The 288,358-nt window shown below is 40.5% G+C and overlaps 15 protein-coding genes, 1 long non-coding RNA gene and 1 pseudogene across 27 annotated transcripts; 11 read left to right on the top strand and 6 right to left on the bottom strand.

Annotated features, from left to right (window-relative positions):
* Positions 1-18,247: 18,247 nt before the first annotated feature.
* Positions 18,248-32,237, top strand: LOC134209653 (uncharacterized transmembrane protein DDB_G0289901-like). 2 transcript variants are annotated; one of them, XM_062685654.1, is made up of 3 exons: positions 18,248-18,380; positions 18,446-18,635; positions 29,251-32,237. In XM_062685654.1, the coding sequence occupies exons 1-3, from the start codon at positions 18,342-18,344 to the stop codon at positions 31,971-31,973; spliced, it is 2,952 nt and encodes a 983-aa protein (XP_062541638.1). In that variant the 5' UTR covers positions 18,248-18,341; the 3' UTR covers positions 31,974-32,237. The 2 variants fall into 2 exon arrangements, with proteins under 2 accessions (XP_062541638.1, XP_062541637.1); XM_062685653.1 differs by having other exon boundaries at positions 18,446-18,698.
* On the bottom strand, positions 32,064-34,492 carry LOC134209657 (alpha-amylase I-like). Its single transcript, XM_062685660.1, has 2 exons — positions 32,964-34,492; positions 32,064-32,911 (listed from the first exon to the last, which is right to left on the bottom strand). Exons 1-2 carry the CDS (start codon positions 34,445-34,447, stop codon positions 32,182-32,184), a joined length of 2,214 nt encoding a protein of 737 aa, XP_062541644.1. The 5' UTR covers positions 34,448-34,492; the 3' UTR covers positions 32,064-32,181.
* A 10,830-nt stretch (positions 34,493-45,322) lies between these two features.
* On the top strand, positions 45,323-55,788 carry LOC134209663 (ubiquitin-conjugating enzyme E2 C). Its single transcript, XM_062685671.1, has 2 exons — positions 45,323-45,919; positions 53,453-55,788. Exons 1-2 carry the CDS (start codon positions 45,819-45,821, stop codon positions 53,880-53,882), a joined length of 531 nt encoding a protein of 176 aa, XP_062541655.1. The 5' UTR covers positions 45,323-45,818; the 3' UTR covers positions 53,883-55,788.
* Positions 55,789-66,668: 10,880 nt separating this feature from the next.
* Positions 66,669-77,201, bottom strand: LOC134209641 (innexin inx5-like). The gene is made up of 3 exons (XM_062685634.1): positions 76,772-77,201; positions 76,499-76,690; positions 66,669-67,650 (listed from the first exon to the last, which is right to left on the bottom strand). Exons 1-3 carry the CDS (start codon positions 77,019-77,021, stop codon positions 66,920-66,922), a joined length of 1,173 nt encoding a protein of 390 aa, XP_062541618.1. The 5' UTR covers positions 77,022-77,201; the 3' UTR covers positions 66,669-66,919.
* A 6,279-nt stretch (positions 77,202-83,480) lies between these two features.
* LOC134209662 (cleavage and polyadenylation specificity factor subunit 6-like) lies at positions 83,481-85,725 on the top strand. Of its 2 annotated transcripts, none has more exons than XM_062685670.1 (2): positions 83,481-83,648; positions 83,748-85,725. In XM_062685670.1, the coding sequence occupies exons 1-2, from the start codon at positions 83,631-83,633 to the stop codon at positions 84,360-84,362; spliced, it is 633 nt and encodes a 210-aa protein (XP_062541654.1). In that variant the 5' UTR covers positions 83,481-83,630; the 3' UTR covers positions 84,363-85,725. The 2 variants fall into 2 exon arrangements, with proteins under 2 accessions (XP_062541654.1, XP_062541653.1); XM_062685669.1 differs by having other exon boundaries at positions 83,486-83,648; positions 83,739-85,725.
* Positions 85,726-86,043: 318 nt separating this feature from the next.
* On the top strand, positions 86,044-89,288 carry LOC134209654 (splicing factor 3B subunit 2). 3 transcript variants are annotated; one of them, XM_062685657.1, is made up of 3 exons: positions 86,044-86,370; positions 86,470-88,323; positions 88,530-89,288. In XM_062685657.1, exons 1-3 carry the CDS (start codon positions 86,353-86,355, stop codon positions 89,163-89,165), a joined length of 2,508 nt encoding a protein of 835 aa, XP_062541641.1. In that variant the 5' UTR covers positions 86,044-86,352; the 3' UTR covers positions 89,166-89,288. The 3 variants fall into 3 exon arrangements, with proteins under 3 accessions (XP_062541641.1, XP_062541640.1, XP_062541639.1); XM_062685656.1 differs by having other exon boundaries at positions 86,045-86,370; positions 86,467-88,323; XM_062685655.1 differs by having other exon boundaries at positions 86,046-86,370; positions 86,461-88,323.
* Positions 89,289-103,625: 14,337 nt separating this feature from the next.
* On the top strand, positions 103,626-105,093 carry LOC134209661 (EARP-interacting protein homolog). Its single transcript, XM_062685667.1, has 2 exons — positions 103,626-103,875; positions 103,968-105,093. The coding sequence occupies exons 1-2, from the start codon at positions 103,834-103,836 to the stop codon at positions 105,030-105,032; spliced, it is 1,107 nt and encodes a 368-aa protein (XP_062541651.1). The 5' UTR covers positions 103,626-103,833; the 3' UTR covers positions 105,033-105,093.
* Positions 105,094-106,958: 1,865 nt separating this feature from the next.
* On the bottom strand, positions 106,959-122,943 carry LOC134209666 (uncharacterized). 2 transcript variants are annotated; one of them, XR_009978770.1, is made up of 9 exons: positions 122,711-122,943; positions 121,915-122,293; positions 120,981-121,680; positions 119,642-119,945; positions 119,318-119,516; positions 110,012-110,510; positions 109,561-109,790; positions 108,310-109,412; positions 106,959-108,244 (listed from the first exon to the last, which is right to left on the bottom strand). It is a non-coding gene; the product is annotated as an uncharacterized LOC134209666 (long non-coding RNA). The 2 variants fall into 2 exon arrangements; XR_009978769.1 differs by having other exon boundaries at positions 121,919-122,293.
* Positions 122,944-131,462: 8,519 nt separating this feature from the next.
* On the bottom strand, positions 131,463-134,182 carry LOC134214655 (uncharacterized). Its single transcript, XM_062693977.1, has 2 exons — positions 133,291-134,182; positions 131,463-132,232 (listed from the first exon to the last, which is right to left on the bottom strand). Exons 1-2 carry the CDS (start codon positions 134,051-134,053, stop codon positions 131,682-131,684), a joined length of 1,314 nt encoding a protein of 437 aa, XP_062549961.1. The 5' UTR covers positions 134,054-134,182; the 3' UTR covers positions 131,463-131,681.
* Positions 134,183-137,522: 3,340 nt separating this feature from the next.
* LOC134209635 (uncharacterized) lies at positions 137,523-155,769 on the top strand. Of its 3 annotated transcripts, none has more exons than XM_062685626.1 (4): positions 137,523-137,681; positions 137,931-138,064; positions 153,233-153,952; positions 154,597-155,769. In XM_062685626.1, exons 2-4 carry the CDS (start codon positions 138,004-138,006, stop codon positions 155,679-155,681), a joined length of 1,866 nt encoding a protein of 621 aa, XP_062541610.1. In that variant the 5' UTR covers positions 137,523-137,681; positions 137,931-138,003; the 3' UTR covers positions 155,682-155,769. The 3 variants fall into 3 exon arrangements, with proteins under 3 accessions (XP_062541610.1, XP_062541611.1, XP_062541609.1); XM_062685627.1 differs by having other exon boundaries at positions 137,524-137,681; positions 137,934-138,064; XM_062685625.1 differs by having other exon boundaries at positions 137,524-137,681; positions 137,885-138,064.
* A 103-nt stretch (positions 155,770-155,872) lies between these two features.
* LOC134209637 (putative uncharacterized protein DDB_G0290989) lies at positions 155,873-158,457 on the top strand. 2 transcript variants are annotated; one of them, XM_062685629.1, is made up of 2 exons: positions 155,873-155,992; positions 156,473-158,457. In XM_062685629.1, the coding sequence occupies exon 2, from the start codon at positions 156,507-156,509 to the stop codon at positions 158,316-158,318; it is 1,812 nt and encodes a 603-aa protein (XP_062541613.1). In that variant the 5' UTR covers positions 155,873-155,992; positions 156,473-156,506; the 3' UTR covers positions 158,319-158,457. The 2 variants fall into 2 exon arrangements, with proteins under 2 accessions (XP_062541613.1, XP_062541612.1); XM_062685628.1 differs by having other exon boundaries at positions 155,893-156,073.
* A 146-nt stretch (positions 158,458-158,603) lies between these two features.
* LOC134209634 (putative mediator of RNA polymerase II transcription subunit 26) lies at positions 158,604-162,018 on the top strand. The gene has a single exon (XM_062685624.1). It carries the CDS (start codon positions 159,846-159,848, stop codon positions 161,847-161,849), a length of 2,004 nt encoding a protein of 667 aa, XP_062541608.1. The 5' UTR covers positions 158,604-159,845; the 3' UTR covers positions 161,850-162,018.
* A 6,969-nt stretch (positions 162,019-168,987) lies between these two features.
* On the top strand, positions 168,988-259,317 carry LOC134209659 (uncharacterized). 4 transcript variants are annotated; one of them, XM_062685663.1, is made up of 3 exons: positions 168,988-169,495; positions 245,733-246,373; positions 256,823-259,317. In XM_062685663.1, exons 2-3 carry the CDS (start codon positions 246,054-246,056, stop codon positions 257,685-257,687), a joined length of 1,185 nt encoding a protein of 394 aa, XP_062541647.1. In that variant the 5' UTR covers positions 168,988-169,495; positions 245,733-246,053; the 3' UTR covers positions 257,688-259,317. The 4 variants fall into 4 exon arrangements, with proteins under 4 accessions (XP_062541647.1, XP_062541648.1, XP_062541649.1 ...); XM_062685664.1 differs by lacking the exon at positions 168,988-169,495 and adding an exon at positions 175,982-176,113; XM_062685665.1 differs by lacking the exon at positions 168,988-169,495 and adding an exon at positions 176,215-176,511.
* LOC134215084 (elongation factor 1-gamma-like) lies at positions 225,938-236,590 on the bottom strand (annotated as a pseudogene).
* A 10,342-nt stretch (positions 259,318-269,659) lies between the features above and the next one.
* LOC134214654 (U5 small nuclear ribonucleoprotein TSSC4) lies at positions 269,660-270,658 on the bottom strand. The gene is made up of 2 exons (XM_062693976.1): positions 270,271-270,658; positions 269,660-270,177 (listed from the first exon to the last, which is right to left on the bottom strand). The coding sequence occupies exons 1-2, from the start codon at positions 270,544-270,546 to the stop codon at positions 269,740-269,742; spliced, it is 714 nt and encodes a 237-aa protein (XP_062549960.1). The 5' UTR covers positions 270,547-270,658; the 3' UTR covers positions 269,660-269,739.
* A 6,089-nt stretch (positions 270,659-276,747) lies between these two features.
* Positions 276,748-277,221, top strand: LOC134214653 (small integral membrane protein 13). The gene is made up of 2 exons (XM_062693974.1): positions 276,748-276,993; positions 277,058-277,221. The coding sequence occupies exons 1-2, from the start codon at positions 276,915-276,917 to the stop codon at positions 277,219-277,221; spliced, it is 243 nt and encodes an 80-aa protein (XP_062549958.1). The 5' UTR covers positions 276,748-276,914.
* A 69-nt stretch (positions 277,222-277,290) lies between these two features.
* Positions 277,291-277,973, top strand: LOC134214652 (N-alpha-acetyltransferase daf-31). The gene has a single exon (XM_062693973.1). The coding sequence runs from the start codon at positions 277,291-277,293 to the stop codon at positions 277,870-277,872; it is 582 nt and encodes a 193-aa protein (XP_062549957.1). The 3' UTR covers positions 277,873-277,973.
* Positions 277,974-288,358: the final 10,385 nt, after the last annotated feature.

Raw genomic sequence — 288,358 nt, 5'->3', positions numbered from 1 at the left:
AAGTTAGGAAGGTGCATGTATTTTTCTACATTGGATCTCGCCTCTGGATTTCACCAGATCGAGGTCAATAATGAAGATATTCCCAAAACTGCATTTAGTGTCGAGCATGGACACTACGAGTTTGTGAGAATGCCGTTTGGCTTAAAAAACGCTCCATCAACCTTTCAAAGAGTGATGGACAATATTTTAAGAGAGCACATTGGGGTCCGTTGTCTTGTGTACATGGACGATATAATTGTGTATTCAACAAGTTTGCAAGAGCACATAGAGAATCTCGCAAAAATTTTTGAATGCCTTCGTAAATACAATATGAAAGTACAACTCGACAAATGCGAATTCTTGAAGAAAGAAGTCGCTTTCTTAGGACATATCGTTACACCGGATGGTGTCAAACCGAATCCCAACAAAATAGAAGCCATACGTGAATGGCCGATTTCCAAAACAGAAAAGGAGCTCCGAAGTTCCTTGGTGTATTAGATACTACAGGAAGTTTAACAAAGATTTTGCTAGAATCGCAAAACCTTTAACAAACTGTCTCAGAAAGGGGAGAGGATCCATCACTCGAAAGAGTTCATAGATGCTTTTAATAAATTCAAAAATATTCTAACTAGCAGCAGCATATTGCAATATCCGGATTTCACCCAACAGTTCATTGTCACTACAGACGCATCCAACCATGCAATTGGTGCGGTACTGTCTCAAGGGATTGTTGGCAGCGATAAACCAGTAGCTTATGCATCTCGGACACTCACCAAACATGAAGAACGACTGCCAGCAATTAAAAAGAATTGCTCGCAATACACTGGGGATGTAAATATTTCAGGCCTTACATATTTGGCCGGAAGTTTGTTCTTTATACTGACCACAAGCCTTTGACGTATGGTCTACATTTGAAGAGCCCTAACAATAAAGTTTTGAAATGGATGGTAGATCTCCGTGAATTTGATTTTGAGGTGAGATATAAACCAGGCAAGCAGAACGTAGTCGCTGATGCATTGTCTCGTATCCCCCACGAGATTAATGTAAATGAAGTTGACAGCGATGATAGTTCATCCGATTCGACCAGACACTCTGCCGAAAATGACGATAGTGAGTACATTCCAATGACTCTAAAACCTATCAATCATTTTTCAAATCAAATAATTTTAAAGATATGAGAAATCGATGACGAACAACTTGAAGAGGTTTTTCCACGCGTATTTAGGAGAACTATTACACGATTACATTTTGGAATAGGATTGATAACTCGCATCTTGAAAGAATATTGTAACCCGGTAAAAATTAATTGCATACATTGCCCAGAGCCACTTATTATGAGTTTACAGACAGTTTATAGGAACCATTTTGGTCACACCAAAGTTTGAAGGTTCGAATCTCGCAAATAATTTTACAAGATCTTAGAACGGAAGAAGATCAAAATTTAATTATTCGAAAGATTCACGAGGCTTCCCATAGAGGTATTTGGGAGAATCATAAACAAATTTCACGCAAATACTTCTTCCCAAAAATGAAAATCAAAATTAGGCAGTTTATCAAGTTATGCGAAACATGTAGTAAAAACAAATACGAGAGGAAACCTTATCAAATCAAACTAGGAGAAACTCCAATTCCAAAACGGCCCTTAGAGATTATCCATGTAGATATCTTTATTGCACAACCAGACCTTTTCCTGACAATCGTAGACAAATTATCAAGATTTGGAGTAATCAACCAGATTAAATCAAGAACAATCCAAGACGTTCGAAAGGCGTTATTGAAGTTTATCAGTTTGCATGGAAAACCACAACTGATCGTCTGTGATAACGAACCCGCGTTAAAGTCTATAGAGGTAAGAGGACTTATGGATGATCTAGAAATTCAAATGTATTTTACCCTTCCAACCACAGCGAAACGAACGGAATAGTCGAAAGATTTCATTCGACACTAGCTGAAATATTCAGATGTATTAAAGGTCGACACGAAGACCTCTCACAAAAAGAAAAATTCATGATAGCTTGTACTCAATACAATGAAACCATCCACTCGGCAACAAAACTCAAACCTAGAGAAATTTTCTTCGGCGTTAAAGATCAAGACGTTAGACCTCTTAACATTGAAGAAATGATCGTAAAAAGGAATAAACTATATGATGACGTAACGTTAGAGCTTACGAAAACTCAGAAAGCCAATTTAGACCAAAGAAACAAACACCGCGAAAACGAACCTAAACTAGACGAAAATGATAGAGTTTTTCATAGAGTACAAGGTATCAAGGATAAGACAAATGTGAGATACTCTGCAGTACATGTCGCAAATGATAATAACAAAACATTTAACGACGACATGAACCGCAAGTTACATAAAACCAACATAAGAAGAATTTTGAACTAACATTTCTTTATATTTTAGGCGAACATGGAATCTACCTTGCTTGTGATGATTGGCCTTGTCCTTACTGCTAATTCCCAGCAGCATACGCTTCACATACAGGACTTATCGACAAACCCAGGACTGCTGACAATAACAACAGGACATTGTTTCATAACAAAAGGACAAGACAGACTATATCATGAAATAGGTCTCGACCAATACCAAAAGTTGTTGGATAACATCGACAAGATTATACGAGGACTCACGCATTTCGACACCTTCAAAGATTTGACTATTTTGCTATCCAACAAATTTGATGACATTTTGAGGCTCTATGAAAACTTACTGCCCCATAGGAGATTAAAAAGAGGAGCATTTAACTTGTTAGGGTCAAGTATTAAATTGTTAACAGGTAACCTTGATGATAATGACCTTGTAAAAATAGACCAAGAAATCCAGAATCTGAAAGTTCGAGCAAATAGTATAATATCTACAAACAAACTTCATATTATATTAAACAGTAAATTCGAGAATCACATAATAAAAACGGTAAAAACACTTAATGCCCAACAAACTATTATAACCAGAGAACTTATAAATACTAAACGCGGCATCAATACTAACACAAGCATTAATCACAAATCTTTTCTTATCCAAACATTCAAAACAACTTACCAATTAGAGCAAATAGAAAAGAGCTAGAGTCTATTTTTGAAACTTCTCAATTAGCAAACCTTAACGTAATTTCTAAAAACATTTTAGGAAAATCAGAACTCAGCCTTATTAGAGAAAACTTGAGAGTCATAACATGACCTTTCAAAGCACTGATCAAATTTATGAAATGTTAGGATTAGCTCAGTATTTAGGAACCAAAAGTTATACTTCATAATTTTTATTCCACAGTTAGAATCTACTATTTTCAATCGAATCCTTATGGAGCCTATACCAATCGACGGAAGAATCATCGAATTGACCTCATCATCTGCACTCATCGGACTCAACAAGACTTTTCTACTCAAATCGGAATGCCGTACTGTAGGACAAAACGCTTTATGCGATAAGGATAACTTAGCGGATGTATCTCAAGATGATTGCTTTTCCAAGATACTCAGAGGAATCCCAGGTAATTGCTCATTCACCAAACCCACCAAAACTACAAGGATCTTAAAAGGCTTACTGAAAACTACATTGTTGTGAAAACTCATCGTTAACCGAAATGTCAACAAATTGCAACGTTTCCAACAGAACCTTGAAGGGCACATTTTTGATATATTTCTCCAACTGCTCAGTGACCCTAAATAACTGTACATACAGCAATTCAGCGTACAGCTATAAACCACACCAAACTATTATCCCATTGGATGGAATCAAAATCGAGCAATTTACCCTCGAGCCCGCTATGACTCGCAAAAAACTACATGAACTGCATCTTCACAGCCGACAACAGATTGCAAATCTCCAACACAAGAGTTTAATTCACACCTACACTAGTGTGGGTTTTTCAACTATCAGTTTCATTTCAGTAATAGCCACCATCATTTTCATCCTTATCAAAATGCTGGGCAGAACAACTTCAAACCCAGACAAACATTCTGCACCTCGAATCCTTGACACATCAAATGTGGACACCATTACCAATTCGGGACGAATCGGTCTTGAAGGGGGAGTAGTTACAACGGACACCAACGTCAAGAATTACGCCACCATCATCAAGTTTCCTCGCAGCCTAAGTCTCCACCAGAACGCATAGCATGAGTCCAAAGTACGATAACCCGAATGATGAGACCAGCAAATAGAGGACGTTAGCAACAACCTACCAATCGGACGACGGAAGTGCGGACATAAACAAAACTTACTTTTAGCTAGGTCAGGCAATCAGTGCAACTCATTAAGGTTTGATGTAAGCTTAATTAATAAATAAAATTCATTCTGTGTTCAATCGTGTTAGGTGAAGGTAGTTATCTTTTTTTAAAAACGCTGCTCCGAAGCCCCGTAACTTAACTTACGTGTTCATGCATTACTCCATGGTTCGAGCGGATTTATTTTCGCAAATTTTTAGTTTTAAAAAATCATTTTTAATTTTTTTTTAAATTTCGCAAGAAAAATTAGTATCAATTTGTCTATTTCGGAAACATGTACTGTGCATATGCGCAGCCAAGTTATTTGAATGAATCACTTACTTTGAGCGGACTTACACAGCACACTCTGACTTAACTTTCTGAAATCAGTATGGTGAAAGGCATCTTAGGATCGATTTCTCAAAATTAAGGACCTTCATCAAAAAAAAATATTTGGTAGGCGTTGTAGCGGACACATTCCTGCATAACCCGTACCAAATAGTTTTTCATAAAAAGTTCCTAATTTTGAGAAAACCCGCTTTAGATGTCATTCGCCATATCAATTTCTGGCGGTTAACTCATGCTGGCTATTTGCGTATATACGATAGTGCCTGGATGCTGGCAGCGGCGGGTAGAAAGCCAGCCATTGCCAATAATTCATTGCTGCATTGCATGCATGCTTTTTCTTTCTTGCTTTATAGCGCACGGCGTTTTTGTCCGAAGAGGCTTATTTTCAAAAAATCACTATCTCTTAAACAATCACTACATGAAAGTATAGGCTTTTACTCTTTCACGTAGGTGCATTTTTAAAATGTTCTATCAGGGGTCATTTTTAGGGTGATTAAATCGGCTATCATTTGAGATTTCAATTGAGTCTGCTCCATAAATAGTGAACATAATAAAAATGTTCTAGAACATTTTAATTTACCCACGATATGAAAGAGGAGATCATATACGTGGTGGGTGTTTAAAAAGGAATGATTTTTGAAATATAATATTTCCCCATAGATATACCGTAGGCTAATTTTAAATGATCCATGGAAATAACGACAAATATGGACACGAACGAAAACGCTAAAATACGCTTCCTTTAAATATTGTTTGGACATTTTCAGGCTTAGTTTTCAATTTAGCATTTTTTCGTGAATTTTCCTCACCATGAAACCTTTTTAAGTTTAATTTTTTTAGGTTAGTCTTGTTTTTACAATAAGACTTTGTTTCTACGATAAATTCGTTATTGAGATTTTTAAAAATTTGGAGGACATATAAAAATTTCTCTTGAATTTTGTTTAAGATATTTAAGAGAACAATATGATAAGAAAATTATTGTACAATTTGGTGAAAACATACAAAAAAGAAAAACGTCAGTCCTACGTCAAAATAAAAGCCGACCATTGAAAGTTTCACCAAGGTCGCTGGAAGAGTTCCCTACGGCCTGTGTGTATATGGTGGACTTGATGAAGAAGCCAAATGAACCAAAAAGGCATCGACTATAAAAAAGTCTATAAAAAGACAATTTTTTTTACAAGTTCGTTTATTTGGTAGGCTCAGGCGTGTATAACACTTTACGGAGCCATGGTTCTTTGTAATATATACAATCAATATCATTTTATTCACTTGTCATAAGACGAGTTTCTACAATCCCATTGAATTCCACTACAATTCAAGGCCGCATCTCTCCATCCTCGGATACGCCCCACGCACGCCAAGTCGTTCTGCACCTGGTCTGCCCATCTCGCTCGCTGCGCTCCACGTCGTCTAGTACCTGCCGGATCGGAAGCGAACACCATCTTTGCAGGGTTGCTGTCCGGCATTCTTGCAACATGCCCTGCCCATCGTACCCGTCCGGCTTTAGCTTCCTTCTGGAAACTGGGTTCGCCGTAGAGCTGGGCGAGCTCATGGTTCATTCTTCGCCGCCACACACCGTCTTCTTGCACACCGCCAAAGATGGTCCTAAGCACCCGTCTCTCGAATACTCCGAGTGCTTGCAAGTCCTCCTCGAGCATTGTCCATGTTTCATGTCCGTAGAGGACAACCGGTCTTATTAGCGTCTTGTACATGACACATTTGGTGCGGTGGCGAATCTTTTTTGACCGCAGTTTCTTCTGGAGCCCGTAGTAGGCCGTAGATGATGCGCCTTCGTATTTCACGACTGACAGTGTTATCAGCCGTTAACAAGGATCCGAGGTAGACGAATTCCTCGACCACCTCGAAGGTATCCCTGTCTATCGTAACACTGCTTCCCAGGCGAGCCCTGTCGCGCTCTGTTCCGCCCACAAGCATGTACTTTGTCTTTGAGGCATTCACCACCAGTCCAACTTTTGTTGCTTCACGTTTCAGGCGGGTGTACAGTTCTGCCACCTTTGCAAATGTTCGGCCGACAATGTCCATGTCATCCGCGAAACAAATAAATTGACTGGATCTGTTGAAAATCGTACCCCGGCTGTTACACCCGGCTCTCCGCATGACACCTTCTAGCGCAATGTTGAACAACAGGCACGAAAGTTCATCACCTTGTCTTAGTCCCCGGCGCGATTCTATCGAACTTGAGTGTTCGCCCGAAATCTTCACACAGTTTTGCACACCATCCACCGTTGCTTTGATCAGTCTGGTAAGCTTCCCAGGGAAGCTGTCTTCGTCCATAATTTTCCATAGCTCTAAGCGGTCTATACTGTCGTATGCCGCCTTGAAATCAACGAACAGATGATGCCTTGGGACCTGGTATTCACGGCATTTTTGAAGGAATTGCCGTACAGTAAAGATCTGGTCCGTTGTCGAGCGGCCGTCAACGAGGCCGGCTTGATAACTTCCCACGAACTCATTCACTAATGGTGACAGACGACGGAAGATGATCTGGGATATCACTTTGTAGGTATTAAGGATGGTGATCGCTCGAAAGTTCTCACAGCTTGTCGCCTTTCTTGTAGATGGGGCATATAACCCCTTCCTTCCACTCCTCCGGTAGCTGTTCAGTTTCCCAGATTCTGACTATCAATTTGTTCAGGCAAGTGGCTAGCTTTTCCGGGCCCATCTTGATAAGCTCAGCTCCGATACCAACCTTACCAGCTGCTTTATTGGTCTTTAGCTGTTGGATGGTATCCTTAACTTCCCTCAAGGTGGAGGCTGGTTGGCTTCCATCGTCCGCTGAACTGACGTAGTCATCTCCTCCGCTGCCTTGACTTTCACTGCATGTACTCTCAGTGCCATTCAAATGTTCCTCGTAGTGCTGCTTCCACCTTTCGATCACCACACGTTCGTCCGTCAAGATGCTCCCATCCTTATCCCGGCACATTTCGGCTCGCGGCACGAAGCCTTTGCGGGATGCGTTGAGCTTCTGGTAGAACTTGCGTGTTTCTTGAGAACGGCACAGCTGTTCCATCTCCTCGCACTCCGCTTCTTCCAGGCGGCGTTTCTTCTCCTGAAAAAGGCGGGTCTGCTGTCTCCGCTTCCGTCTATAACGTTCCACGTTCTGCCGGGTACCTTGCTGCAGCACGACCGCCCGCGCTGCGTCCTTCTCCTCCAGAATTTGTCTGCACTCTTCGTCGAACCAATTGTTCCGTCGACTTCGTCCCATATACCCAACGTTGTTCTCCGCTGCGTCGTTAATGGCTGCATTAACTGTATTCCAGCAGTCCTCAAGAGAGGCCCCATCGAGCTCACCCTCTTCCGGCAACGCTGCCTCGAGATGCTGCGCGTATGCAGTGGCGACATCAGGTTGCTTCAGTCGCTCTAGGTCGTACCACGGCGGTCGTCGGTACCGAACATGATTGATGACGGATAGTTTTGGGCGTAGTTTAACCATCACCAGATAGTGGTCAGAGTCGATGTAAGGGCCACGATATGTCCTGACGTCGATAATGTCGGAGAAGTGCCGTCCATCAATCAGAACGTGGTCGATTTGCGATTCTGTCTGCAGTGGTGATCTCCAGGTGTACCGATACGGAAGGCTGTGTTGGAAGTAGGTGCTGCGAATGGCCATATTCTTGGAGGCGGCGAAATCAATTAGTCGTAGGCCGTTTTCGTTCGTCAGCCGGTGTGCGCTGAACTTCCCAATAGTCGGTCTAAACTCCTCCTCTTGGCCAACCTGAGCGTTCAAATCTCCTATGATGATTTTGACGTCGTGGCTTGGGCAGCTATCGTACTCACGTTCTAGCTTCGCGTAGAATGCATCCTTATCATCATCAGTGCTTCCGGAGTGTGGGCTATGGACGTTGATTATGCTGAAGTTGAAGAACCGGCTTTTGATCCTCAACCTGCACATTCCCTCGTTGATCGGCCACCACCCGATAACGCGCCTTTGCATGTCGCCCATCACTATGAAAGCTGTTCCCAGCTCGTGTGTGTTGCCGCAGCTCTGGTAGATGGTATGATTACCTCTAAACGTTCACACCATTGATCCCTTCCAACAAACTTCCTGCAGCGCTACGATGCCGAATCCACGGTCCTTGAGCACATCGGCGAGTATGCGTGTGCTCCCGATGAAGTTGAGAGATTTGCAGTTCCACGAATCGAGTTTCCAATCGCTAGTCCCTTTTCGTCGCAGTGGTCTTCGCCGATGGTTCCGGTCCGTACTCTCTTGTTGATTGTTCGTTGCTTATGATTTTTTAAAGGCTGGATTGCAGGGCCTGACACCAAACCCCCTAAATTTCCGGAGGACCATTCCTCCTTATTTCCGGTGGACCATGGTGCACAGTTTCACTTAGAGTCCCTCGCTGGCACTCGGACGTTCATCAGCCGCCCCTAACATGGAGAACAGACGCTGTTGTGAGCCGATCCTGACATGGAGAACAGACGCTCAATAAGATTTGCACCTCCGAAGAGGAGCGAACCCCCCCTTCCCTGTCAGCATACGACCATAGTTCCCACCGGGGTTGGTAACCCGATCTTCCCTAAGGTTGCTCGTATCCAGGCCAGCACCGCGGGGAGGTAGGGATAGGAGTTGCTGGGTAAGATGCTAAGGACCGCGAGACGGGGTCTATTTTATTCCTTCAGGTACGCGAAGTACCAATGGTACGCTTTACCCAGCATTTGCCGTGCCATGATTCGTCCTATAAAGAGTCTCAAGTTCTAATGTTTGAGCCCGAGCTAAACTGTAACACACTATTCTTGCCAGCAATCGACAATGTTGGTACTGAGATTGGAATTAAAAGCTGAACTGTCTCATATTTGTGGAAATAATTATTCTGCTCATAATTATAGAAAAGACAGATTTCTTTAAATGAGCAAAAAATAAATTCTTTTTCGAGTGCAAATGTAAGTACACAGTTACAATAACAGTTGTTCGTTTGTCATTAAAATAATTGATTTTTTTTTTCAAATACAACTTTTTGTCAAAAATATTCCATAATTGTGGATTTTCCATGATTTGAGGCGCATAGTTTTAATGACTTATACAAAACTTCTCCGTAACATATTGAATATTGAAGCTGGCATGAAATGGACCGTTGAATCAAATGAATTGGCGCTTATTTTCCATGTTGAAACAACTATTTGGACAAGCATAACACATGAATAAAGCTACCGCGATTCCATCAATCAAATCACACACTACCCCAAGCAACCAAAAGTTCACATTTTACTTAAATTTGTTCCTAACCGAACCAATAAGTTCACTCTTGGTTCACATCGAGTTTCTAACACCTTAACAGAACTTCGAAGTTCACTTTTGCGCTCCAGCCATACAAAAAATTACTTAAAATGCAAGCTGATTAAGCCAAAACATCCCATCTTATCCGTACTTTTGGTTGCTTGGGTACTACTATATTTGACTTTCTTGATCCCTTTCGCTTGAACGATAACATTTGCTATTTCAATAGTAATTTAAATTTTAGAGCTAATTTGATCGAAATGGAACAGAGCACAAGCCGTTTGAAGTTTTTATAGAGTTTACTACGACAACAGTAACTTCAGTCAAGAAAAACGTTTCGCAGCACTGTCCATTGATCTCTTACACTTACAATATATTATTCCGTTGGGAACAAAGGAAATTTAGCAAGCAAATAGATCGTCTTTTGTTTTGTCTTGTATTAGCACATGGACAGCCAGTATTTAGCAAGCAATTATTTTGATAAGAAAATTATTTAGAGCTAGGAATATCCTTACTTGTCGTAAGACGACTTAGTACTATCCCATTTAATTCCACCACTTGAGTCAAGTACGAGACACTAAAGACGGCGGTACTGTTGGAGTCGAAATACATATCTGTGACATAACAATCAAATGAGGGAATCAAATGGAATAGTACTAACTAGTTTTATGGCATCTGAGTGCGTCTTTGTTGCAAAACGATCTGTTTTCAAAAACTTAATTTAGCAGTAAAATGAAAGTATTTAGTATCCACACAGATGCCGAAAAAACGGCTGTATATTGCCAAAGCAGTGCTTCCAACACCCACGTTCAAGTCTGTATGTGACAAAAAGCATCAAAATACCATGATACAAACATAAAACCTATTTTTAGAGACATTTTGAGGTTTTGGCCATCCTTTGTTCTAGAGCGAACCACTGTACACTGTTCTGGAGACACTTTACGGAATGAAGTTCAACAAGACATCAAAAATTTAATGTACAAGCTACAATCAAACTATTTTGGAACTAGCTCATTCAATATATATGTTAAATTAAAAAAATATGGGCTCCACGAAAATCATAAAAAAATCAGAAGTGTTATGTACAAGACACAACCGCCCAACGTAAACTACGTAAGGCAGTTTTGTTCATTGAGGATTGTAGTGCCTTCATGCATGAATATTTTTAGAAAATTCATTTGATTACTTATGTCACTGGTTTCGAACAAAACTAGCGTATCATAAGATATGAAAATTGTTGGATACGACAATTGTTTAAAAAATTTACTATGAAAACCCAAATTTAGTCCTCAGTGGTAATGATCCGAATGCCTACATTTGGATTTGGTAATGGATCCGAATTGCCTACATTTGGGTTTTGAAGCATGTGATGAAATATTTCAAAAGAAGAAGCCCTAGGGAAGCATTCTCTTTTCCGTTTGCAACATTTATTATTTAGAAAAATTCCAATCATAGGCATATCTTGTTTTTCGTGCATCACTAGAAATCATAAAATGTCAATAATGTACCAAAACCCAATTAATTTGGTTTTGGTGCGCGCGAGTCGTAAACGTTGCGGACGGGAAAATATAGTGTATGTGTGTTATTACATTCTAACTCCTACTGTCTGGCAGTGTTGGTAAAATCTCAAAATCTCAAATCTCATCGGCGATTCAAACCATGCGTGAGTCAAATCCCATCAGAATTATGACCGAGAGATTTGCTAATGATTTGAATCGCATTTTGCATCATTGCATGATATTTACGTGTTCTTCATTGTTGAATGCATTGAATTAACTATTTTTCGACTAAAACAATGGCTAATAATTATATATAAACAAAACATATGTCTCGATTGCGTTTTGACGCTTTTTAGAACGAAATAATTTTTCAGTGAGTGAGCGAAGCGATGCGATTCTGGCCGAGAAACTCAAGCGCGATGCTTCCCCTACAGAATCGCAGGCGAGTTAGCTCGTGCATGAAACCTCGATGATTCAGATTTGAGTATGATTCTACCAACACCGAGTCTCATTATGGATAAAATATTCGTGCAAACATTTTATTAATATCATTGCAAAACTTTTGAATCAGGGAGCTAGAAGGTGATAGCTCTATTGTATCTCATATAGCCTGTTTCAAGAACGTATGCGTTCCGACGCTTTTGTCGTGTACAATAAGTACCGCATTATTGCACCCACGTATTATAAAAATATCTTAAGTGCATTCACACTTCCTGAATCAAAGTTAAATCCTTCTGATTCAGGCGCGCATTGAATTGGACAAAATATTATTAGGCCGATATAAATATTTTTTTTAAATATGTCTCACCCACATTGTTATTTTGCTCAAAAATAACAACTTGAGGGGCAACAAAAAAAATTTCCGGTAAATTTTGAGAACTTTCAAAACATTATTTAACAAATCCGAGGAGTTTTTTTAAATTTTATTTTTTTTCCATTTTAATATTTATTTTTTACTTGCAGACCCGTCGAACTTTGCTTCGCCTAAAATTGATTTATTCTCTGATTAATTCTCGAGTTATGCAGAAATTTTTGGTTCATTTGTATGGGAGCCCCCCTTTCCAGAAAGTTCGTTGCAAACCACCACAGAAACATGTCTTCTCTTCCAAAACCTCCACACGCCAGATTTGTTTCCATTTGCTTGATCTCGAGTTATGATGAAATTGGTGTTTCATTTGTATATGAGCCAGGTTTCAAAGAGGAGAGGGGTCTCTAACCATCTTAAGAACCTTCCCCGGCCCCAAAACCTCTGCATTCAAATTTTCATGCCGCTCGATTCAGTAGAAGAAGAAGAAGATTACCTTCTCCCCCTTGACTTTGCGGAGACCATAATTTTTAATAAATATGTGTAACGGCCTTATTAGTTTTCAGTTTGCGAAAAAATGCATTTTCCAAAGTCGTTTTTTAATATAAATTGATTGCATTACTAGCAAGGGCATTGGCATTGATAACAATTGATCGTCTCATGCCTGCACAAACATGCCCCTATCTGGATCACTTTTTATACACGCATGCACTACATTACGCATTTGTGTTACATTTGTTTCGACCGCGGTCACTGGTCCGGCTCCATTGTTCTACTTTTTGTGCGAAACACCACACAAAAAGGAGAGTCCAAAAGCCAACCACACTGAACGGCGATGGCCGAAACGAGACTCTTGCGGACAAGAAAAGAGGGTGCTGCCAAAATGATCCGATACCCTATTTTAACATTCATAACCCAAAGTTTCAATATAGGGTAAACTGGGGTAAAATGCACCCCCGGGGCAAAACGACCTTTTGGCTTTTTTGGAGGTGTTTCAGATATACTTTCAAGAATGTTTACTGCTAGATTCGTAGTTCGAGATCCGAACTACATGCGCTGTTGTGAACACTCCTGAAAATGTGCCGAAAATGTCCTCAAAAACGTCAAAGGGTCGTTTTGCCCCGGGGGTGCATATTACCCCAGTTTCCCCTAATTGACAAATTGGTAGAGAATTTCCGAATCGATTGATATATAAATCTCAAAAATCCATCGGAAGATAAAGACGCTATTAAAGTTCAAAATCTTACATGATTTCGTGACGGTCTCGAATTTGGAAATTTTCATTTGTCACCCTGTATCCGAGCCTTCCCCTTAGACGTAGTTTACGTCAAAAAATGAGGTTAAATCTGGTAAGTAGTTCGGCAAGTAATCCCATTTCAACATAGAAGAGTTGGAGTTCATAATCAGTATTGGAAGTATGACACGAAACGTCGACTGTCCTTTCCGTACACGGTAGTGCTCGCTATTGGCTCCTCCAGAAAATTAGAAGCATTCGTTTGCAAAGTACGGAAGTCAATGGCATTCACGTCCCATGGACAAAGTCCGCAAATGTCAAACCCCTTTCTGAGACAAGCTTTGGAGCTCGTGAAGTTTTCAAGAGCAGTCTTTAGAAGTCCTGGGAAGTTCGTCTTCGTTACTCTTGCACAACTGCTTCCGAGTAAAAACTGCTTCAAGACTTCACTCCAAACAGTTTTAAATGGCCCGAAGAACGATCGGTCCAAAGAAATGATTGAAGGATTCTCGTAGAGCTCGGGTACAGCGATATCAGAATAATTTGATTCTTTGTGCAAAACTCAGTCAACTCCATGTTAATGTAGCTCTAGTGTCCGTCCACAAAAACAACAACTAAAAAATTGGTTTCACACCCGTTCAGCACACGAAAAATTCGTTGGTCATGTATTCATAGAAGGATTTGGCTGTTTGCCACCCTTCGTCTGATACGCCAACTTCCCACTCTATAGGAATGCTTTCAACGATTTCCCGACTGATTCGTTTACCAGGATAAAGTATCGTAGATTTCCTTTTCAGAGTAGTTGTTGATTTTATAAACATTCTCAACACTTTGTTCACAAAGCGCTTTGAACTTTTTTGGAACCAGTTGAAATCCCGATTCATCAAAATTGATGAATTGCTTGGGGTTGTTGAAAATTGCAAAACTTCTTCTACTTCTAGGAACAACTCGCGAAGATAATTTTTAGGAACCTTATCACCTGATCGTGGAAGGTTCGTATAGAATTTCTCTTTTTTTAAAATATGCCTCATACCGATGAGACCAGTTTTTACCTGTAGATATAATTATTAAAACATTAGGATAAGAAAAGTAAGCCAACGTTTACGCTTCATGACAATGGCAATTCACGAGATTTACGGATTACGTCAGCGTAGTCCTTAACTGTGTTCGTCAAATCGCTTTCGCTGATTGGAAACCCTGCTTCAGCCATATAAATTACCCATGTTTTAAGCGTGCTTCTTCCGTATTTAGCTTTCTTGTTCTTCGGGCTTCGTCAATAGCCTTTTGCAGAACTTCACTGCTATACTGCATTCGCTTTTCATGCTGTTTTCTATAAAAAATGTTGCTATATTTCGATTCTGAACTATAAAATTCCTCGTCCAACCGACGAATCCGCGCAGCCGTATTTCATTGATGAAGAGATAATGACCAGACGCAATATCGGCACTACGTTTATTCCGTACTACAAAAAGGCTCTGTTCCTTTTGATTTGATTTACGGTATAGCTGTCACTGGAAACCCGGATAAAAGTTAGTGTCTGTCCGGATAAAAGTTAGTAGCCTTCTATAACCGAAGATGGATTTTTCTCGAGATACAGGAAATTACCCAACTTCAGAAGTAGTGCGCTGGATTTACATAAACATGCGCTAAACAACGCATCATTTAGTTTGGCAGATAACATGGCAGAAGAAATTTCGGTTCGGAAGTCCCCATTTCCGAATTCTTATTTGGTGCTACCTTGACAAAATCATCATTCGAAATATGTTCTATATCTTCGATGGCATTGACTTGGCTGGTGAAGTTCTCTTTGTCTTAATTATAATAGCACAAAACTGGAAGACGAATCAGAAAAAATGCTTGTATTCGCGATGCTGATGTGTTGCATTTTGCATTTAGTTCTCGATCTCTAAAATCGACTGGTTACTGGGGTTTGTTGTTTGATTGGAAAAAATCCGAGATTATTTGGTCACAAAGTAGGAAAGGAATCATCGCTTCAACGGCGTTGAAGTCACTTGCATGTTTGCATGATTGCATGTAAAGATAAGTTAAAAAAAAAGTTACTACGATAATCTAAGTTATTACGATATGTGAATGTCCCCAAGAGTGTTTTTCAGGCAAAAGTGGGCCTCTTAGAGGAAACGATAGGTAGGGATTTTGAAAACTGTTCAGCAGCATTAAAAGCATAAAAGCATATGGAGACGCATGGTTCATTTGTGTAACGATTAATCTTGTGACTGAACTTTTTAAGCAATTTTCATCTCATCATTTTTATTAAATAAATGAACATGTGTGCAAGCCTTTTTATGGAACTTGTATTAGAGGAAATCTCAACCTAATTGTATGTTGGGAAGTATATGTTCTTGGTTAACATGTCGAATAGGTAATGCGATCAAGGTATCATCATGATTTCTTCTAAGCGATTTTCACAATTCATTCAGACTTGTCTTATTCACCTCATCTAGTTTCCTGTAGTTTGCAAGTTTGTTGTGTTTCTGTGGATCTTATTTTTTAAGCTAGATCAGCTGGAATACAAATGTTGTCTTTTAGAATGCAGAAAACTTCGATTTACCAAACTCAATATTTACCGATTAAAAAGAACTTCAAAACGAAAATCAGCCCAGCTTGTCCCTGCAAACCCTTGCGTTTTATATTGGTTTCATCCAGATGTTCTAGGTTCTTCAAAATGTTCTGGTATGTAATCGGAATCAAACCAGCATGTCCAAACAAGTCCCTAGAGGCCTTGCGTGTTATGTGCAGTCTAAATTAGTTTGCTCCAAATTGTTCTGGAGTTCAGATCATTTGGTCTAGCAGGTCAACTACGCCTGGTATCCAATCGGAAGCAACAAAGCATGTCTACACAAATCCATAAAGCTCTTACGTATTATGTGCAGTTCAGATTAGTTTGATGCAGATGTTCTAGGTTCTCCAAATTGTTCTGGAATCTAGATTGAAAAGAACTTCAAAACGAAACTCAACCCAGCTTGTCACGGTTTATTTGTCCAAAGAGGCTTATTTTCAAAAAAAAATCAGTATATCTAAACCACCCACTACCGAAAGTATAGGTTTTTCTCTTTTACGTAGGTGCCTTTTTAAAAATTTCTATCGGAGGTCATTTTCCACACATTTTTGGGGGGTTTGATTGTTTATCATTTGAGATTTCTATAGAGTTTGCACCAAAAATAGTGAAAAAAAATAAAAATTGTTCTAGATCCCCCGATAGAACATTTTAGTTTACCCACGATATGAAAGAGAAGATCATATACTTTCGCGTGGTGGATGTTTCAGAGGTACTGATTTTTGAAAAATTATATTTCCCCATAGAGACACCGTGGGCCAATTTTATGAAAAATACTCCATGAAAATATCGACAAATATGGACATTTTGAACGAACGAAAACTTCATCATTAAAATTTCATGGATTAAAGCTTATAAAATTCGCTTCCTTTAAATAAAATTTGGACATTTTCAGGCATAGTTTTTAATTTAGCATTTCGTCGTAAATTTTCCTCACCGTGTGAAAGTTCATAGAAACCTTTTTAAGTTATTTTTTTAGGTTTCTGAAAAAAAATGTCTTGTTTTTATATTGTATAAAAAATTCCACTTGAGTTTTGATTAAGATATTTAAGAGAACAATTTGATAAGAAAAATATTGTACAATTTGATAAAAATCTACAAGAAATAAAAGGCGACCAGTGAAAGTTTCGTCAAGGTCGCTGGAAGATTTCCCTACGGCCTGTGTGTATATGGTGGACTTGATGGAGAAGCTGAATGAACCAAAAATGCATCGACTGTAAAAAGTAACACAGTCGAGTCAAGTACGAGACACTGAAGACGACCACACAGTTGTGGTCGAAATACGTATCTGCAAAGATATCAAAATAATTGGTGGAATTAAATGGAGGTTACTTAACTCGTCCTAGCCGGTTGAATACATTCCACTAAAAAGAGCTTAATTTTTTTTTCTGAAGTAACACCCGTTAACTCCAAAAAGTGGGGCAATTTAGATACGTATATAGAATATAGGATAATAATGGGTAGTCGATTGTAACAAGAAAATAAGGCATGTAGCAAGCAAGATGGTACGGCGGACGATAGAATTTGCGGACTTTACGTAGATGGTGCGGCTGGCGGCGAATGAATATTGTCCTACCGGATTGAATAGGACTTCTAAATACTACATAGGCTCCTATACAGCTTCAGTAGTTAAAACTATCTTTGCAACCCGGAACCCCTATAAGCAACTACCTAGTAGACAAAACGAATACTAATTTATTGTCTCGTCCTCCGTTAGTACAAACACTATAATTTCGGACCTCATCAATCCCGGCCAATCTAACAAACTCAATATCGTGAACTACCATGAAGCCGATCGATCAGCGATCGTATTCACTGGTTAATAATTAATCAATTACTCCAATCATCGGGATCATCTCGTGGCAGAGCCATTTAACTTAAGTGGGCAGAATCAACAGCGGCACGACTCACAGCACCCAAAACACTGTTATTAGCTTACAAATCGATGTCGCACCACAGTGCTGGCTATCCGATTATTGATTCGGCATTAAGCTAACGTAAAATATTGAAAATGGGTTTTGCACTTGTAGGCTGCTAGTGGCTTGTAAAGCAGGTGTCTCACAAGATCGTCGTCACTCTGTCATCAAGTTATGACAAATCTATTCGGTGTATGGAGATGAGGATGCAACTAGCTGTAGATTCAATGAGATTATCGTTTACTGGTATTTCGATTCATATTGTTCCTTACAGCGTGTGGGGGCGAGGCAATCTAGACGAGACTTACATAGGTTTAGCAAGAGGCTGGCTTTTTCTATCAAACAAGATCTGTACTAGAGATACACATGTACAAGAACAGATTAAGATGGACACTCTACACTCTACAGTTTCATGGGACTATAAAAGCTTTGATTCCAGTTATCTGCGAAAATATTTTGTCGAGAATCGTCGAAGTAGAACCGTTGATCGCGAACCGCATTTTTATCGAGTTCTGTGTTGGGTGATCAAAATATTATTAGAATGTGTCGAGCTATGTCGCAAAAAAAGTGCACATCAACGGTGAAGAAAATCAAATATGAATTTAAAAAATCACAGGTTGATTACAATTTTGAATATTTTTGTAGATTTTGCTGGCAGTGTTAGTGCAATATTGTACAATTTTATGTGCAACGGCTGATCCAACATCCTATTATCAACGAAACAACGATGGATCCTACGGATATCGATACAGCGGTGGTGATGGATTTAATGCAAGACAAAGTGCAAATGCAGCTAATGAAGTAGTTGGCCAATACGCTCAAATACAACCAGATGGTAGGATAAAAAATGTTCCATATAGTTCTGGAGTAGGGGGATTCCGGCCACGATACGGATCAGGTTAGATTGTTTTGGTTCTGTGTTATTGTAAACCGTAGCTAAGATTCCAACGATAATCAGTTGAAGAGTAGATGATACGTCATTCCTGATGTACTTTATTTTGATGAAAACTTTAATTTGTTGCCTATCTTTGAAGTGTGCAAACTCTTCGACCAGCTTGGTTTGGTCTCCGCCAATTCAAATCCAATGTGAAATGTTCACATTGTCTCATCTTGAGCCCATGCCTATCACGTGATTCTTCTGGCTTCGTCAATGCATCAATGACAACTTCTTCCGGCAGGTTCGACAGATGAACTTTCTATATGTTTTCCATATTTTCCAATGCGTAAATCATCAAATAGACAATTGGGTAGGCAGTAGTATTAAAATAAGTTTTAATTATCAAGAAGAAGATATTGTCCAGCCTTGACAATAGCTACGAAACCCACGAGACTCTTCACAGCCGGCAAACTAGCAACAGTTGGGCGATGCTGCCACAATTTTTGGTGGAAGCAAAGGAGGATGCGAAATGCAAAATGGTTGAAAATTGTGAGCCTGAGCATGTTAGTCCTATTCTTGCAGGCGTTGCGGGTATTCACGAAGTGTTTCTTGAAAGTGAGCCGTCAGTCGACTGTGATGCCGAGCAGCTTAACACAGTTGTGCGTTGGGATTGCGTTGCCGTCCAGTGTTGTCTTACTGGATATCCTTGTTGCGTCCTATTCAAATCTGGATCAATTAAAAGTGGACGAACTAAACTGGTGAGCACGTTCCAATTCTTTACTAGGTTTGCTTTATTTGATATATAAAAAAATATCACTAAATACGTACAGGGCATTGTTTGTTTCTATTGCTGCGGACATTGTGGGAGTCCCAGGTCTTCGGTTTACGCTTTAGTTAGATCTTCTCGACCTTCTATTCCCTGAGTAATTATTATGAATAAGGGCGTCCTTGTGAAGTTTTGCTGTACCTGTTATGAAACAAACCCTAACCCTACACTCCCTGAAGACACTTTTCTTGTTTCAGAACAGAAGTGAATCTTTTTTGTAGTACTAGTCTTCGTAACAAAAAGGAGCACCATTACGGATCCTGAGATCTGATCGAATTATTCGTAGCACTACTTGACCAACACCCCAGCTGAGTGAGGAGTAGCGGATGACATACATACTTACACATCAATAAGTTTAATATTTGGTTTTACTGTAATTTGGATTCTAATGCAGCTTTTTACGTTCTATTTTCATCTATTCGTTACGACACCTGTTCTACTATTTTTGAGAAGTTATGAATGCCTTGAAAACTTTGTCTAGATGGTACTTTAATTTGATACCTGATGGGCTATAGCTCCCTCTCGATGAACCTATGCCGAAAAAAATATCCTTCTCTACTCTATCCAGAGCCAATCGTTTCCAGTTGCCCTGAACATTTAGCCTCGTCAGATCTTGTTCAACCGCAAAAAGCCATGGTTTGCGTAAGCTACCACGAAGCCTACAGCCTCTTCCGGTTCTGTACTGAATGTATGTAGCTACCAGAAGAATCTGGGTGTAAAAAGCGAATTGCAAGCAATGATGTACGTCGTTTTGCTGGTGAGAACAATTATTGTTGTCTCCTACTTAAAAGGCACAGAAGCCTGTGGGGTTTGAATGCCTTCAGCGTGTGTTAATAGATTCACACACCAGCGTATCCATCGGCGAGCAGCAAGCCATGACTTCACCTCTTCTAGTCAGACCTCTGCGGCGTCCACACGCATCCACGGAGACTCGCATTTTGGCGATCCTGCCAGTCTATTTTTTGGATCCTGTCGCTGATTTCATGAGGTGAGTTGAATTCAAATGGTTAAATTATGACGAGTGATATATTTTAATTTGCAAAATCACAAGACGCGTCTCGAAGACCGTCGGAAAATGGTTTGTGGTTTGCAAGACGCGTCTCGAAGACCGTCGGAAAATGGTTTGTGGTTTTCTCAATCCCAAGACGCGTCTCGAAGACCGTCGGAAAATGGTTTGTGATTGCTAAACCACAAGACGCGTTTCGAAGACCGTCGGAAAATGGTTTGTGGTTTGCTAAATCACAAGACGCGTCTCGAAGACCGTCGGAAAATGGTTTGTGGTTTGCTAAATCACAAGACGCATCTCGAAGACTGTCGGAAAATGGTTTGTGGTTTGCAAAATCAAATAACAAGACGCCTCTCGAAGACCGTCGGAAAATGGTTTGTGGTTTGCTAAATCACAAGACACGTCTCGAAGACCGTCGAAAATGGTTTGTGGTGGAGCGTCTGAAAGACCAATGGAAAAATGGTTTGTTTTTTTAAGCTTTATTATAGTGATTTTTCAAAATTATAGAGTTCATCACTAAAAAAAATAAAAAACATGGTTTGTGGTTTGAAGAACATCAAAGCCTCGCCTGGAAGATCGTAAGAAATTGGTTTGTGGTTTGCAAAATTACAATGCGCGTCTGGAAGATCGGTGGAAATGGTTTGAGGTTTAGAAAACTGATAAGACGTGTCTGGAAGATGGCCGAAAAAATGTACTGTAGTTTGTGAAACTACAAGGTGCTTATGGAAGACCAACGAAAAATGGTTGTTCGAAACTGTTCGGAAAGCCAAATATATTATTTGGAAATTTATCTTGGAATGTACTTACTTAGTAGTCATAGCGGGATTACCTGTAGGAGCAGATATCTTGGAATTTGAAGAATTAATAAGGTTGCCGGATTTTACAAAGCTATTCGAAAGTTCGAATTTATTATTATTATTTATTCAGAATAAGGCCGAAGTGGCCTGTGCGGTATATAAGAGTCTTCTCCATTCGACTCGGTCCATGGCTACACGTCGCCAACCACGCAGTCTACGGAGGGTCCGCAAGTCATCTTCCACCTGATCGATTCACCTTGCCCGCTGCGCACCTCGTCTTCTTGTTCCCGTCGGATCGTTGTCGAGAACCATTTTCACCGGGTTACTGTCCGACATTCTGGCTACGTGCCCGGCCCACCGCAGTCGTCCGATTTTCGCGGTGTGAACGATAGATGGTTCTCCCAACAGCTGATGCAACTCGTGGTTCATTCGCCTCCTCCACGTATCGTCCGCCATCTGCACCCCACCATAGATGGTACGCAGCAGTTTCCTTTCGAAAACTCCAAGTCCGCGTTGGTCCTCCACGAGCATCGTCCAGGTCTCGTGTCCGTAGAGGACTACCGGTCTAATGAGCGTTTTGTAGATTGTCAGTTTGGTACGGCGGTGAACTCTATTCGATCGGAGCGTCTTGCGGAGTCCAAAGTACGTACGATTTCCAGCCACTATGCGTCTCCGAATTTCTCTGCTGGTTTCATTTTCGGCAGTCACCAGTGAGCCCAAGTACCGTCAACTGGGGGGAAGATGATCATTGAGGTGAAGATGATCATTTGATGTGTCAGTCAAAAGTGCCAAATTTTTTTATGAAACGGTAGTCAACAATATTCTCCGTTCAAGTAATGTTACCGCTAGGTAGAAATCCGAGTTTTTCGATTATAATCATGAAAATGTATTTTGTGGAAGAAAGAGAGAGATAGTCATAAATGACGCTATTTTCGTTTCAAATATTTACTTCGAAGACTTCTTTACGTAGTAAATTCAACATTCATACAAATAACCTAGTGTATTTTGACTACTAGGTCATAATGATTTTAGTAAAGCTGTCTTGATCAACTTCACCCCAAACCAGATTACTCAAAAAATGTGTGATAATTTAATTTATTTTAATAACTGCGAACGCATTTCGGAAAACTAAAGTTGTTGATTATTGCAACGTATAGCAGTACATGTTTTGAAAACATTTGTTTCGATTTAAAATGTAAACACAAATTGTTATTGCATGTTTTGTCTTAAAAGTGATCATCTTCCCCCCAGTTGACGGTACACAAATTCTTCTACCACCTCGATTTCGTCACCACCAATGTAAACTCGCGGTGGGTGGCTCACATTGTCTTCTCTTGAACCTCTTCCTATCATGTACTTCGTCTTCGACGTGTTGATGACTAGTCCGATCCGCTTAGCTTCCTTCTTCAGTCTGATGTAGGCTTCCTCCATCTTCTCAAAGTTACGTGCCATAATATCTATGCCGTCGGCGAAGCCAAATAGCTGGACGGACTTATTGAAAATTGTACCACTCGTGTTAATCCCTGCTTTTCGTATTACCCCTTCCAAAGCGATGTTGAATAGCAAACACGAAAGACCATCACCTTGCCGTAACCCTCTGCGGGTTTCGAAGGGACTCGAAAATGCCCCTGAAACTCGAACTACGCACATCACCCGATCCATCGTCGCTTTGATCAACCGTGTCAGTTTATCCGGAAAACCGTGTTCGTGCATTAGCTGCCATAGCTGGTCCCGATCGATTGTATCATATGCGGCTTTGAAGTCGATGAATAGATGATGTGTAGGCACGTTGTATTCGCGGCATTTCTGCAGTACTTGGCGAATGGCGAACACCTGGTCCGTGGTGAAGCGTTCGCCCATAAAACCCGCCTGGTACTGCCCCACGAACTCCCTTGCAGTTGGTGCTAGTCGACGGCATATAATTTGAGAGAGTACCTTGTAGGCGGCGTTCAGCAATGTGATTGCGCGGTAGTTGCTACAATCCAGCTTATCGCCCTTTTTGTAGATGGGATACACGACACCTTCCATCCACTCCTGCGGCAAAACTTCCTCCTCCCAAACCTTGGTAATGACCCAGTGCAGCGCTCTAGCCAGTGCCTCACCACCGTGTTTAAATAGCTCTCCTGGTAGTTGGTCAACCCCAGGGGCTTTGTTGTTCTTCAGCCGGCCAATCTCCTCCTGGATTTCCTGGAGATTCGGAGCCGGTAAAATTATGTAAAAAATTACGGGGGCGCCGTACCAAGTGCAGCGGTTGCGGTGCTACCAATGACGGATCGAATATCTCTCCAGCCATCTTCAAGAGACGCTGCGCCTAGCTGCTCTTCCGTTGGGAGTGCCACTTCCAGCTGCTGCGCGTAGTCTTGGGCTAGTCTAGCGTCTTGTAGCCGCCCAATGTTCGAATTTATTATGAGTAAAATTAGTTTGAAGGATTTGGATTGGATTTGGATTGGATTTGGATTGATGATGGATTGGATCGATTGATTTGGATTGACTGGATTGGATTTGGATTGATTCTGGATTGACTGATCTGATTTGATGGATTTGGATTGATTTGACTGGATCTGACTGATTGATTGATTTCCGGACTTGACTGACCTGGATTTGGATTGACTGGATTGGATTTGGATTGGACCTGGACTGATTTGGACTGGATCTGGACCGATCTGACCGACCTTGACTGATCTTGACTGACTTTGGACTGATCTGGACTGACCTGGACTGGATCTGGGACCGACCTGGACTGGATCTGGGACTGATCTGACTGGATCTTGACCGACCTGGACCTGATCTGGACTGACCTTTGACTGGGATCTGACCTGACCTGACTGGATCTGGACTGACTTGGACTGACTGGATCAATTTGGACTGACTTGACTGGATTTTGGACTGACTGGATTGACCTGACTGACCTGACTGATCTGGACTGGATCTGGACTGATCTGGATTGATCTGGACTGACCTGGACTGACTTGACTGGATCTGACCGATCTTGGACCGATCTGGACCGATCTGGACTGACCTTGGACTGGATCTGGACTGGATCTGGACCGATCTGGACTGGACTTTGACCTGACCGACTGACCGGATCTGGACTGGACTGGATTCTTGACTGATCTTGACTGGATCTGGAATTGATCTTGACTGACCTTGGACTGACCTGGACTGACCTGGACTGATCTGGACTGACTCTGACCGACTGGATCTGGACCTTGGATCTGGACTGGACTTGACTGACCTGACTGACTCGACTGGACTGACCTTTGACCGGATTCTGACTGACTTGACTGATCTGGATCGATCTGACCGACTGGATCGGACTGGGATCGATCTGGACTGACCGATCAGACTGGATCGATCTGGACTGGATCGACCGACCTGGACTGGATCTGACCGACCTGACTGACCTGACTGATCTGGACTGGACTCTGACTGACCTGACCTGGATCTGGACTGGATCTGACCGACTCTGACCGGATCGGACTGGATCTGACCGACCTGGACTGATCTGACCGGATCTGGACTGACCTGACTGACTGGACTGATCTGGACTGGATCTTGGATCGGATCTGGACTGATCTTGGACCGACCTGGACTGATCTGACTGGATCTGGACCGATCTGGACTGGATCTGGACTGGACTTGGACTGGATCTGGACCGACCTGACTGGATCTGGATCTGATCTGGACTGACCTTGACTGGATCTGGACTGACCTGGACTGGATCTGGACTTGACTCTGACCGACCTGACTGATCTGGACTGATCTGACCGATCTGGACTGACCTGGACTGGATCGACTGGATCTGGACTGACCTGACTGATCTGACTGATCTGGACTGGATCTGGACTGACCTGGATTCGACTGATCTTGGACTGGATCTGACTGGATCTGGATCAATTCGACTGACTGGACCTGACCGATCTGGACTGGATCTGGACTGGATCTGGACCGGATCTTGACTGACTTGGACTGGATCTTGACTGGATCTTGGACTGATCTGGGACTGATCTGACTGGATCTGGACTGGATCTGGACTGACCTGGACTGAACCTGGACTGGATCTGGACTGATCTTGACTGGAACCGGACTGACCTGACTGGATCGGACCGATCGGATCGACGACTGACCTGACTGACCTGGACTGGATCTGATCTGACCGGACTTGACCGACCTGGATCTGGATCTGACTTGGACTTGAACCGACCTGGACTGGATCTGACTGGATCTGGACTGACTGACCTGGACTGGATTTGACTGGATCGGATCTGACCTGATCGGACTGGACTGACCTTGGACCGATCTGACTGACTGACCTGGACTGGACCTGGACTGACTCGAATCGACTCTGACTTGATCTGGACTGATCTTGGACCGATCTGGACTGGATCTGGACTGGATCGGACTGATCTTGACTGGACCTGGACTGGATCTGACCGATCTGGACTGGATCTGACTGGACTTGGACTGGATCTGGACTGATCTGGACTGACCTGACTGACCTGACTGGATCTGACCGATCCTGGACTGACCTGACTGACTGGACTGGATCTGACTGATCTGGACTGACTTGACCGGATCTGGACTGACCTGGACTGGATCTGGAATGACCTGACCGATCTGACTGGATCTGACTGACCTGGACGATTTGACTGGATCTGGACTGACTGACTTGACTGGACTGACCTGATCTGGACTGGATCTGGACTGGATCTGACTGATCTGGACTGACCTGACTGGACCTGGACTGGACTCTGACTGGATCTGACTGACTGGATCGGGACTGGACTGGATCTTGACCTGGACCTGGATCTGGACCGACCTGGACTCGACCTGACTGGATCTGACCGATCGATCTGGACTGACCTGATCTGGACTGACTTGACTGACTGACTGACCTGACCTGACTTTGACTGGACTGACCTGGATCGAGATCTGACTGGATCTGGACTGGATCTTGACTGACCTGGACTGGATCTGGACCGACTCCGACCTGACTGGACTTGACCTGGACTGGATCTGGACTGGATCTTGGACTCGGATCTGGACCGATCTGGATCGACCTGGACCTGATCTGACTGACCTGACCGACTGGATCTGGACTGGATCTGACTGGATCTGGACTGGATCTGGACTGAATCTGACCGATCTGACTGACCTTGACCTGATCTGACTGATCTGGACCGATCTGGACTGACTTGACTGGATCTGACTGGATCTGGACTGGATCTGGACTGGATCTTGACTGACTGATCTGGACTGATCCGGGACTGACCTGACTGACCTGGACTGATCTGACTGACCTGACCGGACTGGACTGGATCTCTGACCTGACCGATCTGACTGGATCTGGACTGGATCCTGGACTGACCTGGACTGGATCTGGACTGACTTGGACTCGATCTGGACTGACCTGGACTGACCTGACTGGATCTGACTGATCTGACTTGATCTGGACTGACCTGGACTGGACTTGACTGACTGGATTGATCGACTGGATCTGACTGGATCTTGGACTGACTTGACTGAATTTGACTGGATCTGGATCGACTCTGGACTGATTTGATCTGACTGGATCTGACCGACTGGACTGACTTGACTGGACTGACTTGATCTGGACTGGATCTGACTGACCTGACTGGATCTTGACTGACCTCTGGACTGGACTGGACTGACTGACTGATCTGGATTGGATTTGGACTGGATTTGATTGACTGGATTGGGCCTTGACTGATCTGGACTGGATCTGGACTGACTGGATTTGGATTGATTGATTGATTTGATTGATTTGGATTGGATCTTGGATTGATTTGATTGATTTGATTTGATTGATTTGGATGATTGATTTGGATTGATTTGATTAGATTGGATTGGACCGGATTGATTGGATTGATTTGATTGGAATTGGATTAGATTTGGATTGGATTAAAAATTGATTTGGATTGGATTTGGATTGGATTTGGATTGGATTTGGATTGGATTTGGATTGGTTTTGGATTGGATTTGGTTTGTATTTGGATTGGATTTGGATTGGATTTGGATTGGATTTGGACTGGATTTGGATTGGATTTGGATTGAATTTGGATCGAATTTGGATTAGATTTTGATTGGATTGGAATTAGATTGGATTTGAATTACATTTGGATTGAATTTGCATTGAAATTGATTTGGATTATCATGGATTTTTTACCTTTATTTTGTTGTTCTTAAATCTTATTAGTAATGAAGTTCAACACCGCTTAGTTGTGGATTGCATTTGGGTAAGATTTTGAATGTTTTTATTAAAGAAATTGTCATTGCATTTGAAAGACCATGATTGTTTGAAAAAAAAACATGATGATGAAGACAAGATTATTTTGGTGTGCAGTTTTCAATGGAGTTAATCGGTTGATCAAATGCAACCGATGTTCACCTTCGTCTCATTTAAATAGCCCAGGAGAAAAACAAGCATTGCATCCTATGCTAGAAGATTTTTTTAACGTTTTTAATGAGAGAAGAAGGGAAATGTGGGGTCTGAGTAAAATGCCTTCAGCGTGTGTTAATAGATTCATACATCAGCGTGTCAATCGGCGAGCAGCAAGCCATGACTTCGTCTCTTCTAGTCAGACCTCCGCGGCGTGCACACGCATCTACGGAGAGTCGCTGTCATAACGGCGTGAAGAGCGGGCAAAGCGGGCGGACATCGATAGCGTCCGCAAAGCCCAAAGACATATGCGAACTTGTGATAATCATACCAATTCTTTGCACACCAGCTCTCCTAATCGCTTCCTCAAGCACAATATTAAACAGTAAATTCTAGAGCGAATCACCCCGATTCAACCCATCTAAGGTTACAAATGATGTCGCATTCTCATCTGCAACCCTTACAATCGATTTCAATCCGTCCAATGTTACACTAATAAAAAGTAATAGTTTCGCCGAAAAACCATGTTCAGACACATTTATCCATCATTCGTTTCGTTTCACTGAATCGTACGTGGTTTTGAAATAACAGACTCATATTCCGAAAACTCGTCACTTGGATTTTTATCTGAAACGTTTCGTTATGATTGCATAAGGACAATCCTCACGGAATCCAAATTTGAAAGAACTCGCGTTTTCAAGGGCACCCCATTCAAAACGGAAGCCACACACAAGTGTCCTTTTTATTATTCCAGCTTTGCAGCATCGCAGCATGCGTAGAATAATAAAAGTAACAGTTGTGCGTGGCATCCGTTTTGAATGGGGTGCCCTTGCAAAACGTGAGCTTTTTCCCGGCAGGGGTACAGATCGGGAACATTAAAATTGGTCAACAATGAGATAAGGTTGAGATTTTGCATCTTGGTCCATTAAGGTGGTGTTCGGAAGTTGAATCAAAGTGTTCGGAATTTAAGATAATTTTTACTATGCATGTCAAAATTTGGCAAAATATAATCATTCAGTATTGATAGTAACAATCAAATAAAATTAGATGAAATGTTTATTCTTACGCTACCGGATGGAACCAATAGACCTGTTACAACATTTTAATTCATATGCCATAAAGACCTCCGAAGTGAAAAATGTGCTTAAGTGTACGAAGTATGAGTCAAACGGTATGATGTGTCTGCAAATTGTACTCCCGGAATTTATCAAGGATTTATCTCAGGGAAAACATTTGATCCGGTGTTGATTGGCCCTCACCAAAACCTGCCTCGTATTTGCTGAAGAAAGACTCTTAAAACGGTCTCAATCTGTTAAACAGAATACGGGGCATAAGTTAAGGACGGTTATCTCCCGGTAGCCGGCGTCCTCGTTGACGTCCAACTATGGTTTAGAAGCTGGCTTTTCTTACCGCATCTTGTGCAGGCTCTACAGCTTGTCATAAATGCATATTGGCAACACCTAATACCTATTTAAACTATTCCTTTGGCTAATCAATAACAAAAATCAGTTGTAATTGTTGAATTGATTTATTTCTCTTTTCAGCTTATACCGGTACTTTAAGAGCAACTGGACAAACGTTTGGAGCAAGATTTTATGGTTCAGGATCAGGACTTTTTGGATCCCGATCACTAAGCGGTTCTTCACCATTTGGCTCTGGATCATTCGACAACCCTGGGTTTTATAGCAATGCAGCGTCTGCTGGAGGATCCTTTGGTGCAGGGGGATTATTGGGGAGTGAAGCACTAGATGGTAGATCGGTTGGAGCACAATCTCTAGGGAGTGGATTAGTAGGTACTGGTTCTAGAAGTGGCTCTCCTGGAGATGGGCCTATTGGAGGAGGAAGGACACCTCACAGCACTGTAGGAGGCAGACCTCTTGGAAACAGTCCTTTCGGCAGTGCATTGCCTGGAAGCGGAAACTTTGGAGGACGTGGATATCTAGATGGATCAAATAATGATGCATTGACCCCTGGATCTATTTCCAGTAGATCACCCATAGGGGGATCCCTTGGCAACGTACCTTTTGGTGGAAGTTCGCCAGTTGATGGAACTTTAACACCAGGAACATTAGGCACTAGATCGGGTTACAACTTTAGACCATTTGAATCGAACGCATACGGAGGAAGGCCGCAACAAAGTTTTGGCCCAGCTGGATCATCTTATGGGGGGTTTCCTAGTTATGCCGCAAACCCTAACTATGCTAGATCATTTAGTTATCCTGAGCGAGTGCCTTTGACATTTGTGTATACCACACCAAGACCGTATTCAACACCATCAACTATTCACAACTATGGGTCCAATCGTAATCTATATAATGATAATGATTCATCGGGTTTATCATATTCGGGCGGTGCAATAGGTGGTAATACCTTCACACCTACAAATGGGGCAGCAAACAATAACCCACACAACGTTGGAGCGAATACTGGTTTACAATCAACCGGCGTGGGTGGCACGACCGCCACTGGAAGAGCTCAATCAGGCCCTCAAAATGATGGATCATACAATTTTGCGTATCGAACCCCGGACTCCACAAGGCAGGAATCATCCGACAGACAAGGAAATGTTCAAGGATCATATTCTTTCCGCAATGGAAACGGAAATCATGACATGTCATTTGTGGCTGGACCCAGCACAGGATTCCAGCCAACTGGAGGCAGTCTAGCCGTTCCGAATGGTCTCGGGCAGCGCACACCAGGTACAAGTAGCTCAACCACTGGAGCAACAGTTCCGAGCACTCTATTGCGAACCGCAAACCCTAATGCTCAATTGAACCCAGGTACAGGAAGAACTGATATGGGTGGGATTAGAGCACCCTTTGGATCTGGTTCCATTTCTGGTGGAATACCAGGCACAAGTCCTGGAACAGCTGGATCACACGGTTCACAACAAGTGAATCCGTATGGAGTGCAAGGGTACCCAGGAACATTAACCAACGATGGTAGAAGTAATGTTAATGGAATCGGTTTGAGAGCTGGATCCAGCAATAACGGTGGTGGATCTTTGTCTGACGCAAATGGTCTATCTGGAGGAGAAAATGGATTTGTAAATAGACTTGGTTCGGGAAGGGGAATTGGCAATAACGCTAACGGTCAAGCTGGTGGTGGTAATCGTAATCTCTTTGGCAATAACGCAAATGGTCAAATTGGAAATGGTAAAGGATCATCAATTGAAGACAGCAATTCCGGAAGAGGGTTTGGTAGTAATGCAGGCAGATCGTTAACTAATGCTAATAGTGGTGGTGAAAGTGGGATAGGCTCGGGAATAGGAATTGGCGATAATGCTAACGGTCAAACTGGAGAAAGAAACATATTGGAAAGTGGGCTTAATTCAGCAATTGGAAATGGAGAAGGATTTCTATCCAACATCAATAACGCTAATGGTCAAACAAGGAGTGCTAATGGATTAACAAATGGAGTTAATTCCGGAAGTGGATTAGGTAGTTTTAAAGATAGATCGTTAACTAACACTAACGATCAGCATGGAGGCGAAAATATAGTTAGATCGGGAAGTGGATTAGGAAATAGCGCCAACGATCAATCTGGGGACTCACTTGGATTGGGAAATGCAGTGAGTTCGGTGCACGGGATTGGTAGTAATAGAGGAGGATTCTTATCCAACGCCAATGATTTGGGAAAAAATGGATTGCCTAGTGGAGTCGGCTCTAATGGTCAAGTTAGAAGAGGTAATAATATACCACGTGGGGTTGGCTCAGGCAGTAGTCAAAGTGGATTGGTATCTAACTCCAATGGTTTATCTGATGGAAACAATGTTTTGTCAAATGGGTTCGGTTCGAGAAATAGGTTTGACAATAATGCCAACGGTCAAACGGGAGGTGGTAATGGGCTAGCAAATGGAGTCAGGTTGAACAGTAATAAAGGTGGACCGTTATCCAACGCCAATGGTTTATCTGGTGGTGAAAATGCTTTAGTAAATGGACAGTCTGCAAGTAGAGCCAGTTTAGGTAGTAGCATTGGCAGTAATGGAAATAGATTGCTATCTAATGCTTACAGCCAAATTGAAGGAGGTAGTAGATCAGCAAATGAGGGCGCTACAGAAAGTGGATCTACAAACAATAGAGGTGGGTTATTATCTAACTTTAGGGGACAAGCAAAGGGGGAAACTGAATCAGGGAATGGCGCCGGTTGGAGTAGTGGATTTGGCAGTACTGAAAGTGGATATTTATCTAACGTTTATGGCCAAACTGGTAATGGAAATTCGGGTTTAAGATCACAATCAGCTAATTCTGAAAAATCTAGACGATAAATAGTTTTTCTTTCGTTAATTTCTCTCAATCACAAAAATAATGGTAATAAATAGTAGCTATTCGTATGATTGAAAATAACGTTCCATAAATAGTTTCTTATTGAGTTTCTATTTAATAGACGGATAGGTTTCATAGTTAATGGTAAAATTTTGCTAATGGAAGTTCGAAACTGTAATAATAAATCATAATGTTAGTTCAACATGTCTTTCATGGCAACTTCGAAGGCAAATAAAGAGCTACAATGGAATTCTTGGCCAGCGTAATTTCTGCATCTCCATTTTCATTCACATTGATGACAGTTCCTGAGCAGGCACCCTGTGATAGTTCCCCAGAAATGATATCACAATACTGGCCCTGAGGAAGACACGTGTGGTACACTTGGGTGATGGTGTTTTCCGAATTGTTGAGAACGACGAATCCCTTCTCTCCACGGCAGAAAGCAAATGTATTCGGCGTAGCCTGAATGTGATCCAAAGAGGTACCGGCCACGTAGTTTTTGAATTGAATCATTCTCCTTATCTCAGGCCAACGGTGTTCGCACACCCAACCGTTGGTGCATGAGCCATTCGCTGCAGAGCCTGGTGATTTTATAATCTGCACTGCATCTTGCGGGGGTCCTTGATCAGAATTTGAAAAATCATACGAGCTCATAACTCTGGCAATTCCATAATCGGTGGCAAGTGTGAACGCTACCGCCTGGATGTACTGCGGTTTCGTCTTGTAGTTTAGAATCGATGCTCCACCAGCTCCATGGCCCCTTTGATTATCGTGGTTATCTACGAATATTAGTGCCTGATTCGATGGGAGAAGTGCTCCGGAAGAGCCATTCTTAGTAAGAATTTGTAGGGCATCTGCGCTGAGGGATCCCCGGAAGATGTCACCTATCACAAGGCCCCAGGCGAAATCCGTTACAACTCCAAGATTTGTGTATTCTTTACTGAAAATAGTACTGTCTGTAACAATAATTGAACCTAGATTACACTACTTACGCTGAAACGGCTTCATTTCCCAGATCAATCACTTCTTGATATATGAATGGTCTAGCTCCAGGAGGAAAAAGAAACATTGGATTAACAGATTTCAGGCTATCGTAAATGGCTTTTAGATCTGCAGGTAACATGTGCTTGGCCGCATCTACTCTGAACCCAGCTACGCCGAGATCGAGCAGGTGGTTCAAAAACCTGACGATTTTCTGCCTCACATAGTGATTGGATTGATCCAAGTCCGGTAGAGACCCCAGTTCACAACTTCGGACGTTAGTTGCATTATTATAATTACTAATCTGACACGCAGTATGGAAATGAGATTGGTTGAACGGCACAGATGGATAGTCTCTATCCTGTGGATCGCAGGTTGATCCTGCAGTCCCATACAGCGGGGATGATGCTCCGGGAGCAGCCATGTGGTTGAACACTACATCCACGTAGATTCGTATACCCGACTTTAAGCAACGTTTCACCATATCGGAAAACTGTTTTTCGTTACCCGACCTTGACTTAATTTCGTAGGAAATCGGTTGGTAACGCTCCCACCAAGCTCGTGATGACGATACCAAGTATTCATTGATCGGGGACACCTGTACGCCACCATATCCATTAGGTCCGAGCACTTTCTCGCACTCTTCAGCTATATCGTCGAATTTCCACTCAAACAGATGAACGATGACCGAGCGATTAGGAAAAAAGAACGGTTCGTTTCGAAGTGTCGTATTGAGCCTTTGATCTTGTATTAAATTGGGTATGTTTTGGCCGATCTTCTCTATGGCAGAAGTTATATTCGAGAACCCTTGAGACAGTGAAGCGACTCTACTTTGTATTTCATTCTTAATATCGTTAGATATGTTCGACCAAATGCCAGAATTGGTAGCGGATTTAGCAAAGTTCGCAATCTTATCTACTAGGCTCGATACTTCAGGTAGAAAGTTATTAATCCTACTAAACATCTGTTCAGGATTGGAGATTCCCTGCCCATTTGTTATATTATTCAAAGAATTCACGAAAGAATTAAACACATCTCTTGGGGCTCCGAAATTTGATAATCCAGGTATCTCCGGTATATCAGGTATTCGTGGTAATCCAGAGACTCTTGGTATGGCGCTTACTACATCATTAATCGCTTTCCTGGCGGAGTCAACACCCTGGCCCACTCTGTTGTCATTAGTGTTCTGATTATAGTTCGTGTTCGAATTGGTTGAACTACTCGATCCCGATGGCCTAGCAAATCTAGAAAACGCCGATAGAGGATTCGGAAGTTGTGGTACTTTCGGAAGATTCTGTTGAACGGTGTTTGCCAAACTTCTAGCTCTAGACGCGATGTCTGATACACGATCTATCGGATTCGTGGCCGCGAACGAAGCATTAAACAACGGATTTGAAAGTGCAAATCTCCCAAACCCACTAGTACCAAAGCTGAATCCCGGAAGTTGAGCGTAGGTCACCACTAGAGCACTGTACAAAATCCACAACTGTTTCATTACGATGATCGAACTCTTATTACTGTTTTCGAATACTTAATGGGCTGTGCTCAAACAACAAGGGCTTTTATAATCAGAGATGATCAAGAATAAAAAAAAAACTGCATAACAAATTTACTCATAATGTAGATTCTGTACTGCAAATCGTTCATTGCTATTGCAACAGTTTGTTAGAGAGTTATATGAGAGATCTATATTTTGCAAATATTACTGCTATCATTAGTTGGGGTTTCAGCTGTGTAACCAAATAAAATTAAATATTAATCAACTTAAACGTGACTTTATTGTGATCATTGCTAGAGGCAAGTATGTATACTCCCCACCGTAAGCATTACTTATAAGCCTTAAGGACAGAGTTGGAAAGATATACTGAGAATGGCATCCACAAGGGCCAGCTTATTGTTATCAAGGGCACGTCCCAAGCGATGCATTTTAATTATTGCATTACTAGAGATAGAAAAGTACCGTTTTTTAAGCCTTATTGTACTGTCCCATTTAGGGGCTGTCCGTATACCACGTGGACATGTTTTGGTCAGTTTTAGATACCCCCCTTCCCCCGCGTTTACAATTGCTCATATAAATTCTCAAAAATTTGTATGAAACATGGACATTCGACACACTCCCTAAATTGTCCACATGGTATCGCCCCTTATTTGTTTTGCTTATATCTAAACAGTTGACACTGAATCAACCATTTCACGCCACAAAACATCTCTTTTTTTTTGCAGGGTTGCTGTCCGGCGTTCACACATATCCTGCCGATTGTCCATCGTACCATTCCAGCTATTAGGTTTGCCGTAGAGTTGGGCTTCGCAGCCTCATACTGTTCTTTTGCACACCGCTAAAGATTGTCCTGAGTACGCGTTTCTCGAAAACCCCGAGTGCTTGCAAGTCCTCCTCAAGCATGGTTCAAGTCTCATGTCTCTAGAGAACCACCGCACCGGTCTTATGATTTGGTGCAGGTTAGAATCTTTCTTATTCTTCTTCTTCAAATGTCCGACCGACAATGTCCATATCATCCGCGAAACAAATAAATTAACTGGATTTAGAATGGTGATCGCTCGAAAGTCCTCACATTCCGATACGACCCCTTTCGTCCACTCCTCTGGTAGCAGTTTCCCAGATTCTGACTATCAGCCTTTGCAGACAGTTGGCCAGCTTTTCCGGACCCATTGTTCTTGAGATGTTGTATGCAGGTATGGGAAAAATCGGTTCATTTAGCGTTAATCTTTCACTCACCTCTACACACAATCGCAAATTAGACAAACGTACACGAGCCCTTCCAATATTTTCGATTTCGATTATCTACCGTTTGGCTTCAGTTAGGAACGAATCGTGCCAAAAACAAATAGACAAAATTCATCACCGAATCTTTCCTACAGATAGCAAATGATGCATAGCCGAGTATTTGTTTACATTCGGTTCGTAAACGAATGAAATCGCAATTGAGTGGTGAGTGAGGATTCGGCAGAAAGATTCAGCCTGCAAAACGAATCATTGAGTCTAAATTGAATCAATCTTCTGAGTCCAACTCAGTATTTTCTGCTGCACTCACTACACATCGGGTTATTCTCATCTCTCGATTTCTTTTCGCACTATCTTTGGTTTCACTTATTCCTGCTGGGGAGGCACTCAGTAGGTATGACTCGATTGTTGGTTCGCTGTTGGGTTGAGTAGCATTCATTTTACAATCGTGTGTTCGCTGATGGATAGGGATTTTAAATCTGCGTGGTTCGTGTGAGTGAGTGAGTTTTCCCATAGCTGGTTGTATGACATCTTTAACTTCTCTCTTCCGAGACTCTTGAAAGGAGGCTTCCTAGCCTCTTGAAAGGAGGGGCTTCCGAGCATCTTAAGTGTGGGTTTCAGAGCATTTTGATGGGACGCTTTACAGCATATTGAAAGGAGGCTTCCAAGTCTTTTGAAGAGAGGCTTCCCAGACTCTTGAAAGGATGCTTCTGATCCTCTTAATAGGAAGCTACTGAGCCTTTTGAAAGGACACTTCAGAGCCTCTAGAAAGGAGGCCTTCGAGCCTCTTGAAAGGAGGTTTCCGATCCCCAAAAAAAAAAGATTTTCGAGCCTTTTGAAACGAGGGTTCCGAACCTCTTGAAATGAGATTTCCAAGCCACTTAAAAGGAAGCTTTCAAGCCTCCTGAAAGAAGAATTCCGACGAAATCTTTAAACGAGGCTTCCGACCTATTTGAAAGGAGGCATCGGAATTTCTTGGAAGAAAGCTTCCGAGCCCCTATAATCGAGGATTCCGAGTCTTTAAAAAGGAGGTATCTGAGCATCTTGAAAGGACGCTTCTCAGTCTCTTGAAAGAAAAAAGTTGAGCCTCTTGAAGGGAGGTGTCCGAATTTTTTACAACGAGGCTTCCAAATCTCTTAAAAGAATACTTCCGAGCTTCTTGAAACGAAGCTATCAAGCCTGTTGCCAGGAGGCTTCAACAGTTTTTTTTCGATCACGTAGTATACATTGAAAATTTTTAAAGTTTATTTATTCGACGTTTTGTCTTTTTCATCTTTTGTCCCAGAGCTCTTCATACACTGTAGTGGTTCTGGTGGACAGAATTGAAAAGTCTCTGATTTACTGATCGCCATACGTATTATGTGCAATAGAACGTTTTAGAGTTTAAAAAAACTCAAAACTTAATAATAAGTTTTTATTAGAATTGTGATACATCCACCATTTTTGACCGAGGTATCCCCTGGGGCCAGCGAAGGTTCCCTAGATTGAGAACCGCTGATCTAGACTGCCCGGGATTTGGTTCCCGTGTATTTTAAAGGGGGCCGGGATTTTCATTTTCCGTGCCCAAATTCTGAAAACTTCGCCTATGCAAGCGTGCAATGAGTAGAACAAACAAGTATGCACACACACACTGGGCTGCGAAATGGTGAGTTGACATCTGGGAAGGAGCGACCTACACAGCTCTGGTCCTCACAAGTTCCAATCTCACGCTTCCACGGGTCTTCCGATGACAATCGACCGCCAGCTAAGGGTTGCGTACTTAGCTGGTAGTGCAGCCTGGGCACTGTTGTCCTTCTGACATCAGCTAGAGTGAGTGGGTGCGACCAACGGGACCATCGTCCCTAACCCCTAATCCCAAGGCGTTAAGCGACCCGTGCCGAGGGGATGCATGGCCAGGGGGGTGAAATAATGAGCTAGGCCTTTAACGGAGCCTGTGGGGTACCTGGGCACCCTCCACAGTAATTGTCCCTTGCCGAGTCATGCTGGGCTCTGCCATGGTGGACCTCTTTTCCCGAGCAACTCGTGGGATCAAAATGGAAAAACAAGTCAATTCTTCAATTATTGGTAGTAGTGTAGGCGACAACCCCTTCGCAAGGTGGATTGTTCAGGTCTCCGCCTAGGAGGCCAGAAGCAATAGTCGGCAGCTCGGTGCGCAGCGCCAGCGTGGGTCTCTTAACCATCTCCCAGGCTACGCCGGTAGAGGTTATAGACGGCCCATGGCTTGTGAAGGCGATGAACCGCAAACGCGATGGGCTTTCGGCCTTCAAGGTGGCGACGGAACAGCTGGACGCCATCATCGACTTTGCGTCATCGAAGCATAATATCAGTAAGGACCTCAAGAGGAGCTTGCTGAAACTTCGAAAGTCGATGTTGGACGCCAAGCTGGAGAGGGCGGTCGGGACGGCCAAGTGTAAACCCGTGAAATCCGTGGAGTCGAGGTCTACCCAGACTGAGGCCCAAGGATTCGCGGACTCGGGCAAGGTCGAATCGACCGAGGGCGTGCCAGCGAAGACGGTGGTGCCAAAGTCTACCCAGACTGAGGCTCAAGTATTCGCGGGCACGTCGGGGTGACTGCTCCAACGGAGCAGACACAAAAACGGGGGAGACAGTCTCCAGGGGATGAGCTCCCTGGGGGCCGCTCCAAAACGCGGAGGGTTACTACCCCGAACAAAGGTAGTGGGGCTGGGAAGCTGAACCCCGGTCAGGTACCTCCCAAACCGGGGGAGGAAGGACCTGGAAAGATCCGTCCTCCCAGGAAAGACGGTGGTAAGGGGTTACGGCAGACTGAGAAGTCTCAGCCGCCCAGACCAGGGAAATAGAGGGGGATGACGCCTCCTGGACCCTGGTCAAAAACAAGAGGAAACCGAAGACGTCAAGGGGCGAAAAGAGTGTGTTCATTTTTAGTAAACAGCGCCCGGCTCAAACGTCATTGTGTTCATTCGGTGCATTGGACAATAGACTTATGCAGGGGTTCATTGAATTCACTCACCCGACGGATTTTGACATTTGAGCGGGTCGTCTTCTCGAACAAAAGTTCATTTTGCGTTCATTATGCGACCCGCTCAAACGTCATAATTTCTTGGGGGAGTTCATTTTGCGTTATTCTATTAGGTGCCTGCCAGAGTAGACGCGTCTACACCTACACCTACGCGTCACGGCAAAATCAAATGAGATTGTTTGCAACCACGAACCGTGCGTTCGTGTTGGTGAGAAATGTCGGCGAGACCCTAAGGTGCCTGTTATTCCTTTGCGTGCAATTTTCGCGCGGCGTCGCGTAAACGCGTCTACTCTGGCAGGCACCTTAGGGTCTCGCCGACATTTCTCACCAACACGAACGCACGGTTCGTGGTTGCAAACAATCTCATTTGATTTTGCCGTGACAACTGCTCGTGGTTGCAAACAAACTGAGTAAAAGTGTGAGTGCAATGTGCGTGTGCGTACACGTTCGCAGAAAGCCTAATGGTCCAATGCACCGAATGAACACAATGACGTTTGAGACGGGCGCTGTTTACTAAAAATGAACACTTGCATGAACTCGATGAATGAAAAAGTATTCATTCTTAGTAAACAGCGCACCGCTCAAACGTCAATGATGAACTCGGTGCATTGGACTACAGTGACTATAATAACAGTGTCGTAAAGTGTCAGAATTGGAACAGAGTCGTCTGTCAGTTCCATATAAATGCGCGTTCCAAACGAGCAGGACACCTGTCAAACGTGGCACATGACGTTACTCTTCTTGTAGGACTCTACATTGGACCATATAGGGCACTGCACGGAAACATATCTTTCTCTTTCGTTCCTCATATATTTTGACGTTTACTGGCCTTGTTGTTTTCAAATTTCTTTGCAGCGAGAAAGAGACGAAGCAGTCCGTGCAGTCCCCTACACTCAGCGAACTGGACTATCGAAATTCATAACTGGCGCCTTATGAATATTCGACCGATTATTTCACCAGCAGTGCTTCTTATACGCAGTTACCTTCCCGAGTATTCAAGCGTCGATGGGCGTATGGTCTACCTACCGGCATCCCGACCCCGATGTCCTTGGTTCGAATCCAGTCTGCCGCACTTCACTTTTTTTAAATGGAAATCATCATTCATAAGGCAACATATTGAAATTCATACCGATTCCTTGTGGCAAATTTTCATAAGGCGTTTGATTGAAAATCATACGTCCATTTTCCTCAGTGTATGAGGCTGAACGCTCGCTTAACTTTTCAAAAGGACTTAAGTAACATTTTTTTCATGAATTAATTTGAGTACTGCAATCGAAAGCTTTCATGTTTTTTTGTTGATTGCGCTATATGGTTTCACAGTGTGACGTCACACGTATGTAGCCACGGCTGCGTCCTGGTGAGTTTCTTCCATATTTGACAGGTATCGGTGGTTTGTATATAAACAAAGGTTCATCCGCTTGCTGCGGCAGATAGGATGAACCTCATGAACCTACCACCGATAAATGTCAAATTGAGTTCATTCGACTGAGTTTTTCAGGTTATGTTTATTTGATGTAAAACCTTATTCAAATTAATAATTCATGAAAAAATGTTACTTAGGTCCTTTTGAAAAGTTAAGCGAGAACGGACCGAACTGATAAATGCATTTCTCCGTGCAAAGGACTTTTTGAACCTACACTGTGCCAGCAAAGTACTCTTTAATGGGTAAAAATGTACCCATTATGAAGTTAAATAGTTCAACTCATTAAAAGAGTAAAGAGCGTTTACTCATTAATGAGTAAAGCGCTTATACGTCAATTTAGCGAGTGATTTTTACCCACTATCACCGAAAATTTTGAACAGCAAATGGGTGAAATTCACTCTTTATTATTTTCAAAAAGCATCTACCGTAATGTTATTAATTTTTAAATTCATTAAACGCAGTAGAATTATTCGCAACTATTTTATTTACTGCAAGATAAATATAACGATACATTAAGTAAGATACATTTCTTGTTAGCCTAAGTAGTGTTAACTAACCCATCATCCCAAGTCATACATTCTCGTACATTTAAACAAATTATTCGCTGCGCTTTCCATCAGCGGATCCAGGGATTTGCGGATTTTTAGAACCCTCTAGTTTTCCCCCGTAATTCTCATGCAGCAAACACGGGATAGTGTTGTACCAACATCTCCTGACGCGGCGTTCCGCCCTGAAACGGCAAGAGGTGCGTTCTCGTCGGTGTCCTCTGGCCTTCAGATTGCGACAAATGCATAGAAGGATAGTTCGCTGAGCTGAAATAATCAAAAGTATTCTTTAATTTAATCCTGCAAATCTAAATAAAACGAAAAAAGTACTCACATTAATTCCGTTCGCCTGTAATTGGTTCAGTTCACCATCGAGACGTTTAAGTTGTTTTTCACCCATTAATGGGTAAAAATATTTTCCTAAGAAATGGGGTAAAAATACGCATTATTCAAAATTTTGAAGTACCCATTATTTTGACAGCTTCATATACCACCAAAAAATGAGTTTTTTAAACTCTTTAATGGGTATTGCCGGGTTTACAGTGTATTCCAGTCATTGTTGCCACTTTCTTTGTATTTGAGGTGGGAGATCAAAATATATGGGAAAATTCAAAAGATATTTTAGTTACTAGATAAACATTGTCGCTGTCGTCGCTGTCCAGAATATCTTTTGCTGGCGAGGATAGCACAGAGAACAGACGTTGAAGCTGCACTCGCCATGTTGTGATAACTTTTTACTGTTCATTTTGAATAACTTTGGAATGTCGCCATTATCCCGTACAGAATCAGCGCTAGCGTCATAAAAAAACGCCACTGTGCGCTAGTGTCGTTATGCATGTAAAGCAGACCCCACACGACGGAAAAAGTTTGACAAAGTCATGATTATTGAAGAAAAAGATTGATGGTGTGAGTGCAAACCGAAAATATTGAAGCAAATATTGAGTGAAATTAGAAAAGTTTGATATTCTTTTCAATATTTCCCCTCATCTCCCCCGCAGTTTGCCCACAGGAGTCGATGACGGTTGAGTGTGTGCGTGTTTTGTGCGTTATACCGCTATTTGATTCGTATTAGTTCAAGAAAAAATTGAGTTTTTCTTCAGCTACGGCCATGCCGGCTAATCAGTGAAAATATTGAAGAAAAGTTTGATGAAAAGTTTGACGAAAAAAGTATTGTCAATATATGCCTCGTGTGGGGCCTGCTTAAGAGCATACCAGCGCCATCGGGTTGTCAAAATGAGATTGTGAGTTGCAATGTCGACATCGATGGCGTTGAGGTTTGTTGTGTTTGTTTTCACATGTTTTGCAAGAAATTTTGTTCGAGCCTCCACACTCACAAAAAACTCCGCATTATATTCATGAGTTCACACATGGATTTTTGCAATGGGGGTAGCGAAATGGATTTCATATTTTCGACACATATATTCAATGCGCCCACATGCATTGCATGTGTGTTCACACATACTTTCCATGTGGGCCATAGTTTTCATGTGTGAATGTGTATGCAAATAAGTATGTGCCGACACATGATATGCATATTTCAAAATACATGGATTTTTGCCATAAAGTATGTGTCGATTTTCCTGAGTGCATGTCTGTTCTCTGTGAGGATAGGGGATCTAAATGTCAATGAAGGAAAAATACATACGATTTGACAGTTAGGTACCACACATGTTTCGGACAGCAGAACAAAGGGAACCGAAGCGACAAACTTTATCTGGTAACTAAAATATCTTTTGAAAATTCTGATTAAAATCTCGCGTAGCATTATAAATATAATTACGGCTTGTAAACCAAAACCATCCCAAGTAACCATCAAGCATCTTTTATTGCATGCAATAAAAGATATTTTAGTTACATGATAAAGATTGTCGTTGTCCGGAACTGGCGAGGATATATCCTATAGGGTGCTAAGTTTCAATGAAGGAAAAATACATACGATTTGACTGTTCGGTACCCAACATGTTTCGGACAGCAGAACAAAGGGAACCGAAGCGACAATCTTTATCTTGTAAATAGAATATCTTTTCATGTAAATCCCACATCAGCATATTAAATGCTAATTGCAATAGATCAGTTTTAACGATGTGAAGATGCATTCATTCATCAAACTGTCAAGCAATGATCAATATGTCTAAGTAATGAAGCATTATTTCGATCGTAAAAGGGCTCTTTTCCATTTTAAGTCAACTTTAACGACTGAATTATTTGCAAGCATATATAGCTTCATGGTTACTTGGAATGGTTTTTATATTCTAGAATAAATGATTGATTTGTAAACGATTCTTCATGTAAGGCCAAACTCCGTTTTTGACTTCTCTCAAAAAACATATTTATTGCTATTTTGAGTGAACGTCTCATGAACCATTTACACCATGGTTTCCCAAACTGTGGGTCCCGACCCCCAGGGGGGTCGCGAGCGGATTGTTGGTGGGTCGCGCAGAACAAATATTAATTGCAGCTCGAATGCCGAACCTTTTGATCATTTTTTTCAGGAACATTATTTCAAGTGCAAACCGCATTTTATTTTAAATATCCATCACCACGCTATTTTATTTAAACATTTATGCCTAAAAGCTGTCCCCTTAATGAAGTAAAATAATAACGCTAACATTTTGACAAACAATACCATGTTCGTCATTTTTTGCATTTGTACATGTAAGGTAACGTGAGTATTTTTTATGTGAAAGAAGCCGAAACAGATGACATTCTGATTCAATTAATGCTTAATACAACACGCATAGAAATTTTGTTACGTTGACTCAACAAATTGGTTTGTTGAATTCAACCATAACTGTTTGTTACAATGAAAATCAAAATTTGTAATGTCAACTAACCAATTTTGTTGATGTAGCCATAAACCATGTTTATTTTTACAAATTGTTTTGTTGATATTATATGTCAAAGAAAACCAATATGGCTGCTAACAGCGTACCATAAATTTGTGCGTGCCATATCAGTTGCAGTGGGAAAAACGATTCCACTCTAGTGGAAAACAACATGGTTTTTCTAGTGGAAAACAACATGGAAGGAAAAAACCGAAAGTGGAATGGATATCGTCATTGTTTTTTATATGTAGAAGTAAGTATTTCTTTAAAAATAAAGCTAAATATTTAATATTTTTATAAATATAAATGTTCCACCTTTTAGCAAATGTCTCAGATTTATCCCGGTCTATTCTCATCAGACAAATGTAAAAAATATGATTGAAGCCCTATTGCAATGGACGAGGAAATGGATACGCGATCTAAAAAAACCAAGTGTTATTTATAATAGCATGAACATAGTTTGCAAATAAAAATTGAAAAATATTGCATTGTAAAATATTTGTGTTTTTGTAACTTAACCTCAAATGTAAACAAAAAATATTGGCAACTCTACAAAATATATAGTGGTTTTAACAAACACGTTTGTTAAACTAATAAAAATATTGTTAAAACGACAAAACGTCAAAATAAAATTAATAACTATCATGATTGTTGGAACAACAAACATATTGGGTTGAATTCAACAAAAATGTTTGTAAGCCCTGAGATAACAAACATGTTTGTCGAATTTGACCCTTTATTTTGTAGAATTTACAATTTATTTCTGTGTGATAGCTCTCCCACGCAAACCAACACCATCAATAGGTAGGTGAAGGATTCCGATTCCTCAAATCGCCGTTTGAATCTTTGTTTACAAAAGCAGATAAGTCGTTTTGAAAATTTTGTCTTGAAATCAGGGTTGTTATATGCAGTTTTTGACCCACGGATACTTTTTTTTTCATTTTGGGAGAATAAGAGGATTTATTTATTTAATAAGTATAGATCCACCTATTCTCCCAGGGGAAGATCCATTAATTACGTTATGCTACAAATGGCAATTTACAACCCCCACACTTTTCGCATGGATCATCTGAAAATTTTGTATGAATCGTCAGAGAATGAGATTGCAGAGCAAAAGTACCCGTAAACTACAGTGACTATAATAACAGTGTCGTCAAGTGTCAGAATTGGAACAGAATCGTTTGTCAGTTCCATACAAATGCGCGTTCCAAACGAGCAGGAGACCTGTCAAACGTGGCACATGACGTTACTCTTCTTATAGGACTCTACCGTAAACGAGTTTCTCCGTGAATATTCTGGTTTATGTATTTTATATTTGAAGAAAACGTGGCAGCACTGCCTTCCAGTGAGCGTGGGAAAATTCATAGCCGTTACTTGAATTCTCTCTGACTTCCAGTGTGAACCAATGGCTTTAGATACTAAGGTGAGGAACAAGTTCAAGCGCATAGGGATTGCCGAAAAAGTAAACAAGAAATGATGACGTAGCTAATTGCACGGCTTCTTACACGGTTAGATGGCTTTACCCATTAATGGGTACTATGTTATTGTTGATATTATTCCCACCGTGAAAAATTCACCCATTTTCTTGAAAAAGTGCCACTACCCATTTTAATGAGTAGTGGCGCTTTTTTAAGAAAATGGGTGAATTTTTCACGGTGGGAATAATATCAACAATAACATAGTACCCATTAATGGGTAAAGTCATCTAACAGTGTATGGGAGCTCGTTCGAATGGAGTAGTGACAGATTTTTCGTCATACACGAATGTCACGCAAACAGAATATGGATTTCCTCACCTTAGTATCTTTCATTGAGTGTGAATCGAAATAACGACAATCGAATCGAATGTCAGAAGAGTGCTCGTTTCGCACAAAGCAAACGGACGAACAAGCTAGTTGGAAGGGAAACGACATCATCATCATCACAGAAATTGCTGCCGATTTGTTCTTTGCGTGAGAAATTTTACGGAAAACTATTTTTGTTCCCAGTGCTAGTGAAGTGCAAAGTTTCAAGTGAACCTTTCGCAACTGAAAGCTCCAGTGGAAAAAACAAACGTTCCCAGATCCGAAAAATCACGAAAAACTTGATCCCGTGGTTTCGTCGTCGTCAAAACAGTACGAAGGAGGAAGCCATCATCGTTTCTTCAGTCAGCTGCAGTAGGCCATTGCACCGCGCTGGAAACTGGACAGAAAAGGCGTTAAAAAGTTTAGAAGGAGGGAACCGAATATTTCTATTCGCAGTGAACATATTTGAAACCAGAGCTAAAAGCAGTAACATTTTCGACAATTTTGTTGCTAACGACGAGCTGCTCCTGGTGGTGGGAAGACGACACAACATGGCGCAGAACATCAATCCGGAACGGGCTGCTGCGTCCAATCCTTCCAAGCAGAGTGACGAAACCCTGATAAATAATAACAATCATGCCGTTAGCAAAAGGTGCGTTTGAAATAATTGTTCATTCTTTTCGCATAGAATATTATTGGTTTGATTTACGATTGGAGCATTTGGAGCGGAATTTCTCAAATCGATGCGTTGATAGTGCAGTGTTGCCAAAACGAATAACTCGTGAAAAATCAACAGTAGCGTAATATTTGTAATATTTCCACAGGAAACAGAGGTGCTCTGTTAGTAAAACTGTACAATGCACTTGTTCGTTTTGAAATAACTTGCAATCAGGGATGATATTTAGTCAGAGTACTGATTTGCTAATAACTTATTTATGAAGCTGATTTTCAAAACGCGAAGTTTTTTTACAACTTTGTCTAATATGTAGTATGTACATTGTTTCGAGTAAGATATCATAAAGCGCTAATATCATTTAATATACTAAAATGATTTTAAATTTCATTCAATATAAGTGGAACAAGCGCTTTAATTCCGTATATCACATGGAATTTGTACAACAAACTTTTCAGCAACGCTGTTGAAAAATACACTGCTAATCATACAATGTATTTCAAAATTCAGTTTTTTAATGAGTTGCAAGTCAAACTATGATTAAATGATTGAAATCATCCCTGCTTGCAATGCCACGGTAGTTTGTGCAGATTCAGTGCTACATTATAAAAGATGCCAATGGAGTAAACCTTTCTAATAGCTTATTCACTATTCAAATTAAGCCGTTTATGATATGATAACGAGTAACTTGATGCCAATGCTCATACGTTCAATTTTCTTTCTCCTCTTTAACACGTAATAAAGCTCATAATCTAAATAGGCTACAAGGTGCTACAAGGTTTCACCCAAGATGAATACACAGCTAGATGTTTCAATAGTGCTGTCCAATGAGCAGCTCGAAGTAGCTCGAAGTTCTTCCCATCCCTCTCTTGCCCATTTGTTGACAAAAAAGAACGAGCAGGACGGGAACAACTTCGAGCTACTTCGAGCTGCTCATTGGACAGCATTAATGTGCTCAATTTATGGACGAGAAGAAGGCGGGGGTGAAAAATTCATTTTCGGTGCAAAACATAAACAAACCGGCTGGCTCTCCCATACTAAAATCCAAGATGGCTGAATCGTGAATAAAGTATTTTTTGAGACGTTTCGCGGTGGCCCGATTATTTACTTTTGATGTTTTGTTTTGATATGATTCTACGTGAACATTCCGTTAGGTCCGTGAATTCTACGTGAACATTCCGTTAGGTCCGAACATAAAATAATGTTTTAAACGCTTTACTTTTCATTCGTGTTTTCTTCAGCTTTTCATGCTTAGAATGCAATGTTATGAATAAACTAACGACACGTTTTAAGAATCCTATGAAAAACTTTGTTCTAAAGCCCTGGTAGCCGAAAAGTAAGAGAGGTTGAATCAGGCTATAGACATCCCTATCTAACTCCCTTAGCCTAAAAATAGCCACCATGTCCCGGGCACAGTGTGCAGATAGACCGCTGTCAGTTGCATGAGATGTCAACAATCGTCAACAACACCAATGATTGTAGCTTGATAATTAAAAATATCCACAACAATAAAAGAGCAGGATTTATTTTCAAATTCTGCTCAAGCTTTTCACGGTGAAATAAAAGACAAATTGTTGTTCTCCATGTAAGTAAAATCAAAATTGATCATGTAGATAAGTTTTGAATCAATTAAACTCATTAGTCATATTTAATGAATATTCCCGATTAAAGTTTCATATTGAAGAAAGCTGGATTTGGATGTTTCATGATGTTAAGCTTTTGTAGATTTGACGTACGTTGCTCGGCGTTGGTGTTGGTGTTGGCTACGCTAAGCATGAGCTCTTAGCATAGGCCTGGGTAGAATTGATGATGGGACCCATCGAAATGTTATGCCCGAAATTACGAAACAAACGGGCTCCCACTAATTGTCAAAGTAGATAAACACGAGAAAAACAGCTGTTTCGATCTGTCTCATAAAATGCCTTATTTGGCAGATTGTAACACCTAGTGGTGTATTCATCTTGGTTTCACCAACTCTAATAACATGGGTATTGGTGGCTATAAACATAACTTTAAGGTTCGTTTGTCATAAGACGGCCCATTTAAATTTAAAATTCAACAGTAAGGCCGTTTTTATTATTTCGTTCTTGAAGCGATGTGCACTTAACCTTTACGTACACTCAGTGTAGTAGCAAACACCCATAGTGTTATATAATATGTACCAATCAATTAGTATGTGGTTTTCTATAGCTCTACATTCCAAAAAATTTTGTCTGCTATTCAACGTAGTATTTTATAAGTAATTTTACAGTTATAAGTTGAAAGCTTTTCTGTGCTCGCCATTGCATTATATCTTGTGTTATATCTTGTGCATTATATCCATTAAGCTTATATCTTGTGTGACAAGTACATAAGATACACTATGTCCAGGTTATCAAGAATGTTTCCCATCCGAAAACATCCTAGACTGCCGATCTGTATCTTGTGCTTCAGATATGGCCGCGCCTTGTGATGAGGTTTTGATTTTGGGCGGCTTCTTCCGTCCGGATCTTGAAAGCTCCACGTTCCACGCAGGTGCCGTTAAACTTCTGGATAACTACAGTATCGCAACGCTATCTCAAATCAATGGCGAGGTTAACGACAATAATCGCTCTCTGGACCTCTGCTTCGTAAGTAGTCGTACCATGGCACCTTCCATCTGTTTGGCTCCTGCATCCTTAGTTAAGGATGTTGCTTATCACCGCCCTCTAGTGATTGCCGTAGAAGATAATGTTATGCGTGATTTCTTCAACACCCCAGCCGTAGTTTCGTACGATTTCATAAGGCGGACCATCGCAGTATTACTGAAGTGCTATCAAATATGGATTGGGAACACATTCTTGATCCAGTGGACATTAATTCTGCTGCAGAAACTTTTTGTCACACCATGGTGTACATCATCGACAGGCATGTCCCAAAAAAGTCCGTTCGATCAGACTCTCGGATCCCGTGGATGACGAATGCTCTCCGGTCGCTGAAAAGGTGCAAGAAAGCTGCACTCAGAAGTTACACGAAACACCGTACGTTGCCACTCAAATTCCACTATGTCAGACTCAACAACGATTATAAGCGGATCAGTCGTTATCATTTCCTACGCTACCAAAGAGGGATACAGCGACGACTAAGATCTCACCCAAAGTCCTTTTGGAGCTTCGTAAATGAACAGCGCAAAGAGACTGGATTTCCATCGTCCATGGTATTCAATAGTGAATCTGCAAGCACCCAACAAGGTATATGCAACCTGTTCTCAGCTAAATTCGCCAGTGTGTTTGAAGACGAACAACTACCTGTTGACGTCGTGACCACCGCTGCCAGCAACGTCCCATTAGCGAATCAATCGCTCGGTGATATCGAGGTGAATGTCGAAGCCATTTCAAGAGCGATGTCTAAGCTTAAGGGGTCTTCCACGAAAGGCTGAATCACATAAGGCTAAAAACTCATAAAGCTGAACACGAAAAGCTGAAAAAGTAAAAAACTCACATAAGGCTGAAATAACAAAAGGCTGAAACTCGAACGACTGAAAAATCGTGAGAAACCAATTTTTGTGGAAGGATTCACATTTGACATTAATAGGGGCACAAACTAAAATGAGCTGTGGAAAAATATTTCTCCATGACGAACAGTGCACTTTGTTTACTGAGCGGATAGATAACTAAGATCGATATCCCATTATTACATCAGTATCTTTGCTCACAAGATCGAATGATGGGATAGTTTGCAATGCCTGCTTTATTGTTCTTAGTTCTTGTATTTTGTTTTTGATTCTTGCTAAAATTACTTTCTTATTTTTTATTCTTTATTCTTCTCTCTTCTCCCTTTTTCCTTTTCCTTTTTTTATTCTCCCTTCTTTCTTCTTCTTACTTTTTTATTTAATTTGTTTCATTTTTTTTCTTCTTTCTTCTTTAACCCTTCTTTCTGTTTCATTCTTGCTTCTTCGTTCTAACTTTCTTCTTAGTTCTTCATCCATAGTTCTTCATTCTCAATTCCTCCTTCCTTGTTCAAATTTCCTTCTTTTGCCTTCCTTGTTCCTTCTTGCTTCTTCCTTTTTTCTAAGTTTCTTCTTTCTTCATTTTTCTTTGTTCTTCTTCCTTCTTCAATCATTCTTTTTGTTTTCTTATTCCTTCCTTCTTCCTTTTCCTTGTTTTTTTTTTATTTGTCTTCCTTCTTCCTTCTTCATTACCATGTTTTTCCTCCCTTTCTGTCTTCTTTCCTCTACTTTCTTCTTTTCCAAGTTTCATCTTCCTTTTTCTTTATTTCTTTTTCTCTATTCATTCTTCTTTCTTTTTTTCTTTCCTTGTTCCTTGTTTCTTCATCTTTCTTTCTTTCTTCTTTCGTTCTGTTTTCTTCCTTTATTTTCCTTCCTTTCCGCTTTTTTTTTTCTTTTACCTTCTCCCTTTTCTTTTTTCTTTATTCTTGTTCCTTCTTCTTTCTTCCTTCTTCATCTTTATCCTTCCTTCTTCCATCTTTATCCTTCCTTCTTCCTTGTTTCTTCTTGCTTCATCATTATTCCTTCTTCCATCTTTATTTTACTTTTTCCTTCTTCTTTCTTCTATGTTTTTCTTCAATATTTCTTTCTCTTTCCTTCTTCCGTTCTCTCTCCCTTCTTTCATTATCTTCCTCCTTTTTCATTCGTTTTTGTTTCTTCTTGCTTCATCATCATTCCTTCTTCCATCTTTATCTTACTTTTTCCTCCTTTCTTCTATGTCCTTTCTTCAATCTTCAATTTTTTTTCCCTCTCCATTATTTCGTCTTTTTTCTTTCTTCTTCCTTCTTCTTTCCTCCTTCCTTTTTCTCTGTGCAATTTTCATTTTTTATATTTTATTCTTTATTCTTTATTTTTTATTCCATATTCTTTATTCTTTATTCTTTATTCGTTATTCCATATTCTTTTCTCTTTATTTTGTATTTTTTATTATTTATTATTTATTCTTTATTCATTATTCTTTATTCTTTATTCACTATCCAACCACTCAACATAGTTGGTACAACATATCGTATGGTTGGAATTCATTTCATCCCATCAATTTCAGCTTTTCGATACATTTCAGCCTTCTGATACTTTCAGCCTTTTGAGACTTTCAGCCTTTTGAGTTCAGCCTTATGAGTATTCAGCCTTATGTGTTTCAGCCTTTCGTAGGACACCCAAGCTTAATGGAACGTACACACGGTCAAGCAGTTTGACCAACATTGACTCCACCTCTCGTTTATTCAAACAACCATCAAGTTTTACCAACAGCGGCACGAACAATCAATTTATTCGACCAACAATATCACACACGAACGACTGAAGCGCCAACTTGAGCACCAACCAACAAAAAATATATGGGGGTTTGTGCAACTTCACTACAAATGCTCAAACATGTTCGGCGAATCTTGGCTCCACCCCCGACAACTCAAACCAAAATCAAACCGTTTTAATTTTTTCCAACCGAGTCGCCAACTGTCAAATGGTTGTTCGAACAACTTCACACACGTTCAAACAAAGCAGCAATTGAAGCGTTTTCTTGGGGGCGGAGTCAATGTTTGTCAAACTGCTTGACTGGTGTGTACGTTGCATAACGTCGCACGTCGTAGCATGATTGCACGCACTCAAACGGACGTGATTTACACGGATCTTTCTGCAGCATTCGATAAGCTGAACCATAAAATTGCAATCGCCAAGCTTGACAGACTTGGAGTCCGGACGCCAGCTTGTCGATTGGTTGCTTTAGGCGATTGTCGCTCAGATAGTTTCCGCGCTTCGTCTGGTATACCACAGGGCAGCCACTTGGGGCCATTAATTTTCCTGCTTTACTTCAACGATGTTCACCATGTAATCGACGGACCACGGCTATCCTTTGCGGACGATATGAAGATATTTCTTCGCATCTGCTCTATAGCCGATTGCCAATCCCTCCAAAACCAGATCACTGTGTTTGCCAACTGGTGTACTCTGAACCGACTTGTGGTCAATCCGGCAAAATGTTCGGTAATTACTTTTTCACGAAAGAAGGAGCCGATCCGATCTTCTCGACACGACCATCCACCGAGTGCATTGCGTGAAAGATTTGGGAGTTCTTCTGGATTCGCAACTTACATTTACACAGCACATATTCTTTGTCGTCGATAAAGCGGCCAGAACGCTTGGCTTTGTGTTCAGGGTGGCGAAAAATTTCACCGACGTACATTGCTTGAAGGCACTCTACTGCTCTCTCGTCCGGTCGACGTTGGAATACTGCTCGGCGGTCTGGTGTCCTTACTACAACAATACAACGCCGCTTTGTTCGTTTTGCATTGCGCAAACTACCATGGAGAGATCCATTTCGCCTCCCTAGTTACGAGGACCGCTGCCAGCTGATCGACCTTCTTCCGTTGCGTATCCGCAGGGACTTAAGGAGAGCACTGACCGTCGCTGATATTTTACAAGGAAGAATCGATTGTCCAGACATTCTGCAACAAATTAACATTAACGTGCAACATCGGCCATTGCGGAATAGCATAATGTTGAGACTTCCCCTTCGCCGCACCAACTATGGTTTGGGCAACGCACTGAACGGGCTACAGAGAGTTTTTAATAGGGTGGCATCAGTATTTGACTACCACTTGACAAGAGATGCGCTTCGCCGTAGTTTTGTAAATGTTTTTCGTCGTAGTAGCTGACGCGCATATGCTAGATAAGTGTATTTAAGTCCCATGACAATTTTATTTTTCGTTGTGACTTTACTGTTTTGTTAATTAGTTATTATTGTAGTGACCATACTAGTTTTAAATCATCATTAGGATTACGAACAATCTGTTGATGTACACCATGAATCAATAAATCAATAGACTAAGAACTAGGAACGAGAATCAAACTCGCTATCTCCAGATTGGCATCCTACGCTTTTGCTCGCAAGGCTAACTGAAGGCTGTAAGTGTGTACGTGTACAAAATTTTGCAGACAGACTTATTAGAATTTAGCGTTGACTGCTTGCTGTTTAAAATTTAGCGGATCGGGCTATGAGTTCAAAAGTTATGACTAAAATACTATTTCTTATACGTAAAAAAAAATAAATAAAATCTCATATTTTTTAATATTGGGGAAATGACGGCTTTGGCAGGTTTTGTTCTATTATTGTCAGGGGGATTTTGTTGACCGAATTTTACGAATGTTTGGGCCAAATTTGAGCATAATTGGTAATAAAAAAAAACCCTGACAATAAAAGAACAATGCCTACCAAAGCCGTCATTTCCCCTTCCTAATACACGAGAAAGACATTAACACCGCTAGGTGGAATCAACCGACTTTTTTTAATTGATTGGTATTCATACAAACTCTTTTGATTTCCTTTTTTGCACCCCACGACTACAACAGGAGTGGTACGAGCTTTACTATTATCTGTTAAAGGACAATTTATTATAATTAACAACTAAACTATACTGCCCAGAAATGTATAACAGTCCCATGTTTGCTTGATTTCCTATCTAAATGGGACTGTTATGATTGGGCAGTATACCTTCAAATAAATTCTAACATAGGAAAATGCTAATGTGTAACAAATTTGTCACTTACAGACTCCAGAAAGAGCTGATGGCACTGATGATGTCGACGGACAAGTCCATTTCTGCCTTCCCCGAGGGTGAGAACTTCTTCAAATGGATTGGCACCATTCTTGGTCCGGAGGACACCGTCTACAAGGGCCAGAAGTACAAACTCCTGCTGGAGTTTCCCAATTCGTACCCGTACTCGGCGCCGAATGTGAAATTCCTGACGCCTTGCTTCCACCCAAACGTGGACCTCAGCGGGTCCATCTGTTTGGACATCCTGAAGGATAAATGGTCCGCACTTTACGACGTACGGACGATTCTGCTGTCGATCCAGTCACTGCTCGGCGAGCCCAACAACGACAGCCCTTTGAACTCGCAAGCTTCGCAGATGTGGCCCAACCAGGTCGAGTACAAAAAGTTTCTGGATGAGTTCTACGAGAAGCATAAAGAAGCTTAAGTCTGGAGTAAAAAGAGTGACTGTCGACGAGAAAGGGTATGAATGATGATTATGATGATGATGGTGGTAATGTTTGATTGTGAGAGCAAATGAGCGAGCGAACGCGTGTACGAAATCGAGAGATTCACAGACATACAAAATAAGATAAAATTTAACGGAAAATTGACTACAAAATATCGCAAGGGTGCACGTACACCACAGTTTGAACATATACAAAGAAAGCAACGGACGCAATTTGGGAGTAAGAAGAACGGAACAAGCGAGAATGCCGACTAAACTTTTTCCAATAGTGGAAGCAGGAAACGACTTCATTCAGTGAACGGAACAATCGGAAACACCTGCGGATTTCGGGAACAAATGGAAAGATCAGGAGATAGTCGCATTTCTCCGGGAGGTAATTTGTGAACAGTTTCGAATATTTTTAAACTCTGTGAATATTTATTATGAGCATATTAATTAAATGGTTTTACTTGTACGAACGACCCGCTGGGATTGTACGTTATTTTCTGGAAAATCGTTTCTTGAAAGATTTTTTTTTTCAGGTTCTACATTTTTTTTTTTTCAAATATTATTTTACAACTATTAAACTACTCAAGTTTTGTTTGAAAACATATCGTGCTTGTTTTCACCTATATTAGAGCTCCTGTAAATATATCACAAATTATTTTGATTGATCGTTTTTTAGCGTATTAGCGGAAAAGTACATATTTTATGAGTTTATAAAATACTTTCACTATACGAAACTTCTTTATATAAACCGATACGTACTTCGTTTTCTACTCGAATGTTACTCGAGCGTTCCTTTTGCTCCTCTGCTTGCCTTCCTCCCCATGGTATGAAAATCTTAACTTTCATATAGGAAATATTGCATTGAAAGATTTTACTATTGTGAGTTTACTTGTCATAAGACGAGTTCGTACAATTCCATTGAATTCCACCATTTGATTGTACTTTTGACAGATACGTATTTCGACCTCTGGCGAAGGTACAATCAAGAAGTGGAATTAATATGTTGTACGAACTCGTCTTATGACAAGTACAGACATTACACTAAAAGCTCTAAATAATTTTCTTATCAAAATTGTAAGTTTTTTTTTTATTGATTAATCTTTCTTAGGCTTGCGGATTTTAAGGACTAGATAAATTCTTTGAATAATAGAACAAAAATGTTCATAGAAAGAATGTATTTGTTGTTGAACACAGGTAGAAATTTTTCATAGATGCGTTTCTTCCCAGAAAATGACATTCCAGTACACAGCCCACTAAAGATCTGTTCACTTTACTGAAAACCTAATTTATTCGAAGCTTGGAATGTGTATTGCCGGAACACGATATATTATTTAATCATAGGAAGAATGTACAGCCAAGTTGCCGGATTGATCAAGAGAGCATTCAGAGATTTGTGACCCTATCATGAGGTTGTACAATTTTTCCAAGGCGCGGAAGATGGGAACACAGATCTCTTGAATGCACGCATCGGACCGAACAAAATCCAAATTGAACAAATATCCGCGATTAACTTTTAATTTTCCAAGATCTAGCTAGACCACACAGTACATAAATAGACAAATGAGTATGCATTAGAGTACAGGACAAGCACGTAGCACACGTAACTATAAATAAAACAAAACACGCAATGGAAACTAGTAGAAGAGCTTTCAAAACTGCCGAACTGAGGAATCATTGTTACAACAGTACATAATAAGTATCAATCGAGAAGCGAAGGGCAGTAGTTTAGTAGCAACAAACAAAATTTATAATGACTTGGCACCGTGTAGTGTTTAGGTTTGAAAATCTCTCAGTTAACTTATTCTCCTTTCCGTATATTCTTCATTTATCTCTACATTGATTGGTATTTGTAACCGTAATAAATGAATTATAATTATTCCAATAATGGATGAAACGACTTGGAGCTGTTAGTTTATTGTACTGATGACATCTCATTTTCTTTTTCTGCTATTGGAAAGCAATGTAACAACAATTAACATAAATTTCCTATTTAGGGTTAGGCGGGGCAAGATGGGTCACGGGGTAAGATGGGTCAGGGCCGTTTTTGAGCATCATGTACATTTTAATGTGGAGATTATAGGAGGAATAATTTGGTTCTACTTTATTGTCACTCGATTTGATGATAAAATTTTATTTTGGTAGAGTATGGCAAGGTAAGGTAAAATATTTTTTCAGCATTGTTTCTTATGCGAAACACACTTTCTTTAAAACGTGTAATCTCGTCGAGCATTGTAAAATTTAAACATTTTTAGTAACATAGTGAACGTATTATTATTAAATATCAATAAAATTATAAAATTAGACATTCTAACATGAACTTACAAATGGGGCAAGATGGGTCAGCACATACTAAAGGGCATAGTTCGTATTCAAAAAATATTTTCCATTGCTGGTTTAATCATTTTAAGGTTACTTTTGACATAATGATGTTAATTTGTTTATTGAAAATGTCTATTTTTTGTTTTTAAGAAAGCAATACTCAGACGGCTTGTTTTTATCTGTTTTTATAAGAATTTGCAGACATTTTTGAATGTAGAGCCATTTCTTCTTCCAAGGCTCAGAAATTATTTTTTATTCAATACTAGTCGACCCGGCAGACGTTGTCCTGCAGGCGATACCCCGTTTGGCATAATGTCATATGGCATAATGCCTTTTGGCATAACGCCGTTTGGCATAATGGCCATTTGGCATAAGGACCGTTTGGCATAATGGCCATTTGGCATAATATGTATGCAGTGTCAAATTGAAGACCATTTGGCATAATGGCCATTTGGCATAAGGGCCGTTTGGCATAACGACCATTTGGCATGATTTGCATGCGGTGTCAAATTGAGGGCCGTTTGGCATAATAGCCATTTGGCAATTTACATACTGTTCCAAATTATTTGCCCAGGAATCTACTTACCATCATCGGAGGTGAATTACTCCGATGATGCTAAGTAGACTTTTAAGCTCTAAAGATTATACGACAATTTGCGGTGCAACATTCCGCGATAATCCATTTCTTGATGTACCACATCGCGATCATTACCATTGCGCAATAATCCATTCTGCGTTTTGTATTATTTCGCAGTTAGATTTATTTTGCAGTGAATCGTTTTGCTGCCAATACCCGAGCAAATTGGAGTTTTCAAAGAAGGCAAAATAACACATTTGGCCATATACCGGGCAAATGCGAGCAGTTATAGAAGGCAAAATAACACATTTTGCCTTATAACAGGCAAACACGTGCATCACAAAACGGTACACCATAAAATTGTTGATACAGTCAATCCTCCATGAGTCGATAATAAAGGGAACATCGGCTCAGGGAAATATCGAGAAGTTACTTACTTACTTACGGATCCTGTACACCTCCGGTGGTGCAAAGGGCCGACTTGAAAGATCTCCATCCTGAGCGTTGCCCGGCTATCGCTTTAACCTGTTGCCAGGTTAGATTTCGGTCGACTTCTTTTATTTCTTTATTGAGGCTTCGCCGCCATGAGCCTCTGGGTCTGCCTCTGCTGCGATGTCCCGCTGGGTTCCAGTCTAATGCTTGTTTACAGATTTCGTTTCCGTCCCTACGTAGAGTGTGGCCGACCCAGCTCCACTTCGGATCCCGAATTTCTGTTGCTATCGGCCTCTGGTGACAACGACGATGGAGCTCGTTGTTTGAGATCCAGTTGTGAGGCCACCAGGCCTGAATTATATACCGCAGGCATCTGTTAATGAACACCTGCAGCCGTTGAGTGTTCTCCACTGATACACACCATGTTTCGCTAGCGTATAACAGCACAGATTTCACGTTAGAGTTGAAAATTCGTATTTTGGTGCGTTCACTTATCTGCCTGTTTTTCCAGATATTTCTTAAACTCGCAAAGGCAGCCCTTGCTTTCTTGATCCGTGCGCCTATGTCGATCTTGGTACCGCCGTCTGACGCCATTTGGCTACCAAGATATTGGAAGCTTTCAACATTCTCCACTGGTTGCCCGGCTACTGTGAAACTGGAAGGAGTCGCCTCGTTTACATCCAACGATTTGGTTTTGTTGACGTTGATGACTAAACCTGCTGAAGAGGAGCGCTCGGCAAGGTCGTTGAGCTTACTCTGCATATCAGAGCGCCGTTGCGCGAAGAGTGCAACGTCATCAGCCAATTCGAAGTCGTTTAGGTGCTCCATGGTTATAGGCTGCCATAACAGCCCGCGGTTTGGTTCACGGTCAATCGCATCTACCAGAATCTCATCGATTACGATGAGGAACAGTAACGGTGATAGAATACATCCTTGCCTCACACCAGCTACGACCCGGATAGGGTCGGACAAGACCCCATTGTGCAGCACTCTACACGAGAAGGCCTCGTACTGTGCCTCGATGAGGCCGATGATTTTCTCAGGAACCCCCTTGCGTCTCAGGGCGCCCCACATATTCTCGTGATTGAGACGGTCGAAAGCTTTTTCGTAGTCAATGAATACCAAGTAAAGGGACTCTTGGAATTCGTTGACCTGCTCCAGAATGATGCGGAGCGTGACAATATGGTCCACACAGGATCTTCCGGCACGGAATCCGGCTTGCTGCCGCCGGAGAGTCGCATCGATCTTCTCCTGAATCCGGGCTAGGATAATTTTGCACAGAACTTTGAGAACGGTACACAGCAACATAATGCCTCGCCAGTTATCGCATACAGTCAGGTCACCCTTTTGGGCACCTTTACTAAGATACCTTGCATCTAGTCGACCGGGAAAGTTGCGGTGTCCCAGATATGACGAAATAAACGTTGCAGTAGTTGAGCGGATGTCATGGGGTCAGCTCTGAGCATCTCGGCTGATATGCGTTTCATGCTTTGGATGGCTGTTTGAATCTCTAGTAGTGATGGATCTTCGGTATTGACGCATGTTATACGTCGGATCCTAGGCAGATCATGCCGAGGTGGTGATGGCCTGGCTGGCACTCGAAAAGTTGTTCGAAGTGCTCGAACCAGCTTTTCAGCTGGTCAGTTGGGTCGGTCAATAACTGATCATTCGCGTCTTTCACAGGCATCGTTGCATTCATCTTCGCCCCGCTTAAGCGTCGTGAGATATCGTAGAGGAGGCGAATGTCCCCGGTTGCGGCGGCTCTCTCCTTCGTCGGCCAGAGAGTCTGCCCACGCTCGCTTGTCCCGTCGACATGAGCGTTTTACTTCCTTCTCAAGAGCCGCGTATCGTTGGCGGTCTAAGACTTTGGCTCCTCTGGTTTTGGATTGCTCTATCGCGGCTTTGGCTTCTCTTCGCTCCTCTATCTTCCTCCAGGTCTCATCGGTGATCCATTGTTTTCTCTGGGTGCGTAGTTCGCCCAGATTGTTCTCGCTGGTGGCGATGAAGGCATTCTTGATGGCGGTCCATTGGTCTTCCACGCTGCCACCTTCCGGAATATCTGCAGCACGCGTCTCCAGTTCTTCAACGAAGGACCGTTTCACCGTGGCATCTTCCAGTCGGCGTGTGTCGAGAAGTGGGATATAAAATCCTTGAAAAGCTTCCCGAGCAACAAAAGTCAGCCAAAAATGGTTGCAGCAACTTGTTTGTGACCAAATCTGGTCACAGAAGAATTGCAGTAATCTATGTGAAACATGTGCTGCTAGGGTTTTTCAAGGAATCATCGCAGAAATCCATAACATATTTTATAATATGGCATAACTTGCTTCCATGACTCGATATCGAGTCATAGAACATCGTCTTTTGAAGGGTTCACTGTATATCCCGCTGAATATTATTCACTTCAACACCTTGTCATTATCATTTCCTATAATTCACCCTTCTTTGAAACGCGAGCAGTTCTTTGTTTATTTCAATGGAATTTTTGAACTGACCATTTCTTGAAAGCCTCACACTTAATTTTTTTCGCCGAGGCCGGCAAAATAAATTGCCGAGAATCCAACAGCTGATATCTCGGTAAAAATCTCGGTGAAAGTTCGAATTACCGATTGGTCGTAAAATGTTCGACACTACCCAGCTGTCAAAATTTACCGTGCTGTTCGGTAGTGCGTTGCCGATCAATTCGGTAAAGGGATTTGCCGAAATTCAGTGAATGATTATTTCTATTTATTTTCAGATGAATAAAAATAAAAATAAAAAGCGTTAATCAATGCGAAAGTAGATTTTATTTTTGGTCATTTTTGTATGAAAAACGATATGAAAATGCTAAATGAAACCTATACTTTACATATTATGCCAAATGGTCATTATGCCAAACGGACCTTATGCCAAATGGCCATTATGCCAAACGGCGTTATGCCAAACGGAATTATGCCATATGGCATTATGCCAAACGGGGTACCGCCGTCCTGCATAGTAGGCAAAAATGCACCTACGCGAAATTTCCTAAGGAATCTTAATTTTCGTTTTTCACTATTATCTCAACCTAAATCGTGATTTTCACATGAGGAAATATCATATAAACCCGTCGGAAACGATAACGAACATAACTGTTGAAGGAATGAAGAAAATCCATCCTGTCGTTTTCGAGTTATGCGGATACGAACACAGACCATTTCATTTTTATTATATAGAAGATAATCATTGGCAATAAAGCTATCTATCTGTGTGTAATTCAATATTGCCCTGCTGTTTGACCCATCTTACCCCGTCATTTTTTAATTGGCAGAAAAAAAGACTTCTACATCAATGACTCGAAATGGAATAAAAAGTGGAGTTTTTGTTATTTCATACCTCTGGCTTACAGATTATGAGCTATTTTTATAGATCCATGTTGAAAAGTTGAATTAAAATGTTTCTGTTTTGAGATATTCAGGGTTCGCCTTAGGCGACCCATCTTGCCCCACCATACCCTAATATTTCTTTATTCGGTTAGACATCAACAGTACCTTAGTAAAGTCTAGCTCCTAGACTAGAATCTACGTGTCCTCCATGACACTTGGAGGTGTCTTGGAGGGACTCGAACCCCTACACAACAAGACCACTTACTGTTGAGATAACTGAGTAACCTTTGTAGTTTACTAATGTATATAGCTAGCCCTAGCAACTTGGTTGTTTACTATGTATATGTATAAGCAGTTCCAATAAATTTTCATTCCAACTTCAAGCTTACACCAGACCAGACGTTCTTTCACTAACTCACAAGTGGTTATGGGCCCAGGACGTGGTCGTGACTTGAAGTAAAGCTTGTCCCTGTTATTCTCAACACAATTATATGCATTTTTAAAGAAGCCATGATTCCGAGGGATTGTCACCAACAGATTTCAAGCAGAAGCAATTCAGGCAGCAGTAGGACGAATGCGACTGTTAGCGGTAATGCGGCCGGATCTGAAGACGGCGTACGAGTCGGTGGTGTAGTTCGGTCCTACGGAAATGCTGTGAATCTTCCGGCAATTGAAAAATTGAAGGGTCGTCAAAACTATTCGTCATGGGCGTTTTCAATGAAAATGATATTGATAAGGGAAGGGACGTGGAGGGCTGCTCAGCCAGCGCAGAATCAACAAGTTGATCCAGAAGCAAGTCAGCGTGCACTAGCAACAATTTGTTTAACGTTGGAAAAGAACAACTACAGCCTAGTTCAAACCGCAACCAGTGCTCAAGATGCGTGGGAAAGACTTCGGAAGGCATTTCAAGACGATGGCCTGATACGAAGATTCTGCAAGATGTTAAATGGCCAATTTCGAGTTCTGGGTGGGTGTGAAGGCGCATTATATACGAAATTCAAGTCCAAACATTTCAAGGGCACGAACAAGAAGAAGGACAAAACGTGTTTCATTTGCAATAAATTTGGACATTTCGGCCGAATGTAATCAGAAACAAAAGCAAAATGTTTATTCAAAACCGAAGAACAAGGCTGTGTGTGCGATATTGGCTGTTAAAAAAGGAAGCGCAGAAGATTGGTACTTCGATTCAGCTGCTAGTTCACACATGACAAGATCCGAAAATAATTTCACGAAGTAAGAAGTATTTTCTCATCCAGTTGATACTGCAAACAATCAATGTATGATGACTTCAGCAAAAGGAATTGTGAACCGTGAGCTACAAAAAGGACCCATCGAAGTGAAGGAGGTTCTACATGTTCCGGATTTGGCAACAAACCTATATAGACTCAAATGCGTTAAATCGGAAACATCGTTGATGACAATCGAAACGGAAGTCTGGCATAGAAGGTTAGGACATTTGAACCAACAAAGCATGAAGAAACTCGCAGTCATAGCAGATGGTATTGATTTTCGGAAGGATGTTGTTATTGGTTATTGTTATTGGATTTAGTACATACGGATCTCTGTGGGCCAATCGAAGAACCATCGCTTGGTGGAAGCCGTTACTTTCTTACATTCGTGGACGATGCCAGTCGCAAGGTTTTTGTGTATTTCTTGAAATCAAAGGGCAGCGTCAAATATGTAAGGTACCCCGGGGCAAGTGGGACCTAAAAAACGCTAGTTCAGCAAAATCGCCAAAGCATACTTAGAAAACAAGGTATTTCAGGACATTAACCACGGATACATCATTATATGCTTCCGTTGTTGAAGTGTAGACGTGTTGTGAGCCATTTAGTCAGTTACAAAAATATTGGTAGTGACTTAAATAAATTTATATTTCTTTATTCGGTTAGACATCAACAGTACCTTAGTAAAGTCTAGCTCCTAGACTAGAATCTACGTGTCCTCCATGACACTTGGAGGTGTTTTGGAGGGACTCGAACCCCTACACAACAAGACCACTTACTGTTGAGATAACTGAGTAACCTTTGTAGTTTACTAATGTATATAGCTAGCCCTAGCAACTTGGTTGTTTACTATGTATATGTATAAGCAGTTCCAATAAATTTTCATTCCAATTTCAAGCTTACACCAGACCAGACGTTCTTTCACTAACTCACAAGTGGTTATGGGTCCAGGACGTGGTCGTGACTTGAAGTAAAGCTTGTCCCTGTTATTCTCAACACAATTATATGCATTTTTAAAGAAACCATGATTCCGAGGGATTGTCACCAACAGATTTCAAGCAGAAACAATTCAGGCAGCAGTAGGACGAATGCGACTGTTAGCGGTAATGCGGCCGGATCTGAAGACGGCGTACGAGTCGGTGGTGTAGTTCGGTCCTACGGAAATGCTGTGAATCTTCCGGCAATTGAAAAATTGAAGGGTCGTCAAAACTATTCGCCATGGGCGTTCTCAATGAAAATGATATTGATAAGGGAAGGAACGTGGAGGGCTGCTCAGCCAGCGCAGAATCAACAAGTTGATCCAGAAGCAAGTCAGCGTGCACTAGCAACAATTTGTTTAACGTTGGAAAAGAACAACTACAGCCTAGTTCAAACCGCAACCAGTGCTCAAGATGCGTGGGAAAGACTTCGGAAGGCATTTCAAGACGATGGCCTGATACGAAGATTCTGCAAGATGTTAAATGGCCAATTTCGAGTTCTGGGTGGGTGTGAAGGCGCATTATATACGAAATTCAAGTCCAAACATTTCAAGGGCACGAACAAGAAGAAGGACAAAACGTGTTTCATTTGCAATAAACTTGGACATTTCGCGGCCGAATGTAATCAGAAACAAAAGCAAAATGTTTATTCAAAACCGAAGAACAAGGCTGTGTGTGCGATATTGGCTGTTAAAAAAGGAAGCGCAGAAGATTGGTACTTCGATTCAGCTGCTAGTTCACACATGACAAGATCCGAAAATAATTTCACGAAGCAAGAAGTATTTTCTCATCCAGTCGATACTGCAAACAATCAATGTATGATGACTTCAGCAAAAGGAATTGTGAACCGTGAGCTACAAAAAGGACCCATCGAAGTGAAGGAGGTTCTACATGTTCCGGAATTGGCAACAAACCTGCTATCGGTCAGTAAGATTTGTCGAAAGGGATCAACGGTAACATTCACTGCCGATTCTTGTAAAGTTTTTTGATGAAAATGGAGAGGTGATTGCTTCCGAGACCGATGTAGATGGTCTATATAGGCTCAACTGCGTTAAACCGGAAACATCGTTGATGACAATCGAAACGGAAGTCTGGCATAGAAGGTTAGGACATTTGAACCAACAAAGCATGAAGAAACTCGCAGTCATAGCAGATTTTCGGAAGGATGTTGTTATTGGTTATTGTTATTGTTATTGGTTTTGATACATACGGATCTCTGTGGGCCAATCGAAAAACCATCGCTTGGTGGAAGCCGTTACTTTCTTACATTCGTGGACGATGCCAGTCGCAAGGTTTTTGTGTATTTCTTGAAATCAAAGGGTAGCGTCAAATATGTATTCTCGAGCTTCAAGAACATGGTTGAACGGCAGACAGGAGGAAATTTGAAAGTTCTAAGGTCGGACAATTGTTCAGAGTATATAAACTCAATGATGGAAGCAAGCATGAGAAAAGACGGCATAATTCATCAAACAACTTGCCCATTTACTCCACAGCAAAATGGGGTGGCTGAACGCTTGAATTGAACGCTCGTAGAAAAAGCAAGATGCATGCTGAATGATTCGAAGCTTCCGAAAAAGTTCTGGGCAGAGGCAGTGTCAACCGCAGCGTATCTTGTGAATAGGAGTCCCACACGATCTTTGGAATCATTGACGCCAGAAGAAGCGTGGAGTGGCAGAAAACCATGCTTCAACATCTTTTTTGATTCCAAGGCAATGGTTCATATTCAGAAAAGACAGAAGTTTGATCCGAAAGCTACTGAAGGAATTTTTGTCGGATATATAACAAGTCGTGACGTAAGGTTCATCAATGAAGGGAAATTCTTGGCGTGTAGCGAACTGCAAAGTAAGGAAGTCGATTTCATTTGAGCTTAATTCGTCGATTGAAATTTCTGAACAAAACGAAATGGTTTCAAGTGTGCAAAGCAACATTAATCTGAATCCTCCTACTTAAGAAATGTATTCCTTACATCAGAATGCCGATTCTAGTGAAGATGAGCTCGTTGATGCAGATCAGAATGTTGCGCTCCCACCGCAAACAACAAGACTGGCTGATGATCAGCAATTGTCGATGCACAGCGGTCGGGAGCATCGATTCCCAGGCAAGTACAGCGATTATGTTTGGTTTAGTTCTTTTGCTGGCTCTGAATATTTCCCAAATATTATGAGTGATCCATCGAACTATAGAGAAGCTGTTCGCTCGTACCAATATGTTCAGACCTCACTGTAGATTTGATTGTTTTTGTATGAAGAAATTTGTGTTAATTATCCGTACTGTACTGACGTCTGGACGAAACCAAAAGTGTAAGTGCTTGTCCGTTGTTATATTTGTAATTAATTATTGTTAATAAATGTTTACAGTTTCGAGTGTCTGGCGGAACGCAACACTGGAAAACACGTTTCTGTCCAACGTCCGAAAACGAACGCGGCGGGATGAATTCCCGTCGTAACATTCTCGAAAACTTTTGTCGTCGAGGACAACAGCTGGAACAATTATTCCTGGAAGATGGCGTCGGCGGAGTCGAGCTGCTATCTGGTGAATATTCCGAATGATTAATCGCAACCAGACCAATCGAGTGGACCAAATGATACAGAAATATTACATCTGATTAGCCTGGCCGCAGTTTAGTGGTTGAGATCAACAGTTCGGAGAACTCTCGGAGAGCGCTGAATCGGTTTCGAGGAAAAGGAGTAATCGATCTGTGTTGGTGAACTCTAATTGTGATTACTTGTGGGATGGCGGAGTCATCTGCAAGTTGTTTGTGCTTTGGTTGTGATATTTTTTAAGTTCGATATTTTCAGTGCATATTAGTGCGAAACTGAATGCATATTAGTGAATGTATATAGAGTGTTGAATGTATGTGGAGTAAACCAATTAACTGTTATGGAAGTTGAACTTGGTTTACGGGCGGGGGAATGTTCGCTCGTACCAATATGTTCAGACCTCACTGTAGATTTGATTGTTTTTGTATGAAGAAATTTGTGTTAATTATCCGTACTGTACTGACGTCTGGACGAAACCAAAAGTGTAAGTGCTTGTCCGTTGTTATATTTGTAATTAATTATTGTTAATAAATGTTTACAGTTTCGAGTGTCTGGCGGAACGCAACACTGGAAAACACGTTTCTGTCCAACGTCCGAAAACGAACGCGGCGGGATGAATTCCCGTCGTAACAGAAGCAGTCAATCGATCGGATCATGAAGAAATTAAGGTACTGAATGGCAATAACACGTGGGAACTGACTAACTTGCCAGAAGGAAGGAAGGCTATACGCAACAAATGGATATACAAGACCAAACGAAATACAAATGGTGACGTTACTCGTTATAAGGCCAGGCTTGTGGTGAATGGCTGCTAACAACGTCCTGGCATAGATTATGCAGAGGTATATTCCCCGGTTGTGAGATACTCAACTATACGTTACCTGATGGCTCTCGCAGTGCAGCACGATCTTGAAATAGAACAAATGGATGCTGTTACAGCGTTTCTTCAAACAGACCTGAAAAAAGAAAGTATTTTCATGGAGCAACCAGAAGGTTATGTGAAGGATCCTACTAAAGTTTGCAAGTTGAAGAAAGCTTTGTATGGCTTAAAACAATCAAGTAGGGCATGGAACCGACAGCTAGATGAAGCAATGCAGCAGTTTGGACTTTCTCGCTCCAAAGTCGACCTGAGTGAAAGCATCATAAGTAATGTAGGTTATGTTGTATCACAACTTAGTTGTACGAGAAAGGCAAAAAGGTCTACTCAAATGGATATAGGTTAATCATCACGTTCTCGGAGCACTGCTGTGGAGTCGGTCATTCTTTCTAGTCTTCAGCTCATCTTGTATCTTGCAACGTACAATTTGTTAAAATGTCTGTGTAAGGAATTCGGATAATCATATTTCAAACCCCAAATACCGGAAATTCATTTACATCAAATATATTTTCAATATTTCTTTCCTAAAACTAGGAAAATTGAACACATTAGTACAATAATAGGCCTCCTGATAGGCATATATCAGCAAAGTCAATATAAAAGAAAACCCCGTTACCAGTTCCAAGAATTTACACATTGACAGAACAAAAACCTAACTCAGTAATAATTCAATTGTTTTATACATTTCTTCCTCTTGGATACGGCAGATTCGTATTGGCATCGAGAGAATCCCTTCCGATCACACCGTTACTTCGTCATCCTCGGGTTCCTCCTCTTGTATGTTCGGTGCTTCGACATCGAACTGCAGTTCGTTCACGTTCAGCTTGGACATGTTAAGCTCCTGACCAATTCTGGATAGATCCCGGATAATCTCCCTCATCACACCTTTGTTGATGTTGCGCGACATTTGGTAAAGTAGGAACCAATACCCGATATTGGCATCTCGAACAACTCGTTTCAAGCGATGGTAGCTTATTGGATCCAGTAAGCTGAACAGCAAATGGAATCGAACACTTCGGCAGCAAATCTGTACCATTCGATAGCACAACTGCAGGCCGGATACGACCGCCAGCAGAATGAACCAAAGCCACAGGAAGGCGAAAATTTTCTCGTTGACTATGTTTTGCGGGAGCAAACATAATGCGTCCACGTTTTGTTTGGTTCCACTCGGTCCAATATAGCTGAAGTCGCACTTGGCTAGCTTGGGAAACACCAACGAGTTATACGATGTCCAGGCATTCATGTCCAACGAGAACAATGCCTGTATCGCTGGCTGATAACTGGTCCAGAATCCTCCGAACAGAAAGTTCATCAAGAGCATATTCACCATAACTACCAAGAAGTTGAGTAGCTCGCATCCGACGAAAATTAACGCATATTTGTTGTGCCGCCTGCGGCATTCCTGGGTCAGATAGAGCAGCGTTTGGACTTTGCGTTTCCGTGTCCACTGGTTCGGGGGCAAGATCGAGTCTGGAAATATGAGTGATATTATCAATGCCGGTAATACCGTGACATGCCCTGGGGGGCTAAGAAGAGTTAAAGATGTCCACAATAAATTCGCTATATAAAATTTAATTTGCAACAATCATCCTTGAACACTATGTCGCTTTAACCCTTTATAAGGCAGTGGCAACTATATTGCCATCAACAAATTATATGTTTTTCTATTTATTAACAAGAGCACTTATTATTTTCCATGTAGGGGCTTTATTTGCTTCCTAGTAATACCCCAGATGAATTTGAGCCATGAAAAAAAATGAAATGACAATTTGAGAACAGTTTTTATACGAACAGATCGTATGTTTCGAGTGGAAGAAGGATTTTCAGTTATAATTCGTTAAAAAACGACAAAGATATATTTTTTCCCGTTGGTATTCATTATTTTGAATCTCCTGTGTTAGATTATTACGTGATTAGCGTGAAAAAAGCTTTGCCTTTCTGTATATTTGGTTTTTAGATTTTTGACGAAATTGTGTTTTTTTCCCCTTGGGAACAAAAGCGCAATTTTTTTTCACTTATAATGCGTTTTTCGACTAGGACTCTTCACCAAAATATAAAACGTGCCTTGATTTGACTGATTTTACGTAAAACCTAATTTTAAAAAATCTTTTATTTATTTTTGTTGTTGCCTGTTTTCCCGCTTGCCGGGCAGTGGCAACTATATTGCCACCAATGTTGTCCCGCTTGACGGGCAGTGGCAACTATATTGCCACCAATTTTTCAATGTTTCTGAACTGTTTAATGTTCAAACATACATTTGAGTTTAATATCATGTCAACTTTGTGTCCTATTGTTGTTTTTGATAATTTATTGCTTAGATTCGTCTGCCTTATAAAGGGTTAATCAACACTAAATAAATTTGAAAGGGAAAAATATGTTTTGTACTTCAACTCATTAAAAAATAAGGAAAATAGTGTGACATTTGACTTGTGAATAATACCGCGTACATTCAGAAGACGATATCAAATACCGCCCAGAAAATTGAAAATCCAATGATGAACATAAGTACACTTACAGTAAAATATTTAAATAATTGAATCATATACAAATTTCAATTCAATTTTTAGGTCATACTAAAAACATCATAAAGAATATCTATTTTACGTAGATACCTACTGGAAATAGAATCATTTCCTTGGGAAGTTAGCAACTTCTCAATATCGACGGTTTAATAGCTTTTATTGATTTTTCAAATAATTTACCTAACATTTATTTAGATTTTAGATAACTGATGTCTACTTTTCTATAAGATACTGTATACGTTTTGTATGTTCATTAAATGTATATCATCTTCAAATCATCAAACGGAAGTTTCTCTTTGGTGAAGTAGTGGAATAATACATATCGCAATATGTTATTCATTTAGATTATGCTTCCCTAGTTGGCACGGCAAATGCTGGGTAAAGCCATTGGTACTTCGCGTACCTGAAGGAATAAAATAAACCCCATCTCGCGGTCCTTAGCCTCTTACCCAGCAACTCCTATCCCTACCTCCCCGCGATACTGGCCGGGATACGAGGAACCTTAGGGAAGATCGGGTAACCAACCCCGGTGGGAGCTATGGTCGTATGCTGACAGGGAAGGGGGAGCTCTCCTCCGGAGAGGAGCAAAATCTTATTGAGCGTCTGTTCTCCATGTCAGGATCGGCTCACAACAGCGTCTGTTCTCCATGTTAGGGGCGGCTGATCATCGTCCGAGTGCCAGCGAGGGACTCTAAGTGAAACTGTGCACCATGGTCCTCCGGAAATTTAGGGGTTTGGTGTCAGGCCCTGCAAGCCAGCCTTTAAAAAATCATAAGCAACGAACAATCAACAAGAGAGTACGGACCGGAACCATCGGCGAAGACCACTGCGACGAAAAGGGACTAGCGATTGGAAACTCGGTTCGTGGAACTGCAAATCTATCAACTTCATCGGGAGCACACGCATACTCGCCGATGTGGTCAAGGACCGGTGATTCGGTATCGTAGCGCTGCAGGAGGTTTGTTGGAAGGGATCAATGGTGCGAACGTTTAGATGTAATCATACCATCTACCAGAGCTGCGGCAACACACACGAGCTGGGAACAGCTTTCATAGTGATGGGCGATATGCAAAGGCGCGTGATCGGGTGGTGGCCGATCAATGAAAGAATGTGCAGGTTGAGGATCAAAGGCCGGTTCTTCAACTTCAGCATAATCAACGTCCATAGCCCACACTCCGGAAGCACTGATGATGATAAGGACGCATTCTACGCGCAGCTGGAACGTGAGTACGACAGCTGCCCAAGCCACGACGTCAAAATCATCATAGGAGATTTGAACGCTCAGGTTGGCCAAGAGGAGGAGTTTATACCGACTGTTGGAAAGATCAGCGCTCACCGGCTGACGAACGAAAACGGCCTACGACTAATTGATTTCGCCGCCTCCAAGAATATGGCCATTCGCAGCACCTACTTCCAACACAGCCTCCCGTATCGGCACACCTGGAGATCACCACTGCAGACTGAATCACAAATCGACCACGTTCTGATTGATGGACGGCACTTCTCCGACACTATCGACGTCAGGACATATCGTGGCGCTAACATCGACTCTGACCACTATCTGGTGATGGTTAAACTGCGCCCAAAACTATCCGTCATCAACAATGTTCGGTACCGACGACCGCCGCGGTACGACCTAGAGTGACTGAAGCAACATGGTGTCGCCACTGCATACGCGCAGCATCTCGAAGCAGCGTTGCCGGAAAAGGGTGAGCTCGATGGGGCCCCTCTTGAGGACTGCTGGAATACAGTCAAAGCAGCCATTAACGACGCAGCGGAGAACAACGTCGGGTATATGGGTCGAAGGCGACGGAACGATTGGTTCGACAAAGAGTGCAGACAGATTCTGGAGAAGGACGCAGCGCGGGCGGTCGCGCTGCAGCAAGGTACCCGGCAGAACGTGGAACGACAGCAGACCCGCCTTTTTCAGGAGAAGAAACGCCGCCTGGAAGCAGCGGAGTGCGAAGAGATGGAACAGCTGTGCCGTTCTCAAGAAACACGCAAGTTCTATCAGAAGCTCAACGCATCCCTCAAAGGCTTCGTGCCGTGAGCCGAAATGTGCCGGGATAAGTATGGGAGCATCTTGACGGACGAACGTGTGGTGATCGAAAGGTGGAAGCAGCACTACGAGGAACATTTGAATGGCGCTGAGAGTACAGGCAGTGAAAGTCAAGGCAGCGGAGGAGATGACTACGTCAGTTCAGCGGACGATGGAAGCCAACCAGCCCCACCTTGAGGGACAACTTGTTTGAAGAAATCATAATGTGCAAACTTACGACAAATGTTCAGCTTCTGATTTTTAAGAATTTAACGGTAAATCGTACATTGGCAATTATATTACTCAAATTTCCAGAGAAAAAAGAGGAATAATATTATAATAAATTAGCAATCATTTGTCATAAATTCTACAATTTTGTAGAACAACGACTTTTAGGGGAAACAGTATTTTTATGCACCTAAGAGCTTGAAAATCACTTTAACATGGACAAAACGTGAACGGAACGAAACGCAATGTTCACAAGACTTGTAGAGCACACCAAAAGCTTCCGTATAGAGGTTGTTGCAATAGTTTTTGACGTTTATATCTCTTGTTAGATTTTTTCCAAAATTGAAAATAGCCCAAAAACACTAAATCGACTTGAGCCACCTCGAAATTTTATCCGAATTAGCTGGAAATTTGACAGGTGACTTATTTTAGCATGGGAATTGTGATTCTGGGCTGACCGGTTGAATTTTTGATACTTTTTGAAAACATGAAGAGGTCTAATGTACGCTTATAAGACCGGTTGTCCTCTACGGACATGAGACTTGGACCATGCTCGAGGAGGACTTGCAAGCACTCGGAGTGCTTAGGACCATCTTTGGCGGTGTGCAAGAAGACGGTGTGTGGCGGCGAAGAATGAAGAATGAACCATGAGCTCGCCTAACTCTACGGCGAACCCAGTATCCAGAAGGTAGCTAAAGCCGGAAGGGTACGATGGACAGGACATGTTGTAAGAATGCCGGACAGCAACCCTGCAAAGATGGTGTTTGCTTCCGAACCGGCAGGTACGAGACGGCGTGGAGCGCAGCAAGCGAGATGGGCAGACCAGGTGCAAAACGACTTGGCGAGCGTGGGGCGTATCCGAGGATAAAGAGATGCGGCCTCAAACCGTGTATTGTGGCGTCAAATTGTTGATTCAGTGTTATCTGTTTAGATGTAAACTAAATAAATGAAATGAATGCGATTACATGCAGTATACGATATTGTCAAGTGGTCTATGCATCCAATGTGACGGTTACGTTTTTTTTTTCTGAGTATCAACTTCACTGTATAGCCTAGTCACTACTGGCGAAACAGATTGCCTAATACCCCGACAATTGTTTTCATAAATAAAAGTGCATAAACAACAATTTTAAATATCATTTCAATACCCAGCTCATATTTTATAGCTGTGAAAATAGGCTCAATGAGATATTAAAAGTAAATATTATTAAATAAATTAGTTACAAGACTTGCAAATATAACCATATTTTTAGGCGTTTTGTTAAGCGGATGAATATTTTTGTCTGGTCGAACCATACGTTATCACATTTATTTTTTAGCGTCCACTTTTACGTCACAAATACTCTCAATAATTATTTGCCAACATTGTCTGCTACTTAGGGTGAAATCAGGAGTGATTCAGTTTGATTCTAAATTTTCGACCACTATTCTAGTTTGCATCTGGAGCAAAATAGAACAAACTCACTTGTTTCCCCAGCAGTGTTCTATTCATGTTTTTCAAATTTTCAATTAATTGAAATCATTATGTTACTGCCAAGAAAGGCGCCGGAATTGCAAAGTGGATTGATCCGTAGATAAAATGACGCATCCATACACCAAAACAATTGAAAATATTTGAATCTCGTGATTCAATCGTGGTTCAAATCTGCAGAAAATAGAACGGAGCGTTATTCCAGTTTTATTTTTTTGACAGTTGACTGGTATAAAAACTGAAACAGCTGCTTGGAAATTCAATGTTTTAGATTCATATTCAAACTGACAGCCCCGAACGATTTGAATCACTGCTGATTTTACTCTTATGTGTGCATTTCATCAAATAATGGGATGTGTATGACAGACAGAGAGCAGCGGGGACTATGTCCAAGGGCTTGGCGATCCCTCCCCAGGCCAGGTATTAAGTGGGACGCTAAACAGACCTGGCACGACGGCCCTCCGACGAGACAGGAGGTTTGCGCAGGCCCAATAAGCCGCCTTCAAAAACAACCATTAGGAACGACATAGGAGATAATGCTACTCGATACAATCAATCGGCAACGACCTAGGCGACGAATAAAGGACCACGATTGGAAGCTTGGAACATGGAATTGCAAGTCGCTAGGCTTTGCAGGTTGCGACAGGATAATCTACGATGAATTACATCCCCGCAACTTCAACATCGTAGCGCTGTAGGAAATCTGCAAGACAGGACAGAAAGTGTGGAAAAGCGGGCATCGAGCGGGTACCTTCTACCAAAGCTGTGGCACCACCAACGAGCTGGGATTGGGTGGCAGCCAACCAACGCAAGGATGTGCAAGCAAGCTGAGGATAAAATGCCGTTTCTTCAACTATAGAATGGATGCCCACTGTGGGACGTCAAAATCGTCATCGGCGACATGAACGCGCAGGTAGGAAGGGAGGAAATGTATAGACCGGTCATCGCACCGGATAGTCTGCGCACCGTATCTAATGATATCGGCCAACGATGCATAAACTTTGCAGCCTCCCGCTGAATGGTAATCCGAAGCACCTACTTTCCCCGCAAAAATATCCATAATGCTACATGGAGATCACCTAACCAAGAAACGGAAAACCAAATCGACCACGTTCTAATCGACGGTAAATTCTTCTCCGGCATCACGAACGTCCGCACTTACCGCAGTGCGAATATTCAATCCGACCACAACCCCGTTGCAGTATGCCTGCGCTCAAAACTCTCGACGGTGTCCAACACGCGTCGTAGTCGAACGACGCGGCTTAACATTGGGCGGCTACAAGACGATAGACTAGCCCAAGGATACGCGCAGCAGCTGGAAGTGGCACTCCCAACGGAAGAGCAGCTAGGCGCAGCGTTTCTTGAAGATGGCTGGAGAGATATTCGATCCGCCATTGGTAGCACCGCAACCGCTGCACTTGGCACCGTGCCCCCGGATAAGAGAAACGACTGGTATGACGGCGAATGTGAGTAGTTAGTGGAAGAGAAGAATGCAGCACGCAGCATGGGAGAGATTGCTGCAACACCGCACGAGGGCGAACAAGGCACGATATAAACGGGCGCGGAACAGACAAAACTCGATTTTCCGGAGAAAAAAGCACCAGCAGGAAGATCGAGACCATGAAGAGACGGAGCAACTATACCGCGCTAATAACGCACGAAAGTTCTATGAACCGTTCACGTAAGGGCCACGTGTCACAGCCTCATATGTGTAAGGATACCTACATCAGACTGAAGAGGGAAGCTAAGCGGATCGGACTAGTCATCAACACGTCGAAGACGAAGTACATGATAGGAAAGGGTTCAAGAGAAGACAATGTGAGCCACCCACCTCGAGTTTGCATCGGTGGTGACGAAATCGAGGTGGTAGAAGAATTTGTGTACTTGGGCTCACTGGTGACTGCCGAAAATGATACCAGCAGAGAAATTCTGAAACGCATAGTGGCTGGAAAACGTACGTACTTTGGACTCCGCAAGACGCTCCGATTGAATAGAGTTCGCCGCCGTACCAAACTGACAATCTACAAAACGCTCATTAGACCGGTTGTCCTCTACGGACACGAGACCTGGACGATGCTCGTGGAGGACCAACGCGCACTTGGAGTTTTCGAAAGCAATGTGCTGCGTACCATCTATGGTGGGGTGCAGATGGCCGACGGTACGTGGAGGAGGCGAATGGACCACGAGTTGCATGAGCTGCTGGGAGAACCATCCATCGTTCACACCGCGAAAATCGGACGACTGCGGTGGGCCAGGCACGTAGCCAGAATGTCAGACAGTAACCCGGTGAAAATGGTTCTCGACGATCCGACGGGCACAAAAAGGCGAGGTGCGCAGCGGGCAAGGTGGATCGATCAGCTGGAAGATGACTTGCGGACCCTCCGTAGACTGCGTAGTTGGCGACGTGTAGCCATGAACCGAGCCGAATGAAGAAGACTCATATATACCGCACTGGCCACTTCGGCCTTAGTCTGAATAAATAATAAATAATCACAAAGGGCATGTTCCACATTTAAACTGACCAATAGACCTCTGATTACGCGTGTAGACCTTAAGACCTGACTTCAGAGAATTCTTGGATGACCATATCGTGTAAAATAAAATTGTGTAAAAAAATCGTGTGTAATTCAGTGTAATTCCTTTGGTCATAGGTATTTAGTATTAATAACTTGTTTGTGGAATTTAGTCTAATCTAGAGAATGGTGCATTCTGGGGTATGGTATTCCTGGGATTAGGCCATTCTGTGAAGTAGTGCATTCTGGGGAATCTCTTTTTGGGTTTCTGGGGTACATACAATCCGAATTACTCCATTAAAATTGAGAAGCAATGCAACATCGGTTTCGATACAGTTCTTGTTTTTTTTTTTCTCAAGAGCCCACTACTTAGACCCTTCACAAGAGCAATCTCATTGAAGGCGCGTTTTTATCAATAGTAAATCAATCCTTTCTTGAGAATACCAGAACAGTAATACTGTTATTTGACCATGCATCCTAATGGTCAAATAACAGTATTACTAATCACATACTTGTCTAGTTTCTGTTTGCGAATAATATATTTATAGGAGAATGTTCTTGATAGTGGAAACAAATATTTTACGTTGATTGATTCAAGATTTTTTTATGAACTGGTTATCCGACTTCGTCAGTAGATGGGAATAACCAGCGCGGGAGGGGAAACACGTAATAATGCTGTCCAATGAGCAGCTCGAAGTAGCTCGAAGTTGTTCCCGTCCTGCTCGTTCTTTTTGTCAACAAACGGGCATGAGCGTGACAGGAACAACTTCGAGCTACTTCGAGCTGCTCATTGACAGCACTAATAAGCGTGCTTCACAGTAAAGCTCAGTTCATTCAAATTCATTGTGAAAAACGATAAAATTATACATACACCGGTATGCTACACGTACGTCGGTTTACATTGGCCGGTTTTTCATAGTGCACGATTGACGCAAGTGCAGCTTTGTTTTGTTTTGATTTTTTGTTACAAAGGTCGCTCTTAGTTCCCATTTGTTAAAGCGACGTATGTAACAGTGAGACTTCAAAAATAGAAATTTACGTCGATACGTAAAAAAATTTTATAAAAGAATTTTAAGATCTGAAATCAGTAAAATCGATGCGTATTATATAAAGCCGCGTGTGATTGTCACGTTGTATTAAAAACCCCGTTTTGTTTACTTTTGTTACATACGTCGTTATGAAAAATTATGCTTGAAATGTTCAGTGCAAAACGTAAATAAACGAGCATAAATTCCATACAAAAATCCAAGATGGCTGAGTTGGAGATATTGACAAGTCGGATAACCTGTATACATAAAAAAATCTTGGATTGATTGGCCAAAATTAATATAGATTTCCCACTTTTGTACCCAACAACCTACACCTTTCCATCCCTAGTTACGGATTCGTCTTACTGCAATTTCGTTTGTTTGTAACTTGTATGGAATAATTTGTTGTGTACTACGGTAATAAGGCAAAAGTTCTTCATCTGGGCGCTTTTTAACTAAACGTTCGCTAACTTTTGTCATACATTTTGACGGAACGATACTTTGATTCCAATACTTACTCAAGTTACCACACAGAGTAGCCAGTCGGCCGCCTTCGCAAAATCGCCACAAGTGCTTCGGGAACGAGAACAGGATCGCCTGGATTGCCAACAGAAACGGGACCCATTGGTAATATTTCTGATAGAACCGATCTTCCTTGGGAATGTGACCCATTTGGGCTCCGATTTCGATAAAATCCCAACTTGCCTCAACTGGTAAAATAAAATTATAAAGGAATCATTATTATGTAATTGTAATTATGCAATTATTGATAGACAAGCGTCGGAACTTACCAAACTTCGGATCGCGGCTAATGAACGTTCCCAGTGTCCAACAGAAGCTATGCAAGCTGGGTTTCACCGCGGGAGCTGCCGTGCTGATGCAGTCGATTGGATCGCCAAAGTAAGCCCGGGCCGACAGCAGAATTGTAAAGAAGACCAACATGTAGACGGTGACCCGGCTGTGCAGGCGCCAAACTGTGTTGGTCGAGTCCAGTGTTTTGGTAACGAGTAAATCTCGTAACGAACGGGTAAGTTCAATCATGGTTGAGAATTCTCGGTAAATTACACCGTAAACTAGAGATAAATTCAACGAATTTCACTTTGTTAAAGCACTTTTGTAATAAAACATCACTATTCGGCCCAGTTTATGCTAAAGATGGAGATCAAACAGATCGATTGAAAAGCACAGCCCCACGCTGAATTTGCCCGTTATTTTAGCACTTGAGTGGCCGTCAGGGATGCCAGAAGATATTTTCATATGTCTTCACAGTCGTTTAAAAATGTCTTCAAATGTCTTCAATATTAAAATTACGATTATTAGCGAGAAATTTCAAAATCCAATAGGTTTGTATGTTCAATAATCTCCTTGTTTTACTGATGTGGAATAATGTTCATTTTTTAACATACAAATTGTTAAGCCCCAAACGCAATACAACGGAACGGCGACGGAAACGGAAAATTTGACAGTTAGCCCATACATTTTCTGTCAAATTTGCCGTTTCCGTCGCCGTTATGTTGAATTGCGTTTGGGGCTTTAGAATTCAAGAGAAAATTCTTTAAAAACATTTAATTTTTTATTATAAAGCCCCAAACGCAATGCAACGGAACGGCGACGGAAACGGAAAATTTGACAGTTAGCGCATATATTTTCTGTCAAATTTGCCGTTTCCGTCGCCGTTCCGTTGTATTGCGTTTGGGGCTTAAGGGTCTGTTCAAATATTACGTAACGCAATAGGGGTGGGAGGGTTACTTATTTTTGTTACACTCAACTAAACTATCTCTTGAACATCATAAGCCTAATATTATGAAGCGTGGAAAAATAAGCAAATTGTATTTTCATAGAGCTTCTTATGATAATAACTTACTCTTCATGAAACTCATTCTTGTATCTTATAAAGTTCATGGGAGTGATCTATAGATAAAATAAAACATAAGAGTTGTCTTATGATTTTCATCACTACTTCTGATGTGAAAAACTCATAAGACAAATCTTATGAAATGAGAAGTTAACATGGCAGAGTTTGTTGTGGACGAACTAATCCTCATCGCAGATTTATTCTCGACATATTTATCGACATTCGCGCTTGTAAACTGCGTTTTATGGTTCATCAACTGGGATTTTTTTTTTTTAATATCGCGTTCGATAGCAGTTGGTTGTTGTTGTTGTTGAATGCACAGCATATACAAAAATCGTGTAGAAAACATTATGACCCTCATATGCAAGAATGATTGATGTTTATAAGATTCTCTTATGAATTCCATCAAGGGCATGGACAAATCTTTATATTTTCATAAGACAAACTTATAAAAATCATTCTCGGTCAAATAACACACAGTTCATAAGAAAATCGTACAAAATTTATACGTAATTCTTATAGCAAAAAAACATAAGACATTCGTATGATTATCACTAGTTTTCTTGGCTGAGTGTACGATTTGTTACGCAAACTATGGGGGATGAGGGTCTCTCGAAGTTTTGTTATGCGTAACAATAAAGAAAATTATTATTATATTCTTGAAAAATATTTATTTTCTTTAAAATAGCATGAAGTAAAAAAAAAATAAATTATTGTATCGTGTTTTAAGTTATACCAAAATTAAGATTCTTCTTTAAAAAAAAACAGTATTTGTTACGCGTTACGCATAGGGGTGGGGGTACTTCTGAAAAGTGTTACAGATTGTTACGAGGGGGTGGGGGGTACTTGAAAATAACGTTTTTCGCGTTAAGTAATATTTGAATAGGCCCTAACGAGTTTCCCCTGGATTTTGTACTGAGTCGTATTTTTAACTGAATTTTCACGTGGAATTCTTCCTAATTTCTTTTTAAAGAAACCCTGTTGGGATTCAAAATTAACTGTGAAATACTTGAAGAAACATCCAGAGAATTTTCTAAAGGAACCTTCGGTAAAATTTCTAGATCAACTTCCGGATAAATTCCTGATGGAGATTCTTATAACTTATACTAATTTCTTTTGGATGAAGCTTCTTCTTCTAATGGAAGTCTCCTGAAGAAATTTCCTAAGGAATTCCTGTTGGAACATCCACAGGATTTACTGAAGAAACTTCCGGAAAAAGTTCAGAAGTAACTTCCGGAGGAATTCTTGGAGGAACTTAAGAAGGAATTCCTGTAGAAACTTCAGGGTGAATTCCGGATGTTTTTTTTCTACCTGGAGGGTTTTCCTGATGAATTTTTGAAGGATATTCCTGATGAATTACTGATGCAATTTCCGGTGGAATTACTGAAGAAACTTCCGGAGAAATTTTTGGAGGTAGTTCTGGATGAATTCTTGGAGGAGCTTTCTGATGTATTGCTGCAGAAATTTCCGAAAGCAACCCTGGAGGAAATACCAGATAAATTTCATAGTATTCTTCCGGAGGCATTCTTGGAGAGTCATTCGGCAACTTTCTTAAAGGATCTTCCAAAGTAAGAACTTCCGCAGGGATCCCTGGTGGAGCTTCCGCCGCAATCCCGGGAAACTTTCGGAAAAAAATCCTGGAAGAACTACTGGAGGAATTCGTGAAAGAACTACCGAAGGCAGGACCGAATGTGTTCTGGAGAAACTTCTGGAGGATCTTCCAAATGAATTCCTGGAGGATTTTTCGGAAAAACCCCTGAAACTTCCGGACAATTTCCTGGAGGGATTACTGAAAGAATACTAGGACGATTTTTTGAAGAAATTGTTAGAGGAATTCGCAGATAAAATACTGGAATGTTCAAAGATATTTCTAGAAGAATAATCAAAGGAATTCAATTAAAAATTTAACAAAAGTGTGTAGCAAGTTTCCTCTGAATTTCTTCTAGGTAGATTTTCCTGTAGAAATTTACTTTGAAAATTATGAGAAATATCCATTTAACACCAGCATAATTTCAATTTCTTATTGACATTCGAATTTTTTATGAAAATTAATTGAGACAATTTTCTTGTGGAAATTAAAAGGGATTTATTGTGGGAATTGTGGAAATCAAGATGAATTTTTCGTTTAAATTTTGGAGAATTTCCTTTATGTGTTATTACGGAAATTAATAAATATAAATTTTGTACTGAACTAAAGAAATTCCTCATAATTTTCATCGGAAATTCTTTTAAAAATTCACAGAAAATTCAAAGAGTTCCTAGCCGAATATTTAGAGGAAAGTCACATGGACATACCGAGAAGATCAAATGAATTCGTAAGGAATTTAGAAAAATATCAGGTTCTAGCTTAACGATTGAATAGATCAAATCAAGTCATAGAAGAGTTCAATATATTTTTGCCGTAAATTATATCGATCATTGCGTTCCAATGTAATGATCGAAATACCACAGACAAACAGACATAACACTCGTCAAACTTCCATCGTTCACTGATTTACTGGGCAATTCAAATAATCATTAGTTGGCCAATCGATCACTCGTGGTGCGCGCATCGTTTTTGCTCTAGTTTGACGTTTGCTCACTACCGCTATCTGGTTCGTGATTTGCCCAACCAACTGAAATCAACAGATGTCGTTAGTGTTTGAACGACGATGAATTTGATGAGTAAATGTTCAATGTGTTATGTCTGTTTGTCTGTGGAAATACCTTTTTAAATACAGGCCATCGGGAATTTTTTAACCAGCGCCTAACTCCACATACTCGCCACAATAGATCAAATATCTGGTCGCAGTGGATATTGTACCCGACAGAAAAAAAACTCCAAGTTAAAATGTATTTTTATGTTTGAAATTCTAAGCCCCAGAAAAAGACTATTATGACTTTTGTATTTTTTTTGCATAATTTACATATGGTTGGGATTCAGCCAAACCGCTCCAAGCAGCTTTTTGACTAACTTGTGATGTTTTGTTCGCAAAAGACAAACGGAAAGTATTTCATAATAAGCCATGCGTACATTTCAAGACAAAATTTTCAAAACGACTTATCTGCTTTTGTAAACAAAGATTCAAACGACGATTTGACGAATCTGATAGCTCTCCCACGCAAATCAACACCACCAATAGGTAGTTGAAGGTTTCCGCTACCTGTTGATGGTATTGGTTTGCGTGGGAGAGCTATCAGATTCGTCAAATCGTCGTTTGAATCTTTGTTTACAAAAGCAGATAAGTCGTTTTGAAAATTTTGTCTTGATTTGTTGTAAGGTATCCTCAGTTATGGCGTTGAACGATGTCCAATGCGATTTTTGACCAAGTGAATCTATTACATGAAAACCTTGGCAAAAAATAGTAAATTTTTCATTGGCGCTTGGTGTGATTTGGCTGAACCCCGACCATACAGAAGTCGCAGAATTTATAACTAAGAAATAAAATTATATTTTCTCTCGCTGGCTTATTGATTGTCTTCAAGTATCTTCAAATAAGTAGATAAGTCTTCAAATATTTTGAAAAGTCTTCAAAATGTCTTCACGAAGTAAATGTCTTCACAGAGATTCAAATGTCTTCAAATTGAAGACAAGTCTTCAAATCTGGCATCTCTGGTGGCCGTTAACAAGTAACGCTTTTTCCGTCTTTTCCGTTTTTCGGAGCGTTTGTCGTTCCGTTCCGTTCTTCCCAGAAAGCCCTTCAGAAACTTTGTGCACCGTGTCAACCAATCACGGAGAAAAATAATTGGTAGTTTCAACTATAGATAGTGGAATATATAGATGAGCGAAGATAAATCCTCTGTCTCCAAACGGACTGTCAAACGTGTCTCCAAACGAGCATGACGTCACGATTTCAATGGAAATGTTAAGGGCTGTGACGTCATATGCGCGTGTGCACGGGCAAAAAAATCGACTCAGCCATGCATTCGCTCATCTATATAGATTCTACTATCTATAGTTTCAACCAAGTTAATTTCAAACTAATGTTTGGGTTGATATTTGCACAAACATAAAATTTGTTTACATCAAACAGGATTGTTGGTTAAAACAAACTAGAATATGATGTTGGTTGTTTACTTGCTTTGTAGTCAAATTCAATAAAATATTGTTTGAAACAACCAAAAACGATGGTTGTTTTTTGACAGTTGATGAAATAAACCAAAAGGTTGGTAGTTTCAAACTGAAAAATATTAGTTTGAAATAACCAAAATTTAGTTTGGATCAAAATGGATTGGTTGTTTGATACAAATATATTATTAGTGATTTTTTTCTATTTTCTTTGAATAGAATTATTTATTGGTAAAATTTTAGTTTATGTACATGGTTGTATATTCTTTATAAAATTTATTCAAAACTATCGGCATCGACTACTCAACGGGGACGTTGAACTACTTGTTTTGTTTTTCTGCCATATGCACGCCATATTACATGAACTCAGAAGAGCAGTGATTGTCCTGTAACTGAAAAATAACACTTTTATCATTTAAATATAATTCATTCAGTGACATGATAGAATGAATGCTTTGTATAAATTGCATTTACCATTTTTTGCCGCAAGGTCAGAACTATTCCGGTCCTCTAATCAATTTTTGTCCATCACCGTTTGGGGGATTTTGTGCGACATAGTCACCGCCTGGTCAACGCTATGAAACAGGTTGTTTCCGGTACCGACGAACTAATTGTTTCGACCAGTCGATCTGTAACTCAACTTTTACTGCAGCTGCTCGGTATACCAGTTTTGCACAATCTTCCCATACACCGCTAAGCATCGAAACTCCAATAAAAAATTATAATCTAGAAAATAAATTGACAACAGCCGTAGAGCTAATTCTGACCGGAAATTTTCTTTTCTCGCTATTGACTACTTTTTACGCATTTTAAGTTTTGTATGCATACTTCAAAAAGCGTAAATAATTGAGGTCTCCAAGCAGATTTTACCAACACTATCACAGAGTGATTTTTTTTTCGCTGCACACTGAATCAAAATGAAAATTTTCATTTTCACCTGATTCCTAGTTAAAATTAGCGGTATTTTTCTTAGTGTATCAACGGATTGTTTGTTGTTTTCTAACAGTAAACAAGAAAAATATGACAGTTCTAACAGCAAACAAAGGAAAATTATGTAAACACGGCACCAACACTGATGGGGATGGAGAGGGCTATACCCCTGAATTGTACTTAAAAAGTATGCAATTTTTGACGTATAGGCGATATTCTCTAAAGTGATTTGAAAGTACTCCTAAAATGAGTATCCCAATGTTACCGTGCAGAGTATATTACTATTTTGAAGACTACGTCATGTTTTCAAAACAACCACAAGTTTTCAGTTAAATTAACCATGCATTCGGGCCAGATTCGGACAAATTCACCACTGATTCAGTTCATGTAACAACATTCTACCAGGACCACAGTTGATTTTTACTGCGCGAATGGTAAAATCAAACGGGTTTGTTGTCTGCTGAAAATCGTCGGTGCGTATTCCTAAATTAACCCTCGGAATTTCTTGCTTAACTTTTCAAAAGGACCTATAGTAACATTTTTTTCATGAATTAATTTGAGTACTGCAATCAAAATCAAAATTAATTCATGAAATAAATGTTACTTAGGTCCTTTGAAAGTTAAGCGAGATTTCGACCGCAAAATTTTTTGTGTGTGTATATATAAAAAAGTTTCTGAAGCAATTACAAATATAACTGTCAGTCGAGTCGATAAGTGCGATTTGCAGAAAAACAAAATAATATCGTTTGTTTGTGAACAGTGAATTATTTTTTCTTGCAATAGTTTTCTTTATTAATGAATACTTTCCTACTGTAAAATGGAGAGTAAACCTGAAGTAAGTGTAAACAATTAAATAATTAACATTTCAACAATAAGTTGAAATAATCGATTATGTTGATGAGGTTATGTTTTGTGTTCTTTTCAGCTGCAACAGCAGCCCAATTCGGGTGGATTACTTCCCCCGCCTCCGCCGCCACCAGATATGCTTCTCGTTGGAAGTGGTCCGACATGGCCACCAGGGCTTGGTGGTCCACCAATAATGGCCACAGGTCCACCCCCTTCCCTAATGGGCCCCCCTCCGGTTTCGCTTATGGGGCCACCTCCTTCCAACCATGGAAGTGTACCACCAGGAAGTGAAGATGCAAACAAAAACCCTCCCCCATTGATGTCACTGAATGTTGGAAATCCGGCAGAATCAGAGGCGGTCATCAAAAAACCCTCCGAACTGGTTTTGCCAAAAGCTTTGGAAGATGTATTGGCTCTAAAGACGCTTAGAGCTAAAGAGTTGGGTGCGGAAGAAGCATTGGCCACTACAGGTGCAGTTGTTCCAACAGTACCCTTATCAGGTATCAGAACGTCGGCTCAGGAGGCACGTTCCCCTCAATTTGGGAGAATTGTGCCATCGCCTTCACTGGCCTTTCTCATCATTTACCTGACGGAAAAGGAAGTGAAAAGGGGAAAGGAAGAGGAAGTGAAGTTGGAAAGGAGAATGGAACCATTTATAGGAAAGCCAATTATGTTGACTTACACGCATTCAGCTAGGGACTAAAGAGAGGTCACAAAAACACAGAGGACGTAACAATGGACGAACGTCAAAGACGAAACACAGAGTGCACTGTGAAAAACGCATAATGCGAATCCATATAGGTGACAATCACAAAATACATTGTAAAAATCGCATAATGCGGATCCATATAGGTGGCAATTTGTTGAAAACTAAGTAAAACACATATTCATAACCCCATTCTTATTGAACCTCTCGATGAGATAGAACAAGAGTAGCCGAACCCGAACGTCAAGAATGAAACACAGAGTACACTGTGAAAAACGCATAATGCGAATCCATATAGGTAACATACACAAAGTACATTGTAAGAAAACGCATAATGCGAATCCATATAGGTGACAATTTGTTGAAAACTAAGTAAAACACATATTCATAATCCCATTCTTATTGAACCTCACGTTGAGATTGAACAAGAGTAACCGAAGCCGAACGTCAAGGACGAGACACAGAGTACACTGTGAAAAACGCATAATGCGAATCCATAAAGGTAACATACACAAAGTACATTGTAAAAAAGACGCAAAATGCGAATCCATATAGGTGACAATTTATTGAAAAAAAAAACTAAGTAAAAAAAAAACATTTTCATAACCCCATCCTTAATCAACCTCAAGTTGAGATTAAACAAGAGTAGCTGAAGCCAAACATCAAAGACGAAACACAGATTACACTTTGAAAAACGCATAATACGAATCCATATAGGTGACAAACACAAAGTACGTTGTAAAAAAAAACGCATAATGCGAATCCATATAGGTGAAAATTTGTTGAAAAACTAAGTAAAAACATATTCATAATCCCACCCTTATTCAACCTCAAGTTGAGATTAAACAAAAGTAGCTGAAGCCGAACGTCAAAGACGAAACACAGAGTACACTGTGAAAAGCGCATAATGCGAATCCATATAGGTGACAAACACAAAGTACATTGTAAAAAAAAATGCATAATGCGAATCCATATAGGTGGAAGTTTGTTGAAATACTAAGTAGAACACATATTCATAACCCCACACTCACGTTGAGGATGAACAAGAGTAGCCAAAGCCGAACGTCAAAGACGAGACACAGAGTACACTGTGAAATACGCATAATGCGAATCCATATAGGTGACAATTTGTTGAAAACTAAGTAAAACACTTATTCATAACATTAACCTCACGTTGAGATTGAACAAGAGTAGCCGACGCCTAACGTCAAGGAAGAGACACAGAGTACACTGTGAAAAAACGCATAATGCGAATCCATATAGGTAACATACACAAAGCACATTGTAAAAAACGCATAATGCGAATCCATATAGGTGACAATTTGTTGAAAACTAATTAAAAGACATATTCATAACCCTACTCTTATTTAACCTCACGATGAGGTTGAATAAGAGTAGCCGATTATCTCGGAGAAGTAAAAAGTCAACTACGCCATAGCTCCGGTTAGCGCAGCGAGGGCTCAAATACTGTGAAGGGGGCCCTGGTGCTTCACAGGCTCCGTTTGCGGTTAGGTTCTTATTAGACCCCCCTAACCATTCATTCGTAGGCACGGTAAGCATAAAGCCGCATCACACCGAAAATTAGGGTATGGTGGACTTTTACCACTGGAACAGGCAATCCGTAATGTTATTCTTAGCCAGATAACCAGCTGCCGACACCACACGGCTATCTAGGCTGTTCGTGGAGAGAAGTTGACATTGACTTTACGTCAACTCTCAATGTGGCCGAACAGCCGAAAAAATCAAAATTAATTCATGAAATAAATGTTACTTAGGTCCTTTTGAAAAGTTAAGCGAGATTTCGACCGCAAAATTTTTTTGTGTGTGTATATATAAAAAAGTTTCTGAAGCAATTACAAATATAACTGTCAGTCGAGTCGATAAGTGCGATTTGCAGAAAAACAAAATAATATCGTTTGTTTGTGAACAGTGAATTATTTTTTCTTGCAATAGTTTTCTTTATTAATGAATACTTTCCTACTGTAAAATGGAGAGTAAACCTGAAGTAAGTGTAAACAATTAAATAATTAACATTTCAACAATAAGTTGAAATAATCGATTATGTTGATGAGGTTATGTTTTGTATTCTTTTCAGCTGCAGCAGCAGCCCAATTCGGGTGGATTACTTCCCCCGCCTCCGCCGCCACCAGATATGCTTCTCGTTGGAAGTGGTCCGACATGGCCACCAGGGCTTGGTGGTCCACCAATAATGGCCACAGGTCCACCCCCTTCCCTAATGGGCCCCCCTCCGGTTTCGCTTATGGGGCCACCTCCTTCCAACCATGGAAGTGTACCACCAGGAAGTGAAGATGCAAACAAAAACCCTCCCCCATTGATGTCACTGAATGTTGGAAATCCGGCAGAATCAGAGGCGGTCATCAAAAAACCCTCCGAACTGGTTTTGCCAAAAGCTTTGGAAGATGTATTGGCTCTAAAGACGCTTAGAGCTAAAGAGTTGGGTGCGGAAGAAGCATTGGCCACTACAGGTGCAGTTGTTCCAACAGTACCCTTGCTTCCTCCACCACCAGCGGGTGTTATGAGCTCTTATTTGGACATGGATGGTGACTCAGATGACGAGAATTTGGATGGTTTGGTACCACCGCCACCGGTCATCTCGAAAGCGGAAGGAAGGTTGGACCGCAACCGCCGCAGAAAACAGCGAAAGAAGGAGAATCGAAAGGCTAGAAGAGAACAGCAAGCCATCGTATTGCAGCAGCGTGAGAAGGATAAGGAAGGAGGAAGTGTCAAGGAACTGACCAGCAAAGAACGTCCAGTAGAAAAAGAAAAAGAGGTCGTGGGGGTAGAAGCGGATGGTGAGGATGAGGATGGAGAGTCCGTGAAAAAAGACACTGAAAAGAGTAAGGATGATAAGAAAGAGAATGGGGAGGATAAACCTAAAGATAAAGGGAAAAACAAAGAAAGTAAAAAACGAAATGAGAAAAGCACCGGAACATTAATTGAAGACGAGTTGGACAATGTAGAAATTGAATATGTTCCGGAGAAGGTGACCATAGCAGATCTTGCTCCAATGTATCGTCAGTTTTATCGAGTTTTCGAAATCTTTAAACTAGAGTCGAAACCAAAAGAGCCTACCAAGGCAGAAATTGCGGAAAACGAGAAAGCCACAGCAGCTAAGAAGGCAAACGAAAAAGACGACGACGACGATGATGACGAAGATGATGCCATGGATGAAGAAGAGAAGGACGAAAGAGAGAGGATTTCCAAACGAAAAATGAAGAAGCTCACCAGATTGAGTGTGGCTGAACTGAAGCAACTGGTAGCCCGACCAGATGTCGTTGAGATGCATGATGTGACTGCACGAGATCCCAAGTTGTTAATTCAACTAAAATCGCATCGGAATACGGTCCAAGTTCCAAGACATTGGTGTTTCAAGCGAAAGTATCTTCAAGGAAAACGCGGTATTGAAAAGCCCCCATTCGAACTACCAGCATTTATTAAAAAGACCGGAATCATGGAAATGCGAGCATCGCTGCAGGAAAAGGACGAATCGAAGACGCTGAAGGCGAAGATGCGTGAGAGGGCTAGACCGAAAATGGGTAAAATCGACATTGACTACCAGAAGTTGCACGATGCGTTCTTCAAATGGCAAACCAAGCCACGCATGACGATCCACGGAGATCTGTACTATGAAGGAAAGGAGTTTGAGACTCGCCTGAAGGAAAAGAAACCGGGAGACCTGTCGGAGGAGCTGCGTGTGGCTCTGGGAATGCCTATTGGTCCTGCTTGTCACAAAATTCCGCCTCCTTGGTTGATCGCTCAGCAGCGCTATGGTCCCCCGCCCAGCTATCCGAATCTGAGAATCCCGGGTTTGAATGCTCCTATTCCGGAGGGCTGCTCGTTCGGTTACCATGCAGGGGGCTGGGGTAAACCACCGGTCGATGAAAATGGCAAACCGTTGTACGGAGATGTGTTTGGCATGAGTGCCAGCGAGAATGATGTGAGTATATTTATTATGTTTTCATGTTTTTATTTACGGTGCCATCAATAAATGTAAAATGATTTTTAAAACTTCAACGCCAATATACTCGTATTGGTGAAAACTGATATGTGACTGTAATGCGACTAGAAGCACTGTGTGTCTAAAGAAAACAAATTTTACATACTATTAGAGTCATCTAATGAGCCTTTAATGCTCTATTGTAGAACGGTCTGGGCGAAGAGGAAGTCGATCGCACCCAATGGGGTGAACTGGAATCAGAATCAGAAGAGTCATCTGAAGAAGAGGAAGAAGATGGAGAGGATTTGGGTGCTCCACCAGACGAGAGTGGTCTTATAACACCAGCAGAGGGATTAGTCACACCATCGGGTCTGACAAGTGGAGTACCGGCCGGAATGGAAACACCGGACACCATTGAGCTGCGCAAGAAGAAAATAGAAAGTGAAATGGAGGACAACGAGACACCGGTACTGTATCAAATCCTACAAGAGAAACGCGCCGAACGTATTGGTGCCTCCATGATGGGATCAACCCATGTTTATGATCTGGCGGGAGCTGCTGCTGCGGCCGCAGCCAGTGGTTCTCGTGGGGCCCGTGGTGGGCCAGTCGATCGCGAAGGCATGGTTGAACTGGCTCTGGACCCGTCCGAGCTGGACCTGGACAATGAAGCCATGGCCCAGCGATACGAACAACAGATGCGCGAGCAGCAAAGTCATCTACAGAAGGAAGATCTTTCCGATATGTTAGCCGAGCACGTTGCAAGACAAAAATCCAAACGAAAACGCCAACAAACGGACACCACCAGTAAGCAGACCAAGAAGTATAAGGAATTCAAGTTCTAAAATGGTGGGATTTCGATGGAATACGTTGCAGGTAAGGAGTTCTTAAATATCAAACATTTATATATTTCCCCATGTAGGGTCAATAAAATCTTATTGATAGCGGGCTAGATGGAAAATAGCAAACTGTTTGATATGCTAAAGCATACCGAAACGGTATCATACCATGAATTTAACATGAGAAAGCAAAAGACGAGTTTATACAATCCCATTGAATTCCATCACTTAATTGTATCTTGACAGATATGTATTTCGACCTCAACAGTAAGGCCGTCTTCAGTGTCTCGTACTTGACTCGACTAAGTCAATGGGATTGTATAAACTCGTCTTATGGCAAGTGAAGACATTTTTTTTTTTCGAGAGTTGACCAGTTGTAGTCTTAATAGACTGGTATCTCGACTGGGCTCTCCATGTGATACACAATACTAGCAGACGACTCAAGCTATGTTGCTCACTTGGTCACTGCGGCCTGGGTTTTGTATTGGCACAGATCATACCGATACATTATTCTTTCTATCTACAGTCTGTCAATTATAAACCGAACAAATAATGGAAGCTCAACATGTACATAGATGTTTTCTGAATAAGTAGTTAACATGTAAATTTAATTATTAGTTACTTGGAGCCGACATTCAATACCTAATAGTAGTCTATGTTGACAACGGGTGGTACTGTTGCCATTTCCAAGTAACAATTTCGAATAAAGATGTAATGATATCATTCTCGTAGGGTAGTTTCAAAATAGATTAATTTAAGTACTATTGTAATAAATGGACACATTGAAGAGCTTCCCTTATTTTAACACGGTTGAGTATCGGATGTTTGTCAATACGTCGTCGAGTTAATTGTATCCTATCAGTCACAGTAATGTCATATGTTAAAGTTTCAGTAGTCTAATAGTGATCATTATACAAAATTTCTGTCCAGTTGTTCCGTAATTGCTTTTTTTTGGTCAAGTTCTATTCCCTTTTCTAATATTCAAACCTTTATTATTTATTAAAATAACGAGGTCTAAAATTCAGTTATTCAGATTCAGGGTATACAATATTCAATATAATAGTGGATGAACGCATCATATGGTCTATCCTCATTTCCGTAAGTGGTCAAGTTATTAGTCTTGTAGCAATAATAGTGGTACTAGTTATTCTCTATCTTGTGAGTGCAAAGGTCTCAATTGACTATTCTAAACAGAACTCTGTCTCTTGTCTTTCTGTCCACCGATGTTCATGTATTTATTTTCGTTTTTTATTATTTATTTGATATCTTTAAATTTCAGTCATTTATTTTACTATCGGTCATTTATTTTATTATAAGGTAAAGGTCAGCGAATTTGTCTTAATACGAGAAACACTAAGTCATGTCCCCTATATATCCGCTAATTTTTCTAACTAACCTAATAGAAGGAAGAGAGAAACAGTTTTTTGCGTTGATCCATGCAGCTAGAGAGACTAAAATAAAAGATTATCGAGAAGATATAATAGATACATTCACTATCTCCAATGCCAAATTAGTAAATCTACAAATTCTACTTTTCACTACTAAAATTCTACTTCAGCTATACGGGTACAAAATGAATTATTGTTAGCTACTACTACAAGTATAAATAGATGTATGCTATTTGGATAAGCGTTTGTTTCAGGGTCTTGTTAGTATTAGAGTTATGTTAGTTAGACCCTACTGAGCCTGCTGGCACCTCCAAATTTACCAATAGGCAGTTGTTGTTAGATCGTGCGACACTAACCATTAGTTAACTTGGAGGCATGGTACCTCAAGTGTTTGGTATAACTGTTGACCTTATTTAAGTAAGATGTGATACAATTTTCTACGGAGCTTATTTTCAAACCATTACCATTAAAATAACGATATTCTTGTGAAGGAGATATAAAAATGGAAAAATATCTTAATTTTTTAATTTAGTGTTGAACTTAACCTTTGTTTGAAAAAAGCACTCTATTAAACAACAAAAATAAAAATAAAATAAAAATCTTTTTAAGACACTTGAAATATCAACGTCAAGCCCCTTATCCATGGACAGGGTCTTATGACAAGTGAAGACATTCCACTAAAAAGCTCAAAATATTTTTCTTATCATAAGAAAGCAAGTTTACCTTTTTTCTTACTGCTATATTGTTCATTCATTTCATTTCATTTATTTAGTTTACATCTAAACAGATAACACTGAATCAACAATTTGACGCCACAATACACGGTTCGAGGCCGCATCTCTCTCTCGGATACGCCCCACGCTCGCCAAGTCGTTTTGCACCTGGTCTGCCCATCTCGCTCGCTGCGCTCCACGCCGTCTCGTACCTGCCGGATCGGAAGCGAACACCATCTTCGCAGGGTTGCTGTCCGGCATTCTTGCAATATGTCCTGCCCATCGTACCCTTCCGGCTTTGGCTACCTTCTGGATACTGGGTTCGCCGTAGAGTTGGGTGAGCTCATGGTTCATTCTTCGCCGCCACACACCGCCTTCTTGCACACCGCCAAAGATGGTCCTAAGCACCCGTCTCTCGAATACTCCGAGTGCTTGTCCTCCTCCTCGAGCATTGTCCATGTTTCATGTCCGTAGAGGACAACCGGTCTTATAAGCGTCTTGTACATGACACATTTGGTGCGGTGGCGAATCTTTTTCGACCGCAGTTTCTTCTGGAGCCCGTAGTAGGCCCGACTTCTACAGATGATGCGCCTTCGTATTTCACGACTAACGTTGTTGTCAGCCGTTAGCAAGGATCCGAGGTAGACGAATTCCTCGACAACCTCGAAGGTATCCCCGTCTATCGTAACACTGCTTCCCAGGCGGGCCCTGTCGCGCTCGGTTCCGCCCACAAGCATGTACTTTGTCTTTGACGCATTCACCACCAGTCCAACTTTTGTTGCTTCACGTTTCAGGCGGGTGTACAGTTCTGCCACCTTTGCAAATGTTCGGCCGACAATGTCCATGTCATCCGCGAAGCAAATAAATTGACTGGATCTGTTTAAAATCGTACCCTGGCTGTTACACCCGGCTCTCCGCATGACACCTTCTAGCGCAATGTTGAACAACAGGCACGAAAGTCCATCACCTTGTCTTAGTCCCCGGCGCGATTCGAACGAACTGGAGTGTTCTCCCGAAATCTTCACACAGTTTTGCACACCATCCACCGTTGCTTTGATCAGTCTGGTAATCTTCCCAGGGAAGCTGTTCTCGTCCATAATTTTCCATAGCTCTACGCGGTCTATACTGTCGTATGCCGCTTGAAATCAACGAACAGATGGTGCGTTGGGACCTGGTATTCACGGCATTTTTGAAGGATTTGCCGTACAGTAAAGATCTGGTCCGTCGTCGAGCGACCGTCAACGAATCCGGCTTGATAACTTCCCACGAACTCATTCACTAACGGTGACAGACGACGGAAGATGATCTGGGATATCACTTTGTAGGCGGCATTAAGGATGGTGATCGCTCGAAAGTTCTCACACTCTAGCTTGTCGCCTTTCTTGTAGATGGGGCATATAACCCCTTCCTTCCACTCCTCCGGTAGCTGTTCGGTTTCCCAGATTCTGACTATCAGTTTGTGCAGGCAAGTGGCCAGCTTTTCCGGGCCCATCTTCATGAGCTCAGCTCCGATACCATCCTTACCAGCTGCTTTATTGGTCTTTAGCTGTTGAATGTTATAATTGTTATAATTGCTATAACTTTGCTCCAAAAAAGATGTTTTATAGGCAGCTAAAGAAAATTCGTGGCTCTGAAATGGAATCTGTAAGACAAAAAAAATGCCCCCTTTGCATCCGGCAAAATTGAACGAAATTAATGCCGGTTGCAAAAAGGGACAAACAGGCGCAGGATAATTCTAAAAACAGTGATGCGATTGGTAGTGAAAGTGCTGGTGCGTGTGAAAATAATTCCTAGGTTGTGGTAATGGATGAGACAGTGTAAGAATATTATGTATGTGCACGAGGTGTCATGGTACAGACCGAAAAGATGTATCATTGCGACAAATGCAACGGATGGTATCATTTTTCTTGCGTAGCCGTTTTGGACGAAGTTGCTACCAAGAGCTGGAGTTGTACAGCAGAATAACCGCGGAATAGGTCAAGCGAACTGAGGTAGACATCTGGAAAAGGCAGTGCTTCCGGATGCTTTAAAGATAGTGTTCGAACCAACAGGATTGAACTGTACAGCGGGGAATTGAACTGTACATATATGGATTGTCATCAAGCGCTTTAAAACGTGTTAAAAAACGGTTACTTGTTGACAGAGGCGCATCCACGTTCCGTGTCGTGGGTAGGACAAATAGGAAATGCCAATTTAGGAAACAATTCTGGAAAAAGAATTCCTAGCCTCTTCAAGATAAGCTTCCGAACCTCTTGAATGGAGACTTCCGAGCCTCTTGAAGGAAGGATTCCAAGCCTCTTAAAGGGAGGCTTCCAAGCCTTTTTAAAGCCGGCTTTCGAGTCCTGAAAAGGGGACTTCAGAGCCTCTTAAGGAGGCTTCTGATCCTCTTGAGAAAAGGCTTCCGAGCCTCTTGAAGGGGGGCTTCAGAGTCTCTTGAAAGCGGATTTCGAGCCTCTTTAAAGGCTTCTAAGTATCTTGAAAGTACGTTTCTAAGCTACTGAACCTTTTGAAAGTAGTCTCCAAGCCTCTTGAAAAAGGCTCCGGAGCCTTTTGAAGGGAGCTTCTCAGTCTCTTGAAAGGAGGCTTCCGAGAAGCGTAGAACGATTCTTCTAATTCTCTTCCAACGAAGCAACTGAACTTTTCGAAAAAAAAAACATTCATGCCTCTCAAATGGAGACTTTCGTACCATCAGACTCTAGATTTTAGTTCAGCGGCGAATAGATTGATTGCATTGAAGTTTTTTTTTTAAATTTGTTCATTCGACGTTTTGTCCTTTTGATCTTTTTATCGCCCTTTATACACTGTGCTCGTTTTGGAGGACAGGATTCAATAGGCTTTGATTTACTAATCGTCATGCATATTATGTACAAGACTTGAAATAATAAAATTCACAATTATCAAACTTTATCAATAAGTTTGATTTGAATTGTAATACAGTCGACTCTCTACATCACGATGTTCTATTTCTCGATGTCTCTCCCTATGTCGATGGTTTTATCGGTCCCTTCAATCTACATACATTTGGGATTTCTACATCTCGCTAACTTCTCTATCTGGATATCTTCTGGTCATATTTTGTTCAGGATTCTCACTTCCTATGTCGATATATAAGAATTTCTAGACTACTAGACCAGTTTTGGACAATAACAAACACAACAAAAACAAGAAATGACATTTGTTTTGTAATCGTGTTTCATTGCAACGAGCTTTTATCGATCTAGTAACTCTTCCAATTTTCCTTCCTCTCCTTATATCGATGGTCCCTTCATTATCGAGATGTGGAGATGCGACTGTAGAGCCGCCACTACTCATTCTTATCCGAGGTACCCCCTGGAGCCGGCGAAGGTACCCCCAGGAGTACATGTACCCCAGGTTGAGGCTGAGGCTGGCTCGTCTCGAAGAATCTGTTTTCGGAGCTCAGAACCCTTTAAGAGCGGTCTTCGGTATGTTTCTGGTTCCTCAGATTTCAATAGACCTTTTGAGGTTTGAAGAAGACTTTTTCCGTGGGCTTTGAATAATCCATTCAATCTTGCTTAATCATAACGTCTAAAATATTTAATTAATCGTATTTGCAGATTTCAGCAACTTCTATTTCACCTCTGTAAAACATAGACATCTTTGAGCGTTTTAGGGATTTTAAAGTGCCTGAAGTCCTAAACAACAATCAATCAGTAGTCTATTGCTTTAGGATACCAAAACATCTATGATTATTGTTTGGACTCTGATTAACTTAAAAATCATCTTCTGCTAACACACAAATTCTTGCCATCCAATGACTTCATATGTTCTTACCAGAATCATGGGTAGGACAATGCTTTGACTGTCCCAGCAAAACTCATGCGTAGGACATGTCCTACCTGTCCCACCCACTCCCGGCGCCACTGCTTGTTGATAATATAAAACTTATTGAATTCTTTGATATTATCGTTATTTTCGAGCTAGTGATCCACAGTGTAGGGGAATAGTTCAGTTTAATACTTGTAAGATTGCGTTTCGTAGTGAAATTTATTCAGTAATTGATTTATTTGTATCCCCTAGGTTGGAGATTGTAGGAGTCAAATGCTATATCTGGTCTAGGGTTGTATTTTAACATCGATTCATATTTAATAGGACTGTAAGTGTAACCGCAAACCTCTTTTGCCAAGCTAAACCTAATGTGCTACATATATCTATAGTAGGACATGTTAGCAGAAATAGCTACGAGTTCATTGCGCTGAGTACTTAGAAAGGGGAAAATTAATGTAAAGTCTAATAGCACACAAATCTAACCCACAATGGAACTTAAATACACTATCTATTACAGCTTTGAGTGTATCACCAAAACCGCTACAGAGAAGTTTTTCTTGACCCATAATCCGAACAGATTGTATACCTGTCCTGTTACGTTTCGACCGGTTTCGAAGGGTGAATCTCAGCCTCTCCGGTTTGCTCCACTGGTTATCAATTCCAGACCAACCAACAAGGACACAACGAATCCTAAGATGACTTTCGTGACGAATTCCAACCCTCTCGTTCATAAATTGCTGTCAGATAATCAGTTCCAAAAAAATTGTCTTACACTTTCACCGGGAAACCGGAAAAATGGTTAGTTTTGCTGTCGATGTGCAACCGTACAATTTCCATGTGCGGATTTATTGAGAAGGAAAATGTAGTACGTCTTCAGAAAAGTCTACGAGCCGAACACCATCTTTGCAGGGTTGCTGTCCGGCATTCTTGCAACATGTCCTGCCCATCGTACCCTTCCGGCTTTAGCTACCTTCTGGATACTGGGTTCGCCGTAGAGTTGAGCGAGCTCATGGTTCATTCTTCGCCGCCACACACCGTCTTCTTGCACACCGCCAAAGATGGTCCTAAGCACCCGTCTCTCGAATACTCCGAGTGCTTGCAAGTCCTCCTCGAGCATTGTCCATGTTTCATGTCCGTAGAGGACAACCGGTCTTATAAGCGTCTTGTACATGACACATTTGGTGCGGTGGCGAATCTTTTTCGACCGCAGTTTCTTCTGGAGCCCGTAGTAGGCCCGACTTCCACAGATGATGCCCCTTCGTATTTCACGACTAACGTTGTTGTCAGCCGTTAGCAAGGATCCGATTTAGACGAATTCCTCGACCACCTCGAAGGTGTCCCCGTCTATCGTAACACTGTTTCCCAGGCGCCCCCTGTCGCGCTCGGTTTCGCCCACAAGCATGTACTTTGTCTTTGACGCATTCACCACCAGTCCAACTTTTGTTGCTTCACGTTTCAGGCGGGTGTACAGTTCTGCCACCTTTGCATATATTCGGCCGACAATGTCCATGTCATCCGCGAAGCAAATAAATTGACTGGATCTGTTGAAAATCGTACCCCGGCTGTTACACCCGGCTCTCCGCATGACACCTTCTAGCGCAATGTTGAACAACAGGCACGAAAGTCCGTCACCTTGTCTTAGTCCCCGGCGCGATTCGAACGAACTGGAGTGTACGCCCGAAATCTTCACACAGTTTTGCACACCATCCACCGTTGCTTTGATCAGTCTGGTAAGCTTCTCAGGGAAGCTGTTCTCGTCCATCATTTTCCATAGCTCTACGCGGTCTATACTGTCGTATACCGCCTTGAAATCAACGAACAGATGGTGCGTTGGGACCTGGTATTCACGGCATTTTTGAAGGATTTGCCGTACAGTAAAGATCTGGTCCGTTGTCGAGCGGCCGTCAGCAAAGCCGGCTTGATAACTTCCCACGAACTCGTTCACTAATGGTGACAGACGACGGAAGACGATCTGGGATATCACTTTGTAGGCGGCATTAAGGATGGTGATCGCTCGAAAGTTCTCACACTCTAGCTTGTCGCCTTTCTTGTAGATGGGGCATATAACCCCTTCCTTCCACTCCTCCGGTAGCTGTTCGGTTTCCCAGATTCTGACTATCAGTTTGTGCAGGCAAGTGGCCAGCTTTTCCGGGCCCATCTTGATGAGCTCAGCTCCGATACCATCCTTACCAGCTGCTTTATTGGCCTTTAGCTGTTGAATGGCATCCTTAATTTCCCTCAAGGTGGGGGCTGGTTGGCTTCCATCGTCCGCTGAACTGACGTAGTCATCTCCTCCGCTGCCTTGACTTTCACTGCCTGTACTCTCAGCGCCATTCAGATGTTCCTCGTAGTGCTGCTTCCACCTTTCGATCACCACACGTTCGTCCGTCAAGATGCTCCCATCCTTATCCCGGCACATTTCGGCTCGCGGCACGAAGCCTTTGCGGGATGCGTTGAGCTTCTGATAGAACTTGCGTGTATCTTGAGAACGGTACAACTGTTCCATCTCCTCGCACTCCGCTTCTTCCAGGCGGCGTTTCTTCTTCTGAAAAAGGCGGGTCTGCTGTTTCCGCTTCCGTCTATAACGATCCACGTTCTGCCGGGTACCTTGCTGCAGCGCGACCGCCCTCCAGAATCTGTCTGCGCTCTTCGTCGAACCAATCGTTCCGTCGACTTCGACCCATATACCCGACGTTGTTCTCCGCTGCGTCGTTAATGGCTGCTTTGACTGTATTCCAGCAGTCCTCAAGAGGGGCCCCATCGAGCTCACCCTCTTCCGGCAACGCTGCTTCGAGATGCTGCGCGTATGCAGTGCTGACATCAGGTTGCTTCAGTCGCTCTAGATCGTACCGCGGCGGTCGTCGGTACCGAACATTGTTGATGACGGATAGTTTTGGGCGCAGTTTAACCATCACCAGATAGTGGTCAGAGTCGATGTTAGCGCCACGATATGTCCTGACGTCGATAATGTCGGAGAAGTGCCGTCCATCAATCAGAACGTGGTCGATTTGTGATTCTGTCTGCAGTGGTGATCTCCAGTTGTACCGATACGGGAGGCTGTGTTGGAAGTAGGTGCTGCGAATGGCCATATTCTTGGAGGCGGCGAAATCAATTAGTCGTAGGCCGTTTTCGTTTGTCAGCCGGTGAGCGCTGAACTTTCCAATAGTCGGTCTAAACTCCTCCTCTTGGCCAACCTGAGCGTTCAAATCTCCTATGATGATTTTGACGTCGTGGCTTGGGCAGCTGTCGTACTCACGTTCCAGCTGCGCGTAGAATGCGTCCTTATTATCATCAGTGCTTCCGGAGTGTGGGCTATGGACGTTGATTATGCTGAAGTTGAAGAACCGGCCTTTGATCCTCAACCTGCACATTCTTTCATTGATCGGCCACCACCCGATCTCGCGGTTTGCATATCGCCCATCACTATGAAAGCTGTTCCCAGCTCGTGTGTGTTGCCGCAGCTCTGATAGATGGTATGATTACCTCTAAACGTTCGCACCATTGATCCCTTTCAACAAACCTTCTGCAGCGCTACGATGCCGAATCCACGATCTTTTGAGCACATCGGCGGGTATGCGTGTGCTTATATGAAGTTAAGAGATTTTCAGTTCCACGAACCGAGTTTCCAATTGCTAGTCCCTTTTCGTCGCAGTGGTCTTCGCCGATGGTTCCGGTCCGTACTCTCTTGTTGATTGTTCGTTGCTTATGATTTTTTAAAGGCTGGTTTGCAGGTCCTGACACCAAACCCCCTAAATTTCCGGAGGACCATTCCTCCTTATTCCCGGTGGACCATGGTCCACAGTTTCACTTAGAGTCCCTCGCTGGCACTCGGACGATGATCAGCCGCCCCTAACATGGAGAACAGACGCTGTTGTGAGCCGATCCTGACATGGAGAACAGACGCTCAATAAGGTTTGCACCTCCGGAGAGGAGCAAACCCCCCCTTCCCTGTCAGCATACGACCATAATTCCCACCGGGGTTGGTTACCCGATCTTCCCTAAGGTTGCTCGTATCCCGGCCAGCACTGCGGGAGGTATGGATAGGAGTTGCTCGCTAAGGACCGCGAGATGGGGTCTATTTTATTCCTTCAGGTACGCGAAGTACCAATGGTAGTAGTACGAAGTACCATTTGCCGTGCCTCTTTTGCCTTATTCCGGGTAAATACAAAGGAGTCATCTATTCTTTTGCTTCATCCCGGGCAAATGCGTACTTTAAAAGAAAGAGTCACCTTCTTTTTTGCCTCATCTCGGGCAAATGTATACTTGCAATCCTAAACAATGACTTTTCCTGCAAATTTCTCAACAACTAGGACCGCTCCGACCGCTCCCAGGTAACAACCACTTGAAACTGGTGGCGCTCCGCGCCTTCTATCAAACAGAAGTGGAAAATATCGCCAGAAGTCTTTAAACTTCCTGAAATCAGCAGAGGAAGTCAATGTTTACGTTTGCGACTTTCGCCCTTATGAAACAACAATGTCGATATATTCCAACGATTAACCTTTTTTGTGCCAAATGGTAGTTTTGCTAAACGGCCCGTTGTATTTAATTCATTTTTCGAGGATTATGCCCAACGGTCGTTATGCCAAATGGCCTCGAGGTACCCAACAAATTATGCCAAATGGTCGTTATGCCAAATGGCCTTTAGACATTTAAATCGTTAAGTCAAATGGCATTATGCCAAACGGTCTTATGCCAAACGGCATTATACCATATGGGCTTCCCACGGTGGAGGCACTGTTTGTCCGCTCAGTCCTCTCCGAGAGAGTTTCCGCACCTTTTTAGCTACATTCAGGTCCGCCTCCTGTGTGATCTTAGGGCCGATGCCCACGTAGCGTTTTTTCAACGTGTGCACGCAGCGTTGAAAAAACGCTACGTGGGCATCGGCCCTTACATAGTTTCGAAGTTGCACCACTGATAGCCATCCGCTTTCTGGCGCTTCGCCCTCGTCTCCGCCAGCCGCTTCCCCTCAGTAAGGAGACGAATCTCCGATTCTTCAAAGCAAAGTCTTCCAAGCAAAAGCGAAGTCGGCCTCCACGACTAGAGCGCAGATGGTCAATACAGCATGTGTCAGATTCTTAACACGTACGTCCCCAACCCCCATTTTACGACAAAACTCAAAATTCAAAACCACGCTGCTCAGCCAATTTCTAACGGATTTCCAAGCAATCTTCTGGAATCGATCACAAAATTCTTATAGTTTTAGGAACCGAGGTCAATTTTTTTTGCTATGGCCATGGTTCCGGAGATATTCCGGGGAGTACTGGGGTTACCTCCCTCCCGGAAAAAATGGTCACTGGCAGATCGACTTCGAAATCCATCGTACGACATGTCAAACTTCATGATTTTGCAAAACAAGTACACTGGGGTACATTTCAACGACTAACGATCGAATTGGCCACCCACCGGGTGCTTCCAGGGCATGGTTCCCTTGGGGAAGTGGCCAATATCCGTCCAATCTTGGAACCCATCTTGCGACATGTCAAACTTCATGATTTTGCAAAACAAGTATACTGAAGTATATTTCGGCGATTTTCGATCGAATTGGCCAGCCTCCGTGTACTGCTAGGGCCTTGTTCCCTTGGGGAAGTGGCCAATATCCGTCCAATCTTGGAACCCATCTTGCGACATATAAAACTTCATGATTTTGCAAAACAAGCACACTGGAGTGCATTTCAACGACTTTCGATCGAATTGGCAACCCTCCGGGTGCTTCCAGGGCATGGTTCCCTTGGGGAAGTGGCCAATATCCGTCCAATCTTGGAACCCATCTTACGACATGTCAAACTTCATGATTTTGCAAAACAAGTATACTGAAGTACATTTAGGCGATTTTCGATCGAATTGGCCACCCTCCGGGCCTGGCAGTGTTTTCTTGGGGAAGTGGCCAATATTCGTCCAATTTTAGAACCCATCTTGCGACATGTCAAACTTCATGATTTTCCAAAACAAGTACACTGGAGTACATTTCGGCGACATTCGATCGAATTGGCCACCCTCCGGGTGCTTCCAGGGCCTGGTTCTCTTAGGGAAGTGGCCAATATCCGTTCAATCTTGGAACCCATCTTGCGACATGTCAAACTTCATGATTTTGCAAAACAAGTATACTGAAGTCCATTCCGGTGATTTTCGATCGATTTGGCGGGATTCCTGGAGGAACTTCCGGAGGAATTCCTGGAGGAACTTCCGGAGGAATTCCTGGAGGTACTTCCGAAGGAATTCCTGGAGGAACTTCCGGAGGAATTCCTGGAGGAACTTCCGGAGGAATTCCTGGAGGAACTTCCGTACTCCATTGTACTTGTTTTGCAAAATCATGAAGTTTGACATGTCGCACGATGGATTTCGAAGCCGATCTGCCAGTGACCATTTTTTCCGGGAGGGAGGTAACCCCAGTACTCCCCGGAATATATCCGGAACCATGGCCATTGCACAAAAAATGACCTCGGTTCCTAAAACTATAGGAATTTTGTGATCGATTCCAGAAGATTGCTTGAAAATCCGTTAGAAATTGGCTGAGCTGCATGGTTTTGAATTTTGAGTTTTGTCGTAAAATGGGGGTTGGGGACGTACGTGTTAATATAGATTACGCGGGTATACAGAAAGGACATGATTACATCTGAAACATCAGTAATCACCTCCATTGGCGTAACTACAGGGGGCTAGGGGGGGCTAAAGCCCCACCTAGGATCCAAATAGCCCAGGAGGGTGAAATGCCTGTCATCCGCGGTACAATGGCACTCTACCCAACATCGTTTTTGGTACTTCTGTTTTTGGTACCCAGTTTCTGGGTGGTATACCCGAATTTAGCTGCTTCTTTTTGGGTGATTGGTTCGTACGCAGTAAGTGCTAATTATCGGCAATTAACTTTTCCTGGTGAAAACTTGCAATTAGTTGAGGTATATCGAGTCTTTTGTGTTTGTATGGCTTTTTTATGTCGTAAAATAGCCCGTCGATACTTCCGAAGTTTTTTATCATGCATTAAACGAAATTAAAACAAAAACAATGTACGCCATATTGAATGAATGGTAGGTAGGCGTATTAGCCTTCTCTTCAGTCCCCTGAAATAGCCCCCGTAGAATTTTGGCTACTTTCCATATACAGTGAACGTTTGCTAATTGGGGGTTTTCTAGTTGGGGCGCTTTTTAGTTGGGGGTTCGCTAATTGGGGCGAAACCCAATTAAAAAGCAGCTAAACGTCAGAATGTGATGTCAAAAACGCGTTGACGCGTAAAATTTTCCTTTGTTCAAAGCAAAAAGTAAACAACATTGACGCTTGTCAAAACGCCCCAATTAGCGAACGGCATTCGCTAGTTGGGGTGAGATCATGCCCCAATTAGCGAACGATCACTGTCAGGGGACTGAAGAGAAGGCTAATACGCCTACCTACCATTCATTCAATATGGCGTACATTGTTTTTGTTTTAATTTCGTTTAATGCATGATAAAAAACTTCGGAAGTATCGACGGGCTATTTTACGACATAAAAAAGCCATACAAACACAAAAGACTCGATATACCTCAACTAATTGCAAGTTTTCACCAGGAAAAGTTAATTGCCGATAATTAGCACTTACTGCGTACGAACCAATCACCCAAAAAGAAGCAGCTAAATTCGGGTATACCACCCAGAAACTGGGTACCAAAAACAGAAGTACCAAAAACGATGTTGGGTAGAGTGCCATTGTACCGCGGATGACAGGCATTTCACCCTCCTGATCACTGTAGTCCCACACTATAGATAGTGGAATATATAGATGAGCGAAGATAAATCCTCTGTCTCCAAACGAACTGTCAAACGTGTCTCCAGACGAGCATGACGTCACGATTTAAATGGAAACGTTAAGGGCTGTGACGTCATATGCGCGTGTGCACGGGCAAAAAAATTGACTCAGCCATGCTTTCGCTCATCTATAGATTCCACTATCTATATCCCACACGTCAAACCCTGGGTGGTGCGGATAGAATCGATTTGGTTGTCAAACTGAAGCCAAAATTTTCTATAGGGCACTGCACGGAAACATCTCTATCTCTTTCGTTCCTCATAAATTTTGACGTTTACTGGCCTTGTTGTTTTCTAAATTCTTTGCAGCGAGAAAGAGTCAAAGCAGTCCGTGCAGTGCCCTATTGTGCCGGAGCCAAACATTGAAGATTGTGGTTATGTTCGTTTCTGATCTAATATTGAGAAGTATTGTTATTATTTGGGGAAAAAATGAAAATAAACTTTGATTGAGTTTTGTATTTTTTGTAAAAAATATTCTCACATTATATTTCGAGTGGAAAATTAGTAGAAATGCATCTAAAAAGCACTCGTTACAAAATTTCTTGAGATTCAGCAGCTGATTGGAGCATGAATGTATGTAAACAATCGTTAAGTCATGTAGAGTCTAGCGCATTTGTGCGCCCTCATGCAGCGTGGAAAGAGAAATTCGAAGAGCGGGAAATGTTTGACAGCCGAGTAACTGCAAGATAATTTTGTTTATGGGAGAGATTTCAAAATATCCCTCTACTCGCTTGAGCGCAGAAAAGCGGCTCTATCCGCAGCACCCAGGTCAAACCCAAAAACTTGTGAGTCAGTTTTTTTTGATAAACTGACCCAAACATGAGGTCAGCCGAATGAGCGTGTATATGTCAGCGTCTTCGGTAAACAAAATAAATAAAAATAAATATCTTTGAAATTTTCCAATCGCGATCAGTGATATGGAAATCTGTTGAATTATTTTTTTCCGATTTAAAAAAAGCATATTTTAAATTGAAGTACTTCGGTATTAGGCCTAGTTCCATTAGTAGATAATATGGATGAAGCTAACTCTTTGGTGTACGGTTTGGAGTTCCAGGTAGGTTCATAACAAAGATATTAATAAGACTACTTAAATAATATAGTGAATTGTAAAAAAAAATGTGATTGTATCTATTAACTGCCTCACAGGCCCGGGCACTAGCATCACGGCAAGCGGACAGCAACGAAGTTCGCTTTTTTCTGGCCACCCAGTCGTTGAAACCGAATAACCAGTTGCACGTCGTAGATCTCAATGAGGACAGCTCCGCTCTGGAGGCAAAGGTATTCTCCCACCCGTTAGGCGAGGTTTGGAAATTGACCGCTAGCCCGCACGATGGTGCTTTGCTGGCATCGTGCTACAGCATCCATCGCGGCACCCAAACCTCAATGCAAACGGCAGTGCTACGTCTCCCGGAACGGGCCGAGCCGAATGAAGAAAACAACGGTCAGGAGTTTATGCAGTTTGCTGACGTGGATATTCTAAAGACGGACGGCTACGGGGGCGAAATTAGAACCACCGAATTTCATCCCACGAATGCGTCGCTGCTGTGTACGGTGATTGATGGAAAGGTGTTGCTTTTTGATAGGGCAGAATCTAGTTCCAAATTGATAGCAGAAATAAATGCCAAGAATACGCCAAAGTTCTCCGGTGGGCGGTGGTCCCATTTTAATCAGGGAAATCAGTTTATAACGCTGTACGACTGTAGCGTGAAGTCATACGACATTAGGGAGCCAAATCATTGTGCGTGGACCATTGAAGACGCCCATAGTCAGCTCGTACGCGATTTGGATTGCAATCCGAACAAGCAATATCACATTGCCACGGGTGGAGATGATGGAGTGCTGAAGATTTGGGATTTTCGAAATACAAAAGAGCATGTTTTTGCTAGGAATGATCACCATCATTGGATATGGAATGTTCGGTTCAACACCCACCACGATCAGCTGTTGCTGTCGAGCAGCAGTGATGGTAAGGTGGTTCTGACTTGCGCAAGCAGCGTGAGCTCGGAAGCGCTGGAAAGCAACAGTGGCGCTCCCAGTGACAGGGAACAACTGGCGGATGGCTTGCTGCAAACTTTTGACCAACATGAGGATTCGGTTTATTGTGTGGAGTGGAGTACGGCCGATCCATGGGTGTTTGCTTCGCTGAGCTACGATGGGAGGTTGGTAATCTCAAAGGTACCCAAGCAGTACAAGTATCAAATATTACTATAATTTAGGGCGTTATCATTGTATTTCTATTTCACAACTTTAAATAAATTATTCTAACAATTAACTTGCTGTATTTCATGTCAGAAGTACTCAGACTTTTGATCCCAAAGTCCGATATGCCCAATTTTCAATAGGAAACAATGGGACAGGTTTCCCCGTCGAATGCAACTTATTACAAACAAATCGGATCAAGAGAAGTGCCTAAAAGATTATTATTATTATTATTATTATTTATTTATTTGTTGTCACTTATACTATTACATGTTTTTCTCACTTATTTTTACTTTTACTGAGACACGGATGACCTTACAACAGTAACATTACTCAAGTCGCACTTGGTGCATTTATAGCAAAAAAAGAACTTTAAAAGGACCTGGAGAAGGAAAAAAAATTGCTAGAAAAACCTTCGAACTTAGTTAGGAGATGGGGATGTAGAATGGTCACAGCTTAATAATAGGTATCACAGATTTATATGGCGGCCAATTCACGTAGTAAGGGATTTGACGACAAAAGGCAACTTGTGCGGAACTTTGGAATCAGTCTTTGAAACCAGTCATCTACTTGCTCAATCTTGGTGAGACGATGCACGTCTTCAGTGGGGTGATAATAGTCTAGATTAAGCATCATCTTGAGCAGCCGATTCTGCTTAATTTGAATTTTCTTCCGATGGGTACGGGCACAGTCGTACCATGCAGGAAAACCGTACGTGACCGTCGGCCGGAAAACGGTTTTGTACAGCAGTAACTTGATGTTGGAGTCTAGACGTGAGCGACGGTTTACGAGGGGATAGAGTACCTTCGTGAGCTTATCACATTTGCTAATACAGGTTGAAACATTGACGAATACATAGACGGAGTGGTGGCCATTTTTTCGGGCACCACTATATACCCCTGGGGAGTGACGGATTACAATTATTTCAATCACTCGACCATTGAGAAGCCCCTCAATTCGAATCACGTCAGTTTGACAACAGTTGTCATTTCCATTTTTGTTTACCTCTGATGAAAGAAATTTTCACTGAGGATTGATAGCAGTATATTTACGGTTGCTTCAAAGCTAAAATAACAAGAGAATACTTAGTTTTGTTACTTTCACTATGCTAGATTGGGATCTTATACAATTCAGTGGATTTTCTACTTTGAGCGTCCTGATAGCAACAATGAGCGGGTTTTAGTCCTTCTGAAAACTGAATTATTAATATTCATAAATTTCTCACATTAGTACTTAGAGTATACGGGTTGAGTTGTCGCTGCTATAGCGACGAATGCCTGCGGCAATGTAATCAATTCAAAGGAAAATATAACTATATGGTCGAATTCAATTTCACACATCAGATTGTGAAGTTGTTTGACCAGTATGCTGCCCATGATCGCATACTTGTAACATTCGCATTTTTGTTTATTTTGTAAAAAGCCTGTGAATCGTTCAGAAAGCTTAATTTACTGCATCTTATCCCACAATAATAAAATAGGCTTTACTATCTTGCTTATCGGTGGTAAGCGTGAAATGATTGAGTTTGTGAAAAGGATTGACGAACGATTTAGAAAATCAACCAAAATGCAAATGTTACATTTATGCGATCATGGGCAGTATGGTGGTAGCGGTATTCAATTCAATAATACTGGAAACCACACAAAAAAAATCGTTGGTAAAATTAATAAAACGTTAAAGATAAGAAAATTAGTTAGTGATTTTCAGTAGAAAGTATGAAACTGTTAAATCTACAAGTCCAAGAATGTCACTTCGGTAAGAACTGTGACAAGAGTTGAGTTTTCAAAATAACACTTTCCTCTCAAAACTAAATGTGTATTTTACTTTCGAATTAACAGTAAAGCTTTCAAAAAAACAAGTAATGTGTGCTTTCAATTTAAGCGTATAGTATGTCAAATTAAAACTTCACGTATTGTAAATTGAATATTCCGTTTTCGTTTTATTTAATATTTTTATTCACGAATACTATTTTTGTAAACATATTACAAATAATTATACACACATAAAACAATTGCTAGCTTACCGTCACTCCGCATTTCCAAGCCCGGTGTTGAATCATCGCCTCGCTCCGTTCGATCTGATCATCAGCCGCTCAATGTCCTGCATTTCGTGGCAACGTTCACAGAAGCCCGCACTGTACTCAATAACCTTTTTCGGTGTTTGCCCTCCACCTCCATGGCAATGTTTTCAATGCCATTCCGACCGAATCGTTGGTTTGATATTGTGTATCCGGAATAAATTTATACCGCTTTTTATACCGAAGTTGGATTTTTCTCCAGATACAGGCAACTTTCCCAACTTCGGAAGTAGTGCGCTGAATTCGCCTAAAGATGCGCTAAACAACGCATCAATTAGTTTGACAAATAAAACTTCGGAAGAAAGTTCGGTTCGGAAGTCCCGACTTCCGAATTCTAACTTGGTGCTACGCCGACAATATTTGAACTGACTGAAGTCTTGTTTGTTCCAGTAGGTGAAGCCTTGCGTCAGCAGCGATTCTTTCCCGAGAAGCTCCTAATCTCTGAGCGGGTCCGCTTTGTGGATATTACGCTGTTCCTTCTATTTGACCTTGCTTGCTTCCATGCCCAGGTCCGGATTCTTGGGGACCTTGAAGTCGTGAACAATTGATCGATACTTTGGGTTCGTAGATTCGACCTGCTTGGCAGCTTGCTCTGCGGTTTGCTTTTCACCTTTCTGCAACATATGGTCGAAAACGCGATTGATGCTGAATCGAATGATGTTCAACATGATTTTGTTGTCCACAAAACGCCTTTGTTGAATAACCAATTTAACCACTTGATTAATAACTTGATTTTCGTACGTTTTGACCTCCTTTTTGGCAGCACCCTCTTCTATACTTCCGATTTCAGGAGCAAGAAAGGCTTCAATACCACATGGAAACGTTCAATCATTTTGATGCATTCATTAGCGTCGAACCAGGATTCAAAATCATTTCCGATGTTGAAAATATCCGGCAACAGAAAATTCAGCAAAGCCCACAACTCATGCAAATTTTTCTTCGTCTTTTCTTTTCTTTTTGTAGAAGACGTGCGTTGCAACAGTGGCAGTTTGGGTTGCCTAAAAAGAGCATCCAACAACGAGAGAGCTTGCGTTTGAACGGCGTGCCGTTGACGTGGATTAACTACCGTGCTTTCACGAGGCGGTCTTTCCGGTTTTCCGACAGATGGGCTAGTTGACCATTTCAATGCGATGTGTTTTAGAATGCGCTTAAAGTAGAAAAGAAATAAAGTTATTTTCGAGAACAAAAAAAAATTATCTAATTAACGATTACCTTTTTTGATTTGGGTGCCTGTTCTTTGGCCTTCGATTGGATTGCTTCAGATTTTCTTTTTAATGCGAACGTCTTGATTTTGTCAAGTGTTTAACATAGTTTTTTGTTATGACACCGAGGCAGATGTTGCAGGTGGTATTCTGATTCAGATTCAACAACCGGTTGATTGGCATCTTGAGGGTTCAGAACTTTATAATCTTCAGATATTCGAAGAATTTCACTTCCTGTTTCGATTTTTTTCTGTATTTGCAATGCCTCGTCGTCCTGAGTTTCCTGATGAGATTCCACAATTTCTTCGGGCTCCATTTTGATTACTACTTCATCATCATCTATTACGATAACCTATTGCTTTCTTGATTCAATCGCAAAATTTTCAGTAGAGTTGTTGAAATCACCTGACGTGAATTGTAATCGGAAAGGATCGCAACCATCCCACAGATTTTGATGTAAATTGACGTCGTTGTCATCGGACTCTTCTACATGTACCCAGCGCCAGCCATAGGAGTCAACTACCTTAAGCTTGTCCGGTGGATCGATTAAAACTGTTTCTGTCTAGAACGACCGTAGGTTTATTTCGGTGCTTTCACAATTTCCTAATTCCACTCCAACTCATCTGATTGCTGCGTGCTCAACTCGGTAGTTTTCTCAGTACAAGCTACTTCATCAAAATGTCCAACATTCTCACTTTGTTTTGGACTCGAGCAATTTGGTTCTCGGCAAGTTCTCGGTCAGTTTCATGCAATTCTTGAATCACGCTAGTCACGCTTTTCACTTGGTGAACAGGAGTGCGAACATCGGGTCCGAGTTTGGCAGTAAATTGTCATCCGCAGTATCCATGACGGTAGATGCGTCGATTACTCTCGATTGGATGCTCTCTAACGAAGGTGTGGCGTCAACTGGGGTAAAGTTTTGTGACTCAACTACAATGACCGGAATTGCATCTTCGAAATCAGTTTGATCTGAAAATTTTGCAATTCGATTTTGCAGATTGGAGTTGTGTTGTTGTTTTTCCATATTTTATCATTAGGATAAAATACTAGTACCAATCGCAGTAGTCGATACGCTTTTATTTGCTTCATGATACGTTGTCTCATCCGAAGGCTCTGAAATGGAAGTACCTATTATATTTTTAATTGTCCATAGGTCCATATTATTTAAAAACAGTAATATAAAAGATAACCCAAAGGTGGCGGCAGCACTACGAAGGGCATCTGAATGGCGATGTGGCAGAAAATAAGTATGGTGACGAACCTGAGAGCACGCGTGCAGTTAAGTTGATACTAGTTAACGCCTGTTAACGCTAAACTACTCAACGCTTGTCATTGGCTAGTTTAGCGCTGATCATCTCCTTGAACTGTGACAGGATCTTGTTTTCGCGCTTCTGACGTTCTTCCTTGCTGAACATGACCAGCGCTCGTTTTTCGTCCGCAGAATAGATTTGATTTTCCTTACGAATATGGACCGCCTCCATACGACGATGTCTGAAAAAAAAAGAAAAATTATGTTATTCATTATCTTTTAAATTGTTCATCAGAAGAAAATCATGGCAAAAGTAAAAGTTAGTCGAAGCGAGAATAGAAGAACAAAAAATAATAAAACTAAAAAAGAACGAAAAGCTTAATGGAAAGTAGCGCATTAATGAAACTACATATACGAAAATTAGTAAAACGACAGAATGATTGAAAAAAGTGATAAAACTTACCTGCTACCGCTCATCACGTATCCAAAGTCCTCAAAGTTGACAATCTCGTCCGATGTAAGCCCGATTTCACCACGCCGCGGAATTCGCTTGTCCTCGGTCACATAGGTGGCCATCGCGGCACCCTCACCCTCAATCTCGTCCGATGTAAGCCCGATTTCACCACCCGCTGAATTCGCTTGTCCTCGGTCACATAGGCGGCCATCGCGGCACCCTCACCAGGCAGCAGTGCCCGACCAAAGTCCTTCTGGCTTAGATTACGGCTGGTTTTGATCGGTCCCACGACGCCATCACCCAGTTCCTCGTCCGCGCCACCACTACCCATAGAAGTTCCGGCTCTGGTTTCCGCTTTGCTACCCGACTTTTCGACCCACTCCTCTTCCTCCTCGTTGTTGTCCGATGATGACGAATCCGCGGATGATGAGGAAGATATCTTCTTTTTCTTCTTAATATGCTTATTCTTTTTGCGGTTCTTCTTATTGGATTTCATGAATGGCAATGGCTGGAAAAAAAAGGTGAAAGGTTCGAAAGTTGTTCCAATTTTGAAGCCGGACAAAAATCCAGCGGTGGCTTCTAGTTATCGCCCAATCAGTTTGCTTTCTTCAATAAGCAAACTGTTTGAAAAGATTATTTTAAATAGAATGATGGTTCATATTAATGACAATTCTATTTTTGCTGATGAGCAATTTGGTTTCCGCCATGGGCATTCAACCACTCATCAGTTATTAAGAGTTACGAACTTAATTCGGCTCAACAAATCTGAAGGATATTCGACTGGAGTTGCTCTTCTTGACATAGAGAAAGCATTTGACAGTGTTTGGCATGAAGGTTTGATTGTTAAATTGATGAATTTTAATTTTCCTCTGTACATTATTAAACTGATCCAAAATTATTTATCAGATCGCTCACTGCAGGTAAACTATCAGAATTCTAAATCTGATAGATTACCTGTTAGAGCTGGTGTTTCCCAAGGCAGCATACTGGGGCCCATATTGTATAACATTTCTACTTCTGACTTACCTGATTTACCACCAGGGTGTCAAAAATCTTTGTTTGCAGATGACACTGGTCTCTCAGCCAAAGGGCGAAGCCTTCGTGTCATTTGTAGTAGATTGCAAAAAAGTTTGGATATTTCCTCAGCTTATAATTTTCCCACATAAGCCGAGAGCTTCTTGTTTGAAACCTTCTAGCAGACATATTGTCACTATGAATGGGGTTCCAATTACAGTCGTGATTCGCTGGTTGGGTCACAACCTCAACTCAACTAACGAGTTCTGTTAATTTAGTTGGGTCTACTGACAACCATTTGAAAACGTGTATTTCGACTTGAACATCACAAATGATGTCCAGTGACGCCCAATCCCGTTTTCCGTGTTTACATTGAATTTTGACGTTCAGTTGTTTTTTTAGCGGAGGCCCAACTAAAAAGTGACCCAAGTATTAAGATCCCAACCAGCGAATCCCGACTGTAATTGGTCTAGCGAAGCTAAATATTTAGGACTTCTGCTAGATCAAAATTAACTTTTAAAAATCACATTGAAGGCCTCCAAGCCAAATGTAACAAATATATTAAGTGTCAGACACTTATAAACAGAAAATCAAAACTTTGTCTTAAGAACAAACTTTTGATTTACAAACAAATTTTTAAACCAGCCATGTTGTATGCTGTGCCAATATGGAATAGTTGCTGCAATACCAGAAAGAAGGCACTTCAGAGGATTCAAAATAAAATTTTGAAAATGATTCTGAAGTTGCCTCCGTGGTATAGTACCAATGAACTTCATAGAATTTCTAATATTGAGACATTGCAACAAATGTCCAACAAAATAATTTCGAGTTTTAGACAAAAATCGTTGCAATCTTCTATAGCAATGATTAGCTCCTTCTACCCTTAGTATAAATTAGGTTAAGTTTAGTTTAGGTAGAAAACATTGTAATTCCTACATGGTTTAATTCAACCAGAGAAAATATCCTAACTGCTAGAGACAATAGACCTTTCCCGTGAAAAAATATTATTTGCTCAAATAGTTCATTTTATTTTTCTGAGACACTTTTCCCAAGAAACCAGTATTTTTGTAGGCCTGGAACTATTGAAAAACAATCAAAAACTTTTTTTGGGTTTTTTCACCCCTGTTTCCTCTTTAATTTTTTTCTCCACAAAACCCGTTGAGCCCAAGTCTACCCTTTTCCATCCTGTCATTTTGAGTGGTGAATTTAAATTTGTTTTTGTTTTGCTCTGGTTTTGCTTTTGTCCATTTTGTCAGTAAAAACAAAAACAACCGCTTTTTACGGAAAAAATATTGCAAGAAGTTTGCATCTTTATATTAGTTATTTATCGGCGTTATCTAGTCGCATGCCAGTGAACCCAGTGAACTATTCGCACTTTGTCGCAAGAAAACCACCCAAATTCCAGAAGAAGGTTTAATTAGCTCCCTGCAGCTACGATGATCCAACGGAACCAACTTCCCTCTCCGTTCAGTGTCATTCTTCTGCTGAAGTCAACCAAATTTGCTGTGCCAAGTGGGGTCCTCGCTCGATCGGTCTCAGCACGGAACCTCGTCGATACTCTCCGTGATCTCAATACGAATTGGTCAAGAAATGACAAGGGAACACATCTTTGTTGCAACGTTTCTTCCTCATTTTTGGCAAAGCCTACGGTTATCAACACCGATCACCGCAAATCCGTGCATTTTTTGGCCTTCATGGAATCGATGAGGTGAGTGTTTTTGAAAAGCTGTTAATAAGAGTACACAGAATTCTGTTTTACACGATTTTCTACGTCAAATTTTTGATTGTGTGATTCTAATTTGCAACCAAAATCTTTGCACGAAGCTGCTAAGTCAATCATAGAAAAAGCAGGTGATAATTAATATACGGTGAACATTTTAGACGCAGAAGTGGAAAAATGTAAATTGTGTAAAAACAAAATCCTGTGTGCATACTAACTTATGCAAAAAAAATTTCTGTTTCACCTTTGGGATCCGTTCGTAGGTGCCCAAATCGGTCAGTATACTCCCGTTTATATGGTGAAGACATTCCCGTCACCCGGCTGCCTGGTATTGTCCGGAATTTCCAACAGCTGCAGCCGCATGATTGATGCCCGTACCTTCTGCAATTGCAACGAATGGCGTGTTAATATTGCACCGGTAGGTACGGTAATAACCAGTCTCCAGACGTTGAAGCCCAGGGATAGTCGTCTATGCCCTGCCGGGACAATCGATTGCAATTAACTTCATGATCAGCAGCATAATGCGGGCGGCGTCGAACGGGCGACAGAGGATGACAGTGGCCGGCCGTAGTTTTCGCCAATCTGCGTGGTGCAACTTCTCAGAAAGTTTCGACATGCGCTAGAGAAGGGTGTGTAGTTCCTAGAAGCCGTAGATAGTTCCCCAAACTGATACATTTTAATACATTCAAGCACCGTTTGTGACAAATCGGAAATATTTCCACTGTTTTTGTTTTATTCCATATCTGACCACCTAAACCAAGAAGTGGGTGCAAATATCAGTTCACCGCCTTCGTTATCAACATTGGAACCTTCACCACAGGTTTGATCTTCGGTTTCGGCCGTTGTTATTCCGCAACTGCCAGAGGGGGGACAACGGATTTTTTTCATATGGAGTTTGGCAAGTATGACAGTACCCTCTTATTTGGCGCATAAATTTATACTCCAATGTCAAAATGCTCATATACTATCATAAATTGTGATGGTATTTGTAAAAAATTGTATTGTTTACCGTTTTTACAAGAGAGAGTGGTGTCGAAAGCACATATTAAAATAAAGATTGCATCGAACAAAAATACACCAAATCCGTAAAAATGTAGTGTTTTCACTTTATTCCTTACGCGAAATATGCAGATAAATAATTATGTTGGTAGAAGAAACTCTGTTGTGAGCAGGAACAGTTTTTTCTTGCATTATCCAAACTTTGTGCGTTTCAGAACATTCTCACTCACTGCAGTGTTTATTTTTCATAGACTACGGCGTAGTGTTAGTGCCGTCGGCATTCGCTCGATTGGAGGCAACAAATATTTGACAGCTTAGCACCCGCCTGGCAACTGCACGCTGATCCTAGTGGACGAAAGCCAAGCATCGTTGGTCGCATCTCTATCAACGATCGGAATACCTTTCAGGTGCCTTCTCTGTGGCTACGTAATAGACAACAAGAAAACTCTATGGAAATTCTCATGATTATCGGCTGGATCATAATAGCATGAGCCACCAACGTTGAAATGATTTATGCGGGACGTATTTCGACGGGGTTCGGTTCCGGCATGGTCTTCCACTTAACCGGATGCTGTTGGTCGGGGGCGATAATGGCACCATTAGTTTACTTTTCTAGACCACATTTCACCGTATGCGAATTTGTTCGAAGTAAATGTGCATTCCGAACTCCAATAAACCCATGCACTGCTGTTGCACTACCAGAGCAACTCTGAAAGCATTCCAAGGTAAGGAAAAAAATAACTGAACGCTGAACAAGGAATGTCCAACAAACGACCTGTTTCTGCTTTATTAATAATACCTCAGGTGAATTCTCGTGATCCATTAGGTCCTGATCTTTACTACTTTTTCCTGAATCCTTTTGATGCTAATATCTCCTATGCTGCAAATGGGCCTCATTGACAACGGCTTTTTGAATTAAGTTTTTAGACACAGCTCAATTAGTACAAAACCTTCACATGTGAAGGTTTATCTTTATAAACAGCAGGTCGGCATTTTCGTGGCTTAGCTTGTACCTGGTAGAAAGTTCTATTTTCGGTTTCGCTACCGACAACTCGGATGTGAATATGTTTGGTTTATTGTACTGTATATAATGGAAAGCCCAGGATTGATGACAGTCTATTAAGACTTCCTTGACTTTTCATTGTAACAGTAATAGGGAATCAACAGCTGGCGACAATGAGAATTTGCCGCAGTTGTCTAATTCCAAGTGAGGTTGATATTCCGATGGGACTTGTTTTGAATCGCCATACGATGAAGAAAAAGATGTTTCGGAAATTGCGTAAATTCGTGATTCGGTGATTAAATTATTGAGTGATTACGCGATCACGTGATTTATTAAATGGCTATATGATTGACTGATTAGGTATTTGAGTTCATATTTGATTTTTTTCCTATATTTCCATCTGATTTTGATTTTATATTTGTGTAATAAATTGGGATACAGAGTTATTAAGTAACAGAGTAATTGACTGCCGTAATCTGAAAAAGTGACGTATACGCCATTTTCCATGCCACTACTCATCGAGCCCTTTAACAGAAAAATGGAAAACATGCATGTTATAAAATGGCTGTTACGTCACTTTTCCAGATTACGGCAGTTGAGATAATAACAGATTACTTGTTTGATTGATTGAGTGTTTGATTCATCGATTAAGAAGTTGAGCAAATTAAGGATTGAAAAAATCATTGAGTGATTGTGTTATGTAATGATTATGAAACTGATAAATGATTTACTGCCGGTATACGCATAGTTGTCCCATGTACATAGGAATGCCAGCAAACATGGGACAAATATGTATGAAGGCAGTTTAGGAGTTCATTGATTTTGTGACTATGGAATTATAGAAGTGAATGATGGATTATTTGAGTGATAGAGTGGTTAGATGATTGAATGGTTGAAGTATTTATTGATAATATGATTCCTTGATAGGGGCTGTGCGGTAAGACACTTTTATTTTGTCCCATCTCCTTTTTCTCCTGGAATATTCCGGAAGGATTCACGAATGGCATTCATGTAACGATCGATATTGAAGCAGTTTGGGATGCAGTTTGACGATGTTCGGCACAGTTTTGAGCATGGCACCTTTGATAAATTTTGCAACTTGGTGGTGTATTTGATTAGCCGGATGTATTCGCCGAAAACGAGTCGCCAATTTTAGGGCTAACCCCCCGAGACGGACAGAGGCGAGCCCGGCGATCAGCGATTGTAAATAAATCCGCCAGTTGCTGAATGACTGGGATTCTTTTTTTAACATGACAGAGCTTCTACCAGTATTATTTGGTAGTCATTGAGCATTGTGGGTTATTCAATGGGGAATTAGCGATATTCCGTAAGGATAATGTGGAACAGTACATACTTGCATTAGGTTTATATTGGAGAGAATTAGCGATGGCAGAATCAAGCAGTACAGAATCAATCGAATGTCCATCAGAACTGAAGAGGGCTCCCAATGAAAATTCTTCAGCGAGTGTCATGCAACATGTAGGTAAAATTATAGCGCAAGTTGAAGCAAATGAAGATGTAGTATACGTGTATAGTACCAAGCCGTTAAGAAACCAACCACGCAATTGACCACCAACATGACGGATTGTGTGATAATCGATCTGTAAATTTGCTGGAGCCGCGATGGATTGTACTGGGTTCCGGTCAAGTATGTTTTAGTCAAGCATATGCTGTGCTCAATGACTGCACTGATTAACGGCAAAAGCCACATCTAAGTCAATGAAGAAACCACCAATTGGAATGAGCCCGCAATCCAACCGATCAAATGGAGCAAAATTTACCTACAGCAGGGAGCAGCACAAACTGAACCCCAATCAATACTGCCCACGATAGCATAGATGAAGCACTCTTCGCCGATTATCGACCTTCCAGCTCCCGCTATGGTACCGGACCGACGGCGGTGGCCATTCTTAATGCGTATATTTTCCAAAAGCAATGTCCAATCCGATAACAATCCGGCTTTCCAGGAACTACTGTAATACGCCTTCCACATAATGCTTTGTAGCAGTAGCGCCTTCGGAACACCTACAAGTTTTCATCACGTCCTTGAAATTCTCCTCCTGTTGCAGCTTCAGCTTTCTTGGTTCCGGCAAACCGTACACATCTCTGGAGGTCCGAGACCGAGGTAAACAGCTGCCGGCCTGGGTATGCTTGTCGATGACATTTGACATTTCAATCATAAATAAACATGGCACAGAGTTGCCAGAAAAAGTATTTTTACGATGTTCTCACCACTATTGAGTGTTGCCAAATATACTAAATCTCATAGGATCACCATCGTCTGGCAGGAATATTCACCTCATAAAACAGACGATGTTAATTTTTTGAAAAATTTGTAAGAAAACATCCGTTTCATATAACAAGCTTATTTTATGCGCAATGTTATCTAAACTCAAGGACGTTTTAGGGAAAAATAGAAAACATAGGTGTTTGGTCGGACGGGAAAGGTCTATTGAAATGTATTAATAATAACTAAAAGCGTAACATAGCAAATAAGGATGATAGTGTTAAGAAAACACGGAACACCTAGTCTAAGAGATAAATGCATGTATTAGATAATTAGCAGATAAAATTAGTTAAAAAACGGATACTTGCAGCTTTTTCAATAACAGCTAAGCACGCAACCCTTTCCTGGCGATCGATTGTTATCGGCAGCCTGTGGAAGCGGGATTATTGACTCAAAAGGATTCCATTCTAAATCTCAAAAGGATTGCTTTTGGTATCCAAAAGGAGTTCATTTAGAACAAAAATAATTCCAATCGGAATCCCAAAAAGATTCAAAAAGAGAATTTCAAAAAGATTTCATTCGGAATATCAAAAGAATTATATTCAAAATCTCGAATTAATTTTCTTTTGGACCTCAAAACCTGAATCTTAAAAGAATTGCATTCGGAATCCCAAAAAGAGTTTATTCAGAATACTAAAAAGAATTTCATTCGAAATCCCAAATAGATTCCATTAGGACTCCCAAGGACTTCATTCGAAATCCTAAAAGGATTCCATTCGAAATTGCAGAGAGATTCCATTCGAAATCTCAGATGGATTTCGTTTGGAATCTAAAAGGATTTCATGCGGATTTTAAAAGAATTTTTCTTTCGAAGTCTCAAGAGAATTCCATTCGGACTCCCAAAAGAATTCCATTTAGAATTTCAAAAGGATTCCGTTCGAAATCTCAGAAAATATCCATTCGGAATCTCAAAAGGATTTCATTCAGATAAAGTATTCCTTTGGAATCCCAAAAAGGACTCCATTCGAAATCCCAAGAGGATTCCATTTAGAATTACAAAATGATTTCATTAGGTATATTCGTAGGTATATTATATTATTATTATTAGGTATATATATATTCGGTATCTCAAGATGATTTCAATCCAAACCTTAGAAGGATTTCATTCGGAATCTAAAAGGATTTCTATCGAACCTCACAAGAAATCCATTCGGAACCTCAAAAGAATTCCATTTCAAATCCCAAAAAAAAATTCAAAATGATTCCATTCGGAATATTGAAAGGATTCTATTCAAAATCTCGAATGGATTCCTTTCGGACCTCAAATGGATTCCATTCTGAATCTCAAGAAAATGATTGCATTCGGAATCCAAACATGATTCTACCAGAAATATCAAAAAGATTCTACACAAAAGGATTTCATTCAAAATCTCAGAAGGATTCCATTCGGAATCTAAATTTTTTTTTTGAGCTCAAGAATTTGGAACTCAAAATAATTTGCAACTTCAAAACGATTCTGTTCAAAATCTCGAAAGGATTCCTGTCGGACAACAAAAGGATTCCATTCTGAATCTCAAAAGGATTACATTCGGAATCCCAAAACGATTCCATTTAGAATTACAAAATGATTTCATTAGGAATATCAGAAGGATTCTTTTCAAAATCTCGAATGCATTTCTTTCGGACCTATAAAGGAGTTCATTCAGAACATTAAAAACAATTCCATTCGGAATCCCAACAGGATTCTACTAGGAATATCAAACAAAAGGATTCTACTTTAAATCTCAAAACGATAGCATGCGGAGTCTCAATATGATTCCAATCGGTATACCAAAAATACTCCATTCGAAATCCCAAAAGGATTCCATTCGCAATCTCAGAAAGAATCCATTCGAAATTTCAAAAAGATTTCGTTTGGAATCTCAAAAGAATTCCATTCGGACTCCCAAAATTAATTAATTAAAAGAATTCCATTTGGAATTTAAAAGGATTCCATTCAGATAAAGGATTCATTTTGAAATCCCAAAAAGATTCCATACGGAATCTCATAAAGATTCCATACGGAATCTCATAAAGATTCCATTCGGTATCTCAAGATGATTTCAATCCTAATCTTAGACGGATTTCATTCGGAAATCAAAAGACTGGTTCATTTGGAATCCTAATAGAATTCCATTTGGAATCCAGTTATTAGCAGGCCTAACTGGTTTGCGACCTCTTGGCAAACCGGAAGATTGGCCATTTGTCTCATAACAATCTGTCGTTCCCGTTCCTTCTTTTCCGACTCGACATCTTGTTCATCTACGATAGACATATAAATTCCCTCCAACAGTTGCCCTCCAGCATACATACCTTCGTCGCACCCACCGACTTTAACTTAAATTTCGGTCGCTGTTCCGTAATGTTTGCATCATCACCTTCCAAGATAGCAATCAGATTGTGGTCTTCCAGTTCTTTAGTAGCATGCGTCGCCGCCGGAATATCGCTACCTAGGATCAAGTCTATAGGAATCTCAATCGATCCACTAGACTAGAATTGAAGACCCGGGAATCTGATGAAATTGAAAAGTAGAAACATCACCATTCGGAATCTCAAAAGGATTTCATTCAGATAAAGGATTCCTTTGGAATCCCAAAAAGGACTCCATTCGAAATCCCAAGTTCAAGTATTTCTTACCTGCTGTTTGTGACTGCATACGTAGAATATTATATGTCGATACGTCGAGAATCGCTGGTGGTGCATTCATGGAAGGCCACTAACACGCTGGCTGTTTGCGGTGGAATCGGACCTGGGGACCTAAACATTCGGGAAAACTGGAGAAACATCGCTCAAGACCGACGGTTATAAAGCCAGGCATAGCTGCATCGGTGATGTGGCCAACCAAGTGTCCATGTACTCATATAATCGGAAAAGGATTCCAGTTCGATTCCGGTCACTAGTCGTGGTAATTGTCCTTGTTTCTTCAATCACGTTTTGCAGGCTAGAATAGGTAAATACAAATCAATAAACGGTGGTCACATCTGACATCATGATATATTATTTCAAAAACCAAAAAAGAAAAGCACAACTACACAAAGCTACAGATATTTCCCTACATTAATCCCATTCCAAACAGAAGCTTTATATGCAACTAGTTTATTTATGGACGCAGTAGCGCCCGTGGCAAGTGCTTTTTTTTTCATAATAAACGGGTTATTAATTCCTGCATTAAAAAAAAAACAAAATTTTTAACGTCTGTTTTCTGTGATTTTGTTCATCAAATGCTGTGTCTGGTTGTCTAAGGTTGTCACTGGTCTTGTTTTCTGTATCTGATAGTAAATAAAAAAGAATTGCTGCGTCTGGTTGGCTGGCTAGTCACCGGACAGACGAACAGGGCTATTATATAGTACAAGGCTATTATATATAGTATATGTACATTTTCTTCTGCATTGGCATTACATCCCCCACTATGGGACATTGCCGCCTAGCAGGTTAGTGTTCATCAAGCACTTCCATATTGACTGTGAGGTTTCTAAGCCAAGTCACCATTTCACCATGAGGCTAACACGATGATACTTTTATGCCCTGGGAAGTCGAGACAATTTCCATACAAAATATCGTTTAGACCGACAGCGGGAATCGAACCCAGTCACCATCAGCATAGTCTTGCTTTGTAGCCGCGCATCTAAAATGTTATGCAATGTTAGCGATATCAAATATGTTATTAAAACTCAACGGTTCTCTCTTCCGTTTAATACAATAAATGAAAATTTAACAAAATGGTTGAATCGCCATTTTAGAAGGCCGATTTCAAAATGCAATCTGTCGGGAATTCCTGTTGAAGGCCTTTTACAAATTACGTAACACTGAAGGGGGAGGGAGAGGGTCAAGCCGAGCGTTACGATCCATACAAAAAATAATAAACCCACCATTCAAAAAGTGTTACAAGGGGTGGGTGCGTTACGTAATTTTAGAAAGACCCTTGGCTTTATTTGTACGCGCTGTGAAAAATAAAAACATATCTGATCAGACTCACCATTGGCTGCAGGTACCAGAAAAATCCACGGTATATTCTTCGTCCCACTCCAAAAATCGCAAAACATCGGTTTCGGGAGAACATGCTCGTCCTGTTAGATCGTTTCTTCGACTGGATTCCGCTTCATCTCTTCCATCTAGAAAGTCAGACTTTTTCCGGGAATCATCAAGTCGTTTTCTGTAGATTCCAATAAATGCTCCAGGCCACACTTCAAATCTAGGATGTTTTCCTAAATAGTTAGGATTGTGGTCAGCATTTCCAGATGAAATTGGAATTTGGACAAACTGCTTTTGCACAACTTCGAGCGGCTGCTGATCCATTTATTTCAAGATGTCATGTTCCTTCTCCATGCAAACCAACAACGTTCGGTTTAGCACGAGATGTTCCGTGATGGCGTCCTCCTTTAATTGGGATAATGTCATAGGCAGAAGCTTATTAGCCACAAAATGTGCTGACTCGTACGGTCCTCTCGCACAGGCCAGTGGATCTTTGATACCGTTTTCAAACATTTTAGTCCGCAACGCTACCCATTACAGTCGATAATTGTGTAAATTTGATGAGTCGTTGTTTCCAGCGCCAGTTCAAATATTAGATATTCCTTGTTGCCACCACCTGGCATCAGCTCCAATTTCAAAGTATTACATATATCGTCCAAGTGTTTTTCATATCCGGTATGTCAAACGCTCCGCAATATTTTTTTCTGGAAATATGGACCATTTTATAGTAGGTATATCAACATATTATCATTCGCTCACTAGTAGGTAGATATGTATATTTTTCTCTGTATCTGTATCTCTGTCAAACGCAATGCAGCGGAACGGTGACCGAAACGGCAAGATTTAACAGTCAGCCCATATATTTTCTGGCAAATTTGCCGTTTCCCTCACCGTTCCGCTGGCATTGCGTTTGAGGCTTATAAGGGTGCACTACATACTTACCAGCAATCGTAACGAATCCATCTTGGCCACCAGAAACTTTTTGTATTTGGCACGTTCATCCTTCGCTTGGCTCGGACAAGGAATGTTCAAAAACTGGTAGCTGGAAAGTTTGACGGCCGAACCACGCGGGAAGTGTTTAATAGATGCAAGTGTCAACACCCTCCAGAATAGCTGGAATTACAACCGGTCACAGTCGTCGCAGTAGTATGTGTTGTCTGTGTCTCGTACAACAAGTCGGATGAAAGATTTTTATGAACCATAGAAAGCAATTGAGTAGCTTTCATACGAATAACGGGGTCTTCGTGGTTTAACGCAGGGCAGTCTGGATTTTTTGCCAGTAAGCTCTGTACGAATATACAAAATATGGGAGCTCGACTAAAACAATAACAAATAGATACATTAGGGTCTGTTCAAATATTACGTAACACAGTAGGGGGTGGGGGGTTGTTTAATTTTTGTTACGATTTGTTACGCACAATGTATACCCCCTATAGGGGGTGGTGGTCCTTTAAGATTTTGTTACGCGTAGCAAATTAATTGCATAGAGAAAAAATATTAAAATTTAAAAAAAAAATTCATGCAATATACAATACATAATAATTTATTGTACTATACTACTAAAAACTAAACGAGAAAAATGGAATCAGCGGAAAAAGTCAATGTTTACGTTTGAGACTTTCGCCCTTATGAAACAACAATGTCGTATCTTTCCATGACGTTGAACTCAAATTTCCTTACTGCTTGCTTAATATTAGGTGCTCTCAGATACATATTCAATCACAGAGTACTTACGTGTCAGGATCGTTCGGAAATCCGTAAAATGAAACCGTATCTCTGGTTCGGCTTCCGCAGCCGTGCACCACATTTTTTGCCCATTTTTCATTTTTCGATGACGATGATAAGAGCGAACGGCGAACCAGGTTCCGGTAATCTAAATCCTTTCCGTTTTTATTAATGGAAGCGGCTCTCATTCACTTCACTTTGCACAAAGAAACATTATTTTCGATACGGATTAATATTTATGCACGATGCAAAACCGAAACGACGGCGCAAGGTGAGGAAAAACAAACAGACAAACTGTCAAAACACTCAAAACGCCGAGAGGGGTAAGTCAGCGCTCGTAAAATATTTATGTAATGTAATTCGTCACCCACGAGGGGTATTTTCTTTAAAATGAAGAAGAAGACATGGTGCCCGATTTTCTGATGGCTTTGTACCGGACATTTCGGTCTATGTATTCGTCAATGGTTGAAACGTGATTGCCAAAATTTAGCTTCTTGTCTAGTGTTACACCGAGGTATTCTACATTAGGCGACCATGGTATATCTTGCTGACAACATTTCACTTGAGTTTGAGGCATGTTTCTTGGACTTCTTCTGCGGGTGAAGAAGATAGCCTGGGATTTTCGTGGGTTCACTTTCACTTTCCATCTTCTGTGGTACTGTTCGATACTTTCTTGGGCTTGTTGGAGTTTTCTTACGACAACTTCAGCATTGCGATGTGAAGTGAGGAATCCGGTATCGTCCGCGAAGGAATAGTAGTGGACTCCATCTATTTTGGTGAGATCGGCGGAAAAAATGTTGTACAGGGTTGGGCTCAGTACGGAACCCTGAGGAACTCCGAAAGGGACTGGCATACGATCAGACGTACAACCATCCACCATAACTTGAAATGTACGATTTTCAAGAAAGTCCCGAATAACTTTCACTATGTAACTAGGAAAGTTTCCTTGCACCATTTTGTGGAGAACTGCATCATGCCAAACTGAGTCATATGCTTTTTCGACATCGAGAAGCACTAACCCTGAGGAATTTCCTAGCTCGAAATTTCGCCTTACCTCCTTGACCAATCGGACGATCTGATGACTGGTAGAAAGACCTTTACGAAAGCCAAACTGTTCATGGGGTATGATATGTTGTTTCTAGGTGACGTTCTATGCGATCCAGTATGATGCGCTTAAAAATTTTGCAGACCGTTGGGAGCAGACTGGTCTATAGTTCTCCGGCCTCGTCGCATCCTTGTTCCCTATCGGTATTACGACCACTAACGTATATTTCCAACTGCATGAAAAGTTTGATAGTTTGAGGCAGGCAGAAAAGATTTTGGCAAGAAAAATTATGCCTTACTTTGGGAGCTGATTTAATAAACAGTTTTCAATCAGGTCATGCCTAGGGGCTTTTTGATTTTAAATTTCGAATCAATTTACCGACTTCCTTTGGTTTGATGAACCAGAAATGTGCTAGTGCTAGTCAATTGAATCAACGGATTTCTTAACTACTTCGATGGTTTCTCTGTCATCCTTCAATTCGTTGTTGTGGGACTGTGCAAAGCTGGTAGCAAGCAACTTGACTTTTTCACTCGGTGAAGCAGAAAGTATATCTCCATTGAACTGGAGCGAGCTATACTTACATTTGTTTCTCAATGCTTTGGTAATGCGCCAAATTGAGTGGTCTCTACGATCCATTGTCTGCAAAACTTCGGAAAAGTTTCTATATTTAGTTTGAGCGCACTGTTGTTGTATACGATGATTTAATATAGAAACTGTTTCTTCAGTACTGGATCCCGCGTCCTCATCCATTGACGACGACGTCTATTCCGGTAGCTGTATTAGAAACTTCGTTTCTTCAGAAATACGAGGGACATCGTACGGTCGAGGAGTAATTTCCGGGATGGCTACCGTTTCCGCTTCATGTAGTACATCTTTGAGATGGTCGATGGCTGTGTCAATTCCAGCTCTGTCTTGGAGATTCGTTATTACCCCTGTCTGTTAAGATGATTTTGTCATTGACTACTCTCCGGAATGCTACCCAGTTGGCTCGTTTGTAATTTCGAATATTGTTAGCAGCTTGCTCAGGAATTCTCGATGGCATTACCTCGAAAGTAACAGGAAGGTGATCTGAAGACAGCTCATTTAGCGATGTGGGTTTCGACATGTTGATCAAGTTGTTCGACAGCACAAGGTCCAGTGTAGATGGTTTTCCACGTCCAGTTGGGAAAAATGTAGGAGTATCAGGGTAGTTGATGAGGATGCCTAGACGTGCTGCTTCTTCACTTAATAAATTGCCTGCTTTGTTGTTTTTGAACAGTTCCAGTTCCGATGTTCAGCGTTGAAGTCTCCAACTAGGAAGAAAGGCTCGGTACGATCAGATAGTGAACGGATGTCACGGCGAAAGAGCGACCAATTAGCGCACCGACGATCTCCAGGAAAATACGCAGCAATAACATAGAAACTCCAATTAATTCGATTACCTTGGTAACAATATTGAGCTGGACAAATTTTAAACCCTTACGTACGGCGACAAGAACTCCTCCACCTCTTTCGGTTTGGTCGTTGTGACAGCGATCTAGACGAACGCATTGGAAGTCAGGGTGAAGGAATGATGAACTCGGGCGGAGCCAGGTTTCAGTGACGACTGCTACGTCAATATTGTGGCGTTCGACAAAATCGAAAAACTCCGTTTGTTTGCTGTGAATGGATCGCCCATTCCAATTCACTAAACGCAGAATGAAACCGTTACACATTACAGATTAACTTAATAATAAGCTCGGTTAGAGCTAGAAATTGTTCTCTCTTTGTTTTGCATCCTTCCAGACGCTGGAATAGCTCATTGGCCAGACCCATGAATTCAGGTAGACCGAATAAATTGGAACTTTGCTCCGTATCAGTTGGCTGCGTGCTCGCTCCTGGAGGACTTGGGAGTAGGAGAACCTGTTTGCAGCGTTTGTCTGACTTTGTATGCCACTGTTTGTAGCAAGTGGCTTCGTGTTCCCTTGTTTGGACGAAGAACGAAATCCGGACATCGTTGATTTTTTGCCCGAACGTTGACGGCTGGATTCGAGTTCGTGTAGATATTTCTTGCGGGCGGGACAGTCGCGAAAATTGGCCGCATGGTTTCCACTGCAATTGGCACATCGAAGCTCCGATCGCAGAGACTGTATCTCCCTACTGCTGAGAACCTTGAGTGCAGCTTTCGCAGGAAGCTTGCAACTATTCGAAGCATGTTTTTCGCCACATTTCACACACAGAGGTGAGACGTAACAATGCCGCATACCATGGCCGAATTTTTGGCACCGATGACATTGGACTGCATCCGTTGCACGCCTGGAGAAAAATCTCCATTTCACTACAGTGCAGAAGAGTCCTGTAATTTTTTGCAGTTCCGGTAACTTAACCGAACCTTTTTCGAAATATAGCAAGTACAGTACACTTTCCTCTGGTCCTATCTTCTTTCGCGAGAATATTCTGCACTCCAATGGGCGAACACCGTGTCGTTGGAGTTCATCTGTTAGCTCGTTCAGATCGAACAACGGTAATCCAGAGAGTATGATGCGCACTGGTTGCTTGTTTGATGGTGTGTGCGTAAAAAACTCGATGCGGAGTCACGAAGGGTAATTACAGCAGCGTTGAAAATAACTTCCTCCGACACAGACAACTGGGTTCCTGATTTCACTGCTTACATGGTATCCGTTCTGTGGAATATTGATAAATTCAGCAGTTCCCTAGTTTGCTTGGTACCAACGTTGACAATGGAGATGGGGGGAAGGCGACATTTCTTCGAGTTACTCCATGTTGTTCTTTGCTCATTCACGGTGCATGTTTCTTCCACATCCGCATCCGAGAGTAGTTCGTACATGTTCTGTGTTGGGACCGTCGTCTGTCCTGTTACAGTATTTCTCATAGTGAAAACATCTGACACGGTAGTGTTTACATTGCTCAGTGAGAAGCTACGTTTCAGACGTTTAGAACTATCTGCACAGTCATCTCGGCTCATAACATTGACGTTCATGTTTGAGGTTACCGGTTGAGTTAACGAAATTTCCTTGTTATAATCGCGACGAATCATTATGTCGGATCGATTCTGGGAAACATTTCCATGTATTTTGGACTTATCGCGGCCACGGTTAGCCACTTTCGCGGAAAGATTTAATACTGATGCGTTAATAATCTATAATCGATAAATACGTAAGCGCGAAACTACAGGCTGTTTGTTTACTAGCTTTGACACGAGGACAATGTGCCTAAAAGATGATTTATTTATTTATTATCAGACTAAGGCCGGAGTGGCCTGTGCTGCACATAAAAGTCTTCTCCATACAGATCGGTCCATAGGGTCTCGCCGACATTTCTCACCAACATGAACGCAGGTTCGTGGTTGCAAACAATCCCATTTGATTTTGCCGTGACAGCTGCTCGTGGTTGCAAACCGAGTAAAAATGTGAGTGAAACGTGCGTGTACGTACACGATCGCTGAAAGCCTAATGGCTGCACGTTGCCAACCACGCAGTTTGCGGAGGGTCCGCAAATCATCCTCCACTTGATCGATCCACCTTGCCCGCTGTGCACCTCGCCTTCTTGTTCCCGTCGGATCGTTATCGAGAGTCATTTTCACCGGATTACTGTCCGACATTCTGGCTACATACCCGGCCCACCGCAGTCTTCCGATTTTCACGGTGTGAACGATGGATGGTTCTCCCAACAGCTGATGCAACTCGTGGTTCATTCGCCTTCTCCACGTACCGTCAGCCATCTGCACCCCACCATAGATGGTACGCAACACTTTACTTTCGAAAACTCCCAGTGCGCGTTGGTTCTCCACGAGCATCGTCCAGGTCTCGTGTCCGTAGAGAACTACCGGTCTAATAAGCGTTTTGTAGATAGTCAGTTTGGTACGGCGGCGAACTCTATTCGATCGGAGCGTCTTGCGGAGTCCAAAGTACGTACGATTTCCAGCCTTCGAATTTCTCTGCTGGTATCGTTATCGGCAGTCACCAGTGAGCCCAAGTACACGAATTCTTCAACCACCTCGATTTCGTCACCACCGATAGAAACTCGTGGTGGGTGGCTTACATTGACCTCTCTTGAGCCTCTTCCTACCATGTACTTCGTCTTCGACGTGTTGATGACTAGTCCAATCCGTTTAGCTTCGCTTTTCAGTCTGATGTAGGATTCCTCCATCCTTTCAAAGTTACGTGCCATGATATCAATGTCGTCGGCGAAACCAAATAACTGGACGGACTTCGTGAAAATCGTACCACTCGTGTCAATCCCTGCTCTTCGTATTACTCCCTCCAAAGCGATGTTGAATAGCAGACACGAAAGACCATCACCTTCCCGTAACCCTCTACGCGTTTCGAAGGGACTCGAGAATGCCCCTGAAACTCGAGCTACGCACATCACCCGATCCATCGTCGCCTTGATCAACCGTATCAGTTTATCCGGAAATCCGTTTTCGTGCATTAGCTGCCATAGCTGGTCTCGATCGATTGTATCATATGCGGCTTTGAAGTCAATAAATAGATGATGTGTGGGCACGTTGTATTCGCGGCATTTCTGCAATACCTGACGTATGGCGAACACCTGGTCTGTGGTAGAGCGTTCACCCATTAATCCCGCCTGGTACTACCCCACGAACTCTCTTGCAATTGGTGTTAGTTGGCGGCACAAAATTTGGGAGAGTATCTTGTAGGCCGTTCAGCAATGTGATTGCGCGGTAGTTGCTACAATCCAGCTTATCGCCCTTTTTGTAGATGGGACACACGACACCTTCCATCCACTCCTGCGGCAGAAACTCATCCTCCCAAACCTTGGTAATAACCCAGTGCAGCGCTCTAGCCAGTGCCTCACCGCCGTGTTTTAACAGCTCTGCTGGTAGTTGATCAACTCCAGGGGCTTTGTTGTTTTTCAGCCGGCCGATCTCCTCCTGGATTTCCTGGAGATTCGGAGCCGAAAGTCGCATGTCCTGTGCGCGTGCTCCTAGGTTCATTACCATACCGCCACCGTTGTCTGCCATATCGCCATTCAGGTGATCTTCGTAGTGCTGCCGCCACCTTTGGATCACCTCACGCTCGTTTGTAAGAACGTTCCCGTTTATGTCCTTACACATATCGGGCTGTGGCACGTGGCCTTTACGTGAACTTCGTGCGTTATTAGCGCGGTACAGTTCCTCTGTCTCTTCACGGTCTCGATCTTCCTGCTGGCGCTTTTTCCTTCGGAAAATCGAGTTTTGTCTGTTCCGCGCCCGTTTGTGTCGTGCCTCGTTGGCCCTCGTGCGGTGTTGCAGCAATCTCGCCCATGCTGCATTCTTCTCTTCAACTAACTGCTCACATTCGCCGTCATACCAGTCGTTTCTTTGATCCGGAGCCACCGTGCCTAGTGCAGCGGTTGCGGTGCTTCCAATGGCGGATCGAATATCTCTCCAGCCATCTTCAAGAGATGCTGCGCCTAGCTGCTCTTCCGTTGGGAGTGCCACTTCCAGCTGCTGCGCGTAGTCTTGGGCTAGTCTACCGTCTTGTAGCCGCCCAATGTTTAGCCGCGGCGGACGACTCCGACGCGTATTGTACACCGTCGAGAGTTTTGAGCGCAGACATACTGCAACGAGGTAGTGATCGGATTTAATATTCGCACTGCGGTAAGTGCGTACGTTCGTGATGTCGGAGAAGAATTTACCGTCGATTAGAACGTGGTCGATTTGGTTTTCCTAAAAATGAGCCTAAAGGATGAGTGAGTTTTATTTTGCGCACATACATACCCACACGCACACATATACACACAGACAGACATCATCTCAATTAGTCGAGCTGAGTCGATTGGTATATAAAACTATGGGTCTCCTGGCCTTCTATCACAAAATCGTCTTGAAAGTGAATATAGCCTTTTCGACACCTTGGTGTTCGAGAAAGGCAAAAAGGTAATATTCGCTACAATAAAGTTTTTTATGCATTGTCATAATAATAGTTAGTACATACACCCAGGTCTTTTTTACACGTTTTTTTTTGCGAGGTTTTTTTACATTGTAGTCATTGAAATTATTTTGCCAAATATGCTCCAACAAGCTTCAATTGGCCATAACTCATGCATTATGTTGTAGTGCATGTTTTGTTTCATCACACACCAGAAATCGACATTTGGTGCCAGAATGGCAAGGTACATTTCTTCAGCCAAATAAATTTTAAACAAAATAAGACCTAATATAAACTTGCAAATGGAGCACGAGTGGTCAGCACATACTTATCGGCATAGTTCGCATTTGAAAAATATTTTTCAATGCTTATTCAATTATTTTGAGGTTACCTTCGAGTATAATGATGTTAATTTTTTAAATAAAAACCCAACTTAATTCACTGAGTAGTGATACTGTCTTTTCTTGCATTTAGCCAAGACACCAACCTTATATGGTGCTAATATGGTTCGATGTACCATTTTAACTTTTTAAACACAACGGCCGGTCTTTATCAAATTCATTAGTGATCAACTAGGCTTGCTCCCTGTCGAACGCAACTTGTTGAGAGAAATCTGGTTGATGATTCTTCTTCTTCTTCTTATTGGCATTACATCCCCACACTGGGACAGAGCCGCCTCGCAGCTTAGTGTTCATTAAACACTTCCACAGTTATCAACTGCGAGGTTTCTTAGCCAAGTTACCATTTTGCATCTGTATATCATGAGGCTAACACGATGATGCCTAATGCCCAGGGGAAGTCGAGACAATTTCAATCCGAAAATTGCCTAGACCGGCACCGGGAATCGAACCCAGCCACCCTCAGCATGGTCTTGCTTTGTAGCCGCGCGTCTTACCGCACGGCTAAGGAGGGCCCCAGATGATTACTATATTAAAAGTTGTCTAATGTTTTTCTTAGTTTTTGTGCACACACATACATACGCACGGGCAGACATTTGCTCAGGTCGTCAACCTTTCTATCTATGTGTAATTTAATATCGTGAATTAAAACAATAATAATTGTAGAGCTCAAAGGTCACCCATTTTGGCCCGGGGTTTGGCCCACTAGAGATGGTCGGGTTTCACATTTTGTAAACCCGAACCCGACCCGAACCCGATTTAGGAATTCCTTTCAAACCCGGACCCGACCCGAACCCGGAATGAAAAATCTTATCAAACCTGAACCCGACCTGTACCCGACAATTTTTGCTGTCTTAAACCCTAGCTGGACCCGAGAAATTTTGTTGGCGGAAAACTCAAACTAGTTATTTTTAATTTCTCATTACACTCAAAAGGATATAGACCCAAACAACGAACAAGCCTTAAAATTACCAGAAGCGAATAAAAAAATATTCAATATTTTATTTCTTAAACTAGTACCCGACCAAGACCCGACATTTTATCATCTCACAAACCCGTACCCGACCCGAACCCGACATTGTTTGAAAACCCGGAACCCGACCATCTCTATGGCCCACCTTACCTCGGCATATTTGATTGACATCCAGAAAAAATAGACTGTTAACTTAATTGACTCAAAATGAAATAAAAAGTGGAATTTTCGTTATTTTATGCCCTTGGCATAAAGACTAAGAACTATGGATATACATCCATGTTGAAAAATTTATTATTAAAATGTTTTTGCTCTGAAGCATCGAGGGTTCGAGTAGCATACAGTATGTACCTTGATGGTTATATAACACTTATTGCAAGAGTATAAAAAATTATTAAATTAGATCAAACAACTTCATAACAATCATACAATTCCTACTTTTAAAGGCCAAGTCCTGGTAAGGAACGTAGAGTTACGAAAGAAGAATAAGTAGTTGAAATGTCATGCATATAAAGCAACATATTTGTATTTGTATTCCGTGATCATGAATAAATTACTACAACAAACTGTAAAATTTAAAATTATCATGTTTCTTGTTATCTACGAGTCTACATAACTGGGTTCAAAATTAATGCTCACCTTAATGGCAATAATTAGTGTAGATTTAACTTAAACTAAAAAGGGAAATTACAATAAAACATAATAGGAATCACTACGTCCGTCGCTGTTTCACATTGAGTCTTGGTTCCTTAAGCGTTTTAGGAGCCGCTTTACGTCGGGGTCGCCTAGAATCGCTTGAATCTAAACTATTCTGGTCGCTACAACTGTCGGGTTCTTCGACTTTCACTTTCTTATGGTCGCCAGTGGTCAGCTCTAGTCCCGCACAGAATACGTCGTGCTTGCTGAGATTTTGAATCGTCAATGGTTTCAATGACACGTACGGAACGGGAGACACAATGGACCGCCCGCAGGAGTTAGACGGCTTTGGTTTCTTACTACGACCCTTCCGAACAACGGGTGTAGAACAAGCAGCAGCGTTGGCAATAGTGTCGTTGTTGATGGTGCTGTTTTCCTTGTTGGTTTCGCGTTCGATTAGCGTTGTTAGTAGGGAATCGCTAGCCATGCGCTTCATCGACACCGGTCGAAGGCTCTGGTCCGTTGTCTGGTTTTGCTCACTTTGAGTGCTGAGGTCACTGTCAACGCCGGAATTAGTGCAAATACTGCTGGCTTCAAACAGCGTGCTGTTACGTAGTGTAGATTGACCTGCAACGAAATATGTGTAAGTGCATATTAAAAAAAACGAAATTTCTGCTATGTTATGGATAAATCAGAAAACAATTCGCTTTTCTTGATTTTACTGTGAACATCTTTAAGGAATCAATAATAAAGAACTTGGCGATAGTTATGAGCGTCAAATCGCCTTCAATGAATTTTTCACATTTTTCCGCCAACAGGTCTTGCTTAGTTGGAAACGAAAATGGGATGAACTTTACAACAAAGCTTTTTGAAAACAACACGCCCTAGGCCCTATCCTATCCATTTTTTTTTGTCTTGTACTTCTTAACTTCGGCCAAGCCGCGAGTTTTTCGGCTAGCATTAGCATTAGCATTGTTACGGTGTAATTCGTAGATTGGACACTAGTGATACTCATGTTTTACGTTTGAGATCCTTATCTAGAATGCTATCAGAAATCAAGAAGGTGAGTGGTCCTTGATTCCGTCTTAAACAAAAATAACAAAAGCATGAGGAGTACTACTCCTGGCCACGCCCATCTTCACCGTAACTTGGGAGAGGAAGGAAGTGTTTATGTGGTACTTACTTTACGAGAAGCCACCGACTTAGCAAAACCCTCATAAATACCACGGAGTTGGATAATAAGGAAGGTATTCGTTGGGTCAGGAGTTGCCTGTAGCTGGCAATGTAACCGTGGTAGATCTTACCCCGTAACACATCACGTAAAGGTGTCTACCCAGCGTTAGGGGTTCCAAGCCGCGAGTTTTTCGGCTCCCCAAGAACTAACCACTAGAACTAAGATAAAGTTTATGAAAATTTAAAAATATTTCAAAAGAAAAACGGCCCTGTTATGCCTACTGGCGCTAAATGAGATAAACCAACTGTTAGTATTCTTCAATTTCCTTGTTAACCTTTTTTTTCACAGCTTTTCAAATACCACCTAAATTTTCTATCATTTTTTGCGATTTTTTTCATGGAATTGTTTCATTAACGCTAAAGGTCTTAATCGACTAAAACCCACCCGTGTAAAAAGAAAACTGGGTGTATTGGTATTTGGTAAGATTAAGCTTAAGTCCTTTTCCATTTACCTTTCGTAGCATCCGTTACGTCAACAGTAATTGCATGCGCCTCGACACTCAGATGGGACTCGACCATTTCCGTTTTGTTTATGCTTCTCTCCTGCAGACTGTCATCGTCGCTAGGCCTGCCGTCCCTAGTTTCCCTCTGCTGGAGGTACTCTTGACTTTTTCGAACCGCTTTCACGACCCGATTTCTATCTATCGTTTCAAACGATTCATCTATGCTAAAACTCCTAGATTTACGCTCCAGTCTTTTCATCAGAGGGCTTTTCGACGGGGTGGAACTTTTAACCGAAGCTTCCATCGGCTCCTCGTCCGGCAGCTCCCCAGATTGATTTCCATATTCGTCATCATCAACTGCAGTTCGATAGTCTTCCATCGAACAATTTTCGTTATCTGCTTCTTCAATTGCAGCTTCATCCACGTATGGCGCTCGCTCGGCTCGACGTTTCTCGTAGAACAATGCGGCCACTGATCTTCGCGTCTGCTGTTTATGCTCCTGCATCGCGTGTTCATTGAAGACCTTATTGAAAACCGACTCGCTCTGATCTCGAACCGATCCCATAATCGTGGTTACCATGCTAAACTGTTCCAATAACTTTTTCACCATGTCCCGAAGCGTTTTATTTTCCGCCCGGTACTGAAGCAATTCCTGATTCAGGCAGCATTCTAAATCCGCTTTTTCCTTCATTTCTTCTTTGAGCTTCTGGTTGCTTAATACCAACTGAGAGTTTATCAGTTTATATGCCGCAAGGAGATTGCTATCCCCCATCTTACAATATTTTTATGCAAACAAATAACAAAATTAGTATTTTTTAACGGCAAACCCGGATCAAACCGAAATACCAAACACAAAATATGCTGCACCGGTCAACTGAAAAAGACTTCACATTCACAGATTGCTTTGTTGCCTTGCACCCCTATGACTAACAATCATGCCTGTATCACACTCATAAAAAATACACGTTCGATTCATGCGTTTGTTTTGTTTTTTCACTCTGTCATTCGCGAAGTCGAAGCAAAATTCTTCACACAAACAATGACAGTTCTTTATGGGTTTTTACAGTAGAGCAACAGAGAGGAGGAGATGGCGGCCATGTTTCACTCAAACTCTGACAGATAGCAATGGGATTTCCCATAGGAAGCAGAAAAGGAAGAGCAGAATTTGCTTCGACTTCGCGAATTAGGTTCTCGCCAAGGTTCTCGCCGACTTTTCTCATACACTTAAAATAAATCCCCGAATTCGGTGAAATTTTACCAAAATCTCAACAGCAGAACTGTTGGGTAAATAAGTTTACTGATTTTCGGTGATTTTGACAGTTGAGCAATGGAAAAAATCACAGAAAATCTGTAAAATAATTACCGAACAGTTCTGCTGTTGAGAATTCGGTAAAATTTACCGAATACTGTGAAATGAGTTAAGTGTGGCATCAACACGAACGCACGGTTGGTGGTTGCAAACAAAAGATATTTTAGTTTTAGAAAAATACATACACTACAAAAATTCCACACATTTTTATTGGCAAAAATCCTTTAAATTAATTTATGATTCTAATTAGTGCACACATAACCACTCTCCACGCGAAGTACAAAAAAATATAATCTATAATCAAATAAAATGTATGTGTGGTCTCTAATATGCAGTTATTGAATTTATGTGTGGGTACAAATTGCATATACAGTGATCGTTCGCTAATTGGGGCACGACCTCACCCCAACTAGCGAATGCCGTTCGCTAATTGGGGCGTTTTGACAAGCGTCAATGTTGTTTACTTTTTGTATTGAACAAAGGAAAATTTTACGCGCCAGAAAATATCGATCCCGCCAAACACGGAAACAAAACGTCAACGCGTTTTTGACATCACATTCTGACGTTTAGCTGCTTTTTAATTGGGTTTCGCCCCAATTAGCGAACCCCCAACTAAAAAGCGCCCCAACTAGAAAAAACCCAATTAGCGAACGTTCACTGTATTTGGGTCGCCAAATTGCAAAAATTTATGTGTGCGACAAATATATTCAATATAAAGAATTTTTTCGGTGTACGATTTGACAGTTAGATACCACACATGTTTCGGACCGCAGAACAAAGGGAACCGAAGCGACAATCTTTATCTGGTAACTAAAATTTCTTTTGACGTAGAATACGTCCTTCGGGAAAACATAGGGGGGTCATTCTGCAGAATCAAATTTGAGACCGTCACGAAAAGTGGTCAGGAAGTATATACCATATATGGACTAAAAACTTAGCCATCTTCCAACCGATTTTGATGATTTTTGTATCAATCGATCGACAAACTCTTTAAGATGTTGTACAACTATTAAAAACAATTTAATGAAGGTGCTAAACTATTGAAAAATTGAATTTCGTCAGGCACTGTTGAAAACTATTATAAATTCAGTAGAAAACCGAATTATAGCCGCTATCGAAATTGGATTTTTCTCACAATCCATACGTTAAACCTAATTTCGGAAGTAGTGCCCTGTATAGCAAATCACCAAATGAAAACAGCACACCACTTCCGAAGTTAGGTTTAACGTATGAATTATGAGATCCAACTTCGTTAGCTGCTATAATTCGGTTTTGCACTGAATTGATAATATTATACACAGTTAGTTGCCTACATTTCGGCTATTAGTCATCTGGCGCGTGAATTAATAAATGTTAAAAATCAAATTCGAAAAATGCATGATCCAAGGCAAGAAACCAGAATCATCTGAGCACAGGATATTGCGAACATTGTACTTTGTTTACTGAGCAGATAGATAACTAAGATCGATATACCAACATATCATCACCATCTTTGCTCAAAATTGCAATGCTTTGATAAATTGCAATGCCTGCCTATTCTTCTTCTTCTTCTTCTTCTTATTGGCTTTACATCCCCACACTGGGACAGAGCCGCCTTGCAGCTTCTTGTTCAGTAAGCACTTCCACAGTTATTAACTTCGAGGTTTCTAAGCCAGGTTACCATTTTTGCATTCGTATATCATGAGGCTAGCACGATGATACTTTTATGCTCAGGGAAGTCGAGACAATTTTCAATCCGAAAATTGCCTAGACCGGCACCGGGAATCGAACCCAGCCACCCTCAGCATGGTCTTGCTTTGTAGCCGCGCGTCTTACCGCACGGCTAAGGAGGGCCCCTAACAGGTCATACTATAGATATATGTAGCACATAAGGTTTAGCTTGGCAAAAGAGGTTTGCGGTTACACTTACAGTCCTAATCTAGGGGATACAAATAAATCAATTACTGAATAAATGTCACTACGAAACGCAATCTCACAAGTATTAAACTAGACTATTCCCCTACACTGTGGATCACTAGATCAAAAATAACGATAATATTAAAGAATTCAATAAGTTTTATATTCTCAACAAGTAACCGATCATAACACGTTTTAAAGCGCTCGATGACAATCCATATATGATCTCAGGAGGGCCTAAGGGAGGGCGCAAGAAACCTATAATTACTGTTGAGTCGCTGCACTCCAATACGTAATTCTACGTCGATGTTGCGGTCGTGTCTCTGATACAACCTTCTGCTTTTTTTTTTGCAAACAATCCCGTATTTGATTTTGCCGTGACAGCTGCTCGTGGTTGCAAACAAACTGAGTAAAAGTGTGAGTAAAATATGCGTGTCCGTACACGCTCGCAGGAAGGCTAATTATGGCCCCGATGAAAGCGAGAAAATCAAAAGGGGGGGGGGGGGGTGTTTGGTTGTTTGGCGGTGTCGGTGTGACAGATTTTTTATTTCACCCCGAGTTTCACCCGGGAAGGGACATCGATTTTAAAATGCTTATTAAAACCAGAGTGTATGTAATTAAGGATCTATCTCTAAGAATTAAAGTTAAAAGTGACAGTTTGCAGATTAAAAAATCTCCCGGTCATAAGAATGGCTACCCATGGTGCTACCCAGCAATTCCAATAAGACATCGATGAAAAATTATTCAATATCTGTCAAAAGTAATCTTGTTCCACCGATAATCGACAGTAAAAATACTTTACCATCACTACAGAAAGCGTTTTAGATTGAAGAAATAATTCTAGCATGTAAATAAATATTGATCTTTATGATAAACATTGTCAGATTGGTATGCTGGTAAAGATGTTTTGGCAACCTTGTTGGCAACTCTGCATTAGCTCTGCATATGGGGCAGCGCTAGGGGCGACAAACGCATAACGCGCATAACGCGTCATCAAACCAAGCCAGATCACATCCAGCCGCAGCGTCTACTTGACTTGTGAGCTTTTCATTCTGTGTCAGAAAAGCGTTGAAGGAGGTCTAGTGGTGTAGTCAGATCACGTAGAAATGGCGTTGTGAAGTGCATTTTTTTTATTGAGCCCTGATTAGATTGTTGGGACTGACAAAATTGTGCTATTGCATTCTTCTTGTATTCGGTAAGTTTGTAGCAACAAAATTCTGATATGTTTGTCGCAATATTCCACTGGTTAGCTGCCGAAATATCGCAAGCAGTTTCGCAGAACTCTGCCGGCGAATTATTGATCCGCGGCGCCATTTTTATTTCTCATCCTATCGTGTGTTCTTTGTGAAGCGTGTAGAGAATTTCATTACCTTTTGTGCTTTGTTCCGTTCCATTCAGCAAAAATGAAAGATTCCAACAACCTGACATTGCTTTCGTCTTCCAGCAGTGGTTCCGTTAGCAAAAAGGAACGGCGTGTGGAACGGAAAAAGCGAAAAATCCTCGCCTTGGCCGAGGTAATGCAGTTGAATGAACAAGACAGGGCTGGTTGCGCTCAACGTGAATTGACAGCTGTTAGAGGTATGCTAAATTTTATTTTGTATTCAAAGTTCTAGTACATTATGGGTCTGTCTCATTTGGAGAATTAAACTTAAAAGTGACAGTTCGAAAATTAAAAAATCACCCCGTTATAAGAATGGCTGGTGCTACCCAGCAATTCCAATAGGACATCGATTGAAAATGATTCGATATCTGTCAAAAGTAATCCTGCTATGCGAGCAGGGTTATTCGATAATTATTGAAATGTCACTTTTAAGTTTAATTTCAGTTTAACTATCCAATTGAGACAGACCCTATGTGTACAGCAGTTAACTTAAGCATGATTTTTTTCTCTAAAAGTAAAAAAGACAATACTGAAAAAATACTCTAAAGGAGAATTATCGCTGGGGTTCCATTTGTTGCAGGCGGGTGTCAAGCAAATGTTTGTTGCCTCCAATCAAGCGAATGCCGACGGCACTTTCACTACGCCGTAGTGTATGAAAAGTAAACACTGCAGTCAGTGAGAAGTTTATGAAACGCACAAAGTTTTGATAATGCCAGAAACAATTTGCTTCTGCTTAGCACAGTTTTTTTTTTACCAAAATAATTATTCAGCATATTTCCCGTAAGGAATGAAGTGAAAACACTACATTTTAACGGATTTGGTTTATTTTTGTTTGTATCTATCTTTGATTTAATTGTAATTGTTTATTTCTTCTTAATATGTGCTTTCGACACCACTCTCTCTTATGAAAACGGTAAACAATACAAATTTTTACAAATACCAAGACAATTCATGATAGTATATGAGCATTTTGCCAATGGAGTATAAATTTATGCGCCAAATAAGAGGGTAATGCCATTCTTGCCAAACTCCTTATGAAAAAAAAATCGTCGCCCCTCTGATTTTTTCTTACTTTTGTCTCCATTGTCCATTGAATTCCATCATTTTATTGCTAATTAACAAATACGAATTTTGTACTGTTTAAGGGGCAAGCCAGAGTAAACGCGACGAGCGATGCGATACGACTCACGTAAAAGAATAACAATCAATATCAACAGGCTGTCAAATTGCACTGTCGCGTCGCACCGCACGTCGCGTTTACTCTGACTTGCCCCTAAGAATACAAATATCACGACGACATACTGAAAACACAATTGTTTAACCGCATAAATGTAAGGGAAGCTCTTTATGATGTATAATTGGAATTAACCTTTTGTCTGTGCTCTGGGGTCAATATGACCCCAGGCCACTTTGAGTGGCTGCCATTTTTTTAGTTTTCAACCGATTCTCCTAATTTTTGGTAGTTTGATAAAACTCGCCGAGATCTGTCTCCTAGGTGCAAATCTTGAAAATATGCACTACAGTGTACTTTTTCAAAAACTTACGTTGTCTGTGCTCTGTCAAATTGACCCCAAATTGAAATTGCTATAACTTTCTTAATGTTTGACCAATTTCGGATTTTTGGGGCTGTTTCGAAAGATAATTTAATCATCTTTTAGGTCGTTACTAAAGATTGACTATAGGTGAGCGGATACATAGCGGGGAGTGGTTTTCGTAAAAAAGGGTACAATAACGGTGATTTTTCATGCTTATTTTACTTATATCAGAATATCCTACCCATTTTCAACTGCACCTTTTCAAAAAAGTTATCTAGGAAGGCGTGTTCTTTGACATGAGGCATTGATTAGTTTAGAGCTTCATCGCTAGGTGGTGGTATATTTGAATTCATTATTTTAGACTACTCAAGTAATTCCGATATATGGAATTTTCCTCATTGTAAATATTCTTATCGCACAAATTTGAGATTTGTAAAGATGACGTCTTTAACAAAGTTCGTCTGGTAGGAATGGTCTGTCATGTGACGGAATAAATAATTAGGAAATTTACAACTAGGCGGCGCTAGTGTACTTGCAATATTCTTGGATGTTTGAAATATTGCTTTAGCTTGAGATCCCTCATACCTACACCCAAGTTGTATTCGGCAACATTGTTCAGCATGTTCAGGACTACAAAGCGGTGCTCAATATAATGAGCACTTGTTCCAAGATGCGGCGCTAGTGAGCTGTTATATTTGAGTATATTGTTTCATGTGAGATCTGATGTATTTTGGTTTGTAGCATTTTTGACAAACATGAATGTTGTGGTAGAGTTCATCAAAAGTTTTCTTTGTATTCAACCTGTTCCAGCGATGCTGCAAATAATAGAATGTGTTCACAGAATATGTTTTAGGTCATCCAAGAAAACCCCGGAATTAAGGCCTTTGAGTCTACATGCGTAACCAAAGATCAGCCAATTTTCCGCCTATTTGTAAAATTCCAATTATTACTTCCGTCACAAGACAGGCCATTTCCACTACACGATCTTTGATTAAGACGCCATTTTAACAAATTTTAAACTTGTGCGATAGGAATATTTACACTGAGGAGAATTCTTTATATCGGAATTACTTGAGTAGTCTAAAATAATGAATTCAAATATACCACCACCTGGCGGCCAAGTTCTAAACTTATCAACACCTCATCCCAAAGCACACACCTTCCTGCATAACCTTTTTTAAAAAGGTGCAGTTCAAAATGGGTAGGATTTTCGGATATAACTAATGTATTCATGAAAATCACTGTTTTTGTACCCTTTGTTCACTAAAACCCTCCCCGCGATGTACCCGCCCACCAATAGTCAATCTTTGGTAACGACCTGAAGGATGATCTGAAGGATTATCTTTCGAAACAGCCCCAAAAATCCGAAATCGGCCAAACATTAAGAAAGATATAGCAATTTCAATTTGGGGTCAATTTGACCCCAGAGCACAGACAACGTGTTCTTTTGAGCACAGACAGAAGGTTAAAGATAAAACATATAATCATACATTATAACTGGTATCTCTTTGCAGCTTAAATATTAATCATAAAACTATCCTCGACCTGCCCAAACCCATTAGGCAGTGATATACCAACAGTATATCCCGCAAAACCTGGAACCCCCATGGATAAAGATGTTGTGAAGCCTTATCCTCAGTCCCTGGTGTGTCATGGATAATGTGAATTCCAAATAAAAAACCCAGATTAATCCACCTAGCGTTGGTGGTGCCTTTCTCGCATTTAGTTAAGACACCAACCTTATATGGGGTTTATATGGTCTGATGTACCATTTTCTGCATAACTTTTAAACGCAATGACCGATCGTTATAAAATTCAATAGTGATCAACAAGGCTTTGTCCCCTGTCGAATGAAACTTGTTGCGAGAAAATCGGTTAAGGATTACTATACGAAAAGTTGTCTAATGTTTTTTCTAGCTTTTGTGCACACACATACACACATACATACACACGGACAGACAGACATGTGCTCAGCTCGTCGAGCTGAGTCGATTGGTATATAATACTATGGGTCTCAGAGGCTTCTATAAAAAGTTCGTTTTCGGAGTGAAATGATAGCCTTTCGGTACAACTTAGTTGTACGAGAAAGGCAAAACAATGACTTGGCCCCCTGGTCCCCTTATACATCAATAAAACTTAATTTAATATCGAATACACATTAGTCCTGTCTAATGAAAGCTCGAAGCAGATTGCATAGCTCATTTTTAGCGTCCATTCAGCTACTTCAACCAACTTGAAGTTGGATTCGTTGGCGTCCATTCAGCCGACTCCGAGTCGCTTGAAAAAGATTGGAAGCGTAATCCGTGAAAGCTCGAGCAACTTGAGGTAGCTCGGGATTTTAATATTTTGACTGTTGTCAAAAAGTCGCTACTACGCAAAAGGAAGTCAAGTTAGCAACACAAACAAATTTTTCTTGTACTTGGTGAGCGTCGATTGAGAACCTAACTCGTAATAGCTTGACAGCTCTTTGTAGCATAGTGATTGTACAAATCGTGGGTGGCTATATAATGCTCAATAATTGAGCAATCTTCTGTATGCTGTCGCAATCGATGCTTGGGATATAACTTGACAGCTCTTTGTTTTCAAAAATTCTCGGAGTAAGTCCGAGCTACTTCAAGCAAGTTTGAGCTGATTTATTAGACAGCTCTATTATGTCGTTTTCGGTTTTTTCGGTGTAGCTACACTCGTGCTACACTTTTCACCAAAAATGTTCGTTTTTGATTTTCGTGCTACACCAGTGTAGCAATTTTCTTGCACTAAAACAGGCAGTGTAGCACCAGAAAAAATCAGAGTGTGCCGTGTAGTGTAGTTTGTTGTCAAGCTTTTCCCGTTGTTATTGTTTTCTTTTTATGGTATCCACCTGAGATGTATCCATTAAGGCTGTGAACCATTCCACTTTTTGCAATCAAATATAATTCACTTACTCGTGGTATTTGGATGAACTACTAATTCAATATGGCGAAGATGGCGTTCTCAGGATCAATTCAGAGGAGTACATCGCTATAGAGTGAAAATCATCGCAATAACGAGTTTGTTAAGTATCTTCATTATCTTCCCTATATTTTTTTCTTTCTCAAATTCCTTTTGTGGTATGATTCTGGAAACAGAAACGGTGAAATATTTTGTGCATCGTCTTCTGGAACCAATTTGCTAGAGTTACAGTTGCTCTTATTCATCTCTACAGTTGCTCTTATTCATCTCTACAGTTCTTCTATAATATTTTATTCTTCTAAAATCAGCCAAAATAGAGCCAAACGGTGTAGTGGCCATTTACATAGTTCGTTCGATATTGTTTGGTCTGCATCTAATGCAGAATGTGTTGCAGCTATTGGTCTCCATTTACTAAGCCTTATGCTCCACATGGTAGCTATATGAAGCACCATCAAATTGAGCACCTTCCAACTTTCATCAAAATTGTTTAAACTGTTTTTATGATCAATGTCAAAGTGGAAAAAAGAAGAATGGAAAAGTTGGATGAAATTTTATTTATTTGTTCTTCACAAATAGTTCAAAATCTATCTGCGATCCCCCGAGTGTAGGATATCATGGGGGAGAGTTATTTTCTTTGGAGTGGTTTAACAACCTATAATGCATATTTTCAATAATTAAATTTTTAACAATTATTTTCCGATGAATCAATGCAAAAACTACAGCTTTCAAATAACCAAATATAAAACCTGTTGTAGGGCCCGTAAAAGCATAACTATCCTACGCTTTCTTTAATTACTTCTCTTATAATTATATGTATGTTACTTATGAACAACCTATTGCACTCATTGTTTCAAGTTCTTATAATTAAAATTTACGAAACGTCCCATCTGTTGGTTCTCTATGGAGTTCTGCTAGCTCTGGCCATGGAGTAGCAACTACGAATAGTGAGACAGTGTTATACTTATGCTCTTAATAAATACTTTTAATATCAATTAAAACATTCATTCAGAAATTTTGCCGTAGACTAATAGTTTCTCGGTAATAACCTTTGCAATATTATCCTGAGTTTTCAGATTTTCTCTTCTCAGCTATGACAACAATTTTATGAAATGCAAATACTATATTCCATATAAAAATATCCATATTAATTAGTAAAATAGAAGTTGCATAGGTCACATCCAGGCTTGTAAAATGTCATCTGCATGTCATTTGACTAATTTGTTCATAACTTTCTTCAGAAGCCAAATTTACTTCAGAATTTTAGATGTACTCATAACGCTTGAGTAGGGCTTTATTTTTGTCCAAGGGTACATTACTCTAAATATAACATCCGCGGCTGGAAAGTGAAAACTCTCCAAAATGTCACGTGTCATTTGACATAATGTCATTTGAATGACATTTTGCCTCCCACGCCTCGGATTACATATTTACAGCAATGACTTCTTAAACAAAGTTGTAGGCACATTTAAGCGCTATAAGTTCGCCATACCTCAGAAATTGATAGCTAACTTCTGAAAAAAGCTCTGGGAAAAATATTCAAACGAATGCAAATGACATTTTACAACACTGAGTCACATCACTTTCCATGGTGAATCCCGATCTATGTTTCTGATTACCCCACCCAACTAACACAACTTCCTTCCCGTGGTTATTGTGAAGATGCAGAGGTATTCTCGGTCTCTAGTAGCAACAATAATCACACACTAACCTTCCCTCCCTTTCCCAACTGACTGTAAGGACTTTGCTGGCGCCGTTATTGATCTGCTGGAACGTGCACTTCGAGAATAGATGATCAATCCTAACCGCTATTCACTTGGATCGAAGTGCAATTCGCACGAGTTCTGATCAATCACGGACTAGCAACCATTGACATGTACAGTCAGTCTAAGCCTGTCCAAACTTTTCAAGCCACGGGCCAATTTTCAGATAGACCACTTGCTGGCGGGCCAGAAAATATTCGCTACATATTTTTTATACATTTTCAAAAAATCGAAGTAAAATACATTTTTTTCCAGAATGGCATTTAGTTTTACAGAACGGCTAATTTTTTTTAAATGAAGAACTAAACACGATATTATAGCGTTTGCAGATATTAAAGATCAACATCTACTTTTTACTGCTTTCATTCTTAATAAGAGTTGTTCACACAGATATATACCTCTGAAGAGAGAAAGTATCTTATAAGAGATGTACCTTGAGAAATTTAGATTTAAGCTCGTTGTTGCATTTGAAGTCAATCATATCCATATGAAATATTCGAGGTGCATAATTTACATCAGTTAACGGTGTTGTGGAACTGTGTACTCGAAAATTAACGAAAAGGCTTGAAAACTACTGTTGAAAGGTTTTAAGTTTACCATCATATTCAACAGATTTGCAGGAATTGTTTTTTACCGGATTAGAGAAAAGTGTCAGTTTTCGACAATCAACTGTACCAAATTGTTTCAAATTTTGTTTCAATATTTTGCATGTTGGATGATGAAAGTTCGACATGTCGATGTAGCTTAACCCTCTCCTGCCCATGGTGTCTGTGGTGCACCATCAAATTTTGCACCTTCTAACCTTCATCGAATTGTTCCCACAACAAAAAGGAATATTGGACACATCTTTATGGTTCCATTATACTGGAAATATAATCATATATATTAATTTTGAGTACAAATAGTGAAACTATTGAAAACAATCAATTAACTATTGATTTACAATCAAAAACTTTTTTTCGTTTTCCACTAATTTTGACTATGCCAAATAAGTTTTGTTCTACCATTTTTCTCAAAAATGATTCTTTCCTATTAAAATCTTTGAAAAAACTCTTGGGCGGGAAGGGTTAATGTTCAAGTCATTGAGATGTTTGGTGACATGTATTAATATAAAGGCCAAGCTACTCACTCATTCAGGATCATGCAATTGAATTGATTTTGTTTTATCTTATAAAAATAATGTAATTTTCTTTCGCTCATTTTTTTCTTCTTGGCGCTATATTGCCATCTTTCGCTCTTAAGCAAAGTACCATGGGTTAGCCACCGAACAAACACAACAAACCTCTGTACTCTGCTTCCATTTCCGTCAACATTTGGAATTAGTGGTGGTTGAGTTTCCTCGCGTAGGTAAAGTGTTTTTTAAATAACGAGCGACGCTACCTGCATCACGAATATTGATCGTTTTTGCTCATAGATCTTTTTTGGTGAAAAATGCAATGTGCAAGGAAATATCACAAATTAGCTTTTGTGGCTGATTAACAATTAATTACCTATCAAATAAACAATTAAACGAATTACTTTAATTCTCAAGTGCAGGGCTGTTACAACAGTCGCGGATTTCGCGATTTTCGCGGATTTTTTTTTCGGATTTACCCTTCCTGTCGCGAAAATCGCGATTCCGTCAAATATTGTCGCGAAAAACGCGGATTTAAAATTTCACTCTCGTGAAAATCACGGTTTCCTTCAATTTAATTTGAGGATAAATTCAACGTGGCAATTATGTAAGAGTTTGCTAAATAAGTAATTCGTCAAGATCCAAAAACCAATGGTATTCGAATAACCTTTCAATAATAGTATGGATGTTAGTTTAAGTAGACACAATAATTTTTGATTAGGCAATTAGGAATAGGTTTTTCCAGTCCCATACATTTTTTTTTCCATTACCTGCGCTTCAAAAATCTTATAATCATTGAAAGTTTGTTCGTGATTGCTTAGTTGTAACGGACTGTCGGACTGAACCTGAGCCTTGAAACTCCAAGACAATCCTACGATGAACAACACATCCGCCGTTGTAATGCTCACTATGGATAGATGGCTAATCGCCAGATCCTGGCAAGTCGCTCCTCCATTTGGGAGATTACTCACATCACATGTAAACTAGTGTGTACAGGTGGTGGCAAAATCTAACTATTTCCGTTTACCCAGCTTTGCTCCGATATAGATTCACTAACTCTTACGTATTTAATCAATACTGGACTAATTGCTTAAAGGCGCACTGGAGTTGAAGCCTACGCGACCTAGTATGAAGCCTACGACCTTCACTAGTGCATGTTATCTTCGCTTGACGTTCTTCCGGCAAACGAACAACGTGTCGAATCAGCCGTGTTGTATAAGCATTGTAATATCCATCCATTATCTTATACGTAGTGATAATGACGTCATTATTCACATAATCCAAGATTTTAAAAATTCGGTTCGGCCTTATAACCATTCCTGTCCGCCTCTGGTATCCTTTCGCCTGACTGTTTTTCAATCAGATTCTTGCAATGCAATACAATGACCAATCAGTAAATAGTCTGACGAATTATTGATGCTTCCAAATGATGGTTACGGATAGTATTACCGGCAGGGTCTAATTAATTCCCGGCACAGTGTCGGAATCCAAGGTTAGAAACATAATTTTTTGAATTCACGATGCAGCTTGTTGAAATTGAACTTTAAAATGCAATTGCGGCTCTGGAGGTGTGTACCACAGCGCAATATCTCGCCAAAATATTATGAGGACTAAGAATATGTTATAATATGGATGTTTCTTAATGTTTTATACATATTTTCTTCAAAAAAACGTTCAAAACTACGTCAAAACGTTGTAACGTCACGTCAAAGTGTGTCATTAACACCCCATTTTAATCTATTCGAATTGACTTCCATGTGCAGGTAATGGCCGCCACAATTCAACTCATGTTCTGGTAGGGTGCAATCGATTTGACGTTTGACTTGTGTCGTTTGGCATCGCAGCGATCATCAACATAATCATGATGATGGAAACTAAGTCTTATCGTTTTTGTGTCAAACGACACAAGCCAAACTTCAAACTGCTTCCACCCCACCAGAAATTGAGTTCCTTTGTGTCCGCCATGAGCGCTCGTAAAATGCTGTTAACATTGATACAAACGGGGTTTTCTCGAAAACATTAAAAACTGAATTTCTTTCGGTCATAGTGTACATATATTTTCTGTAATATATTTTCTATTGACGAATGTGCTAATAAACTAGAAGCAAAAATATAGAAATTTTGCATTTATGAAACGTGTTTTGAATGAGGAAACTATATTATTGTTTGTCGCGGATTTGTTTTTACAGTCGCGGATTTCATTTTGCTAGACGCGGATTTCGCGGATTGGAATTCTAATTGTTTGTAACAGCCCTGCAAGTGTCACAACGCCAGTGTTCTTTCCCCTTATTGCCGGAGCTCCTTCAGTTGTTAGGTCTTAAGTTTTCAAAGAAGAGTTCAAGCTCCTTCATACAGTCTTAGAAGCTTTCCCCAGGTCGATACCGGTAATCGTTTTCTTCATTGGGATTATAGCTGCCAATTCCTCTGTGATTTGCCAAAATTTCAAAATCTCAAAATCTCCGTATTGCCAAAATCTTATTAACAGCAAAACTGGTCCGTGCTGCATTATTCGACTCCATGCATGCCAAAATTTAATTTTTTATCAGTAATAACCGACAGTATTTATTAACAAATGATAAAAAGGAGCTTCTCGTGCCAGATAGAAAAGCTTTTGGGCCGATTATGAAGTAGTTTTTCTTACACGCCGCGGGCCACAAAAAATGGAGCCAAGGGCCGCATCCGGCCCGCGGGCCGTACGTTGGGCAGCTCTGGACTAAGCTAAGCTAAAGCTAAGCTCAAATAAAATTCATTAAAAGAGTGCAACTAATAGATGGATATTTGAGTTTTCAGAGTTTTGAGTGTAATACACGCCGGTGTATTTGCTGTGCACTATAGATAGTGGAATATATAGATGAGCGAAGATAAATCCTCTGTCTCCAAACGAACTGTCAAACGTGTTTCCAAACGAGCATGACGTCACGATTTCAATGGAAACGTTGAGCACGGTAACCTGAATGTACTCTTTTAGAACTATAAAGTACGCATAATCCTGGAAAAGTGGAACTACGCCTAAAAGGAGTATATTTCGTTTACTCATTTATGAGTATACTTCTCATACGTCAAAATAGGCATACTTTTCACTCCTTTTCAACAAGTAAAAAATGTGTAATTTTTACTCCAAGAACAAAAGTAAAATGTGTACTTTTCACCCCTATAGTTCCATCTCGAGTTCGCTTTTAAGAGTCAGGTTTTCCAACCTACACTCTAAATAATCATCACGTCATATTCACGTGAAAAATCACGTAACTGAACTGTCTTGAACAAACGACGATTGTTACGTGATGTTGGTAATGTTCACCTGAAATTCACGTAACTTTTACTTAAAATCTTGGTGAATATGTTTGTATGTACTCGTAAACAACTTAAGTGAGATTGTGTTAGTGTGATTGCAGCTTCGGCATTTACGGAAAACCAGCATTGTAAACAATCTTCACGTCAGATTTACCTGAAAACAAAGATGGTTATCATCCACCATACTTTTCACGTGGAAGTGACTTGACAATCACGTAAGAATGAATGATACATAACCTAAACATAGTTAGGCTTCGCAGAGGTAAAGGATATTTTAGGTGCAATTATGCGAGAATTTTCCGAACCTTCAGTTCCCTCCTTGGAAAAAATATCAACGGAAGTCGCATGAAATTTAGAAGATTCGTGATTTGGAAGAAGTTTAAGCTACATGAAGTCTAGAACTACAGTTTTTCGGTAGCGTTAGCATAAAAAAATTATTTCAGATTTCAAAGTCCAAGGATGGACAACCTTTTGATTGGTTCAACATCGGAAATAGCAGCAATGTTTGTGAAAGAATCTAGTTTCAACATTTCTGTCCAAATCTGATAAATTTCATTCGACATTCGCTGATTTGTTCTCCAACAGTGTTTTAGCGATAACTCCGAAGTGCAATTGCCGAATGACAGCATCCCTTGTCTAATATTAAAGACATCATTTTGCATCAAATGCATTTCAACGCATCAAGCGCATCAGCAACGCGAAGAGGTTTCCTATTTACGGCTGCTTTCAGTTACTATGCAACTTATTTTGCATCCATTAAAAAAAAACAATTTTATAATATATTTCAAAGCATACCTGATATCATGTAGCTTTCACTAAAAGTTCACGTAACCAGTACGTAGCAATCACGTAAGGTTCACCTGATCAAACACGTAACTACTTTCAAACTTCACGTCATTAGTACTGGAAAATCCAGTCAGATTCACCTGATAAATCACGTAACTCACCGAAGCTAAGTTTTGTTCAGGTTACATGCCATTCAGGCAAGGTGTCGACTACCTGGAAAAACCTGGAAAGTCAGGGAAAGTCAGGGAATTTCAATTTGGACCTGGAATGTCAGGGAAAGTCAGGGAATTTTGATTGAGGTCAGGGAAAAAATCACAAAACCCAATATTGAAAATTTATAGTGATTTTTTTTAATTCGAGCAAAATGTTAAACTAAGGACACGGTGAATTATTTTAATCCATTGAAAAAAGACCAATAATGGTACCAAAACTTCGGAGCAGAATTAATCCAGCGTTTTAACTGGTCATCAGACTGCATAGCCGATAAACAATACTCCGGGGCAGTTACAGTCGACAATCACTTTCACTATCACGCTATAAAGCTTTTTCTTGTGACCGGTGGCAGTCTCTAGACTAAAAGTCTACTCCGGGCCCATTCCTTATACACCATGGTAATCGAGTTTGTTTCACTAAGCAATAATACAGGTGTCAAAGCTACGTTTTTCAAATGGTCACTATTGAGGCCTGATCCAAATATTTTTTTTAATAAAAAGTCCCCTTTAATAGGTATTTTAGATGATTTAGTTTGAGTGGTTTTGTGCCGAGGTCGTTTTGATTTTTTGCAGTTTCCTCAGTAGCGTTCAAGTCATGTTCCCATTAAACAAAAGAAGTTCTGAAAGTTCGTTCAAATACTGGTCATAAGACGAGTTTGTACAATTCCATTGAATTCCACTGCTTAATTGTACCTTTGACAGATACGTATTCCGACCTCAAATGTTTGAAAATTATCTAGTCTAAGCTGTCTAAACTGAATCAAATGGCTGAAATGGGCCATAGTTCAGAACCGATCCACAAATAATCATCAAAAATGTTCAACCAACAACTATATTTTTAGAAGCTTGTTGAAAGGAAACGCCGAATACTATCTTTGTGGACCTTTGACAACACTTCACAGCATCGGCATCATCTCCAAACAAGATTCTGTAGGTCAGAGGTTCCCAAACTTTTAGATATGCGACCCACCTAGCAGAATCCCATATTGCTTGCGACCCACCAGGTACCAAATTCATTGATTTTGTGAAATTAGATAAAAATGAGTTCGCGTTAGATTGGACAAATCATAAAAAAATGCTTTATATTCCACCATTGTATTTGTCACAAATTTCGTCAATTTTTTGGATTGGATGTGGATTGGATTTGAATTGAATTTGGGTTGGGTTTGGATTGGATTTGAAATTTATTCAGATTGGATTTGAATTGGATTTCAATTTGATTAGGATTAGATTTGGATTGGATTTGGATTGGACTTGGATTGGATTTAGATTGGATTTGGATTGGATTTGGATTGGATTTGGATTGGATTTGGATTGGATTTGGATTGGATTTGGATTGGTTTGGATTGGTTTGGATTGGTTTGGATTGGTTGGATTGGACTTGGATTGGATTTGGATTGGTTTGGATTGGTTTGGATTGGATTTAAATTGGTTTGGATTGATTGGATTGAATTTGGATTGGTTGGATTGGATTTGGATTGGTTTGGGTTGATTTGGATTGGTTTGGATTGATTTGGATTGGATTTGGATTGGTTTAGATTGATTTTGATTGGATTTTGATTGGATTTGGATTGGATTTGGATTGGACTTGGATTGGATTTGGATTGATTTGGATTGGATTTGGATTGGATTTGGATTGGATTTGGATTGGATTTGGATTGGATTTGGATTAGATTTGGATTGGATTTGGATTGGATTTGGATTGGATTTGCCAATGGAGGTTTCTCGATGTCCACGAAAATACCCAACCCGTAAGATTTTTTTAACGGTTTAGAAGGATTTCTAGAAGCTCCCACGATGGTTTGGAAGAGTTCAAAAGTCGTGTCAATAAAAGTCGTGTCAGTAGTCTTGGAGGTCTATTGCGACTCCAGAGGGTCCATGAGAGCTCCCAATGGTGGATGGAGGCACCAGAATGTTTATAATCAATGTTTGGAAAGATGTGAATTATAAAAACCTTTCAGGAGTTCTGCGTATTTACTTGATTCTTTGTGAACGACCAGAATTACGAAATTCTACATATCCTTAATGTTCTGCCTCTAGAAGTGATAAGGCTTCCAGTAACTCAAGAACTCATATGGACAGAATTAAAACATGCAGAGATTTGTATATGCTTCTAGAAATTAAAAAAAAAACACACATTTTTTATACCTGGAATTTTTTGAGAAATGGTCTGGAAAGTCAGGGAAAATCAGGGAATTTCATTCTCAAATTTGAGTCGACACCCTGTCAGGTCACTCTTACGTGAAAAGTGTGGTGGATGAGAACCACATTTATTTTCAGGTAAACAAGACGTGAAGATTTTTCAGAGTGTAGTTTATTTCGAAAAGAAAAAAAGACAGTAAATAAATACATAAGCTTTTTTTATTTCAGTAAATTAATAACTGCATTAGTATACTTTAATCATTTTATGAATACACCTTCGATTCCCGTAGCCCCCGGGGATTTTCTGGGACCATGAACGTTTCTTCGTCATTGGCTTCTTCCGGCACTTTTAAGCCTCGCTCAGCTTTCTTGGATACCTTGGCAGCTTCCGGTCCCGGTAGTAGCTAGGCTTTTCATTGCCACGGCGGATCGCAGTGGTCGCAGAATAGTACCAGCACGTCGTATAATGATGCTTGAAGAATATCGCGGCAAACGCGACGGAGGCGGTTAGCGAGGCTTAAGCGTTACCTTATAGCAGTTAACTTTTGCTGCTCCCTTGACTGAATGCCATTGTCAGCTGGAACGACTCCCCTGAACTTCTTGTAGACCAGTCCGAAGTTCAGGTTCATAATGAACGCTTCTTTATTCTTGCAATTCCTATTATAAAAGGACAACAATGATCATTATAATTGATTTTAGCAAACTTAAAAAATATTACCATTACGAACCTGTCTTATACGCCGTGCTTCCCGTATCACAAACATCCGAATAGAAAAAGATTCAACAACTCACTGATTGCAACTGTGAAGTGGCGTGCATGAAAATTTTCTTTTCTTTTGATGGACTACTTTTTACGCATTCCTCAATTTCATCCGCATACCACAAAAAACGTGAAAAATACTCCCACGCCAATAACTAAAAGTACGCATAATTTGACGTATAGGCAATATTCTTCGGAGTGATTAAAAAATACTCCTAAAATGAGTATTCCTGTATTACCGTGAGGGCTGTAACGTCGTATGCGCGTGTGCACGGGCAAAAAAATCGACTCAGCCATGCTTTCGCTCATCTATAGATTCTACTATCTATACTGTGCACGTGTTTGTGTTGCTCCAGCGTATATTATTTTGACATATCGAAGTGACATTTCGAAAACTCAAATATCTATTTATAAGTTGCACTGTCAGAATGAACTTCATTTAATTGTTGAAAATTGAAAAATAAAAGAGCAGATTTTTTGCCAACTGTGTAGGATATCTGTGGGGTCTTCGAGGCTTTTATAAAAAGTGATAGTGATAGTCGTTCGGTACTAATTTGTTGTACTACCGTCATACGCATATTTGTCCCATGTTTGCTGGGATTCTCTATATACATGGGATAGTTATGCGTATAACGACAGTGTACGAGGAAGGCAAAAAGGTAGCTTAATAGATGGAAAGCAACCAGACTCTTTATTTATTCTCTTCCTCATAGTCCGTAACAATACATACACACTGTGTGTAAGCATTAATATCGATACTAGCAAGAATACAAAATAGTACCTACAGCAGCCGTTATGATTTGTCTGATACTGATGTCTCGCTCTCTTCATCAGATGTAGGCAGTTTCGCTTCAGAAGCGATAGCGGATGGTTCTCACGATAAGCAAGAGTCGCCGGATCAGAAAAAGGCCAAATTGGCAGACGCGGATTACCGGACTTTGAAGGCGGAAGTGAATCAGAAACGCGACAGGATGCGGAACATTCCAAAACTGCGCCTGAAGGATGTGGGCGAAGAAGCTCTGATGAAAACAAAACCGGAAGAACGAGTCCCTTTGCTGTTGGATGATATTCAGGCGCTGTTGATGTATACTTTGCTGCGGACTGATTCTCCTTCGAATCCCAACCGGTGGGCAGCGATGGAAAAATCTGCTAAATTGACCCACACAACCGTACTGTTAATTGAGGGTCTCACATCGGATGATTTCACCGAGTTCGAGGCCGATTTCAAAGAGTGTAAAAAGATATTCCACAACATTCTGCAGGTAGTGACACCTAGCGATCGGCTTGTCGAGGAATTAGCGTGCGTCCCGTTAAGTGACTCACACAAAGACATCTTGTTGGCCGAGTACGGATCCCTGGAGGCCGCCATGTTGGCCTGCAAGGACAATCTTCTCATAAAGAAAAGCATTTTCAACAACATCGGATTGGAATCGGAAGACGGCGAAGACGAGTACGATGACGCGGAACTGCTACCGGGGGACAAATTTCCACGCACACAATTGCTGCTGTCGCCGATCCAAATGATCAACGAAGATTATCCACTGCCGCTGACGGGTGAGTGTTTTCAATTTCTTGTTGATGTTTATTATCTGGGATTATTTTATTAGAACGAAAGAAAAATGAACGCTTTAAACGGCGGTACGCTACACTCCTATCTATAAATCATAGACCAATATTTATTTTAAAAAATCGTTTGACTACTAGGTTAATAGTTTTAATTGCTGCCATCGTACTATCAAAATAAATAATTTAACCTATCAACAAAGTTAAATTTTACTGCTTTCAAACAGAATATCTACAAGCATGTGGAATGATATAAAGAGCCACAGCAACGAACAAAATGTTTGCTTTATAATTTGGAATGAACATTCAATATTATAGTTACAGTTTAGTAACAGGTCTGAAGCAGAGAGGCATGATATTTTATCTGTTCTCTTTAGTCTACATTTCTCAGATCTTAATGTGTGTGCTCGGAGCTCAGAACCTTAGTCAGCAAATCTGACCTAACAAAATACGAGTCACCACTTCTCGTTAATAGCGGTTGTTCGTCTTTTCCATGTCCATGCATGCATGAATGTTATGAATCATATGCATATATGAGTGTTCGAGCGATCATCGTTCAAGCATGTCATCCAAATCTGCAGCAAAAACTGAATCTTATTTATCGTTCAACCACTTTGTTTAATTGTGTCCGCTAGGTAGTCTTAAACATCGCTACGCGGGATATGTGACGACCAACGATCACTATGCACCTGTGTCGCCCAGATCCCCTATGTTTGGCCTGGACTGCGAAATGTGCAAAACCAGTATCGGCGCCTCGGAGCTGACCCGAGTATCCATCATCGACGAACAAGGCAACGAGTTCTACGAATCGTTGGTCCGACCAGATAACAAGATCGTTGACTATTTGACACAGTTTTCCGGTATCACTCCGGAAATGATGAGAAACGTTTCGAAAACGTTGAAGGATGTCCAGAGAGATCTGAGGAATAAGCTTCCTCCGGATGCGATCCTTGTGGGTCAGTCTCTTAACTTCGACTTGAACGCACTGAAGATGATGCACCCCTATGTGATAGACACCAGCATATTATTCAATGTGACGGGTACACCGGGCACAAAAAGCAAACTAAAGATATTGACTCAGAAATTTTTAAAACGTAACATTCAGTGTTCCACAGGGGGTCACAACTCAATCGAAGATTGCACGGCGTCTTTGGAATTGGTGAAGCTGAAATTGACCAAAAACATCTATTACGGTGATCAGTGGTTGCAAGATCGACGTAACTATTACAAAAGGGTGAGCAGCAAGGTGGGGATCGCTACGCCGGAGGAACTTCAACGGCTAGATGAGAATTCTACCACGACTGAAATCACGGGCACCCTGTTTGGTCACGCCCGAAAGAAGAACAAGAAATCGGCCATCGTCACGAATGGAGATAACTTGGACCAATTTGGTGGATACTTCGGGGAAGCTATTCAGTCCAATACGGATGTTAAAAGGTTGCTCAGCTTTCAGAAGTTGGACAGCGATCAGGCCGTGATAGAGCACACGATGGAAAAATGCCTGAACTATGACTTCAATCTGAGTTGCGTCCAATTGAGTCGGGAGGACTTAGCCACTGTGGATGCGAAACGGGCTAAGATAGAACAGGTCGACAATTGGATCCGGAAGCTGTTCACGTCAATTTCGGTTAACGGACTGCTGGTAGTACTGTTGGCCGGAGGGGAAGTGAATGAACGCAGCCGAATGGCAGTCGCGATGGTCCAAACCAGGAAGGGGTAGAGAAAAATCGTGGAAGAACGTGTCCGTTATTAATTCTGTTTTGATTAAGTTTGTTTCGTTATCCGGAATAAATATGAGCTATATTCTATGTGCTGTTGATTTAATTTGGTCGCATATTTTGAATTGCATAAGACATGTATTTTATGACACAAGGCTGTGTAGGTCACAGATTTTTTTTTGGGCTGTAATGTAGTCCGCCTCCTCGTGGTACAGCCTGGATAACGCCAAATGGACTACATAGCACCCAGTGATGGACTGGAATTCTTGTCTAAAGTAGATATGTAATGTAGTAGCTGCTGGTTTGAGACCTGGTACGGATTACAGTTGGGGACAAGAGTTTCGGTCCACCACGAATATTTGCGGATGCAAGATCAGACTTCCTCTAAAAATTGGTAGATTAAAACGATGTAACTAAACGTTTCTGCCCTCCGTTTGATATTTTTTGACTATGGGGACATTTTATTTTTTATTTTTTCCCCTAACATGAAAACATCAGCACCAGCATTCCGGCAAACGGAAATTTTTTGTATCAATTTGTGATAGTTGTCTCTCATAGATTGTGATAGATCATAGATTTTTATCCCTTTAAATTATTTGTGCTTTATTTCTTTAAAAAAAACCAAAACTCAGATTCGTTATTTAAAGCAAGATTCAAAATTCAATTCCTGCCTCTTATCAACAGTTATTATCGATCCGACGCAGAAATTTGGACAGAAACCTTTAGTTTCATCGTTCAGGATCCAGACATCCGGACAGGTACTAATGACGTCTCTTTCTGCTATCGCCAACAGCATAAATCCCTGAAACTAGCAACCAGTATCCACCATGAGTACTCCAGTTGCCGATAACAAGTCAGCTGCAGAGGAGCAGGTGCCGAAAGCAGGGGACAAGCAGGAAACTTCTACAGCCTCCGAGGATGTACAAGTGGAAGATAAGACAGAGGCTGCTGAAGAGCCCTCTACTACTGCGGAACCGACTGCAATGGAGGTGGACTCGTCCTTGAACGAGACGAAACCTGAAGCTGCTTCCGGCGAAGAAGCTAAACCTGCTGAAGGTCAGACAAGCGAGGAGGACGCCAAGGCGAAAAATGACAACAAAAATCGTCGCAACGGTGCCACTCGCAAGCGTTACAAATGGTTGCTAGAACAGGGCTACTCCAAGGAGGAGGCTGCAAATAAGGCCAAGGAACCGTTCAAAGTTCAAGAGCTAGAAGAATATAAGAGCCTGAGTGGCGCAGCGAAGAAGCGGTTCAATTGGCTATTGAAGAATGGTCACAGTGATAAGGATGCTCTCACATTGGCTCGCGAGCCAATGGAAGCGTCCAAGCGCAATCTCTCGGCAAACAGAAGTCCTTCGAACAAAATCTCAAAGGCATCAGTTGATCCAGCAGGAGGCATGGTTATGGCTGTTGCTGCCATGGACTATCCAAACACGTCCTTCACCAAAACACAAGCCAATGACTTTAAGTCCGCCATCCTGAAAGAGGTTATTGCTCAGAAAGATTCGGAACTGAAGCCTCATTTTGAGAGCTGCACTTACGTCAAGGGGTATCTTCGGGTTCACTGCTCGGATGAAGATACTCGTCGTTGGCTTCAGCGCGTCGTCTCCAAAATAACTGTTCCTGAGGGTATGGCCTCCTTGAAGATTATCGCGGAAAAGAATCTACTCAAAGGTGACATTTACACTGGTTTCTTTCCCGATAGTCGCAAGGACAATAACGAAGCCATTCTGGAATTTGTCGATAGCCAGAACGAGAGCATTGATACCTCCAAGTGGAAGATTCTCTCTCGCAAAGAGGTCCAAAACAAGCAGACGGTTGAGCTCACGTTCACCATGGACCAAGCATCTGCAAAGAGCTTGCAAAGCCTTGGTTACGAACTGAACTATAAATTCAACAAGATTAAGATTCGTAAGCAGCACAAATCTGGTGGTGGTGGTACGACAGCAAGCGGCAATAACACTAATATGCGGCAGGTTGTTCCGAACATGGGTTTGCCTCAATTGAGAAGGCCGTTCAATCAGCAGGGTCTACCTTCGAACTTGAACGTTTGGGATAACAATAGTCAGAACCGTGTTGGCAACAATTTTAATCGGTTTGACAACCAACGAAATTCTTTCGGCGGTTCTAACAGTGCTGGGTTTGGTTGGACAAACGGAGGGAATTCCTTCGGATTGGCTAGTAGATTAGGAAATAACTCCTTCGCGGGAAACAATTCCTATGGAGGCAACAACTCCTATGGAAGCAACAGTAACAACTCTCTTGGCAACAATCCATTTGCAAACGCCATTGGAATGATTGCCAATCGTGGTAGTGGCTACCAATCAAACAACGATCATCGCCCATTCGACAGCTTGATCGAGAGTCTCTACGATCAACTGAAGATCATTGGTAACACTTCCAATAGTGGTGGAAACAGCAACAGCAACAACAACAATGGCAACAACAATTTTGGGCCAACACGTCGCTTCGGCAGTGGTGGTGTAAATGAAAATAGTACCAGCAACACTAACAGTAACAACACTTTCCAATGGGGTCGAAATACCGGCAATAATGTTGGTACTTCGTCATCATTTCCGGATCGTAACTATTACGGTAATCGAAACTTTTTCACAACTACACGAACTGGTTTCTTTTAAGTAACAACATTCATCACAGTATTCCGTATTGTAAAAGTGAATTTTTTATTGAATGCATTAACCTAAGTATTTGAAACTAAATTTGACTCTATATAAACTGTGACTATGGCATAAAATAAACCTAATGTAACCCTAACAAGTGAAGTGTCTGACTAACTTACTAATCCGAAATTTCTTGGGCTAACCTTTTTTTTCTAGTGGTCTTGGTTTTGTCTCTCGAATTGCATCCCCCTGAAGCACACGAAAGAAAATATGTGGAAATATCACAGTATGGGCTGTAGAGTAGTCCGCCTCCCCGTGGTGCAGCCTGGATAACGCTAAATGGACTACAACCCCTCGGGAAGACCCTTCTCTACTATCGAACCGAGCAAATCCGGAACCCTTTGTGGTGATGGATGTTAGATCGGTGGGAAGGAAGGGACTCCTGTTCCATTAACCATGGAAACTTCCTTCTTGGATCGGGACCACCCGTCCCCTTCTTAGAAAATGAAGCAACCAATTTACTATATCAAATCTTTTTTTTCAGTTCCAGCAACAACCAGCAGATGCAACTAAACGTTCCGGCCCCCTTTAGCTGTGGCGCTCTGGAGTTGTTTAGGTGTTTTCCCGATGGAAAGGTCCTTTTCCTCTCCAGAAGAAACAGTCAGTCGATTCCATTCATATTCTTGTTTACGGTGAATGCAGCATTCTAACGAATTGCGCTCATTCGAAGCTTTCTCTGGCGTAAATGATAATATCGAACGATCTTTGAACAAAGCGCAAAGCTATTACCATGGAATAGCTACTTGTTCTTGTCGTTTTAGTGGTTTCCTCCCATTTCTCTTCTATCAACTGAAGCGTCCGAATGAATCAATCCAGATCTTGGATCCATGACGATTTCGTATCGCGCCTTCTCTATTTCCTCTTTACTTGGTTTGAAATAAATTTCTGTAGTTCACTAATCAATATCTTAAACAGTACTTTTCGATTTCATGCTTCGATGTTGTAAATATGTTATTCTATTTAAAATGTAACTTTAAAATATTTACCATTAATTAAAATTTCTCAAAATTGGTGATCTAGGTTATACTTAGAATAATTGTGATTTCACTTCCGCTTGCGCAGTTATGAATTTACAATTGAAATATTTAAATGTCGACATTTGAAGTATGAGAGTTCTAGACAGAAAATCTGTTGCATCTCAGCATATAGATTGAAAAACGCTGCTTTGAGTTTGTTTAGTGACCTCAATGTTTTCTCCGGTTTGATGCACTTGAACTGTAAGTTCAAATACTGCGTCTTGACTGTTTTGATGAATGTCCAACTCACCATTCATAACCTCGTCGATTTGCCTAGGTAAAAGCCTTTGCACTATCACGTCCACTTTGTTTCTGCCTAAAATACCTCCAGAGTCAGCATCCGATAATAGGACCGGAACCTTTAGTCACATCACATTGACCGACGGATTCGGAAGTCACTAATTCTTCGATTCTTCGTGTTTTCGTCAACAGCATATAAAGTGTAACCTTTAACTAGCAACCATCCACCATGAGTACTCCAGCTACCGAAACTAAGCCAGCTGAGGAGCAGCAGGTTCCGAAGGCCGAGGAAAAGCAGGAAACATCCACGACTTCTACCGACGGAAAGGAAGTAGCTTCCACTGAGCCTTCCGTTGGTGCGGAGTCTTCCGCAGTGGAGGCCGATGCCTCGAAGACCGATGTTAAAACTGAAGCAGCTTCCGGCGACGAAGCCAAACCCGCCGGCGGAGCCGCAGAGGCCGGAGACGCCAAGGCGAAACCCGATGGCAGGATCCGTCTCAACGGTTCCGCTCGGAAGCGCTTCAGGTGGTTGCTAGATCAGGGCTATGCAAAGGAAGAAGCCGCCGAGCTGGCTAAAGAGCCACTGAAGACTAAAGAGCTTCGCGATAGGTTCAACGCCGACACCAAGAAGGGCAAAAAACCGAAGGATGAGAAAGTCATCGAAGCGGAAGTCAAGAAGTTGAATCCCGCTGATAAGAAGCGTTTCGCATGGTTATTGCAAAATGGTCACTCCGAAGAGGAAGCCCTTGATGTGATTAAAAAGAAGCCTGCCAATAATGGTCCTCTTAAGCGCAACTTGCCGACGAATGGTGGTCCACCGAATAAGACGATGAAACCATCTTCCGATGGCCCTGCGGGCATACCGATGGCGGTCGCTGCTAAGGACTATCCTGAAAAGCTCCTTACTAATGCTCAATCAAACGAGGTTAAGGCCGCAATTTTGAAGGAAGTGGTACAACAAAAAGACTCCGAAACAAAGCCTCGTTTCGAGAGCTGTAACCACGTTAAAGCTGGTTATCTCCGGGTTAATTGCTCTGACGCATCCACCCGCCAATGGCTTCATCGTATCGTTGGAAAGTTAAGTGTCCCTGAAGGCGTTCCATTGAAATTAGTCTCCGAAAAGAAACTCGCTAAGAGTGATATCTACTTCGGTGTCTTCGCCGATAGTAAGAAGGAGGAAAATGCATCCATTTTGGAATTTGTCAATAGCCAGAACGATGGTCTAGATACCTCCAAATGGAAGGTTCTTTCCCGCAAGGATGGTCCAACTAAGCAGTCGATTGAGCTGATGTTTTCGGTGGACGCAGAATCCACGAAAAGCATCCGAAAACTCAACAACGAGTTGAACTATAAGTTCAATAAGGTTGTGCTCCGCAAGCAATTCAACCCCAATGACCAACAGCCACCGAAGGCTAATAAGCAACCTGTTGCTAGAACCGGAAGGAACATGGGTCCTCCGCAAAGAAGACCACTAAACCAATCAAGACCGCTGAACCAATCAAGGTCACTGAACCAATCAAGGTCGTTGAACCAATCCAGACCTTCGAACTCGAATTCCTTTGTTTCAGTATGGGACAACAATGTGGCCCAAAAGCGCAGCTTCAATCAGTTCGACAATTTGTTCCCGAACTCAAGTCCTGCTGGCCGGAATAACTGGGACACTGGACTGAACTCTTTCGGTTTAGGGAACAGTGGAAACAACGGCTTCGGATTAGATAATACTTCGTTCGGAGGCAACAACTCGTTCGGAGGAAATGATTCTTATAGAGATTCCTTCGGATCTAACTCTAACTCTTACGGCGGATCCAACTCTTTTGGCGGATCCAACTCTTTTGGAGGATCCAACTCTTTTGATGGATCGAATTCATTCGGAGGATCAAACTCTTTCGATGATTTCAGAAGCTCCTCTTTCGGGACCTCGGGCAACTCTTTCGGTCGAGGTGGCAGCGGTGGTGGAAACCAATCCAACGGCAACCGCTCCATCAGTCTGTCCAACAGTCTGTACGATCAGCTGAAGCTAATCGGCAGTAACGCGGGCAATGGTGGAAACAGTTTCGGCGGATCTTCACGTCGGACCGGTGGAAATGGTCCTTCGCGCCGCACTGGTGGCGGAGGCGCTGGTGGCAGCAACAATTCACGGAGTCGTAATTCTGGCGGTAATTCGAACTCAGGTCGTAGCGACAACCTGGGCAAACGTAGCTTCTTCACTACCACCAGGACGGGTTTCTTCTAAGGAAGAATACATGGTGGCGATTGCAGCACCTACTACATAATTTGGTGTGAATTTTCTTTTTATTGACTTTCCATAAATCATAAACATATTTGAACTACATGCTACATAATAAATGTGTACTCTGAATGAATATCTGACAAGAATAAATAATCGTAGTCTTAGCTATAAACATTTTTCCTGAGTTACTTTGGAGATCCGAATTCCTTTTTGCCATCCTCGTAAAACAAAGAACGTTTCTAATGAGTTCCCCAGATGAATCGTAATCCACGATAATGTGAAGTTAGGCACGTGGCTCTTCAATTTTGATTATTTTATTTTATTTTCTAAGAAATGTTGATACTCAAGGGCGTAGCCAAAGGGGGCAGGGGGGGGATGGGCGTCGCCCCTTTCCTAAATTGTGGAAAGATTGAACGGGTACTGAAATGAATTCCCTCAAATATGTGCACTTTACGATCCAATCATATACAGAAATAGGTGGTTGAAATTCAACAGACTTCCAAAACTTATCCATAATATATGAAAGTTCAAAACAACTCGAAACATTTCGGACTCAAAAATTCTCCTTGAAATCCATCTAGAAGCTCCCCTGGGAACTTCTGAATTCCTCCGGAAAGTTATCCACAAATTCCTCTGAAAATCTTCGAAAATCCTTCTCATGTAATTGTAATTCCTTCTTATCTAGAAACCCCCACTAATTTTTTTTAGGAAATTCACGAGGAAATTCTTTGAAGATTTCTTTTCTTCTCTCCAAGATTTACTTCTAGATATTTCTTCGGCTATTCTCTCTTCAGGAAGAATCCGGCATTTCCTTCAGGAATGCATTCGAGAGTTCCGTCAAGAATACATACGGAATTTCTTCCCAAAATTCCACCAGAAGTTTCTTCAAAAATTTATGACGGAAATCCTCCGATTTAGCTCCATAATTTCATTCGTAAATCTATAAGAAATTGCTTCGGAAATTCTTCTAGGAACTTCTCGGAACTCTTCTTTTAATTCCTCCGGGGTTACTTCCAGGAAATTTTCCGGGAATACCTCCAATCATTCAATAGTGAAATCCTCTAGCATTCCAATCTGGAATTCTTTTCGCAATTACTTCAGAATATCCTTCAAGAAATCCTCTAGAAATATCTTCATGAATTTCTCCTGGAATTCGTCCAAGTATATCCATAGAAATTCTTACAGGTATTTTTTTCGGGAATTTCTTCAGGAACTTCTCCAGGAATTCCTTCCGGACTTCACTCGGAATTTACTCGGATATCTGCCAAGAATTCTTCCAGAAATTTCTTCGGAACAATCCGCAATGATTTTCTTCTGCAATTCATCTGGGAATACTGTCAGGATTTCATCTGGGAATTTCTGCATTAATTCCTCCTGGTTGTGGGAGTTCCTCCGGGAGTTCTTCCAGGAGTTTTTTCCAAGAAATTCTCCGGTAATACCTCCAAGAACTTCACAGGGAATTCCTGGAGGATATTTGGCAGGAATTTCACGGGAAATGGGATTTCGGAAGTTCCTCTAGAAATATGTTTTCTCTTCCTCTACGATATTCCACCGGATGTTCCTCTGAAGTTCCACCAGTAGTTCCTTCGGGAACTCAATCAGGCTTTCTTCCAGGAATTCATTTAGCATTTCTTTAGGCATTTATCTACAAATTCCTCCAGAAGTTCCTCGGAGAATTTCTCTGGGAGTTCTTACGGGAATTCCTCCAGGAGGTTCTTTTAAGAATTCTTCAAGGAGTTCCTCCTGGAATTCTTACGGAAGTTCCTTTGGGAGTTCATCCTAAAATTCTTACGAGAGTTCCTCCAGGATTTCCTCCGGAAATTCTTCCTGTAGTTCTTCAATAAATTCCTCCAGAAGTTCCACCGGCTGTTCCTCCGAGGATTCCTGTGATAATTTCTCCGGGAATTTCTATAGAAAATCGCCCGGGAGTTCCTCCGGGAGTTCCTTTTCAGAGAAACACCCGGTGAAACTTCCGGAGGGGTTCTCATAGAAACTGTTGGTGGATCTACCGGAGCACTGTGGTCGGATATCATGAAATCATGGCATTAATAAATAACTCCTTAGGGTTGCCTCATAGAAGTTTTGTGTCTTCCACAAAGTTATTGCATGATAAGTAGGCCTTCATATGGTGATAAAAATATAGTTCGGAACTCTACCGCTAGGGCGGCGCTTCAGCTAACTTTGTATATGAGCATGACAGGATGATGGTGTTTTCAAATTAAGTGTGAAGTACACGAATTCTTCAACCACCTCGATTTCGTCACCACCAATACACACTCGTGGTGGGTGGCTTACGTTGTCCTCTCTTGAGTCTCTTCCTATCATGTACTTCGTCTTCGACGTGTTGATGACTAGTCCAATCCGTTTAGCTTCACTTTTCAGTCTGATGTCGGCGAAACCAAATAACTAACTTCGTGAAAATCTTACCATTCGTGTCAATCTCTGCCCTTCATATTACTCCCTCCAAAGCGATGTCGAAGGGATTCGAGAATGCCCCTGAAACTCGAACTACGCACATCACCCGATCCATCGTCGCCTTGATCAACTATATCAGTGTATTCGGACATCCGTTTTCGTCGAGCCGGTGACAAGCGCGGTGTCATCATTGAAACGCAGTATGAAAAAAAAATTAGCCCAGGACATCCTGGCTACGATCTGGCGATGGGCTAAACAATAGGATGTCAACACACTTAATTTTTTTCGCCGAGGCCGGCAAAATAAATTGCCGAGAATCCAACAGCTGAGATCTCGGTAGAAATCTCGGTGAAAGTTCAAATTGCCGACTGGTCGTAAATCATACAAAAATACTCATCTGTCAAAAATTGCCGTACTGCTCGGTAATATATTACCGAATCGATCGGCAAAGTGCTTTGCCGAAATTCAGCATATTATTTTTATTATTATTTTTTGTTTCGTATTCAAAAATCGAAATCAAATCAAAATATGAAATAGAAAATTTATTTTCGATGCTACTTCTCTTTTATTGCCCAAAATGTTTTATTGTTCAAAATCTCTATACAACAAACCACGGGACCGTTCCCACGAACATGCGACCGTGCATTGCTTTGCGATGTAACATTGGGATTCAAAAATGGTTGTTTCTTGTTTGTTGCACCTACTCCGCCGCTCCGTATCCCTGGTTCCTGGATGGTATCCTAACAACGTTTAGCATGTCGAAGTTTGGCCCCTTAGCACAGAAGGTAATCAGCACGCCTTTGCTGTGATTACATATTAGCTGTGTGTAGTTAACTTTAGTTGGAGCAAATCCACTGAAATTGAAAAAATCAAAAGCATGCCTAAAGTCTGTCAAAATTAAACAGAAAATGGAAATTCAATTGAATGCTTACCGGAAAAATTTCAGCGATGATATTTTTTTCTTTCCGTGTGACCGATAGAGCAAAACAACGCGCAAAAAAAAATATGTTTTGACAGATGGGTTTGCCGAAGTTCAGTTCATTTCTAAAATGCCGAAACCTGTGGCAAAGTTGATTGCCGAATCTCAGTAGAATGAAGAAATGACTTATTTATTAACGAGATGTCAGTTAAAATAATCTTTTACGGTCATGTTCGTCAATTTGATTTACCGAGAAAAAAATTATCGATTAAGTGTGAATAGCCTGGTTTTCGTGCATTACCTGCCATAGCTGGTCCCGATCGATTGTATCATATGAGGCTTTGAAGTCGATAAATAGATGATGTGTGGGCACGTTGTATTCGCGACATTTCTGCAATACCTGACGTACGGCGAACACCTGATCTGTGGTAGAGCGTTCACCCATAAATCCCGCCTGGTACTGCCCCACGAACTCTCTTGCAATTAGTGTTAGTCGGCGGCATAACATTTTGGAGAATATTTTGTAGGCGGATTTCAGCAGTGTGATTGCGCGCTAGTTGCTACAATCCAGCTTATCGCCCTTTTGTAGATGGAGCACACGACACCTTTCATCCACTCCTACGGCAGAACCTCATCCTCCCAAACCTTGGTAATTTCCAGTGCCTCACCACCGTGAACAGCTCTCCTGGTAGTTGGTCAACTCCAGGGGCTTTGTTGTTTTTCAGCCGGCCGATCTCCTCCTGGATTTCCTGGAGATTCGGAGAAGGTTCCCGTTTATGTCCTTACACATATCGTGCTGTGGCACGTGGCCCTCACGTGAACGGTTTAACTTCTCATAGAATTTTTGTGCGTTATTCGCGCGGTACAGTTGCTCCGTCTCTTCACGGTCTTGATCTTCCTGCTGGCGCTTGTTCCTCCGAAAAATCGTGTTTTGTCCGTTTTGCGCCCTTTTGTATAGTGCCTCGTTTGCCCTCGTGCGGCGTTGCAGCAATCTCGCCCATGTTGCATTCTTCTTCTCATCTAACTGCTCGCATTCGCTGCACGGAAACAAATGCATACCCACAAGCATGAATAAAAAATCATGAAATTATGAATCAGGTCAGTTCATGAAACCATGATTATAATTCATGATTTCAGGAACATTATTCATGGTACTAGGCAATCCTCATCAGTCGACAGTATGCATAACCGGTTATACTTCGAACACTCCATTCCTAAGAAGTAAGAACGGCTGAGAGGTAGCACGCCAGACTCTCGCTCAGTGTACTCGAGTTCGGATCCCCTGTTGAACTTTTTTATTCTGTCGACGCATTGGTTGCGTTACGCGAAAATAAATCATGAAATCATGATTTATATTCATGGTGTATTTTTATAGCATGAAAACACGACGGATTCATGGAATCATGAATTATTTTCTCATTGCTGGGAACGGATTTTTACCCGTGTGTCATACCAGTCGTTTCTCTGATCCGGGGGCACCGTACCTAGTGCAGCGGTCTCTCCAGCCATCTTCAAGAGACGTTGTGCCTAGCTGCTCTTCCGATGGTAGTGCCACTTCCAGCTACTGCGCGTAGTCTTGGGCTAGTCTACCGTCTTGTAGCCGCCCAATGTTTAGCCGCGGCGGACGACTCCGATGCGTGTTGTACACCGTCGAGAGTTTTGAGCGCAGACATACTGCAACGAGGTAGTGGTCGGATTCAATATTCGTACTGCGGTGAGTGTGTACGTTCGTGATGTCGGAGAAGAATTTACCGTCGATTAGAGGGTGGTCGATTTGGTTTTCCTAAAATGAGCCTAAAGGATGAGTGAGTTTTATTTTGCGCACATACATACCCACACGCACACATATACACACAGACAGACATCATCTCAATTAGTCGAGCTGAGTCGATTGGTATATAAAACTATGGGTCTCCTAGCCTTCTATCACAAAATCGTCTTGGAAGTGAATATAGCGTTTTCGACACCTTGGTGTACGAGAAAGGCAAAAAGGTAATATTCACTACAATAAAGTTTTTTATGCATTGTCATAATAATAGTTAGTACATACACCCAGGTCTTTTTTTACACGTTTTTTTTTTGCGAGGTTTTTTTACATTGTAGTTATTGAAATTATTTTGCCAAATTGTGCATCAACAAGCTTCTATTGGCCATAACTCATGCAACATGTTGTAGTACATTTTTGGTTTCATCACACACCAGAAATCGACATTTGGTGCCAGAATGGCAAGGTAAATTTTTTTCAGCCAAATAAATTTTAAACAAAATAAGACCTAATATAAACTTGCAAATGGAGCACGAGTGGTCAGCACATACTTAACGGCATAGTTCGCATTTGAAAAAATATTTTTCAATGCTTATTCAATTATTTTGAGGTTACCTTCGAGTATAATGATGTTAATTTTTTTTAATAAAAACCCAACTTAATTCACCGAGTAGTGATACTGTCTTTCTTGCATTTAGCCAAGACACCAACCTTATATGGTGCTAATATGGTTCGATGTACCATTTTAACTTTTAAACACAACGGCCGGTCTTTATCAAATTCAATAGTGATCAACTAGGCTTTGCCCCCTGTCGAATGAAACTTGTTGCGAGAAATCCGGTTGATGATTCTTCTTCTTCTTCTTATTGGCATTACATCCCCACACTGGGACAGAGCCGCCTCGCAGCTTAGTGTTCATTAAACACTTCCACAGTTATCAACTGCGAGGTTTCTTAGCCAAGTTACCATTTTGCATTCGTATATCATGAGGCTAACACGATGATGCCTAATGCCCAGGGAAGTCGAGACAATTTCCAATCCGATTTGGTTTTCGGTCGATTTGGTTTTCTGTTTCTTGATTAGGTGATTTCCATGTGGCCTTGTGGATATTTTTGCGGGGGAAGAAAGTGCTTCGGACCACCACTCCGCGAGAGGCTGCAAAGTTTATGCATGCTCACTTTGAGCGATTGTTTATTCTCGCAAAGTATGAATTAGCATATCCTTAATTTGTTTAATTGATCAAGGTAAGGAGATGCTAATACAGTTTTATAGAAGTTGCATAGGTCACATCACTTTCCATGGTGAATCCCGATTTATGTTACTGATTACCCCACTCAACTAACACAACTTTCTTACCGTAATAATTGTGGAGATGCAGAGGTACTCTCGGTCTCTAGTAGCAACATTACCCACATACTAACATTACCTCCCTTTCAAAACTGACTGTAAGGATTTTGCCGGCGCCGTAAGTTATTGATTAACATTTGCGAGCTGCTGAAACATACTTCGATAATAGATGGTAAATCCCAACCAATATTCACCAAATTTCTCCTTTGACATTGACTTCCATGGAATATTTTGGATTTCTTACGGTTCGTCTTACAAACCAACACGAGCAAATCCTCATAAAATTTCAGAAATATTCACAAATTTATAGAGTAATGAAAGAGTTTACGAAAAATGACTCTTATACAGTTAGTCTTTGCGCCCACATTTCTTCATAATGGTGAGAACATAGTACCAGCGTCTAAAGATCATCAATCGCCCATTTGTGTTTCTTTTTCAGTCTCTCACGAACCACCCAAGTTTTCCTTAGATTAGAACATGGCGAAGCGCGCCAAATCTCGCTAGGCTGAGCGTCGCGACGGAGGACCGACGCCACAGTAACTCACACTCAGCCACAGCACCATCGCTGCACGCTTGCGCTTGAAGATGATCTCTCTGCTGACCATCGCGCGCGCAAGAATATGTTATTTATTCCTCTCTGATGCTGCTGCCGGTGTGATCCACAACAAAATCGCCAGCATTGGTTTTCAATTCAGTCTATCGTGACTGGCCGAATGCAAAAGCCGTTGTGTAGTGACGCGTGTTCTCTTGTGCTGCGTTTCGTCTTGAAAAATTATTTACTAATCCTTCGCTAGTGGGGGTGCTTTCCAGCAATCAATCGGTTCTTGTGATAGGAATCTCCATCAGGATTGATAACAGTGCGACGCGACGCGACCAATTTACACTGAATGTTTCGTTAGAAGGTCCGGGAAGGTCTTCGAGGTGTGATATCATTCTGGATTCGTTTCGAGTGCAGTAGAAATTATGTCGACTTGATAACGGAGAACTGATATCGAACCGGCAGACTATTTACAACTCGCGTCATTTGTGATGAGCGTGGGAGGGTGTTTGATTTCTGTTTGATTCTGTACAAATATCTGACTGGCTTCTGTTTATGGTTCAGTGGTATGATTGATATCTTTCGTTGTAGCGCAAATTTGAAAAGTGTTATTTACAGCAGTGATATCAGTCCTTAAAATTGTTTCTGCTGCCGACAGTGACGAGGTAAGATATTTAGGTTTTTATGATCTTAAACAGTCTACGATACGTATCACATATATACTGATCATCATAGTGGATAAGCAAATGCTATGTCATACTGATGGAGCTCTTCACATACAATAATTTTTATTCGATTATATAAAATATATCATCAACTTTCAACGTAAATTAGGTTAAATGATATATCTTCGTCAAGCGTAGGACATTCATAATAAAATATGTACATAGTTTATTCAAATACCTACCTTCCTTTATAACCTATTATTGTCTTGTGTCAGCATTGCACGATTACTAGTGGTCAGAGTCCATAATTGAACCGGTGATTGAACCTCGAAAGGCCCGAAATCTGACCTACCGTTTACGAAAATATGAGAACACATAGGGCTACTGCTCCTGGACTTCATCTCATAGCTCCGATATTCAGTTTTTTTTATACTATCCGAAGCTATTTTAATTTCAACAGTGCATCTCAGCACTATTTGTACCTACTGATCCCGTTACGATCTTTGCTTGGACCCGTGCTTTCGTTTTGCGTTGGACCCGTTTGCTGAAGTGAAATTCCGACAAGCGGTGGTAATCCTGCAGGGACACCATTCTGAAAAAAAACCTCCTAAAAGGCCACGTCTCCACGCTCAGCAATGAGCATTCATAAGAGGAAGGGAGAGTCTCTGAATTCTCCACTTTCTAAGAAACAAGGTTTCAAGACCGCCCTGCCAAAGCGCGGAATGCTGGAGACTTCAGATATTCCTTCTAGCTCTAACATTGAAAATAATTCTCCTATCGAACTGAGCAATCAGTTTGATTTGATTCATGACGAAATTGAGCAAATTGAATCGAATCTACCTCTTCATTCATTTATTTAGTTAACATCTAAACAGATAACACTGAATCAACAATTTGACGCCACAATACACGGCTCGAGACCGCAACTCTCCATCCTCGAATGTGCCCCACGCTCGCCAAGTCGTTTTGCACCTGGTCTGCCCACCTTGCTCGCTGTGCTCCACGCCGTCTCGTACCTGCTGGATCGGAAGCAAACACCATCTTTGCAGGGTTGTTGTCCGGCTGCAACATGTCCTGCCCATCGTACCTTTCCGGCTTTAGCTACCTTCTGGATACTGGGTTCGCCGTGGAGCTGGGCGAGCCCGTGGTTCATTCTTCGCCGCCACACACCGTCTTCTTGCACACCGCCAAAGATGGTCCTAAGCAGACGTCTCTCGCATACTCCGAGTGCTTGCAAGTCCTCCTCGAGCATTGTCCATGTTTCATGTCCGTAGAGGACTACCGGTCTTATCAGCGTCTTGTACATGACACATTTGGTGCGGTGGCGAATCTTTCTTGACTGCAGTTTCTTCTGGAGCCCGTAGTAGGCCCGAATTCCACAGATGATGCGCCCTCGTATTTCACGACTGACATTGTTATCAGCCGTTAGCAAGGATTCGAGGTAGACGAATTCCTCGATCACCTCGAAGGTATCCCCATCTATCGTAACATTGCTTCCCAGGCGGCCCCTGTCGCGCTCGGTTCCTCCCACAAGCATGTACTTTGTCTTTGACGCATTCACCACCAGTCCAACTTTTGTTGCTTCACGTTTCAGGCGGGTGTACAGTTCTGCCACCTTTGCAAATGTTCGGCCCACAATGTCCATGTCATCCGCGAAACAAATTGGCTGAATCTGTTGAAAATTGTACCCCGGCTGTTACACCCGGCTCTCCGCATGACACCTTCTAGCGCAATGTTGAACAACAGGCACGAAAGTCCATCACCATGTCTTAGTTCACGGCGCGATTCGTACGAACTGGAGTGTTCGCCCGAAATCTTCACACAGTTTTGCACACCATCCACCGTTGCTTTGATCAGTCTGGTAAGCATCCCAGGGAAGGTGTTCTCGTCCATAATTTTCCATAGCTCTACGCGGTCTATATTGTCGTATGCCGCCTTGAAATCAACGAACAGATGGTGCGTTGGGACCTGGTATTCACGGCATTTTTGAAGGATTTGCCGTACAGTAAAGATCTGGTCCGTTGTTGAGCGGCCGTCAACGAAGCCGGCTTGATAACTTCCCACGAACTCATTCACTAATGTTGACAGACGTCTGAAGATCAGGGTTGTTAATCGATAAATTATCGTCGTTAATTTAACGCCATCTTCGATAACGATGACGATTGTACGATGATGCTTCGTTGACGATAAAGTGAGCGTTGATTTATCGTTATCGTTATCGAGTCTTCGTTGATTTATCGATAATTATAGAGTTAACTGTAATATGTATCGCAGGTAAAAATTAGAATATTCACAAGTTGGTTTTGCATTACGATTTTTAAGCATTGCCGTGAAATATTAAGTAACGCATTTGAATCTTGCAATTAAATTAGGGTTCAAGAGTGTCATTAAATTGATGAAACATATTCTTATTATCAATCATTTAATTTTACAGATAGTAGTAGTTTTCCATTTCTAGTTTTTTGAATAACAAAACATATCTGGAGAGTCCAAAAAACAGCTACACTGGCCGGCATAATAAAGTGCCCACTTGCCGTTTTTCATACAAAATGGTCAACTTTGGAGCTCTAGATCTTGGGTTCCCGTGAACCGATTTGGCTGAAAATTTTACCAGAGCTCAGATATAACTTGAATTTTAACATATCTAAGTTTCGACCATATTGATTCACAGGTTAAAAAATTATTGCGGTATTACCAAAGTGAATTTTTTGGCAAAAATTTATTTTTCAAATATCTTGAATTCTATAGGTTGTAGACTGATGACATATTCAGCAAAAACGCGTATTTTGCCAATACAAAAAGTTTGCTATATATACCTGTACACTTAGAGATGTAGTTTTCGAGGTATTTGAAAAACATTTTTTGCCAAGAATTCACGTTGGTATTACCGCAATAATTTTTAACCCTGTGAGTCAATATGCTCGAAACATAGATATGTTAAAATTCAAGTTATATCTGAGCTCTGGTAAAATTTTCAGCCAAATCGGTTCACGGGAACCCAAGATCTAGAGCTCCAAAGTTGACCATTTTGTATGAAAAACGGCAAGTGGGCACTTTATTATGCCGGCCAGTGTACATCTTCTCGATTATCCGATGTAGTTTGTCTAAGAAAAAATCATGATGCGTTCTCAGTAGAAGGGTAAATTGATATGTCTCCATCTCAGAGCAAGTCTGTCTGGTTAGCACAAATATCCGCGTTATATTTGTAGCCAGTGCCAAATATTTCGAACACTTATGTGGTGCTTAAAAGTCCTTCAAACCCGTAACGTAACACCGTCCTTCAAACCCGTAACCCGTAGTTGTTCCGAAGAGTGTAAGGCATTGAGCATTATTTCTATAAAGTTCCGCTTCAATCAAAATTCTCTCTGGTCAACCTGCTGCAATCATGGCCATCATTTGGAAAAGATCGGTTTACACAATTCTCGTCTTCTGTCAAAATGGTACATCATTTTTTTTTATAATCTAGTAACCACATTATCGCAAAATTATCGAGTTAACTTAAGTTAAATTATCGATAAATTATCGAACTCCGATAATTACTGAGTTGATGCATCTTTATCGTAGCAACCGATAACGTTGAAACAATTAACTTTATCTGCGATAACGATAAATTAACGATTAACAACCCTGCTGAAGATGATCTGGGATATCACTTTGTAGGCGGCATTAAGGATGGTGATCGCTCGAAAGTTCTCACACTCCAGCTTGTCGCCTTTCTTGTATATGGGGCATAGAACCCCTTCCTTCCACTCCTCCGGTAGCTGTTCAGTTTCCCAGACTCTGGCTATCAGTTGGTGCAGGCAAGTGGCTAGCTTTCCCAGACCCATCTTGATGAGCTCAGCTCCGATATCATCCTTACCAGCTGCTTTATTGGACTTTAGCTGTTGGATGGCATCCTTAACTTCCCTCAAGGTGGGGGCTGGTTGGCTTCCATCGTCCGCTGAACTGACGTAATCATCTCCTCCGCTGCCTTGACGTTCACTGCCTGTACACTCAACGCCGTTCAAATGTTCCTCGTAGTGCTGCTTCCACTTTTCGATCACGACACGTTCGTCCTTCAAGATGCTCTCATCCTTATCCCGGCACATTTCGGCTTGCGGCACGAAGCTTTTGAGGGAGGCGTTGAGCTTCTGATAGAACTTACGTGTTTCTTGAGAACGGCACAGCTGTTTCATCCTTTCGCACTCCGCTACTTCCAGGCGTAGTTTCTTCTCCTGAAAAAGGCGGGTCTGCTGCCTCCACTTCCGTCTATAACGTTCCACGTTCTGCCGGGTACCTTGTTGCAGCGCGACTGCCCGCGATGCGTCCTTCTACTCCAGAATCTGTATGCACTCTTCGTCGAACCAATCGTTCCGCCGACTTCGTCCCATATACCCGACGTTGTTCTCCGCTGCGTCGTTAATGGCTGCTTTGACTGTATTCCAGCAGTCCTCAAAACGGGCCCTATCGAGCTTACTCTCTTCCGGCAACGCTGCCTCCAGATACTGCGCGTATGCAGTGGCGACATCAGGTTGCTTCAGTCGCTCTAGGTCGTACCGCGGCGGTCGTCAGTACCGAACATTGTTGATGACGGATAGTTTTGGGCGCAGTTTAACAATATGTTCTGACGTCGAAAATGTCGGAGAAGTTCCGTCCATCCATCGTCCATCCACCGGTACGGGAGGCTGTGTTGGAAGTAGGTGCTGCGAATGGCCATATTCTTGGAGGCGGCGAAATCAATTAGTCGTAGGCCGTTTTCGTTCGTCAGCTGGTGAGCGCTGAACTTCCCAATAGTTGGCCAACCTGAGCGTCCAAATCTCTTATTATGATTTTGACGTCGTGGCTTGGGCAGCTGTCGTACTCACGTTCCAGCTGCGCGTAGAATGCGTCTTTATCATCATCAGTGCTTCCGCAGTGTGGGCTATGGACGTTGATTATGCTGAAGTTGAAGAACCGGCCTTTGATCCTCAACCTACACATTCTCTCGTTGATCGGCCACCACCCGATCACGCGCTTTTGCATATCGCCCATCACTATGAAAGCTGTTCCCAACTCGTGTGTGTTGCCGCAGCACTGGTAGATGGTATGTGTTTGTGCAAAGCAAGTAATAGTATATGTCTCCAAATCAATAAATATGTATTTGTATGTGTATAGTTTTAGACAAATAAATCAGTTGATAACTCAGCCTTGCCATGGCGAGATGGCACCGTACGTTGTCCTATTTTTATTTATTTAATCACACACACAACGGTAAATGGGTCCTGCCCGTGCGCGAACAGTATGATTACCTCTGAACGTTCGCACCATTGATCTCTTCCAACAAACCTCCTGCAGCGCTACGATGCCGAATACACAGTCCTTGAGCACATCGGGGAGTATGCGTGTGCTCCCGATGAAGTTGAGAGATTTGCAGTTCCACGAACCGAGTTTCCAATCGCTAGACCCTTTTTGTCGCAGTGGTCTTCGCCGATGGTTCCGGTCCGTACTCTCTTTTTTGATTGTTCGTTGCTTATATTTTTTAAAGGCTGTATTGCAGGGCCTGGCACTAAACCCCCTAAATTTCCGGAGGACCATTCCTCCTTATTTCCGGTGGACCATGGTGAACAGTTTCACTTAGAGTTCCTCGCTGGCACTCGGACGATGATCAGCCGCCCCTAACATGGAGAACAGACGCTGTTGTGAGCCGATCCTGACATGGAGAACAGACGCTCAGTAAGATTTGCACCGCCGGAGGGGAGCAAACCCCCCCTTCCCTGTCAGCATACGACCATAGTTCCCACCGGGGTTGGTTACCCGATCTTCCCTAAGGCTGCTCGTATCCCGGCCAGCACCACGGGGAGGTAGGGATAGGAGTTGCTGGGTAAGAGGCTAAGGACCGCGAGATGGGGTCTATTTTATTCCTTCAGGTACGCTTTACCCAGCATTTGCCGTGCCATTACATAACTGAAACTTATTTAAAATCTGGTCTTTTCATCAAAAGAGATCCACCCTCAGCATGGTATTGCTTTATAGCCGCGCGTCTTACCACTAGGCTAAGGAGGGCCCCTCATAATATGATAGTATATATATATATATATATATATATATATATATATATATATATATATATATATATATATATATATATATATATATATATATATATATATATATAGTGTTAAGAAAACACGGAACATCTAGTCTAAGAGATAATTAACAAACAAAATTATTTAAAAAATAAAATAAAATAGGCACAAATACTACACGTTTGTCATACCTCATGAATTTAATAAGCTTATAAATCATAAACTGAACAGCATTTTTCTATCATGGTACATTCGATGGTACATTTGTAAAATCGTACGCCACCTTATTCAATATGCTCTATGCAACAACAAGCACTTCAACCCTATTATGCTCGTTCCCAATCTTCCCAACAAATGAACTGAACTGAGCAATATGGGGGTGACTATCATAGCATTGAGTATCGCACCGCTGCTGATTGAGGCGCTGAGAGCGGGCGGTAAAATTCGCGAGAAAGACCCCTTCGGCAAGCGGACGTGCCGGAATGGAAAATCATCAGTCGCTCGTCAGTGTGGTGTTTGTGTTGTGTAGCCGTTCTGGCTCCAGAGAAGAAAAAGTGCATTTTCCATGATAAAAGTGAGTAGTTTGGATTTGAATTCACATTTGACGAAACTATAACCATTTACAGTGGCCATATTAGATTGAATTGCGATACTGAATAGCATTAAAAGTATATTAGTTGTGCGATAATGGTCCTGCAGTTCCACAAGCAGAGTATCGATTATTTTCCTTTGCGATGACGAGGACCCATTTCGAGTTTTCCTTTCCGTATGTTATCGCGAGAGAGTGATCCGTTGCTGGCACCCACACGAAAAAACACGGAAGATATTCTCCCACTGTACCTACCAGCCACAGCCACAAGTGACGGTGGAGTGGCATGGTTGTAAACAAAATATCTCTCAACTCAACATTCTTGTCCTTCTCCCAGGACTGAGTGCGCGATGGATTCTGATAGCTACTCTCAGGTTCGCGAGGTAGGTTAGTTGTAGGTTTGTTTAGGTTTTACATCCATGAATGTCTTTGTGCGGGGAAAGTGGTGTTGGGTGAAGAGGAGGTGAAAAATTAGGTCATCGAACGTTGGTTGGAGCAGCTTCGAATGTTGGGTTGAGATAACCTACCCGTCATATGGATGTTGTAAAAATGGTAAATCTTTCAAATCATAATAATAATACGATTGATTTTGTCGTTAATGGATAGTGTATATGTGAAAGTAACAGCTCCACCTTTGCATGATTATACAGAAAGTTAGTTTAAGGTATACGGTTTATGAGCACAAATTCGTATAGTAAGGTACACCGGGGCAAGTTGAAACGGTTTTTTCAAAGTTGAAATTCGAAGTGTTGTAAAAAATCACCATTTGGTATATTTTGAATCCGTTTGCGGTGTTTGCTAATTCGGGCCAAATATTATATATAAAAAATATGCAACCTTAACAAACTTGTTTATAAATATTTTTTATATTTAAATTATTTTTTTATATGCATCGTTTCAACTTGCCCCGCGAATCGGGGCAAGTTGAAACACTGTGTTATATTCAGACGTAAGCTAATTTTGCCGTATTAATAACAAAATGTATGTACTTAGTGACACTCAAGAAGCACGAGGTTGTAAAGGTGATTATAAAACTGCCAGGATTCGCATAAGAGTCCCATGTAAGTTTTTGACGATTTTAATTTTCTTTCGCTAAAAATTGTCTCCTGTTTAAGAAAAACTGATGAAATAGTAGGCTTTGTTCTCGAAATTTGAAAACAAATCCCACTTTTGTTGTCTCACTTGATATTTACTCTCATAAAAATCAGATTTCAGATTTTGATAGGTACTCTTTTACACAAAAAATAAACTTATGGTCCATTTAATTGTCCCAGAGCAATAAATAAGGATAAAGAATTTTTTTGTCAATAATTTGGAAAGATACCAATTTTTTTCAATTTAAGGTACACCGGGGCAAGTTGAAATGCGGGGTAAGTTGAAACGGAAGCTTTAATTCAGATAGGAAAAGACCGAATGCTCTGATATTTTTTTTCAACAAACTACTCGTCTAAACGCACCTTCTGACTGCCATTCCCGAAAGATTGCAGCTTTCAAAGGCAATCGCTGCCATTGTTTATTGTTCGCCCTTTGCAAAATCCAAAACAACTATTTGACATGCCAATGGAACAGGTCTCAAAACAATGTTTGGAAGCGTTTTTTAATCAAATTTTCACAGTAGGTAATCATTCAATGTTGCTTTCCTCCTACTGGTGACCACTCGGATTACTTTTCAGGATGCTTCATTATTTGGTTCACTTGTATATTGCGCAGTTGATTAATTCGATTGTGGCTTCTTCACAAATGCACATTAACTAACCAGCCATCATATCTCTCATAAACTCTTCGATTGGAGAAATAGGCAGCTGGGGAAGTGAAAGGTGGAACTAACGAAATGTTTACATACTCTATGTTTTATTTTCCTGAGAGTCAGTGCTCGTAGATTAAGAATCTCAAAACTGCAGTTTAAGCATGACCCCTTTTCATTCTAGTGGAGATTGTAGGAGGGTTGCATTCATGACGGAATGGGCGGAAATTTATTAAATTTATGTTCAGAAGTTTGCATATTTTTATAAATTTGTGTTTTTCGAATGTATGTTTTTTGAAACCATGCTGAATTCTGGAAAAAAAATTACTTTTAATTGCAAGGGTGACGTTTTGAATTGTTGTTTCAACTTGCCCCGCACCACGCATTTCTATTTGCCCCGATGAGTTGAACATGCAGAGCAATATCAAACAATCAAAATACAAAAATTAAAACGGGTCTTTCATCGATTTTTCATTATCATTATGCTTATTCAACATTGAATGATTACCTACTGTGAAAATTTGATGAAAAAACGCTTCCAAACATTGTTTTGAGACCTGTTTCATTGGCATGTCAAATAGTTGTTTTGGATTTTGCAAAGGGCGAACAATAAACAATGGCAGCGATTGCCTTTGAAAGCTGCAATCTTTCGGGAATGGCAGTCAGAAGGTGCGTTTAGACGAGTAGTTTGTTGAAAAAAAATATCAGAGCATTCGGTCTTTTCCTATCTGAATTAAAGCTTCCGTTTCAACTTACCCCGCATTTCAACTTGCCCCGGTGTACCTTACATACTTTATAAACCCACCGCATTTTGGAATAAGGGTAAAATTGACTTTTATCTCGGAAAACTATATGGCAAGGATCGGATATTTAATATTCAACAATTTCTTCATTTACAATGTTATGAAAACTCATATGTGAATATGTACGTTATGTGGAAGATATTGATTTGGAAAATGTATTGGAGGTAACCACTTTCCCTTCGATGGGACTCGAACCCATGACCCTACAGTACGCTAGACTGGTGCTTTAACCAACTAAGCTACGAAGGACCTCCGTCGGCCTTCGCAACCTAGCGGCTACTGAACGAGCTCGAGATTCCCAAATTGGACGCATAGTCAAATCACTCGCAATCCATTTCTCAAGCCAAAACTTCCACATGTGTATTGTACACGTCCACATTAGAGGAGCGTGAGTATTTAGAATGTCTGGCGGCTATACACATTTTTCATCAGCAACGGTACTGATCAAGTGAGGTTGTGTAAGCTATTTGCCAGTCGGTCGTCAAGCTCAGACCCGGTACATAACAGTCGTCTCCGTCCATTGCTGTACGTTACCAGTCACGCAGTCTGCGGAGTGTCCGTAAATCTTCTTCAACCTGATCGATCCACGCTGCACACCTCGCCTTCTTGTGCCTGTTGGATCGTTGTATAGAACAATTTTTACTCCAAGTGCGGGTTGGTCCTCCACAAGCATTGTTCAGGACTCGTGTCCAAGGAGGACTACCGTCACCTATTCAATGAGGGAGTCTGTTTGGTATGGCGGCGAACTCTATTCGATCGGATTCTTTTTTGGAGTCCAAAGTACGTACGCTTTTCTGCCACGTTGCGTCTCCGTATTTGTCTGCTGATATCGTTATCGGAGGTCAAGTGAGCCCAAGTACACATAATAATGAAAATGAACTGTAGTCGAGTGTAGTTAACCCATACTCACACTATATTGGATACACTTGGCTTGACCAATTTGCAGAATGCAGATTTCCGTTACCATTTTCTAAAACAATGGAATGTCTTATGGTTTGCGTTCATTTTTTCCATAATGTCAGCGAAAGTTGTACAGAACTTTACTCTTAGGGCCAATTTCTTCACCTCCGCTTAGTGCTTAAACCAGGTTTAATCGTATGGGTAAGCACGGCTTAAGAGTTAAGCGGCGGTGAAGAAATTGGCCCTTAATCACACCAACCACAAGAAAGTTTGCCTACAATAGAAACGTTTTTTTATCACTACAAATTTATGTAAGGACGTGGCCGACGCTATTTTTAATTTCAAATATTATTCATTATTCAATTTGTATTATGAAACTAGTCGACCCGGCAGACGTTGTCCTGCATAGTAGGCGAGAATGTGCGTTCCGAACTGCCCATGCAAAGTTCGCATACAAATCACAATTTTAGTTTTTCACGATTTGCTCAACTTCACTCGTAATTTTCGCATTAGGAAATATCATATAAACCCGTCGGAAACTATAACGAATGTTTCTGCTGAAGAAATGAAAAAAAACCATCCAGCCGTTTTCGAGTTATGCGGATACGAACACAGACCATTTCATTTTTATATATAAGATTGGCTAATTAGATACATTATCGTTTGATTACCATTCTTGAGTTTGTTTCAATTTTGTTCGAACTACAACCTCCGAATTATGAATAATATCGCAAAAATGTCAATTATAATGCACGTGCATCACTTAAACACACTCCACATACTTTGTAGTACATTTTCTACGTATTTAGCTTCAATCATGCAAACAAAAAAAATTGAAATTTTGTATGAAATTTTTTTCCCGTTTTTGGTAACATCCCCATTTTGGCAACTTTAAAATCCGGTCGTGTTGCCAGAATCGGGAAGGGACTGTAATAATAACAGGCGTAGACGATTGGCTTTTAATAAAAAAGTGGGTACAATTTCATGTCTCAAAAAAAAAAAAAATCAATAAAATTGAAGTATATTTGGATTTTAAGTTGTAAACTCTATATAGGGAAATTAGTTACCTTTGCAAAACATCTTTGAGAAAATTCATTCATTTACATATTTTAAAAGCACATAAAAGAGGTCAAAATTGAGCTTTTGGAAGATAGGGTAGAATACGGCTTTGGCAGGGTGCGACATTTGTTGGCACCCTCAACAATATTTGCGTTTTCCAGCAAACAAACACTATTTATGACCATAAATTTGATTCAATCACACAATTTCAAGTCTAGGCTTTCATTTGAATAAGTTGTTTGTGTAAAAGTAGCAAGATTTGACGAATTAATCACCGAAACAAATTTGCACTCACGAAATCCTTGCCATTATTGCATTGCCCAAGAAAGCAGCAGACGAAAAGCAAACTATTACTTACTTTTTTGGATCGCCTGTTTCTTCTCTTTATCGTGTACTAGCTTTATGTACCCGGCCTTGCTCGGAATTGCCAGTTTGATTCGCAGTTTTTTTTTTCACAATCGGAAAATGAATAAACCAATTGGTCAACAGGATAATTGCGTTTTCTTATCGATACTTCATCATTTGATCAAAAGAAGGCAGATTTCATTTGAAAACATTGACTGATTTTTGAAGAAGAACAAACCCATAATCGCCATATTCCGGGCAAACGTCTATTTCTAAAGAAGGAAAAACATCCACCGATGCCTTATTCCGGGCAAACGTCTATTTTTAAAGAAGGGATCACATTCACCATCCAGAAGGAAACACATTAATCATTGCTTTTCACGTTGGGCAAACCATGATTTCGATAAATGGTTGAATTGATCGATAACTAAACAATACAATAATGGGTTCAGAAGTTAGGCTGGAGCATACACACAAACATACAAACATTGAGTTTTATATATCTCGGCAACTTATTCAAAACGACGTATGTGATTTTGTAAACAAAGATGCATACGTCGATTTGTCAAATATGATGACACTCCCACGCAAACCAACACAACGAACATGTAGCCGAAACCTTCCCCTACCTGTATGTGGCGATAGTTTGCGTGGGAGTGCTATCAGATTGCAGAAATCAACGTTTAAATTTTTGTTTACAAAATCACATACGTCACATACGTTGAATAAGTATCCGAGATATATAGATAGCTAATAGCTATATGTATCCGGCTTTGCTAGGGACTGAAAAGTAAATTATAGAATTAAAATGTCCAATGCTGTAGCACAAAACCCACAGAGGTAGATCTACCGGTCATAGAATCAAACCTTTGTATCAATATATTTTTATATCTTTGTTTGGCCCTTCCCCCTTTTCAATAAACATCTTCAAAAAAAAGAGAATAAGTGTACCAAATCTGGTTGAAATTTATCCTGGGAGTTACACTGAATTGCTCATTTTTAAAGACAACCCTTCCCCATAACTTCCCTTTTTCCAAAATGACCCTCCACCTTCTTTGTTATCTTCTCCTTAGGATAGAAAATGTGTGCACCAAATTTGGCTGAAATCGGTCCTGGAGTTGGGTGTTACACTGAATTGCTCTTTTCTAAAGACAACCCTTCCCCTTACCCTCCCTTTTCCCAATGATCATCCCACCCTTTGTTATTTTCTCCTTAGGATAGAGAATGTGTGTACCAAATTTGGATGAAAGCGGTCCAGGGGTTCAAAAGAAACACTGAATTGCCTGTTTTCTGAACAATACCCCTCCCCAGACCCTCCTCTTTTCCCAAATTACACTTCCATGTGATCGACTTCTCTTAGTGAATATGTGTACAATATTTGGTTGATATGGGTACTGGAAGTTGGGAGTAACACTGAATTGCTCGTTTTATAAAGACAACCCCTCCCCCTATACCCTCCCTCTTTTAACAATGATCGCCCCACCCCCTTTGTTATCTTTTCTTTAGGTTTGCGAATTTGTGTACCAAATTTGGTTGAAATCGGTCCAGGGGTTCAGAATTTACTCTGAATTACCTGTTTTCTGAACAATACCCCTCCCCCTTTCCCAAATTACACTCTCATATGATTGTCTTCTTATAGTCAATATGTGTACAAAATTTGGTTGAAATCGGTCTTGGGAGATGAAAGATACACATAATTGTTCGTTTTCTAAACAAAACCCCTCCCCTTTCCAAATGACCCTCCCACCCCCTTTGTTAACTTCCCCTGAGGATAGAGAACGTGTGTACCAAATTTGGGTGGATTCGGCCAAGTGGTTCAGAAGTAGTTAGCGAACATACATACATAGATTGGTTTTTATATATATAGATGATACGACAAATTAGGTACGTAAACTACTTTTTACACTTTATTACCACTTGATTATCACCACAAATAGCAAATTTATCCAATATTTGCTCTATGTTTTACTAAATAAAATCGGGACTGTTCGTTTTCTTTGACAGCAGCGCACTTCGGAATAGAGCGAGAGAATGTGTTTGTGAGCATATCAAACATACGCTAAAAAAATACCACGCACAATTCCATGTGATTTGATTTTAGCAAAACTACGAACAAAATATCCGGCGTTGGCATTTATTTTAAAAAAGTATTAGAATACAAATGCTTCTATTCAGATTTTAACTCAGACCATGAATTATATCAAAAGTGATAGCCACACCGTAGTATTTTAAGCCTTATGTGGCTGACAGAACCATTTTCCTTTTGCAACTTTAATACTTTCCAAGCTCATCAAAAAAATCATAACCATTCCCGTTCCTACATAGCGCATTTCAACCATAAATAATTGCCTACTTTTAGGGTATTATCAATTATTCAACTGTGAAACGTAGTGCACGAATGAGGAGGCTCCAGCTCAATCTTATGTATATAGACTTTGTGATAGACTTTTGCTTACGCGTGAAGACTCTAAGGCATCACAAAAGACAAAAGATGTAAATCTTGGCAGCGGACGAAAAGTATGTAAGTTCCCTTCTCCAAAATGGCCAACATTATTCAAATAGGTTAAAAATGGTAAAAGTTATGAAATTGTCAATATCTGGGTACACGGGTACCCTATCTGCCATTCACGTCTGTTTTTTGTTGGCCGCAGGGGTAAAATTTGTTTTACAATGTGTTTAAATGTTTTTGCCTATCTTCCACATGACATAAAATTGATGCCAAGGCTAAAATTCATGTTTTGTTTTAAGCCAGTTTTGATAATTAATAAAAATTTCTTCCAAAATTGAGTGAAGCGAGATGAGCGTGTGGCCGATTATTATGAATGAATTTTACTACTAGAGGATATAAACAACCAGCATCTGGCACCAATACATTGTTAGTTTTCTACTTCCATGTCTAGTTGCTGAAGGGAGCAAAATCATTGCTGATAATAGAAATTGCTATGCCAATAGAAGAAACTTTGACCTGTTACTTTATATTAAATTTACTAAGTTTGTGATAAAAGATATTATATTAAGTGAACACCAATCATCAAAGGAAGAGCATACAATTGTATACCAGTTGAACTATACCTGTGTTTTAGTGTAATTATTCATTATTTTTATCATTCAATTTGGCGAATGTCTTAGACTGCCAAGAATAGGTATTTTTCCCTAGTTATTTTTATCAATTCACATTTATTTGCGTTCAATTGAATGCTTTGCAGCAGTTTTGGAAAAAAATTTTTTTTCGATTTTGATTCCGTTTTTTTAAGGGGTATTGTGTATAATATGCACATTAATATATGAATATTAGTAAGTATAATTTGGAATTGCGTTACATCCCCCATAACGCTTTTTTGTCCGATGTATCCCTGGGGCCATCGAAGGTACCCCCAGGTTGAGAAGTGCTGCTATAGAGGAATTTATATAAGTATTTTTGAAGTAATTTCCGCCAAAACTCCTGGTGAAACTTGATGAAGAGAAGGCAGGAGTATTTGTTGAAGAATGCCATGGAGCGAAATTTGGGTGGAAGTAGGGGAAGTTGCGGAGACTTGATCCCCGGTGAGACTTGATCACCCCCTGTTTTATCGAGAACTAAAGTAGTTTTGTTCCAGCGTATTTTTTTAGTATAGATCTCTAGACAAATGACCTTTCCCAGCAAACACAAGATCCTATATCATAGCGAATAAGTGTAGGCCATATTTGTGCACTTTGCATGCAATCAAATGGAGAAATGCGCCTATATCGCCTCCACCTTGTACACTTATTTGCTAGCATATGCGACTTTGTGTTGGCTGGGTTATGTGGTGAGTTATTTTTTTAATTGACAACCTTATTTATTTTGCAGGGCAATTTGTATGTTTTGACCTCCCTAAAGATTTTTTTATTGGCCACGCAAAATTTGAACAATTTTTCATAACAATGACCACATGCTTTCGTTTTTTCACAGCACAAAGCCAAAAATATGCTTAAGGATCTTAATGTCAACATTCTATCAAAGTTTTAGAATATTTGGACTTGAAGTTATTGCCTCAATATGGGGACACTTGATCCCCCATTGGTCACCCATACAAAAATTTGGCGAAAAAAATTTAAAAACAAATGTAAATCTGTTCTCAGGCTCTATTTTTTTTTGTAGATTTGACAGATTTGATGAAGGATTGTCTGGAAAAATTATCATAGATAGGGGATCAAGTCTCCCCAAAATTTAAAATAACATAACATTAAAATAACAATAACAAAAATCGTTCATGTATACGCACTGCAATTCGAAAATTCCGCGTATTTTGAAGGAAAAATATTTAAAAAACCTGAGGGCACCTTTTTAATTTTATCAAAGCAAGTTCTTGGAGAGGGATCAATTTCCCCCGAATATTTTAAAAGTCTATTTTTGACAGCACTCCAAAAAATCGATTGTGTATCAATAACAACAATATTTTAAGGACTGTCATACATCAGTAAAGTTAAATACTATATTTCTTAGAGAGTCTTTGTGGAAATCGCGTATGTTTATTTACTTTTGGCTGTGTTACATAGGAAATCAGAAAAGGGGATCAGGCCTCCCCAGTCTCCCCTACAGGAAAAAAAATGGAACTTTATGTAAATGTTTCAGTGGGGTGCCGGGAGAACTTCAAATATATAATTTCCAGCGGAATCTTCGAGTGCATTCCAGAGGAATTTTTGAAGGAATTACTGGAGAATTCCAAAACTATTTTCCTGGAACTTCTTGGAGGAATGTTTTGGGAAATACCTGGAGAGATTTCCGGAGGAATCCACAATTGAATATCCATAAGTATTCCCGGGAATGGGTAGGAGTTGCGTTAGAAATTATATTTGAGATTCGAAAGGCGTTCAGTGGAAATTTCTGGAGAGTTCTCGGAGTAATTTATGAAGAGTTCTTGGAGAAATTTCTTGAGGTCCTCAAGGGAGAATTTCAAGAAACATTCATTTAGAAAAACTGGTGGACATTCTAGAGGAGTATCCGTCTAAAATCTAAATAATTCGCAGGTAAGCTTCTGGAGGAATTCACGGTGGAACTTCGTAATAGCTTCTTTGGAACTTCCAGACGAAATCCTGGTGGAACGTTCCGAGGAATTCCTGGAGAAACTTTCTGATGAAATCCGGAAGAATTCCTGGAGGATTTCCTGGACGAAATCCTGGAGGAACTTCCAGACGAAAGCCTGGAGGAACTTCCGTACGAAGTCTGACGAAATCCAGGACGAATTTTGAAACTGACTCACTCTCACTGGTGGATTCTTCAATGTCGGATAAATTGGCACACTCCTTTCACATCTATTCTCTACTCAATGAACTGTTCATTCACAACCGGAACAGGGGGAAACGAAATGTCTGCCCAGCGAGGTCATATAATCTTGAATGGACATAAATCCAAAGCCAAACACTCAGAAATGACTCAAAAACCGGAAGGCAAATCGCCTTCCTTTGAACGCACGGAGGACGAGGCTTGGTGGCTGCTGATCAAGCCCGGAAAAGCGGAAATACTCACAAAATACTTGGGACCTTATTGTTCAGGAAATGATTGTCCAGAAATAGTGAACCACTGGTTTCAATTTAACTTAATTCTATTTTAATGAGTTTCGTGTATCCTAGCTAGCTACACTGTCACACTTGATAGGGTACTTGCGTGGAAGGGGGGGCATCGTCATACGATATCTGAATCCTCGGTGCCTTCGTTGAACAGCAAGTGGCCATTGCTTGATGCTGGGGTACTGGCGGAGACGGACCTCGTTTGCATATTGGAACTAGCGGCGACGGGCCGCTTTTGGTTGAGCTTGATGGCCGGAAACGGTGGGCGACGGGCCGTGTTGGCATGCTGGAGAGCTTGGGCTCGCTGCATCGGCGCGATCGCCGATTCCAAGATGGCCGATATGGCTTTGGATGTGGTCTAAATAAAAAAATTTCCGGTGTAACATCAGACGAATTTGTACAATTCCATTTAATTCCACCATTTGGTTGTACAAAGTTGTGGAATTAAATGGAATTGTACAAACTCGTCTTATGACAAGTGAAGATATTCCACTAAAAGCGCACAGTTTTTTTTATCACATGTGCAACCCCTTGTAGGCAAAAGTGGGTAGAGTATTTTACATTCAAAAGAATTGTCCAATGTATTGTAGCTCGAAACACTCAATTGTGATGAACTTAGAGATAAAAAAAATCACTAAAATAACTTGATTTCACGATCAAAGTCGAATAACTTTTAAACCTTAGGTACATTTTTATTTTGTCATACTCATAAAATAGTAAAATGGCTTAAAAAGGTACACACATAAAACTTCATAAATTGATAAAGTTATTTTACCTATTTTAAACCTATATTCTTATTTACTAATCGACTTGAGCTATATGATGTGATCATTTGTTTTATTTTTTTTAAACGCCATGAACCATCAAGCCTGTTTAGAATCTCAAGTTTTTGTGCCTGTTTTATTCATATTCTATTTATCAATCAATTCATATCATAGTATCAAATAATACACAGTATGAACTGCAGCTCCCACAATTTTAAAGATGGGGGTATCGTCGCGGTTTGCTTTTACTTCATCCTCGTAAACCCGCACATAGTTAAAACTTTTTCATTACTGTCTGCGAGGGAACTTAATTGGATAATGTTGCCTCTTGGACTTGGTCTACCAGTGCAGGCGAATTTCCATGGAGTCACGCGATGGCCATATATTTTTGCAGTCCACAGTGAGTACGACTCTCCGTAGACTTCCGTTTTATGACACATGTGCTATGAAAAATGCATTGGCTTCGGTACCGCTGTCGAAGACGTCCGTCGCCATTCGCGTCGTGACGTTAGCCACTCAATCCTTCTCGACGAGTTACAGTTGTCGAGACGACGCGACGATGGATACCAACGGTGTCTGAAAATCCAAGGCTACGACGTATATTTTATTTCATTTTCATGATTAAGCCGTCCAGTTCCAGGAATGATGGTGATGCAATACAGTTTTCCATGTCTAATAAGCGAGCAGCGTCATAAAGGCATAAAGGTGATGTGAGCGTTTTCCGCTGCTGATGGAACGGCATCGCTGCCATTCATCAAACTCGAGTTCTTGCGCCTAAGAATAGCACATTTTCTGTGTCAAGGTTTATCGGCTTTAAAACAGAGCTGCGGCGATGCATCAACTGCGAGAAGAAAAGTAGATTCGCTATGTCCAATTTGGGATGAATCATGGGAAAAACTCGCTTGTGAAATGTTTATTATTACACGTATTAGTGAGAGAAACTCCATGAAAGTATTTTTCGAAATGGAAAAATGAAGATAGGTAAATCATATTTCAGTTTCACATTTACTGTCTTACTAAATTGAAACGATCGTTATCATTTTATAAGAATTTTCCCCAGAGTGCAATCCGAATACGCTGAACGTCAGCTATCGTATTGCTTTTGTCGTACGCAATGTTTTACCGAAAGGCCAGATTATTATTTTTCAAAAAACGTAATATTGGTAGGGTATCGATTGATGGGTATCGATTGATGAGTACCGATTTATTTTAAAACATCGTATGTCTAAGATGACGATGTTTCAATAATTATAGTAAACTCTCAGCAAGTAAAGTAAAATATGTGTTCTAAAATTATGGCCAAATTACGAGTTAGAAACCTTATTTTGGAATTGACGAAAAATGTTTGAATATTAAAACCGTTTTTATTTTCGTCTTTCTTATATAAATCTTATTGCAAATTTTTTTCACACGCACAAGATAGGTACCATCACTACAAAGAGGATACTTTTTTTTCTGTTTTATACCAATGTGCACCTAATTTTCAACGCATCGTAGATACAAGTCAACACGATTCGAGTTGGGATGGGAGTTGGCCTTCTATCGTTTTTTCCCTATTTTTCCCGCACCATCCCGGCCGACCTATGTGTATGCATTAACAAACAAGTGGCTTTGGATGGTGCCGTGCTGTGCCGCTCCGTTTTCGGTGAGGATTGGGAACACAGTAAACATTTCCCAACTTGTGAGTTCTAAACCTACAAATAGACGGGAATGCGCATGGTGGTTGTGGGGTGATATTTTAGAATTCACTCCGGATGGCCACGGGCAAACTAAAATTAAAACTTTGTTGAGGAAGGTGGGATGGTATTGCATGTATCGTTGGTTGATTGTAGCCGGTAGTCTTCCATATTTTGTTTACGTTTCATAATATCGATGATCGTAGAAGAACTTGGCTAGAGATTGTGAAGTTGGTGTTGATTTGTAAGTTTCGAGGAGGCCGTGGCCCCGGGCCCCCACAATACCTCATGTACCAAAACCAAACTTTTATGTACATTTTGGGGCTTTGCAAACTGTCGTCTTCGGGGCCCCCTTCCAGCTAAATCTGGCCCTGCTTAAAAGCGGGAGGAAGTGACTCCAAACCCGTAGGTTGCAATATCACTTTCCAACCCGATTTTTTGAAATGTGTGCTGCCTAATTCTTCATATTTGGATCGTAGCTCTCCCGAAATCATTCCTTTTCCCTGGGGTGAATATGTAGTGCTAACAGGAGCATACGTAAAAGATCTCCATCCTGGATGGCTGCTCGCTTTAGCCTTGGACTGGGCCGAGGTCATTTTCGTTTTCCTCTATTTCTTTTTCGAGTTGAGGCTCGCTGCGAGCCCTAGTTCTACCTCTGCTGCAATGTGCTGTCAGTTTCAAGCTTACAGTCGCTTGCAGCAGATTTCGTTTTTGTTCTTTCGTAATATAGGGTTAACGGCTCAAACCTTGGACCTTTATGCTACGGTTGAGCACATTTATCGTTATTAATCTTCATATATTGCATTTCCAACCAGAATTATTCCACCAGCCGGCTTGCTTACATTTGGTTTTGACGCCAAATATCAATGTCCGCAATATCTCATTTAATTCAGCGAAAGTCTCGAGCGAAATGGACAAAATGTCGGCATCATTGTTCCTATCTGGTGGATGATTTTTCAGCCCACTTGAGACGAGTGATTGTTGATTTCGAACATACAAAGGATCAAGGATGGGTTGCTGTTTATATTACAAGTCATTTTGCTTGCGTTTTGCGGAATAAAGGCAGCATGCAAACAAATAGATAAAATCAAAACATCTTATTGAGCGTGGATTCTAATTAGTTACATGTATGATACTACCACACTGACTGTGAGAGTGTGTTGAAGATTCCCTCAAAAGCACGCTTACCAGGGACATGCTAGCGAAAATACTATTATATGATTCATTTATTTTCCAAATATTTACCATATTTGCAAGTGAAGGAGTTTAGAAAAATGAAAACTTTATTAAAAACTGCAATTTGCAAAGGCTACATGTTCTAGCCCTCATTGTGTGCCTCAAAACAAATTGCATATGTTAATTATTGGCGTTATGTAATTTGCCCTCCTTAGCCGTGCGGTAAGATGCGCGGCTACAAAGCAAGACCATGCTGAGGGTGGCTGGGTTCGATTCCCGGTGCCGGTCTAGGCAATTTTCGGATTGGAAATTGTCTCGACTTCCCTGGGCACAAAAGTATCATCGTGTTAGCCTCATGATATACGCATGCAAAAATGTTAACCTGGCTTAGAAACCTCGCAGTTAATAACTGTGGAAGTGCTCAATGAACACTAAGCTGCGAGGCGGCTCTGTCTCAGTGTGGGGATGTAATGCCAATAAGAAGAAGAATTTGCGAATAAAACTTAACCGCTGAGTGGATTAACCTGTTTTACAAAGATTCTCAGCAACCTAATCGCAAGCATCGGATATTATATCTGCAGCTTTCAGTTATTTCCTCCAGTACCGGTTATTGGTATGGACGTTTTGATTTTATAGTTTCACCTATACTAACGTAGTGCTACAAATCGAAAGCGCATCCCAAGTAACATTTCAAGTTTTATTCCACTCTTGGAATGGTTTTCAAGATCAAATCATAATAACTAACAATAAACTCGTTATTATACGACAACCTTATGATGACCACTATAAGAGTAATATATGGCCAAGTGGCCCTCTCTAGATAACCACTATAAATAAAAGATATTTTAGTTACAAGATAAACATTGTCGCTGTCCGGAACATCTTTTGCTGGTGAGGATAGGGGATCTAAATGTCAATGAAGGTAAAATACATACGATTTGACAGTTAGGTACCACACATGTTTCGGACAGCAGAACAAAGGGAACCGAAGCGACAATCTTTATCTGGTAACTAAAATAGCTGTTCTATAAACCTCTTATAAGAGTATTTGGAAAACCCTTTTGAACCACCTACAAAAAAGGGAATTCGGCTGCGGCAGCTGCCAAGGGAAAACAATATTGTGGAAAAATAATAACAAAGTGGACTATTGATGAAAATCATGATGAGGATGTCAACAAAATAATATTTATCAAGGTTTGTTTTTCAATATACGTTCTTTGAAATAAGTTGCGCGTTCGATTGTATAGTGAAAGCTAGGTAAAACATAAGATTGCATACCATGCGCTGGCAAAATAATGTAGTTTAGCGCTTTTAATTAAAAATAATTACAGTAGACGTTCGATAACTGCAAATCATTTAACTGCAATGCTTTTTAACTACAATTCGATAGTTGCAAAAGTTTTGCAGACTGCTAAACTTCAAACTGATGTCAAACTCAATGACAGCTGCATTGCGCTGCACATTTAGGTCAGGTGCACTTTTATTGCATCTGACGTCGATTGACAACCGTTTGACGTCTAGAATGCGATGCAGTTATCGAACGGCATTCGTTAACTGAAAAGTAAACATTTTGCAGTTATCGAACAACTACTGTATAATATCAACATCATAAACGGCCACCTAATCTGTTGATTTTCCACCCAATTTTAATCATTCAGCAGGAAAAGTGTTCTACGCGATGTAAATATCATTTATTTATGGATTTCAGCGACAAATATCACCGACTTAAAATACTTCTCTACTTCCAATATGGCCATCATGAAATCTGAGCAGAAAAATGTTGCTCTTATTTTACACTGTAATAAACTCTTTGCAATGCAAATATTCTTATTGGAGTTGTTCATTTGACCACATTACGGCCAAATATTGTGGCTTTGATCGAGCATTGAACATAGGGTTTATTAAGCTCTTCAGCACAACCGTGGAGATCAATCGGCATTTGACGTTTGAAGCTTTTTCAGCAGATAAGAGCGCCAATAAATGAGCAAGAGCATGAGCATGAGATGACCGTACAATTCGTAGTTGCTACTCCGTGATTGACCAGAACTAGTGAAATTGCACAGGAAACCAACAGGTGGGACTTGGGATTAGCACTCCATCGTCAATGTGCACATTCCGAAAGCTCAACTTTTTATGGGTCAACAACGGCGCCGGCTACGTACTTACGATCATCGAGGAAGGGAAGGAATGTTAGTGTAACAACCGTTGTTTTAGTGACCGACGAATCGTCTACATCTCTACGGTTGTTACGGGAAGGAGTATTGTAAGTAGGGAGAGGAAGTGTCATTACTTAGGCTTTGGTCCGATTCGCGAATTAAAATCAAATTAAACTTAAAAGTGACAGTTGGGAAATTATGAAATCCCAGCAAGACCAACAAAACATCTATCAAAAATGATTCAATATCTGCCAAAAGTAATCTTGCTCTGTGAGCAGGTTTATTTGGAAATGTTTGAACTGTCACTTTTAAGTTTAATTCGACTTTAATTCACGAATCGGACCAAAGTCTTAGATCAGAATTCACCTTGGTAAGTGATGTAATGTGTAGGTTTTTTTAACGTAGTTTTTTCTGCGTGAGCGAAGTAAGAAGTGAGAAATAAGAATTCAGAAATGAAAAGTGAGTAGTAAGAAATTAGAAGTGGGAAATGAGAAGTTAGAAGTGTGCAGTGAGCAGTGAGAAGAGAGGAGTGAGCCCGAGGAGTAAAAAGTGAGAAATGAGGTGTGTTAAGTGAAAGTTGAGATGTGAGAATTCAAAATTGTTATTTTAATCCTTATTCTTTCTAACTTCTTCTCCATTCTTTCTTCTATTTTCTTGCTTCTTCATTATTTTATTCCTATTCTTTCTTTTGCTTTCTTTTTTATTTTTTCTTTCTACTTCTCACTCCACAACTATCACATCTCACTGCTCACCATTCACTTGTGACCTCTCATTTCTTACTTCCCACTACTTACTTTCCAGTTCTTACATTCGGCCAAATGATCCTAAACCAATAATATTTCTACATGCTGTAAAAAGTGTTTAATATTTTGAAAAAAAAATATAGATATTTTCTTTATCTCGATACCTCCTCGGGCAGAAGCCATTATGTAACAGCATAACAAAACATGATATGGACTTGATTGCAGGCCTGGGAATTGTCGCGTTTGTCAGTGACACCTGACAAGATACATAAAAACATGGTCAGTCAAAAAAAACTTGTCAACTTCCAGTTATTCGTCGCACGACTGGATCCCCACGACCAGATGACAACTTTTTCCAACCGCGACAATTTGCTTTTGTTGTATGTCTTGTTAGAGCACACATCTGCGACAAAAGTGTGACAACGCATACACTTTCGGCTCTGTGCACGACACAACATTGGTCCCGAAAGTAAGTTATGTCGCATCTTCTGGTTGTCCATCTGCGTGGAGGAGCAATAGCAGCGGACAAATTGGAAATATCATACTGAAAAGAGCACTTTATAATTAATTATTTCTTTGGTCTCTTGACAGATTTTCTGTTTAGAAATAAGACATTTTATTCAATTTTTGCGTTGCTACGTACATAATAATACATAAACAAAAAAAAACAAGTGTCTCTTGCACAGAGAAAGATCCTCCAGTGTAGAATAACTGAAGCATTTAACGCAACGCAAGTTTGCTCGCTTTTCACGCGGTCTGTGGAGTTTTCGTACTTTTCAAGCGGGTTTTGTATTGATGCTGTTTTTTTAACCGATTTTGTTAACGTGGATTTGAAAAAAAATCGGAGCATACGAAACAGCGATTTTTGATAAAGTCATTTTTACGCGGTTTTTGTAATTTACCCGGTTTTGACTTACGCAGTACAATCAATCGTCCGCGTAAATATCGACTTCAGTGGATTTTAACCGGTACACCGTTGGTAGCAATTGCCTGATAGACAGTAATTTGACTGCAATATTTTATGTATAAGAGATACGGAGTTTTATTTAACCGTATATCCTACATTACGGGCAATTAAGGAACATTCGATACATTTTTGATTGATTGGAATTACTGCACGTTAACTTGAGCGGAGTATTAAATTTTAATCGCAAGCGACGCGCTGTTGTGGGGCCGTACACTTATTAAGGTGCATTTTTCTGTGTTTTTCGAAACCCCCCCCCCCCAATGTAAAATTTTTTTCTTACACATTATTTTTTATTTATATGGAGAGTAAGAAAATGATAGTACTCCTTCCATAAGTGCTTACGTAATAAGTGTACGGTCATGAAACGCTCATGCGGGCTTGTTCATGCTATGTACAGCGTGATATGTTTTTTGGTTTGTGATGTTCAAAATACAACAGCTTGTGTGCTCGAGTGTTAATGGCCCGCTTAAAAGATTTCCGGATATAGATAATTTCAAACCATTCGTGATTTTTAAACATACATTTTAGATATGTAATTAAATGACGCATTTTGGTTAAACAGGAGGAGCTGGACTAAAATCACCAAAATTCGACATATTATTATTATGCCGTACATATTAGCCGTTTTTATAATGAGCTCGACTTCAACTGCTGTAAAACCCAGAAACCACACCATTTCAGTGGTTTCCCCACATTTTGTCATCAATTCATAATGACAACATTTTGCTGACAACGACAACAATTTTTGTCGCGACAAAACTCAAAGGTGACATGACGAACTTTTTTGTCAATAACCATGACAACTATTCTAATCCGTCTGGTTGTGCAAAACCTTAGTCGCGATGGAAAGCGCACACGACAAATATATCGTAACAAAATAAGTATGTGACAAGATTCAAAATGTCTTGTCGGAGCGAGAGACCAGTAGTACGCTGTATCGAGCAACGTTTGTTAGGTTGTGTTGTCCAGTTTGAGGTGACTGTTTTCTCTTTGGTTTTGTCGCATGGTTTTTCTGTATGAAGGTGACAAATCCCAGGCCTGCTTGATTGATATAAGAGATGAAAGAACAGGCAACAATATCAAAAATTTGCACCGAAATATCATTTAAATATCTAAATCTGCTAAGATAAGAACAAGTCAATAGCACTTGATATTGATCACTTTTTACAAATAACAAAACTTGTTTTCCTCATGATATTTTAGTGAAAAAATTTGATATTGTCGTCTGATCTTTTATCTCTTATATCAATCATGTCCATATCTCATTTAGCTATCTTATCAAGATTTGATATTACTCAAGTAACACCGAATTAGCGAAAATCTAATAATAATGTTGAATAATGGTCGGGAAAATGAAATACAAAACATGTTATGTTCAAGGAAAGCTATGAAAAGGTTTTTGCAAAACACACAGCAGTTTAATCATTGAAGATGTTTCATACGACATTCTTACAACTTGCTGATAACATGTTGTTTTTTGACATTTGTTTGGTCATTTGATATGTTTCGTTTTACATTCTCACAACATAAAACATGTCTACAGGAAGATTTTACGAACAAGGTCATAACATGTTCACTTTTTGACATTTGTTTTGTCAGAATATATGTGTCAATGATAGGAGTTTAGCTAAAATATGCATTTTGAACGTAATTTCAACATCTTTTATTATCAATGTAATGAACGTTCTTCGTCGACCTTGTTGTTTATCAAGTGCTCGCCATACTGTTTTTTTTTTTTTTATCTTTATTAAAGAGGTTTTTAGCCCAAGGCTAGTTCACCTCCGAGGTGCTCGCCATACTGTTTTTCTCTTGCAGATTCGAGAAAATGTTTACATATCAATTGCAAATATTATGCTTTGGCTTAGTTAAATTTTTCTTCAATCTTTGGCGCATGAACTTAGGAGAAGTAAAATGAAAAGTTAGCCAATAAATCATGAGCCGCATATAATGTTTCGACCGAGACTTGGAAACAAATTTGATTGATCAGTATGTATATTTTTATTAAATACCAATTCATCATTTCATGCATGCTTGTTTCCAGTAGTTTTTTGTATAAAATTTCTTTCTTTGACCAACACGTCAACATTTTCGTTTTGGTATTCAATTTGACAGAACCATGTTGAGATTCGGCCATTGAAATTGAAAACATCATTAGTTTAGTGTTCAATTGTTATAGTTGTTTCCGTAATAACTTAGATTAAGTACCCTTGTGGTATTCTTTCTATACGACAATGCAGGGAGCTAAAACACAACCGAATGCTGCTAGAGACCGACTAGAAATGAACGGATCAGATCTTTTATTCGTAGATATAACTATAAATGATGACCATGCTTTCAGACCACAGTATATCTATCATACAGTGCGAGCTCTATAAAGCGAACACTACAGCTCTCCACCCTTTAAGCTGAATCATAATTGATTCTAATTATACAATAAAAATATTTCGAGCTGACGATGGTCAAATATAAATTCACATAATGGGAATGATTTCATTTCGACATCAGATTATCTGAACGTATTAACTTATAATACAATTAAAAATTTCAATCGATTCAATTGTAAACAAAATCCTTAATCCTATTTGGGGCTCTAGCCCTTTTCGATCTACGCAGTGGAGCGTCCGGTAATCCAGCCGCCTGAGCATCACGCTTTCTTCTTCGACCGTTGCGATTGGTTTCGACAGGGAGTTCCCCGCTATCTTCCCGTTGTTCGCCCCTTGGCACTTCCATTATCTCTCGTGGCGGTATGAATACATTGGGATGCGTAGGTATAGTCAAAGTTTTAGGCATCTTCAGCTGGTCGCGATGCGCGATGATCCGCGCGCTTCCAATCATGATCTGGAAAGTATTGATTGAAAATCTTCGTAAATAAATAGCTTTTAACCATCTTGAATGATTATTTGGATTGTGGTTCTTATACCACACCTCATCTCCTTCAGCTAAATGGTCTAGTTTATCTAAGCGTGTAAGCTGTATGACATTGCTAGTTTTGGTTTGCTCATCATTTGTCTGAGGTGCAGATAAGAACTTTTTCGGGACCCACTTAGGGTTTAACATATCAACCAATGTCTTTGGCTTATATGCAAGCATCTTTCAGAAGGAATGTGCCATCGATAGAAACTGTATTACGGTAATTAAAAATAAACAAATGAATCTGGGCCTTCAATCTTAATTCTGCCAATTCTGGCTCTAGTAAGAACTTTTCAACACCTCCTTTACAGTCTTTACTGATCTTTCCGCCTGGCCGTTGCTGGGTGGATGGTAAGGCGGACTTTTTAGAACAATTATTCCCTGCTTTTCTAGAAAGTTCTTAAATCCATATGAATTGAAAGGAGGACCTCCGTCGGAAACTAAAATGTCAGGAAGACCAAAACGTGAGAACATTTCCACCAATTTGAGCAATACTTGACTACATTCAGTTCCATTTTTCATCCATTCTACCTCTATCCATTTGGAGAAACTGTCAATCATTAATAAAAAGGTGTGGTGATGGAAGTGAAAGAAGTCGATGTGGATCCTACTGAATGGCCTGGTAGTGGGTTTCCATTTAGAAAGAATTTTTGACTTTGGGACTATTTCCATACAACTACAAATTTCGCAACTGCCAATGAATCTCTCAATGGCTGAGTTGATTCCAAACCAGTACACATACCGCCTTGCTTGTTGCTTCATTTTCACGATGCCTGCATGGTTCGAATGTAATAATTTTAGCACTTTTCCTTGCAAGCTTCGTGGTATTACAACTCTGTCTTTGTATAACAGACAATCTCCCACGATCTCCAGTTCATTTTGATTAGAAAATACGTCATTAAACTGTCTATTTAAACGCTTAGGCCACCCGTTTCTCATGAAATAAATAATTTTTTGAAGAAATTCATCTTGTTGTGTAGCCTTTGCTATAGCGATGCTGTTCATTGGGAACTCGTCTCCAAAATTGATATTACAAATACGGTCTACATCGTACTCCCTAGGAACTTCACATTCTGAAGGGTAACGCGTACAAAAATCCGCGTTCCCCGTTTTGGCAGAAGGACTGTAAGAAATATCAAATTCATAAATGGAAAGCTCCAATATATAGCGTTGAAGTCTAGTAACAAATATTGAATTCTTTCCCGTTTTACCAAAAATACCAACTAGAGGTTTATGATCTGTGTGAACTGTATTTTTTTCCATACAGGTATTTATGAAACTTCTCTATAGTACACACTGAGGCCAATGCCTCAAGGTGGAGTATAGGATAAGATTTTGCGCATCATTCAAGGAAAAAGATGTAAATGAGATTGGTTTTTCTACTCCATCCACAAGGTGTGCTATTACTCCGCCTAACCCATAACCTGATGCATCTGATACCACAACTATGGGCTTCAATGGATCATAGAATTCCAAGAAATCGGCTCTCAAAAGTGCTGACTTACTTATCTCAAATGCCCTTTGACATTGTTTGCTCCATTCATATTTCACATCCTTCTTTAACAAATTGTACAAACAGTACAACTTCGATGATAAATTAGGTATGAACTTATGGTAATAATTAATTAATCCCAAGAATGATTTCAATTCAGTTACATTATTAGGAATATGAGCATTTTGAATAGTTGATATTTTGTCTGAGCATGGCATCAAGCCTTTTTCGCCAATAATATGGCCTAAGTATTCCAGTTCCGTCACGAAAAATTTACACTTCCCCCAGTTTACTTTAATGTTTGCATCGCTAAGTCTTTCCAGTACTAATACTAGTTTTCTTTTGCAATCACTTAGGTCTTTACCTGCTATTAAAACATCGTCCAAATATACATAAACACCATCAATTCCTCTTAAAACTTGCTCCATAATTTGTTGAAAGATTGAGGCACTAGAAGAAGCACCCTGAGGCAATCTATTGTATGTGTACAACCCCTTAATGGTGTTTATAACCATAAACTTTTCGGATCTTTTAGATAAAGCCAATTGAGTATAGGCTCCTTCCAAATCTAGGGCGCAAAAATATCGACATCCTGCTAAATTGGCAAACAAATCTTGTGCGGAGGGAAGTGGGTATGTGTTAGGAATGATTTGTTTGTTGATTGAAACCTTACAATCAATGACTAGTCTTATTTCATTATTCTTTTTCATCAACACCACTACAGGCGATGCCCACTCGCTGGTCTTTACCGGTGTTATAACATTCTCCTTCTCTAATCTATCCAAATAATTCAACTTTTTCCCTAAGTCTATAAGGAACGTCATACGCTTTTTTAAAAATGGGTGTATTATCTCTAAGTACAAGTTCAGCCTCATAGCCGACTATTGGTGAGGAAAAATCTTTCACAAAAACTTTAGAAAACCTTTGCTTTATCTCATCTATTTCGTTTATCTTGCAAGACTCCATCATATTGTTTACCATATTTAAGTTAGAAAAACATTGCCTCCAATTTGGGAAAAATTTGTCCAGCCACGTTCGGCCCATTAAGGGAATAAAATCATTGCTGCAATTTAAAACTAAAATTTTCAGTTGCTTTTGCATTTCTGCATACTGAACTGAAACAGTGGCTTCTCCTTCAATTTGCAGTTTTGAACCGTTTACCACAATTAGTTGCTTAGTACATTTAACCAGAGGCTTTTCAAACATCGAAAAATAACGCTCCCGACTCATTACCGACACCGCAGAACCGCAGTCTACTTCCATCGTAAGCAATTTCCCATCAACATACAAATTTATCAAGCAAGGTTCACTGATTCTATTTACAGATGACACTAACATACACGAAAAATCACCTGCATCGTTGTCGTCACCATCGTCCTCACTGTCCGAGTCACGCGTTCTCATGCGATTCAGCATCTCGTTCAAATGTCTGTCAGCAGTAGGTCCAGGCTTATAGGATTCTACTAGATTAACCGCGTCCCGTCTGAGATTTTTCAATCTAAAACATTTCCGTTTTATATGCCCTTTGGCACCACAAAAGTCGCACGTAAAACCAGAATAATCTGGACGCTTTCTAAATTGGCTCCGTTTCCAATCTGCTGAACGAGAGCTTTCCCCCCATCTATTATCCATTTGTTTATCGTTCGTACGCTCATTGTCATACGGTTTGCGCCCTAATCTACTTTTAACAGACCCTCTAACTGAAGCCACTTGTTCTGTATTTTGATTGGCAATAGCGTATGTCGTTAATAGCTTATTCAAGGCTTTCCCGGGAGATGGCAAAATGCCATTATTCACCCCTAAACTCCTAGCGTTTGCACCCGCCATTTCCCAAGTGGTAATGATTTTCTCCGCAACCTGTAATGTTAAGTTCTCCTCATTGAGTAATCTCTGCTGCAAAGCTTTTTCTCGAACACCGGCTACTATGCGGTCCCTGATTGCAAGTTCTTTAAAAGTCCCAAAGGAACAAAATTCAGCCTGTAGTTTTACAGATAAAACAAAATCTTCCAGCGGTTCGTCTGGTTGTTGTACGCGGTTGTTAAATTTAAACCGCTGGATCAAATCAGATTCTGTCTTATCCAATCTCGTTTTCAATCTGGCAATCAAGTCCGCATAAGATATCTCGCTAACATTCGTGTTCGGGTACAAAAGCTTAATTTCTTTGTACACCACTGGCCCACCAAGGGTAATGAAATGGGGGTTTTTCAAATTATCAGGAATACTATTCGCTTCGAAAAAGTATTCTAATCGATCAACCCAATCCGCGAAGGAAACCCCTCTACGAAATGGTTCAATTACCGTAGCTATGTTATGCTGAGCCATTGTTAAGCCGACTCAATAGAAACACTTGACAATGCGCTATCGAACAAAAGAGCGTCTAAGCAATAGATTGGGTATAGGGAACAGATTAAAAACTCACCAGATTTATCGGTTCAACCTTCGTCGACCTTGACACTCCTCGGACACTTCCGGAATAACTAGTCTGACGGGAATAACTAGTATACTACCTCTCGGATGTCGCCAATTACTCGTCACAACCTGCCGGTTCCAAAAACATGTGCCATTCAGTTAACAGGTAGTCGCACTGTCCAATTGACCGTTGATGCGCACGTGGAAGCGTTGTCGGTACTATGTACTGCACAATGTGACGAAATCCAGGAAGAATCAAGGCACAACTATAAAAATATAAAAATCGCTTTTAATATCACTAAAAAAAAATCGTCTTGTGCGTGGTAATCTTCAAAAAAAAAAGTCGTTTCAGTAGCTAATTAAAAATTATAACCACATGAAAAAAGCTTCGTTTTAGTGTTATCACAGCTCTATTCAATCTAAGAACAATATCACTCTTTTGTTCTAGATAAGGAACAGATAGATGGTGAATAGATATATTTGCGATAAATTATTTCTCCACCGAGTACCGATGGTGAACCTTTTTGTGCACTACAATTTATCACACACTTTACAGTTTTTCTCGTCGCCAGCTTTAGTGTTCAATTGTTATAGTTGTTTCCGTAATAAATTAGATTAAGTACCCTTGTGGTATTCTTTCTATACGACAATGCAGGGAGCTAAAACACAACCGAATGCTGTTAGAGACCGACTAGAAGTGAACGGATCAGATCTTTTATTCGTAGATATAACTATAAATGATGACCATGCTTTCAGACCACAGTATATCTATCATACAGTGCGAGCTCTATAAAGCGAACACTACAATTAGTACTTAAGTTTAGTCTTGTGAATGTGCAATCAAAAACAAGGTTGAACTGCAAGATGTTGAAAATATCGATAATTTTTGCGCTGTTTGGGTCGTGTAAAAGTAATGAGAGCTGTTTTTTATACCAAAACTTAACAAACTGTATGTTCGTAAGATGTATTTTTTACAATCATACAACTAACCGTGTTACTTGGGATATTCAGCTATTTTCGTCTGCTCGGGTCCCTAACTCGATGGTACGAGACGAGCCAGCCTTGGGCTGAAAGTCTCCCTAATAAAGATATATATAAAAAAACTCGATGGCCTCTTCAATATCGAGTACGGGAAAGTTCACTTTACTAATAATTTGTTTTTGCTTATTCATAGAAGAGATTCGGAAGCATATTTTGAACTATTATTTGTTTAGCTACTCACATTGATATGGAATTATGGAAAAGATGGATGATGAGTATTGAGGAAAAGGTGGGAAAGGTTAGTGCGGAAACGTTCTGGCGAAATGTTCTTATGGAACTCGACTATTCCATAATTGTTCGTAGTGGTGTTAATGGCTCTTCAAACAAAAAACAACCTCATGCAGCATTTGTGTTTCCACAGCTCGACCATCGCCGACTATGTCCAAAGTCCAGCCTGCTCCTTAATACACCTTGGTTTTCATCATTCAACTAATCTTCGAGGTACTCCTTCCACCTGGCTGCACCATAGTCTTGTCTGTCAGCAAATTCCCCCCACGGTCATTGCACATGGCGGGCACTGGGGCAGTCTTATGCCGCGCGCAATTGACAGTCGCGTAAAACCTCCGCATATCGTTTCTTCTAACCATGTTTTCTTGCGCTTCAGCTATTACAAATCTCTTCGTACTGCGGTGGATTCGTTTCTCTTCTTTCATACACCGTACCGTTATCTATTGCAACGGCCCGGCCTCGCTGGCACTCCTCATAGCTACCGTTTCGTTGGAACCGCTGTGTCGCCACTCGGATGTTGCCACATGTGTTTTCGAATATTCTTACGTGTGAAATAGGTAAGCTACTTCACCAGGGTTGCGCTACCTAAATCGTCTTCTCGATGCTGATACGATGCAGCACAGTGTACACAGTTTTAATCAGAGTCCCTCGCTGGCACTCGGGCGTTTATCAGCCCCCCAAACAGGAGCAACAAACGCTGTTGTCAGCCTCTCTTAACATGGAGAACAGACGCTCGATCAGATTTGGCCCTTTGAAGGGCCTTTGACCATCTAGCATTAGCAAACCCCTTCTTCCCTGTCAGCATACGACCATAGTTCCCACCAGGGTGGTTACCCGATATTCCCTATGCTTGCTCGAACCCCGCCCGGCACCACTGAGAGGTAGGGATAGGAGTTTTTTGGTAAGATGCTAAGGACCGCGGAATGAGGTTTATTTTATTCCTTTAGGTAAGCGAAGTACCAATGGTACGCAATATCCAGCATTTGCCATGCCTTTGCCGATGCCGATGCCGCTCAAAATAGTGACTTTATAGTGATCAAAGCTGACGGAAAAAGGGACCAAATAGTGACTTTCACTTGCAGAAAAGGTGACCAAATAGTGACTTTCAGTTTGAGCTGCAAGTTCGATTATAGAGACGAAATCAAGCGTTTTTGGGTCGAATAAGAATCTTTTTTTCGCATTTGTGGCGGAAAACATCTTTCACTCACCACTCTTTTCTCTTAGAACGAACTCGGAAGAAAAACGAAAATCGTAAACGCTATTTTTTTTTGCAAAAATGGTGGCAATGCACTTTAATAGATGCAAAATGATCGAAAACATGTAATCTATTCCCTCAAAGAGCTTTTTTAACCTTTCAAATGTGATTTTTTTCAATATATTTTATAATGCACGAGAAAGGCATCAGGTGGATTAATCTAGATTTTTGCAATGGAATTCGATAGCGCATGCAATCTTCAAAATCTCTATGATAAATATTTTTTTAGAGCAAACCCTTCATTGCATCTGTCAAATCTACAAAAAAATAGCCGCTTGATAACAATTTATATTTTCTTGATTTTTTTCGCCGAATGTTGGCATTTTTATCAGTGAAGATTATTTAGCATATTTGCGGCTTTGTGCTGTGAAAAAAATGATAAAATTTTGTCATTATAAAGTTGTTCAAATTTTGCGTGGCCATCAAAAAACATTTTTGGGAGGGACAAAACACAGTAAATAAAAGAGTAAATAAGGTTGTCAATCATAAACATAACTCGCCACATAACGATCATTTATCTAGAGGATCTCTAAAAAAATACGCTATAACAATACTACTTCAGTTCTCGGTAAAACAGGGGATAATCAAGTCTCCCAAGGGGTCAAGTCTCCCAAGGAATCAAGTCTCACCACCTTTCCCTTTTAAAAAAAATCGGAATTGGCAGGTCTCTTGCTTGCATGACTGTATACCAGCTACCTATTGTGCCTCGCTACTTGATATGAAACAGAAGAAAAAAACCCTGATTAATCCACCTAGCGGTGTTGGTGCCTTTCTCGTGCAAAAAAATACTAAAACATGAGTGAGCGTGTTTTGCGCATAGAAAATAGTATTTTGGTCATAATTGCTGATCCCATAGTTCAATCTGGCCAATTTTCAGTAGCAAACAATGGGACAGGATGCCCCGTCGAATAGAACTTGTTACGAGTAATTCGGCCAATGCTAAGTTCTAAGGCCCTCCTTAGCCGTGCGGTATGACGCGTGGCTACAAAGCAAGACCATGCTGAGGGTGGCTGGGTTCGATTCCCGGTGCCGGTCTAGGCAATTTTTGGATTGGAAATTGTCTCGACTTCCCTGGGCAGAAAAGTATCATCGTGTTAGCCTCATGATATACGAATGCAGAAATGGTAACTTGGCTTAGAAACCTCGCAGTTAATAACTGTGGAAGTGCTTAATGAACACTAAGCTGCGGAGCAGCTCTGTCCCAGTGTGCGGATGTAATGCCAATAAGAAGAAGAAGAAGTAAGTTCCGAAAAGTGTGTCTACAAATTTTTGTACACATACACACACATACATACCTACACACAAACAGACATCACCTCAATTCGTCGAGCTGAGTCGATTGGTATATAACACTATGGGTCTCCGAGCCTTCTATCAAAAGTTCGGTTTTGGAGTGATCTTATAGCCTTTACGTATACTTAGTATACGAGAAAGGCAAAACATATGTGAGGGCATTCCCCTAATAACATGGTCTTATCATTTTGACAAGAAGCTCGGCAAGAGGTAATAAATACCTACCGTTTGATCTTTTACTAAATTATGTATTTTTTACCGTGATTGTTCACAGTACGTCACCGCGGTATCTTAGGTTTTTAATTAATACAGACTGAATGATTTTAGATCATGATTGTAGCTGCTATCATTATTTTACCGATTGATATGTGAAGCGGATGTGTGGGTGAACGCTTATCGCTAATTAGTTTGAAATGTTGAACAATATTTATTAGACGATATGAAATGTGACGCACAGCGGCGATGAACCTAAAATATCCGCATTTAACAACCATCTAGCATTAGCATTAAGCAATTCGCACAAATTCGTGAGCCTGAACTTTTATATGAGAGTAGCATCACTTTCATCCGTTACCACAAATACCACGTCCTTGCGAATGCTGTGGAAGGGGAGGGATGGTTAAATTAACACCTACTCAATAAAGATGCAGAGAACTCTACGATCTAAACTAAGATAGAAATACAAATAATGAAAAGGACGAACCCATGACTTCCTACTTATGTCCGCATTTAACGACCATCTGTAGATTAATTAAAATATGTCTAATCTCTTTTATTGCTATTTTTCTTCATTTTTTAAGTTTACATTGGGCAAGTAAATTGATCAACTTAGTTCAAATTAATTGAAATTCATTTTGTGATATTAAGCATGCAAGCTAGAGAAAATATGTAAGATGAATATTAAAGCGTTCTTATATGTAATGGATCTCTGTTTCATATTTCTAGAACATGAATTTTAAAGCAAATTTAAAAATTTATAATCAGGTTTTACCACATCCCATTGAACTTTGTAACTCTACTGATGACCACCAAACCCGCATTTTATAAACGTAGTAGGAACATTTTGATCCTACTGTACACCATGAAAAGCAATTTAATTGAATCAACCATCCAATAAAGGCATTACCATCGATGGGATCCATCCCGGCTACCAATGCCCTAAACCAACAATTGGCTTGCTGCTTCACTTGTTAAAGCAGCGTGCTGCGGCCAACATGAGGGTCGCATCTATGGAAGTCTTGCTGTTGCGAACGAATTCGCTAATCTTAGATTGGCAATGGTAATTTGGTTCCATCAACTCGTTCTAACCAGCACTGAAGTAAATAGAGCGGATCATGACTCATGAGTGAACTATACTGCCGCGAATAAAGTTTTTATTAATGTGATTGCAGATTTCTGTGCATTACTTTATAAATACTGGCAATAATGACACCGGTGTTTTTTTTTGGGATTAGATTGAACATTTTTGAACAATTTAGGAACGTGCATATTGATTAGCCCGTAACGCTGGGTAGACACCTTTACGTGGTGTGTTACGGGGTAAGATCTACCCCGGTTACATTGCCAGCTACAGGCAAATCCTGACCCAACGAATACCTTCCTCATTATCCAACTCCGTGGTATTTATTAGGGTGTCGCTAAGTCGGTGGCCTCTCGTTAAGTAAGTACCACATCAACACTTCCTTCCTCTCCCTAGTTACGGTGAAGATGGGCGTGGCCAGGAGTAGTAATCCTCATGCTTTTGTTATTTTTGTTTAAAACTAAAATCAAGGACCATTCCCCTTCTTGATTTCTGATAGCATTCTAGATAAGGATCTCAAAAGTAAAACATGAGTATCACTAGTGTCCAATCTACGAATTACACCGTAACAATGCTAATGCTAATGCTATGCTAATTTAGGATCGTGCATATTGATTGTTTTGCATACGGACAGTGAAATCTGCTAAAAATCAAGAGTTTCATGTTCATGTCTGTTTTCAAATAAGATAACATATTTTTGAATTCAGGATAGTTTTTATATGAATCATGAGTTTGTGCAGATCTGTTTTTGTGAGGTGTGTACTTAAGATTTGTGAGGACTTCTTAAAAATATGTTCAAACAACAAATAAAATGAAGGTTAATAACAGAGGAAAGATGATTCCACCCGTGTTCTTCTCAGATTCGATCCAACACATGTCAAATCAAATCATTTTTATTATACAAGATTACGAGATCATGTTCAAATATTGAGCTATTTACATATATGGATCTAAAACTTTACGACTGTTCTAGCGTACTTCCTGAACTGCACATCCCAGATGTGAGCACAAAGCTAACATTACAATATCCCACATAAGCGAAAGATCTAAATCAAACCAAACAACGGATAACTTTGTAGTGATTTCCATAGTATTGGTCGGCTCAGCAGCAGCTGCTGTGCAGGTTCTACACCAGGGTCGATCGTTTGCGGCTGGCGGCGGCAAGTGCAGCTCGTATATCGGTAGAAGGTGTTACTTCCTGCACGCTGCTGTTTGAACAGCGCCATGCAACGGAAAATGTGATGCTCTTAAGCGCCACCAAACACCTGTTCAGTCAGGTGTAACTTATGGGCTCAGAGCATTAACACCGGCCGGTTCATTCAAGTAGATGACGAGTTGGATGTAAACTACTGTGACTTAAGGCATGTTAATCAACGTTTGATAATTCTTGGCATACTATTTAATCTATGAGAGCGTACTCTCGATCATTTACTGATTTGTAAATAACTTACTAGCGCTAAAACTCCGTAACTAGTGGAATTCTAACAACACACTATTAGACTGAGTTGTAGAAAACACATCGCGCTAAAATTCCACCACACAAGATATTTTGAAATTATACTTCGGAAATTCGAGTTATTGGCAAACTACTGAATGATCGAACCCAAATTACTAAATGATCGAAATCCTCCTTGGAAGTAATGAAGGCCTATCACGTAAATAAATCAATTAATACTTCTGCGGAAAACAGTGTTGATTGGACAACCTGAATCACAAATAGAATACCGCGTTAGAGCGGCATAGTATAAAGGAGCCAAGTATGAGCAAGAGGAACTGTGAATTAGAATAAGCAATAGCATTAGCATTGCATTGCGAAATCGAACTTATCTTTAAAATTTGAACATTTTTAAAATTAGCTGCCTCTACACCGACACTATATTCAAATTTTGATTGTTACACTACTAGATATATTGTTCGGACAAAGCTCATAACGTAACCCTATCAATATCCATCCACCGCATGATACAACAATAAAAAATCAGCACATATGTTTATCCGAAGTAAACCAATTTGTAAACATACGCCAATCGTGCTAATTAGATACCAGATGCGATGCGCTTCACCAACATTAGCCATCGATGCGAAGCAAACATGTAGCTGTATGACCGATGAACGTGTTCTGCGTAGATATCCCAGACGCCACGCGACAAACGAGCTTCCAAGACTGATATGTTAATGCTTGCCGCCACCTTGAGAGGAATGAACGATAAAGGGTTTCGTATTTGTCCACTATCGCCCGGAAATGAAAAATGTGATAAATGTTTGATGGAAAATTTAAACAAAATTAAGGGATACCGTTAGCTATCGGATGATTGTTCATTTTAAGGTGGATGTACACTGATGTTTAAGGGGTTGTAATACTTCAAAACAGCAGAATACATTTTTGGTCAAGGAATTATATATGAACTTATTTTTTTTCATAGAATTTCATTCTATGGTGATCTATCATATCGAAATTCATCTGAAAATAACTTTTGGAATTTCCCTAAGAAATTTCCCAGGTATTCCGCACGAAATTCCTCGGAGATGTCTCAAGGAGTACTTCTAGAAGTTTTTCCAGGAATTCCTCTGGAAATTCCTCCAAGCGTTCTTCTGGAAATTTATCCAGGAACTCCAACGAAAGCTCAACCAGGAATTGCTTTTTGATTTTTTTACTGGACATAGTTTTATCATTGTAGAATTGAATGGGCTCATTTAAATGATCATTGCTTATTTCACTTTGAATGGAAATTTAAACAAAGGTACATGGACACACTTGGACACATAATCCCTGCTCTTCGGATTACCGCTCTTCGTGATGTTGAATAGCAGACACGAAGGACCATCACCTTGCCGTAACCCTCTGCGGGTTTCGAAGGGACTCGAGAATGCCCCTGAAACTCGAACTACGCACATCACCCGATCCATCGTCGCTTTGATCAACCGTGTCAGTTTATCCGAAAATCCGTGTTCGTGCATTAGCTGCCATAGCTGGTCCCGATCGATTGTATCATATGCGGCTTTGAAGTCGATGAATAGATGATGTGTAGGCACGTTGTATTTGCGGCATTTCTGCAGTCCTTGGCGAATGGCGAACACCTGATCCGTTGTGGAGCGTTCGCCCATAAAACTCGCCTGGTACTGCCCCACGAACTCTCTTGCTATTGGTGCACATTTTGGCTCGCGGCACGAAGCCTTTGCGAGATGCGTTAAGCTTCTAATATAACTTGCGTGTTTCTTGAGTTCGGCACAGCTATTCCATCTCCTCGCACTCCGCTTCTTCCAGGCGGCGTTGCTTCTCCTGAAAAAAGCGGGTCTGTTGTCTCCGCTTCCATCTATAACGTTCCACGTTCTGGCGGGTACCTTGCTGCAGCGCGACCGCCCGCGCTGCGTCCTTCTCCTCCAGAATTTGTCTGCACTCTTCGTCGAACCAATCGTTCTCCGCTGCGTCGTTAATTCTTCTTCTTCTTCTTCTTCTTATTGGCATTACATCCCCACACTGGGACAGAGCCGCCTCGCAGCTTAGTGTTCATTAAGCACTTCCACAGTTATTAACTGCGGGGTTTCTAAGCCAAGTGACCATTTTTGCATTCGTATATCATGAGGCTAACACGATGATACTTTTATGCCCAGGGAAGACGAGACAATTTCCAATCCGAAAATTGCCTAGACCGGCACCGGGAATCGAACCCAGCCACCCTCAGCATGGTCTTGCTTTGTAGCCGCGCGTCATACCGCACGGCTAAGGAGGGCGTACCACTGCCTAATCAATAGGTTGTGGGCCCAGGACATAACGGAAATTAAGTTTTTCTTTGCATTTTCAAGAACGAAGTAGTTATCAAGATGTCCGAAGAGAAGCTGTGGTTATTCGACGGAAGCAATTTTGGGAATTGGAAATTCCGGATCGAAGTCCTGCTTGAAGATCAGAACCTAGTTGACTGCGTGAAAAAGGCCAGCGAAGATGAAGAGTATGCGGTAACCCTTGCAACGGATTCTGCGGAATTCCGTGCCGACAAGGAAAAGAAGCTTAAAGAACGGTGGGCCCTAGGGGGCCGTACACTTATTACGTAAGCAATTTTTCTGGGTTTTTCAACCCCCCCTCCCCCATGTAAGATTTTTTTTCCATACAAAAGATTTTTTATTTATATGGCGCGTAAGATATTGACCAACCCCCCCTCCCCCCATAAGTACTTACGTAATATGTGTACGGCCCCTAGATAGAAAATGCAAGAATCTCCTGATTTACCGGATTTCGGAAGACCAGCTGGAGTATCTTAAGGACAAGAAGACAGCCAAAGACGTTTGGGATGCCCTGAAGAATGCTTTTGAGCGCGTTAGGATTGCAGGTAAGTTATTTCTAAAGAAGCAATTCCAAGAACTAAGGCTGGCTGAGGGTGGCGATGTGAAGGCTTTCTTGCTGCGATTCTACGAGGTTCTGCGAGAACCACGAGTAGCGGACGTTATTATGCAGGAAGAAGATGTGATGTGCCAGTTGTTGCTGGTCCTACGATGCGCTTATTACGGCCCTGGAGACGTTACAACCACAACAGCTGACATTGGAGTACGTAAGGAAGCGGCTGCTGGATGAGCAGGAGGAGCGGGTGCATTCAAGTCCTGTAGGCGATGTGGAAGGTTCTAGTGAATCGGCGTTTGCTGGTAAAAAGGGTGGGATAAAATGTCTCCGATGTGGAAAGTTGGGTCACAAACGAGCAGAGTGCCCTGAAAATCATTCCACCGAGTAATCTGGATCGATCCGGGCCCGAAAAAGCATAGGTAAATTTCCCCGAAAGCCAAAGATTGGAGCAAATATTACCGAGGAGATGACGTTCATTGCTACAACGACAACGACTAACTGTTTACCAGTTGCCATGGTGACGACAAAAAATATTGATTGGATCCTTACCTCTGGTGCAACGGACCATATGATGAAGAACAAGGAATTCTTTGAGGAGCTGCATCCGTTGGCGAACAAAGTGCGCATTTCTGTTGCCAAGTCTGGTCAAGCACTCTTTGCAGAGTACGCGGGGTCCGTGAAGGTGAATATGCTGATTTGCGATAAAAAGGTTCCGGCGGTAGTAAAAAACGTTCTCTATGTACCGCAATTAAAATGCAACTTGTTTTCGGTACGGCGCATTGAAGATAACGGAATGACGGTGAAGATTTCGAACGGAAGTGTGTCAGTTTTAAAGAACGGTCGTATGGTTGCCACTGGTAGAAGAACTGGCCAACTATATAAGTTAAACATCGAGTTTCGTCAAGAATCTGATTCGGCCGCTGATGGATTGTGCAAAGTTAATGCTATGACTTCGAAGCAAGACATGTTTGATTGTGGCATCGACGGTTTGGCCATCTGGGAATGGCGAGTATGAAGACTCTGTGGAAAGCTGGGATGGTGCAAACGATGACGAAGATCACCAAGTGGCCTGAAAAATGCATCTGTGAAGTATGTCTTCAAGAAAGGCAGACAAGGCAACCATTCGAAGACGTTGGAGAGCGACGGGCAAGTCGTCCACTTGAATTAATACATTCGGACGTTTGTCGTCCGTTTACGCCAAGAACATGGGACAATAAGCGCTTCTTCGTCACGTTTATCGATGACTTAAGTCATTTCACGGTAGTTTATCTACTGGAGTCCAAAGATGAGGTTCAATCAAAGTTAGAGGAGTACTGCGCCAGAGTTACGGCGTTCTTTGGGAGTCGAGTGTCACGTCTGGGGTGCGACAACGGAGGAGAATATACCGGAAAAATATTCCGCAAGTTTTGTCGCACTCAGGGTATCAGCGTGGAGGCCACCGTTCCGTACAATCCACAACAGAACGGAGTGGCAGAAAGGATGAACCGTACACTGTTGGAAAAGTCGCGATCGATGGTGCACGAGGCAGGAATGGACAAATCCATGTGGGGTGAGGCCGTATTGACATCAGCTTACGTAAGTAACCGAAGTCCTACACCAGCGCTGAATGAGAAGAAAACACCGTATGAGGTATGGTATGGAAAGAAACCCATTTCTATATAGAAATGTAGAAACAGAAGATCCAGAAGTTAACTTGGAACAAAATGGCTCCGAACTGGAACAGCAAGTCACCATCGAGCCACATGAGGACGCAACGTCGGACGCAAATGAAGATTATCTGACATCTGATAAGAATGATGAAGCTGATGACACCGCGCTCCCTTCGCAACCAGAACATGTTGACAGCCCAACAGTATGCAACACGAGGCGCAGCGAACGGGAGCGCAAACTCCCCGGTAAGTTTCTTAACTTTATTACCGGTTTAAGAGCATCTACTGCGGTTGATTGCTCTACAGGTATTTCTGAGGACCAAGATGATTCGACGCTGTTTGCATTGAACGCTGAAACTTTTGTAGAAAACCTGGCGACTACAATCGACGGGTTGCGACGACGAAGCGATTGGATAAACTGGAAAGAAGCCATCACAAGCGAGTTGGAGTCGCTTAATAAAAACGGAACGTGGGAACTTGTCCCGAAACCACAAGGCAGGAACATCGTTGAATGCAAATGGGTGTTCAAGATAAAAAGAGATGAAGCTGGAAACGTCGACAAATATAAAGCCCGCCTGGTCGCCAAGGGTTATTCCCGGAAAAGGGATATGATTACGATGAAACGTATGCACCCGTAGCAAAGGGGACCACGGTAAGAGTTCTGCTGGCAGTAGCGAACCAAAAGCAATATCCACCAAATGGACGTAAAGACCGCGTTTCTAAATGGACAGCTGCAGGAAGAAATTTTCATGCGACAACCTGAAGGCTTCATTCAAGGTGATCCCAGGCTAGTGTGTCGTCTCAAGAAGGCACTTTATGGACTGAAGCAGGTCTCACGGAGCTGGAATTCGGAGTTCCATAATTTCATCCTTCAGCTTGGCTTTCGACGTTCGAATGTGGATAGCTGTCTCTACTGGTGGCGTAAGAATGAGAATGTAGTATATCTGCTACTCTATGTTGACGACATTATCTTAGTGTCCAACAGTTTGGATATAATCGCCGATATAAAGAAAAGGTTATCAGCCAGGTTCGAGATGACGGATGTTGGTGAACTGAAGGTGTTCCTAGGACTCAAGATCGAACGAAATCAAGCGAATGGAACGATGAAAATTGCCGTTTCACTATCCTCAACTGAAGCTGAGTATGTTTCGCTCAGTCATGCCGTTTGTGAAGCAATTTATCTAAGAAACCTTATACTCGAATTCGGTATCCCACTTGATCATCCAGTGATTCTCCATGAAGATAATCAATCTTGCATATGCATTGCCCAGGAGCCACGTGACCACAAAAGGATGAAGCACGTGGATATCCGCTATAATTTTATTCGCGAGAAGCTGCAAGATGGTACGTCCAAAATCCAGTACATTCCAACGAAAGATCAATTGGCGGACTTGTTCACCAAAGGATTGGCTCGCGGACAATTCGAAGTGCTGAGAACTAAGCTAGGATTATTCGGTTGAGCAGGGGTGTTGGATAGCAACTGAAGAGTAGCAGCATAGCAACCTAGAATAACAAATTATAGTAGGCATAAGTTTTCTTCAATAAAATATTTTCACCAGTTCCAATGTAACACTTAACAAATCCAGACGTGTTTTCATTACCACTGCCTAATCAATACCATCAAGCTCACCCGCTTCCGGCAACGCTGCCTCGAGATGCTGCGCGTATGCAGTGGCGACATCAGGTTGTTTCAGTCGCGCTAGGTCTTACCGCGGCGGTCGTCGGTACCGAACATTGTTGATGACGGATAGTTTTGGGCGTAGTTTAACCATCACCAGATAGTTGTCAGAGTCGAGGAGAAAGTGAAAGATTGTTTCTTGTCCTGCCGTGTTTTTCCAGTAAGCAGATCGGCCGATCGTCGAAATTTAGTTTTGCTTTGTGCGGAAGACAAAACGATCGGCCGGTCGCCGTAATTTTGTTCTGCTTTGTGTGGGTGAGTAAATAACAGTGACACAGTTGATTAAGGCGACGATGGATCGCGCGATGTGCGTAGTTTGAGTTTCAGGGACATTCTCGAGTCCCTTTGAAATGGGCAGAGGGTTACGGCAAGGTGATGGTCTTTCGTGTCTGCTATTCAACATCGCTTTGGAAGGGGTAATACGAAGTGCAGGGATTGACACGAGTGGTACAATTTTCAATAAGTCCGTCCCGCTACGGCATAGATATTATGGCACGTAACTTTGAGAAGATGGATAAAGCCTACATCAGACTGAAGAGGGAAGTCAACACGTCGAAGACGAAGTACATGAAAGGAAGAGGCTCAAGAGAAAACAATGTGAGCCACTCATTGCGTGGTGACGAAATCGAGGTGGTACTTGAGCTCACTGGTGACTGCCGAAAATGATAAAAGCAGAGAAATTTGGATACGGATAGTGGCTGGAAATCATACGTACTTTGGACTCCGCAAGACGCTCCGATCGAATAGAGTTCGCCACCATACCAAACTGACAATCTACAAAATGCTCATTAGACCGGTAGCCCTCTACGGACACGAGACCTGGATGATGCTCGTAGAGGACCAACGTACTGGGAGTTTTCGAAAGGAAAGTGTTGCGTACCATCTATGGTGGGGTGCAGATGGCGGACGATACGTGGAGGAGGCGAATGAATCTCGAGTTGCATAAGCTGCTGGGAGAACCATCTATCGTTCACACAGCGAAAGTCGGACGACTGTGGTGGGCCGGGCACGTAGCCAGAATGTCGGACAGTAATCCGGTGAAAATAGTTCTCGACAACGATCCGACGGGTACAAGAAGGCGAGGTGCGCAGCGGGCAATGTGAATCGATCAGGTGGAAGATGACTTGCGGACCCACCTTAGACAGCTTGTTTGGCGACGTGTAGCCATGGACCGAGCCGAATGGAGAAGAATCTTATATACCGCACAGGCCACTAATAATAATTGTATTGAAATCATACATTTTGTATTACAGTCGACGTTGCACATCTCGATGTTCTATATCTTTATAACTCTTCCTATTTCGATGGTTTCCTCGGTATCTACAATCTGCATGCATTTTTGGTTTCTACATCTTGGTATCTATCTATCTGGATGTATTCTGGTCATATTTCGTTCAAATTTCTAGACTAGTTTAGACTAGACCATGACACACGCATCAAAAACAAGACATAACATTCGTTTTGTTGTCGTTTTTCGTAGCATGGTGATGTGAATAGCGAACAGTATCCTTAAATTAAGCTCTTGTCCATGATTTGTTTATTGTTTCCGAATCCTTCATGACTGCGATATTCTATCTTCCTAATTCTGTATAGTCATTTTGTACAATATATCAGTCTATCACGGCCTTTTTAATATCTGCCTTACGCCCATTAAATTATGGAGCAATGTATAATGTAACTCGACCGACAAAGCAATTAAATAGATGCCGCCGAATTACAATAACCTTGAAAGGTAATTAATTAATTTTCATCTCGTACTTCAATTGTTAGAATGTTTTGACTTATTTTGATAGACCTGAGTGGCCACCGTAGGCCTTCCGAAAGATGCGGAACAACCGTAAAAGTAATAAATTATTGAATACTCATTATGAAAGAGACCAATTTTTTTAAATATTTTTATTATCCTACTCTAGCTAGGCAAGACATGATTGTCGTGTCCCATTCCAATAGCCATCGGTTACCACCGTAGGTCTTCCAGAAGCTTTGGAACATCCGTGAAAGTGGTCAATTCACGGAACTCATCCTAGATTAGCGTGATTTCCTCTTCGAAACTTTTGATTGTAGAACTCTGAGCAAGGAATCATTGTCGTGACTTTTTTTAAATTTATTTTATTTGCTATTTATCTAATACAGCGGTTCTCAACCTTTTAAGCTCTTGTCCATGATTTGTTTATTGTTTCCGAATCCTTCATGACTGCGATATTCTATCTTCCTAATTCTGTATAGTCATTTTGTACAAAATATCAGTCTATCACGGCCTTTTTAATATCTGCCTTACGCCCATTAAATTATGGAGCAATGTATAATGTAACTCGACCGACAAAGCAATTAAATAGATGCCGCCGAATTACAATAACCTTCCCCTATTTATTTGGGGCAAACAGCTACGCCTTCATTTGCCGACTTGTAATAACGGCGACATTCAGTGTACGTGAGATTTCCGAATCTTCGAAGAAAGACGCTACCGCGTTCAAACTACCAATCTTAGATTCACTGAACAATAAATGTTTACCACTCACATTAATATAGGTACGCATAATGGATACAGTACATATATTTAATATTCAACGTAGGTTCATGGCTCGTTTTCGGTAGATGCGAATATTTGTACATTGATACCGCGGGTCGACATCGATGACTATCTGCTATTCAGGTGGCGACGACGGCGAGAGCATGCCGGCGACGCGTTGATTTTATGTATTCTAGTTATCATCGTCACACCCCAAACACAAAGGTGCATCGATTTGGCAAATATGAGATAAAGATTTTGTTTGGGGTCTTCCTTAGCCTCACCCAGTTGGAAGTGAATGCTGCCATGCGTGTGCATGCTGAAGGTATAATATGCTTGACTATCAGATGAGGAAAGAACTTGCAGGGCCTTAGTAAAATTCTGACATATACAAATATCATCGGGACATTGTGCCAAGATTCAAGAGATCGGCTGAAAATCAACAATGTCTTTGGGGTTGAGCGTGGTCAGGCGTTCGCCATTCAGCAGGAAATTTGCGAATACAGAATGCATGCATATCGATTCTCTTCCAAGAAACATCCTGAGCAAAGTCTGCAATTTTGAACGGTAAAAATAACTAAATGTACAGTAGAAAAATCCTACGGTGAAATCAAATTGAAAACTATTTCTGCTGTCGATGAGAGCAAATTAAAATCTGCGTTTGATGGTAGCTTTCGATAGCGAAATAAGCAATCAGCTTAATATCAGTTCCTAAAATTTAGAAATAAACAGTAAACTGAAGTCAAAATAAATAATCAATCATAAAAATCAAAATTTGGGAAAAAATACGATATAAAAATCTATATCAAAATATGTTTTATCATTAGGGTTTGTTTCTCATTCTTGTGATTTTTACAGAAGCTAGCATAGAAAATAGCATTAAAAACAACACATATTAAGCTGAAATCGAATATGCATTTTTAATATATAGGCATTTTATTATCAATAGAACAATATAATATACAATTTCCATATAATTTCAAAAAAACTTTTTAATTTAAGTTAGGATGTTGTTTTGATTTAGGTATAATAATTCTTGAGCTTCATAATTCCTGTCTTGGTATTTTCTTAAACAAATCGAAAGGGTATTTCCTGGGTGACTTGTTATCAAGCAAGAAGTTTGTAACTAATTCCCATGTACACATTTCCTGTAAGGCATGGAATCGCGTGGTAGCTTGTTATCTGTTAAAAACAGATCTATGCAACGGTTCGGTGGGTCCGAATTACCCAACAATTTGAAATTATTATTCATCGCGAGTTAAAGAGTTGGGTCTTGGTCTGATATGCCATATGAATTGGGATTCTTTCTTACTCACGCGACCAATACGGCATTTCGCCAGTGTCGTCGGAACATCTTCCACTTTCCGAACGCAATTGTCGCAGATCCTGTTATTGGTTTAGTACTTGAGATTATTGCACTCCAAATGGAAGTGATTGCCACTCCTGTTTTTTTTTTCTACTGATAGCAACTGAAGTGCGCTGAGCGATAAATAATTAGATAGCCGTACCCAGATTAAGTCATAAGAATGGTGAATCATGATCTCGGAAATGTTTTAAACAAAGCCGCTATCTATCGAACTGATACTGTATCGTGCGCTCAATTGAACTACTTCGTTTAGATATTGGTTCAGTTAAGAGCAAACAGTTCGTCGTACGACAAATGACTAATTATCGAGCTTCACCTTTCACAAGGAAGGGATCTGGTTTTTGTACACAGATATATTTCTGTTGCTTCATATCCGGCAACATGTTTTGATTCAAGATTAATTTTTGCAGCTTGGACATTCTGGTTCCCCGGAATCGGTTCTGAAGGAACAAAGATTCAAAAGCCATTTTTGCATGATTTCTTGCTTTTTGAAAGGTAATTAATTAATTTTCATCTCGTACTTCAATTGTTAGAATGTTTTGACTTATTTTGATAGACCTGAGTGAGGCCTTCCGAAAGATGCGGAACAACCGTAAAAGTAATAAATTATTGAATACTCATTATGAAAGAGACCAATTTTTTTAAATATTTTTATTATCCTACTCTAGCTAGGCAAGACATGATTGTCGTGTCCCATTCCAATAGCCATCGGTTACCACCGTAGGTCTTCCAGAAGCTTTGGAACATCCGTGAAAATGGTCAATTCACGGAACTCATCCTAGATTAGCGTGATTTTCTCTTCGAAACTTTAGTAGAACTCTGAGCAAGGAATCATTGTCGTGACTTTTTTTTAAATTTATTTTATTTGCTATTTATCTAATACAGCGGTTCTCAACCTTTTTCTTTAGTGGTACCCCTTCGAACTTTTTCATTTATTGAGGTACCCCCTATATTTTTTTCGTAAATAAAAATAAGCGTAACTCTCAAGATATATGCAAAACGGACCTGAAAACTAACGGGATATATGGTTCTCCAAAAAGTTGTCTGAAATGTTCGTTATTTCGTGAAACTTTTCAATTCAAATAACGTTTATACATCATGCTTCCTACAATACTTTGAAGACTTTTGGAGCTTTTCGAGCCTTTCAAAAAACGCTTTTGAGCATGTTGAAAGACGCTCCTCAACCCCTTGAAAGGAAGGTTTCAAGCCACTCGAAAGAATAATTCCGAAACTCTTGAAAGAACGCTTCCGAACCGTTTGAAAGTAGGCTTTCGAGCCTCCTTAAAAGAGGCTTCCGAACTTCTTAAAAGGAGGCTTCTGTGTTTCTTGGAACAAGGCTTTTAAGCCTCTTTAAAGAAGGTTTTCGAGCCTTTTGAAAAGAACTCTCCGAGCAGCTTGAAAGCAGACTTTCGAGCCTCATGAAAGAAGACTTTCGAGCCACTTAAAAGGTGGCGTCTGAGCATTTTTAAAGGAGACTTCCAAGTCTCTTGCAGGGAGACTCTCAAGCCTTTTGAAAGTAGGCTTCCGAGTTTTTTGAAAGCAGGAAGGCTTTCGAGCCTCTTGAAAGAAGGTTTCCGAGCCTTTTAAAAGGAGCTATCCGAGCCTTGAAAGCTAATTTCCGAGCGTTTTGAAAGGAGACTTCCGAGCCTCTTAAAAGATGGCTTCCGAGCTTTTTGAAAAGAGGCTTGCGAGCCTCTTGAAAGGAGAATTCTAAGCATCTTGGAGCGAGACTTCCGAGCCTATTGCAAGTAGGCTTGGGAACCTTTTGAAACTAGGTTTACGAGCCTCTTGAAAGGAGGTTCGAAACCTCTTGAAAGGCGGCTTCCAAGCCTCTTGAAAGAAAAATTCTAAGCCTCTTAAAAGAAGGCCTCTGAACATTTTTAAAGGAGGCATCCAAGTCTATTGAAGGCAGGCTTTCAAGCCTCTTAAATAGCGCCTCTTGAAAGTAGGCTTCCTAGGATTCGAGCCTCTTAAAAGGCGGCTTCCGAGCCGTTTGAAAGGACATCTCCAAGCCTCTTGAAAGAAGAATTCTGAGCCTCTTGAAAAAAGGTTACTGAGCCTCTTGAAAGGAGACTTCAGAGCATCTTGAAAGGAGGCTTTCGAACATCTTGAAAGAAGGCTTCCAAGCCTCTTGAATGTAGGCATCCGAGCCTTTCCCTTCCGAGCCTTGATTGTAGGCATCCAAGCAAGGAGGCTTTCTAGCCCTTTGAAGATAGGCTTCGTAGCCTTTCGAAAAGAGGCTTCCGAGCCTCTTGAAAGGAAGATCCCAATCCTTTTGAAAGGAGCGTGAAAGGAGGCTCCCAAGCCTCTTGAAAAAAGGCTTCCAAGTCTCTTAAAAGAAGTCTTCCAAACCTCTTGCAACGAAGCTACTGAGCTTCCAAGAACAAAAAAACCTTCATGTCTCACAAATGGAGGCTTTTGTCTTTAGATTCATGATTTTAGTTCAGAAGTATATTCTTAACATATTACTAAACATTTTGTCTCGATCAGGTAGATTGTATTTAAGATTTTTTAAATTTGTTTATTCGACGTTTTGTGCCTGATATTTTGACCCACAGCTCTTTATACACTTTATACAACGAAAGCAGGATTCAAAAGTTTTTCATTCACTGAACGCCATGCATGTTATGTACAATACAAAGTCTTAGAATAAATAAATTAGCAGAACTTTATCAAAAAGTTTTTTTTTTTAAATTTACACACATCCGCCATTATGCATTTTGGTTCGAGGTACCCTCAGGTATCCCTAGGGCCAGCGAAGGTACCCCCAGGGGTACATGTACCCCAGGTTGAGAACCGCTGATCTAATACATAAATAACAATCCTTATTTGCTATGATAAATATTTTTAATTAGTAGGTATCGATAAGCTATTAGGGAGCGTCCACAAATTACGTAACGCTTAGAGGGGGAGGGGGTTGAGCGAAGTCTGACGATCCATACAAAATTTTTAGATTTTTCATAAAAAAAAGTGTGACATAGGGGGGAGCGTGATGGGAAATGACCAATTTTTGCGTTACGTAATTAATGGATCTTCCCTTAATAAATAATTAATATTGATCCATTTAGGAATTACAATGTTTTTAATTTACATAAACTAAACTAAAACTAATTAACATCAAGGGTACAGGAAGCAACTAAAATTTTAAATTATCTTATCGATGTTTAATATTAAAAACTGTATGAAGTTCATTGATACTACACCAGGAAGGCAAGCACCATAGGCACCATTGAGCATACATGTATGGTCTAAAAATTTGTTGGTAAATAAAAAAAATCGTAACAAAAAGCTATGTTTTCTTATTTATAAGTAAGTGGATGTAGACACTTAGTATTTATATTTGTTACATTTGGCTTGAATGCTTTTAATGTGATTTTTGAAAGTTTTTTTTTATCCAGCGGAAGTCCTAAATATTTAGCTTTGCTAGATCAATGAATTGGAACCCTATTCACAGTATGTGTCCGCTAGAAGGGAAATCCGGAACATCCATAAAAGTAGTCTTTATTTCTTGAGGATATCCCAAAGATTTTTTTCAAAAAAAAAATCTCCGTGAAAAATCTAATGATTTCCTTCAAAATTGCATACGTAAATTGCAAAGAATTGAACGTAGGAATTCCGTTAAATATACTACAAACGTCGATAATTACGACAAACGTCGCAGCCGGTGATTGTCAAACTGGTACATACCTTTACTTGATGGTTACTATCTGTCCAACGATTTCTCATGCAAACACTGTTAAACGCAACATAAACGTATCTTCTGTGCGGGACTCTTTAGACGAACTGAACAGACACAACAGCAACTACAAACTTTATCATCAAAGTGGTCATCGAGAACCTTTCCAACAAAATCGGAGATGTGGACACATGGAGTAGGTAGTGTAGCAGTTTTCGTTTTGGTAAATAATGTAGCGTGTAATTTGACCAATGTTAAACAGAAATACAATCACATGCGCTCTAACTAATTGACCTACCGACCGCACAAAGCAAAATGAAGTATTCCGATGACCGCGCGATAAAGCAGAACAATGTTCCGATGACCGCTCGATCGATCTACGTGATCAACGATACACGATAGGACGTGCACTGATTTTCATTTGATAATTAGTCAACTCACATGGAAACACCCTCACATGGAAATATAAATGACTTTCCCTTGGAAATTTGTAAAAAAATCTATTGAAATTAGGATAAAAACCTTGTGAAAATTCAAAAATTCCCGGTTAAATTCTGAAAAATTCTTCGTGGAAATTTGAAAGTATTAACATAGAAAATCGAAAGAAATTTCGTAGAATCCCTGAGATCTCTGCGGAATCTCAGGGGAATTTTCTGTGAAAAATGTCTAATGAATCTCCTATTGTAAATTTGAACATTTTTCCGTAGAAATTGTAGGAAATAATATTCAATGTCTTAAATCATTATACTGCGCGTTGGTGAAATATTATTGGAATGTTCATCTATTGTCTGGGTTCCTTTCTACCGAAACAGCATAATGCGAAATGAAGCAGTACAGCGCAAATTCGTCCGTTTCGCCCTGCGCCGTCTTCCCTGGAATGACCCAAATAATTTACCTAGCTATGAAGCACGCTATCAGCTTATTAGTTTAGATCTGCTTAGGATCCGTCTCATTTGGAGAATTAAACTTCAAAGTGACATTTCGAAAATAAGCAAATAACCCGGTCATAAGAATGGCTTGTGCTACCCAGCAATTCCAATAAGACATCGATGCAAAATGATTCGATATCTGTCAAAAGTAATCTTGCTCTGCGAGAAGGGTTATTCGATAATTATTGAAATGTCACTTTTAAGTTTAATTTCAGTTTAATTCTCCAAATGAGACAGACCTTAGTGATTGTCGAGGACGTCGAGACGTTTCAAAAGCACTTTTCATCTCGGATCTATTGCAAACAGAAATGATTGCCCAGCTTTGATCTGGCAGTTGAACGTTAATATCCCCTTTCGCCAACTTCGATCAACTTCCTTTAGTTACTTAAGAGGTGCACGAACGAATTATAATTATGCACAAAATGAGCTTTTCACTAGTATGTGTCGCATATTCAATTCCTGCTCGAGGATATAGGGGAAATGTTCCGATCTCCATCTCACTGTACATATATCCATCTCATCGCTAAACAAAGAAATACGGCACAAAATTCGTCGCTTCTTTTTGTCAACATGCGTGCTCACTGCTCAAAAAAATCATAAAAATAATAAACAAACCAAATTCCTTTCCATTGCTTTGTTTTTGATGGGATGGAAATAGGACTTTCTCCTTTCCCGCAGTACCCTTCGAAAACAGTTTGCTTTATAACTCTCTGCTTCCCACAACACACACCAGAACAGGTAGTTTAACTAGGACAGTATTTTAACGTAAAGTTATTGATAAGTTATATGTAAGAAAACTATGTATGTATCATTTGGGAACTATGTATTCCTGTTGATATTAAAAGATGAGGAGGTCTTGCGCCCATTTGAGAAAGACCACAAGAGCAGTTCTACTTAAATGGGCTTTTCCCTGCTCCGAATAAAGATAAAGATAAAAAAAATCTAAATATTTTCTGATGAAAATGCGAAAAGATATGACAATACGTATTAAAATTAAATGAAAATATGACATATCTGAAACTAAATGATAATATGAGAATATTTGAAATCATGAAATAATTTGGGATATATTCATAAATATTTAGCAACATTTGGAAATATGTGATTATTCTAGTAGGATAACCCAGATTTTTGTATTAAAATTATTTATTAAATCGCATGAGTATAAACGACAATCCGGTGAGTTTGTTCCTTGGTATCTCTGTTTAATGACAAAAAATCAATTGGGGCGTTAGATCCGGTGTGGCCAGGAGGCAAGTTTAGGATCGTGTCATTTGAAATATCATTTTTTCTCCTGTAGGTAGACACTAGGGGGGATCCACCATCTGCTACTGCTATAGCATAAAAAACTTTTTTATGACCTACATGGAGCGTCATGTTGAAGGCTTCGTTCAAAATTTGTGTAAAAAAAGTGTAGAAAAATGCCCAAAATTTTACTGCTTTCACTTACTTTAGAATCAGTTGAATCACTTGATTTGCTTCATTTTCAATATTTCCTGCGAATCAAAGCATTATTCCATAATTGAACAAAAGTTTGTTTTTTAAAAGTGAACGAACCAGCGAAGCTATTAAGGGTCTGTCTTGGAGAATTAAACTGAAATTAAACTTAAAAGTGACATTTCAATAATTATCAAATAACCCTGCTCGCAGAGCAAGATTACTTTTGACAGATATCGAATCATTTTGCATCGATGTCTTATTGGAATTGCTGGGTAGCACCAGCCATTCTTATGACTGGGTTATTTGCTAATTGTCGAACTGTCACTTTTAAGTTTAATTCTCCAAATGAGACAGAGCCTAAATATACAGCAGTTTTGTTATTAATTATATATACTATACCTACTCTTTCTGTAACAACATTTTAATATTGTTTTTTTTTTCTTCACTTAAAAATTCTGTTCCATTCCATGTATTTTAATACTTATAATCAATCTTAATGTAGTGACAAACTAGTAATAGAAGAAAGATCACGTTTAATTAAGAAATAAAATTGCTGATAAATTTTAATATTCTTGCTCATTCTCTTGGTTTAATAATTGCTCCAAATATTTCATTTCTGAAAACTCTTCGAACACTATCAACGCTATGATGTGAAGCATGGCCCTCCATCATTTTTTGATACGACAGATGGGAAACAAGTTTATCTGAGTGCATTTTACGGCAAACAGATTCTTAGTCTTAGTTTAAGTGAAATCATCATTTTTTTTTGTGTTGAGTCGGATTCGACCTAATTTTGAGTAGTTCATTCTTAACGCGTGAGACAACGGACAGGACACAGTGGAGCAGTATACTGCTCTATAGAGAATTTTTCGAACACGAAAAGTTTTCTCCTTACCGGGCGAGAATCGAACCCACACTCCATAGCACATGCGTCAAGACGATTCTATTCGCTAACCGCACGGCTACGAAGCCCACAATATTTTTCTGATAATTTTGTTTTTATGGCGTGTTATAATTGAAAGAGATTTATGCCTCTCGTTTATCGTCGTTCATTATCAATTTTACAATCCTTGTTGTTTGCACATTAAAGAATAGGGGAAGGGAGGGCAAAATGCCCTTGCTAAGCAAAGACTGCTTCAATGTTTTAGCTGTAACGATTTCCACGAATATTTTTACCCCATGCAACAGTTAAACAATATCCAGTTTTCCGCGAGCGGTAATGGCCGCCATCTTGCCTGCGGGCTAGTTTCTGATTTGACGTTCGTGGAAGTCAACTGCACCCACCGTTTCGAGAATTTTGATCAATGTGCTTAATAAGAAGGCGTGAATCCATTACATTAGCACCTTATTATACACCACATTGATCATATAGCTTGGAACGGTGGAACCTTCATAAATGTCAAATCAGAGACAAGCACAAGCCCGCAGGCAAGCTGGCGGCCATTACTGGTCGCGGAAAACTGGAAAATCTAAAGTGATAATATTCACATTTCAAAAAGTGGTGATGTTTCGTTGACGGAAAACTTATGAGGCAAAACGCCTTTTAGGTGGCAGTTGGGAACAACACACCATGCGTAGGCGAATCATAGTAGGTTCGTCTCGGCGTTTTGCCTCGCCATAATGTTAGATATTTCATCAAAATGTGGAAAATTTCGGTTGTTGACATTTTTTTTTCGCCTAGCCTAGTTTTGTTACGGCCATCTCAAACATGGTAAATATGTGCGAATGCCCAAAGGGTTACGATTACCCTACAGTGACATTTATAATAACAGTGTCGTCAAGTGTCAGATTTGGAACAGAATCATCTGTCAGTTCCATACAAATGCGCGTTCCAAACGAGCAGGAGACCTGTCTAATGTGACACATGCCGGTACTCTTCTTATAGGACTCTACCCTCCAGTAACATTTTTGTTTTAATCTGGTTTTATAGAAGTCATCTAGAGAGCAAATATAAGTTTTCATAACCATATGTTATCCATATAGTATTCATAACCATATAACCAATAAACCAAAAATGTTACTTGGGTAGGTTACCCTATCCATTGTTGTATGTCTCGTCCACACATCAACTCACTGTTCTTAACAATGGAGAACGATGCGATGCTTTAAGGTGAAACTTTCCAGAATCCAAATAAATTATACGTTTTCAGAGGTAACATTCTCGATAAACAAGCTATGAATAACACACACAAAAAAAAATCGTTGGTAAAAATAAAAGAAACGTTGGTAAAATTAAGAAAATGAGTTAGTGATTTTCAGTAGAAAGTATAGAATTGTTGAATCTACCAATGCAAAAAATGTCACTTCGGTGAACACTTTGACAAGAGCGGACTTTTCAAAATAACATTTCTCCCTCAAAACTAAATGTGTATTACTATTTAAAATAACAATTTCTTTTCAAAATAACATGTGTTTTTTATTTTCAAAATAACAATTTGCTTTCAAAACTAATGTGTATTTTATATTGAAATCGACAGTAATATTTTAAAATTGTGTGCTTTTAATTTTATTCTTTGTACTTATTTATTATTTTATCTGACATATGTATCTATTTAAAATAATTATTTCATATTTATATCTCCTCCGAATGAGTTCTTAATTGCTGGAAGATCCCGATTATGACGAGTCGCTACCGCTGGCGTTTACCTCAAATGCAAATCCCGCAACTGCGATGCATCGCAACTTTGCCGGACTATGCTGTATCTAAAATCATACATCATATTATATATTATAAGTTGCAATTAATTTATAATAAGTGCATTATTTTACCCGGATAGACGCTGCAGACATGTCTTTTTGTCCTTTCCCCGTATCATTAGCTGCTTTCTGCACCCTTTTGGCCAACTGATCTGTTTATTCACGGGGTTAAATTCTGCCGTTCCGCTACGTTTCACAGGGGGCTTTATTGTTCCATTAGGACCACGTTCTATCAGGTCACACATTATCTGCAATGTTCCGATTGCTTGAAGATCTTTCCCTGGTCAAATATGCGGCCTCGCTTATCGGCATCGGACCAGCTGAAGTAGTGCTTCAACAATTCCTTGGTTTCGTGCAAGTTGGCATCCAGTTTTTTCCACTCGTAAACGTAATCCTTCTTCCAGTCGGGCGGTGGAATGAATGCCAGTTCCTGACCGCGCCCGACCCAAATGTCGCCAAAGAGATAGACGGAAGCGAACGCCTTTTGGGATTTTTTTCCAGCCGCTGCAATGCTCCAGTGATCAAGTTACAGCTCACGAACGCCTTGGTCACCTAGGTATTTGAACCTAGGTAGGTACCAGATGGAGTAGTCCGAGCCGAACTTCTCCCAGAAGTAAGGAATGAACTTGACCTCATCTTTGTTCTAGTAGCATCGCTTGAAATCGTCAAAGTTGAACCACAGACTGTCGGTGGTGCATCCAACTCTTCAAACGGCTCAACTTCCTTCTCCTTTTTAGCAGGGGCGGCCTTGATTCATTCTTTTCTTTCTTTTCTTTTTGCTGCCCAGCTCCTCCGCTTTAGGCCTGGAATTCGGAAAGCTTCTTGGTTTTGAATTTGGCCACCTTGGCACACAGAGTGACGATGGCCTTTACCTACGACTGGTTCAGGACCGTTGTGAATCAATGGGTGACGCCTCCGAACGGAGCCCAGAATGATGGTTTTGTAGGCATTCAGGAAACCACGATGTTTGCCAATGTCAGACGCTCACCTACCAGGAAGGTCTAATGAATACTCCCAATGTAGCCTTCAGGTTCCCACTCGCTCACACGCTCGAAATTGTTCTTCTGGAACCGAATGATACCGATGATTGGGAAGCTCAGGCTTGCACAGCCGGCAGCAGTTTATGGTCGGCCAGGGACAGGAACGACAGCACTTCGGCAATCTCGTCTTACCACGGAGCGGCTCATTTGCGGCTCATCATGCTTTGTCGTTGCTTTCGGTCAGCAACCTGTAATGAATTCGTATCAATGGACTCAAATATTTTTCAAATATTATATTATTCGTATAGAAAAAAGTAAAACACCTTACCTTTTCGAGTGGTAACTTTTTCAGGAAGGCTTCGCTCTTGTTGGTCTGACCGACCAACCCAAAAAAGGAAAAAATCGTAGAATAGCACTGCGAGCAATTTTCCGCGCCAGATGGGATATGCATTGGCAAACGTTTCAGAAATTTTCCTTACGCCGAACCAGTTCTTTACATTTTTTAAAATGACGGAATATATTGCTGCAGTGGTGCCGACATCCGTAGCAGTACCGTTTTAATTAGTGTAATTCGCGGAGGGCATCCTCCTGACATGCCTTTCTCGTTTTCTGTCTCCCAATTTGATGACGGATGAACTTGACAAACCAATTTTCCTCCACAAGCTCCACGCGCACTACAATTTACCGGAGAAACGAAAAAATGATGAATTTCGGCAGCAGCAACAAAACAGGTAAATAAAATGTTTTGATAAAAAAGCGGAACAATTTGACAGCTCGAATAGTTGCCTGCTGCGTTTAATTTATAGCTAGTGTTGCCAAACTTCAAGAAAACTTGGATTCATTTTGAAATTTTTCAAATTGTCATTTGAAAATTTTTCGCTTTTGAAATTACAATGTTTTGCTTAAAAAATAATTTTCATAATATGAGTTTTACTCTCACAGTAAATGTTTCGTTAATCAAAATTACCAAAACTAAGCAACTTTTAAAATGAGAACGCTTTATTCTTAATAACACAATTTTTTTTCTCTCTGTGCAGTCATATTTTTATTTTAGCTTTGCTTCGTCACAGCAAGCATAGAATCTATAGAATAAAAATATAACAGCTGCTCGTTGCTTCAGTAATAAATATGGTCGTAATGACCTAGAAAACACGAAGTGGAACAAAACTGGATTCAGAAAAATTCGTTCTTGAACGAATGAGTCTAATCGTGCATAGGGAAAGTAAGGGGGAAATATGCCCTTGGCTAGAGTCCCTAGCCGAGTAAATACTACTTAAATGTCTTAAATATGCCAATTTTCCTTCATATTTTTTCGTGTTAACACCTCAACAGTTAAAGAACATAGCTATTTGATCTTCTTCTTCAATGGCTCTCGTTCTAAATGGAACTTGACCTGCTTTTCAACTTATAAGTTATAACACTATAGTGTTCTACTAATTTTGTTTCTCAGTTATTAATTAAAAGCTTTTATATGCCTTTCATTGCATGAGTATGCATATTGTGTGATGAGCAAAATAGAACTCGCCATCTCCAGATTGGAAATCCTCGCCTTTATTCACAAGGCTTACTGGAGACTCCCATGTCTAGCAGATAGCACCCCAAAATTGTAAAAAAATGATAATAAAATATTAAAATTAATAATTCTCACGGTAAAACGCCTTTTTACCAAATTGCACATGCGTCGGCTAAACAACATGGTCAGCGCGTGGAGGCGCGTGGTACATCGTAGGTTAGTGTCGTCGCAAGGGCGTTTTGACTCACCAAAAGATGTTTTATCTAAATGCGATTAAGCTTGGTTTCCCCTAACATGCTGTCTATTATTTTACCACTATTTTCACCTAAGCTCTATAATTCCAGCCTTAAGGCCCCTACGCAATACAACGGAACGGCGACGGAAACGTCAGATTTGACAGTTAGTCCATATATTTTCTATCAAATTTTCCGTTTCCGTCGCCGTACCGCTGAATTGCGTTTGGGGCTTTAGCTTTGCTTGGTCCATCTCAACTTCGAAATATATTGCTTGGGGGTGGGGTTGATTTTGGCGTGTTTCCATGAGGTTTGAGGTTTTCCCAACACTGATAACTAATCGCAATGGTAAATGGTAACTCACAACAGGTATAAAAATATCTGTATTTTGATCACGCAAGGGTTTGGTAGATATTATTTAAAATTTTATAAATAACTCGTGAGTTATATTGCCTAACAGGAAATGCAAATTTGTTTTTATGATTAGAGATTTTTGTTTACTATGGCGATTTTCATTGATAGATTGGTTCATCTCAATCTGCTTAAAAGTCAAGAATTACATAGGTTTTCTCGAAATAATGTTAAAGTTTGATATCAACCAAGAAAAACAAATTTAGCCCAAAATTGTGATCCATCATTGCTCAAAAATAGAATATCCAATATGTATAATAAAAATTTCGAACGACGTTAAGCCAATTCAATGATATCATCTTAATCTTCGACGTACTTTTGCCTGGACGTTATCGTTCAAGAATTGATATGGCACTCGAAATGCTATCGCTCGTTAATGCCGCGCACCCGTCCAGACTGCTTACTGCTTACAAGACAGCAATAATCTTGATCACAAGCGCCAATTGGCACTTGTTATGAGTGCAGGTTATAATTTTAAGATTTGGAACACTTGTTTTGTAAGCTAACATAAAAAATAAGCCACTTTAATTTTATATATTTACTTTATGAATGTCGGGTCTTTTCCTTGTGAAATTTGAACACTCGGGGAATCCGGCAGTATTCATTCAACATGGGAATTCCAAAGCCATTAGCGTCAATCGAAATCAATTGAATATTTTGAAAGATTTTGGTGCTAAATTTAAAGGTACGCCATAGATAAATAATTGCAATGTAAACAGAATGTTACTATAATCACTGTGGTGATAAATCGTTACAGAAGGGAATCCCCTTTGGTCTATCTTATCGGTGATTCAAACTGCACATAAAGACCAGTTATCCAATCGATATTCTCGTTTAGCATTATCAGACCTATAATTCCGTCATTATTTCCAGTTCCTGTTTGTGATGCCTTTGTTTCTCTTGTTCAAGAAACCAATTCTGAAAGGCTATATAATCAATCAATCGATTCAGTTCAACGAACTAAAAAGCTATTGATTTGTTTAGATTTCAGTTCATTGCTAAAATGACATCTGTCTACCTGCTTTGAATATCACACTGTCTTCAAATAATTTTACCTCTTTGAATTTGTTTGCAAGATGTTGTAATCGCTGGCGAATTTTACCTATTATATTGAATTTATTCAAAATCGGTTGATACGTTCTATAGTTAGAGCAAAAACAATTTTGATCCACAAAGCTTAATGTTTTGATTAAAAAAGCCTAAGGTGTTCCACCAGGATTAGGTAAATTAGGCTTCGTAATTCTTGCTAGCTCTGCGTTAAATTTCTTTGAAAGGAATGTGTACGAATAGGGGAGGAGGTTCGGTTGTGGGCACCCTTTTGTGTTTGGTCCATAACTTTGGCCCTGGTTGATCTTATGTAGACATTTGCATAGCAATCGAAAGCTAAACTTATAACCTTACTACTAGCAAAGAAATTAATATGATTTCATCGATTTAGAAAAAAATATTGACAATTTAGAAAATTTGACATTTTTGGACATTTTCACTTCGTGGTTCAATTGTGGGCACCCTTGAAAACTTAGCTAAAAATAAAGAAGCATGAATAAAAACCACCCAGATTTAAAGACAAGGAATAGTTTATTAATTCTAAAAGTCAGGAGACGCTAAAAATTTCAAATCAATTCACCTAGCAGTGATGATGCCTCCCTCGGTGCATTAAGGAGGATATTGAAAAAAATCACATAAGAAAGGTCTAAATAGCACTTTAGGTAAATGGGTTTTAATTTTTCATTGATTTACGTTTTATTGGTATGCATCACAGTCAAAAAAATCCTGATTAATCACCCTAGCGGCAATAGTGCCTTTCTCGTTCATTTCAAAAAATAATATTTTGGCCATAAATTTTGATCCCATAGTCCGATCTGACCAATTTTCAGTAGGAAACAATGGTCAAATCGGTCAACGCTTTGTTCCAAAAAGTGTGTGTATAATGACTAGACATGCCCAAAGAACAAAAATATTAAATAAACTCATTATTTCGAACAATTATGTCAAACTAATTATAAAAACTGCCTTAAAACGTTTTTAAAAATAAGTTAAGGGACAAGTAAAACGATATTGAATGATTTATCAATAAAATGAGGGTGCCCATAACCGAACCAATAAAGGTGCCCACAACCGAATTTCGCAGCCTTTTTGGAACGAGAAGAAAAAAAATCGCGCTAAAATTTTGATGGCAATCGACATTGGGCCTCAAAATAGATTAAATTTACTGTGTAAATACGCATTAGAACTCACTTTTTGAATTAAATCCTTTAATTTATGACACTTTGAAAAAGGCCAAAAAAACTTTCGTGTTGTTTTTCTTGTACGAAAAAATTATTTGTTTCTAGTTCAAAGTAGAGATGCCCATCCGGTTTGATATTGAGCACAAAACATCATGCTATTATAGCAAACAAATGACGGTTGTCAGAATGACAGCATCTCTTATCTGTCAAAAGATACATAGGGGTGCCCATAACCGAACGGTGCCCACAACCTCCTCCCCTACATTATTTTCCAAACGTTAGTGATAAACTAGTTATTTGCCAAAATTAACTGGAAAGGATGAGGAAATGGGTCTCCAGTTAAGCAAATGCGTAGGATTACCAATCCGGAGATGGCGAGTTTGATTCTCGGTCCGGTCAAGGATATTTTTGGGTGAGAAACATTCTAGACTTCCTGGGCATAGTTTGTTTAGCAGCCTGTCTTCGTTTGCGGAGACCTTTGTCGGCGAATATCAAAGCGGTTTTCAAGAAGGACGATCAAAAACGGAGCAGATCTTTACTCTGCGAAAAATCCTTGATAAATTCTGGGAATACAATTTGCGAGCTTATCACCCGTTTGCATATTTTAAGGCAGAGTATGACTCAATGAAACGGAACGAACTGTGACATACATAGAATGCTAGAACATGGCTTTCCTGCAAAGCAAATTGGATGATTCGTTAGGCTGTATCCTAATCAAGCGTAACAATATCTGGTGAGACATCCGGTTCGTTGGTGACGATAGATGGAATGAAGCATGGTGATGCGCTCTCATATCTGGAAGGTGCAATTCGAAGATCTGGTGTGCAAAGAAACGAAACCATCATCAACAAGTCTTACGTGCTCTTTGATTTTTGCGGTTGAAATTGACATCATTGGTGTAGAACGCAGGGCAGTTGAAGAGGCTTTCGTGCTTTTTAAACGGGAGACTGAAAGCATAGGACTGATCATAAACTTTGTCAAAAAGTGGCAGACAATGTGGCAATTCAAATGGTGTTGATCCCGAGATGGAAATGGATGGGATGCGATTTAAGGCTATCGAGGAATTTATATATATCTTAGAACACGTGTTACACGTGGGGCCCTCCTCAGCCATGCGGTAAGACGCGCGGCTACAAAGCAAGTCCATGCTGAGGGTGGCTGGGTTCGATTCCCGGTGCCGGTCTAGGCAATTTTCGGATTGGAAACTGTCTCGACTTCCCTGGGCATAAAAGTATCATCGTGTTAGCCTCATGATATATGAATGCTAAAATGGTAACCTGGCTTAGAAACCTCGCAGTTAATAACTGTGGAAGTGCTTAATGAACACTAAGCTGCGAGGTGGCTCTGTCCCAGTGTGGGGATGTAATGCCAATAAGAAGAAGAAGGGATTTCATGTAGGGATGGCATTATTGTATGGAGTCTAATTTTATCAGCTAGAGGCATTAATTACTGTTTTCCCCACTTTGCACTATCCTCAGAATTCTCCCGCGGTATTGGATGATATTGAGTTAATGAGGTTGTAGGCATGTCTAGTTGATATTATTCAAAGTCAGAATTGATGACGGGTTGTTTTCAGGTCTAAGTCAGCTAATGTTGAGTAATGGTATTGAAGATCCAGGCTTGAAATGTGTACCAGATTATTTCGAAATTAATCCTAGAGGAAATACCTGGAGAAGCTCCCAAAATAATTTCTGGTGAATTTTGTGTGATATAGATATCTGTGCAATATGAATACCCTAAAAATAGAGATGTAAGTGGTGTCATTGCATAAGTAGCATAACGACCACCCACCAAGCCACCCACCGCTAGGCAATATTCGCCTCTACGGTTTCGCCACCCAGCACACAGCATGCCATGATTCTGCCTCTTTCTTAACACGACCACCGGCGCGAGCACACACGTTTTCCCCGAATAGTCTCCCATCACTCCGACGTCAGTAGCCAACGGAAGACCGACCAGCCGAATTGCAGCGAGAATCTGAACCTCACATTGGCGATCCTACCAGGTAAATTCTAGAATTTGCATGTTCAGGACCCTCGAGAATACTATGCGGTCAAACGGGAAAAAAATGAACGAATTGAAATGTGAATGAAAGAAATGAAATGAATCAGAAATGTTTTTTTTTGCTGAGATTGCATCGGTTTTGGCTTGGAATGCCACAAGTGTCCTGAAAGGACACCGAAATGACAAAATGACATCGGCTTGTGACTTGGAATGTCACAAGGTGTTCTGAGAGAACACCGGAACAACTATACGGTTACTTTAAAAAAATATAATTCGTAAATATGTTTGGCATCGGTATGTGGCTTAAGTTGCTACAAAGTGTTCTGGAAGAACTCCGGAAATGTGGACAAGATAGCGTCGGTTTGTGACTTGTAAAGTCACAAGGTGTTCTGAAAGAACATCGGAAATGTTTTTTGATGAGATTGCATCGGTTTGTGGCTTGGAATGCCACAAGTGTCCTTAAAGGACACCGGAATGACAAAAAAAAAATTAATTAAAAATAGACATCGGCTTGTGACTTGGAGTGGCACAAGGTGTTCTGAAAGAACACCGGAACAACTACATAGTTATTTAACGAAAAATATGGAATATCGATAGGAAATATGTTTGACATCGGATTGTGGCTCAAATGGCTACAAGGTGTTCTGAAAGAACATCGGAAATGTTTTTGATGAGATTGCATCGGTTTGTGGCTTGAAATGGCACAAGGTGTTCTGAACGGACACCGGAGAAAATGTTGATAAGATGACATCGGTTTGTGACTTGGAATGTCACATGATTATTTGAATACGTTCGAAAAAAAAAAATAAATCTTGGCATCGGTTTTGTGGCTTGAATTGCTACAAAATGTTCTAGAACAACGAAACATTTGGATGGTTTTGAACAAATATTTCATTTTATATCAAGAACATTCTTGATATCGGTTTGTGGCTCTAATTGTCACATGGTGTTTTGGGAGAACACTGGACAATTTGTTATTGTGACTGATCATCGGCCTGGGGATACGTTGATAATAACAGAATAACAGAATGATTAATCCATCGGTTTATCATTTGGAATGACATAATCAGTTCTTGAGGACCACTGGAAAAGTTATATTTAAGAGTGATGATAACACCGATATGTGAGTTGCAATGTCACATGGTCTTCTGATAGAACATTGGAACACCTACATTTTTTTGATAAACATAATTTTTGAAAATGTGCTTTACATCGGTTACGGCTCAAATTGCCATAAAAAAAAATTGCTGTAGACACCAGTTTAGGACTTGAAATGTCCAAAATGTCCCGTTGAAAAAAAATGATAAAAAAAAATTGGGGATCACAAAAAAATAAATAAATAATAATTCTAATTTATTTTAACAAAACACAAACAAAATCGAGGAAAAGTTACAATCTTTATACTAATCAGAAGATAATGATAGACATATACTTTTTTATAGTGGAGGGGGGATGTGTGATATAGATATCTGTGCAATATGAATACCCTAAAAATAGAGATGTAAGTGGTGTCATTGCATAAGTAGCATAACGACCACCCACCAAGCCACCCACCGCTAGGCAATATTCGCCTCTACGGTTTCGCCACCCAGCACACAGCATGCCATGATTCTGCCTCTTTCTTAACACGACCACCGGCGCGAGCACACACGTTTTCCCCGAATAGTCTCCCATCACTCCGACGTTAGTAGCCAACGGAAGACCGACCAGCCGAATTGCAGCGAGAATCTGAACCTCACAAATTTTGTAGAGGAATTCCTGTAGGAAATTCTAAAATAGTTCCAAAGATAATCTACGAATTAATTCTTTAAAAATTTGATTGAATTCATGAAGGGATTAAAAGAAACTGAATAAATTTTCGAAACGAATTCGTCAAGTAATTTCTGGAAGAATATTTTAAGGTCACTCCTGACGGAATCCAAGTTTCAAAGTGCTCGCGATTTTGGGGGCACACCACTCGATACGGAAGCAACGCACAACTGTCATTTTTATTTTTTCACGCATGCTGCGACGCAGCAAAACTAAATCAACAAAAATGACAGTTGTGCGTTGCTTCCGTATCGAGTGGTGTGCCCCCGAAAACGCGAGCACTTTGAAACTTGGATTCCGTCAGGAGTGACCTTAAAGAATGTACAATGGTATTTTTGAAGAAATTCTTAAAAGATTCTCTGAAGGAGTTTCCTGAATATATTTTCAAGCAATTCCTAAAGGAATTTAGGAAGGAACTCGAAATAGAATTTGCGAAGAAATTCCTAGATTTCTACAGGAATTCCTTCGAAAATTCCTTTAGGAACTCCGGCAATTCCCGGAGGGATATCTTCAAAACATCATCCCGAAATGAATCCAGTAATTCCTTCGAAAATTCTTCCAGCAATTCTTTCGGAATTTCCCTTAGACATTTGGTCAATACTTTCACATCGTATTCTTTCTTTAATTTCTTTCAAGAAAATCCTAAGACCTCCGAACCACTTCGGAAACTCCTTGAGCAACACTTTTAGAAATCATACCAGGAATTTCTCAAAAAATTCTAGAATAAAAGTGATGAGTGTTTCCGATTTTTTTTTTTGAAAATGTGGTCTAATGCGTTAATTGTTTGTGAATGGCAGGTAAAACTCGTCTCGTAGGTTTTCCCAGTACTTTAGCAACTGCAGTAGAGCAGGGCATGATTAGCCTCCACCACCCTATAAGACCGCATCCAACCACTCACAATAGTCCTCCAACCCAACACCAGAAGGCCTGAAGTATCTTCGTTAAGTAGCCATTAAGGGGTGGCGTAATTGGGTCGATACTATGAGATGAGGTCACTGACTTGAAAAAGGAGGTCATGACCCTGGGATGCGGTCACTATTCCAAAGTATTTTGAAGCGAACGGATGTTACAAAGTTACCAAAGTTGGAAGTTAAAGAGTAGAGAGAAAGTACTTGGGACAAGAGAAGGCGTTGAGGACAACCCCACGGTCTTTACGTTGAAAACCCCAGCAAGAACCGCCGTAATTCCCTGGTTCCGTAGTCGGCCCAATCCGGCATTGTTTCCGCTGATAGTCGATCGCCCTTCTTATTGGTCGAGTTGTAACGAAGCAAGAAGCGAGGAAGATCTCCAAGCCACCCAGCGATACTCCCGGTAAGCCCGCACAGCCACAGAAGGAAGGAAGGAAGAAGAGGAAGGAAAGAGTGGTGCAGTGCTGCGAGGAAGGCCAGGGCTCTAAAGACAGGTTAACTAGCTGGGATTTCTTTGAAAAATCATCCGGAAACAACTTCGGAAATAAATCTAAAAATCATTTTTAAATTCCTCCTCAATGTTTCTTCGAAAAGAATGAATTTTAAGAATTACTTCAGAATCTACCTAATGAGGAAATTCTTCGAATCATTCATTTAGAAATATATTCACGAATTCCTTTTAAACATTATCCGGAAAAACCTTCCGAAACGTAGTTGGCGGGACAAGTTAAAATCAAAAAGAGATGCAACTCTGGAAAGAGGTTCCAGATCAATCAAACGGCAACGGCTTTCATAGCTAGGGGTTTTGCCAAGTTAATCTGCGCAATGCGAATCTCAGAAAACGACGCTGAACGGATTCAATTCTTTCGGCGCCGTTTTTATAGTATGCATGCATGTATTAGATAATTACCGACCGAGCAGTACTCCATGACGGAACGAGTCAGGCAACAGTACAACGACTTTAGACAGTAAATGTCCGTGAATTCTTTGGCAATCCTGAAGATGAAACCCAAAACCTTTGATGCTTTGCTGACAACATAGGAAATGTGTGGCCCCCAATGGCTGGAACGAAATGCAATGACGGCAGCTCTCCGTGGGTGCGTGTGCACGCTACGGAGGTCTGACCAGAAGAGGCCGAGTCATGGCTTGCTGCGCACTGATCGACACGCTGAGGTGTTAATGTATAATCACACGCTGATGGTAATATACTCAAACCCCACATTTCCCTTCTTCTCTCATTAAAAAAGGCAAAAAAAAATCCTCTAGCATAGAACGCATTGATTTTTTTTAAAGTTATTTGCGCGAGACGAAGATGAACATATTGCTTTTGAGAAACCGATGATTTCCTTTAAAAACTGAACTTCAAAATAAACTTGTCTGATAATCCTGGTTTTCAATCGCAGACCAACGAAATGCAAGTCAATAGGTTGTATCATTTAAATGTAGAACTAAATTGGTAAATTGATCTCACAAAAACATTTTGTATTGTAGCAATAATCTAAATATCTTATACCGTCCATTAGATCCAACTATCAGCTTTATATATAGTAATACCAGCATGCTGTCATTCAACATATCGATGTTGAACTTGCTAACAACCGCTTAGAACATGTGTTCCCAAACTGTGGGCTGCGACTCCCAGGGAGGTCGTGGGCTGATCAATGATGGGTTGCGAAAGACGAATCTTGATTCATTCTTTTGTCCCTATTTTGTCCCACAAATCTATCACAGCCATTAGAACATTTATTTTTATTTTATTTTCGTCAACCAACGTAGACTAGTACATATACATATACATGTTTGTTTTTGTGAGTATAATTAAATAATAGGTTTTTTTAGTAAAGTGATGTATAATTTTGATTTTGAATTTATATTGCTGAATTTGTAATGTTTGTTCTTTGAAAATACTGTCTAATGTTATGCCGAGACATTGTTAAGTCAATAGTTTCGCAGTGTTGATTGTAAACGGCCATCATTCGGTTGAGAGGCCCAAATTTGGCGTAATTTGTTCGGCAGTGGTTGGTTAAAAATAATGTTCTATGTCGAAGTAGCCGAGAAGGTATGTAAAAGTTAAATTTCGATAAAAAGATTTGGATCTGGATTTGGATGAAAAAAGGATTTGGATGGATTAGATTTGGATCTATGTAGTGAATGGAGAACAATAAATTTTGAGATTCTGTCAAATACAATGGAATCCAAACAATTCAAATCCAAGCCACATTCCAATATAAATCCGTTCCAAATCTAATCAAGTGAAATTCTAATCCAAATTTAAATCAAATCCAATCCAAATCCAGTCCAAATCCAATTCAAATCCAGTCCAAATCCAATCCAAATCCAGTCCAAATCCAATCCACATCTAACCAAAATCTAATCCAAATCCAATCCATATTCAATTCAAATCCATTCCAATCAAATCCAACCAAAATCTAATCCAAATCCGTTCGAATTCCAATTTATTTCCAATCCATTCAAAGTAATATAATGATGGGGTATGAAGCAATTCTTAATGGTTTGTTCAATCTAACGCGATCTTTTTTTTTTTGCGGAGGGTCGCAAGCAATATGCGATTCTCCTAGGTGGGTCGCATGCACAAGTAGTTTGGGAATATGCGGCCTAGGATATCCCTAGTAGCACAGTTCAGATCGATTTGGTTGCAGCAACTCCAATGTGACTGGATTTGGTCGCATATGAGTCACAGTAACTAATATGTGGCATGTGTGCTACTCGGGATGATATTTATCTAACATTTCGCAGAGATATCATACTTAAATGAGATAGCATAAGTATATACCTAAATTTTAGACTTATGTTAACCAGTACTATTAGCCAATAACTCCAAACTTTGTGAATACTGGCAACATTTTTGGAGCTTCGTGAATGTTGGATATCTCATCCGACGGGTAATTCCGCTACGACTACTAAGTCAGTAAATTCCAAAATAACCCCAAGATAATATATTAAGCCTTTTAAACAACTTTGTAGCATACGATAGATCTCCATATATCTCAGATTACGATAGAACTGGCTTAACTGGTAGTCTTATGTACACTAAAATCGCTAAGTTATACATTTCAAACTAAATTTATTTTAACCAAAATAAATGCTTCTGTGACCCACCTTAAGATTTTTTAGATTGTCAACTTTTTTTCTCGGCAGCCTCCCAGACACGCCTTGTGGTATTGCAAACCATAAACCAGCGGTTGCCCATGCTATGTGATTTTGCAAACCTCAAACCATTTTCCAGCGGTCTTCCAGACGCATCTTTGTGGTTTTCCAAACGACAAACCATTTTCCAGCTCTTCCTGGCGCGCTTTGTGATTTTCCAAACCACAATCCATTTTTCAGCGGTCTTCCAGACACGCTTTGTGATTTTCCAAACTACAATCCCTTTTGCAGCGTTCTCCCAGACGCGCTTTGTAGCAATAAAAATCCATTGCATTGTGTTTTTTTAATCATCAGATATTTTAACATATTATCAAATTACCAATTGAATTCAACTCACATTTTGATATCAGCGTCAGGATCCAACAAATAACCTGGCAGGATCGCCAAAATGTGTGGCCCCAAATGGCCGGAGCGAAATGCAATGACGGCAGCTCTCCGTGGGTGCGTGTGCACGCTACGGAGGTCTGACCAGAAGAGGCCGAGTCATGGCTTGCTGCGCACTGATCGACACGCTGAGGTGTTAAGGTGATTATAGAATGAAGCCAGAAATCGGCCATTTTGTAAACCACGTGCTTTTCCAATATTTTTTTCATGAGCACGAGATGAAAGAACCATAACGTGTATGGGGCTGAAATAATGGTAGATCGTTTGCTTAGTTATGCTGAACAATCATAATTTGAGTTTCGGCACTGTACGAAAACTATTACGCCAGATTTGGGGTTTAGGAAATGTATGTAGATAAACGTGTGGTGAATTTGAAATTCACCACGGGCTTCATTCTATAATCACCTTAATGTATAATCACTCGCTGATGGTAATATACTCAAACCCCACAGGAAACATGCTGCTTAAAGGTGAGTTTTGAGTCTAGAATAACTCCCAGGTCCTTAACTTGATTTACTCGTTCACACTGGCGGAGACAGAGGTGGGGCACCACACGATGCCATCACACTATTGTTCTGGCGCCAAGTAGTGCCCCACCAAATAACAATAGCTGGCGCCGCCAGTGCTCGTTCAAATTCTGTGTCAAACAAGATATACTTGTGAATTATTGTTTCCCTTTTCCACGAGAAAGAGATTACCGAAGATTTAGATGGGTTAACACGCGGTTAAGCACGCACCAACTTGCAAAGGCATCCAGTTGACGTTGCAGAGAGTGACAGTCTTCAATGGAATAAATTCGGAGATACAGTTTGAAGTCGTCTTCGTAGCAAAGCCGTGGTCTCTTGATTGTCAGAATGGCGTCGTTGAAATAGATCAGAAATATCCGTGGTCCCAGGTGACTACCCTGAGAAATGCCTGAGGTAGCGACAAAATGGTTCGACTGATGATCTCCAATAACCACGGTAAGGCTGCGACCGGTTAAATACGACTGAAACCATCGCAAGAGAGAACCATTGATTCCTAGGCGATCCAAATTAGCAGTAGCTATGCGATGATTCAATTTGTCAAAAGCTGCTGTTAGGTCTGCGATCCACCATGCTGCTGTTGATGTGCACAAAAGATATGTGGCAGTGGAACGTTCGGGCATAAATCCATGTTGGTCGTCACTAATGTATGGTTAAATATTGTACGTGGATTTCCCTATTGGACCCGACCGTTCGAAATAGTCGCTCCTTGAACGGTCGTTGAAATCGCCGTTTTCACCTTCACACCCGTCTTCATAGTAAAATCTGCCAAAACTAACAAGTCTGCCACGTGGTTTTTGCTGTTTCCCTCGGATTTCTCTTTCTTTTTCCAATGTTTTGACATCTGTTTTGATAGACAAGGAGCAAAAAACAAGGTAATCTACCAAACATTTATTTAGTTTGGCAAACCTTGCAGGAAAAGGGAACGTTTAAAATAGGCAAGTGAACCGACCTTCGAATCCATTGGTCAAGTAAATCCACAATAATCTCATGTTTACAAAAGTCAAGTAAAATTTACCTAACTTTTGGTTAGTTTCTATTCAAAATTAAGTATATTTATCTTAATATTAAGTAAATTTTACTTAATTTCAAGAACAATTTTCTTAATTTTGGGTTCTCACACTAAACCCCCGATTTGAGTGAAAAGTACCTAATATTAGATACTTATTTCTAATCGTGTACCAAATAAATAGGCTAGATCAGTGGTGCTCAGGTACACGCTTGCTGCGGGCCAAAATGAAATTATGCGCCAATGCCACGGGCCGCAATGAGGTTTTTAAATTTATATAACAGCTTATTCTGAGAACTCGTTACTAGTAGATGTTCCTGAAATGTTAAGCAATGCTTTTTCTTTCAAAATGAATCAAATATACAAACAACAAAATGTAGATTTATATCACATTAAATGTATTTGAAAATCAATAGAAAGAAAAAAAAACTTGTCGCATTTCAATACAATATACATACTGCCGCTAACCGCGAGTCAAGCACATCTGTAAAAACGTGCAAATAAGAAAACCGCTTGCAAAGTTTTTGTAATTTTTATCGTCAAAAATTGTGTATAAGTAAATTTAATCAGCTCTAAACGTCACACAACAAAAATTGTTTGAATATTTAATGGATCATAGTGGCTAGAAAGTGAAAAACTCACTTGCCGTGTTGAAAATAACAATGTGACTGACTTTCGATTACTTTTCATCTCAATGTGAAAAGTAACCGCAAGTCAGTCACATTCCGTCGAGCAAAGGTCAAATTTGTAAAAAAAAATTATAATGATCTAATAACAAACATAATGAAGCATCCAATCTGAACATTTTGAAACTCTTGGATGCTTTGAAAGCCCACATCGCAGATTTTCGTGATATCGTGATGGTAGTCAGTTATAGGCATAATATAAAGTCGGTAATGTAGTATCAATGTCAATACAAGGTGTACATGCTTCAAAGCCCTGAAGTAAATCAGTTAAAATCCAACTCATTCTCTGGGTGAGGAATTAGAATGATTTCAGGGCTTGGATGAATGAAGCAATGAAGATGAGGACCGATGCTTCAGCAACAGATATACTCCCGAGGAAGGTAGCTTCATGAGAGAACAGTTTCAAAGTGCTTAGTGAAGAATGCTTCCTCGCTCCAAATGGCACTGCTGTACTAAACAGTTGGAGAGTGAAATCAAGCACCCCTTTGTGCAGAGAATATTTAACTCTCTTGCCTCACTTCTACTGAGTTGCGCATTTCTGTTGGAATGAATGTGTAAAAGAGAGGGGTACAACGCAAGCTCTCTCTTTCCCGCTAATGAGGTTTTGTATTTACACAACACTCACTCGCATATGAAACACTGCCGATGAACGAAGGAAGCATCCTCATTTCACGCTTCCCTTCTGAACGATGCCTCTTCGGCAGTACCCGGCTTGTGAAGATGCCACGTTCAAAACTCCCCTCTTTCAATGTATAAAATGAATGTTTTGTATTTGCCTCTTCCATTGTTCGTGCAGTAAGCAGCACGGCATCGAGGCAACATCAATCGGTGCACCGAAATTAAAACCTCACTGTGGGCTAAAAACGAAGCATTCGTTCGTTTTTGAACGAATTTTCCAAGCCCATTGATTTCACAATAGTAAGTTCGTTGTTTATTAAGTAAAATGGGGAGTAAACATCACCTTAAAAAATCTTTATTATCATAAACTAAAACATATTCCAAAGAACTTTTGCTACACTGACCCAACATATATGGGTCATTTTGTAACAATAATTAGTCACTCAAATTTGCATGTTGGTTAGCAATTGGATTGTGGAGTCAGTGTATATGTAACGTGCAAGTATCAACACATTATATTGGAATTTACTGATGCAACTGATATTCCTCTATGCATCAATCTTAAGTTCAACCTAACTTCCAACCACATCTTCCGCATTTTTCTTTCGAAATGATTTGTTTTTGTATTTGAGAGGTGTTCTGAGCACATGTATTGAACAAATATGATCAATTTGTATGCCATTCTACGAAGTGACTCGACTTGCGATTACTTTTCCATATGGGACAATTTGACTTGGTATTTTTTTCCACTTTTCTAGAACAAACTTCTCGCATAGAATAGCCTAACGCATAGTACATGTGAAAATAAAGTGAAATATGATAATTACTCAAAATGGCCGAAAGTTCAGATGTGCTCGACTTGCGGTTAGCGGCAGCATAGTTCACTTACAGTTTTCATGATCAAGCTTATCAAGATCAGCCTTCAGATTAGAGGTCGAAATACGCAAGGAATTGTCCAAATGTTCATCAGTTATCTTATTTCTAGCTTTTGACTTTACTTGCTTCATTGCGGAAAACAGTTGTTCACAAATGTATGTGGATCCAAGCAAAGAAGCTACGAAAAGAGCATGTTTTCGTAGCTCTGAGAAGCGCTCTTCCGGAATAAATATGGCATAGAATTTCAGAAGATCATGGCGATCAAATTTTTCTCGTAGTTCCGTATCGCACTGTAATTCAATGAGTTCCATTGGGAAATTATCTGGAGCTTGCTCGACATCAACACTGAATGGAGCAGGGAAAAGTTTTAGAATTTTATCATGAAATCTCCAAATCTCCGAGCAAAATCATTTTTCATCGTTTGGAGAGCTTCAACGTATTTTTTTTGTCGACGACACGATGCAATTTTCGAGAGTTGGGGAATGGGCAAAATTCAGAATTTCCATCTGTTTCTCCCACAACAAGATCTTGTTTTCAAACGTACTGATTTGTTTAAGCATGCTGTGCACCAATTTACCTTTACCCTGGAGATTTAAATTCAAATAGTTCAGGTGCGTTGTTATGTCAGTCAAGAAAGCCAGATCTGCCATCCACTCCGCATTATTGAAACACTTCGCTGGTTTACCTTTTCTCTCCATGAATTCGACGATTTCTTTCCGAAGACCAAATACGCGTCGTAACACCTTTCCCCTGATCAGCCTACGTATCTTAGTATAATATGATAGGTCACCATATTCTGCATCCGTGTTCACTAGAAATGTCTGAAATTCTCGATGGTTCAATGCGTGTGATCGGATGGAATTAACTATCTTGATGACATCTTTGAATCCCACGTTTTGGGCGCAGAGGTTCTCCTGGTGCACGATGTAATGGTACTGGGAGAATCTCTCCGACACTAATTTTCGGTACCTTTACGTTTTCCTATGAATAATGATTTTTTTTATTACTAAAATAAAATGCTTCCGCGGGCCGCATTTACCACCTCAACGGGCCACATGCGGCCCGCGGGCCGCTAGATGAGCACCACTGGGCTAGATGTACCAATCGTGGCTATAGCACCATTTGTTACACTTGTGCTTTATACGCCAAATGGCCAATCAAATCACCGCAAACCAAGTTCATATCGATAAAGCATACCCATATGATACGATAAAACCTTTGATTTCCCCCAAAACAAGCAAAGCATAATTGTAAAAATTGATTTTCACTAATTTTTGATGGCCTTTGTACTAGTTAACGCACTAGTGGTCCCAATTTAGCCAATGGGAAAATGGGATTTGCCAAATAAGGAACCAAAATTAAGAATAGTGCCACAACTGGTGCATGCGTTCCTATTATGGATTAATCAATTTTGAGGATTATAACAAATTTTATTGTGGTTTTAACAGCTGTTCTAAGGCGCAGGACGTAAAACATTTCGCTTGATATATAAAGTCCACTCACATGCTTTTCACATATTTAAAAAAAATAGTTGTTCTTATGTATGGCGGCACACCCACCCTAAATGAATAAAAAAAAACATGTTCATATGAGAATGAGAATTTTGCTGATTTCCCTGATTGTGTCAAGAATTCCCTGATAGTTCCAGGTTTTCTCAGGAGGTAGAATTTTTTTTCGGATGTTGGAAACTTTCTTGACACCCTAGGCATAGTGTATCCATTGTACTTGCCACACAAGATACATACTCATGCAATGGCTGGCATAGAAAAGCTTTCATTTAATAACTTAGAAAATGCTAATAGAATATTAAGTTGAAAAGCAGGTTAAACTCCAGTTGGAATGTAGATCCATTGAAGAAGAAGAAGTTATTTGAATCCATCTAAAAGTGGCTTCGAAATAAAGCTAAATAAATACTATTTAGCCCAAAAATAACGTGTAAGGTACAATATACAATAACTGGTCGATCAACTTAACTCCGGATTACGGTACTCTGTTTTATCAGGCGCAATAATTATTGAACTTTATCTTATATACAGTCATATAGTCACCAAACTCGCTAAATAAACTTCATATCAAATCAGCCACCTAATACATTCTAACCTAACATGTTCCACGACATAAATTTTTTTTCGTCTAATCGATAAACGCATTTTTATCAATTTTCTTCGTCTGTTTTATTTTCGCAGATTTCCGCCACACACCACCGGTCACTACGATTCGCGTGGGCATAACATCGCCACGCAAAACAAAAAATATCACAGCGTTCTGCCAGTCAATTCTGAATCGCGGTTTCGTCGAGACGTCCAAAGTTTGTCCTCGGTAGTTTGCTTGTAGCTGGAAATTCGTCTCGTGCTCTTCTGCCCATCGAGTGCCGGTGGGTGCATTGGGTGTTGCCTGCACTCACACGTCGTCTATGACTCACGGTGGCAGTGGAGGAGCCTCGGAAATCGCTCGCAACAAACATAGACGCAAACGGACGGACGGTGACGGCGGTTATCGACAGTGCGATGGGACGGCCCTTCAACACTTCGGCAGAGAACGGCGGGGATCAGGCGGCCGCCGCTAATATGCAACGACCAACGGCACCTCCCTTAGTGCAGATCAATGCCGAGGGAGACGATCCTAACTCTAGCGCGGACCTGTATGTGGATTTTTTGATCTTGGGAAACAAGGAAAATTACAGCGTGCGTGCCGAGAAGAAACCGGTGCTGGACTCCAACACTCAGCTGGCGCACATGATTAATGGAGCGGTTTCTTCGACCACTGTTGTCGATGGGAAGTATGTAGTGCGGGACGTGGATAAGGATAATTTCGAGATTTTTGTCAGGTGAGTTTTAGTTTTGTCGTACAATGTGATTTTTAGGACGTAAACGTGTTTGTGTAGTGTAAAGAAGCGTCTTGTGCCAGAAGAAAAAAATCTTCTCAGAATGGTGTATAACTCGCATGACTTGTTGAGTCCAGTCAAGTACGAGACACTAAAGAGGGCGTTACTATTGAGTGTTGAGGTCGAAATACGTATATGTAAAGTTATTGTACCGTTCATAGAAAAATCTACTCCTGTGCTTATTTTTAGTCGCAACGAAAAATAAGCGCCAGATAGTAGCCCAAGAAAAACATACCTCCAGAAAAAAAACCTCTTCCGATATTTTCGAAAATTTGGCCGCCACGTGGTGGATTCTGGCGATAAATGCTTCAATAGCAAGTGCTATTTGTCCTGCGGATACATTTTAAACATCTATGAGTGCCTTGGACTCTCCTTACCTTAGCGGTTAGATGCGCGGCTATAAAGCAAGACCATGCTGAGGGTGCCCGGGTTCAGTTCCCGGTCCCGGTCTAGGCAATTTTCGGTTTGAAAATTGTCGCGATCTCTCTAGGTATAAAATTATCATCGTGTTAGCCTCATGATATACGAATGCAAAAATGGTAACTTAGAAACCTCGCGGTTAATAACTGTGGCAGAACACTAAGCAGCGAGGCGGCAATGTCCCAGTGCGGGACGTAATGCCAATAAGAAGAAGAAGAAGAGTACCTTGGAAAACGATCAAAAAAGTTGTCATTTTGTTGCAAGGCACAATACATACAATCAAGTGGTGGAATTAAATAGGATAGTACTAACTCATCTTATGACAAGTGAAAACATTCCATTACAAAGCTCTAAATAATTTTATTATTCAAAAACCAGATTAATCCACCTAGCGGTGACGATGCCTTTCTCGATTCAATCGTTTGGTTTTCCTTTAGTGTGATAAACATAAACAAATAATTGCTTACATTACGGCTCTTGCAAACGCTGTATAGCGAATCAATCAACCAAGCTTATGTAGTTCAACACACCATTTTCTTCATAACTTTTGAACGCAATGACGCAATTAAGATCGTGATTATATTCAATAGTGATCAAATAGGGTTTGTCCCCCGTCGATTGCAACTTGTTGCGAGAAAATCGGTTAAGAATTACTATATGAAAAAGTGGCTTTTTTTTTTTTGGTGTTTTTCGGTTTTCGTGTGCGCACACACAGACACATACATACATACATACGGACTGACAGACATTTTTTCAGTTCGACGAGCCGATTCGATTGGTAAACATCATGAGTCTCCGAGACTTCTATAAAAAGTTCGATTTTGGAATGCTGTTGTACGAGAAAGGCAAAAAGATATCATCTTGATTATCTTCTTCTGCTTAACCGGCTTAAAACTCTTCAGAAGCGACACTCGCGACGTAACCGTAGCCTTTTCGTGGTACTTCTTCAGTTTCTTCCACACTTCGACCGCCGATTTGGCGTCTTTCACTAACGGCAACTGATTATCTTCGACGTTAAGAATAATCATAGCCCTAGCCTTCTGATCTTCTTTCGACCATGCTGCAGTCACTGGCTCCGGTTTCTTCTCGTTAACCGTATGCCGCAAGTCGACACCGATCAGAAGCATTTCTATTTTAATCTTCCACGTTTGGTAATTCTTATTACCCAAACGCGCAATCGTACTTACTTATTTCTATTCCGATCGTTTTTCTGGCGCAACCTGTACTCAATCGAACGCGCACACACAGTCACTTCGATCACCACTGCTACAATTACGTCCCGTAGCCTGACTCGCGGCACAAAATGGCAGTTTCAATACGGCCAACACGCTTTGGCTTCTGAACTCGTACCGACACAACTGGATAACAGCCTAACCAGCCCTACTAAATGTCAACCAAACGAGGTGCTGTTTTCACTTGCTTCCAAACGATTTTTGCTGCATTTACCACCCCTACAGTCACAGTCTAACGAGTGGAACAAAATTTGTTCAACAAATTTGCTCCCGCCGAACGACAAGCACAAAGGGTAGCGTCCGCTGGCAAACTTTCACACTATTTTTAGCGAAATCTACCGTTTTCTCCACTATCGCTAGGCCAATAACCTGTGGGAAGTTATCACTGAGACTTCCCACGGTACACAGCGGAACCGACACAACTCCCGACGGGGTATTTCGGACGCGTAAGTGGACGGAAAAACAAGCGATTCGCTCTCCGCGGTGGTCGTTTATTTACTTCTATTTACATTCAACATACAATAGACAACAACATATTCACAGGGCTGGTAAGGGATTATAAACATCGTACACATAACATTAGACTTGTCCAACATTCAACATAGTTGACACCAAAAGCGACTGAAAAGCTCACAAAGAAGTTAATCGGAGGTCCTTCGTGTCTGCCTGAGAGTTTCATGATCGGGCGCGTCGAGGACGATACGCCATTTGGACATCCGGAGGTTCCGAAAAAGGAGAAGAAGAGTAAATCAGTACGTGAGACTACAAAGGTAGTAGAGTCGGAGGGGCATGAAGAATCGGAGGAAGAAGAGTCGTCTGAAGAAGACAGTATCTGCGAGGAAGAAACTTCAGTAGCAGAAGAGAGTTCGGAGAGTTCTGAACGCGTGCAGGAGCGAAAGAAGGTCAGCGAACTAGAAGTCAAGAGCCAATGAGGGCTCAGCTATCCGCTCGCAAGTTCCTATCAAGGAACTTGCCAACATTTTCTGGGAAAGTAGAGGAATGGCCGATGTTCGTCAGTAGCTACGAGACGTCGACGAAGGCGTGCGGGTTTTTGATCGTGGAAAATTTGGCACGGCTACATGAGTGCCTAAAAGGAGAGGCGCTGGAAGCGGTCAGGAGTAGGTTACTGCTACCGAAATCGGTCCCGAAGATCATGGAGACACTGCGCATGTTGTACGGCAGGCCAGAGAGACTTCTCAACATGCTGTTGTCGAAAGTTCGCAGCGCAGCCCCACCGAAGGCGGATCGGTTGGCAAGTTTCATAAGCTTCCGAATAGTAGTTCAACAGCTTGCCGATCACTTGGAAGCTGCCGGCTTAACTACGCACTTGGTCAATTCAATGCTCATCCAAGAGCTGATTGCAGACGTTCCACAAACGACTCCGCAGATTCTGATCGGATTGAAAGACATCCACCTGTACCTCCGATCGAGTGAGTCGAGAATAGGACGGCCGGAAGAGCCAATAGCAGTTAGGTCTAAGCTGGGATGGACCGTCTACGGGCCGACCGGCGCGAATACTACGGATAGTGGAATCGTCGGCCATCATACTTGTAGCACGGTGAATAATCAGGAGCTGCACATACTAAAAGAATCGGGCATTTACGTGGCCTTGCTTCCCAGGTCGGAAGAAAATAGAAGAGCAAAAGAAACGCAGAAGAAGGCAACGAAATGGATAAAGCGACTGATTGGTCTGGATAATCGCTCCCGAAAAAATCCCGTACTATACGACGAGTTGCGCACCGTGATTTCCGAATACCTAGCGAAGGGGCGCGAATCCACGCTGTTCGAGCTATTATTGTTCGATTGCAGCAAGGTAAGGTACGTGCCGCAGAACAGAAAAGCAGAAGTGAGAGGAGTGCCGCGGAACTCCAAGTTGCTGAAGGTACGAGATATGCCTTGCCGGTGCAATTTTCAAGAGCGAGATATCGGATTCGGGGCGGACATAGGCGGATATGGGGTCATTCAAAAATGATGTCACAGATTTTATGAGGAATATAAAAAGCGTGAAAGAGGGGGGGGGGTCTTGAAATCTCAAAAAGTAGTAGACGTCATATTTGAATAATCGCCCCTATATACCATGAGCTACGGGTCAGAGATGAAGATGAGAAAGCGGAGATTTTTGCTCTGGAATGATCCATCAGCAAAACTTGAGGTTGCAGATACGATCGACGAAGTGGTGATGTGGACGAAGGAGGCGAGATATGTCGATTCCAAGGGCAGTTTCGAGTTGTGCAACTGGGTCTCCAATCCCGAAAAGCAGATCGACGGGGGACAAAAGAAAAATGAGTGCATTAGCATCGGTGGAGCTAAAACGCCTGGTGGCATGGTGGCAGCGATCGTGTGGAGTCCGGTATTTGACGAAGTTTCATCTTCGACCAAGCTATTCCAGTGCAGTGGATCCGGAGTATCAAGAAGCGTTTCATATGGGCCAACTAGAAGACTGCGTTATCGTGGATTATCTGCGGTCACCGGTTCGTAGCTCTACTCTCTACAAAGGATGCGAGGAAAAATTAGAGGATTACAGAGCCTACCTGAATTTCGATACGCCTAGTAATCCGCACATGGGCGGATCTGGAAACGGCTGGTATGCTCAGTTAATACGGCGTTGACGGTTTTTCACGATCTGTAGTCTATTACCCAAGCCTTGGCCCAAATTTTGAAACGGGCGTGTAGAATGTGTGAGTATGACGAGAGCAAGAGAGTAGGAAAGTAAATAAACATAACAAGTTGAAAAAAAACAGCTAGGTAGAAGTGGATTAAAAGTTTATAGACCAATGCAAACTCTAACTTAACCTCACTTATTTTGACAGTTCACAGAGCTTGTTTACAAGGCGTTAGAAGAAAAATTGAAATTCATATTTCTAGTTTAAAATTGCTGTGATCCGAATATTTCAATGATATTCTTTGCATTCAGCATGAAATCAATCGCAACGGACATCTACATGCGAATAAAATGACGAAACAATATTATCAGAAGCTTCGCCGGAGAATAAGACTTGGTGAAAAAGCTCTGTGAACTGTCAACCAACGTCATCATGCACTGGTCAGTTGCAGCAGAAAAGTTTATTATAAAAATTGAATTCGTAGACTATTGAAAGTGAGGGAGTACTGCGAATAGTGAATTCTGAGATCCGTAAAAGGTGATAAATGTGCTTTACTATATTGTATTATTGCTAACAATGTTTGTAGGAGGATTAAACGAAATAAGCCGTCGGTAAATCAACCTTTAGAAAAAGGAAAGTACGGGAATAAACTATAAATGTAAGTAGTTAGTAATAGAAATTACTGAAAAAGAAGCGAATAATGTAACACATATTTTAATAAACGTTTATTTTGTGAATTTGGGGGCAGCAGGGACTATGTCCAAGGGCTTGATGATCCCTCCCCAGGCCATCTGCGAGTTGTGGCGCCTGCCTAGGGTGTGGTGGGGTTTGACAGTAAGGTCTGTTAAACCTCTATATGGTAGGTAGGAAGGGAGGAAATGTATAGACCGGTCATCGGACCGGATAGTCTGAATACCGTATCAAACGACAACGACCAACGATGCATAAACTTCGCAGCCTCCCGCGGATTGGTAGTTCGAAGCACTTTCTTCCCCCGCAAAAATATGCACAAGGCCACATGGAAATCACCTAATCAAGTAACGGAAAATCAAATCGACCACGTTCTAATCGACGGTAAATTCTTCTCCGACATCACGAACGTACGCACTTACCGCAGTGCGAATATTGAATCCGACCACTACCTCGTTGCAGTATGTCTGCGCTCAAAACTCTCGACGGTGATCAACACGCGTCGGAGTCGTCCGCCGCGGCTAAACATTGGGCGGCTACAAGACAGTAGACTAGCCCAAGACTACGCGCAGCAGCTGGAAGTGGCACTCCCAACGGAAGAGCAGCTAGGCGCAGCATCTCTTGAAGATGGCTGGAGAGATATTCGATCCGCCATTGGTAGCACCGCAACCGCTGCACTAGGCACGGTGGCTCCGGATCAGAGAAACGACTGGTATGACGGCAAATGTGAGCAGTTAGTTGAGGAGAAGAATGCAGCATGGGCGAGATTGCTGCAACACCGCACGAGGGCGAACGAGGCACGATACAAACGGGCGCGGAACAGACAAAACTCGATTTTCCGGAGGAAAAAGCGCCAGCAGGAAGATCGAGACCGTGAAGAGACGGAGGAACTGTACCGCGCTAATAACGCACGAAAGTTCTATGAGAAGTTGAACCGTTCACGTAAGGTCCGCGTGTCACAGCCCGATATGTGTAGGGACATAAACGGGAACCTTCTTACAAACGAGCGTGAGATGATCCAAAGGTGGCGGCAGCACTACGAAGAGCACCTGAATGGCGATATGGCAGACAACGGTGGCGGTATGGTAATGAACCTAGGAGCACGCGCGCAGGACATGCGACTTCCGGCTTCGAATCTCCAGGAAATCCAGGAGGAGATCGGCCGGCTGAAAAACAACAAAGCCCCTGGAGTTGGCCAACTACCAGGAGAGCTGTTTAATCACGGTGGTGAGGCACTGGCTAGAGCGCTGCACTGGGTGATTTCCAAGGTTTGGGAGGATGAGGTTCTGCCGCAGGAGTGGATGGAAGGTGTCGTGTGTCCCATCTAAAAAAAAGGGCGATAAGCTGGATTGTAGCAACTACCGCGCAATCACATTGCTGAACGCCGCCTACAAGGTACTCTCCCAAATTTTATGCCGCCGACTAACACCAATTGCAAGAGAGTTCGTGGGGCAGTACCAGGCGGGATTTCCGGATAAACTGATACGGTTGATCAAGGCGACGATGGATCGGGTGATGTGCGTAGTTCGAGTTTCAGGGGCATTCTCGAGTCCTTTCAAAACGCGTAGAGGGTTACGGCAAGATTGACACGAGTGGTACGATTTTTACGAAGTCCGTCCAGTTATTTGGTTTCGCCGACGACATTGATATCATGGCACGTAACTTTGAGAGGCTGGAGCAAGCATACTTCAGACTGGAAAGCGAAGCTAAACGGATTGGAGTAGTCATCAACACGTCGAAGACGAAGTACATGATAAGAAGAGGCTCAAGAGAGGTCAATGTATTCGTGTACTTGGGCTCACTGGTGACCGCCGATAACGATACCAGCAGAGAAATTCGGAGGCGCATAGTGGCTGGAAATCGCACGTACTTTGGACTCCACAAGACGCTCCGATCGCACACTGGGGCAGCCCTGGTTCAAACATGGAATAAACCTATCAGTCATTATAATGATGAAATTTACCATAGGTATCTTCAGCGAAGTTTCAGTATACATCAATGCCGACATTTTGGTCAACATTCATCATTTTTAGCGATAATCGCATAAAAGTCCCAAACGTCAAATTGGGCAAACAGCGTTTTTAAAGTGTGATTTCTTCAGAGAAGTTGCTTATCACTTAATTTGGATGAACCTTGCTAAATATTTCAAATTTCCAGAGCCTACTGTAACGATTTATTTGGTTATTTTGAAAAGAAAGACCAAAAAATAAAATTTGATCATTAATTGTACTTTTTCAACACTTTCACTATTGGATATTATTCAAAATCATAGATATTGGTAAAATACACGATTCGTGGCGTTGATCCAGTTAAAAAATGATTTTTGGCCATTAATCGTGGAAAAAAGGCTAATTTATGGTATTTAACACATATGCCGATTATGCGATGGGGCAGAGACGGGCAGCTGTTTTAATCGGCAATGGACAGAAAAATTCATGCCCTCTCAAATAAACATTTTCCCAAAGACATGATATTCGATGATTTTTTTCAAAATTAATTTTACTGAATGCCAGTACTGATGCTATAAAAAATACCTCCTAATGATTTTCGATTAGTTAGGAGGGTAGGTTAGGTTGTTCAATTACAACATGATACAATGAATTAATAAGAACTTATGAGAACTATAAGAACTAATTAATAATTATAAGAACTAATGAAATACTGTTATTTCCCCTTTGGGAGATATTATTTTATTTGAAAATATTTGTATACACCCAGAAGAAAATGGATAAAGATTAGATTTGTGAATATTGTATGGATTACTTTTTGTTCATGAGCTTTTTATATTAAACAATAACAGTATTTTCATATTCACTTTTAGCAAATAATGTGATATTTGCAAAAGTGTCCTATGTATCTGCTTATATTTTATAAAGAAGTGTAACAGTAAAATATGAAAAATACAAACAAAAAGAAAAACGCAGATATATTACACTTTTTGCAAATATCACAATGCATAGTAAAAATAGTACATATGTACTGGTATTCAATTGTTTAGTATATAAAAACTAAATAAAATGTCCATATCATTTCTTTTTTGCCGATTAAAACAGCTGCCCGTCTCTGCCCCATCGCATAATCGGCATATGTGAAAAATACCATAAATTAGCCTTTTTTCCACGATTAATCGCCAAAAATCATTTTTTCTAACTGGATAACCGCCACGAATCATGTATTTTACCAATATCTATTATTTTGAATAATATCCAGTAGTAAAAGTGTCGGAAAAGTACAATTACCGAACAAATTTCATTTTTTGGTCTTTCTTTTCAAAATAACCAAATAAATCATCACAGTAGGCTCTGGAAATTTGATATTTTTACCAAGGTTCATCAAAATTAAGCGACAAACAACCTCTCTGAAGAAAGCACACTTTTAAAACGCTGGCCGATTTGGCGTATGGAACTTTTATGCGAACATCGCAAAAAATGGTGAATATTGTCCAAAATGTCGGCATTGATGTATATTAAAACTTCGCTAAAGACACCTAAGGTCAGTTTGATCATTCCAATGACTGAGAGGTTTATTCCATGTTTGAACCAGGGCTGCCCCAGTGTGCTCCGCAAGACGCTCCGATCGAATAGAGTTCGTCGCCGTACCAAACTGACTATCTACAAAACGCTTATAAGACCGGTAGTTCTCTACGGACACGAGACCTGGACGATGCTCGTGAAGGATCAACGCGCACTGGGAGTTTTTGAAAGGAAAGTGTTGCGTACCATCTATGGTGGAGTGCAGATGGCGGACGGTACGTGGAGGAGGCGAATGAACCAGTCGTCGATGAGTCGTTGCTACGCTTAAAACTAGCTAGATAGGTTGATTAAAATGTGTTTATCGACATTTGTCGGGAATGGACTGTTGGATTCACTGAGTAGGAGTTTTATCAAACCTAGGAACGTAGCGCCAATCGTATTTTATTATATTCCCTCCGATTCAATTGCAACAGTAGTGTCTTCTTAAATGACATTCCGTGTACGGCTGACAAACTTCTTCGAAAGGAATTATGCAACGGTATCTAAAAACAGGTTCTACCAGAGACGTGAAGATCGACGATAAGTCTTCCCAAGTCCATCATCAAATTGAAGCTCATGTAATATTTGGAAACTTATTACCTTATTATTATGGAGGCGATTTCAATGCTGTTAAGAGCACCATAAAGGTAGTAAAAAAAAAGGTAGTATTTGGTTAAGTATCTTTTATTAGTGGGTAAAACTGTAACTTGAAAATGTTTGATAATTGCTTGGTGAATGGTTCGGCTCGCTTTGGCCTTTTGATTCAGTTTCAGAAGCTTTCACTAAATAATCTAGGCGTTTAATATTCATCAAAATCTAATTATAATCTAATAATTTGATGACAATATCAAAGACGGCCGATATTATCGATATTAATATCGATTGCGACCATGTGAATAAAAAAAAGTTTCGTTGTACTACGCCAGCATGCTACGAAGATGTTTTCTATTTTGGGAAGCAAGTATCGGCCCTCCTTAGCCGTGCGGTAAGACGCGCGGCTACAAAGCAAGACCATGCTGAGGGTGGCTGGGTTCGAACCCCGGTGCCGGTCTAGACAATTTTCGGATTGGAAATTGCCTCGACTTTCCTGGGCATAAAAGTATCATCGTGTTAGCCTCATGATATACGAATGCAAAAATGGTAACTTGGCTTAGAAACCTCGCAGTTGATAACTGTGGAAGTGCTTAATGAACACTAAGCTGCGAGGCGGCTCTGCCCAGTGTGGGGAGGTAATGCCAATAAGAAGAAGAAGAAGAAGTATCTTTTTGCCATTCTCGTACAACTAAGTTGTACCGAAAGGCTATCATTTCACTCCGAAAACGAACTTTTTATAGAAGTCTGTGAGACCCATAGTATTATATACCAAACGACTCAGCTCGACGAGCTTAGCACATGTCTGTCTGTCCGTGTGTATGTATGTGTGTGCACAAAATCTATAAAAAACATTAGACAACTTTTCGTATAGAAATCCTTAACCGATTTTCTCGCAACAAGTTTCATTCGACAGGGGACAAAGCCTTGTTGATCACTATTGAATTTTATAACGATAGGTCATTTCGTTTAAAAGTTATAAAGAAAATGGTACATCGGACCATATAAACCCCATATAAGGTTGGTGTCTTTACTAAATGCGAGAAAGGCACCACCAACGCTAGGTGGATTAATCTGGGTTTTTTGTTTTGAATTTCCACAACTTTTTTCTTGTCATAAGACTACTATCCCATTTAATTCCACCACTTTATTGTACCTTTGACAGATACATATTCCGACCTCAACAGTAAGGCCGTCTTCAGTATCTCGTACTTAACGTACATAACTCATTCGAAACTGCTCGAGAAGTTCTTCCGAATTGGGAAAACGTAACAAATTTCTAAATTTTTGTACAACATTAGATTCATTTCAAATTATAATTTTTTGTTTTAATTTCTATTTCAGATATCTTGAAACCAAATTCATCAAATTCTACTCCGCCACTCACATGTTACAAATGCTGGAACTGGCATCTCGGTTCCAGTGTCGCCAACTAGAGATTCACTGCGTAAAGGAACTGGATCTCAATCTGAAGATCGATCACGTGCTGGAAGTGTTTCGTGCCCTATGGTATTATAACTCAATTACCCCGGTGAAGTCTCTCGAGGCCGTCCAACAAAAGAATAAGAAACGACGCCCGAGGAAGAATGAGAAACCGGAAGGTCCCGTCACACCGGAGGAATACTTTGCTGCACTGCTGAAAAACTGCCTCCAGCTGATTGACATGCACGCAGAAGATGTTTTCGCACAAGAAGCTATGCTCGCGTTGAGGTTCAAAGAGCTGGAGATGATCGCAACGCGTGACAGTCTGCAAATGTCTTCCGAAATGGTCCTGCTGGATTTGCTCGCCAACTGGAGTCGTGAGGAGTGCATGCGCAAGAATCTCGAGCTGTCGGACGAAAACCGACGTCGCGTGCTGGGGGCGTTATGCTACGCCCCCCACTATCTCACCATGGCCCGGAAAGAATTCGAAAGCGTTAAAGACCGCATTGAGCTGCTGGACTCAGTGGAATCCAGACTGGTTGGCGAGGTACTGAACGGGCGCAAAGTGACGAGCCTCACACCGGAGCAGCAAACAATGGTGGCTAACTTCAAAAGGCCACGGCCACTATTTGCCCCGATGCCGATTCAACTGAGCAGCAGGAGTAATCCGAAGAACTACCCGAAAAAGATGCGCAAAGCGGCCGAAGATCCGGAAGGCGAGAAGCGTAACTGCTGCGAAAGACTTGTACTGAACTGCATATGGGTGTTTTCGTGTATCTTCGACTAGCGAGTGCTTGTCTAGAGGGGGAACGGGTGGGGTCGGGAGCAATCTCATCGTATTGGGCTAAGCTAGCGAGTAAGACGCATTTTTGTACGAATTCACGTCGCGACGGTAGGACTGTTACAGTGATGGAGATCGTGGATGATTTTAAAGTGTTCAAAGAGGAAAATTTCGGTTCAAAGTTCAGCTTTCCTTACCTCATGCAAAACTTTTGAATTGCAAATGATGTGTTCGCTGGACACGCTTGTATCTATCAGTATCGCAATGTTTTTACTTTAGATGAATCTAAATGACCAATAGATCCAGGAGCGAAGGTTTTTACTAACATGTTATTGAGATTTTATAGAAAGAGTGATGTTTGTTAATTATTGTTAATAGTAAATTTTAGTACCCATTCTGTATCAAATACAGTTTATTTTTTGGTTGTTTTGTTAAAAATATAAAAAAGTTTTTTTTTAACTATTTAGTTGAAAATATCTGATAGTTTAAGCTTTGTTTGTCGTCGAAACTATTTAAAACTTCTTTGTGACACCTTTTGTTGAAAGCCGTACTATGTTTTCAGATGACTTCGAACTAGGAATGTTGAAACTGTTTCTAAGCTGATCTGCAATCAAAAACATCGAATATACCATGTCATGAAAAGATGTTACAATGTTATCAGATGGAACAGGTCAGATAAGTGACAGAAACTATATTTCAAATAATTATTATTTTTTATTCAACAGTTTGGTTGGTACATTTTGAAAGGAATATAGAGAATTGAAAAAGTATTAGTCAAAATTACGTATTATAGCAGAACAGGTTGGATGGTCGAATGCTAGGAAAGATTTTACCACAGAGTTTAAATAATTGATATGGCTTAGCTTTCCCTCAATTGTTCGAAATCACAATATACGAGCGCAACATTGTTTGAAAAAATAGTTGAAATTCTATCAAAAGAGTTTTAATATCGTAGATAAATCCATATACAGGTTTTACAAATTCTATAATATGGCTAGCTCAAATTCCCCACAGCATACATGATAGCAACACACAGCGAAGCAAAACTCCACGTTAAGTTTGCTTTTTGAAAGCATTACACTCACATTTTGCAGCATAGCTAAAGAAAGGCAGATTATTTAAAATAAAAGTGATACAGAAGAATTCTGGTTAAAGAGAAACATAATTAAATAACGAGTTAATGCTCGAATCATTCACGATGCCATATAATGTATGTTTTAGCTATGTGCTTTGTTGCTGAGGAAAACAGACCAGATTTAAAAGATTTAAGGAGTGAACCTATATACAAACCACATCATAATCATACATAATTCTCGTTGCCATATTATCCACTTTTAATGTGCTCCAGTGTAGACTAATGATCGTTTTTTATGTTCAGTTTAAGTTATATCTGATTAAGTAATTGTTTGTGCTAACAAGATGCATGTAATGTGATTTCAATATTTAGTTCCAAACGGAAAAAAACCGACTGATGTCGTTCTTTGGTATTGTATAAGTATTAGTAATGGAAACGAATATTGCAAATACAAAATTTATCCAGTGCCATAGAACCAGTAGGAAAACGACTCAGCGTTAGTACGCCATTGTTTGGCGATATCGGTGGAATAGTTGATTAAATGTGTGAACAAACCTACAACTTTTGAATTTTATTCAAACTATTCCGAACACAGTCTCCAGATTTATTATTTTTACTAGCTGTACACCCAATATTTATTTTACATGGTTGGTATTTTTCAATTTCCCGGTTAACCTGTGTTGGCGCAATAATCAATCGGCCGTAGCGCTGTTACGTTATTATGGGTGCTATATGAGAGTGATTCAAATTTTGACTTTTTTGCCCCCCGATGCTTAAGCGATTGGATTTGTCTTTTTATTAACCCACCTAAATTTTTAGCTAATTTGGATGTAAATTGAATGAGCACGCGCGGTTTGAATTTTGTATGAAAATTGCTATGAAAACAGTAACTTTCATGGAAAACCGTTCCCGAACGCTTCCCTTTAAGCTCTAACAACATATGAGTACATCGGCAACATAAGAAATTTTACAAGGAAACAGGTCGTCTTTGTTGCGAAACGACTTGATGCTCACGCGAAAAGTTATTAGGAAAATACTGAATCGTGGAAAATTCAATTTAACACGTAAAAGAATAACATCAATATCAATAATGAGCATTTTTATTCTCTTCATAACTTTGCTTCCAAACGAGAAATCGCTTCGCAACAACAACTGCCTTTCAGCTTGAGAAGTATTCTGTGTAAGCAATTTGTTGATTTTATTTAAATAGTTCATGGGCCACCTCACAGAATGGTCTTCCATATAAGGTCAGTTTTCACAGTAATTTCCATACAAACTTCAAATGACGTGTGCACAGTCAAATTACATGCAAAATTGCTAAAAATTTAGGAGGATTATTAAAATGGCAAATGCAATCGTTTAAGCATCGGGGGGCGAAAAAGTCAAAATTTGAATCACTCTAGTGCTATATAGCAATACAAGAAGCTTGTTAAGAAAAAAAAAAAAATTTCCACGCTCATTCCTACCTTGAACACCCCGTACTGTTAACCCTTTCCTTCCCATGGTAGCTGTAGAGCTCCATAAAATTTTGCACCTTCCAACATACATCGAATTATTTCCCCAAGAAACAATTCAGAGCCATAAATCAACAAGCTTGTTGAACAATTGTTGTATAGAAGCGATGGTAGTTGAACAATAAAGCATGTTTAAGAAGTTGTTTAATAAATGTTATACTGATTGAAATCACTGCATCAGTTCCCTGTTTTGTTGTTATTTGAATAAAGCATCGAATAAAAGTTTAACAAATGTTGCCCTAAAATTTCCCTGGCAGGGTGAAGTCCAGTTGTATTATTCACTGTAAATATTCTTTATTCCACCAAAATAAATCCTATTTTGTGTAATCAAGTTGATATTGAATAACATGTTCATGTGATGCTTAATAACATTTGTTAGAATTTGTTATTCAACAGCGCTGCCGAAGTTGTACAATTCAATGAAGTAATGTGTCTTATATTAGATTGTAAGCCTTTGAACCAAACATGTTGATTAATTGTGAAATAAGTTTGCTAGATGATAACTGTTAAAATAACTTACTTATTCATTTATAGTGATGTTCTTTCAAATGTTGTTCAACACAACATAATTGCTGTTGATTCATTATTATTGACAAAATCAATTATGTCGTATCTGGCTGTGCGGATGTCACTGTGCATTGAATTTTTGAAAAATCGGACAAATCTTTCAAAAAGTTTAAAAAGAATGGTACATATCACCGAAAATTAAAGCAAGTTGTTGTGTAGGACGCTACAAATACAACACAAAACAGTGGAAAATGCAGCGACATTGGCAAAACTCAAAGCTGTACCAGATCCTTGTACCAGATCCAGCTTGTTTTTGCTTAATACTATAAAATTATACTAAAAAGCATAATTTCAGACCGAATAACGCGAGACAATACATCGATACCTTATCAATATAAAAAACCAAATTGTAAACCTTCTCGAAATTCAATCGTGGGGGCCCTTTGCAATGATGGGTCTCCAGTAGCTTTGCGAGAAAAGGCGTAGAATTGTCAATCCGGAGATCGCGAGTTCGATTCTCGGTCCGGTCTTGGATGTTTTCGGAAACATTCTCGACTCCCTGGGCACAGTGCATCCATTGTACTTGCAACGCAATATACATACTCATGCAATGGCGGGCATAGAAAAGCTTTTAAGTAATAACTGAGGAAATGGTAATAGAATACACCCGATTCTGTTCTTACACGGATTTGTTTTATACGGCAGTCTAAACAAATCCCATCCAAAATTATTGCAAAGTTGCTCCTTTTTGCATGATTCGTCGAGAAATCATAAAACATTTTTAACACGGATTTTCAAATTTTGAACTGAAAACTATTTTTACACGGAACGCATCCCCCGTGTAAAAAAAGAATCGGGTGTAGTTGAAAAGCAGGCTAAGTTCCAGTTGGAATGTAGAGCCATTGAAGAAGAAGAAGAAGTAGAAGGACCTGTGCAATTAAATTTTGCAATTACCTAAAAAAGACTGCCGGCCTCGATTGTCTCCACAAGAATGCGGTGTTGAACTTAAATCTGTAGTTTAAAAAAAAACACCTGAATAAAGAATAAAAAAACACAACAAGAATGAAATCTACAATAAATTAACTTATGATACTTCTCCTCATTTTTTTATTACTGCACCGCACTGTTTGTTGTTGATGTTTAGACAGTGATGGGCAACAGATGCGCGCACGGATTAACTATTGGAAGCAGGTTGTTTCAGAATTCATTATTCAACGATTCTTAAACTGCAATCGGGGCAACTACATTCGATGCTTATCTGAATTTGTATAAACGTTGCTGTGCAAACGTTTTCAACAATATTGTTGCCATGCACATTCTATTTAATAAACATGTTCAAATGTTGTTTATTCAATGTTTGTGCAATAAATTGTTCAATTTGGTATTAAATAATTTATAACTACATTATGGGGCCCTCCTTAGCCGTGCGGTAAGACGCGCGGCTACAAAGCAAGACCATGCTGAGGGTGGCTGGGTTCGATTCCCGGTGCCGGTCTAGACAATTTTCGGATAGGAAATTGTCTCGACTTCCCTGGGCATAAAAGTATCATCGTGTTGGCCTCATGATATACGAATGCAAAAATGGTAACTTGGCTTAGAAACCTCGCAGTTAATAACTGTGGAAGTGCTCAATGAACACTAAGCTGCGAGGCGGCTCTGTCCCAGTGTGGGGATGTAATGCCAGGAAGAAGAAGAAGATAACTACATTTAACATGGTCGATTTATATGACCTTGCATGGAGCAGCGGAAGAGCAGGCGGATGTCAATCGAAGGGTCCTGGGTTCGAGCCTCACATCGTTCGAGATTGTGAAAGCTGTAACAGTTCTAGTCGTCACAGTTCTATAAACTAATTAGTTGAAAAATCGATAGTTCATGAAAGCCATAAAATAATATCAAGATAAAAATTATCCGTAAGAATTAGTCCTCTTTTAACATTTTTATAAAAAAAATGCTTGTTGTGGAAACTTGTAATAAGCTTTATTTGAGATATTCCTTACAACAATTGAGATGTATTATAGCCACCAAAACCAACCTTATTTCTCAAACTAATGTTGAATAATAGTTTCCTCCAATCTTCTATATTACACAATCAACAGTATATCAAACAGCCTTATTTGTGAAACATTGAACAAACGCTTTATTAGTTCGGGTAATACGCTTTGTAGTAACAAGCGTTGAATTAATGTTGTTGTAGCTCTTTTATTGTTTTTGCAGTTGAACAATCGAGGCAAAGTGATAGCTTAAACATTTATTTCAACATGCTTATAGAACTACTGTTGTTGAATAGATTCTCCATTTTTGGGCGAACAAGGTTGGTATAGTAGTATCAAATGCAATAAATCAATCTTAATTAAACATACAGCTGAATAGCGTAGCTGTAAGAGACATTTCTTCAAACAACAATTGTTTCTTGGGTCAACAACAAAAAGCAGTATTTGGCACAACTTTATGGTTTCATTAGACTGCAAATATAATCAATTTCGAGTAAAAATAGTTAAACTATTGAAAACAATCAAGTAACTAATGATTTATAATCAAAAACTTTTTTTTTCGTTTTTCACTAATTTTGGCTATGCCAAATAACTTTTGTTCTAGCATTTTTTCCATAGATGATTCCTTCCTATTTTTTTTTTTTTTTTTTTTTTGACGAAGGTAATGGAAATCTGCAACCAGACACCTGGGGAGGCGAACCCAGGTAGTGTGGGGATGGGATCACCACTCCCGACCCACTAAAACCAACTCCTTCCTCTCCAGTCATTCCCCCGGCCCGCAATTAAGCAATACTTCGGGGGATGACTATTGGGCATTGCGCCCCCTCCATGACGTACACAAGTGCACGTATGCGCCTCAACTCTTCGACACTCCCCATGCAACACATTTGCACAAGACATACTGGCACCACATGTGCCCTAACACCCACCTGCCTATGCCGCTTGAATGACTGCAAGGGAAGACCAGGTACCCTGCAGGGGGTACCCCAATGCCGCCATCTCACAGCATAGACAGTCCTCATTCAGTATGGTGCTCACCCCGTCCTGCAACAGAATGGCACCACTTGTCTACCAAGCCGGAGGCGACCCTAGGTTGGTGGCTCCTATGCCGCTCCTACCTCAGCTACGAGGCAGACCCTTTCATGTCTCCTATTTCTGAGGTGCCTTAGAGGCATCAACCCCTCGACACTCCTGCCAGTCATAGCGAGACTTTCGTGTCCCCTACTTCTGAGGTGCCGCAGAGGTATCTGCCCCCCGACACTCCTGCCAGGCCTAGCGAGACTTCACTCATTCCGTCACTGACAGCCGGATCATACTACTGCCTAAGCAGCCACACTGACCATACGTACCATGCGAGTCTGACTTGTGTGCCCGCTCATACATTCAGTCCCAATCGCTTGCACCACTTGTGCACCACTCTCTTTGACATTCAGTCACTCACTCAGTGGGGGTTGTAATACCCCCATCTCCCATTTTTATCCACTCTGTGCACCTCCTGTGCATCGTTTGGGCGTGGAACACCCGGCACGTCAAGCGTGCCTAACACTCACCTACCCAGGCTTTGATCCTGCCAATAGGTCCCCGTTAGGTACTTTGCTGGCAGCACCCACCCATTGACATTTCGAAGCCCAGGTAGTCCTCAGCCAATGTGGTGGTCTCCCCATCCTGGAACGGGGTCGCACCACTTACCTTACATGTCTCCGATTTCTGAGGTGCCGCAGAAGCATCAACCCCCCGACACTCCTGCCAGACGCAGCGAGACTTTCGTGTCCCCTACTTCTGAGGTGCCGCAGAGGTATCTGCCCCCCGACACTCCTGCCAGGCCTCACCAGACTTCAGTCATTCTAACACAACCGACCATGCGTACCATGCGAGACTTACTTGTGTGCTCACCCATACACTCGGTCCCTCATTCTGTGGGGGTATTACGAGTAATACCCCAACTCCCATTCGCTTGCACCACATGTGCACCACTTGGGGGTGTGTGGGTACCACCCACTGCCACCCGCTTGCCGCCGAAGCAGCCCTCACTCTGTGGAACCTCCACAGGCTCCGTTAACGACCTGGCTAATTGTTTCACCTCCCAGGCCATTCATCCCTTCGGCACGGGTCGCCTGACACCTTGGGATTCGGGGTTAGGGGCTTGTATGCTTTAAGCGGCACACGGTCGCTTGATAAGGTTTGCTTGCGGATATGTGGTTTTTGGGAGGGAATTAACAGCGCCCTCTGTTAACCCCACCACCTCCTAGGCAGAACCCCCTGACTCACAGACGGCTGGGGAGGGGTCGTCAAGCCCTTGGACATGGTTCCTGCTGCCCGCATTCCTTCCTATTTAAATCTTTGAAAAAAGTCGTGGGAAAGAGAGGGTTAAGAACGTTACGTTTAATAAAATTTTATTCCGTTAAAAATCCCGACTTCATTCGGAGTTCCGACTCGTCTCTCAAGACCGCTGGTGCGACGTTGGCTGCAAGCAGGGAATCATTTTTTTGGAATGCGCCTGCGAAACAAGCAACAAAAGAGAACCAACGACAAAGCTTTGTTTTTGTCGGAGATAATAACGACAAAGATCCGAAAATTTTTGTTATCAACAAAAAAGAAGACAATCTTGTTGTTAACTTTTCATCCCGTTATTTTGCATTATTTCTAGTAAAAATTTCGGTTTTATGCTATCATAATTTTTGCTTTTATGGAAATATTCGAGAATCGAACAATAATTACAAAATTAGCAGCGTATTTTCGGAAATATCAGAGCATGCAAGGCAAATGATTCTTTGTCATATTGTGTTCGGGTTCTGATAAAGGTTTGTCGCTAGATGCGTTTGTCAGTAACAAACTCTGTTGACGACAAAGGGTATATTGTTAGGCGTTGCTCGAATATTGATTCTCTGGCTGCAAGTGATCTGGTATCGCAACTATTTTTAACGTTGCCAGACTCTTTTGACCCTCTAGTCACAGCCTTGGAGAATATAGCGGAAGAAGAATTAAACTTGGACCTCGTCAAGCAACATCTTTTGGCCGAGAAAAGCAAACGATCCGATCGGCAAGGTGATTCCGTTGAAGACAACTCTGCAGCTTTTACCAGTGACTCGAAGAAGTTCTCAAAATTCTGCGGAAAGTGCCATCGATGTGGTCGCCGGGGACATATGATGAAAGATTGCCGTTAACGGGAAGCCATTCAGCAAAGAAGAGTGCCGTGAGTTTCTTGGCTGATGCCAATGTTGCGGAGAAGAGGCTAGGACGCATCGTATTCAAGCTCGAATCCGGGTGCAGTGACCACTTGGTATGCGAAAAGACCGTATTCACTAGTCTGAAACATTTGTCGAATCCTGTGGAGATCAAGGTTGCCAAGGAAGGAGAAGCAATGATCGATGTTCAAATTGGTGAAATTAACGCAATCAACAACAAGGGCGTACCGTTCAAGATCAAAAACGTGCTTTACGTCCCAGAATTACGTGAAAATGACAAATGCAGGTGTAGATGTTCGTTTTTGACGTAAACTAATGCAACACACCAGTCAAGCAGTTTGACGAACATTGACTCCGCCCCCAAGAAAACGCTTCGGTTGCTGCTTTGTTTGAACGTGTGTGAAGCTGTTCGAACAACCATTTGACAGTTGGCGGCTCGGTTGGAAAAAATTAAAACGGTTTGATTTTGGTTTGAGTTGTCGGGGGTGGAGTCAAGGTTCGCCGAACATGTTTGAGCATTTGTAGTGAAGTTGCACAAACCCCCATATTTTTTTTGATGGTTGGTGCTCAAGTTGGCGCTACGATCGTTCGTGTGTGATATTGTTGGTCGAATAAATTGATTGTTCGTGCCGCTGTTGGAAAAACTTGATGGATGTTTGAATAAACGAGAGGTAGAGTCAATGTTGGTCAAACTGCTTGACTGTGTGTACGTTCCATAAGGGGAAGACTCAGATACAGGGTGTAAAATGAGAATTTAAAAACTGGAGACCGTCACGAAATCATGTAAGATTTGTAACATTAATAGGTCCTTTATCTTTCAATGGATTTTAATGATTTTTATATCAATCGATTCGTAAACTTTCTACCAATTTGCCAGTAGCATTGAAACCATTGATTATCAACGCTAAACTATTGAAAATTTTAGTTCTTTCATGCATCGTGCATCCCCTATACAGCGCGTTCCAATCCTTGGTAATTGCCTACTTTTAGGGTATTATCTATTATTGAACTGGGTTGTATGAATGGGGTGGTCCAGCCGCTAGACAGTGGAGTCCCTACTCCTTCATAGAGTGGGAGATGCTGCTAAAGCTGGGTAGTATTGTCGTGGGATGGTTCCTTCTCTTCTATATAGAGCGGAGTAGTTGGTTCAGTGTACTATATTTGGTTTTACGTAGTTTACATCGAGCGGTCGTGTTTTGTATACAACCCCAAATTTTTTTCGAAAACGTAACAGTGTTGAAGAAGGACGGAAAGCTGTTGTCTACTGGACACCTCCGTGGTAATTTGTATGAACTCGATCTGTCGTTTCAAGAAGTCCAAGCAAACCAAAGTGAGGTAGGAATTGGAAACGTGTGGCAAAGTCGACTCGGGCATATTGTCCAAGATGGATTGGGCATCTTGGCCAGGAAAGGTTTGCTCAAAGGCATGATTGAAAAATCAAGTAAGATCGATTTTTGTAACACCTGCGTACAAACTAAGCAATGCCGAGAACCGTTTAATGGAACGAGAATTAGGGCCAACCGGCCGTTGGAGCGTATCCACTCGGATGTATGTGGACCCATTGATACACCAGCATGCGATGGTTCTCGATACTTTGTGAGTTTAATCGATGACTACACTCATTTCTCCATGATTTACTTACTTGTTGAAAAGAAAGTTTGGCGTGTTCGAGAAATTCAACGAATTCGAAGCGAGTGTTACGGCCATGTTCGAGAAGTCCATTTCTAGGATGACTGTGAATCAAGGAACGGAGTGTAGGGTCTTGCCCTAATAGTATCAGAGATCAAAGTAGGCACTGAGATAGATGATGAGGAGGCAGTTAGTTTCCGACACCGAGAGCGAGTGGGTGGTTTGTGACAGGCTGTGTGAAGTGAAATAAAGCCTAGTGAAATCCCTATCCGAGTGATATAAATATCCTGTTTCATCATCCGAATATCCTACACGGAGTACTGTTCTGCAAATCAAATGGAGTACTACAAGCAAAAAGGGATTCAACTGGAGGCTACGGTTGCTTATAGTCCCCAACAAAATGGTGTACGGGGATGTTCAACCGAACCTTGATTGAGAAAGTTCGCTCCGTGCTCATTCAATCGAAGGCGCCGAAGCGTTTGTGGTCAGAAGCAGCTCTGGCGTGTGTTTACTTGATGAACCGAAGTCCAACAAGCGCGTTGCCTTCTGTTGCCAACCCTGCTGAGACGTGGTTCGGTCGTACACCGGATCTGGAGAAAATTCGTGTGTTCGGCTGTACGAGTTTCGTTTGGATCCCGAAGCAGAAAAGACGTAAGTTAGTTGCCACTAGTAAAGAGACGATAATGGTTGGGTATGCTCCCAATGGATACCGTGTGTTGGACCCGGTGACTCGAAAAGTTACAATTGCTCGAGACGTCAAGTTCGATGAAACAAGCTTCCCCTACGATAAGATGAAGCAGGAAGATGATGTGCCTTTGACTGTTCATCTTTCGCTCGAGCAAGAAGGGGAATACAACCAGCCAAGCTTCGAAAACGAGAACGCTGTCGATGAATTAGCCCCCCAGGATGATCAAGCAAATAATTAATCTGAAATCAGTCAAAATGAAGAGTTAATTGATGATGTTGGTGAACCAGAAAACGCGCTCCCTTCGCCCACAGAAAGACACGAAATTCCCAGTGAATTGTTATCGAGGCACAGCGGACGGGAGCGCAGGTTCCGCGGTAAGTTATACGATTACTTTACCGGTTATAGAGCTGTTTCTGGTGAATTGATACCCGCAGATGTACCCGAATCATATGATGAACTAACCGAACGACCTGACCGGATCAAATGGATGGCAGCCGTACGTTACGTTCCATGGAATGAATTACGTTCCATGGAATGAATTACGTTCCATGGAGGAGAACAAGGTCTGGCGATTTTCAAGTTGTCCCAAGGGAGTGAAACCTCTGAAGACAAAATGGGTGTTTCGGCTGAAAGACGATGCGACCGGAAATACACTAGCGAAGTATAAAGAAAAGCTGGTCGTTAAAGAATTTTTGCAGAAGGCTGGCGTTGACTACAAGGAAACATTTGCTCCAGTTGGAAGACTTGCCACTATCAGGACTATACTCGCAGCTGGTGTTCAGCAAGAGTTCTACTTCCATCAAATGGACGTCAATGCAGCGTTCCTGCATGGAGAGCTGAAAGAAGAATTGGACATGGTGATTTCGGATGACGTCACAGCCCCTCCCAATACAGTGCCGTATGTTCAAATCACTGTATGGATTGAAGCAATCTCCAAGGTGCTGGAACAACAAGTTCAACGACCGCCTATTGAATTTGGGATTCCAGCGATCACAACATGATTACTGCCTCTATGTACGTATACAACCAGGAGATGAAGTCTACATCATACTCTATGTGGACGATTTGCTAATTGCTGGGAAAAAGTTGGAAACGATAGAGAAACTGAAGAAAGCATCGACGTTTTTCATGACAGACTGCGGAGAAGTCAATCGTTTCTTGGGTATAAAGCTGGAGTACGACCGGACGAAAAATACATACGATTTGACATTTTGGTACCCAACATGTTTCGGACAGCAGAACAAAGGAAACCGAAGCGACATCTTTATCTGGTAACCTAATTTTTTTTATTTTCTCAGTAAGTTTTTGGAACAGCAAACGTCTGTAATGGCAGCAACAAAAATTGCTCAATGCTCATGACTAATTTCTTTCGAATTAATGTGGCCTATATTAAATTGACATTCAATAAGTATTTACATTTCATTCAAGAGATAATCTTATATGTAATTTAATTTAATAAATGTAAATATTCAATCCATACCTTCATCATCTTCTGAATTATCTTCCTCATCAATCAGATGGTCCAGTTTCAGTTCGTTTGCTCTATCGCGTTTGCTTGAAGCGGTTCCCAACTTTACTGGCTTACTTTTCCTCTGCTTCTGCCCAATCACGTATTCCGGCATAACCACTTTTGAACCCTTTACCTTTGGTTTATCTTGCTCCCCTGCAGCAGGTTCGTTATCCTCCTCCTCCAATCGAGATTTCAATTTAATCGAACGATTAAATTTCAATTTTCCGCGGAATCCATGTGTCGATTCCTCACCACCAATCGTTTCCTGCTGTCGTTGATCCTGATCTTGTTTCTGGCTTTCTATTTCCCGCAGAAAGCTGAACGCGGCTGCTGTATTGCTTCGGTCACTGATGTCCACGTCCTCCAGCGAATATTTTGTCCATTTTTGGGGATTTTTCTAAAATATTTTTTTTTTAATGTATGTAAATTAGATGACACATATTTCCCGTTTGTCTGTGGTTCGAGTTTCAGTACTGAACAATCCACTAACTTTAAAATCTGGAACCCGGGACATTGGTAAACATTTTGAAATCGGCGCAGCTGGTCTCTTGAATATGCTCTCCCTGCCGCGGAACTTCTTGATGGGACCTCGTTCCGAGGATGCCCGTCGGTCTTTCCTGCTTCCGCTTTGACCTCGCTCCAAGGAGCACCGACTTCGGCTGTAGTCGACGTTGTCTTCTTGATGTAGAACAGAATCCACTGGAATACTGCGCTCGGCACTTTCCAAACTGGCGAACAGTGCCTTCTTTTTATCCTCGAAACTCATTTCGAGATAGGCTTTGCAGAAAAATTGAGAATTTTTGATAACTTTTTGTAAACATTCAAGAAAACATCAGAAATTATTACAAATAACAAAATATTTTAAATCTCGCGTGATTTTTGAAAACGTCGTAAGTCCAAAAGAGAGGCTCTCTTTATTTACTTTCTCTTTCGATTATTACGAAGCTATAATAACATTTACATCGTATTTTTTGACAGAGATCTGAAAAGAATTGCTTTGTCTAGCGTGTTGAGGTGAAAACATTGCAATAAATGCAAAACTAGCTTAGATATTAGTGAAAGAGAACGTAATGAAAGAGAGTCTCTCATTTGGACATACGACGTTTTCAAAAATCACGCGAGAAATATTTTGGTTTAATGACAGACGTTGAAAGCAATTAATGATTTGCCACCTGGGCTATTTTCGAACATCAAAGAACGTGCACGCACACACATTAAAGATCTCGTATCATATACATGCGCAATATTAAACGTCAAAGAGATTCTCGTGTTTATAATAGAAAAAGAAAAATGCTGCTTTCGTAAAATTTGGTGAAAATCGTTTAATTTTCTAGTAATATATTCTTGGAATAATATAGCTCCCATTTGTTTTGCAAGGTAAGTTATGAAGCGTGGATTGTTTGTGGATTTCAATTGCTTTGATTTGTTTAAATACCTTATAACCTCCATACGGTTTGCGGCATTTTTGCTTGTGGTTAAAATATGTGGAATTTGATTCGATAAATAATCTCTGTATATTTATGATAATATAAAATTAAATTTATTATGATTTTGTTTAAAGTGAATTGCCAAAATCGGTTATCCTTTATTAATTTACATTCCTTTATCATTTTTTTATTTATATAGAGCCTTAAAGAGCCTATTCTGCCACTGCATAACAGTCCCATTTTTCTCGATTTCCGGATCTATGTGGGACAATTATGCTTTAATAAGCAGGAATTTTCGAATAACGTCACAGATTAGCGAATAGATGTAAATATGGCCAAAATATTTCCTATGTTTGCACTACACTCAGGAAAATCGACACATACTTTATAGCAAAAATCCATGTATTTTGAAACATGAATATCATGCGTCGGCACATACTTAATTGCATAATTCACACATGGATACTATGACCCACATGAATAGTATGTGCGAACAGTCATGCAATGAATGTGGGCGCATGAAATATATTTGTCGAAAATATGGAATCCATTTCGCTACCCCCATTGCAAAAATCCATGTGTGAACTCATGAATATAATGCGGAGTTTTTTGTGAGTGTAGGGCCTTGTAACATGTTATTCGGCTATGAGCTTTCTTTTGTAGGTAATTTGAATAACATGTTATTCAGGCTGTAGTGCGAACTTAGTATTATAGAGGATTATCGTTATTTTATCTGGACGTGGTCGGAGGACGTCGTTCCAATCGACCTTTTTATTCGCTCAATCGTTTTATTTTTAATTTATTAAATAACAATTTAATATAAAAAGTGCTGCATTTTCTTTGGCAGTCGCCCGATTTCAGATTTTTTTTAAATCGCTTAAATCTTTGCGTAAATCTTTATGTGTATGATAAAAACACAGAGAAACAGACGTCTCACTCAACACATGTTCCATCGTTCAGCTTTTTAGCGGTGGGTTCAATTTTCTGTAGGTGGTCGATCGGCCACCGATGGCGCTTCCATCGGTTTTGTTTGTGTTTGACGTTTGCTCACTACCGACATCTGGTTGCCGCTTGACCACACACAGGGTATTTAGCATTGGGCGATAATGTTTTCATGACGATGATTTTGATTGCATTTTGTTCTAAGTGAGACGTCTGTTTATCTGTGATAAAAAGTTACTTCTAGAGTGCTTTGAAAATAGGTCGTATGTGCAAAAGAGAGTCTCTCTTTGGATCTATTCTCTTTCAATTATTACAAAACTTTACATAAGTTTACTTCAAATTTCTTGGCAGATATCCAAAGACAATAGCTTTGTCTATCATGCTGAAGTGGAAATGTTGCAAAACATGCAAAACTAGCCGATATATTAGCGAAAGAGAGCGTGATCAAAGAGAATCTCTCGTTTGCACATACGACCTATTCTCAAAGCAATCTAGACTTGATGTCAATGCTCCTATTGACTTCTCCAAATGAATGGAGGTGTGCGTGACTTCGCTGTATTCCTGTTAATGTGTGCTGTCTTCCTCCAAAAGTATTCGTGATATTTTTGCCGCAACAAGATTACCACCCACTTTTACTTTATATATTCTATACAGTGACGTTAGTGTGCGAAAAACTGCGCTTGGAGAACTCAATATTCAATTTTCTTTCTCCACTTTAAGGCTGTGAACCATTCCACCGATTCGTTTAACTTTTAGTTAAAATTTGACATTTCGATGGTTATTTTCTCATCGTGGTTAAAATTTTACTCTGAAGCCGACCCATTTGTGTTTTGACAGATTGATGGTTATTTGAAGCGAAATGGATTTGGCGCCAATTTTCTCGCGAACAAAGTTTAACCATCGAACTGTCAAATCTAACCATGCTCCGGAGCAGGGTTATTTTTAACCACGGCGAAATAACCATCGAACTGTCAAATTTTAACTAAAAGTTAAACGAATCGGTGGAATGGTTCACAGCCTAAATCTTGTAATCTTAATGAAATATTGAAAAATAAAGCGAGTTTTTTATGGGAAATAAGTAAAGAATTAAAATTGAATTAACCTTGAAAGTAAGATATCTCTGATATCTATTAAAAAAACCCAGATTAATCCACCTAGGGGCCGTACACATATTACGTAAGCACTTATGGGGGGAGGGGGGGCCAGTCAATATCTTACGCTCCATATAAATAAAAAATTATTTGTATGAAAAAAATCTTACATGGGGGGAGGGGGGGTTGAAAAACCCAGAAAAATTGCTTACGTAATAAGTGTACGGCCCCCTAGCGGTGCTGGTGCCTTTCTCGTTTTTTTTTTTCAAGTGAGTAATTTTGGCCATAACATCCGAGCCCATAGTCCGATCCGGCCAATTTTCAATAGGAAACAATGGGACAGGATTCTGCGTCGAATGCAATTTGTTGCGTGCAAATCGGTTGAGGATAAATGCTTAAAAAATGAGTGACATTTTTTTCGCGATTTTTCTATTAAGAAAATGTATTTTGGCCATAACTTTCGAGCCCATAGTCCGATCCAGCCAATTTTCAATAGGAAATAATGGGACAGGATTCTGCGTCGAATGCAATCTGTTGCGAGAAAATCGAATAAAGATAATGCCTAAAAATGAGTGACACTTTTTTCGCGAATTTTCTATAAAAAAATGTATTTTGGCCATAACTTCTGAGTCCGATCTGACCAATTTTCAATAGGAAACAATGGGACAAGATTCTGCGTCGAATGCAATTTGTTGCGTGCAAATCGGTTGAGGATAGGTGCCTAAAAAATGAGTGACATTTTTTTCGAGATTTTTCAATTAAAAAAATGTATTTTGGCCATAACTTTCGAGCCCATAGTCCGATCTGGCCAATTTTTAATAGGAAACAATGGGACAGGATTCTGCGTCGAATGCAATCTGTTGCGAGAAAATCGGTTAAGGATAAGTGCCTGAAAATGAGTGACATTTTGCGCACAGACACACATACACACACATACACACACACACACACACACACACACACACACACACACACACACACACACACACACACACACACACACACACACACACACACACACACACACACACACACACACACACACACACACACACACACACACCCACACACACACATACACAGACATCACCTCAATTCGTCGAACTGAGTCGATTGGTATATAACACTATGGGTCTCCGGGCCTCCTATAAAAAGTTCATTTTTGGAGCGAACATATAGCCTTTACGTATACTTTGTATACGAGAAAGGCAAAACTAGATTTATGTAAATACATTTAAATAATATGTTTAAATGAAAATAAAAGTACAAGCAGACATTTTTATTCGCCGTGCATCGGACCAATAAATATGTTTAGCTTATCTGCACGAGAAAGGCACCAGTGCCAATATCACTAGATCCACCCAAGTTTTTTTTTGCTATACGAATTACGATTTTATTATGAACTGTGTGACTGTAATAAAAAATATTGTATTGACGTAAAATACGTCTAAGGGGAAGACTCGGATACAGGGTGTAAAATAAAAATTTGCAAATTGGGGACCGTCAGTTTTCTTCTTCTGCTGGTAGGAAATAGCTTAGGCTCTTTTAGCGGAATGTCTTCAACTGTCTAATACAGCGTACACACCAGTCAAGCAGATTGACCAACATTGACTCCACCTCTCGAATAGTCAAGCATGCACCATGTTCCACCAACTGCGACGCGAACTCTCAATTTATTCGACCAACAATATCACACACGAACGACCGAAGCGCCAATCGAGCCAACTTAAACACCAACCATCAAAAAGTATATGGGGGTTTGTGCGACTTCACTATACATTTTTTATAACAGTGTTTTGGTTATTTTTTCGACTAATACACAGACATAAAGTACTTTGGCTCACACCTGAAGCACATCGAGTTCATGGGCTATAGCCCATTATTATTATAATAGTAACTAACTAATATGCGGTAAGATGCGCGGCTACAAAGCAAGACCATGCTGAGGCTGGCTGGGTTCGATTCCCGGTGCCGGTCTAGACAATTTTCGGATTGGAAATTGTCTCGACTTCCCTCAGCATAAAAGTATCATCGTGTTAGCCTCATGATATACGAATGCAGAAATGGTAACTTGGCTTAGAAACCTCGCAGTTATTGTCGGTGTAGCACCAACTTAGAATTCGGAAGTCCGGACTTCCGAACCGAACTTTCTTCCGAAGTTTTATCTGTCAAACTAATGGATGCGTTGTTTAGCGCATCTTTAGGGGAATCCAGCGCACTACTTCCGAAGTTGGGAAAGTTGCCTGTATCTGGAGAAAAATCCAACTTCGATATAAAAAGCGGTATAAATTTAATCCGGATACACAATAATAACTGTGGAAGTGCTTAATGAACACTAAGCTGCGAGGCGGCAATGTCCAGTGGGCGATGTAATGCCAATGAAGAAGAAGAAGAACTAACTAATCTTCTTCTATATAATAAAAATGAGTTGAGTTTTCCTTCCTGACGATTTAACTCGCGAACGGGTTGACCGATTTACAAGATTTTTCCCCTAATCGATTCGTTTTGGGATCCGCAAGGTTTGTATATACAAAAAGTTGGCGAATTTAACGGGGAAATGTAAAAAATCATTAGAATGCAATTTTGGGTCAGCTGTTGAGAAAAACAAAACAAACGCACGGACATTGATCTAGAGTGCGGTGCTGCAAATAAGTTCATTGTGACATTTGCAACACCCGGGCAAAGCTGGGTATTTTTCGCTAGTATTATGATAATTTTATCAAGGCCTCTAGTTCACTGGCACTGCTAGGACTGCTTCAAGATGAATACACCACTGTGTATTCATCTTGGACTGCTTTGTCTCTTTCTCACTTCAAAGAAATTAGAAAACTAGGCCAGTAAATGTCAAATTTTATTTATAAAGGACAAAAGAGAAAGAGATGCAGTGTAGTGCCCTAGATTATAGATAGTGGAATATATAGATGAGCGAAGATAAATCCTCTGTCTCCAAACGAGCTGTCAAACGTGTCTCCAAACGAGCATGACGTCACGATTTCAATGGAAACGTTAAGGGCTGTGACGTCATATGCGCGTGTGCACGGGCAAAAAAATCGACTCAGCCATGCTTTCGCTCATCTATAGATTCTACTATCTACACGTAAAAAAATTTAATGTTATTTATTATTAATATTTCTAATACTTTTTTGCCAAAGCAGGCGCTTAATGATATGTATAAGAAAAAACTTATACATCGCATTAGTCACATACACTCCGAAACTTATACTTTTCATTAACTTATGAATGTTATTAGCTTTTTGGTATGGGATCATTCATTAGGTGGCATAATGAAAAGTATAAGTATTTTCGAATGGTTTTTTGCCAAAACATATAAGGTTATTTTTTTACGTGTATACCCTAGATTAAAATGCCTCAATAGTTTTAAAACGCTTTTTGTCTGTATAAAATCTGTGACTTTGTTTGGTTGTATGCGTGTTGTTTTCATTCTTCGAATTTCGAACAATCACCAGCAGGATAATATTTTGACGTTTGACTTCATTCATCGAAAAGTTTTTTGCTCCATTCATCGTTGTCGTCATCTCAGCAATGTTCAGCTGATTTCTTGTTTCGGGATCAAATTTTACAGAATATTGTTCATACTGGTTGCATTTTTCGCTAGCTCTATTCTATATGTTAAACAAAACCGCTCTCTGCGTTAGTTTTCCAAAAGTGATGAAATGAATTTCCAAGAAGGGCTTATCGCTGCATTTTCCGTAGTGGCTTCCTTGATTATTGTTCTGGTTGTGGTTTGCTTAGGTACATGAGTGGTCCAAATAATTCATGTTTATTGATTTTAAGATTTCTTTCTTTGCCTCCGCAGGGTGGTACCTGGTGTGGAAACTGTTCCTGTCGAGATTTAAGTTAGTACGTGAGCTTCTGGGTCTGGCGCAATCGACCGATTCACCAACGCACGCAGAGAACCTCTCCGGAGACGGTGGTAACAACAGTAAAACGCGCAACAGCCGCAAGGTACGAAGAGATTGATCCCTCGGGGATTGGAGGTATAATTATTGAAATTGAAAAGAGCTTGAAGCGTAGGCAGTTGTAAGCAAAATGAATATCCGTTGCGCAAAACCCGAGGACTTGATGAACATGCAGCACTGTAATTTGCTGTGCCTGCCGGAAAACTATCAAATGAAGTACTATTTCTACCACGGACTAACGTGGCCACAACTCAGCTACGTGGCAGAGGATGACAAGGGCAACATCGTGGGGTACGTTTTAGCCAAAATGGAAGAGCCCGAACCTGGTGAGGAGAGCACACATGGTCATATTACTTCGTTAGCGGTGAAGCGGTCTTACCGTCGGTTGGGATTGGCTCAAAAACTTATGAACCAGGCGTCCCAAGCCATGGTGGAATGCTTCAATGCGCAATATGTGTCGCTGCATGTTCGGAAATCAAATCGAGCCGCTTTGAATCTATACACCAACTCGCTTGGGTTCCGGATTCTGGAAATCGAACCAAAATATTACGCGGACGGGGAGGATGCCTACTCGATGCGACGCGATCTGGCGGAGTTGTCTAAATTATTTGGTGCCGGGAGAGAATTGCCATCCGATAATAGCGACGGATTGATAACGAACCATAAGGGTGGAAGCCATGCCCATGCTGGGCATGATGGACACTGCTGTTGAACTGCCGAAAACAATAACTCTTTCTTTTAATTACGATAGAAGCAGTCATGTAACAGTAAAAGTAAAAACTAATATAAGCCAAATCGCAGGTTTGAATGGGATTTGTATTTTTGGAATTACATCCGAATTTCTTAGTGATTAAGAAGAAAGACGTAGCCTTATTTAAACGAACAGAGTTGAGATATGCTTGTTGATCCAAAGGCCTGTATTCAAAAGAAACTTTGGACAGCCTGAAATATATGTACTGCCGTTCTACGCATAACTGTATCATGTTACCTAGGTGAAAAAATATCAAACTAGCGTCAATTTATCCCACCTTGAGAGCTTGACTGCCCGTAGTTTCTACTCCATTATGACCAGATCAGCTGTTTTTGCACAGAGAACCAACAGATGTTTTGCTTGGGACAAGCACTCATCTTCAATAAATCACATACAGCGGTTTGTTTCCTACCCGGCACTGCCGTATCCAGGCGCTAACGTAGGGGGAATGATGGCTTTGGCAAGTTTGTTCCTTTATTGTCAGGGTTTTTTTTATGACTGATTATGCCTAAACATTCTTTGCATATCAAAGAGCATTGTGGCCAAATTTCATAAAATCTGGTCGACAAAAACCCCCCTGACAATAATAGAACAAAACCTGCCAAAGCCGTCCCCCTATATGTAAAAATAGCCAGCATGAGTTAACCACCTGAAGTTTGTATGGCGAAAGACATCTAACGCAGGTTTCCTCTACAGCAGGAACTTTTCACGAAAAACTATTTGGTACAAGTTATGTAGGAAGGTGTCTGCTACTACGCCTACCAAATATTTTTGATTTGGGTGATTATTTTTTAGATATTCAAGGCATCTATTTCGCCATACTGATTTCCGAAAGTTAACTCCTAGTGTGCGGCTCAAAGTAGGCGATTCGTTAGTCATACTGGCGGCTGCCCGGTCAGACATAATTGAACCGGTGCCAGCGAAAGTGGTACATGTTACATTGAGTAAATTTTACAGGAGACGCATTTTTCCAAAAACCTCAAAAATAAAATTCGAATTAGCTTTTTTCTGCAATTCAACTGTAATAACGTGTTATGACTGGTGTGCCTAAAGATAGTAATGAGAAATATACGAAGTTTCTTGACGAATTTTAAGTTTGTTTGAACAAAATGCACATGTACCACTATTAATGGGAACAAAATGCAACAGAAACCTTAAAACGTTGCCAGTAAAAGTGGTACATGTTCATTTATGAAATTATTTTAAACGGAAGTAAACCATTTTGAAATTTAAAATAGAGTTGAAATCTGTTGCGGGAACATCTTTGTTGTTTAATTTTCTTTTCAATAGGCTGATATTAGTGGGTAGAACTGTACATGTACCACTTTTCCTGTCAATGAAATTGCCATTGTGATATATACCAGAAATAAAAAAGTGCATATCTCCAGATTTAGTTGTCAAAAATCACTTTTTCGTCATTCCCTTACCAGATCTTTGCTAATACAAGCCGTTGGTGTAAAAAACACAAAATCGACAAAAATGGTTTATGTACCACTTTCGCTGGCACCGGTTCAATTCAAGTCAACGTAGGGAAGGGGGAGGAAAAGATGATGCAATCACTCGCCCACTGGGCGCCGAAATATACCTCTGCACTTGCCACGAGTTCATACGGAATTTATTGGAATTTTTGGGTTAGGTTCGATAGACAGAGGTTCGTCTTGGTTAACGAGCTGCCAATGCCAATGGGATAAATATGAGAAATCAACTGATAAAATTTCTAATAGGATGTAGGAAACGAGCTTTTATTTCATTTCTAATTCTAGCAGCTACTGCTAGAATAGTAAAGTTGAATGTATGTATAGGATAGAAATGGAAACGGTATGGAAGCCCATCGCGATTGCTAGAACATGAGAAATATATGAAAAGACTAATGTGACCAGATATATTTTTAGCCAGCGCGAGACAAAATTTGTTAAATCCTTGTTTTTATTCAAAAATGTGCTTAAGTCAAAATTTTAAAATTTGATAAACACCCCTGGGACTCACTTGGCCCTGGATCAATCACACAATCTCACCTCTCTTGTGAATGAATCTGCTTAACTTTTACAACGGTGCGAGTTCCTGATGGTTAAACTTATTTGTATTGGTTGCATGATTCTTTTAGCTAACATTCAAAGTGATCGTATTATTCGTTTTATGCAATTAGGCAGAGCGCTCAAATTTGCTTAAAATGCCTACATCTTACTCAGGTTTTTTATTATTCCCCGCAAACTGACAGACGATTTATCATAAATTTTTCCATAAGCTTGAAACAAAAAAAGATACGAGCTACTTAAAATTCAAGTAAAGTTTTTACTGAAATAATAACAACATACGAACACGATGTAAGTTGAAATTGTTGAGCTAGGGATCCTACATTCAGAGATCTTTAGCCAACTATCCTTTCAGAACTGTCAGAATCTGGGCCAAAGGACCATTGTTATTTTTTTAAATTATTTCTACACGTAAATAAATAACCTTATATGTTATGGCAAAAAACTATTCGAAAATACTTATACTCTTTATTATGCCACCTAATGAATGACCCCATATCAAAAAGCTAATAACATTCATAAGTTAATGAAAAGTATAAGTTTCCGAATGTACGTGACTAATGCTAATTTTTTCTTATACATGTCATTAAGCGCCTGCTTTGGCAAAAAAGTATTAGAAATATTAATAATAAACAACATTAAATGTTTTTACGTGTATTTGTTGACTTCTACTGTAGTGTTGATTTTCGATTTTTTTTTTGGCAATGCAGTCTGATTTATTAGAACATATTTTTAAATTTTGTCCAGCGTTTCGTCATCGGGTTCGATGTCTTCTTCCAGGAGAAAAATATTGATCGCTTTTTGTTAAGTATGATAGGCGTTCCGTAACAAAGAGCAAACCATTTTTTCCCTGAAGAAGACATCGAACCCGATGTCAAAACGTTGGACAAAATTTAAAAATTTGTTCTAATAAATCAGACTGTATAGTCGAAAAATCTCGAAAATTTATTATTTCTGTGAATTTTGAAATGATTTCAGTTCTTCACTTTAAAACCATTGTTATTGTTGCAGATTGAGTAAAATATTCCTCAATAGCACGTTCAAACCTTCCATTTCACTTGTCATAAGACGAGTTTATACAATCCCATTGAATTCCACCACTTAATTGTATCTTGACAGATACGTGTTTCGACCTCAACAGTAAGGCCGTCTTAAGTGTCTCGTACTTGACTCGACTCCCGACTCGAGTCGGTGGTGGAATTCAATGGGATTGTATAAACTCGTCTTATGACAAGTGAAGACATTCCACTAAAAAGCTCAAAATAATTTTCTTATCTTCCATTTCACTTATTATAGCTCTTTTAGTAGATATCCAATTGAATCTTTCCTCGTTCTCGTGTCCATGAGGATTTGACTAGGATGCCTAGAATACACCAAAGCAGGCTTGTCAAAATTCCTCAAACTCGCGAAATTTTTGGACGAAATAAAATTGTAAACCGACAAACACGTGTTTTGAGTGAGCGCTTGTGCTGCCGCTCGGCGTTGCACTACCACAGTTATAATTTTGTGGGAGACGGGAAGATACAAATGTCGTTGATAATAGTATGAGAAACCCTTCGAGAAACCTCTTTTCTGCGTCCAAATTATATTTCTTACATCTTAAATAAAGTTATCATCAGTAACAAACAGAGTAGGAGAGAGCTAAACAAATTTGTTTAGCTCTTTCTTACTCTATTTGTTACTGATGATAATTTTATTTAAGATGTAAGAAATATGATTTGGACGCAGAAAAGTGGTTTAAACCACATGCGAGTGTGGCCGTGGCATTGGGTGAAAGACCACTCATCAAGCCTCCGGAGCAGTACTGGTAGTTTTCGTGACTGTCATGTGAAAGCGATAACAGTTGCATTTTCATTATCAAGAGACCAAATGAAAATGTAGCCATCTGCCGGTCACCTGTCACATTGCAAGCAGTCATGATGGGAATGTTGCTTTGTTTTGAAATTTAAATTTCTAAATAGTTTTAAAAGATTTGTGCAAATAACGATGACTGGTCAATAATATGATTGCATTGTTTTCGATTTTCGAGTTAGAAGTAACATTATTGAAGAAGAAACAGCTTGTTTACAATGATTGATGCGCTTTCATGAAATATAAATCCGTGAAAATTTGGCAGAATTCCTCTCATTGTTTATGTTTTCTATGAAAGCGGGAGAGAATAAAATGTAAATATCGCGTGACCTCTCTCAATGAAAACGAAAATCTCAGTACTGCTCCGGAGCGATGCTTTGTATGTGACGAAAATCGAAAACCATTAATCAATATAATAAATTTTCAAAATCTTATAAGTTCTTGAAGAACGTTTACTAAATTACTGCTATTTATTAAATATTTCTTTATTTCGCGGGACATTATCTTGAAATAAGTGAAATGCGGGACATTTTGCGGGACTCTTTTCAGCGCGGGACAAATGGCGTCTGGTCACCTTAAAAAAGACACAAAGTAGGAGGAGAATGGAAGGACCTGGGATTGAACCCACGACCTCCTGCATATGTGGCAGAAGCAGTAGCCATATGACTACCAAGTCTCTTCTCGTTTAACTATCTTGGATTTCTTATTTATTTACAGACCACACAGAAAAAAGTTCCATGGTAACGGTTACTATTTTGTAGACTATGCCATGTTTTTAAAACAACCACAAATTTTCAGTTAAATTAACCACGCATTCGAACAAATTTACCACTGATTCAGTTCATGCAACAACATTCCACCAGGACCACAATTGATTTTTACTGCGCGCATGGTAAAATCAAACGGGTTTGTTGTCTGCTGAAAATCGTCGGTGCGTATTCTTAAATTAACCCTCGGAATGGTAGTTTCGACCGCAACATTTTTTTGCGTGCAGAGGCGTCGCGTGGTCAATTCTTCAACCTGTGCACCGAGCGGTGTATTTCGGTTTTCAGTTGTTTGATATAGCTGTCAATGTATAACAGCATTAAAATTACGAGTAAGCACGCGCCGGTGATACTTTTTTTTTTAATTATATTTGTTGTAAAAAAAAGTTAAGCATTGAATAATGTAAATTATGACGAGTTGATAATTGTTCGTGCTTCCCGTATCAAATAGTTAAATATTTTGAGAAAAAACCTGACCTGAAGAATGGACCTGAAATGACACATCCAATATGAACGATCTATCCAGCTTTCCACGCTCGCCATAATGGCGGATGCTATAAAAAGTTTGACATTAACTGCTTCCAGACACTGAACTGAAATCATCGTCTAAGCAGGCGTTGATGCTCTTCGTCGCCAACGACAACCCAACATTAGTTATTTTTTCGACAACAATCTACTCGAGTATCCAACTTCAACATTATTACATTTATCATATGAGTACATTTTAATTTTTAATTCTTTCTTTCAGTAATCTTAGCTTAGACATGACAGCAATAGCAGTTCGAGGTTATTCTTAAAATTACTTACGTATTCTCTTGCCCGTCAAGCTCGCCTTTAAGTGGTGGTCAGAAAAAAAATTTCTACATCCGTTCTCACTATATCGCACAACAGCTCACCATTGAAGTAAAGAACCTAAATTATATTTACGGGAGAATGATTTTGTTGCTTTGCTTTAAGTCTTCTTTCAACCCCGGGAGATCTGCACAGGCTCAGAAGGAGAACTACCTAAGCCCCAAGCGCAAAAGGCAGTCTCCAACAACTGGCGATCTTCGGTGGTTTGATTTTGTGGACATCGAATCACTGAAAATTTGAAGAGCTCTCCATCATCGAAAACGTATCAGCCTTGTCGCTACACCGGCTCACAAACATCATGAACACTTCCGGCATAAATAGCAGCTCGTATACGACATATGTTGCATGGGCTTTAGACCGGGTTTTGCGACCCTAGACCAGGGGCTTCGACAATAACTGCCTCCGCATGCTGTATCGATGGAAAGGGGGGGCATTCTCTTTCAGCGAACACACTTAACTCATTTCACCGTATTCGGTAAATTTTACCGAAATCTCAACAGCAGAACTGTTCGGTAATATTTTTTACAGATTTTTTGAATTTTTTTCCATTGCTCAACTGTCAAAATCACCGAAAACCAGTAAAATTATTTACCGAACAGTTCTACTGTTGAGATTTCGGTAAAATTTCACCGAATTCGGCTATTTATTTTAAGTGTAAAGAATTATGCTAGGGCTTCATCCGACAAGTACGACATTTTTCGGGATAAGACCTCCTCCAAGTTGCCGTGCAGCAAGAATCTTCCAAAATGGGACCCGGGATCAATTCAGGGCAAAACACATTTCCCTCCTCTCCGTTTTGTATAAGAACGTCTCGCATCGTGAGTCAATAAATTCTATACAAAGCAGTACTGAATAGTATTCTTATACCTAATAAACTGGACGACAACGGTGTTTGTTCTTAAGCTCCATTCCGATTATTGTTTGCAGAAGCTGAGTGAATATTGGGGTGGCAGTAACTCACCAGCTACGGAAACTGAAAAACGCAAGACGAGAAGACCGACAACATACGATACGAGAAGTATTTAAACAAATCTGAGTGGCGTAGAGTGAAATGTGTTTTGCCCTAAATTAAGTCCGGGTTCCAATTTGGAGTAAGTCTTATCCCGGAAGACGTCGTACTTTTCGGATGAAGTCCTAGCACAATTCCTCGCTGACATACAGCATGCTGAAACAGGAAATATCGAAGCCCCGGGTCTGCTGCGGCGTTTCCTGCGATACCAATCAACTACACGCAACAGCCGGTCTAAAGCCGCATACGAACATACGAACTTCTATTTATGCCAATAGTGTTCATGATGTTTATATGCCGGTGTTGCAGCGAGGCTAATACGTTTCCGAAGATGGAGAGCTCTTCAAGTTTTCAGCGATTCGATGTTGACAAAATTAAATCGCCAAAGGTCGCCAGCTGTTCGAGAATGACTTTCGCGCCCACCCCGGAAGCTGCCGTTGGCTTAAAACCAGCAGTTTGGGGCTTAGGTAGTTCTCCTTTTGGGTCTAAGTAGATCTCCCGGGGTCAAGTAGTTTCAAAACAAAGCAACAAAAACATGCTTCCGTAAATATAATGTTGGTTCTTTACTTCAATGCGATAGTGAGAACGAATCCAGAAAACTTTTTCTGACCATCACTTAAAGGCGGGCTTAACGGGCAAGGGAATCCGTAAGTATTTTTAAGAATAACCTCGAACTAAGATTTCTGAAATAAAGAATTAAAAATTAAAATGTACTCATATGATAAATGTAAAAATGTTAAAGTGGGATACTCGTGTAGATTGTTGTCGAAAAATAACAAATGTTGGGTTGTCGTTGGCGACGAAAAGCATTAACGCATGCTTAGACGATAATTTCAGTTCAGTGTCGGGAAGCAGTTAATGTCAAACTTTTTATAGCATCCGCCATTATGGCGATCGTGGAAAGCTGGATACTCAACCGTGTTTCCCATATGTTTCGTCTATCTGCCTCTAAGCTAAATCTAATTTATCAAATTAAGCTTAAACTAAACTTAAAGTGAAAGTGGGTTTAATTGAAAAACAAACTAATCTGGGGAATCATAGTGCTTTTCAATATGACATATATTCAATGAAACGGTATCTTTTAATTTTAATTCAAGTAATTTCGCAGAATGAGACAAGTCTTAATAATTATGTGTTTATAGAATTGAAATATATGAGGAATGATTAGACAGGTAATACACATTTGTAATTAGCATGTCATACATATCAGAAAAATGGGGTCTCTACAATGAAGCTTATACAGATAAGTTCCGTTTTTATCAACACGGTCCGTGAGTTTCAGTTGAGTTGATAAAATCGGAATAGTGACAAAATCGGAATAAGCCATACTGATTTGAGAAAGTTAACTGCTAGTGTGCCGCTGTATACACGCTCAAAGCAGGCGATTTATTTATGTCTTATGATCACATAAATATTTTTGGTCATATATCTCAACTTAGTACATTTTTTGTAGACATATTTCTGCATTCGAGGATATGTACTCCAGAATAGTTTGGACGGCCTAGAATATCCGAAAAAGTATTTCAACGATTTTCAGTTATATCAGAACGCTACATAACAATGTAATCCATCGTCCTGAAGTAATAAAGGACAAACAAACCCGTCTCTTATCACTTTTATTTCGATGAGGGGAAGTCGGTGAAAAGGGTCCTCTCTTGTTAGTTACGGTCTTATTACCGTTAGTGCTTGAAATATTATAAATACAACATTTAACCAAAAACTAACCCAAGTTAGTTTATTTTAAAGGATAAATCTCTAAAAAAAATTATTGAATTTCCTTGTTGATAAAAACGGAATAATTTTGTTGACGAAATCGGAGCGTGATAAAACCGGAACATATCTGAATCATTTGTTTGAGAAACTGCATAAGTCCATTTTACACTATTTCGAGAAAACAACAAAAAACTGTTTTTGAACAAATTTGCACCGAATCATTCGATTTCTTCGATACAGATCAATAGTTTTTGGCAAAACTTAACACCCTGGTGCACTTTCAGTGCAAAAAATGTAAGCAGTACTCCACAATTGCTCTTCAAAGTACGTGGACATATGTAGTTTCTCAAACAAACGAAAAAAATTTCATACATTCCTGAACAAAAATTTTTTTTTCGTGTTTTTTGCCAGAATATGTGTTTTTGGACGAGGATTCAGAATATATAAAAATCTCATTTTGGCCAAAAATGTTACACATGCAGTTTCTCAAACAAACGGTTCATCTGTAATCTAAAGTTACTCAATTATCAATTATTCTAGTTAAGTTTATTTCTTAGATGAATCTTTTTTTTTCGAAGGGCTGTTTTCATACCACGTGGTCAGATGTCGAACATTTTTAGATGTGTACTTCCCTCCATCAGCGTACACATCTGATCATGCAATTTTTCAAATTTGTGTTAACCATGGACATTTTTCTTATCCCTCTAACCGCCAAGTTGTCCATATGGTATACGAATAGCTTTTAGATATTGGATTTGATGAAAAAAATCATCATAAGCCATAATCCCAATCAATATGAAATCAGAAAAATATATTAAGCTCGTTTAGTGGAATGTATTAAACCGTCTAAGACGAATTAAGTACTGTCCATTTAATTCCACCAGTTAATTTTCGTTATCTTTGCAGATGTGGTCGAAATACGTATCTGCAAAGATAACGAAAATTAACTGGTGGAATTAAATGGACAGTACTTAATTCGTCTTAGACGGTTCAATATGAAATGTTAAAACGCTTGTGATCCAATGCGCTTATTCAAAACCGAACTTTCGCATGAAACGCCTTGTGAGAGCTTTTTCTAAATATTTTGTTCCGATTGCGCGCTCTTCAACCAAACGCGCATGCGCTGTTTGAAGGTGGGTATAGGTAGGTACCTACTCGGTAGGCACCAAACCGATGTGCTTTTCTGCATCGGCACCAAACCGTGCACTTCAAACGATGAACGCTTTGGCTACCTATAGGGGAAGAGGCCCCAAAACGCCCCCCCGATGCAAAACGCCTTTTGTGGTTTCCCTCATATTTACCGTCATTAATATGTCCGTAACAAAACTACACTCAAAATAATTATCACTTTAATTCCACTATAAAAAGTCATGTAGACTTTAAAAATCGAAACTTTCATCGGCCTTACTGGAATCAAATAAAATTTACTCAAATCACAAGTGCATCTTAATAAGAAATGTAGTGGAATTCATTAGAAAACATTGAAAATAATATCTATATACTCTTCTAGTGAATTCTACTCAATATGAATTTATGAAAAATATATGAGTGGGGTTCTCAAAGCGAAATGTATGTTTATCAACTATCGCTAATGAAACATTCTGCAAAAGCATTATGAGAACGATTTGCGAAGCAAAATGTTTGAGTATGAAATAGTTTTCTACTCCTATTTTTGCCCTCGTCCGCTTCTAGTGGGCGGGATACACATCACTAATACGGATACTCTAGAAAAAAAATATCAAAGTTTCACTTAAAATTTAAGTACATGGCCAAACAAAAAATCACCTAAATTTTATTTTATATTTTAGTGAATTGAGAATAATGAGTGCCATCACTAACAAATCATTTAACTTTTACATCCGAAACTACATGGAAAATATCTTCAAATGTTTTCAAGTAGCTTCTAAGTGAACATTATTTTGAGTGTAGATCTAAAATTATGTAGGATAGGCGAAGAAAGTTTCGAAATAGTGCATTAGAAGGTCGGAAAAACCGAAAATTTCCACATTTTGAAGAAACATCTAACATTTAGGCGAGGCAAAACGGCAAACAAATCGGGACTGATTTGCGATTTGGGCGTAACTTATTTTGTAAACAAACATTGTTCCATGAATTCCGGAGAATGCAAGCGATTTTATCCCAAACTAATTCCCTTATCTGGTAGAGGAAAGCTTAATCTGTCGGATCCATACCGTGGTTTTCTCATAAAATGCTTGCTTTAGCAG

Source organism: Armigeres subalbatus, chromosome 2, assembly GCF_024139115.2.
Source record: "Armigeres subalbatus isolate Guangzhou_Male chromosome 2, GZ_Asu_2, whole genome shotgun sequence".
NCBI lineage: Eukaryota > Metazoa > Arthropoda > Insecta > Diptera > Culicidae > Armigeres > Armigeres subalbatus.
The sequence above is the reverse complement of the archived record's forward strand: the minus strand, read 5'-3'. Positions and strand labels throughout refer to the sequence as shown.

Bases quoted from the DNA above. Each gene is read 5' to 3' on its own strand.
- LOC134209653 (XM_062685653.1), top strand. From the start codon at position 18,342: ATGTGTCGAGCTATGTCGCAAAAAAAGTGCACATCAACG. The intron at 18,381-18,445 runs GTGAAGAAAATC...ATATTTTTGTAG, and splicing joins AAAAAAAGTGCACATCAACG to ATTTTGCTGGCAGTGTTAGT. The intron at 18,699-29,250 runs GTTAGATTGTTT...TTCTCTTTTCAG, and splicing joins CCGGCCACGATACGGATCAG to CTTATACCGGTACTTTAAGA.
- LOC134209657 (XM_062685660.1), bottom strand. From the start codon at position 34,447: ATGAAACAGTTGTGGATTTTGTACAGTGCTCTAGTGGTGACCTACGCT. The intron at 32,912-32,963 runs GTAAGTAGTGTA...TACTATTTTCAG, and splicing joins GGAAATGAAGCCGTTTCAGC to TAAAGAATACACAAATCTTG.
- LOC134209663 (XM_062685671.1), top strand. From the start codon at position 45,819: ATGGCGCAGAACATCAATCCGGAACGGGCTGCTGCGTCCAATCCTTCC. The intron at 45,920-53,452 runs GTGCGTTTGAAA...TGTCACTTACAG, and splicing joins AATCATGCCGTTAGCAAAAG to ACTCCAGAAAGAGCTGATGG.
- LOC134209641 (XM_062685634.1), bottom strand. From the start codon at position 77,021: ATGATTGAACTTACCCGTTCGTTACGAGATTTACTCGTTACCAAAACA. The intron at 76,691-76,771 runs GTAAGTTCCGAC...TTATTTTACCAG, and splicing joins TAGCCGCGATCCGAAGTTTG to TTGAGGCAAGTTGGGATTTT. The intron at 67,651-76,498 runs GTAAGTATTGGA...TCATATTTCCAG, and splicing joins TACTCTGTGTGGTAACTTGA to ACTCGATCTTGCCCCCGAAC.
- LOC134209654 (XM_062685655.1), top strand. The intron at 88,324-88,529 runs GTGAGTATATTT...GCTCTATTGTAG, and splicing joins TGAGTGCCAGCGAGAATGAT to AACGGTCTGGGCGAAGAGGA.
- LOC134209661 (XM_062685667.1), top strand. From the start codon at position 103,834: ATGGATGAAGCTAACTCTTTGGTGTACGGTTTGGAGTTCCAG. The intron at 103,876-103,967 runs GTAGGTTCATAA...ACTGCCTCACAG, and splicing joins TGTACGGTTTGGAGTTCCAG to GCCCGGGCACTAGCATCACG.
- LOC134214655 (XM_062693977.1), bottom strand. From the start codon at position 134,053: ATGGGGGATAGCAATCTCCTTGCGGCATATAAACTGATAAACTCTCAG. The intron at 132,233-133,290 runs GTAAATGGAAAA...ATTTCGTTGCAG, and splicing joins CGTAACGGATGCTACGAAAG to GTCAATCTACACTACGTAAC.
- LOC134209635 (XM_062685625.1), top strand. From the start codon at position 137,890: ATGAAAGATTCCAACAACCTGACATTGCTTTCGTCTTCCAGCAGTGGT. The intron at 138,065-153,232 runs GTATGCTAAATT...TCTCTTCATCAG, and splicing joins TGAATTGACAGCTGTTAGAG to ATGTAGGCAGTTTCGCTTCA. The intron at 153,953-154,596 runs GTGAGTGTTTTC...TGTGTCCGCTAG, and splicing joins TTATCCACTGCCGCTGACGG to GTAGTCTTAAACATCGCTAC.
- LOC134209637 (XM_062685629.1), top strand. From the start codon at position 156,507: ATGAGTACTCCAGTTGCCGATAACAAGTCAGCTGCAGAGGAGCAGGTG.
- LOC134209634 (XM_062685624.1), top strand. From the start codon at position 159,846: ATGAGTACTCCAGCTACCGAAACTAAGCCAGCTGAGGAGCAGCAGGTT.
- LOC134209659 (XM_062685663.1), top strand. From the start codon at position 246,054: ATGGGACGGCCCTTCAACACTTCGGCAGAGAACGGCGGGGATCAGGCG. The intron at 246,374-256,822 runs GTGAGTTTTAGT...TTTCTATTTCAG, and splicing joins AATTTCGAGATTTTTGTCAG to ATATCTTGAAACCAAATTCA.
- LOC134214654 (XM_062693976.1), bottom strand. From the start codon at position 270,546: ATGAGTTTCGAGGATAAAAAGAAGGCACTGTTCGCCAGTTTGGAAAGT. The intron at 270,178-270,270 runs GTTAGTGGATTG...AAAATATTTTAG, and splicing joins CCCGGGTTCCAGATTTTAAA to AAAAATCCCCAAAAATGGAC.
- LOC134214653 (XM_062693974.1), top strand. From the start codon at position 276,915: ATGAATTTCCAAGAAGGGCTTATCGCTGCATTTTCCGTAGTGGCTTCC. The intron at 276,994-277,057 runs GTACATGAGTGG...TTGCCTCCGCAG, and splicing joins TCTGGTTGTGGTTTGCTTAG to GGTGGTACCTGGTGTGGAAA.
- LOC134214652 (XM_062693973.1), top strand. From the start codon at position 277,291: ATGAATATCCGTTGCGCAAAACCCGAGGACTTGATGAACATGCAGCAC.